We start from the raw sequence: 288,358 nt of genomic DNA on the forward strand, positions 1-288,358 counted from the left end.
TCCTGTCTTGTTTTCATACAAGAGCTGTTTTTGTAAAAATGGAATTACGTTGCATGTAATCTGTTAATATACATAACAATATATCATGAATGTTTTTATGTCATTAAGTATTTTCCTCTTAAACCATGATCTTAATTCTTTTGAATTAAGACATTTTAAAGAATCTAATGAAAGCTATATTCTTTAAGCTGCAGAATAAGCAGTAATGCAAATACTTAATTGAAATCAGTGAATGCACAGAGGAGAATCCTGGATTTGTGGGATTTGATGTATAATTTTGGAGGACTCTCTATTTGTTGTTTTGTCTTCAACTTTATTTTTTGTTAGGTTGCATGCTTACTTTCAAAACATTTAAATAATGCAAAATATATAAAGTGGCAGCACCTACCTGGCCTGGCTCAAAGTAATTCTAGTAAACAGAATGTTATTTTCCCTTATAGAACTTTTATGAAACTATAAATGCATCATATTTTCTGTAGTATTGATTAAAAATATGTAAATGGGATCATATAATCCATACAGTTCAACAACTTGCTTTTCTCACTCAATAATGTATTAAACATAGAAAGGTTTCTTGTTTTTTTATATTTTTTAAAATTGAAGTATAGCTGATATACAATATCATATTGTTTTCAAGTGTACAACATAGTGATTTGACAGTTATATACATTATTGAATCCTTACCTTAACTAGTGTAGTTACTATCTGTCAACAAAGGAAGTTGTTACAGAACTACCGACTGTATTCAGAGAGCTTCTTAAGTGGGAGAAAGTGAACTGAATTTTGATTCTCCATTTCTAAGTTTCAATCTAATTAATTGTTAGCTGATATAAAACTTTCTTTAATGTTTTCAAATTAGTTAATAATGAGGGAATCTTGGAAATGCCGAACAGTTTTATTAAATATGAAAAGAGTATTTTTTGTGTTTGTGATTTTTTGTTAAAAAGTTTATTTTATTTTTGTTATTAAGAAAAAAACAAAACAAAACACTTGTTTAGATGGTAAAATTGAGAAATTGACCTGAAAATGATAGGACATTTCCTTTTTCTCACACTGTGGGGAGCCCTGAAAATGATAGGACATTTCCTTTTTCTCATACTGTGGGGAGCCCTGTAATTATATTTGAATATGAATATTTATTTAGAATGAGAATTCACAATGTCTTGCTGGAGGTTTGAAGATTTAGGTCCTTTAAGATAAGATCTGTTCAGGAAATTTACCAGAAATGCTTTGTAGGAATGCTTCTTGATTGCAACCGGAATTCCCTTTCGAATTCAAACAAATCCTTTTAACTCTCAGCAACTCAGCACTCACAGCGGCCTGCATAAGTGAGAGGCTGAAAGGACTTTTTAGCCCCTTATTTTATTAGCCTCATGGTAAGTCCATGGCTGTTCATGAATAAAGCCTGCTGTATCCAGGTTAAGAACTACTCTACCACATCATTTTTAATGGCTTCCTAGTTATCTATTGCATTGATGTACAATAATGTGTTTAATCAGGTGCCTTCTGTTGAACATTTAAGGTGGTTTATAATACCACTCTGGGATAAGTATTCTTAGAGCTAAATCTCTGCACACTTCCCTGTATTTCCTTAGGATAAATTCCTGTAAGTAGATCAAAGGGTATGCTGTATTTTTAAGTTTTAGATTTGGCAGAAATAGCCAAGCTCCATTTCATAAATAAAGAAAGTGATGGTGTAGTGGTTTACAGATATGGATCTTTTAACTCAAGTTTTCTGACCCTGAATCATGTATCATTCACAGCATACCACATAACTACTGGAAACCATTTGCCACTCTAAAGATTTGCCTCCTGAATGACTCCATCATGCGAAATGCTGGGGTTGCTTCTATTTCCCAGCCTTGTCACATGCATTTAGGTTCAGTTCAGGCTGTTCTTCCGGCTTTTCTGCTCTGTCGTCTGTATTCCTGATAAACCTTTTAGTTTGACATAGGGCAACTGTTAGGTATTTTGTTGAATGTTATCATTTGCTTATCTCTTAGAAGATTTCAGGAAGATTGTTTCTGGCATGTAAGAGATGCTTGATAAATTGTTAACTGTTGAATGATGTTGAATATTTTGAACAATCCTACAACTCCAGAGGACTGGATATGTTTCAGAAACTATATGATTGAGCTTGTGTTCCTAAAATTTATGTATGTTATTATGGCTGTAGACTTTTGAAAGGTCCATGTCTATTTTAAACCTATGGCTATAGAGTTTTGTTATAAACATTTTTGCATTTTGTATGATACTCTATTAAATTATTGAGGTAAGGAAATCAGCAAAAGAAGAGAGCTGAGCTTCAATGCTCACCTTTCACTCCCCACCTAGTCCAAAGTTAAAACAGGCAAATGGTTATTGAATATCTACAAGACGCTGACTAGGCTGATTTGAGGAATCCATTAAATGAAATCATTATATAGTATACTCTGATTTACATCACACAGTTATTTCTATTTAGCTTTATATATCAAAGTAAGGTATGTTGAATACTCTGTTTAAAAGAATGGAAGAGTGACCAAACTGGTTCCGCATTTTACCTAGTTGGGTGAGTTAATCTACTGGGTATGTGTCCTGGCCATCAAACCGCACTAACAATTCATTGCTACAGTGGAATTCAAATTCTACAAACACACACATTCACGTCTTTCTATATTGCAGGTTGATTGACTTAGGAAGATGCACCTCAAATAAAGCTTCATATATACTGCATATATTTAATTTCTGTAAAATGTTAAGTATTAGGTAATTAGGTGTTTTCAGATAAAGCAATTTTCAGACTGGGTGATTTGGGAGGGTCGTTGTTTAAAAATTATTTAAAATATCATGACCTTTTGGTGCTCACAATCAGGGAACTATGGCACTTAACAAAATGGCAGCCTGTTTATCTGAATAAAGACATCTGCCAAGGGCAACTGCAAGAAGCATGGGTGGTACATCTTGGATTACTTTTTGAACTGCCTACACCTGCTTAATTTCCTTTAAACATTATAAGAAAACAAAACAAAAACCTCACAGCTCTCAATTTATTTCCCTATCTGGTTGTAATAATTTTATATTACCAGCTACTATAATAAGCACTTAGCACACATGATCCATTCTCTCGACAAAAAGTAAATGTCATTATCAGGAATACGGTGCAGTCAAAACAGAAGGGAGTGCGTCAGTATTTAATCTCTGACATTACTTTGGCTCAGATAAAACATTCCTTCAGTGGACAATTTAGCACTACCATTTTTGTGATTATACGTAGGCACATTACCAAAAAGCAAAAAATAAATCAGCATGTTATTTTGTTTGCTGCAGCTCTAGGTATCTAATTTATTGAGGTTGGGTTACGAGGTGCAATTTGGTTGTGTTCTGGGAGCCCAGCTTGGTGACGGCTTGTCTTCCACCTTCTTATTATAGACTCTCCCCAGGGTCTGATATGAACTCAGTGCCACTTGGGGAGTTAACAGCTGGTCCGGTTCTTAACAGGCTCGGAAGAGGGTGGGTGATTGACGACAGTGCGGGTGGGCGCCGGCTTAGTTCGGGGAAAAAGCGGGAGCTCTAATTGGGGACCCAGCGGCCCGCCAACGCATTCGGGTCGGTGGGGCGGCGGCGGCAGCACCCGGGATCCTGCTGTACTGTGCCCGCCCGACCGCCCCCAAGGCCGGCGCACGCTCCCTCCTTGTTGCCGCGCGTCCCCCGAACCCCTCCCGCTCCTGCCCGCAAAAGCCCGTCCTCCCCGCGACGCGCGCCCATCCCGCCTGCGCGCACGCGTGTTCCGCCGTCCCTCCTGTCCTGCGCGCGCAAGACGGCTGGCCGAGGCGTGCGGTGGGCGGGGCGCCGCGCTGACGTTACCGGGATGCAGGCAGGTTCCGCTGCCTCCGCTGCCTCCGCTGCCCCCGCCGTCTCCGCCGCCTCCGTCGCCGCTGCCTCCGCCGCCTCCGCCTTACCTGCTCCCGGGTTCGTATGAAAACAGCTAGCAGCGGGCAGCGAGGGATCCGCCGTGCGCCCAGAGAGCAGCCGCCGGTGTTGCCAGCGCCGAGACTTGTGCTGCGGTTGTGCTTAGTCCTGCCAGCGCCCCATCCTGAGCCGGTAAGCGCCCCGCCGCCGTCTGCGCGTCCCGCCGCCGTCCGCGCGTCCGACCTGCAGCCCATCGGCCGCGGCTTTCCCGCCCACCTGCCGCCCTCCACTGTGCTCCCCTCTTCTCCGGCGACGGCATCCCTGGGGGAGAGAAAGGGGAAGGAGCGACCCCCTACCCGCCGCGGTCTGCGCCCAGGGACCCCTCCCCTCACCTGACAGGTTGTGTAACGCGCGTCTTTGGGGCTGGATCTGATCTTGAGGGAAACCCTGATGGCTGGGGCTTTGGATGCTCTCTAGAAAAATGTCCCACCCAGCCCCCCCACCCGCGGACGCTCGGTCGCCCCCGCCAAAATCCCTGCGGAGGGTCCCATGCGCAGTCTCCGGGCAGCGGCGGCCCCAGTGCCCTGCCCTTTCTCCCGGCTGCCGTCGCCTGTCGCTGCCTTGCAGAGCAGAGCACAGCCGAGGGGCTGCGGGCCGGGGGCAGGCGTGCGGCCCTCCTCCCCACCCGCCCTAGCACCCCACCCTTTAGGCGTGCGGTTTTCCGGGGGGGGGGGCTGTGTGTGTGTGTTGTGACAGCGGCGATGGTTAGGTTTGCTTCCTCCGAATGGATGGTTTGGCCTGAAGTGTGTTCACTGTTTACAACTTAGCACTTTATCTGATTTGAACCTGATCGGATCGCCCTAGATGACAGTGCAGTGTCCCCACCGCTTTTCTTCCTGAGTTGCTGGTGTTTAATCGCTGGTATCAAAGGACTCCCGGAATCCCAATGCAAAGGCTTGCTTGTCTCTACGGCTGTTTGCCCCCGTGTGCCAGTTGAGCCTCCTATTAGTACCGGTGCAGTTTTGAATCGTTTGGTTTTTTTTCCTGGTCCTTTATCCATTAAGAAGTTTTTACACATTTTAGTGTAATCGATGTGGAATGTTGGTGAATTTAAATCCTCTTTCTCGTTTTAATATAGCTTGCTCAAGTGCTTAAAGTTCTAGCGCCGCTGATACCTGTGTTGTAACTCTCAGCAAAAATTTTCTTTGGCTGTATTAACTGTGTGTAAATTTTTTTTTGGCGCTGACGTTGCCCGGGAGGCAGGCAGGTTCCGCTGCCTCCGTCGTCTCCGCGGCCTCCGTCGCCGCTGCCACTAAGGCCAAAAAAGTAGTAGTTCATTTAAGGCAATTTAAGTGGTACTTGTTTTAAAACATGCTAGATGGTAATCAAAACCAAACTAGACCCTGGAAGGATCTATAAGCTTTGCCTGTGTAATTACTGTGAGTTATTTAGTGGTGTCTTATCCACTCCTTAGTTTTCATCCTTAAGGAGAGTTGTAGTATGACTTGTTCAGTTTCCCGTTCCACTTTCTTGAGTTAAGTTCTACAGTGAAGTTATAGGTTCATTTTTAATGACCTCAAAACTCTGCCTTGTATTGCTTCAACACGTGTTTAAAACTGCAGTCTCACTCTAAATTCTGAAATGAAGGGGATGAACTTAGAGTTACCTTATAATTAGCCAACACTGCAAAACATTTAATTGTATTAATATAATTTAAGCTTTTGTAGAAGCAATTTTTATAGAGCTTCCAACTGACTTGAATTGAGGCATTATTCTCTTTAGAACAGTCGAGCTAGACTTATATGATAATGCTTTTATTTCCAATAGTAGAAAGAAAAGAGGTAGGCCTTAAACTTGTGAAATTATCTAATTTGTATTATATTCTATATTTTAGAGTTTAAGGAAAAATCTCCTCTACAGTATTCAACTTCCAAAATCTGCTCTTCGTGTTTGAAATCCCTCAGTATCTGGGGAATGAACAGTGCATCTGTAGTAATGGGTGAACGTGTTCAGAGGGCTCTCTTCAAGTTGGTAGCTTCCCGTAGGCCATGGGTCTCACAACAGAAATTGTTTAGAGTAGACACTAAATTTTAAACTTCACATATATATTTTTGTTGGTTGCTGTGCCCATGTATTATAGTGAAGTGGCCAAGGGGTTGGGCCTTAGAGCCAGACTAGCTGGATGTGAAGTTTGGTTTTGTTATAGGCAAGTTATTTATCCTTTGCGCTTCACTTTTCTTAACTTCAAAAATGGGTATAATAATGGTTATACCCTTAAGATGATCTTGCATATTAAAGAGTTAATACACACCAAGTGCTTAGACCATAGTGCCTGGCATGTAGAAAGTGCTCAGTAAATATTATTATTCTATTGCTTTTCCTCAGACTTCCAAGGGATCTAGAAGGCCGAAAGAAGGGCTTTGGGCTTATGGAGCATTATTAGTGCAGATTAATTCCACTATGACCCATTTGCTCCTTTGGGGCTAAATGAGAGCTTAGTTTCACTGTCCCACCGGGGCAGCATGTAATTTCATTTTAAATAGAGTAGCTAGACCCTGAGCTGGGTGCCCCGAGATGCTGCCTGAGGGCTGCCAAAGTATTCCTGTTTGTCTGTTCTGACAGAATCTTGGATTGTCGCCCTCAGGGAGGTGATGGCTGCTATTTTAATCACCTGTTTTTGAGTCTGATTGTGTGTTTCTTTGACTGTCATGTGCTATCAAAAATATGTCAAACTATTCATGGGTAATACCTATGTTTATCTGATCAAGAGACTGATATTTCCAGGATATGCAAAATCGCTTTCATCTAAGCCTTTGTTTTGTTTTCTTCATTTGATGTTACACAGAGTGAGATTAGATTGGACATTGTGTTTCTTTTCAACTTTCATGTAATTTTCCTAGGAAAGTTGTTTTTAAATTAATGATTTTATATACTTCATGTTCTTGGTTTGCAGGGATCTGATATTCATACTCTTTTTTAAATCAAATGTTTCAAATTTTTGGTCTCAGTACACTTTTTGCACTCTTGAAAAATTATTGAGCACCCCAAAGAGCTTTTGTGGGTTATATCTGTATTTATTACATTATAAATTAAAAAGATATAGACATTTAAAATTCATTTAAAGATGACAATTATATGTTAATATAAACATTTTTAATGAAAAATGACTTTTTCAAAGCAAATATGGTAGTGAGAAGAGTGGCATTTTTGTAAATCTCTAAAGTCTGGCTTAATAGAAACAGCTACATTCTCACATCTGCTGCTGCATTCAGTCTGTTGCAACATGTAGTTTGGTTAAAGTATATATATGTCAGGAGAAAATCCCGCCTTATACATTTAATGGCTGGAAAAGCCTACTTTAATCACCTTTTCAGATAATTATGGATATTGTTTGGTATTATTCAAAACTCAATTTACGATGGTTTTTCAGTTATTTGCGCTATGGAATCTGAAATCCTGTCAGTGGAATTTTTCATAGTACTATGTTAAAATCCATTAATTTTAATCCACCTGAATGTTGAGTGTTATAAAACCATCCCTGAATTTATAACCTGATGCCTCCATCATTTGTAAATACTGATTCAGTCAGTTATGAAGATCTTCCAAATGTTGACTCATTTTGTTTTACAGTATCAAAAAAATCACGTTTGTTAGTATCATCACTCATTTTATCAGAAACAAATTATTGAGAATCCGTAAGGTCATGATATGATGGTGAATACCAGTTTTCCAGAAATCTGGTTTTTACTTGCAAGCTCAGATTTTTTCATTGGCAACAAATATGACCGCCAGTGGTTTCCCAGAAGCAGCAGGCAGACTTTGATCATCTCTGAGAGAACCTCTGCGAAAGAACCTAAGTCTAATAACAGTACTCATCCTTTCAAGTAAAAATGATGTTGAGACAGGGACCGTGGGTGTAGTCAGAGTAGGGTGAGGGCCTCCGGAAAAAACAAGGGAGGATATTTGCAGTCAGAGCAATGTAACTACATGCAAGGAACCCCCCTACCAAAACTCTGTTAAACATTAAGCTCTAGGGTCATTCTTCAGTGAGATCAGTTATCTTTATCCCAGATAAAGAAGAGTAGCACATGTTTATTTTATGCTAATCATTTATAATCATGTGTAAGATTCACTTTAACATGCTAAAAGGCCCAGGCCTGTGTGCTGTCTTTCCTCTTTCAGATCTGATGAAGTGATTTTGCAAACTGGGCAAACTAATTTAGCATGCAAGCCCCCCCATAACACAGTAAAAGGCAAGAAGGATTCCACCTTAAAGATAAGATTGCTTTTAACTTACTCTTTAGCAAACAATGCCTCAGCCCACCTTGGGGGCTGAGCAGGTGGCCTTGTTTCATATGCCTCCAGACCAAGATGCTGTTATCTCGGGGAGAAATCAATAGAGCAGGAGGTTACTTGTATCAAGTTAATTCTAAATATCCTGGGACCACTTAATAAGTCCACACCCCTAAGTTTTTTTTCCTGTTCTCGAAAAATCCTCATCTGCCTATGAAACCCCTAGACAGCGCACCACCCCAGACTCTCTTGTGCTCTCCTGGCGTAAGCAGGGAGCTCTGTCCTTTCACTTTATCTCTAAATAAAAGCCTGTACCTTGCTCTCTCCTACCTTGAGTGTTTGTGAAGCTCATTCTTCGGCTTCCTGAACAAGAACCCCGGCATCAATGTTTCATGAAAAAAGAGGCTAGTTAAGCTCTTAATTCAGTTATGCACTTTTACTTAAGGCAGCCTTTGGCTGTTGTAATTCAGAATGTAGCCAGAACTGCTTCATGCATACTTAACCATTTTGTCACATGGAATATTAAAGGACATATATTCAAGGGCTGAGATATAATAAAATGAATAATTTTTACTACTTTAGGTCATTCGTAAGTGAAAAAGCCTCTTTTTAAAAAAAATATATAATTACTGGTGTTTGATGGTGAAAAATGCAATAACTAGTAGTATGGTTTGGTGCCACCACTGTAATTTGTTTCAAGATGCCAGAAATTTTACACACCATTGCTTTGCATTGTTAAATATTAATGTGTTAAAAAGGCTAAAAATATTTAGTGTTACTATGAAAATAGTTTTGATCTTGGGAAGCCCCTAAAAAGGTGTCAGCATGCCAGGGGTCCTTGAACCACACTCTGAAGACTTTTGTATAAGTCAGCGGATTCCTACCAAATTTTGATTAGGAAGGGAAGTGGTAGCGACTGTCTCCAGCCTGTTTTTGCTTCAGACTTTTGGGCCCTGGAAGGGCTTTCTTTAAATAAAAAGAAAACTAAGCAGAGTAAAATTATTCACAGAAAGGTGAGAGGTTCCTTAAAGGTTTTATTTAGTCAGGTGCTGATTCAAGGGGACTATAGTATTAGCAGTCTGAAATGACACTATCTAAAAACAAGATTTGGTAGCAAACTTCCACATAGATGTTCAGATCTAATTTTTTTTGATTTTGTGTATTAAACAAGTAGTGAAGGCACAGTATGAAAAACTCAAGTGATACCCCGCTTATAAACTAAAACAAACCTCTCTTAATCTCTGTTCATTTCTCACTTAATTCATGCTGAGGGTGAATCATCCTAAGGAGAGGTGCCCAGCATTTCTTGTCTTTGCCTTACATCTTTTCTTATGGTGAAGATGATTCAAGATTATGAAGATTATAAGGATACATTGGGAATAAAAAAAGGCTACATTGGGAATAAAAATAATAATACGGTCCATAGAGTATTTATGGTAGAATAATGTTAATAAAAACGTAAACACTGCCTACATAAAATAGAGTTTAATGAATTGAAGAGTACTATTTTTGATAAGAACTTTCCAGATTAATTAATACGTGGTAGGCATAGTTTCTAGTTGCAGGTAGGCAGAACTGATGACTGGTAATGCAAGACAGGAGTCTTTTTTGATGAGTTTCTCTCCTAATTGTAAAGTGAGAGCATTTGACTTACATGTCATCTTTGTAATTTCCTGCAACTTTGGTTCTGTTTTTTTTTTCTTTGCCTGTTGAAACTCATCAATTTTAATTTGCTTTTTCATTTGAAACTTGTTTTTCCCAGTTTTAACAATTGGTTCATATTTTTATTTTTAGAAACGTCTATTTAAAAAAATTATGGTACAAATATATAATGTAAAGTTTACCATTTTAATCATTTTTAAGTGTACGGTTCAGTGGCATTTTACATTGTTGTGCAACAACCATTCACCATCTATCTCCAGAACTTTGCAGTCTTGCGAAACTGAAACTTTGTACCCATTAAATAGTAACTTCTTTTTCTAGTGCCAGCAATACCATTCTGTCTTCTCTCTGAATTTGATTAGTCTGAATACCTCATATGACTGAATTCATACAGTATTTGCCCTTTTGCGACTGGCTTATTTCATTTGACATTATGTCTTCAGGGTTCATCTGTATAGCAGGTATTAAAACTTCCTTTTCAGGGCTGAATAATACTCCATTGTATGTATATACTGCATTTTGTTTATCTGTTTATTGGTCATTGGACTCTTGGTTGCTTCTGCCTTTTGGCTATTGTGAATAATGCTGCTGTGTACATTGGTGTACAGATATTTATTTAAGACTGCTTTCAGTTATTTTCACTATATACTCAGAAGATTGCTAGGTCATGTGTTAGTTCTATTTTTAATTTTTTAAAGAACCATCATACTGTTTCCATAGCATTGTACCATTTTACGGTCACACTATCAGTGCACAAGGGTTTCTGTTTCTTCACATTCTTGTCAAGACTTGTTTTTTTTTCTTTTTCTTGGGTAGTAGCCATTCTAATGGGTGTATCTCGCTGGGTTTTGATTTATACTTATGCTGCTGAGTTTGGTTTGCTGTTGTTTTGTTGAGGATTTTTATATCAGTGTTCATAAAGAATGTTAGTCTGAAGTTATCTTATAATGTCTTTGTCTTGGTATCCTGGCAGTGCTGACCTCATAGAATGAGTTAGAAAGTGTTTCTTGCTCTTCAGTTTTTTAGAAGAATTTGAGAAGGATTGATGTTAGTTCTTTAAATGTTTGGTAAAATTCACTAGTGTAGCCAACATGTCTGGGAATTTTTTTTGTTGGGAGGTTTTCGATTACTGATTCAATCTCCTTAATAATTATGGGCCTATTCAGATTTTCTGTTTCTTTGTGATTTAATCTTGGTGAGTTTTGTGTTTCTAGAAATTTGTTTCATCTTGATGATCCAATTTGTTGGTCATAGTGCTCTTAAAATCCTTTTTATTTCTGTAAAGTCAGTAATGTTTCCACTTGCATTTTTGATTTTAATAATTTAAGTCTTCTGTTTTTCTTAATTTCACTAAGGGTTTGTCAATTTTTATTAATCTTTACAAAGAATGAACTTTTCGGTTTCATTGATTTTCTCTATTATTTTTCTATTTTCTGTTTCATTTATCTCTGCCCTAATCTTTATTATTTCCTTTCTTCTGCTGATCTTTGAGTTTAGTTCTCCTTTGGTTGTAAAGTTAGGTAGTTGATTGGAGATCTTCCTTTTAACGTAAGTGTTTATAGCTATAAATTTCCCCCTACATACTGGTTTCTCTTTTGTTTTTATTTATCTTTTAAGTAGTTATAATTTCCCTTGTGATTTCTTCTTTGACCTATTGGTTGCTAAGCAGTGTGTTGTTTAATTAACCACAAATTTATGAATTTTCTAGTTTTCCTTCTCATTGATTTCTAAAGAAGTTCATCCTGTTGTAGTTGGAGAATATTCTTTGTATAATATCTATCCTTTTAAGTTTGAGACTGAATTTGTGGCCTCACATATGGTCTATTGTGGAGAATGTCGGGTGCCCTGAAGAAGAATGTGTACTCTGTTGTTAGGTAGAGTGCTGTATATATGTCTGTTTTCTCTGGTTGGTTTATTGTGGTGTTCAAGTTCTCTTTTTCTGTACTTATTTTCTGTCTGGTTGTTCTATCCATTATTGAGTGTAAGGTATTGAAGCCGCCAACTATTGTAGAATTATTTCTCCCTTTGTGTCATTTTTTGCTTCATATGTTTTGATGGTCTGTTTTGAATATTTGTTATATTTTCCTGCTTTCTTGAAACTTTTATCAATGTATAGTATTCTTCTTTGTCTCTTGTAACCTTTTTTGACTTAGTCTGTTTTTGTTTGATATATAGCCACTCCTTATCTCTTTTGGTTATTATATGCATAGAATTTTTTTTTCCATCTTTTCACTTTCAACCTATTTGTGCCTTTGTATCTAAAGTGAGTCTTTTGTAGAGCACAAATACATGGATTATGTTTTTAATGATATTTTGCCAATCTCTGCCTTTTGACTAAATGTTTTAATCCATTTACATTAAAGGAACTACTGATAAGGAGGAACTTCTGTCATTTTACTATTTGTGTGCAAATACATGGATTATGTTTTTTAATCCATTTTCCAGTCTTTGCCTTTTGACTAGAGGTTTTAATCCATTTACATTTAAGGTAACTACTGATAAGGAGGAACTTCTGTCATTTTGCTATTTGTGTGCAACATTGTTTGTTGGAGTAGTGTGTGAACCATCCAAACTTGTATTTCTAATGAGGATGCATGATGAGAAAAGGAAAAAGTTGTAAACTTTATAGGTTTACTTTTACCCACATGTTTTGATAAAATTAATGATGATGATATAGGAATAAATTTGCCTGTTTGCAGATTGGGCTAAAACATTCATAAACTAATTATTGATTGTATATAAATAAGGTAACCAGATGAAAATGTATACACTTTAATATAGTGATTTAAAGTAGGTTAATATAGCTGGACATGTAGGTTAATACACACAGATCATGTCCAACATACATATTTTCTCTCTTTAAATGGTAATAATCTGTCTTTGCCTATTACTGGGGAGGTTACTCCTCTTTATTTTAGGCAACAGATATTATTTACCTCTTTCCTTCAAAGTTTATCACTTTTTCTTTTAATGATGTATTGGCATTCTTTGGGGTGATTCTTTTTTTTTTTTCATTTTATTATCATTAATCTACAATTACATTAAGAACATTATGGTTACTAGACTCCCCCCTTCACCAAGTCCCCCCCCACAAACCCCTTTACAGTCACTGTCCATCAGCATAGTAAGATGCTGTAGACTCACTACTTGTCTTCTCTGTGTTGCACATCCCTCCCTATGCCCCCCCCACATTATACATGCTAATTGTAAGGCCCCCTTCCTTTTTCCCTGCCCTTATCCCTCCCTTCCCACCCCTCCTGCCCAGTCCCTTTCCCTTTGGTAACTGTTAGTCCATTCTTGGGTTCTGTGAGTCTGCTGCTGTTTTGTTCCTTCAGTTTTTCTTTGTTCTTATACTCCACATATGAGTGAAGTCATTTGGTGCTTGTCTTTCCCTGCCTGGCTTATTTCACTGAGCATAATACCCTCTAGCTCCATCCATGTTTTGCAAATGGTAGGATTTGTTTTCTTCTTATGGCTGAATAATATTCTATTGTGTATATGTACCACATCTTCTTTATCCATTCATCTATTGATGGACACTGAGGTTGCTTCCATTTCTTGGCTATTGTAAATAGTGCTGCGATAAACATAGGGGTGCATCTGTCTTTTTCAAACTGCGCTGCTGCATTCTTAGGGTAAATTCCTAGAAGTGGGATTCCTGGGTCAAATGGTATTTCTATTTTGAGCTTTTTGAGGAACCTCCATACTGCTTTCCACAATGGTTGAACTAATTTGTATTCCCACCAGCAGTGTAGGAGGATTCCCCTTTCTCCGCAACCTTGCCAACATTTGTTGTTGTTTGTCTTTTGGATGGTGGCGATCCTTACTGGTGTGAGGTGATATCTCATTGTGGTTTTAATTTGCATTTCTCTGATGACAAGTGATGTGGAGCATCTTCTCATGTGTCTATTGGCCATCTGAATTTCTTTGGAGAACTGTCTGTTCAACTCCTCTGCCCATTTTTTAATTGGATTATTTTATTTTTGTTTGTTGAGTTGAGTGAGCTCTTTATATATTTTGAATGTCAACCCTTTATCGGATCTGTCATTTATGAATATATTCTCTCATACTGTAGGGTACCTTTTTGTTCTATTGATGGTGTCCTTTGCTGTACAGATGCTTCTCAGCTTGATATAGTCCCACTTATTCATTTTTGCTTTTGTTTCCCTTGTCTGGGGAGATATGTTCATGAAGAAGTCTCTCATGTTTATGTCCAAGAGATTTTTGCCTATGTTTTTTTCTAAGAGTTTTATGGTTTCATGACTTACATTCAGGTCTTTGATCCATTTCAAATTTACTTTTGTGTACAGGGTTAGACAGTGATCCAGTTTCATTCTCTAACATGTAGCTGTCCAGTTTTGCCAGCACCATCTGTTGAAGAGACTGTCAATTCCCCATTGTATGTCCATGGCTCCTTTATTGTATATTAATTGACCATATATGTTTGGGTTAATGTTGGGAGTCTCTATTCTGTTCCACTGATCTGTGGCTCTGTTCTTGTGCCAGTACCAAACTGTCTTGATTACTGTGGCTTTATAGTAGAGCTTGAAGTTGGGGAGCGAGTTCCCCTCCCCCCACTTTATTCTTTCCTCTCAGGATTGCTTTGGCTCTTTGGGGTCTTTGCTGTTCCCATATGAATTTTTGAACTATTTGTTCCAGTTGTTGAAGAATGCCATTGGTAATTTGTTAGGGATACATCGAATCTATATATTGCTTTGGGCAGGATGGCCATTTTGATGATATTAATTCTTCCTAGCCAAGAGCATGGGATGAGTTTCCATTTGTTAGTGTCCTCTTTAATTTCTCTTAAGAGTGTCATATAGTTTTCAGGGTATAGGTCTTTCACTTCCTTGGTAAGGTTTATTCCTAAGTATTTTATTCTTTTTGATGCAATTGTGAATGGAATTGTTTTCTTGATTTCTCTTTCCATTAGTTCATTGTTAGTGTATAGGAAAGCCACAGATTTCTGTGTGTTAATTTTGTATGCTGCAACTTTGCTGTATTCCGATATCAGTTCTAGTAGTTTTGGAGTGGAGTCTTTAGGGTTTTTTTATGCACAATATCATGTCATCTGCAAATAGTGACAGTTTAACTTCTTCTTTACCAATTTGGATTCCTTGTATTTCTTTGTTTTGTCTGATTGCCGTGGCTAGGACCTCCAGTACTATGTTGAATAACAGTGGGGAGAGTAGGCATCCCTGTCTTGTTCCTGATCTCAGAGGAAAAGCTTTCAGCTTTTCACTGTTCAGTATGATGTTGGCTGTAGGTTTATCATATATGGGCTTTATTATGTTGAGGTACTTGCCCTCTATATCCATTTTATTGAGAGTTCTTATCTTGAATGGATGTTGAATTTTGTAGAATGCTTTTGCAGCATCTATGGAGATGATCATGTAGTTTTTGTCCTTCTTTTTGTTGGTGTGGTGGATGATGTTGATGGATTTTCGAATGTTGTACCATCCTTGCATCCCTGGGATGAATCCCACTTGGTCATGGTGTATGATCCTTTTGATTCGGTTTGCTAATATTTTGTTGAGTATTTTTGCATCTACGTTCATCAGGGATATTGGTCTGTAGTTTTCTTTTTTGGCGGGGTGTTTTCCTGGTTTTGGTATTAGGGTGATGTTGGCTTCATACAATGAGTTTTGGTGTATTCCCTCCTCTTCTATTTTTTGGAAAACTTTAAGGAGAATGGATATTATGTCTTCTCTGTATGTCTGATAAAATTCCAAGGTAAATCCATTTGGCCCGGGGGTTTTGTTCTTGGGTAGTTTTTTGATTACCGCTTCAATTTCTTTGCTGGTAATTGGTTTGTTTAGATTTTGTGTTTCTTCCTTGGTCAGTCTTGGAAGGTTGTATTTTTCTAGGAGGCTGTCCATTTCTTATAGATTTTCCAGCTTGTTAGTATATAGGTTTTCATAGTATTCTCTAATAATTCTTTGTATTTCTGTGGGGTCCGTCGTGATGTTTCCTTTCTCGTTTCTGTTTCTGTTGATGTGTGTTGATTCTCTTTTTCTCTTAATAAGTCTGGCTAGAGGCTTATCTATTTTGTTTATTTTCTCAAAGAACCAGCTCTTGGTTTCATTGATTTTTTCTATTGTTTTATTTTTCTCAATTTTATTTATTTCTTCTCTGATCTTTATTATGTCCCTCCTTCTGCTTACTTTGGGCCTCATTTGTTCTTCTTTTTTCCAATTTTGATAATTGTGACGTTAGACTATTCATTTGGGTTTGTTCTTCCTTCTTTAAATATGCCTGGATTGCTATATACTTTCCTCTTAAGACTGCTTTTGCTGCATCCCACAGAAGTTGGGGCTTTATGTTGTTGTTGTCATTTATTTCCATATATTGCTGGATCTCCATTTTAATTTGGTCATTGATCCATTGAGTATTTAGAAGCGTGTTGTTAAGCCTCCATGTGTTTGTGAGCCTTTTTGCTTTCTTTGTACAATTTATTTCTAGTTTCATACTTTTGTGGTCTGAAAATTTGGTTGGTAGAATTTCAATCTTTTTGAATTTACTGAGGCTCTTTTTGTGGCCTAGTATGTGGTCTATTCTGGCGAATGTTCCATGTGCACTTGAAGAATGTGTATCCTGTTGCTTTTGGGTGTAGAGTTCTATAGATGTGTATTAGGTCCATCTGCTCTACTGTGTTGTTCAGTGCTTCTGTGTCCTTACTTATTTTCTGCCTGGTCGATCTATCCTTTGGGGTGAGTGGTGTGTTGAAGTCTCCTAGAATGAATGCATTACAGTCTATTTCCCCCTTTAGTTCTGTTAGTATTTGTTTCACATATGCTGGTGCTCCTGTGTTGGGTGCACATATATTTAGAATGGTTATATCCTCTTGTTGGACTGAGCCCTTTATCATTATGTAGTGTCCTTCTTTATCTCTTGTTACTTTCTTTGTTTTGAAGTCTATTTTGTCTGATACTAGTACTGCAACACCTGTTTTTTTCTCCCTATTGTTTGCATGAAATATCTTTTTCCATCCTTTGACTTTTATTAGTCTGTGCATGTCTTTGGGTTTGAGGTGAGTCTCTTGTAAGCAGCGTATAGATGGGTCTTGTTTTTTTAATCCATTCAGTGACTCTATGTCTTTTGTTTGGTGCGTTCAGTCCATTTACATTTAGGGTGATTATCAATAGGTATTTACTTATTGCTATTTCAGGCTTTAGATTCGTGGTTACCAAAGGTTCCAGGTTACTTTCCTTACTATCTAAGAATCTAACTTAACTCACTTAGTATGCTGTTACAAACACAATCTAAATGTTCTTTTCTATTTCTCCTCCTTTTTCTTCCCCGTTCATTCTTTATATATTAGGTATCAAATTCTGTACTTTTTGTCTCTCCCTTGATTGACTTTGGGGATAGTTTATTTAATTTTGCATTTGCTTCATAATTAGCTGTTCTACTCTCTTTACTGTGGTCTTATTACCTCTGGTGATGGCTATTCCACCTTAGGAACACTTCCATCTATAGAAGTCCCTCCAAAATAGACTGTAGAGATGGTTTGTGGGAGGTAAATTCTCTCAACTTTTGCTTATCTGGAAATTGTTTAATCCCTCCTTCAAATTTAAATGATAATCTTGCCGGATAAAGTAATCTTGGTTCCAGGCCCTTCTGCTTCATCGCATTAAATACATCATGCCAGTCCCTTCTGGCCTGTAAGGTTTCTGCTGAGAAGTCTCATGTTAGCCTGATGGGCTTTCCTTTGTATGTGATCTTATTTCTCTCTCTCGCTGCTTTTAACAGTCTGTTCTTATCCTTGATCTTTCCCATTTTAATTACTGTGTGTCTTGGTGTTGTCTTCCTTGGGTCCCTTGTGTTGGGAGATCTCTGGATCTTCATGGACTGAGAGACTATCTCTTTCCCCAGATTGGGGAAGTTTACAGCAACTACCTCCTCAAAGACCCTTTCTATCCCTTTCTCTCTCTCTTCTTCTTCTGGTATCCCTATAATGCGAATGTTGTTCTGCTTGGGTTGGTCACACAGTTCTCTCAATATTCTTTCATTCTTAGAGATCCTTTTTTCTCTCTGTGCCTCAGCTTCTTTGTATTCCTCTTCTCTAGTTTCTATTTCATTTATTGTCTCCTCCACCGTATCCAACCTGCTTTTAATACCCTCCTTCGTGCTCTTCAACGATTGGATCTCCGACCTGAATTCATTCCCGAGTTCTTGGATGTCTTTCTGTACCTCCATTAGAATGTTGATGATTTTTATTTTGAACTCCCTTTCAGGAAGAGTCACGAGGTCCATATCATTTAAATCTTTCTCAGGAGTTGTATTAATAATTTTACTCTGGACAAGGTTCCTTTGGTGTTTCATGTTTGTATATGGAGCCCTCTAATGTCCAGAAGCTCTATTCTGGAGCTGCTCAGCCCCTGAAGCAATGTCGGTGGTCCCAGGGGAGTGGTACTGGTGCCTGCGGGGGGGGGAAGAGCTGTTCCCCGCCTCCCGGCTGCTGTGCGTGTCTCCACTGCCTGAGCCAGTGGACCGGACATACAGGTATAAGTTTTTGTCCCTGTGCAGCCAGATATGGATCCCTGCTTTCCGCCAGTGGCCAGAATCCTAGTCTCCCCAGGAACTCTGCCTGTATTAACTTTCCAACCCGGTAGTCATGCAAGTCTCATGAAAGCACCATGAAATGTAGGTTTGTGCTCCCAGAGCAGATCTCCGGAGCTAGATATTCAGCAGTCCCAAGCCTTCCACTCCCTCCCTGCTCTGTTTCTCTTCCTCCCGCTGGTGAGCTGGGGTGTGGGAAGGGCTCGGGTCCCGCAGAGCCACAGCTCTGGTATGTTACCCCATTTTTACCCCGTTCGGTGAAGTCTGCTCTTTTCTCCAGGTGTATGCAGTATGACACCATCCTCTTTCCTGTTGCTCTCTCAGGATTAGTTGCACCAACTTTATTTTGTAATTGTATCCAGTTTTAGGAGGAAGCCTCTGTCTCTCCTCTCACGCTGCCATCTTTCTCTTTGGGGTGATTCTTACCAAATAATCTGGATTTGCTATTTTCCATCTGTAAATCTGGGGAGAGGAAATCCTGGGGCAAAATACCTCTAAAAGCCAATATCAGTCAAAGGGAGAAATTAAGGGAGATTTGAAAACCCATTTATTGCTTACAAACTGCAGTCCAGGGATGTCTCCCCTGCTCCGGAAGAAGTAAGCCAGCAAGCAAGCCAGTTTTTCCTTTAAATTCTCAGGTTCAGACATGCCCTTGGTTGATTAGGTAATTATCCATTATATGGAGATGAAGCTCTCTCCACCGCTGAGGATTGCAAATATACTAAAGCCAGGAGAGATACTCTGGAAATGTTACAATTTTACCCACACCCTCACATTGACAGCTGGTGTGCGAGATAGTAGTTCCTTTAATGTTCTTGAAAAGTGATTGCTTCTTTTCAGATTATGAGACTGTTAGAGAATGTTGACAAAAGATGGTGTCTTTTCAATATATTTTTTCCTCATCCCCATGGTAGAACCAGCTACCCAGATCTTCTTGAATTGCACCTCTTCCCTGGTTGCCCACACCCAGTCCAGCAACAATGAGATGGGACTTTGGAACAGGCACAATGTATGTCCCTTTGCATTTTTTCTTTTTTTAGCATTTTAACTTGAAATAAGTTTAAAACCATGTATATTTGAATTATGTATACATTTAGAATATGCAACTTTAACTTTGGGATATGTGTCAGAATTTCTTTGTGGCTCGTTTATGGAGTAAAACTTAGGGCACTTTTACGTGTATGAAGTTCTGATGCTTTGTGCTTGTGTACACTGACTTAGCTGATGAACTTGTTTTTAGGCTTAAGCCAGTGAGAACTGAGGCCTTCAGTTTTTAGATTCCCTGGGTTCTGAAACTAGTCCTGAGAGTATAAGATTAGGAAAATCTAAAAAATTAGAAAGATCCAAAATTTTGTACTTTTCTTGAGCTAGAGTATACAAAATTGCTTGCTTTTCCTTATGCTTGGGCTAGCTTGAGCAAGTTGATTGTGTGGTTTTCTGCTAAGGTCAATTTCCCACATTTACTGCTGGTACAAGCCCTCTTTAAATATATAAAAATCAACTTACGGACACCCCTCCCCTGATTTAGGGAAAGGCTTACTGTGGATTTTATGTAACAGTATAGATTTTCAGCACAGGTTTTTTTTTTTTTTTTTGAAAAAAAAAAAAGAAACTTTGTTTCTTTAAAAAAGGTATTTAAAGGGTAAATAACGCAGAATACATTTCCTGAGGACCTAGGTGGGTCAGCAGTTTTGTTTTTATGTGAAAGGACATTGTATTTTATCATGGAAAGTAGGCAGTAACATACAGATGGCATAAGTCCTTAACCCTAATTTAAGAATTGTTGAATTATGAAAGTTCCTGCAGAGACATTTTTTCAGCAGCTTTATTGAAGTGTAACTTACCATACAATTTCCCCATTTTAAGTATTTAGTTCAGTGGCTTTTAGTAATTCACAGAGTTGTGCAACCATCACCACAATTAATTTTAGAATATTTTCATCAACCCAAAAAGAAAGCCTGTGTCCCATTAGCCTCTCCTTCCATTCCCACCCCCATCTTCTCTATTCCTAGGTAGCCACTAATTTACTTTTTTTCTCTATAGATTTACCTCTTCTGGGTATTTCATATAAATGGAATCATATAAATTGAGGTCTTTCATGATTGCCTTTTTCTACTTCATACAGTCTTTTCAAGGCTTTTCCAGGTAGCGCATATCAGTACTTCATTTCTTTGTATTACTGAATAATAATCCATTGTATGGATATACTACATTTCATTTATCCATTCATTGTTTGATGGATATTTCAGTTATTTATATTTCTGGGTTATTATGAATACTTCTATGAATATTTGTGTATTTTTTTATATGGATATAAGTTTTTGGGTTTTTGGGTATATACTTAGAAATGGAATATAGTTGTATTGTCACTTTTTGTTTAACCTTTTGAGGAACTGCTGGACTATTTCCAAAGCAGCTGTACTATTTTACATTCCCAACAGCAATGTATGAGGGTTCCTGTTTCTCCAAATCTTTTCTAACAATTGTTATTTCCTATATTTTTTATTACAACTATTCTGTTGGGTGTGAAGTGGTATCTCATTGTATACTAAATTTTTATTATTTTTTAAAATAGTAATAGTTAATTTGTGTACTCTAAACCATGCACTATATTCAACAGTTCTTTCACACGTTCATTTAGCCCTCATAACAACCCTGTGAAACAGGTTCTTCACTTTACAGATGAGAAAACTGAGGTTTAGTGAGATTAGGTAATTTCTCCAAGGTCCCCAGAGCCCATGTTCTTAACCTGTATTTAGTTTTATTATTTTTTAAGGTTTTTTACTTTATTGGAATAAAGTTGAAATACAGTGTTATATTGGTTTCACATGTACAACATAGTAATGTGATAATTATATACATTACTAGATGCTCACCATGATAAGTGTAGTTATCCCGTTACCATACCAAGATTTTACAATATTTTTGTTTATATTCTCTGCTGTACTTCCATTTCTATGATTAATTTATTTTACAATTTGAAGTTTGTATGTCTATCCCCTACACCTATTTCGCCCATCCCCCTCACCCTCTCTCTAGGGAACCAACAGTCTTGTCAGTATTTATGGGTCTATTTTTTTTTTTTTAGATGCTACGTGTAAGTGAAATCATAATGTTTTTTTTTCTTTCTCTGCCTGGCTTATTTCCTTTAGCTTGTTATCTTCTAGATCCATCTATCTTGTCACAAATGTCAAGATTTCTTTCTCTTCTGTGGCTAATATTCCATTGTGTATACATACCACATCTTCTTTTTCCATTTTTCAGTTGATGGGCACTTGGGTTGCTTCCATACATTTGCTGTAGTAAATAATGCTGCAGTGAACATAGGTGTGCATAGATTTTTAAAATAGTAGTTAAGGATAACAGGAATGATAGTACTCTAAGATGGAGTTAATATTGTAATTAAAGTATTTAACAGACTGACCTAGAAATATAAACATCCGCAGCCATTCTTAACTCTGGCTGTGTATAATTAGTATCACTTCCTAATTTAGAAGGGTGATGTCACAGATTTATCTAATCTCTGAGGTTATTGTACAATTTTCTCCCACAAGGGTACTAAATAGCTTAAGGAATTATGGGGGTGTATCATTCTGGGTCCAATTAGGAGACAGAAACAACACAGTAATTTACCAGGGAAATATTAATATAAAGAGTAATTGACTATAACAGGGGATTAAAACAATGAGGGATTTACCAGCAAGAAGTAAAGAGAACTCTAAAGAAAATTGGAAAAGGGGATATAATGAGCAGTTACTACCCCCAGGGCTGAGATTCAGTGGATCCCCCACCACCAGTGAGGTCTAGACCTTGTTGGAAAGGGCAAAGTTGAAGCAAGTAGCTCTGGAATTTGCTGGATATCCCCCTCTAGGGTGCCAGGGAAAGCTGTTCATGGGAAGATGTCTCACCAGAAGCCCTCTCCTACCAAACTGCCCAGCCTCCTGTTGGAGCAGCTGCCTGTTGTGTCAGGAGCCTAGTGTTGGAGAAACCATCCTTGTTGCAGGCATGGGTGGGTCCTGGACAATACGTGCCTGCAGCAGCAGAGTGTGCTGAAACCAGCATGCGAAATTCTTTTTCCCTGCAATGTCTTTCTACTGTCCTCTTGGCAAAGCTTCATATCATGCACCTGGCAAAGAAATTCAATTTTAAGAGTAAAAATCCTTTTTCACAGAGCAGGCAAAAAGGGTGAATTTAGAGATGGGGGCAATAAATCAGTATCTGGCACAGGTTTTAAGAGGTTTACATAATTGTTTGTCAAGCTAAAGAAAAACACTAGGTTGTGCTTTAAGGAACAACTCCCAAAACCTTTGCATAAAATGGAGAAATTAAGGGAGGTGTTGTCTCTTTTATGATTAAGAGGCCTTCTGTCTAAGTGTGAATGTGCTTCTAGAACTTCATTCCTAGAACCATGCTACTGTTCTAAAATCAGGAAATTGTTGTGATCAGAAGGCTACGGTGATCAGGAATCTCCTGCTATACTTAACTAGCTATAGAACCACGCTGGACCAGGACCTGAGCTGGTCTGCACCAGCTCTGCCTTTGAGTGACCAGACTAGCCTTTCTTATTCTTTAAACCCTTTATAAGCCTTTTTATCCATGATATAATTTTCAGGCCTCAAGGAACTACACAAAAGATTACATCTACAGCTGTGCCATTAGTGTGAATGGGAAGTTTAGATAAAATTGTTCTGATCAATCAGTGGCTCTCCTGTTCAATCCATTGGTGAAGCAGGGATCTCCTGTCTTAAATAGTATGAGATGACCACTACCTGACACCGATGATACTGACAGCAATTTATTAGTCATATGTACTCATAACCTGGGAGAGGAAGATACTGCATGTCACATAGGGATTGCACTTGATAAAATGAGCCAGCCATAGTGTCTGTGAGAGGCAGGATTTATAGTAACAAAAGGATAAACTATCCTGCCTGTTCCCCAGCCCCATGGGAGGATGTGATTAGTTTGAAGAATTCTGAGGTCTGACAGGCAACTGAACTTAGGTTGAAGACTGAGTGGAGTGCAACTGATCAGACTGATAGGAACTAGCTGGGTGAGGAGCCTTTCCCGTTGGTTGGGGGCATGGTCAGCAGGAGCATGAGAACTGTCCATTAGGCCTTTGGAGCCCTGTGGGGCACAAAGCTGTCAGTGCAGCGTTGAAATTTTAGGTCTTATAATACAGTACTCTAGTAATAATTGCTAATACTCTTTTGAAGGAGATCATTTTTCTGTGCATCTATTTCTTTTGGCCATCTAATTAGTCTACTCTTTTGTATGGATCACCATACCCACAAAGGATGTAAACTCTAATGAGAGTTAGTAATGCAGATAACTAGTTTTCCTTTTCTTAAATTTTCCACTTTATTTTTTACTTTATACAAGTAGGCCTGGGAGTCTTACCACAATTTTTACAACACAAGATATTAATAAAATATGGCTTGTGGTATATGGAATTTGCCAGAGTAGTCTTCTTTTTCTTCATTGAAAGCAAGTGGAAACAGACTTTTACCAATCTTACTTGAAAAGCAAACAAGTAGTTAAACTTAGCTTACCATTTTGGAAATGAATTTCTTTCCTTTTTAAAAACTTGTATGATGAAGATAATAGCTTAAACTAAAACAGGATTCAGTTTTTCTAAGTGCAGGCTTGATAGACTTAGTTTAAATAAATACTGTAAGTTAATTTTCTTTTTATATTTCTTTTTATTGTGGTAAAATGTATCTAACATAAAATTTACCATTTTTAAGCTTATAATTCAGTGGTAGTAATTACAATCATGATGCTGTGCAACCATCGCCACTCTACTCCAAAATCATCCCAAACAGATACTCTGTAATTACCATTAAGCAGTGACTCTCCATTCTGCCATGCTACCGACCCCTGAATATGCCTATTCTAGATATTTCATGTAAGTGGAAGCATACAATATTTGTTGTTTTGTTTCAGGCTTATTTCACTTACCATTATGTTTTTTTATTTTTTTTTTGTAGATAATTACTTTTTATTGAAGGGTAGTTGACAAACAGATTACATTAGTTTCAGGTGTACAATACAGTGATTCAACATTTATATACATGATAATTCTAGGTACCAGCTATCACCATACCAAGCTGTTACAATATTTTGACTATATTTTTATGCTATACATTACATCCTGGTTACTTATTTATTTTACAATTGGAAGTGCGCACTTTTTTTTTTTTGTGGGGGCATGTCTCATATTTATTGATCAAATGGTTGTTATCAACAATAAAATTCTGTATAGGGGAGTCAATGCTCAATGCACAATCATTAATCCAACCCAAGCCTAATTTTTGTCAGTCTCCAATCTTCTGAAGCATAATGAACAAGTTCTTACATGGAGAACAAATTCTTACATAGTGAATAAGTTACATGGTGAACAGTACAAGGGCAGTCATCACAGAAACTTTCTGTTTTGCTCATGCATTATGAACTATAAACAGTCAGTTCAAATATGAATACTCATTTGATTTTTATACTTGATTTATATGTGGATACCACATTTCTCTCTATATTATTTTTATTTTTAATAAAATGCTGAAGTGGTAGGTAGATACAAGATAAAGGTAGAAAACATAGTTTAGAGTTGTAAGGGAGCAAATGTAGATGATCAGGTGTGTGCCTGTAGACTATGTGTTAATCGAAGCTAGACAAGGGCAATAAAACATCCACATATGCAGAAGATTTCTCTCAGAACAGGGGGGGTGAGGTTCTAAGCCTCACCTTTGTTGATCCCCAATTTCTCACCTGATGGCCCCCCTGCGACTGTGCCTGTCTTAGGTTGTTCCTCCCTTGAGGAATCTTACCCGTCTCTGGCTAACCGGTCATCTTCTGGGGCCACACAGGGAAATGTAAAGTTGGTAAGTGAGAGAGAAGCCTTATTGTTTGAAGAGGTTAGCTTTTTACTTCTTTGCATATTTATGCCCTGTGGCTTCTAGGCCCAGCATTTGTCTTGAGGTATCTTTACCACTTGGAAGAATTATGATACTCGGTAAATTTGATATGAGGCACGAATTCTATTTAAGGGTTGTAATTAGGAAGAAGAAAAGCTCTAGAAGTAGCAGGCGGAAGAAAACATGGGAAGATTGATTATTTCTTTGACATATCTTCTTGTAGAGTAACTTCAGCATGTGTAGGTTTTAAGCTACTACTTAAATTGCGCACACACATTAACATAATAGGAGTATAGTTACATAACCAAAGCATACCTGTAATTACCAGCCATCTCCAGTGAAACTAAGAAAACCAGTTAGGAACCTTAGGCATTTGTGAAAACTTATCTATGATATGGTGCATATTGTCCAACTGAACTTGAACAGTCTGAGAGAAATCACACAAATTACAACAACCCATTCCTGGGGACGGTTCACTTCCCATATGTTCTTTTAACAGTAAATAGTCTGTAGTTGTAAGATTTTGGAGCGCTACAATTTGCACTTCTCCTAATTCTTGGTTGAGTTCCAACAGTATAGATCCAGTCAAATTTGTTGTTTTACTGTATGCACAGGCCAGCTTAGATATCTCCTCCTTCATTCCCATGGCAAGTCCAGGAACTGGTGGGATGAGTGCATCTACACCTGTAGCAGTGCGTGGATCTTTGTTGGGGTTTTTTGATGATCATCTTCTGGCATGAGTCTTCCAGAGAGTGCTGATGTTGGAAGTTCTTTTTCATATTGTATCTTAGTTCATTTTCGGGGTAGCCCAAGTAGGCTTTGATCCTCTGTATAAACACAAACAGACCCTTTGCCTTACACTTTTATATGCCCTTTATACCCTTGTGTAGAAATCACTGGAGGTCACCACACAGGAGCTGCCTTTTTTTTTTTTTTTGGTATCATTAATCTACACTTACATGACGAATATTATGTTTACTAGGCTGTCCCCTATACCAGGTCCCCCCTGTAAACCTCTTTACAGTCACTGTCCATCAGCATAGCAAAATGTTGTAGAATCACTACCTGCCTTTTCTGTATTATAAAGCCCTCACCTTTCTCCCAACCCCCCATGCATGCTAATCTTAATATCCCCCTTCTTCTTCCCCCCACCTTATCCCTCCCTACCCACCCATCCTCCCCAGTCCTTTTCCCTTTGGTACCTGTTAGTCCATTCTTGAGTTCTGTGATTCTGCTGCTGTTTTGTTCCTTCAGTTTTTCCTTTGTTCTTATATTCCACAGATGAGTGAAATCATTTGATATTTCCCTTTCTCCGCTTGTCTTGTTTCACTGAGCGTAATACCCTCCAGCTCCATCCATGTTGCTGCAAATGGTTGGATTTGCCCTTTTCTTATGGCTGAGTAATATTCCATTGTGTATATGTACCACATCTTCTTTATCCATTCATCTATCAATGGACATTTAGGTTGCTTCCAATTCTTGGCTATTGTAAATAGTGCTGCGATAAACATAGGGGTGCACTGATCTTTCTCATACTTGATTGCTGCATTCTTAGGGTAAATTCCTAGGAGTGCAATTCCTGGGTCAAATGGTAGGTCTGTTTTGAGCATTTTGATGTACGTCCATACTGCTTTCCACAATGGTTGAACTAACTTACATTCCCACCAGCAGTGTAGGAGGGTTCCCCTTTCTCCACAGCCTCGCCAACATTTGTTGTTGTTGTTTGTCTTTTGGATGGCAGCCATCCTTACTGGTGTGAGATGATACCTCATTGTAGTTTTAATTTGCATTTCTCGGATAATTAGCGATGTGGAGCATCTTTTCATGTGTCTGTTGGCCATCTGTATTTCTTTTTTGGAGAACTGTCTGTTCAGTTCCTCTGCCCATTTTTTAATTGGGTTATTTGTTTTTTGTTTGTTGAGGCATGTGAGCTCTTTATATATTCTGGACGTCAAGCCTTTATCGGATGTGTCATTATCAAATATATTCTCCCATACTGTAGGGTTCCTTTTTGTTCTATTGATGGTGTCTTTTGCTGTACAGAAGCTTTTCAGCTTAGTATAGTCCCACTTATTCATTTTTGCTGTTGTTTTCCTTGCCCGGGGAGATATGTTCAAGAAGAAGTCACTCATGTTTATGTCTAAGAGGTTTCTGCCTATGTTTTCTTCCAAGAGTTTAATGGTTTCATGTCTTACATTCAGGTCTTTGATCCATTTTGAGTTTACTTTTGTATATGGGGTTAAACAATGGTCCAGTTTCATTCTCCTACATGTAGCTGTCCAGTTTTGCCAGCACCATCTGTTGAAGAGACTATCATTTCGCCATTGTATGTCCATGGCTCCTTTATCAAATATTAATTGACCATATATGTCTGGTTTAATGTCTGGATTCTCTAGTCTGTTCCATTGGTCTGTGGCTCTGTTCTTGTGCCAGTACCAAACTGTCTTGATTACAATGGCTTTATAGTAGAGCTTGAAGTTGGGGAGTGAGATCCCCCCTACTTTATTCTTCTTTCTCAGGATTGTTTTGGCTATTCGGGGTCTTTGGAGTTTCCATATGAATTTTTGAATTATTTGATCCAGTTCATTGAAGAATGTTGCTGGTAGTTTCATAGGGATTGCATCAAATCTGTATATTGCTTTGGGCAGGATGGCCATTTTGACGTTATTAATTCTTCCTAGCTAGGACCTCCAGTACTATGTTAAATAACAGTGGGGAGAGTGGGCATCCCTGTCTAGTTCCCGATCTCAGAGGAAATGCTTTCAGCTTCTCGCTGTTCAATGTAATGGTGGCTGTGGGTTTATCATAGATGGCCTTTATTATGTTGAGGTACTTGCCCTCTATTCCCATTTTGCTGAGAGTTTTTATCATGAATGGATGTTGAACTTTGTCAAATGCTTTTTCAGCATCTATGGAGATGATCATGTGGTTTTTGTCTTTCTTTTTGTTGACGTGGTGTATGATATTGATGGACTTTCGAATGTTGTACCATCCTTGCATCCCTGGGATGAATCCTGCTTGGTCGTGGTTTATGATCCTTTTGATGTATTTTTGAATTCGGTTTGCTAATATTTTGTTGAGTATTTTTGCATCTACGTTCATCAGGGATATTGGTCTGTAGTTTTCTTTTTTGGTGCTGTCTTTGCCTGGTTTTGGTATTAGGGTGATATTAGCTTCATAGAATGAGTTTGGGAGTATCTCCTCCTCCTCTGTTTTTTGGAAAAGTTTAAGGAGAATGGGTATTATGTCTTCCCTGTGTGTCTGATAAAATTCCGAGGTAAATCCATCTGGCCCAGGGGTTTTGTTCTTTGGTAGTTTTTTGATTACCGCTTCAATTTCGTTGCTGGTAATTGGTCTGTTTAGATTTTCTGTTTCTTTCTGGGTCAGTGTTGGAAGGTTGTATTTTTCTAGGAAGTTTTCCATTTCTCCTTGGTTTACCAGCTTGTTAACATATAGGTTTTCATAGTATTCTCTAATAATTCTTTGTGTTTCTGTGGGGTCTGTCGTGATTTTTCCTTTCTCGTTTCTGATACTGTTGATTTGTGTTGACTCTCTTTTCCTCTTAATAAGTCTAGCTGGAGGCTTATCTATTTTGTTTATTTTCTTGAAGAACCAGCTCTTAGTTTCATTGATTTTTGCTATTGTTTTATTCTTCTCAATTTTATTTATTTCTTCTCTGGTCTTTATTATGTCCCTCCTTCTGCTGACTTTAGGCCTCATTTGTTCTTCTTTTTCCAATTTTGATAATTGTGACATTAGACCATTCATTTGGGAGTGTTCTTCCTTTTTTAAATATGCTTGGATTGCTGTATACTTTCCTCTTAAGACTGCTTTTGCTGTGTCCCACAGAGGTTGGGGCTTAGTGTTGTTGTTGTCATGTGTTTCCATATATTCCTGGATCTCCATTTTGATTTGGTCATTGATCCATTGATTATTTAGGAGCGTGTTGTTAAGCCTCCATGTGTTTGTGAGCCTTTTTGCTTTCTTTGTACAGTTTATTTCTAGTTTTATGTTTCTGTGGTCTGAAAAGCTGGTTGGTAGGATTTCAATCTTTTGGAATTTTCTGAGGCTCTTTTTGTGGCCTAGTATGTGGTCTATTCTGGAGAATGTTCCATGTGCACTTGAGAAGAATGTGTATCCTGTTGCTTTTGGATGTAGAGTTCTGTAGATGTGTATTAGGTCCATCTGCTCTACTGTGTTGTTCAGTGGTTCTGTGTCCTTACTTATTTTCTGCCCAGTGGATCTATCCTTTGGGGTGAGTGGTGTGTTGAAGTCTCCTAGAATGAATGCATTGCAGTCTATTTCCCCCTGTAGTTCTGTTAGTATTTGTTTCACATATGCTGGTGCTCCTGTGTTGGGTGCATATATATTTAGAATGGTTATATCCTCTTGTTTGACTGAGCCCTTTATCATTATGTAGTGTCCTTCTTTATCTCTTGTTACTTTCTTTGTTTTGAAGTCTATTTTGTCTGATATTAGTACTGCAACCCCTGTTTTCTTCTCGCTGTTGTTTGCTTGAAATATGTTTTTCCATCCCTTGACTTGTAGTCTATACATGTCTTTGGGTTTGAGGTGAGTTTCTTGTAAGCAGCATATAGATGGGTCTTGCTCTTTTATCCATTCTATTACTCTGTGTCTTTTGATTGGTGCATTCAGCCCATTAACATTTAGGGTGACTATTGAAAGATATGTACTTATTGCCATTGCAGGCTTTAAATTCGTGGTTATGAAAGGTTCAAGGTTAGCCTCTTTAGTATCTTACTGCCTAACTTAGCTCGCTTTTTGAGCTGTTATATACACTGTCTGGAGATTCTTTTCTTCTCTCCCTTCTTATTCCTCCTCCTATATTCTTCATATGTTGAGTGTTTTGTTCTGTGCTCTTTCTAGGAGTGCTCGCATCTAGAGCAGTCCCTGTAAGATGTCCTGTAGAGGTGGTTTGTGGGAAGCAAATTCCCTCAGCTTTAGTTTGTCTGGGAATTGTTTAATCCCACCATCATATTTAAATGATAGTCGTGCGGGATACAGTATCCTTGGTTCAAGGCCCTTCTGTTTCATTGCATTACATATATCATGCCATTCTCTTCTGGCCTGTAAGGTTTCTGTTGAGAAGTCTGATGATAGCCTGATGGGTTTTCCTTTATAGGTGACCTTTTTCTCTCTAGCTGCCTTTAAAACTCTTTCCTTGTTCTTGATCTTTGCCATTTTAATTTTGATGTGTCTTGGTGTTGTCCTCCTTGGATCCTTTCTGTTGGCGGTTCTGTGTATTTCTGTGGTCTGTTCGATTATTTCCTCCCCCAGTTTGGGGAAGTTTTCAGCAATTATTTCTTCCAAGATACTTTCCATCCCTTTTCCTCTCTCTTCTTCTTCTGGTACCCCTAAAATACGGATATTGTTCCTTTTGGATTGGTCACCCAGTTCTCTTAATATTGTTTCATTCCTGTAGATCCTTTTATCTCTCTCTATGTCAGCTTCTATGTGTTCCTGTTCTCTGGTTTCAGTTCCATCAATGGCCTCTTGCATCCTATCCATTCTGCTTATAAACCCTTCCAGAGTTTGTTTCATTTCTGTAATCTCCTTTCTGGCATCTGTGATCTCCCTCTATACTTCATCCTGTATCTCTTGCGTATTTCTCTGCATCTCTATGAGCATGTTTATGATTTTCATTTTGAATTCTTTTTCAGGAAGACTGGTTAGGTCTGTCTCCTTCTCTGGTGTTGTCTCTGTGATCTTCGTCTGCCTGTAGTTTTGCCTTTTCATGGTGATAGGAATAGTTTGCAGAGCTGGAACGAGTGATGCCTGGAAGAACTCTCCTTCTTGTTGGTTTGTGGCCCTCCTCTCCTGGGAGAACAGCGACCTCTAGTGGCTTGTGCTGGGTAGCTGTGCGCAGAGCGGGGCTTCTGCTTCCTGCCCGGCTGCTATGGAGTTTATCTCCGCTGTTGCTGTGGGCGTGGCCTGGCTCGGGCCTATGCTCCAAAGTGGTGGAGTCGCGTTGGAGCAGGAGCTGCTGGGAGGCTATTTATCTCCCTAAGGGGCCTCCCTGCTCCCTGCAGCCCAGGGGATTAGGGTGCCCAGAGATCCCCGGAGTCCCTACCTCTGGATTTAGTGTCCCGCCCTGCCCCTTTAAGACTTCCAAAAAGCACCCGCCAAAACAAAACCACAAAAAAAAAAAAAAAATTTTTTTTAAATTAAAAAAATAAAAAATAAAAGTAAATAAAAAATGGCCACTCGTTTTTCTTCATTCTCCCGCGCCAGCCTCAGGCATCTGCTCACCGGTCTTCCTGCCCTGTTTCCCTAGTATTGGGGTCCGTATCTCTTTAAGATTTCCAAAAAAAAGCGTTTGTGAAAAAAAAAAATTGGCTGCTCACTTTTCTTTTGTTCTCCGGTGCCATCCTCCGATACCCGCTCAACAGTCTTGCTGCCCTGTTTCCCTAGTATTGGGGTCCCTGTCCTTTTAAGGCTTTCAAAAAGCGCTCGCCAAAACAAAACAGCAAAAAAAAAAAAAAAAAAAAAATTGCCGCTTGCTTTTCTTATGTCCTCCGGCGCCAGGCCTCCGGTACCCTCTCACTGTTCTTGCTGCCCTGTTTCCCTAGTATCCAGGGCCTCGCGCACGAACTGTGTCTGTGCTCTGGTGCGCATGGCTGGGGCCTGGTGTTCAGCAGTCCTGGGCTCCGTCTCCCTCCCGCTCTGCCTACTCTTCTCTCGCCGGGAGCTGGGGGGAGGGGCGCTTGGGTCCCACTGTTCCAGGGCTTGTATCTTACCCCCTTTACGAGGCACTGGGTTCTCGCAGGTGTGGATGTGGTCTGGCTGTTGTCCTGTGTCCTCTGGTCTTTATTCTAGGAAGAGTTGTCTTTGTTATTTTTTCATAGATGTATGTGGTTTTGGGAGGAGATTTCTGCTGCTCTACTCACGCCGCCATCTTGGCTCCTCCCCCTTTCCATTATTTCTTTAAGGTTCATTGATGTTGTAGCATGTATCAGAGCTTCATTCCTTTTTATGACTGAGTAATATTCCATTGTATGCACCACTTTTTGTGTACACTCATCTGTGGGTGGACACTTGGGTTCTTTCTTCCTTCTGGCTACTGTGAATAATGCTGATAAGAGCATTGACATACAATTATTTGTTGAAGTCCCTGTTTTCCATTCTTTTGGGTATATATCTAGGATTAGAATTGCTGGGTCATATGGTAGTTCTATATTTAGCTTTTGAGGAACTGCCAAACTATTTTCTACAGTAGCTGCACCATTGTATATCCCCACCAGCAATGTATGAGTATCTCAATTTATCTACATTCTTGGTAGCACTTATTTACCTTTTTTTTTTCATTATAGGCATCCTGGTAGGTTTGAAGTAATACTGTGATTTTGATTTGTATTTCCCTAATGATTAATGATGTTGAGCATCTTTTCATGTGCTTACTGGCTATTTATATGTCTTCTCTGGAGAACTGTCTTTTCAAGTCCTTTGCCCGTTTTTAAATTGTGTTGTCTTTGGGTTGTTGAGTTGTAGGAGTTCTGTATATGTTGTAAATAATAAACATTTACTATATACATGATAGGCAAATTCTCCTGTTCTGTCATTGTCATTTTACTTTCTTGATCATGTCCTTTGATCCACAAAAGCTTTCCATTTTGAAGTCCAGTTTATCTTTTTTTCGTTTGTTGCTTTTGCTGCTATTGTCACAACTAAGAATCCATTTTCAAATCCAAGGTCATGCAGATTTACTCTCATGTTTTCTTATTAGAGTTTTAGTGCTTATATTTAGGTCACTGACCCATATTAACATTTATATATGGTATAAGTACCTACTGCATTCCTTTATATGGTGGGAATCCACTTTCCCAGCAATAGAAGAGACTGTTCTTCATTGAATGGACTTGACATCCTTGTCAATAATCAATTGGCCATAGATGTGTTTATTTCTAGACTTTCAGTTCTATTCCATTGGTCTATCTTTTTGCCAGTACCACTGTAAGCTGGTTTTAATTAATGACATTTACCACGTGAAAATTATTGTGTGTCAAATAACAAAGCTACTAAATATCATAAGCCAAAATAATACTAATAAAAATATAGCCTAAACATAATTATATCAGAATTTGAAAAAAGACAGACTTTTTGTTGGCTGACAATGAGGCTCAAATATGGGTCTGGAAGTAACAAATGATTATATGTGTTCATTACTTGACCATTTATGAAAAGGATTTCACAGTAAAATTGTTCTTTTTTAAAACTAATAATGAAGAATGAAGTCTATCTCCATGTAAAAGTTGGTTTTGTTTTCTTTTGTTGAACTTCAAATAACCATTCACAGATTTCATTTTTAACTGAAATGAAATATTTCCTCCTTGCTCTTGATGCTTGTTAAACATCACAAAAATTCCTTACACATTGGAGGAGAAAAAGATGGCAGCATGAGTAGTGTGGCGGAAATCTCCTCCCAAAGCCACATATATTTTGAAAATACTGCAAATACAACTATTCCTAAAAGAGTGACCAGAGGTAGCAGTACCCCAGCCAGTCTACATCTGGGAGAAGTCAACATCTCATGGAAAAGGGTAAAGTGAAAAGCTGTGACCCAGCAGGACCTGAGCACTCCCCCCACCCCAACTCACTCGCTGGAGGAAAAGAATCAGAGCTGGGAGGGATTGGAAGCACAGGACTGCTAAATAACCAGCACTAGAAATCTACCCTGGGAGCACAGACTCACATTGCATGGTGCTCTGGAGATTAGAGGAGTTGAGGAGCAAGGTCTGAGACTAGGACTGTGAACAGGTTCCCACAACTGACTGCCCTGGGGACAAAAGAAAAGCAGGTGCTTTAAGTCTTAAAGGGGCACGGGTTTTACAGGTGGACAAAATTGTCCTGGCACACTCATCCCAGCAGGCTGGGAACCTTCAGGAGCTTTAGGTGCCCTATCCCCCTTGTTGGCAGTGCAGCCCTGAGGCTCCTCACCACGATAAGCAGCCTGCCTTTCCTTTGTCCATGACTGCACCTGCATGCAAACCAGCTGTCTGCGCCATTGCTGCAGACTGGCAGGAGAGCAGCCCCGCCTACAGCAACCACACAGTTTAATGCAGAAGCTTCTCCCTGCACGAGGCTAACTGGCCCAGACCCAGAGGCTGCTCCCTGCACGTGATTGACCAGCACAGACAGCGGAGACAGGCGCTGAGACCAGGAGCCATGAAGGGGCTTTGTTCTTCTGAGAGAACATGTGCTGCTTGCCTGTGACCCCCGCCAGTGCCCTATGCCATTCCGAGGGCTGCCCTTCCCACATCAGCCTAGGGATTAAACCAGAGGATGCTCCCTGAGTGCGGTTGACCAGCACAGAGAGTGGAGACAGGTGTGGAGACTGGGAGGCACGGAAGGGCTCTGTTCTCACGGCAGAACACACGCCACTTGCCTGCGATCTCCACCAGTGCCCTATGCCATCCTGAGGGTTGCACCACCCACAGCAGCTAAGGGAATTAACCCAGAGGCTCCTCCCTGTGTCCGGTTAACTGGCACAGACAGTGGAGACAGGCATTGATCTGGGAGCCAAAAAAGGGCTTTGACCTTGCAGCAGACACATGCTCCTCTCGTGTGCAACCACTGCCATCACCCTAGGCCATCTCGAGGGCCGCCCTGCCCACGGCAGCTAAGGGGATTAACCAGAGGCTGCTCCCTGTGCACAGTTAACTGACACAAACAGTGAAGACAGGCACAGCGACCGGCAAGCAGGAGGGACAACCACTTGCTGGCAACCACTCCCATTTCTCCAGGACCATGAAAAGGCAGAAGAACCTCGTTTAATCCAAAAATCCTTCAAACACCAGAAAGAGGGCTCGGTGAGACTGAAATCACCAATATTCCTTAAACAGAATTCAAAATAAAAGTCATAAGCATGCTGATGGAGCTAAGAAAAATATTCAAGAGCTAAGGGACGAATTCAGGAGGTAGATAACATAAATGAAACACTGAGGGGATTTAAAAGCAGATTAGATGAGGTAGAGGAAACCATTAATGGAATAGAACCCAGAGAACAGGAATACAGAGAAGCTGAGGCACAGAGAGAAAAAAGGATCTCTAGAAATGAAAGAATATTAAGAGAACTGTGTGACCAATCCAAACGGAACAATATTCGCAATATAGGGGTACCAGAAGAAGAAGAAGAGAGAAAAAGGGATAGAAAGTGTCTTTGAAGAAATAATTGCTGAAAACTTCCCCAATCTGGGGAAGGAAATAGTCTTTCAGGCCATGGAAGTTCACAGATATCCCAACACAAGGGACACAAGGAAGACACCACCAAGACATATAATAATTAAAATGGCAAAGATCAAGTAAGGACAGAGTATTAAAAGCAGCCAGAGAGAGAAAAAAGATCACCTACAAAGGAAAACCCATCAGGCTATCATCACACTTCTCAACAGAAACCTTACGGGCCAGAAGGGAATGGCATGATGTATTTAATGCAATGAAGCAGAAGGGTCTCGAACCAAGAATACTCTATCCAGCAAGATTATCATTTAAATTTGAAGAAGGGATTAAACAATTCCAAGACAAGCAAAAGTTGAGGGAATTTACCTCCCAATAACCATCTCCACCGTGTATTTTAAAGGGACTGCTCTAGATGGAAGTGCTCCTAAGGCTTAAATAGCTGTCACCAGAGAATAAAACCACAGCAAAGAAAGTAGACCAACTAAATACTAACCAAATGCAAAATTAAATCAGCTACCCACAAAGTCAGTCAAGGGATACACAAAGAGTACAGAATATGACACCTAACATATAAAGAGTGGAGGAGGAAGAAAAAGAAGGGAGAGAAAAAAGAATCATCAGACCATGTTTGTAATAGTGTAATTAGTGAGTTAAGGTAGACTGCTAGATAGTGAAGAAGCTCCCCTTGAACCTTTGGTAACCATGAATCCAAAGTCTGCAATGGCAAAAAGTACATATCTATCGATATTCACCATAAATGTAAATGGTCTGAATGCATCAATCAAAAGACACAGTTACAGAATGCATAAAAAAGCAAGACCCATCTATATGCTGCCTACAAGAGACTCACTTCAAACCCAAAGACATACACAGACTAAAAGTGAAGGGATGGAAAAAGATATTTCATGCAAACAATAGGGAGAAAAAGCAAGTGTTGCAGTACTTGTATCAGACAAAATAGACTTCAAAATGAAGAAAGTAACAAGAGATAAAGAAGGACATTACATAATGATAAAGGGGTCAGTCCAACAACAGGATATAACCACTATAAATATCTACATACTCAACACAGGAGCACCTACATATGTGAAACAAATAATAAAATTAAAGGGGGAAGTAGAATGCAATGCATTCATTTTAGGAGACTTCAACACACCACTCACTCTAAAGGACACATCAACCAGGCAGAAAATAAGTAAGGACACAGAGGCACTGAACAACACATTAGAACACATGGACCTAACAGACATCTATAGAACATTCCACCAAAAGCAGCAGGATACACATTCTTCTCAAGTGCGTGCACATGGAATATTTTCCAGAATAGACCACATACTAGGCCATAAAAAGAGCCTCAGCAAATTCAAAAAGACTGAAATTGTACCAACCAACTTCTCAGATCACAAAGGTATAAAACTAGAAATAAATAGTACAAAGAAAACAAAAAAGGCTCACAAACACATGGAGGCTAAACAACATGCTCTTAAATAATCAATGGATCAATGACCAAATTAAAACAGAGATCAAACAGTATATGGAGACAAATGGAAACAACAGTGCAATGCCCCAACTTGTGTGGTTTGCAGCAAAGGCAGTTCTAAGAGGAAAGTATATAGCAATACAGGCTTATTTAAAGAAGGAAGAAAAATCCCAAATGAATAGTCTAAATTCACAATTATTGAAACTGTAAAAAGAACAAATGAGGCCCAAAGTCTGTAGGAGAGACATAATAAAGATTAGAGAAGAAATAAATAAAATTGAGAAGAATAAAACAATAGGAAAAAATTAATGAAACCAAGAGCTGGTTCTTTGAGAAAATAAACAAAATTGATAAACCCCTAACCAGACTTAGCAAGAAAAAAAGACAATCTGCACACATAAACAGAATAAAAAATGTGAAAGGGAAAATCACTAAGGACATCACAGGAATACAAAGAACTATTAGAGAATACTATTATTATGATCATTACTATTATTAGAGAAAAATTATATGCTAACAAACTGGATAACCTAGAAGAAATGGACAACTATCTAGAAAAATACAACCTTCCAAGACTGACCCACAAAGAAAGAGAAAATCTGAACAGAACAATTAGCAGCAATGAAATTGAATTGGTTATCAAAAACTACCCAAGAACAAATCCCCTGAACCAGATGGCTTCACCGCTGAGTTTTATCAGACATTTAGTGAAGACATAATACCAATCCTCTTTAAAGTTTTCCAAAAAACAGAAGAGGATGGAATACTTCCAAATTCACTCTATGAAGCCAGCATCACTCTAGTACCAAAAGCAGGCAAAGACACCACAAAAATGAAAACTACAGACCAATATCCCTGATGAACATAGATGCAAAAATAGTCGACAAAATATTAGCAAACAATTAAAAAATACATTAAGAGGAGTGTATATCATGATGAAGTGGGATTCATCCCAGAGATGCAAGGATGGTACAACATTCGAAAATCCATCAACATCATCCACTCTATCAATAAAAAGGACAAAGATTACATCATCTTCATAGATGCCAAAAAAGCATTCAACAAAATTCAACACGCGTTCATGATAAAAACTCTCAACAAAATGGGTATAGAGGGCAAGTACCTCAACATAATAAAGGCCATATATGACAAACCCACAGCCAACATCATACTCATCAGTGAGAAGCTGAAAGCTTTTCCTCTAAGATCGGGAACAAGACAAGGATGCCCACTGTCCCCGCTTTTATTCACAACTGTATTAAAAAGAATAAAATACCTACGAATAAATCTAACCAAGGAAGTGAAAGACCTATACCCTGAAAACTACAAGACACTCTTGAGAGAAATTAAAGCGGACACTAATAAATGGAAATTCATACCATTCTCTTGGGTGGGAAGAATTAATATTGTCAAAATGGCCATCCTGCCTAAAGCAATCTACAGATTCAATGCAATCCCTACCAAAATACCGCACATTCTTCAATGAACTGGAACAAATAGTTCTATAATTCATATGGAATGGATGGTGACTGTAATGGGGTATGTGGTGGGAACTTGATAATGGGGGGAATCTAGTAACCACAATGTTGCTCATGTGATTGTATGTTATTTTAATGATACCATAATAAAAAAATAAAGGAAAAAAAATTCCTTACAGAAGAAGTTGAAATCTGCAGCCTAATATTCATTTCTTTTCTGTGATTTGCAGGACATGATTTTTTCATAGAACTCCAGAACCTTTTAATGGGCAGATCAGGATATCTCATCTTGAGCATATAATCAGATCTTCCTTCTCAAAGTCAAGTTCTCAGCCTGAGCAGAAGATGAAGAGAAAGCATCCCTCGTTCAGTCTTACACTCTTTTGAAAAGAAGGGAAAATGCCATTAGATTTTGCTATTTCATTTTGTTCGTCTAGGTCAGCAGGACTTGAGATTTGTAATTATCTTTTTTCCTTCTCCAGCCCAAAGCAAGTAGCAATAGGAACAATGTTATGATTTTCTTTTGTCACATGATTTTCTCCCCAAAATCTTGTCACTTTAAGTCAAAATGGCTTTTCTAAGATCTTGCAGAGCATTGCTCAGCTGTTCTATGTATGGGATGCAAATGTTTGCTGAGTTGGCTTGTTTCAGCAGCCATTCTCCATTCTTCCAGCCCTTAGCATAATGTGGCCTGTGGTGTGTGTGGAAGCACTCCTGTAATTCACCTTGCAGCTTGCACACCTGCTGAGACCTCATCATGAGGCCCGAGATTCTTGTGCTTCTTGTCCATGTTTTTATGTCTTTAAAAATTTTTGAGTGAAGATGTTTTTGTTTAGTAAGGTTAATCATTTTTTTTGCTTCAAAGAGAACTCTTCATTTCATCTCCCAGAGCTTTTGATTCTAACATCTCTGTGAAGGAAACACAGTGCTATGAAGTCAGGTTTTATTTTTATTTATTTATTTAAAATAAGAGTGCCGAATCTTCACATGGAGCCACCTGCTGATGGGACATTGTCAGTACAGGTGACAACATGATCCCTCCAAGATAGACCTTTTGTTCCCAGATACGAGGACAAAACATTAAATATCATGTCCTTTGCTGGCTTTGGCAGTACTCTGTATCAAAAAAAGTTTTCTTGATTTTATCACTTAAAAAAATCTTACAACATATATAAATACATAATATATATGTAGAATATAATCTTACAAATATTACAGTTGATGAACTCTGTTGACTCACCAATTTGGATAGGGAAAGTTGTTTTTCTGTTTGTTATATAGGTATTTAACATCACATGACATGTCAGTGTGTTGACTTACTGCTATTGTGCTGCAGAGCTTAGAAGGTTTCCCTCATCTCATAGAAGCATTTTACTCAGCATAATTTTATATTCTGGCCTTTATTAGGATCTCTGTAATTGGGTGGCTTTCCCTTTTCTGGTCAGTAAGTTCTGCTACTATATAACTTGCTACTTCAGCCTTTTCACTGTTTACAATTTTTAAAAACAAAAACTTTATGTTTGCTTGAGATTCCAATAATATCTTTAATTTGTCACATAACTATAATTTGTAGTTAACTCTTTTGAATATTTCTGGAGTCATTGCTGTACTTCTAAAGTTGTTTTACACAGACGTTAAATGGAATACAATCATTAGGATTACCAGCGCATGTATAAAATAATTGATAAGTAGTTTTCACTGTGAAGATGGGGTTTTGTGCCTCTTGTTCACTATTTTAGTGAAATGACTTGCAGAATACAATTCTTCATTACTAATCTTACCAGAATTATGCACTAGCCCTCCTCTTGCAGTTCATCCTCAAAAATTGTCACATTAGATTATCAGGTATACTGAGAAAATACAAATGTTACTATGTAAGATTTAAGAACATAAAAAATAAGTGAGAAAATTACAGAAGTTTCACAATATAGATCCCTTGAAATTTATTTAGTCCATGTTTTGGGACATTTATACAAATAGTAAAGCATTAGGATGGGAGTAACTGGGGTGTAAAGTTTTTTCATTAAGATTAAAATTTCCTTCCAGTTTTTCATTACAATTGTAGAGCTTGTTTGCTCCTCTAGGGCACTTGGCACTGCATAGGAAGGGGGTTAGGGTTGGTAATTTGAAAGAGAAAGGCTGATGTTCATCAGTTTACTTTACCATGCACCCTGTGCCAGACAGGCTTCAGTCATCAAGGCAAAATAATCAGATGAGCATCGCCTTATTGTACACTCACTATCATATAGCTGGTTTCTAACAAACTTGTTAGTTGCCATGATTGCTGCCATTGCTTGGTGCAGAAAAGTAAATAATAAAAGGAAACAAAATTTCTCCCCCAATCATTAGCTCTCAATAGCTTGTGGGCCCCAAGTTGAGAAATGCTGGCCTAGACTCTGGCACCTCTGCATACACTGCTGTAGAACTAAACTTGCCTGTGGAATCAGGTGGCCTTTGCCTAACTTTCTATGATATAATAATTTATAGGAGATATGTATTTGGCCATTCAGGTGACCAAAGTATATTTCTCATATTTCTCACATATACTCACTGTGGTCTACATCCACAGTTCCTAAAAATGCTTCAGAGCCCTAAATGTGAAATGGGTGTCTTGTTATTACAGAAGATGACTTTTGAACCATACCCGAGGGGCTGGTTGCCAAGAGGACCAACCATTGATTAAAGGGTTAGGAATTATAGCTTTCCTTTATCCCCTCAATCTCTGAGGAGGGAAGAGGGAATAAAGGCTGGAGGTTGAATCAGCCAATGGCAGTAACTCAGTCTGTCATGCCTATGTAATTGAAGCCTTCTTAAAAATGAAGAGAACAGCTTTGTAGCTCTTTTCCTTTTCAGAGAGCTTCCATGCTTGGGGAACATGAACACTTGGGGAACATCTACCCAGGTCCCAAACTCTAAGAGGAGAGAAGCTCTTTTGTTCAGTACCTTGTCCTATGCGTCTTTTTATCTGGTTGTTTATTTGTATCCTTTAATAAACTGGTAAGTGTGTTTCCCTGAGTTCTGTGAGGCACTGGAGCAAATTAATTGAACCTAAAGAGCTGGTCCTTGGAACCTCCAGGTCCTTGGAACCTCCAATATGCAGCTGGTTGTTCAGAAGCACAGGCGACAGCCTGGGGCTTGCAACTGGTATCTGAAGTGTAGGGAGTGAGGAACAGCCTTGTGGGACTAAATCCTTGACCTGGGAAATCTGATGCTATCTCTAGGTAGCCTGGGTCAGGATCAAGTCAGGACACTACTGTTGTCCAGGAATTGCTTGGCATTGTATGTTGGGGAACCCTCCCCCTATGTTGGAATTGTGTCTGGAAATCCAAATTTATTTTCATTCTTCTAAATCACAAATGATGAGATTGAGAGAGGTAGATTAAATCACATCTGGAACCCTAGCATCAGAGGAGGTCTAGGAAATGGTTTTTTAAAATAAAGCTTTCAAGCTCCTGTAGTACAGGAAGACACACAAGAAGGAAATTGGGATAGTGTTTGTGTCACTGTATTGCCCATATTGTTGGATTTTTCAAAATGAAGACCTGCTGACTTGTGTAGTAAAGTTTTCTTAAAACAAGTCTTTAAAGTATTTGTTCATTTTAAAATTATTATCTATAATGTGTTGGCACTATTTTAGATATGTGGGAGGCATTTATTGAGCAAAACAGAGATTTCTGCCCTCCTGGAGCTTTAATTCCATTGGCAAGAGATAGTAAACAAAATGCATAGTTAAATGTCTGGTTTACAAGGTGATTGAAAAGAGTCAAATAGTGACCACTGAGATATTAATACTGAACCATGTGATTTGTAATGTGGCATATATCAAGAACATTGGGTTGCTACCCCTTTTTCCTTAAAACCTTCAGGAAATGAAGAAACCCTTTTGGTTGCTGTTGTAGTCATCACTGGTGATAAGCTGGTTAGGGTCTGGGATGAATTTGACTACAGGATTGATATATATGGTATGAGGGGGTATATAGTGAGCATTTGTAAGTTTATATGACTGAACTGATGGTTCCCTTAAAAACTCATTTTGACACATGTTCATATATAATTAGTTATTGAATAGTACAGTTTTGAGACTGTTCAGTTATTTTTTATTCTAGTCACCCTGTATTAGAAGGTGATAAGTGCTCTGAAAAAAGACAATGTAGATTTAGCCACGGGACTGTGGGCATGCTGACAGCATTCATTGTAGGGTTTTGAGCAGTGTGGTGACAAGATTTAGCTAAGGTTTTTTTCCCCTTTTTCTTTCCCCCAAGGTTTTAAAAGGATCAGTGAGGATGTTGTGTTGACAGTGGATTGTAGGAGCAAAAGGTGTAAGGGAGACCTAGTTAGGATTGGCTTGACCATAGTGGTAGATATGGTGAAAGTGAACCAATTCTTGGTATATTTTGAAAGTAGAGTGATCAGGACTCTCTGATGGATTTCATTTAGGAGTCAAGGAGGAAGTTAAGGTTTTGGACTGAGCAATTGGAGAATTGTCTTCACAGTTGGGGAAAGCTGAAGTTAGAGCACACTTGGAAGGGAAGGAGATCAATTTGGATATGTTGAGTTTGTATTGTTAAAGATCCATGTGGAGCGGTTGAGTAGTCATGAGACTGGATGATATCATCCACGAAAAGCCTGCAGTTGGAAAAGGATAAGAAAGGACTCAGCCTTGGGACATTCCAGTAAAGAAGTAGGCAGAAAACAGTATGGCCAAATGAAAATGTTTCCAAGAAGAGGAAGTGGTCAGCTCCATCTGATGCTGCTGATAGGATGAGTAAGATGAAGACTGAGAATTGACAATTGATTGCATTTAGTAACACAGAGGTCACATTGGTGATGACGAGAGCAGCGTTGATGAAGTGATGGAGCAGTGTGGGGATAACGACTGGAGTGTGTTTAAGAGAGACTGGGAAGAGAGGACTTGTTGACAGACTGTGTGAACAACTTTTTGCTTTCAGAAGGGGAGAGAAATGGGACAGTAGCTCAGTGGGGAAATGGGAGCAGGAAAGAGTTTTTCCCTTAAGAGACAGAAATAGCAACATGATTTTATGGTGATGAACATGACCAAATAAAGAGGAATGAGTAGATTATACCTAAATCCCATGGTTAGTTTTTATAGTTACCCCCTTGCATACAGTCTCAACTCCTTTGCCTCTTCCTTGCTTTGGCACACTTGGTTGGCAAAGCCACAAACTTGCTGAAATGCAGCACTCTGTTTTGGTGCCTGCTTCTTCTATTACACCATACTATAATGAGCACAAACTTTCTTAGCAAAGCAGTTTGTCATTTTCTCTGAGGCACTCTAGCCTCAGACTTCAGCAATAAAAAGCGACTGTCAGGGACACACTGGCTTAGCCCTAGGATAGTGGAATTGAGAGCTGGCCCTTTTCCTGGGGACTCTTGAGTTCCAGAAAGCAGAGGTCTTTGAGGTTGTCAATTTCCTTAGTGAAGATTATTTGCCAGGAGTTCTGTGACTGGCTATGAACACCTTCCACAATGGTGAGGCATGGGAATATAGAGAAGTTATTTGTAATTACAAGCTTTAGTTAGCTGTTTAGTAGCTGCCTCCTCTGTTTGTCTTTGGTCTTTCCAAGCCCAGGGTTCCAGGTTTCCTGAGTTCTTCTGGACAGTGCAGTCCTTTCCTCTCCTTTGTTTTCCCTTTTGTCACTGTGGGCTTAAATATAACTTTATTTCTTTACTGTCTACTTTAATATAGTTCTGTGAGGGAGAGGAAGTAGCATCTCTGGTTAAACTATTATTTTGTATTTACTGGAAATTTAAATCATTTCTTAATTGTTGAAGTACAATTGGTGCAACATTAACCTTTTCAACTCTGTCAACTCTAGAAAGAGTCATAGTAAACTCATGAGATGTGCTGTTAATGTAGCTTTAGAGAAAGACCTACCATTCAATAAGTAACTTAATTAACCTGTTTATATCAGGAGCAGTGCTTTTGAAAACATAGAATTTCCTCCCTTTTGGATATGTGATTCTCAATTAATTTGAAAATTGGAAAAAGTTACTTTGACTTTACAGTCATTAAAAAAATAGTCAATTGAAAGAATGGTTAGTGATTTAAAATTTCTTACCAACTTTAAAAATACTTCATGTAATTTTTGTACATAGTTTTAAATGTTTCCTCTTGTGTGTAATTGAGTTAATGAGAACATTGAAAAAAAATCATGTGTCTTTCATTGAAGTAAAAGTTCTTCCTTAATTGAGGAAAAACATCCAGAATACTTATATCTGCTAGATCTATTATGTGTAACAGTTTGAAGTCTTTTCTTTTGCATGTGTGTTTTCATTTGAGTATAGCATTACTAAGTATTGCATAACTAAGTGATTAACTTGTTGAACTGGGAGTAATTTTTTTTGTTTTGCTTTCTAGTGCTGCCATAAAATTCTGCTTCAGTAATCATTAAAATATAAATTAAAAAATACTTAGGGTGTTTTTTGGGTGAATTGTTCCAAAATAAATCAAAACATAATGAAAATTGTGTGAATCAAGATTTAAGGTTTTAAAATGTATACTATGTCCTTTCTAAAGATGAAACAGTATTGATTGAAGGAAACTATGCATTTAAAAATATTGAGATGATGTTATAGAAGGTTTTTACTCTGTGAAACCAATTTGTTACTGTAAAGTGCTCTCTCATGTAGAAATAATCATACATATTTACATGTATTTGCTATGTGAATGGTGGACAGTAAGTAATCATAGGAGGCTGTGGTCAGTTTGAGTATTTTAAGGAATATTAGAACAGGAAGGATAATTTGAACTATCTCAAGAGAAATTAGAAATCTTATCATTAGATTATAAATGATTATGTTAGTTTTTGTAGCTCCCAGGATATTGATAACATTTTTCTGGCTGATTATGGGTAATTTATTAGAAGTCACACATTGCCCCTTGAAGTTAATTACCAGAAGCATGTAAAACTCAAATATTGTCCTGTAGTTTCCAGTGTTATATGTTGCCCATAATAAAAACTTTTAGTTGTGTGGCTTTTATGACATCTACTATATAGAAAACAGAATTGTGTGTTTAGTATCATTACTATTTTTCTTTTAGATTATTTGCGATGGTGAAATGAAGTAACTCAAGATGAGCAAGTTAAAAGTGATATCAGAGAAAAGGTACTGTACCTCTAAATACCAATATGTATGAATTACAGAAATAATACATGAGGTGGTTTTTTGAAGCTCATTACTTAAAAAATACTTACTTTTAAATAATAGTATATTATATTTATATTTTGTTAATATTTATTAATGTTTAACTTTTCAGCTAAGCAGGAGGTAGCAAACTATAAGCAGGAGAGGAGGCAGCAAACTATTACCATGGGCCACATCTGGCCCACCTCTAGTTTTTTTATGGCCCTTGAGCTAAGAATGGTTTTCACATTTCTAAATGGTTGGGGGGAGGAAATAAAAATAATAATATTTTATGACATATGAAAATTATGTGAAATTCACATTTCTGTGTACTTAACATAAGGTTTTGTTGCAACATAGCTATGCTCCGTTACTTTTATTTTGTCTGAACACTTTTGCATTACAATGGCAGAGTTGAATGAGTAGTTGTGACAGACACTGACTGTAAGGCTTTCAGTGCCTAAAATGCATGCAATACATGGGTTTAACTGACCCCTGAGTTAAAGCATCATCTTTATTAAAGCTCTTATGTGCCAATAATTGTCCTTAGCTTTGATTTTACTGTGGATTCTTTCAGTTAAAAGTCAGACAAAGTTGATTGATTCTGTTTTGGAGTTTTCTTAGCTAAATTGCTTAACTATGTTAAGTCTCCGTTTTCTCACCTATAAAATGAGTTTAATAGTAATGCTGTTACTGTAAAGTTGTGAAGACTAAGTATTGTATTGCATGGCCAACTCTGTAAATGACAGCTTATTAATATTGATAATAATCAGAGTATCTGCTTTGAGCAGTGTTGTATGTTGTATTAACATTTTTACAACTTTACATTTACAGGTATGCTTTGATTCTGTTTTATAATGAAAAGTATACACACATTTAAAATTTAGATTTTTTCCTTAGGTTTTCCAGTTATTAATTACTTAATACATTGTAACAAATTTCATTGTTCAATGTTCGTATAGTTTCTATGGGAAAATAATTAGGCATTGTTTGTGTTTTAAAAGGGGGTACTAAGCCTTACTTTTTGGATTAGGTCAAACAAGTAATGCTATTTCTAAGTTATCTAAAATTATTATATTGTTGTTCATAAGAATATGAAGTGATAGTTGGAAAACCTCTGGCCCCTAAGATTGGGTTTCATTTTATTCTCCTGAAATATATTTTATTGGATATTTACTGTTATTTTTGTTGTTTTAAGCAAGCTAAATTGGGATCACTGCAAATGATCTTTATCTAAATAAAGGAAATTATGATTTTCAGTAATACTTATCATACTGCTCTGTGAAGAAAGCTGAATGCAATAAGATAAATTGAGATAGAAAGGGTCAAGGTCTTTCTCCTCCCTTCCTGTGTAGTACAGTGTATCGAGACTGATTGTGTCTGAGAGCTCACAAAAAAATGTCTTCCAGGATCTAAGAAGGGGGGGGAATAAATTTAGGTATTACCTTGAATTTTTTTCTTAACACACTAATTTCCACAGAAAATCTATTATATGCTTTCTGTATCTTCAGAGGCTTCTATAGATGCTCTTTTTGGTTTTTTTTTATAGATTTATTTCTCAGCTATGAGGTATCTCTTAAAATACTCTTATGTATGTAGCTTGGCACTAAATCTGTGACAGTACAAAAGAAACATAAATAAAACACGTAATAATAGAGTGCTTTGCAGAAAATGAGTGTTGAATGTGTTCTGAGAAATGAGCCCTATTCTCCTTTTACACAAAGCTTGCAACCTGATGAAAAGAGAATCTGTGAACAAATGCAGTATGGTGATTTAAGCAGCATCACAGTGAAGTGTTAGACTTCATAGAAGTGAGGCCCGTAGAGTTAGAAAATGAGATTCTCATGTAAGTAGTGTTATTTGTGTGGAAAGCTTGAAGAGGCAAGGCTGGCCTGAGATTTTCTTACTTTATAGCAAATCTGTTAATTTCGCTCAGCAGTATTTTGTAGTTTTCAGTGTAGCAACCTGGTCTTTCAGGTTGTTAGATTTATTCCTGTTTTCCACAAAAATAACAGCTCTTTGGAGGTCCAAAGTAATTTTTACGAGTATAAAAGTATCATGAGGTCAAAAACAGTTGAGAACTTTTGACTTAGCCTATGCTGACTTCTATATAAAAGCTTAAAATGGGACTGAAAATGTGGTTTTATCAGAGTGACCAAACTCTTGTTACTGATTTGGGGGCAGGTTAGCAGTTAGCCACAAATACCTAAAATTCTGGAAGAATATGACCAGAGAAGTTACAAAAAATAATGAATGTAAAATAATTTACATTTAATTGATTTTGTTGAAGGAATTTAAAGGGCAACTTGATTAATTATTGTTGATGCTAGTATATAATTACGTAGTTTAAAATTTTAACAAGATTTTACTGGCTGTGTTTAACAAGTCACTTGGTAGTATTGAGCTAGAATTTATTGTTAAAGAAGGCTTTATTGCATTTAATTATTATATAAGAAGTAGTCAGAGAAATAGTTGTTCTCTTCCTTTTAGAAGAATGTTGTTTTTCAGACTTATGTATTTAAATATTTAACTTTTTCTACAAAAGAATGCTAATGAAATTATTTTTCATTGTCCTTTGATTCATGATGGAGGAGAATAAAGTGTGTTCATTATTTTGAGAGAAACAGTAAAAGTGTGATGAAAGCACAACAATAAAAAATAGTAAAGAAAAAAGTTAAAGAGTTATAAATGAGGAACAAACATTAATGAAATATAATGTGCATTTTGGAAATTAAGCCGTACTTATTTAAAACAAAATCTTATGTTCTTTGAGTCTTGTTTAAGCCTAAATATAGTGTTATGGATATTTTTCTGTCAGATGTTTTTATCTTATTTATGAGGACATCTTTATTACCTGCATTTGATTTGCATTTAAGGTGAAAAAGGTAGTAAAATTTATTTATAATGTGAAGTTATTGTTGCTCTTGCAGTTGTTTGGGAAATTATGTTTTGCAAAGATAATGTCTGTATGTCCTTTGGACTTTGGTGCTATTCCCCAAATTAATGTTTTTAGGAAAATAGCTCTAAGACTGAGTGTAAACTCAAAAGAAGTCAAAATAGGAGGAGACCAGTTTAGTGGAGTAAATATTTGAGTAATAATGTCTTTAAAATATACATTTGAAAATTAACTTGATTTGATGTTTTCACATTGATCATATTTTCAATTCCATGATTTTCTCACTATAAAATATAGTTGACCATTGAACAACATGGGTTTGAATGGCACAGGTTCACTTATACTTGGATTTTTTTTTTCCAGTAAATATGTTGGAACTTTTTGCTGGACATTTGCAACCATTTGAAAAAACATTTTCTCTAGATTACTTTATCATAAGAATATAGTAAATAATACATATACAAAATGTGTATTAATCAACTGTTTATGTTATTGATAAGGCTTCTGGTCAGTAGACTAGAGGGCTATTAGTAGTTATGTCTTTGGGGAGTCTAAAGTTATATGTGGATTTTCAACTGCATGGAGAGTACCCCTAACCCTGCATTGTTCAGGGGTCAACTGTAATTAACATTAACACTTATAAATGGAAGCTCTGAAGGCTGATTTTAGCCTCATTTTGATTCATCTAAAAATAGAGTAAGGCAGGAAAGATACATCCTTTTATTAGTCTATTTGAAATTTTTCTGCTTTACAGTGTAGCTCAAATTGTTCATTGATTAGCTCTATGGCTTTTTTTTGGGCCTTTATTCAGATTTTCCCAAGTCTAAAACTCATTCAGAAAGTAGAGCTGCCCTTTGGTATTTACCCTGTGATTCTTAGTGTCAATAGCCTTCAATTTTTAGAGGTGAGTTGGGGGTGCCTTAGAATATTTTGTTGAGTTTTCATTCTGTATATGAGAAAAGTAGAAATAACGAAATTGACTTCCTTATGTTTTTGATTTCCATTTATTTGCCTGCCTTAAAAAGTTTCATTCATCCATGTGTCTATCATTTGAAAGAGCATGATTCTCAGAAAGGACTCACTTAGATGAAAGGTTTTTTTAAAATAGTGGTATAATTTAATTAAAAGTTTTAGGAGTTACTGACAAACTCTTAATTTGGTATGGAATAGAACATGTGTTATGCTCAGTATATTTGTAAATTTTTTGAATAGCAGATTTTTTTAAATTAGCTACTGGAAAGTCAAGACTTTAAAGAGAAAAATAATTGGTGAAAATTTAGAAATTACCAATTACTAAACTTCAGAATTTTGGTTTCTGTAATGCAAATTTCTCTTAAACCTGGATTATAGAACTGCTTTTAAAGTTATGTTTGCTCCCTAGTATGAAAACCATGGTGTCTGACTTGCCTTGCTCACCAAAACAATCAGGGCTCTTTGGAGAAGAGGTCAATCCCAGGTCAGGAGCACAAAATGTGCTAGATAAGCCTAGAACAGTGGTTCTCAAACTTTTCTTGTCACAGAATCTCTCTGTGCTCTTAAAGTTTTGAGGCCTTGAGAAGTTTTTGTTGATGGAGGTTACTTTATCTATTGATATTTACCATATTATAAATTAAAAGTGAGAAATTTAAAAATATTCACATAATAATAGTGTAAAGAGTTATGGGTTCCAATTCAAGATGGTCTATAGGAGTATCCTGGTCTCATCTCTGTGTATGCTTTGAATCTGCAGCTACATATGGGACAACTTCCTCTGAAAATAATCTAGTAACTGAACAAACTGCTTTGGATCAGGCAAACCAGAGAAAGCCCACAATGAAGCATTTTTTCAGCTCAAAGATGGAGGAATAGGTGGGCACAGTGAGACTCTCCCACATACACATTGAGGAAGCAACTGCATTGAATACAACCAACCCTGAAAATGACCTGAAGACTGCAGAATAGACCATCTACACCTGGCAAAGAAGAGAAGACCACTGAGAAGGGTAAAGGGGCAGAGCCATGATTGATTAGGATCCAAGCCCTTCTCCCACCCCAGCTCACAAGCAGTAGGGAGAGGAAGAGAGCAGGGAGGGGATAAATACTCAGGAATCTGGCACATTTGTCCCTGGAGATCTCTGGGAAGATGAGTTCACATGGCACTGGGCTTTGATGATTAATGGGCTGGACACAAGGGAGAGTTAGAGCACTGTGGGGGGCTGAGATTTCTGTTGCTTGTAGAAGATGGGTGCACTCTGTCAGGCCCTGTGAGAGCCAACACAGAGGCAACAGTTTGAAAGATTTGCTAGACATGGAGAGAGTGCCAGAGGGGTAAGGGTCTGAGGGAGCATTCTCCAAAAAAAGGAATGGCAGATGGATGAAACTTTTGTAGCCTTTCCTAGCCATCCAGCTGGCTGGAAGCTTGCAGGAGTCAGCTCTGAAACTCTCCATCTGCCCCTCTGGCTCAGCCCTGGTATTTCCCTGAGCACTGACACATCAGGCATCCTCAACCCAGCAGCAGTCTGCCACTGCTGGCTTACAGGCAGAGGGTGGCCCTGCCCACAACATATCCTGTAGAAGTGCCTCAAGGCACACAAACGGTACACATAGGCTACCTGTGGAGATCTGCCATTTCTGGCGGACAGGCAGAAAGGTGGGTCTCACACAGTCCACCAACAGCAACCACAGCCCAGATGTAACAGGGAACTGGGCTCTTGTGAGCAAAAGGTTTTTAACCTCTGGGTACCACAGAACACCTACCTCATAAACCCATTACTTTAAATATCAGAAGGCATAGCTGACCTGTTTCTTCAAAGGAAGAAACATAGACCCCCAAACCAAATGAGAAATGTGTTCTAAACAAAAGAACAAGATAGAATATCAGAAGAAGGACTAAATGGAGATTAGCAGTCTTACTGATAAAGAATTCAAAGTAATAGTCATAAAACTGCTCACTGAAATGGGGAAATCAGTGCAGGAGCTCAAAGAGAATTTCAACCAAAAGATAGAAAATATAAAAAGCCATTCAGAGCTGAAGAGTACAATAAATAAAATGAAAAATACAATAGAGGGAATGAACAGTAGGCTGCAGGAGGTAGAGCAGTGGATCAGGGTGATGGAAGATAGAGAAGTCCAGAGTAACCAAGCTGAAGCTGAGAGAAAAAAAGACCTTCTAAAAATGAGAAGATGCTAAGAGAACTCTCTGACCATGTGAAATGAAACAATATTTGCACAGTAGGGGTCCCAGGAGGAGAAGAGTGAGACAAAGGGGTAGAAAGTCTATTTGAAGAAATAATAGCTGAAAACTTCCTCAATCTGGGGAAGGAAATAGATATCCAAGTCCTGGAAGTGCAGAGCGCCCCAAATAAGATGAACCCCAGGAAGACAACACCAGGACACAGTAATTAAAATGGCAAAGACTAAAGATAAAGAGAGAGAGTTTTAAAAGCAGCAAGAGAAAGTCAGACAATTGCTTTTAAGGGAAACTCCATAAGGCTATCAGATTTCTCAAAAACAGGACAGAAGGGAGTAGCATGAAATATTCAAAGTATTGAAGGGGAAAAGTCTACAACCAAGAATCCTCTACCTTGCCAGGTTATCATTCAGAATTGAAGGAGAAATTGAAAGTTTTCCAGATAAGTGAAAGTTAAAAGGACTCACCACCGTTAAACCAGCCTTACAAAATATGTTAAAGGGTCTTCTTTAGGTGGAAATGTGAAGTATAAATATTTTTCATTGGTGCAAATAAACCTACAGTAAAGGAAGTTGGTTACTTACAAAGCAAGTAAAGTTCAAAAAGCAAAAGTAGTAAAATCAACTATATACAAATTATTCAAGGGATACACAAGAAGATGTAGATTATGACATCATATATATAAAATTTGGAAAAGGAGAAAAAATAAAAAAGTAGAACTATTAGAAAGTGTTTGAAATCAAATGACCATCAACTTAATATATTCTGTTATATATTTAAAGCTATAGATGAGCTGTATGTTAACCCAAACCTAAAGCCTATAATAGATACACAAAAAAATAAAAAGAATCCAAGCATGACTCTAAAAAAACACATCAAATCACAAGAGAAGAGTAAAAAAAGATAAGAACAGAGAGGAACTTAGAAATAACCAGAAAACAATTAACAAAATTGCAATAAGTATATACCTATCAATAATTAAGTATAAATGGACTTAATGTACCAATCAAAAGACATAGGGTGGCAGAGTGGATAAAGAAACAAGACTCATCTATATGTAGCCTACAAGACACTTATTTCAGACCTAAAAACATACATGAACTGAAAGTGAAGAGATGGACAAAGATATTTCACAAAAATAAAAGAAAAAAGCAGGAGTAGCAATACTTATTTGTATATAGTTGATTTTACTACTTTTGGTTTTTGAACTTTGCTTGCTTTGTAACCAACTTCCTTTACTGTAGGTTTATTTGCACCAATGAAAAATATTTATACTTAACATTTCCACCTAAAGAAGTCCCTTTGACATATCTTGTAAGGCTGGTTTGAAGTAGATTTTAAAGACAAAGAAAGCAACAATAGACAAGAACGTTATATAATGTTGAAGGGATCAACAAGAGCATATAACAATTGTAAATATTTATCCACCCAACATAGAAATATTAACATACCTAATGGGGGGAATTTACATTACAATAATACTAGGGGATTTTAACACCCCAGTTGGATCAATGGATAGAGCATTCAGACAAAATCAGTTAGGAAACAGTGGCATTGAATGGTACATTAGACCAGATGGACTTGACATATATCTAGAACATTCCATCCAATAGCAGCAGGAGATATATATTCTTCTCAAGTTCGCATGGAACCTTCTCCAGAATAGATCACATTATAGGACATAAAACAAGTCTCAGTAAATTTAAGATGATTGAATTTGTATCAAGCATCTTTTCAGACCCCACTGATATGAAACTAGAAATTAATTACATTAAAAACCCAGACAAAACACGAGACATATGGAGGCTAAACATAATCAATGGATTGATGAACAAATTAAAAGGGAAATCAACAGTTTATGGAGACAAATGAAAACAGAAACACACTGGTTCAAAATATGTGGGATATGGCAAAAGTGGCTCTAAGAGGGAAGGTCATAGCAATACAACCCTACTTCAAGAAACAAGAACAATCCCAAATAAATAATCAAACCTTATGACTAAAGATACTAGAAAAAGAACAAAGCCCAAATTTGTAGGAGAGACACAATAAAGATCAGAGCAGAAATAGAGAATAAAAAGACAATAGAAAAAACAATGAAATCAAGAGCTGGTTCTTTGAAAAGATAAACTAAATAGACAAACCCTTAGACTTACCAAGAAAAAGAGAGGACACAGATAAACATTGCAAATGAAAAGGGAGGAGTTGCAACTGACACCATAGAAATTCAAAGAACTATAAGAGAATTTTATGAAAAATTAGATGCCAATAAACTGCACAACCCTGAGTAAATGGACAAATTCCTAGAAACATACAATCTTCCAAGATTGACCCAGGAAGAAGCAGAATCTGAACAGACCAGTTATCAGCAATGTAATTGGATTTGTTATAAAAAAAACTCCCAACAAACAAAATTCCAGGACCAGATTGCTTCACAGGTGAATTCTACCAAACATTTAAAGAAGAGCTTATACCTAACAATTCATAAAGTATTACAAAAAGTAGAAGAGGAGATAATACTTTGAAATTCATTCTATAAGGCCAGCATTACTCTTAATGCCGAAACCAGACAAAGGCACTACAGAAAGGAAAATTGCAAACCAGTGTCCCTGATGAACATAGATGCAAAAATTCTCAACGAAATTATTAGCAAACTCAATTAAAAAATGTATTGAAAGGATGATCCACCATGACCAAGTGTTGTTTATTCCAGTAATGCAAGGATGGTACAGTATTTGTAAATCAATGAATGTGATAGACTATATTAACAAAAGGAGGGATTGAAAACCACGTGAGCATCTCAATAGATGCTGAAAAAGCATTTGACAAAATTCAACATCCATTCATGATAAAAACTTCCAAAAAATGGATATGAAAGGAACATATGTCAACATAATAAAGGTTACATATGACAGATCCACAGCTAACATCATACTTAATGGTGAAAAGCTGAAAACATTTCCTCTAAGACTCAGAACAAGACAAGAATGTCCACTCTTCCTACTTTAATTCAACATAGTACTGGAAATCCTAGCAATGGCAGTCGGACAAGAAAAAGAAATAAAAGGCACCCAAACTGTAAGGAAGAAGTAAACCTGACATTTTTTACAGATAATATGATAGTGTATAGAGACTATCTTAAAGACTTCCACCATAAAATTATAGAGCTAATAACTGGATTCAGGAAAGTTGTAGGATACAAAAATCAGTTTACAGAGATCTGTTACATTCCTATACACTAACAATGAATTAGCAGAAAGAGAAATCAGGAAAACAATTCCATTTACAACTGCATCAAAAAAAAAATACCTAGGAATAAAACTAACCAAGAGTGTGAGAGACTTGTACTCTGACAACTATAAGATGGTGATGAAAGAAATTGAAGGAGGTACAAATAAATGGAAAGCTCTCTTATGCTTATGGATAGGAAGAATTAATATTGTCAAACTGTCCATCCTGCCCAAAGATATTTACATGTTCAGTGCAATCCTCATCAAAATACCAATGGCATTTTTCAATGAATTAGAGCAAATAATCCTGAAATTTATTTGGAACCACAAAAGACCCCAAATAATTAAGGCAACCTTGAAAAAGAACAAAGCTAGGGATATCATGCTTCCTGATTTTAAGCTATATTACAAAGGTACAGTGATGAAAACTGTATGGTACTGGCACAAGAAAGACATTGATGGAATAAATAGGCCAGAAATAAAGCCAGCATGTATAGTCAATTAATACATGACAGAGGAGTATTCTTGAATACACAACAATGCATAGTATTGGGAAAACTGGACAGCTACATGCAAGAGAATGAAACTGGATCACCATCTAATACCATACACAAAAGTAAAGTCTAGATGGATTAAAGATCTAAATATAAAACATGAAACCATTAAACTCTTAGAAGAAGACATAGGAATCCCTTGAACATCAGCACGAGTAATCTTTTTCTGAATATGTCTCCCTGGGCAAGGGAAACAAAGGCAAAAATAAACAAGGATGATTACATCAAACCGGAAAGCTCTGTATATCAAAGGAAGCTATCAACAACAAAAAGCAGCCTACTGTATGGGAGAATGTATTTGTAAATGGTATATCTTATAAAGGAATAATATCCAAAATATATAAAGAACTCATATGACTCAACACCAAAAACAACCCAGTAAAAAAAAGGGCATTAAAAATAAAAAAGATATTAAAAATTTTAATAAAAAAATAGACATTTTCCCAAATAAGTATGGGTGGCCAACAGGCATGTGAAAAGATGCTCCATATCACTAATCATCAGAGAAATTAAATAAAACAATGAGATATCATCTTCTACCAATCAGAATGGCCACTATCCATAAAAGAAGAAGTAACAAGTACTGGCAAGGATGTGGAGAAAAGGGAACCCTTCTACATTGTTGGTGAGAATGTAAATTGGTCCAGCCATACTGGAAAGCAGTATGGAGGTTCTTCAAACAAGTACAAATGGAAATACCATATGACCCAGTAATTCCACTTCTGGGTATATACCCAAAGAGAACAAAATCACCGATTCAAAAAATACACACACTCCTATATTTATTGCTGCATTATTTATGATAGCCAAGGTTCCAAAGCAATCAAAGTGTCCATCAATAGAGGATGGTACATATATACATATATACAGGGGACATGTATACAATGGAATATTATTCAGCCATAAAAAAGAATGAAATCTTGTTGTTTGCAAGAATATGGATGAACTTAGAGGGTATTCTGTTAAATGAAATAAGTTAGGCAGAGAAAGACAAATACCGTGTAATTTCACTTACATGTGGAATCTAGAAAAGTAAAACAAAATAAATGAACAAAACAAACTCACATACACTGAGTAGTGACTTGTGGTTACCACTGGGAGGGGTGGGGGTAGTTGGGTGAAATAGATGAAGGGGATAAAGAGGCATAAGATCTCAATCATAATATAAATTAGTCATGAGGATAAAGTACAGCATAAAGAAAGAATATAGTCAATGTTTCTGTAACATCATTCTGTGTATACTTGAAACCATTATTGTGTATCAGTTGTGCTTCAATAAAATAATAAAACTAAACAAAAATTTATTTACAACAAAAGCAATAATAGAATCATTGTGTCTAGCATGACACATGTGTAGTAGCATATTTTGTGTTACAAATAAATTTTTCCAAAAAAAAGTGGCATTATTTTATACATTTTTGCAAATCTCTTTAATCTCTGGCTTAGTGAAAGACAGCTGGATTCTCTTAACCTGCTTCTGAGTTCAATTGGTCATGATATGTATATAGCAATATCTATATTATATGAAATATATGTTAAGTATACACATATATGTACATATATATATATTTTGTATATGTGTGGTGCTCTTTTAGGAAATGAAGAAAATCTGGGCTTATATAGATATGTAATTGGAAAAGAAGTATTTGAGTAAAAATTTTCTGATAATTGTGGATAATTGTTCTTTGATTTGTGATGGAGGAATAAAGTGTGTTCAGTATTTGGAAAGAAACAGTTAATGTGATTAATGCAAGAGTAATAGTTAAGAATGAGAAGTAAACATTTTTGAATGATAATTTACTTTGTAAATAAAGCCATATTGTTTGAAATTCAAGTTGAAATGTATATTCTTTGTAATTATACTAAAACGTGAAGTGGTAGTTTCTTAAATGTTAGTTGTAATATGGAGTCTGAAACCATACTTAGTGAAGTTTTTGTTGTTAAATTAAAAGTCATTTGTTTTGTTTCATTCTGAATGATTCTTTTACCCATATATGATTTTGTAGCATCAAACTTTGGTCATTTGGAAAATACTGATTCTGTGAGTTAAGCAGATCTTCTGTTGTTATCACACAGTATTAAAAATTATGTTTATTTGTCTCACCATTGATTTTTCAGAAAATTCTTTAATTATTGGGAAGCTCTCAAGGTCATGATGGCACATCTGTTTTTCGAAATTATAATTTTTGCTCCGAAGTTCAAATTTTGTTACTGGCAACATATCTCATCAGTTTTTTCCTTGTTGTCATTGGCAACAAATCTGTCAATTATTTCCCTGAAATGGTAGACTGGCTTTGTTTATTTCCAAAAAAAATGTATGCCAGAACAGTCCAGTCTGAACAATCATTGCTTGTCAGTTGTTTTTTAAAGTACTCTGAAAAAATGGCTAGCTCAGCTTGCAATTTAAACAATCATACAAGTGTTAACGCCTCACCCCAAGGTAACCATCACATTTCACTGTAGTGCTGAAATGTTATATGTGCACACAGAATATTAATAAGATATATACTCTTGGGTGAAACTGGCATTTTTAACTCAGTGCATGGTGGTGAAGAATAGTGACTACTATACAATTTGGCCTTGATTTGTGGTGATTTGCCGTGGTGCCAGCTTTTGGACCGTCAGTGCAAATGTCAATACAGTGTCAACCAGTCTTACTATTTTTATGAAAATAGTGTCTGACCTTGCAGATTTTCTGAAAGGGTCTCAGGTATTCTCAGAATTTTATGGAGTAAATTGAGGACTGCTGGCCAGTAATAATAGTCTTGTCATGCCAGAAAGCTATGAGCTGTCAAGACTATGAGCTTATCAAAAGGACTCAGGAGGCAACTTGAAGAAGTCCCCATTGATCAAAGTTGGATAAATTTGGGCATTAATAACTGCAGTGAATAAAAGATATCAAATGTGTTTAAATCTTGAGTTCATATGGACATATGAAACCAAAATACTTCATTGGTTACCTGAGGAGGATTTTAGGAAATGAAGGCATTCTTCTGAAAACGGGTAAAGATTGACAAATTAAAAACCCAGCATTTATTTTGCTTTTATTTGATGAATTGTACTTCTGGATAATTAAATAAGGAGTTTTCTTTTTATGCACTTATCCTAGTTAACATATGATGAAGGAATGGAATGTTAGAGTATCACTGTTTCTCAACCCTTAATGGAATAATGGATCTAGGCAATAGTGACCAATGACTGCTTATATTATAAAGTAAGTAATCAGATACTATTTGTCTTTTATGGAAGATTACAGTACCAGTTATAAATAACTTATGTCACCAAGTTAAGCCTTAATCAGTTTAGGCCTTTAAATTCAGCTACCAGTTTATAGAAAATGAAGAGGATAGGCAAAACATACACCATTGATACCATGGACATAAATTGGCAAAATCTAGAATGCAGGAAACATAGGATAAATAACCAAGCTTCTTCAGCAAAAAAATTGTGAGAAAAAAAAGTGACAAAAAACCTGTAGATTAAAAGACAAATAGAATATGTAGACCTCATTTGGTTTCTGATTTGTACAAGCTGTTATTGAAAATGAGAGAGAATGAATTTGGGAAATTTAAATTCAGACTAGATTTTGATATTAAAAGGTTATTGTCATTGTTTTCTGGTGTAGTAGTGGTACTGTAGTTATTTCAGAGTTCTTATATTTTAGGAAATAGGTAATACCAAAGTATTTACAGAAGAAGTGATCTCTGAGATTTGTTTTGAAGTTAACCAGTGAGATGTGTGTGCTTGTAGGTTGGTGTGTGTTGAAATAAGACTGTGACTTGTGATCATTGTTGAAGTTGGGTGGTGGGTGTGTGATGGTTCATTATACTATTTTTTTCTTCTTTTGTTCATATTTGGAATTTTCTATTATGTTAATGTTTTTGCTCATTCATATTTATGATAACAGTTTTAAGGAATCATTCCTTCCTCCTGAAACATTGGAAGAAAAAGAAAATATATAAAAACTTAAATACTAGCTTATTTTTATCTCTACAGAATTTTATTTAAAGAATTATGAAATAGTCCTGAATACCAAAACAGAGAATAAAATAATGAATGCCTGTGTGTTGGTCACCCAAGAAATAAAAAATTACAAATACAATGTGTATTGTTGCCGAATACATTTTTCTTCTTTATCCCTGAGGTAATTACTCTTCTGAATTTGATGTTCATCATTTCCAGGCATCTCTTCATATATATAAAGTACATTTCTTTATGTGTGTGTGTGTGTGTGTGTGTGTGTGTGTGTGTGTATACTACTCTAAAGAATATATTGAATTTGTATATTTTAAAACTATGTTAGTGATATAGTACATATTAAAGTGGGTTTTTTTATTTGGAAATTTATACATATTGACATATATTTTCGTTAGTATGCTGGCTATCTGAAAGATTTGGAAACAGTGCATTATTTTATTTTAAATGGTATATTAGGTACATTTTCGAATAGTTTGCTCAAGATTTTTTTTTCACCCTCCAGATAACCTTTTCAGGTGAAGTATCTCCAGATTTAAAGCATTGAGCACAGTAGTTAATCTGAAAAAAAAAATGTTTTCCATATGTTTCCAGATTTGTTTATTCTGTAACATAGCTATGTGTTGCCTGTTCTGTGCCAGCTGATGTTTGAAATACTGGCAATATAGGGTAAGACATGCAGAGTCCCTACCTTCATGGAATGTCCATCTTTCAAATAGTGATAAATTCTGTGGGTACATTTTAATATTTTAAATATTTATTACAGATCCTATATCACATGGAGGCCATGTGACATAGGGTCTGTTAGGCTGTGATAGGAAATAAGATTTTACGTAAAGTCTAAATAAAGGGAGGTCATTGAAGGGTTGTTAGCTGTATAACTTGATTAGATTTGTGGTTATACAGATACACACATGATAAAATGTCATCAAATTATACATCTGACTAATGTCTATTTTCTGGTTTTGCTGTTGTCCTAGAATTATGTAAAATGTAACCATTGGGGAAACTAGATGAAATGTACAAGGGCCACTCTACATTTTTGCAACTTCCAATGAATGTTTATTATTTCAAAATATTTTTAAAAATCACCGTGAAAATGGATTATTGGGCAGCAAGAATGAAAGCTGACTAGGTAGGAGGCGTTAATCTCCAAGTAAGGTGTTGATTGTTTGGCTCTGGGCGGTAATAATAGTGGATGGATTTGATATGTTTTAGAGATGGAGGTGATTTTTTGGGGTGTGTGGAAAAGGGACTCTAGATTTTTGTCTTGAGCAAGTGTGATTGTTCTATGTGAGTTTGGTAAGGTTAAGATTGGAAGAGAGGAAACAAGGTTAAGGTTGGGAGGAGGAAAGAAGTTGTTTGGTGTTGGGCTTTTTGGGTTGGGTGAGCTCTCAGAGGCTGAGGCCAGAACGTAGGGGCCAGGCAGTAGTTGAGTATTACAGCTGTGGGACTAGATGAGCTCACTCAGGGCAGAGAGTGGAAGGTGAGAAGAGAAGAGGGCTGAGGGTGGAGCTGTGGGGGCTTCAGTGTCCAGAGTTGTGTCAGAGGAGGGGCCAATGGTGGGGATCTAGAAGAAGTGAGAGGAAGAAAATTAGGAGAGCTTGGAATTATTAAAGCTCCCAAATGGAAGTTTTTGAAGAAAGAGGAGCTGTCTGCTGCTGAGACAGTGAGCATGACGAGGAAGAAGTATGAGTTTTGGGAAACCTCACAGTGCAGAAGTCAAGTTAGCAGTCTGAAAAAGTGAGCAGTATGTGAGGAAATGGAGTGAGCAAGTACAGACATCTCATTCAAGGAGTAGTAGAGCAATGGGAAGATGGTAGTGGGAACTCCCATGTTTGTGTGCCAGTGGGTATGATCCAGGGGACAGCGAGAGAGAGGAATCAGAGAAAGATTAATCTCTTTGAAGAAAGCAAATACTTTGAGAATGCAGGAAGGCCTGGGGTCGAGTATACCATGGAGGGATTATTCTGTGAGTCTCAACGTACTAGTCAAAGAGAGCCTTTTAAAAGCTAGTCAGAGCACATCACTCTTCTGTTAAAAAAATTCCCATTCCATTTAGTGTAAAAGTCAGTGTCCGTACAGTGGTCTTATAAGGCTCTAAATGATTATGCTCTGTCCCATCTGACTCTCTACTGTGACCTCATCTCTTTCTGTTATTCTTTAAGTCTGCTCCACTTGTACCAGCCACCTCACTTTTAATTGAATGCAGCAGGCATGCTCCTGCTTTGGGGTCTCTTCCTGGACAGCTCTTTCTGCAGACATCTGCAAGGCTCACTTTTACATCTTCCAAGCCTTTCCCTAAATGGCACCTTCTCAGTGAGGTTTTCCCTGCCCATTCTGTCTAAAATTGCACCCTGCACTTTCTATTCTCCCTAACCTGCCTTTCTCCATAGCACTTCCCACCACTTTAATACTGTATAATTATTTAAGTAATTTGTCACCATAGAATGTTCATTTTGTGGGGTCAGGAATCTTTGTTTTGTTTACTGTGGGCAATACCTAGCACAGTACCAAACAGTACCAGGTGTGCAGATGCATAATGAATGGAAACAAGGAAGTAAATATGGGTGGAGAACCAGATAGGTTTAAGGATCTGGTAGTGAGAAGATGAGCATGTTGTTTGATTTTACAACAGTTACAAAGCAGGGCACTAACTGAGATTGGTGAGGGGTGGAAGGGGTGGTTAGAGGAGAGTATAGAACATGTGTGGAGAATGGAAAAGTGAACTTTCAGGGTCTCATGTAAGATTGCTGGACAGGGTTGAAAGCACCTTTGTGGTTTTCTGAAATAGAATATGTTTCTTTCTTAAGTCAATAGAATTTTAGCAATGTTAAGCTATAAAACAGAGTAAAGATATGTGACATATATAAATGCTTAATGCTTGTAGAAGGATATTGTTTTTTTAAACCGTGACCTTGATGTAGAATATACTCTAATTTAAAGTAACATTCTTTTTAGTCTTACCAATAATTCTCGGGTTGTGGGACTGCTGGCTCAACTGGAGAAGATCAATGCTGAATCTACAGAATCAGATACTGCCAGATATGTTACATCAAAAATTCTTCATCTGGCTCAAAGTCAAGGTAAGTGTTAATTTCTTGGTTTTGGACTGCTTTTCTTATTGTTTAAAAGTAGACGCTGAGATTGTTTAAACTTTCGATAGATGATTTTCTGTGAAAATTGTACTTTCTCAAGTATATTTAAAAACTAGAAAACTGATTAACTGTGGAAGAAATTGATCTTCAAAGCATTGTTTCTAAAAACAATTATTTTACTTATATATGGTTGCTCCCCACCCCCATTTTTAAACAACACCTAATATTTAGTGCTACTTGTTCTGAAATGTTGACCAAAAGATGTCAGGTAGCATAGAACATTGGTTATTAGTATTATCCCCACTTTGAAATGCAAGCTCTGTCATTCAATGGTTTGGTGATCTTAGGGAAGTTTTGAATCTTTAGGACTTGGCTACACCATCTCTGAAATGTGATTGTCATGAGATCTAAATGAGAAACATGTAAAAAGAATGTTAAAAATGTTCATTAAATGGTATCTGTAATTAGGCACTATTTCTCTATTTTGTGAAGATAGTTCTACTGAGTTGGTTTCAGAACCCTGACAGAGGACATGAGAAGAAAAGTACTGACTTTGTGTTTGGGAGCATAAATGTGAAAAATCCCAATAAAACATTAGTGAATTAAATTTAATTATACATTAAAAATGAGTATCACTGCTAATATAAAATGGTTTAATGTCAGGAAATACATCATTATAACATTATTTGAACAGGTCAAATAAATACGTGATTATCTCAATAGATGCTAAAAAAGGAATTTAAGATTCTAAAATGTGTGCTAAAAAGAACCCTGATTTTTCTTTTTTAAAGTAAGAGTAAACTAGCAGCTACCTTAATATTTAACAGTGACATATTAAAGGCATTCCATTAAAATTAAGATCCAGATATTTCCTAATATTTTGATTTATTTAATTTTTAATTATTTCATTATACTGGAGTTTCGGGTCATTGAAGTAAGATGTTTAATAGGCACTGTATTCAGTAGGCTCAGTATCTATTAACCCTTCTTTGTAGTCATAGACTCTTAATTTATTTTGATAACTTCCTCCTGGGCAACACATTTGTTTAGAGGGGTAGTTGGCAGACCTGAAAACCTATGAGAGGTTTCTAGTGGATTGCATTTGTTTCTAGCAAAATCTAAAATACCTGCACCTTTTAATTCAGAAAGTCACTGTACTGGTTGTTAGCCATTGGAGATACTGTGCTTTTCAACTAAGGTAGATGTACAAGGATATTTGTTATTTGTATTAGTGCAAAGTTAAATGTTCCAAGTATGATTCACTCTATTGCCATGTGAAATATTTCTTCAGAGCAAAAACAAAAACCCCAAAGCAACAGGAATAAAAGAAGACCTCTAGGTGAGAAATAAAGTTTTCTAAACTTCTAGGTGACACTTGTGTGCACTGCTGCCACTATTGTGACACTTCTCGTCACAGTCTGGATGCCCCTTCCCAGCATCACCTCTGAAAATGCCTCCACCCATCCTGCTACCAGAGTGCCCTCTCCCCACTCTGCCCTCCACCGCTGGGGACCCAGCCCTGAGCACTGTCCCCTGGCGTTTTGTCATACAGTGACTCTGTTTGTAGTATCTTGGTTTAGCCGGTCAACACAGTATGAACTAGTAGTGAAAGATTGTTCCATCATCATTTATAGGATAATTCAGTTGGAGGAGAAAGATGAGGAACGTATAGTTCAAGGAAGAAGAAATGCAAATAACCAGTAGACGCATGAAAAGGTTCTTGACCTTTTTAAAAGTCAGGGATTGCTAATGGAAACAACAAAGATACTTCTCACTAGTTAGATTGGCAGAATTTAGGGAATGACAATGTCCATTACTGTTGAGGATATGGAAAATGGGGGTGTTCTCATTGTTGTTGTTGGTGCAGTAATTATTACAAACTTTGGAGAAAAGAATCTGCCAATGTTTATTAAAGTTTAAAGTATACCTGCTTTTTGACTTAGTAGTTCCACTTTCAGAAATGTATTTGAAATAAAAGTTCTGGTATGGAAAAGATTTTATCTAATCTGAGTGCTTCTAAGTTAATGTACTTATTCATATGATTGTATTTACATTTGCCATTTTGCTTCATTTTCTTTTTGGTTCATGTCTTTTACATTCCTCTTCTCATTCTTCATTGTCTTCTTTTATGTTATCTGTTGATTTTTTAACTTTTAAAACTTTTAGTTATTTTCTTTAGAGATTATAATATGCATCTTATTACAGTAAACTTCACATTAATACTAACAACTCTGGTAAAATAATTGAATTTTTTCCCGATACATCTCCATTTCTTTTTCTTTATTTTCACATTATATTTATACATGTTAGAAACCTGACAATACAACTTTATAATTATTGCTTATAGTTTTATGCCTTGTAAAGATGTTAGAAAAAGTGAAAAATTTAGTACAAAGTTTTGAGTGAAGAGCAGGATTAAGAGAAAAAAGCTTAGTAATTTGAAGTAATGGAAGTGGAGTGAAATTTTCTTGAGGTAAGGAGGGAGAAAGCTGAGATTTTTGTTTTGGGAACTGTCTATTTTATATACAGCTATAAAGGTCCTGTAAAAATGATAAAATGCAGTCATATTTGTGACCTTTTTTTGCCCTTTTGATGACTTTACCCTTTTTCATTATGGAATGTTCTTTTTTATTAATTTTCTTTGCCTTGATGTTTATTTTGTCTGCTATTAGTATAGCCCCTCCACCTTTCTCCTTTCTTTTGTTTATTGTTTGCATAATATAGCTCTTTCAATTCTTTTCCTTTCAACAACCTATTTATATCTTTGAATCTAGAGTGTATCTTCTGTAGATGGTGGTTTGACATTCTGCCTTTTAATTTGAGCATTTAGTCTGTTAACATTTAACGTAATGTTGATTGGACTTAGGTCTACAGTGATTTCTTTTTGTTTGTCTCTGCTGTTTTTATTCCTTGTTTCTGTCCTGCAGTCTTGGATTATTTGAACATTTTTTAGAATTTCATTTTAATTTACTATAGACTTTTAAGTTAACACCTCTTTGTATTTTTAAAGAAGTCATTCTTGTGGAGATAGCAATGTGTCATTAACTTTTCACACTTCACTTAGAATTAATATTGTAACCTTATGTGAAATTTAGAAACCTTGGATCCTTATAGATCCATTTATATTTTCCATTCTTTATAGTCATATTTATAATATCTCTGGACATTATAAACTTTGCAAGACAGTTTTTTCTTTAGACAGCCATGTGTATTTTAAAGACATTAAAAAGAAAAAAGTTTTTATATTTATCCATGTATTTATCATTTCTTAAGTTCTTCATTCTTTTCTAAAGAAGTGAGTTTAATCTGGTATCATTTTCCTTTAGTGTAAGGAATTTTCTTTGGCATTTCTAGTAGTGCAGATTTGCTGTGGAAGAATTTTTTTTCCTTTTATCTGAAAATGGATGTATTTCATCTAATTCATGAAAGATATTCTTACTGGATATAGAATTCCAAATTGACAGTTTTTATTTTTCAGCACTATAAACACACTTAAAATGTGCTTTCACTGTTTTATGACATCCATAATTTCAAATGAGATCTGTTTTTGACTCTTTGTTTTCAAAGAAAAGTTATGTCATTTTTCTTTTATTGATTTCAGGATTTCCTTTAGTTTTAGTTTTCAGAAGTTTGACTGGCTGTAGTTTTCTTAGTACTTACACTGCTTGGAATTTGCTGAGCTTCTTGAATCTGTAAATTTATATCTTTAACCATATTTAGGAAATTTTTGGCTGTTCAAATTTTTTTAATCCCAATTCCCTTTTATCCTGGGACCATAATTGCACATATGTTAGACTTTGTGAGATTGTTTCAGAGGTACTTGAAGCTCATATTTTCTAATTCTCTGTTATTCACATTGGAAAGTTCATACCTCTTTCCTGTACATTCTGCCATTAGATAATTATTTTAGATATTGTATTTTTCTCTTATAAAATGTGCATTTGGTTCTTTTGTGAGCTTATTTTCCTTAACACCATTGATTACAGTTATAATACCTACTTTAAAAGTCTTGTCTGTTAAGAATAAAATTTGGAGTATTGAAGTTGTTGAAGAAACATGGAGCAGTATAAGAACTGGGATGACTGTTTTCAAAAAAGCCAAAGCAGGAAGCAGTAGTCAGCAATGTTAAGGAACAGAGAGGTTAGTAAAATAAAGATCTTTTTAATAATTAACAAATTATTGACCACAACATGAGCACTTTCAAATGGTGGGATTAGAAAGAAGATTAAATATATAGTAGTGTGAGTGCAAATGAAATAACAGAAAGTGTAGACTGTTTATTTGCTTAAGTACCTCCACTGAGAAAGAAAGAAAGGAGAAATAGAGGGGGTGGCAAGATAAAATTTAGTTTCAGTATGTGGAAAAATAAAAAAACAGTATATTGGTAGAGGTTGAAGCTGTAAGATCATGAGTAGGTAGAAAGGATGGGATTCAGAACATAGTGGAAGGGGCACTTCCTTCTGAACTGGAGAAAGGAATTCAAGAGTGTCAAGGATTTGTTAGATGAGCATATGGAGTTTGGTCATTATTTTGTAGGATTTCATCTGTGGTAACTGATAACTGTCTCAATTCATTGAGGGAAATGTAGGTGTGAGATTTGGGAGCAGAGGTCTAGAGGTTGAGAGGAGGGACTGAGGACTGGTACTACAAATTTGGAATAACTGTGGACTGTGGTGGGGCAGATAGTAATGTCTATGAATTAAGTGAAAGGAGCAGTTTTGTGTTTCCAAATAAGGTTGGATAGGGTGAATTTTTTGGTATTGTCTTAAACTAGGAGAAGAAATTCTTGTGGCATTATTTTTATTGTGGTGGAGGAGAGAATGCACATTTTAGCAGTCACTTCTGTATGAGGGTTTGTGGTGGAGAGTTTAAGAGTGGGGCTTGGAATCCAAGCTAGTTACGGAGGGGACTGATTAAAAAAATTTTTTTATTAAGGTATTATTGATATACACTTATGAATGTTTCACATGAAAAATAATGTGGTTACTACATTCACCCATATTATCAAGTCCCCACCCATACCCCATTGCAGTCACTGTCCATCAGTGTAGTAAGATGCCACAGATGCATTATTTGCCTTCTTTGTGCTACACTGTTTTCCCTGTGACCCCCCCACCACACCATGTATACTAAACATAATACCCCTCAATCTCCTTCTCCCTCCCTCCCTACCCACCCTCCCACACTCCTCCCCTTTGGTAACTACTAGTCCCTTCTTGGAGTCTGTGAGTCTGCTGCTGTTTTGTTCCTTCAGTTTTGCTTCATTGTTATACTCCACAAATGAGGGAAATCATTTGGCATTTGTCATTCTCTGCCTGGCTTATTTCACTGAGCATAATATCCTCCAGTTCCATCCATGTTGTCGCAAATGGTAGGATTTGTTTCTTTCTTATGGCTGAATAGTATTCCATTGTGTGTATGTCCTACATCTTCTTTATGAATTCATCTACTGATGGATGGTTAGATTGCTTCCATATCTTGGCTATTGTAAATAGTGCTGTGATAAACATAGGGGTGCAGATATCTTTTTGAATCTGAGAAGTTGTATTCTTTGGGTAAATTCCTAGGAGTGGGATTCCCAGGTCAAATGGTATTTCTATTTTTAGTTTTTTGAGGAACCTCCATATTACTTTCACAACGGTTGAACTAGCTTACATTCTGACCAGCAGTGTAGGAGGGTTCGGTGGGGATGGATTTTTATGGGAAAACAGCATTGCTGTTGCTAAATCTGAAGTTTCAGTGAAAGTGATGGTGAGGTTTATATAATCTTTAGAAAGGAAAAAGGAGTAAGAATGTTAGGCAGCGGTCTGAAAGTGGGAGATTGGAGGTTAAGATATCAAGGGTAGAGCAGTTTTAAGGTTTGAGAATTGGGAGGGTTGATAAATTGGAGAACAGGGAGAAGTATTTTGTTGTTACAAGGTCAAGAAACTATAGAATAGGTATTTGAGTGAATCATCCACAAGCTCATGACAGAATCTGGAGTGGAGTAGGAAACTGTAGCACCTAGTTTTCATTTAGTGTTGAGGAGTAAACTAGATGATGGTGGTTGTTCTAACAAGGGGAGTTAGAGGCTGCATTGTACTATCTTAAAAGAAGAGTCTTTTTGTGGTTTGTTCCTTGAAAGTGAAAGTGTAATTGTTAGTAGTGGGTATCTCAATCTTCTGAATGTTCTGTGTGATGTTAATATTGATAAATGATTTGCCTTCAGTATTAAATCATTCTTCTTATTTTAAATATTAAATCAAGGGTGCATTATGGATATTTGGTTATTTTACAACTTAATACTTTTTGGTGGGCCAGGGACATGAAGAAGGATAGATTGGGCTGGCAGAGGACTCGTACACTTTTTACAAAGGAGGAATTTGGTTTTAAAAACACTAATGAGTTTTTACTCTGTAGTACATTTGTCTCTCTCTTTAATAACTCCTAATGTAGAATAACTTATTTTTCAGATATTTTAGTTTCAACTAATTCTGAGATTTTGTGACTTTTACATCTCATACTTCATGTTCTTCTGAAATTGTACATATATAATTTGTATGCATCAAAACTATACTACATAGAACTTTCTGTTTATTCACAATGGAAATTGAACAGGATTTGTTTTGGGCAGAAGTTCTAAAGGCCTGGCCTGACCTTTCCACCTCTTTTCAGGGCCTCAGTGCTTATTGTTCTGTTCTTAAACTTCCTTGATTATCCCCACATGGAACAAATTTGGTACTACTGGTCTCTTGAACTTCATATGTGCTGTGTTGAAAGTGGATTGTTTGTGCTCTGTTTTTAAAATCTCAAAATGTTAAATGATTGGCATTTTCATCCTGTATTAAAAGAATTTCTGGTACTAATGTTCATGTGTGAAAGAGTTGGAGAGGGTCATAGAGTCTTGTGCAACAGTCCCGCTAAAAGAGTGACTCCTGTGAAGGTCAGTGAAAGACTGTAAACTGGGTACAGTAACACCTGGGTCACCTGGTCTCTCTTGCTTGCTGGATGACTGTGCTGATTCTTTCTCCTTTCTGAATTTAAATATCTTGATCTGTGAAAAGAGTATATTTTCCCCCCAGAGGGTTAAATTAAGTCATAAGTGAAGTAATGTAGGTAAAATACATGGAATAGTAAATATTAGATCCTTTCCTAAATGTTGACCTATGATCTACCTTTATTCTCTTGTTAATCAAGGGAAAAGAATTGTGGAAAAGCTCTAGAAACCTTTAAGTAGTAGGATAATTTTTATTGTTTTTTTTTCTGTCTTAGTGAGATGAAAAGTATCATTCAGGTGATCTGCTCTCCAGACTCTTGCATAAGTAGCACTTCCTTAGTTTTGTTTATATTTGTGTGATTCAGCATCTTAAGTAGTATTAAGTCAACTAGAACATTTGAAAATGGTACTAGATTTCCATTTTCACCAATTTTGAGTCATAAAGATAATAAAAGGCCTGCCATCACCACCCCTATATCACCTCCAGTTCTGGTACCTGAACTGTTAACTGATTTTAAGATTTTTACAGGGACTAACAGGGATTCACCTAGTCCATGATAGGAGCTGTGGCAAAATGTAAGGAAGGGCTTTTATACTGAAATCTGGGAGTCCCCACAGAGTAGAATTAGCAACATTAGAGGGAGGAACATCTAAGTACCAATTTAGAATGTTTATGGATCAGTTGGACACTTGTTGATGCTACATTAGCTATATAATAAAACTATATGTGATATATTTTCTTTCATGTTTTAGAAGAAACCTTTTTCTGTTTTTCAGAAAAAACAAGGAGAGAAATGACAGCTAAAGGTTCTACAGGAATGGAAGTTCTGCTGTCAACATTAGAGGTAAATCACTTGAAGGCTTTAGTTTTTTAAAAGAAAAAATACACAGTATAAAATTTTTATCCTAGAGGAAAAGCCAATGGATGAAAGTTTATGTTTTAAATTATCATTTGAATGGTGGTATAAACATTCTAATAAATATTAGGTAAACCTCTATGTGATTATAATGATATCCATAGTTTAAATCTTAACATGCCATTCCAGTTAGTAATAGAAAATAAATCATTAACTGGAAGTAAATCTTTAGATTAAAATAAATATTGATATTGGAAATTCTCATTTATTGTATTATATTAGCTGATATATTTTCATGATTTAGTTTACTACATATATTGGTTGAATAACTGTATTGATAATAATTAAATTTCTATGCCATTGTAAAAGTTTTGGGTAGATCAGTAGGCTATAGTTAGAATCAGTATTTTATATTTAATTTAGTGCAGTGTTAAGAACAAGGAGTACAATGTACACCTTAAATTTACACATTGTTATATGTAAAATTATATCTCAATAGAGCTGGAAAAAAAGAACAGGGAGAGAGTTTATGTTATTGATAGGAATTACTTTATATCTAAAATGACCTAAATTGATATGTTAAAGTAATCTCAGTAAAAATACCAGGACTTGTTTCTAAAGTCCAATGGGAAAATAACAAGCAAGAATAAATGGATATTTCTAATAAAGAAGAAAAATCAGATCAGAAAGGATTAGTCCCCCAAATATCAAAGAACATTATAAAATTCAAATAGTTTAGAAATTGTACATGAGAAGATAGACATCAATGTTACAGAATAGAAAGTCCCCAAATAAATTAAGATGCATATGAGAATGTAGTACCACTTAATAAAGGTAACATTTCAGATCAGTGAAAAGCAGCATGACTTATTAAGTGGAATTGGGACAAATCAGTAGCCATCCAGAAAAGCATAGTGTTGGATCCTTACTTCCTACAATAAAGTAAATTCCATAGCAAGCAAAGATTTAAGCATGGAAAATAAAATCATAATGCTAGATGAAGTAATGGGAGAAATTTTTAAATACCCTTATAACAGAGAAAGCTTTTCTAAGTATGAAAAACCCCAGGAACTATAAAAGGAAAGATTGATAAATTCAACTACATAAACCAAAAATGCATGGGGAAAAACACCATAGACAAATAGAGGAAAAATATTTCAACTCGTACATTTGTATATATTAATATATTCTATATATATATCATGTATATATAGTGTGTATATATATATATATTCTACAAAGAACAATCTATTTTTTCTAAGGAATATTTTATTTTTTCTAAGGAAAAAAACCAGTAACCCAATGGAAAAATGTATAAAAGTTAAGAACAGATAGTTCTCAGAAAAAAAAAGAAACAAATGGCACTTGAAATTGAACATTTTTTTTTCCTGCTTGCTCTTGTCATAATTTGTTGAGGTCAACTGAGGTGGGAGTTGGTGTATTACATATGGGAGATTTTCTGGGTGAGGCCTAGAGATAATAATGCAATGCCATTCAGGTTCCAATGGGCTGAGCTCAGTCACATGGCTAAACCTAACTACAAAAAGGCTGGAAAATATAATTTGATTGTGTATCCAGGAAGAAGATAAAATCATTTTGCTGAACACATAGTATTGCTGCTGTGATCTACGTTTCTCTTTAACAAATGTCTGTCCCTCTCATTCTTCTAAATCCTTTCCAGTAGTCAGTGATTCAGTTATTACCACCAAAACTAAGACAAGGAAGGGTTTCTGGTTAATGCATAATCCTTATCTGGTCTGGATGTGGCTTTTTGGTTTCACCAATTTATGACCTAATATGGTGAAGCAGAGACAGCACTCATTCCCTTTTGGAAAGGGAAAGAATAAGTCCTTTGCCAGTCACCAATACACAGCAATTCTGAAATTCCTTTGTATAAAATTGTAAAACTCTTCTACCCTGGGGCTGAGGCAGTGCCTTGAATAGGCCATGATTGTGCTCTCTTTGTGATTTTCTTCATTCAAGCATCACTTTTAATAAGAGAAATATAACCAAAGGTACATTATTGAAACATTTTTCTTATTAGATTGTTCACTCTTTGAGAAGTACTCTTCTACATCTTGATGAGAGTATAAATTACATCCATGAAGAGCAATTAATAATAGCCATAAAAATAAATGCCCATATTCTTTGATCCAGAAATTCCAGGAATTTATTTCACATATAGATGTACTTGACCCCATGTAACTTAAATGTACTTAGTTTTTTCCTGCAATATTGTAATAGCTAAAGATTAAAAAAATTAACCATCCCATTGGTAGGTGACTGGTTACATAAACAGCAGCTTTGCCATATAATGGAACATACCTTGTAGCCCTTAAAAAGAATGGAGAAACTTTTATTGATAACTCAAAATGACAATGTACAAAATCAGATCTATAAGGCAATATCATTTAGGGAAATAAATCTGTATTTACAAATATATTTACATGGGTTTCTTTTATTTGCACAGATTATCTTTAGATACATAAGAAACTGGTATCAAAGTTGCCTTCTAAGAGGGGAGCTTAAGTGACTGGGTAGTTACATATACATTGTAGTGCCTTTACATCTTAATTCATTTATTTGGATTTGGTTGAAGGTGAGGATGAATTCAAATGACAAATTAATTCCTCTTGTAATAATGTTGATGCTAAGAGAATAGTAGCTCAATATGATTTGCAGAAATCCTTAGGGGCAAGGAGAAGAGACTGAAATGATAAGTGAGATTAGTGGAAACTTGAATACATTTGTTCTTAGAGAAATTGGTAAAGTCATCTGTAAAATATAGATAGTGCCCAACAGGAACAGAAAAAATTTCAGAATCACAGATTTGTAATGGTTTAAGCATATTAAGATGCATGTGGGAATTTGCATAACTAACAATAGCTAATAAATAAACTTTATTTCAGAACACAAAAGATCTTCAGACTACACTTAATATCTTAAGCATTCTTGTTGAGCTGGTGTCAGCCGGTAAGTTTGTTTTCCTTTTCTGATTGGTTTGTAAATAGTGAGCAACAGTGTATCATGTATACTTTATTTGGACTTTTCTGATACTTATATTGAGGCTGTTCTGGGTATTGGAATTTTGGAAACTGCAATGTCATATGCTTTGTCTTGCTTTGTTTTTAGTATCATCCAGTATCTTTCAAACTACCACTGAAGCTCACGTGTTTCAGAGATGTGAACATACATAGAATTGACATCACTTGTATTTACTTTCTGCTGTTTTCCAACTAAAATACTAAATGAAAGAAAACATAATTTCATTTTGACGGTGTGTGTTTTATTGCAGACATCATCACTTTAAATATTTCTTGAAAGCTATCAAGTTGTGATATCTAATATGTTATGGCAGGTGTATTGTTTAGACACATTTTTTTTTAAATTTATAGGTGGAGGTAGAAGAGCAAGTTTCTTAGTCGCCAAGGGTGGTTCACAAATACTATTACAGTTACTTATGAATGCTAGCAAAGAATCTCCCCCAAATGAGGAATTAATGGTGCAGATTCATTCTATTCTTGCAAAGATTGGACCTAAAGGTAAGGGTTTTAGTTGTATGATTATCAAATTGGACCTGTCTTTGTTACATTGATTCTGTGTGCCTTGAAACTGGTAAATTAAAAAAATCTAAAATGCTATTGCTTTTTCTTGGTCTTTGTCATGGCATGCTTTTTTTTTTGTAATTTTTAAATTTTATTATTTTTATTTTGATATTGTTAATGTACAAGTACTTGAACAACATTATGGTTACTAGACTCCGCCTATTATCAAGTCCCCCCCACATACCCCATTACAGTCACTGCCCATCAGTGTAGTAAGATGCTATAGAATCATTACTTGTCTTCTCTGTAATACTGCATGGCATGCTTTTTATAGTCAACTAGTGACCTGCAAGAATCAAGGATCTTAAATTCATGAGGAGTTAACAGTATATATGGTGGAAAAAGGAAGAAAATATGTCAAAATCACAAGTGTGTCTTGGTGTGTGTGTGTGTGTGCCCATGTGTATATTTGTGTAAATAATGTGGACACTGTTGAACTAGAAGGAGGAAGTGTGGATGGGAATGCTTAGAGGAGCATGGGGGTAAAATGTGTTTGCTTTTCTTTAATAGTCATATTTGCACTGCACAAAAAACTTTCATTCTTGTTAAGAACAAAAGATATAAAAAATTGTTAAGACCAATTATAATAACAGTAAGGCATACAAAATATTAATCCAAATTGAGAAAACACAGAATGCAAAATAAAGGAGGAAGTTGACTTAGGTTAAGTTAACAGAGGAAGGCATCCTTTGAGTAGGACCCAAGTTCAGTTTTTAGTTGTCTACTTGCACAAAGATTAGAACAGTACTCTGCTCTTAGAATAGTGATTTTAAGAGTTCTGCCTTTGCTTTGTGGCATACATATGGGCTTTAAACTTTGAAATATTTGGTTAAAATGCTTATTCTAAAAGGTATATGTGTATATCCTAAAAAGTTTATGTGTTTATATGTTTTTCACACACATCTGTATGGATTGTATAAATATTTAAATTATTTATTTTTTTTAACAAGTGTTGTCTTAAAGGCCTTTTAGATTCCTGGACACCCAATTCGTGTGTGTGTGTGTTTGTGTGTGTGTGTGTGTGTGTGTGTGTTTTGTGTGTGTGTGTGTGTGTGTGTGTGTGTGTGTGTGTGTATTTTGTCCCAGGCACAACACCAAGCAATTCTCGAACACAAACAGGGCAGCAGAAGACCCAACTCAGTTCTGACACTATCTGCTCAGAGAAAGCACCCACATTCCCCCAGGTTAAGGGCTCCATCCTACAAGACTGCCCTCTTCCTCCAGATTGGAGGTTCGAAATAAAGGAGCTGCTGTCCTCATGGAGCTTGAGGCCTGGCTCCCTGGCATGTGGAAGCATTCTGGTACCCCAAGCATGGAAGGAAGAGGGAGAGACAGCAAAATGAACTTCTCATGGGTGTTTGTGAGGGCTTCATTGCATAGTCATGATTGACTAAATCATTGGCCTTTGCTTATTCAGTCTCCAGCTCCTCTGCCTTCTACTCTCCCAGAGGTTGGGGGCTGAAGGTTCTCCACCTCTAATCACAAGGCTGGTCCCTTGGCAACCAGACTCTGCCCTTAGGTGGCATCCAACTCCATTACAACTTCAAGACACCTGTTTGACCTTACAGCTCTGAAGCATCTTCAGGAACTGCAGATTTGGTTGTCTTGACCAAATATAACTCATTGTATAGCAGAAACCATCCTTGAGATGACTTAATTTTCCAGGTATATTAGGGTCCTTAAGAGTTAAACATATATTCATTTTATTTAAGAAATATGTTAGCTGTCTTGTTTTTCTTTAACTCTGTGACATTTAAAGGCTCACTTGTGAGATTTTTATTGAAAATCAAAATAAAACTATTTACTGATGAATATTGTTATTTCATGCTTCCTCCTCTATTCAGAACCAGATTACCTTTCTTCTACTTTTCATGAAATTGAGAAACTGATAACATTTAATTTATATTTGTCTTTCTTTAATGTCTCTTTTAAGTTGTAGCTCATATTCTTCTATACTTTTAAATTTCTGCTATTTCCTTTATTATTTGTCCTGGTTTTCTTTTTTATGTCATTCAAGGACATTATGCAGTAATTTCTTGGGTACTTTTCTATCCTTATTTTTTTTTCTTGTGATATCAGAGTAATTTGTCTTCAGGCATACTCCTTTTTTTTTGTCTTAAAATACTTATTGATGAAATAACTCTGCTTGCTCATCCTACTTAACTTTCTTACAATCTTAACATTCTTAAATTCTTGTTATCCAGGTTTTTTCATGTTTTTATGAGAATAAAAATCAAGAACAACATTTCTTTTTCTTTTCTATGTTAAGAATTAGATCCCCCTAGGAATTTGACAATATTTGCTAGATTATTTTCTACAGAAGCTGTTCATTTTTTCATTAATTTATGTTCTTTTGTAAGTCTGAAAAGAATATAGTTAATAAGTAAATAGTATTGGTAATTGTGGGGAAGTTGGGGTTCCTATGGCCAGGATCCTCACTGAACTTAAACCACCTGATGATGTACTGCCCTTTTGCTAGGCTACCGCTTCCACACCTTTAGGCAATAAGGTATTATTGTGCTATATAGAGAGCTTGGCCCAGTGCTCTGGGCAGAGGCAGAGATGCTAGTGCTCGATCTACCGCCGGGAGAACAAACTGGGTAATAAACCCTTTCAACCCAAAGAACGTTCTGCTGTCAATTTCTTTGGTCATATTGAATTCATAGCAAACTTGCCCGGGGCTGAAACCCTTTGGCAAGACAGTAATGAACATTTAAGTGCTTTATAATTCTCCTTTTTCATGTGATGGTGTTCCTTTGGGTATGTTGAACTGGACAGACTTATGCATGTAGTGGGTCAGTGTCTTGCCTGACAGTTTCAGCCCCGGGCAAGTGCACTATGGATTCAGTGAGACCGAGAAATGACAGTGGAACATTCTTGGGGTAAAAGGGTTTATACCTGGCTCTATTCTCCTGGCAGTAGGTTGAGCACTAGAATCACATCTGTATCCAGCAGTCTGCAGGTCCATAATCCATCTCTATCTCTGCTTCAGCCCAGAGCACTGGGCAGAGCTCTTTATGTAGTGATTCAATTAATAATAGCTTATTGCCTGTGGGTGTGGAAGTGTTAATGTAGCAATAGGCCAATTAGATCATCAAGTAGTTTAGGGTCAGGTGAGGATTCTGGCCATAGGAACTTCCATTTTCCCCACAGTCAGTTAAGTTCCTCATTTTTTGACAGTCTAAATGTCATGGTATTACAGCCTCGATCCCCCTGTGCTATTCCTTTGCTTGCTCCTTAGTATTTTCTTTCAAGCCATATTTTGAAAATTAAGGTGTATTTTTTAAATCGTACAACTTTAATTATTTCCAGTCAACTTTAGATTTGATAATAATAATTCATAATATGTTTTTTAAATTTCATTGCTTTTTTTCATCAAAACTAACTTATGAAAAAATTGCTCATTTTTTTGTAAACAGACAAAAAATTTGGAGTGAAAGCTAGAATTAATGGAACCTTGACTATAACCTTGAATTTGGTCAAACAGAATTTGCAGAATCATCGCTTGGTTTTGCCTTGTCTTCAGCTTTTACGAGTGTGTTCTGCCAACTGTGAGTATTTCAGAGCTGCTCTTACGTAACTCAATGTTGTGAAATTACATAAAATGAAAACTTAAAAGTACTAGAACTTCATAAATCCCTAAAATTTGTGGACAAGAAAAGAAATAGTTTGAAATACCCATTGTAACTCCTAATCCCAGCACCACAGGAGCAATGTGGGGTTAAGAATGTGAGTTGACAAAACCTTGTGAAATCTCACTAGTTCTTTCAATTTGTAAAGGCCTATAGTGAGGGGAATGGATAGGCAGCCTGTGGAAAGATGGGGAAGAGTATGAGTGTATTGTCAGCTGGTAAAACTGCTCTGCCTATTTGGATTTTCACAGATGGGAGGAAGGCTGAGAAGGCAGCATGCAGTAGCATAGCCACCTGGAGGGTAATTATCTTCAGCAATTAATAGGGGAGTAGCTGAACAGAAAATAAATAGTACAGGAGCCTCAGAGAGCAGGAAAGAAGAGGGATCACAGAGCCTGAGATAAGTGTTTTTCAACACACACATACTCTCATTTCTATTTTCTTTCTATTCAGTGACTATGGGATTGGAGTGGTTAACAAAATACCTGAAACTGAAAACGTATAGAGTACATGTTGTTACAGAATATCATTGCAAAATAATGATAATCAAAGTAGTAGAAATGTGTGTGCATATATGTGTGTGTATATGTAAAAATATTTCTGTATTTATCTATATACTTTAACAATGGCTGAAGTTGTGCTCAGAAGAAAATAGCTTTGAGCACTTACATAATTAACACATACAGTTAGGAAGAACATCGGTAAATGAATGAATTGGATATCTAACCAGAGAAGTTAGAAACAGAGCAATAAGCACAAGGAAAGCAGAGGAATGAAATAGTTAAAAAAAAATTAGAAAATTAAAAAAAAAAAGATGACTTAAAAATTAAAAGAATTGGATAAAAATAAAACAGATAAACATAAACCATTGAATACCCCAACTAAGGAAAGACAGCACAGACATAAAATTAGAAGGGATAATGGAGTAATAAACACAGAGGAAATTGAAATCATCATACAAAACTTTAGTTGCTACATTTTTGTTGGTATGTTATTGAATTAACCACTAGAAGTTTAGTAAATAGTTTATAATTTTTTAAATATTATTTTCAGAGTTGAAAATCTTAGGTACAGTTTTCTGGTTAAGTAATTGCATATTCTGTTTGAAATTTTAAAGTTGTTATCTGTTTTATCCTACTACATTTGCTTTAATTAAGGTCCTCATTACCTGTTACCTACACCACAGCTTCCTAATGTATCTCTGAAATCCACCTTCCCCAGAATGCTGTGGGATCTGACTTGGATTTAAATGCAGATCTGATTTATTGTTCTTTTCGACAATGCCCTGTAGTTCAAAGAATGAACAATTTTTTGGTCCCTTCAAAATTTGTTTACCCTCTTTTCCTACCTCATGTTCCCATGGGAATGCCTTTCTCTATTTAACTGCTCCTGTGCATGGTGTTCATTGACTCTATTCTGTTATCTGTGTTATGCTTCTCTCCAGAGGTTATTCCAGAGCCACATCCACTGCTTACTGCAACTTCTATCCCAGCTAACTCCTCATTTGTAAAGACTGATGAGCCTAGGCCTCAATTACTCCAGAAATGCTTTCTGTTTCACTGTTGCCTAGGGACTCCTCACTGATGTTAACCTAAGTAGTCTAGAAGTCTTTATCTATGTAATTTAGTAATGATATGTTTATTGTTTCTTATTTTTTTTATTGTAGTATAGTTGATATACGATATTATATTGGTTTCAGGTGTACAACATAGTGACTTGAAAATTATATGCACTATGAAATGCTCACTATGATGAGTGTAGTTGCCATCTGTCACCATACAAAGTTATTACAGTAGTACTGACTATATTCCCTATGCTATACTTTTCATTTCTGTGACTTACTTATTTTGTAACTGAAAGTTTGTACCTCTTTTTCTGTTTTACCTATTTTGCCAATCCTGCCAACCCCCTCCCCTCTGGCAGCCACTAGTTTGTTCTCTGGTTTTTTGAGTCTATTTCTATTTCTATTTTGTTTGTTTATGTGTTTTATTTTTTGTTTGTTGTTTCTGCCATTTTCCTGTACACTGTCTTTTCTGAGGACAGGCGCTGTTTGCTTTTGTCTCTGAATCCCTATGAACAGGTATTTAGTAGAATTCATCAAATTTATCAACAAAATGTAACAACTGAAAAGTGTTCTTCTTATAGTAACATTTTATTATTTTATGTAACTTTTTCAGAGTTTTCCTGCAATTTCCTATAAAGTTAAAACAAAAAACCAAAAATCTTTGTGATTGGCCAAGGTGGACTTTATGAGGGACTTGAATTCACTTTTACTGAACTATTTGTATACGTTTTTGGTTGTGTATCACCAGGTATACACATTTGTACTTATTGAGGTTTTTAAATCACTTTACATCTTTTTCTCCCTCTCCCAGCTGTGAATTCAGTATCCTTAGGGAAAAATGGAGTTGTGGAACTGATGTTTAAAATCATTGGACCATTTAGTAAGAAGAATTCGGGTCTTATGAAGTGAGTAAATGTTTTGAGTGTGAGTAGAGGTATATCCTTTGTAATTCTGGGCCTCATCATCTTGATCTTTACTGAACAGGTTCAGTAAAATTGTATCTAGGATTTTTTCTTAGTTCTTAAATAGTGATTTTATTACAATAAAGATTTTCTTTATTATAAAGTTTAATCTTCAAAGATACAGCAAAATTAGAAACCTTTAAGGTCATTGAATATAATGTTAGGGAAATTTAGACATTGAACATTCCTGGGTACTATAAGAGGAAAAAAGATTATTTATAGAGTATCATTCATTCAGAAATATTTATTGAATGCCTACTATATTCCCTAACCAATTTTAAAGTCTTTTAATGACTGCTTCCTTCACTCTCAAAATTATCTGAACATATTTTAAATTTAGACTTTCTTTTGTCAAAATAATGTCATTTTCTTTTTTCTGATTTTGAGATATGTATGCCTATCTCAAGATATAGGTTATATGTATGTGTGTTTGTGTATGTATATATATATATACAAGAGTATATACACATACACAAAAAAATGAATGCAATTTCCAGTTATTTGGTTGTATTTAGTATTTTCTTAAGCCATAGTAGAGGTCATTCTTAAAAAAATTTTATTACAGAATTTTTCAAACATAGAGTATATTAAACTAGTTAATTATCATGAATTTGTTATATTAATTACTTGTTATATTGAACAGTTATGAATATTCTGCCATTTTTGTTTCATTTATTCACCCTCTATATTTGTTCATTTTTGCTGGGGTGTTTTGAAATTAATCCTAGATATCATTCATATATACATGAATTTCTGTAAGCAAATTCTAGGTATTTTCTCATTTTTGCCCTAAATACTTCAGTGCGTAATGCTACCAAATAGGGAGTTAAAAAATAAGCACAATGCTATAACCATTCTCAACAAAATAATTAATTTTGAACACAATCTAAAATCCAGGCTGTTCAGTTTTCTCAAAATGCTCTTTCACTGTTGGTTTGTTTTAATCAGAATTCAAACTAGGTGCACGCATTACATTCTTCATTCTGTTTAGGAAATTTCCAAACCTACTCAAAAACAGAAATAGAACCCTGATGTACACATCACTCACTTTCAACAATAATCAACATTCTGCCATTTATTATTTCATCTTTCCCTTCCCTGTCCTTTTTTTTTTTTTTGTTCTTGGAGTGTTTAAAAGCCAGTGTCAGCCATTACATTTGTTCTGTAAATTCTTTAGTGCGATCACTATCTGACATAGAGCTTTTTTCTTTCAGTGTTGACCACAATATTGTTTCTTTGCTCAACAATATTAATAATTCCTTAATGTCATCTAATATTTTCTGATTATCTAGAAAGTGTCATTTTTTTTAGTAATTATTTTTTATTGAAGGGTAGTTGACGCACAGTATTACATTACATTAGTTTCAAGTGTACAACACAGTGGTAGAACATTTATATACATAATTCTAGGTTCCAGCTATCACCCTACCAAGCTGTTACAATATCTTGACTATATTCCTTATGCTATACATTACATCCTGGTTACTTATTTATTTTACCATTGGAAGTCTGTCCTTTTTTTTTTTTTTTTTTTTGTGAGGGCATCTCTGATATTTATTGATCAAATGGTTGTTAATGACAACAAAATCTGTATAGGGGAGTCAGTGCTCAATGCACAATCATTAATCCACCCCAAGCCTAATTTTCGTCAGTCTCCAATCTTCTGAGGCATAACAAACAAGTTCTTACATGTAGAACAAATTCTTACATAATGAATAAGTTACATAGTGAACAGTACAAGGGCAGTCATCACAGAAACTTTCGGTTTTGCTCATGCATTATGAACTCTAAACAGTCAGTTCAAATATGAATACTCATTTGGTTTTTATACTTGATTTATATGTGGATACCACATTTCTCTCTTTATTATTATTATTTTTAATAAAATGCTGAAGTGGTAGGTAGATACAAGATAAAGGTAGAAAACATAGTTTAGTGTTGTAAGAGAGCAAATGTAGATGATCAGGTGTGTGCCTGTAGACTATGTGTTAATCCAAGCTAGACCAGGGCAATAAAACATCCACATATGCAGAAGATTTCTCTCAGAACAGGGGGGGTGAGGTTCTAAGCCTCACCTCTGTTGATCCCCAATTTCTCACCTGATGGCCCCCCTGCGGCTGTGCCTGTCTTAGGTTGTTCCTCCCTTGAGGAATCTTACCCGTCTCTGGCTAACCAGTCATCTTCTGGGGCCATACAGGGAAATGTAAAGTTGGTAAGTGAGAGAGAAGCCTTATTGTTTGAAAAGGTTAGCTTTTTACTTCTTTGCATATTTATGCCCTGTGGCTTCTATGCCCAGCATTTGTCTTGAGGTATCTTTACCACTTGGAGGAGTTATGATACTCGGTAAATTTGATATGAGGCACGAATTCTATTTAAGGGTTGTAATTAGGAAGGAAGAAGAAAAGCTATAGAAGTAGCAGGCGGAAGAAAACATGGGAAGATTGATTATTTCTTTGACAAATCTTCTTGTAGAGTAACTTCAGCATAAATAGGTTTTAAGCTACTACTTAAATTGCGCACACACATTAACATAATAGGAGTATAGTTACATAACCAAAGCATATCTGTAATTACCAGCCATCTCCAGTGAAACCAAGAAAACCATTAAGGCACCTTAGGCATTTGTGAAAACTTATCTATGATATGGTGGATATTGTCCAACTGAACTTGAACAGTCTGAGAGAAATCAGACAAATTAAAACAACCCATTCCTGGGGAATGTTCACATGCCATATGTTCTTTTAACAGTAAATAGTCTGTAGTTGTAAGAGTTTGGAGTGCTACAATTTGCACTTCTCCAAATTCTTGGTTGAGTTCCAACAGTATAGATCCAGTCAAATTTGTTGTTTTACTGTATGCACAGGCCAGCTTAGATATCTCCTTCCTCTTCCTCATTCCCATGGCAAGTCCAGGAACTGGTGGGATGAGTGCATCTACAGCTGTAGCAGTGCGTGGATCTTTGTTGGGGTTTTTTGATGATCATCTGCTGGCATGAGTCTTCCAGAGAGTGCAGATGTTGGAAGTTCTTTTTCATATCGTATCTTAGTTCATTTTCGGGGTAGCCCAATTAGGCTTTGATCCTCTGTATAAACACAAACAGACCCTTTGCCTACACTTTTATATGCCCTTTATACCCTTGTGTAGAACTCGTTGGAGGTTACCACACAGGAACTGCCCTTTTTTTTTTTTCTGTTGCTTTGTTTTTGGTATCACTAATCTACACTTACATGACGAATATTATGTTTACTAGGCTCTTCCCTATACCAGGTCTCCCCTATAAACCCCTTTACAGTCACTGTCCATCAGCATAGCAAAATGTTGTAGAATCACTACTTGCCTTCTCTGTGTTGTACAGCCCTCCCTTTTCTCCTACCCCCCCATGCATGTTAATCTTAATACCCCCCTACTTCTCCCCCCCTTATCCCTCCCTACCCACCCATCCTCCCCAGTCCCTTTCCCTTTGGTACCTGTTAGTCCATTGTTGAGTTCTGTGATTCTGGTGCTGTTTTGTTCCTTCAGTTTTTCCTTTGTTCTTATATTCCACAGATAAGTGAAATCATTTGGTATTTCTCTTTCTCCGCTTGGCTTGTTTCACTGAGCATAATACCCTCCAGCTCCATCCATGTTGCTGCAAATGATTGGATTTGCCCTTTTCTTATGGCTGAGTAGTATTCCATTGTGTATATGTACCACATCTTCTTTATCCATTCATCTATTGATGGACATTTAGGTTGCTTCCAATTCTTGGCTATTGTAAATAGTGCTGCAATAAACATAGGGGTGCATCTGTCTTTCTCAAACTTGATTGCTGCGTTCTTAGGGTAAATTCCTAGGAGTGGAATTCCTGGGTCAAATGGTAAGTCTGTTTTGAGCATTTTGATATACCTCCATACTGCTTTCCACAATGGTTGAACTAACTTACATTCCCACCAGCAGTGTAGGAGGGTTCCCCTTTCTCCACAGCCTCGCCAACATTTGTTGTTGTTTGTCTTTTGGATGGCAGCCATCCTTACTGGTGTGAGGTGATACCTCATTGTAGTTTTAATTTGCATTTCTCTGATAATTAGCGATGTGGAGCATCTTTTCATGTGTCTGTTGGCCATCTGTATTTCTTTTTTGGAGAACTGTCTGTTCAGTTCCTCTGCCCATTTTTTAATTGGGTTATTTGTTTTTTGTTTGTTGAGGCGTGTGAGCTCCTTATATATTCTGGACGTCAAGCCTTTATCGGATGTGTCATTTTCAAATATATTCTCCAATACTGTAGGGATCCTTCTTGTTCTATTGATGGTGTCTTTTGCTGTACAGAAGCTTTTCAGCTTAATATAGTCCCACTTACTCATTTTTGCTGTTGTTTTCCTTGCCTGGGGAGATATGTTCAAGAAGAGGTCACTCATGTTTATGTCTAAGAGGTTTTCGCCTATGTTTTCTTCCAAGAGTTTAATGGTTTCATGGCTTACATTCAGGTCTTTGATCCATTTTGAGTTTACTTTTGTATATGGGGTGAGACAATGGTCCAGTTTCATTCTCCTACATGTAGCTGTCCAGTTTTGCCAGCACCACCTGTTGAAGAGACTGTCATTTCGCCATTGTATGTCCATGGCTCCTTTATCAAATATTAATTGACCATATATGTTTGGGTTAATGTTGGGAGTCTCTATTCTGTTCCATTGGTCTGTGACTCTATTCTTGTGCCAGTACCAAATTGTCTTGGTTACTGTGGCTTTGTAGTAGAGCTTAAAGTTGGGGAGTGAGATCCCCCCCACTTTATTCTTCCTTCTCAGGATTGCTTTAGCTATTCGGGGTCTTTGGTGTATCCATGTGAATTTTTGAACTATTTGTTCCAGTTCATTGAAGAATGCTGTTGGTAATTTGATAGGGATTGCATCGAATCTGTATATTGTTTTGGGCAGGATGGCCATTTTGACAATATTAATTCTTCCTAGCCAGGAGCATGGGATGAGTTTCCATTTGTTAGTGACCTCTTTAATCTCTCTTAAGAGTGTCTTATAGTTTTCAGGGTATAGGTCTTTCACTTCCTTGGTTAGGTTTATTCCTAGGTATTTTATTTTTTTTGATGCAATTGTGAATGGAGTTGTTTTCCTGATTTCTCTTTCTGTTGGTTCATTGTTAGTATATAGGAAAGCCACAGATTTCTGTGTGTTGATTTTGTATCCTGCAACTTTGCTGTATTCCGATATCAGTTCTAGTAGTTTTGGGGTGGAGTCTTTAGGGTTTTTTATGTACAGTATCATGTCATCTGCAAATAGTGACAGTTTAACTTCTTCTTTACCAATCTGGATTCCTTGTATTTCTTTATTTTGTCTGATTGCCGTGGCGAGGACCTCCAGTACTATGTTAAATAACAGTGGAGAGAGTGGGCATCCCTGTCTAGTTCCCGATCTCAGAGGAAATGCTTTCAGCTTCTCGCTGTTCAATATAATGTTGGCTGTGGGTTTATCATAGATGGCCTTTATTATGTTGAGGTACTTGCCCTCTATTCCCATTTTGCTGAGAGTTTTTAACATGAATGGATGTTGAACTTTGTCAAATGCTTTTTCAGCATCTATGGAGATGATCATGTGGTTTTTGTCTTTCTTTTTGTTGATGTGGTGGATGATGTTGATGGACTTTCGAATGTTGTACCATCCTTGCATCCCTGGGATGAATCCCACTTGGTCATGGTGTATGATCCTTTTGATGTATTTTTGAATTCGGTTTGCTAATATTTTGTTGAGTATTTTTGCATCTACGTTCATCAGGGATATTGGTCTGTAGTTTTCTTTTTTGGTGGGGTCTTTGCCTGGTTTTGGTATTAGGGTGATGTTAGCTTCATAGAATGAGTTTGGGAGTATCCCCTCCTCCTCTATTTTTTGGAAAACTTTAAGGAGAATGAGTATTATGTCTTCCCTGTATGTCTGATAAAATTCCGAGGTAAATCCATCTGGCCCGGGGGTTTTGTTGTTTGGTAGTTTTTTGATTACCGCTTCAATTTCGTTGCTGGTAATTGGTCTGTTTAGATTTTCTGTTTCTTCCTGGGTCAATCTTGGAAGGTTATATTTTTCTAGGAAGCTGTCCATTTCTCCTAGGTTTCCCAGCTTGTTAGCATATAGGTTTTCATAGTATTCTCCAATAATTCTTTGCATTTCCGTGGGGTCCGTCGTGATTTTTCCTTTCTCGTTTCTGATACTGTTGATTTGTGTTGACTCTCTTTTCTTCTTAATAAGTCTGGCTAGAGGCTTATCTATTTTGTTTATTTTCTCGAAGAACCAGCTCTTGGTTTCATTGATTTTTGCTATTGTTTTATTCTTCTCAATTTTATTTATTTCTTCTCTGATCTTTATTATGTCCCTCCTTCTGCTGACCTTAGGCCTCATCTGTTCTTCTTTTTCCAATTTCGATAATTGTGACATTAGACCATTCATTTGGGATTGCTCTTCCTTTTTTAAATATGCTTGGATTGCTATATACTTTCCTCTTAAGACTGCTTTTGCTGTGTCCCACAGAAGTTGGGGCTTAGTGTTGTTGTTGTCATTTGTTTCCATATATTGCTGGATCTCCATTTTGATTTGGTCATTGATCCATTGATTATTTAGGAGCGTGTTGTTAAGCCTCCATGTGTTTGTGAGCCTCTTTGCTTTCTTTGTACAGTTTATTTCTAGTTTTATGCCTTTGTGGTCTGAAAAGTTGGTTGGTAGGATTTCAATCTTTTGGAATTTTCTGAGGCTCTTTTTGTGGCCTAGTATGTGGTCTATTGTGGAGAATGTTCCATGTGCACTTGAGAAGAATGTATATCCCGCTGCTTTTGGATGTAGAGTTCTATAGATGTCTATTAGGTCCATCCGCTCTACTGTGTTGTTCAGTGCTTCCGTGTCCTTACTTATTTTCTGCCCAGTGGATCTATCCTTTGGGGTGAGTGGTGTGTTGAAGTCTCCTAGAATGAATGCATTGCAGTCTATATCCCCCTTTAGTTCTGTTAGTATTTGTTTCACATATGCTGGTGCTCCTGTGTTGGGTGCATATATATTTAGAATGGTTATATCCTCTTGTTTGACTGAGCCCTTTATCATTATGTAGTGTCCTTCTTTATCTCTTGTTACTTTCTTTGTTTTGAAGTCTATTTTGTCTGATATTAGTACTGCAACCCCTGTTTTCTTCTCGCTGTTGTTTGCTTGAAATATGTTTTTCCATCCCTTGACTTTTAGTCTGTACATGTCTTTGGGTTTGAGGTGAGTTTCTTGTAAGCAGCATATAGATGGGTCTTGCTTTTTTATCCATTCTGTTACTCTGTGTCTTTTGATTGGTGCATTCAACCCATTAACATTTAGGGTGACTATTGAAAGATATGTACTTATTGCCATTGCAGGCTTTAAATTCGTGGTTACCAAAGGTTCAAGGTTAGCCTCTTTAGTATCTTACTGCCTAACTTAGCTCGCTTATTGAGCTGTTATATACACTATCTGGAGATTCTTTTCTTCTCTCCCTTCTAGTTCCTCCTCCTCGATTCTTCATATGTTGGGTGTTTTGTGCTGTGCTCTTTCTAGGAGTGCTCCCATCTAGAGCAGTCCCTGTAAGATGTTCTGTAGAGGTGGTTTGTGGGAAGCAAATTCCCTCAGCTTTTGTTTGTCTGGGAATTGTTTAATCCTACCGTCGTATTTGAATGATAGTCGTGCTGGATACAGTATCCTAGGTTCAAGGCCCTTCTGTTTCATTGTATTAAATATATCATGCCATTCTCTTCTGGCCTGTAGGGTTTCTGTTGAGAAATCTGACGTTAGCCTGATGGGTTTCCCTCTATAGGTGACCTTTTTCTCTCTAGCTGCCTTTAACACTCTTTCCTTGTCCTTGATCTTTGCCATTTTAATTATTATGTGTCTTGGTGTTGCCCTTCTTGGATCCTTTCTGTTGGGGGTTCTGTGTATTTCCGTGGTCTGTTCGATTACTTCCTCCCCCAGTGTGGGGAAGTTTTCAGCAATTATTTCTTCTAAGATACTTTCCATCTCTTTTCCTCTCTCTTCTTCTTCTGGGACCCCTATAATACGGATATTGTTCCTTTTGGATTGGTCACACAGTTCTCTTAATATTGTTTCATTCCTGGAGATCCTTTTGTCTCTCTCTATGTCAGCTTCTATGCGTTCCTGTTCTCTGATTTCAATTCCATCAATGGCCTCTTGCATTCTATCCATTCTGCTTATAAACCCTTCCAGAGTTTGTTTCATTTCTGCGATCTCCTTTCTGGCATCTGTGATCTCCTTCCGGACTTCATCCCATTTCTCTTGCGTATTTCTCTGCATCTCTGTCAGCATGTTTATGATTCTTATTTTGAATTCTTTTTCAGGAAGACTGGTTAGGTCTGTCTCCTTCTCTGGTGTTGTCTCTGTGATCTTTGTCTGCCTGTAGCTTTGCCTTTTCATAGTGATAGGAATAGTCTGCAGAACTGGGACGAGTGACGGCTGGAAGGACTTCCTTTCTTGTTGGTTTGTGGCCCTCCTCTCCTGGGAGAACAGCGACCTCTAGTGGCTTGTGCTGCGCAGCTGCGCGCAGACAGGGTTTCTGCTTCCTGCCCGGCTGCTATGGAGTTAATCTCCGCTGTTGCTGTGGGCGTGGCCTAGCTCGGGCAGCTAGTCCAAAATGGTGGAGTCGCGTTGGAGCAGGAGCTGCTGGGAGGCTATTTATCTCCGTAAGGAGCCTCCCTGCTCCCTGCAGCCCAGGGGTTAGGGTGCCCAGAGATCCCGGATTCCCTACCTCTGGATTAAGTGACCCGCCCTGCCCCTTTAAGACTTCCAAAAAGCACCCGCCAAAACAAAACAACGCCCACCAAAAAAAAAAAGAAAAAAAAAAGTTTTTAATTTAAAAAAAAAAAAAAGTTTTTAATTAAAAAAAAAGGTGGTCGTTCGTTTTTCTTTATTCTCCGGTGCCAGCCTCAGGCCTCTGTTCACCGGTCTTTCTGCCCTGTTTCCCTAGTATTGGGGTCCCTATCCCTTTAAGACTTCCAAAAAGCGCTCGCCAAAACAAAACAGCAAAAAAGCAAAAAAAAAATGGTCGCGCGCTTTTCTTATGTCCTCTGGCACCCGGCCTCCAGTGCCTGCTCACTGTTCTTGCTGCCCTGTTTTCCTAGTATCGAGCGCCCTGCACTCTGGCCCGGATGGCTGGGGCTGGGTGTTCGGCAGTCCTGGGCTCCGTCTCCCTCCCGCTCTGCCTGCTCTTCTCCCGCCGGGAGCTGGGGGGAGGGACGCTCGGCTCCCGTGGGGCTGGGGCTTGTATCTTACCCCCTTCGCGAGGCGCTGAGTTCTCTCAGGTGCGGATGTGGTCTGGATATTGTCCTGTGTCCTCTGGTCTTTATTCTAGGAAGGGTTGTCTTTGTTATATTTTCATAGATATATGTTGTTTTGGGAGGAGATTTCCGCTGCTCTACTCACGCCGCCATCTTCCGCCTCCCAACGAAAGTGTCATTTTTATAGTTGTCTTGTTCAAATCAGAATCCAGTGAGCTCTATACATTCGTTTTGATTGACACATCTTATAATTTTTAAAAATCAATAGGAGCTCCCCTATGTTTTTGGTTGTTTTATTTATTTGTTGAGGAACCTAGTTGATGTCTTGTAGAATATCCCAACCTTCTAGATTAAGATGACTGTATACTAGGGTCATTTAACATGTAGGTATATCCTTCAAATTTCCTATAGATTGATAGACTAGACTGGTGGTGCTGGGTACTCTGTTTTGCACCCCTTAAGATCATTTAGTTGAGATAATCCATCTACTTTTCACTTAATAATATGGCAATATTTCATGGCACTTCCAGATCGATTATTTCTTTAGGGGTTGCAAAACAGTGACTTTTCTAATTGTCTCATTCTTTTTCTCTTACTAGATTCTTTTATAAGGAGAAACCTGTCCACATCAAGTACTTGATTAAATGTTGCAAACAAGTAAGGTTAGGACATTTCCAGCCTTTTCACTCTTCTTCATAAAGGTCAAATATTTTAGCTTGTACCCTTCTTAAAAATGATAGTTTACTTGCACATATAATTACTTACTAAATATTATTTGGTGGGATGACTTAACATTACTTTTGCAAAGATCATATACAGTCCTAGAGCATCTGATGAAATGTAAGAAGACAGAAAATGATTGTATCACAATTAATAAAACCAGTTTACAGAATTGGTATGATGTAATGAGTGAGCTCTGGAGGCAGGCACAACTGGATTTGCATGTTAACTCTGTCACTTACTGGCTCCATGATATGAAGTAAATTACCTAACTGATTATGCTCCAGTTTCCTGTCTGTAAAATGGTGATATTAGCACGTACACCAGAAGGTTGTTGTGAGATTTAATAAGATGATTTCTATAATTAGCACAATGCCTATATAGTGCAAACTAATAATTAGTGTAATTAGTGTAGGTAAGTAATGTAAATGTTGTTATGAATGAATCCTAGCTAAACTAAAATAATAGTTTTTACATTCTCTTGATATTTATAGTACTTTATAATCAATCTTTAATGTTTATGATCTCCTATGTAAGATCTACATTACTCTATTTTGACCAAGTTACCAAATCTAATGAGAAATGTTCATAGAAGTGGGACATTTCACAAGCATTTATATAATATACAACATGGTATATATCTAAAACCATGTAGAAATCAGTGGGTCTAAACTACTGAGAAGTAGTTCTCCAAATTATTCCTTCATTCTTTTCTCTATGTTTTAAAAAGAAAAATTAATTTTAAACTTTATTGTTACTTTAGAAAGAAAAAAACATTCACTGATCAAACATCTATATCCTGATGTCTTTATCATTTGTAATAATCTTAGGGTCTCTCCCTTAATGATAAAATTTGGTATCTAAAATAGTTGTCTCACAGTTCTTCCACTTAAACAGTACCCTGCATTTAGTGGAAGAAAATTGAGGGATAAAAGGTGATGTTTCCCTTTAGTGTTTCCTTTCCTTTCTAGTTTGAAGTTTTGGACAAACACTGATAATCCAGAAGGAAACAGTTCAAAGTTATTATAAGTCTTCTTGAGTTTCCTCATAAGGGTTAACCTCCAGCTTAAAGGAGATGTCACTTCATGAGGACCAGGACCTTAAGCTTTTCCTCCTTCACTGCTCCTGAGTAAGCGGGAGGCTGCTTTTTAAGCCATTGTTGGTTGTATGGCTTGTTCTGTATCACACATATATGTATAGGACATGAGGGGATTGGAAAATTATGTACAGAGGTATAAAATACTGATACTAAGAAATTCTAATAAATTTACAATATAAACTGCATTTCAGTCTATTCTAAAATTCTTTTATACCTTTTCTATTATAAAATCATACTGGCTTATAAGTGTAGAATTTTAGAAATTCTTTTGTGCTGTTGTTTTTAAAAATATCTTTTAAGTAACATTTTGGTAAAAATGTCGAGATGACTGCACCAAACTTCATAATTTCTTCTAATTTAGTGGAGCTAGATGGGTTCATGTCTCTGTTTGCCAATGATAATAATTAACATCAGCAAAAAACCATGTAGTTTAAGTATTAGAAGCTGTCAGAAGCACTTTTATTTTGTTTGTAGGTGTCACAACAAACCAACAGCAGGGAGTAAGACTTTCTGAAAGTACTCAGATGTTTATTATTTTGAATTCTTAGCTGGGAGAATCCTGTGAGTTCATTGTAAGTGATTGCATCTAACTTGATTGTATTAGTTTCTAGGGCTGTTGTAGTAACAAAGTATGTAGTACAAATTTGGTGGTATAAATTACAGAAATTTATTGTTGTCTCAGTTCTGGAAGTTTGAAGTCCAAAATAAACTTGTCAGCAGGGCCAGTGCTCCCTCTGAAACCTGTGAGAGAATCGTTTCTTGCTTCTCCTTTCTAGCTTTAGTGTTTGCTGGCAGACTTTGGTGTTCCTTGACTTGTAGCTGCAGCATTTCAAACTCTGTCTCCATCATATAGTTTTCTCTACTTGTATGTCTGTCTTCTAAAAGCCTTCCCTCTTCTTAAAGGGTACTAGTAATGATGGGTTAAGGGCCACCTACTCCAGTATGACCTCATATTACCAATTACATCTGCAGCAACCCTGTTTACAAATAAGATCACATTCTGAGGTCTTGGGGGTTAGGCCTTTAACATCTTTTTGGAGGAGACTGACATTTATGATTTCATAATACTCTTTCTCAGCTGAAGGCTTATATTATTATTATTATTATTATTATTTTTTTTTTGTAGATAATTATTTTTTATTGAAGGGTAGTTGACACACAGTATTACATTACATTAGTTTCAGGTGTACAACACAGTGATTCAACATTTATATACATGATAATTCTAGGTACCAGCTATCACCATACCAAGTTGTTAACAATATTTTGACTATATTCCTTATGCTATACATTACATCCCGGTTACTTATTTATTTTACAATTGGCAGTGTCCACTTTTTTTTTTTTTTTTTTTTTTTTTTGTGAGGGCATCTCTCATATTTATTGATCAAATGGTTGTTAACAACAATAAAATTCTGTATAGGGGAGTCAATGCTCAATGCACAATCATTAATCCACCCCAAGCCTAATTTTCGTCAGTCTCCAATCTTCTGAAGCATAACAAACAAGTTCTTACATGGAGAACAAATTCTTACATAGTGAATAAGTTACATGGTGAACAGTACAAGGGCAGTCATCACAGAAACTTTCGGTTTTGTTCATGCATTATGAACTATAAACAGTCAGTTCAAATATGAATACTCATTTGATTTTTATACTTGATTTATATGTGGATACCACATTTCTCTCTTTATTATTTTTAATAAAATGCTGAAGTGGTAGGTAGATACAAGATAAAGGTAGAAAACATAGTTTAGTGTTGTAAGAGAGCAAATGTAGATGATCAGGTGTGTGCCTGTGAAGGCTTATATTATTGATTTGCTGTATTAAGTAGTTTTTATGCGACCCTAAGCACATTATATTCTGAAATACTGTTTCCTTATTCATAAATGTGCCAATTCTGTAGACCAGGATTGTTTTAAGAATTAAACTAGAAAACATACATGCAAGGCACCTAAAACAGTTTCTGGCATTTATCAGGTCTTGCTGAACAATAGTGTTCTTTTCATTTTATTTTTTGTTAATTGGCATTTCACTTGGAAGATGTTTTGGTTATGTGCTTAATTTTGACCAAATTAAAATCCATGCTTATTCTGATAGTTTTACAGTCTTAAGTACAATTTACTGCATAATTACAAGATTGTTAGAAAGTTTCTTACTGATGATTGAGTGCTATGAAAATTTGGTATATAGTTTTCTAATTTTCATTTGCTTTTAACTCAGCTTTACCAGAACTTCACATTATCTTGAGTGTTATGGGCATAAATTTATAATACTTTTTAAAGCACATACTTTTGTTTTTATTTTACAGATGTAAATGAGGTTTATGTGGTTGCTTCATTTGTTTCAATAAACCAAAGTGTAACTGTTAACCACCTGTTCTAGAGGATAAGAGTAATGAGCATTTCTTATAAATGAGCACTTGCTCTGTGCCTCATGCTGGATTATTGTTTCAGGTTTTGCTACGAACCAGTATCCATCTTAAACTAATATCCATCTTAAATCTTCTAATTGATTATGCTGTTTACCTTTCCCCACATCTGGCTATGCTGTGTCTCCTTCACACTGATATATTCAGCTTTTACTTCATTGCCTTGTTTTTGGTTTTAATTACTTGAGTGGGGTTTTTATAGATGGGTACATTTTATTACACTGTATAAGTTGTAAAATTATTTGTGGAGGAGATAAATTAGCTTTCTAATTTTATACCTGTGAAGAACCTGCTGCTGTGGATGTCTAGTAGGCATTCAACAAATGCTGAATGATGAGTAAAATGCTTACGTTTGCCTGAAAATGTTTATCTTTGCAGATTAATTATGATTGTTGAAATCTTATTAAGAGGTACTATAGTATGTTGCCTTATATTTTTAGTTAAGTACCATTTGAATTTTCAGTAATTTTTTTAAACGATTTGAATAACGATTTGAATAGATGATTTTCCACAGTGATGTTTTATGTGTATTTTTAAAGCCTGTTAATGGCAGTTGATTTTGTGTGTAACTGAATATTTATGTTCAAAGGAAATAGAAGTACTGTCAACTTTTTTGCTAATCTTTGTCATCTATTGGACAGTAAGAGTTTTTGAGATATTAATTAGGTTCATTATTCTCTTTGATGCCTTATGATTGAAAAAAATGTTAAGGGCCCATACATCTCTACAAACCTCCTAGTTCAAAACTGTTTTACATTTATTTGTTAGTCTTTAAATATTAGGATTATTTATTTCTTGATAAGCTAAAATACTTTAAAGTTAGCTATGAATATTTACAGAACTTTGTAGTTATGAACTTTATTTCTATGGAAAACTTTTTTGGTTTTAATTTGTGAGTCAGGGCCTAGATTCTTAATAGTGGTCCTTTGTGAACTCTGTCAGAGTCAGATACAGGTACAATAATTGATTCAATTCATCTAATTTCCAATACAAAGACTTAACATTGTTAGTTTTATTTTTCTTCCTTAAAAAATGTTTTTTTTGGTCCTGTTCTGCTGTTATTTCAGTCTTCCTCATACTCATACCTGATTTTAACCTGAAGGGAGAGATGCATCCAGAGAGACACTATACATAATTGACTCTATCAGAATGACTTTTGGAATAGATAATAATTACTTATCTGAAAAGATTATATGAATTTACTGTTGTAGATTGATTTTACTAGTTTTGTTGTTGTTTGTGTTTTCTCATGTTGACAGGGTTGCTTTAGACACTCTTGCTGCATTGCTAAAATCAAGTAAGTTTTAACTACTAGAAATACTAGATACTATTTTTTTGAGTATTCCATTATGCTAAAGAAACTGGAAATGGCAATTTAGTCTATGGTTTATGTTAATTTAATATCAAAACCGATTTTATCTTTTAGTGCAATTTATTGATACATGTCATAACTAATGACATTTATGCTTATTGAGCTATAATTTATTCAGTATATTTATATAGTTTATTCAAGTACATTGACTTCCTTTTTCTAATTAATTTACATAAAATTCCCTGTTAATGGAGGAAAGTAATATGTATATAAGTACTATTTTTTAAAAGTGAAGCTAACATTGTATTGAGAACATTTTATTATGAAGAATATTTTGAATAACTTCTGTCTTTATATGAACACATGATTTTTATTTAAAACCCTTTTATTAGAAATTCTGTTTCTACCATAAATTCAAACGTATAACATTAAAAATGACTATTAATGTAAATTTACAGTTTGTTATATTCCTTTATAAAAATGAAAGCATTATTTTATCTTCAACATTGAAGCATTAGAGTATAAATGTGTCTTGTCATATATGATGATTTTGGAGAGTAATCATGTACATTATGTGTTTTTGCCTCTTAAGATGCTCAGCATTTTAAAAAAATATTTTTGCAAGCATTTCCATGTCCATTGGTTGATTCAATTAACATCTTAAATAATCAGGATAACATTTAGTCTTAAAGCTATGTATGTGTTGATGGCTTCAATGTTATTTTTCTCCTAAACTATCTATTAAGGGTAATACCAACTTGCCTTAAATGGCCAGAATTGTTTATTTGAATATTAGCAAATGATTAATTGATTGAAAATCTGATTATTTGATTTATTAAATCTAAAAAATCACCTTAGGTATTGATATTATATACCAGAATACCTGAAATTCAATTAGTAGTTTTATCCTTAAAATGAGATGCATGATACTCAATTAGATTAGCCCATGTAGCCCATGTTTTCCTATATGATGTGGTAAATTTTAGACCAAGATCAGAGTACTTGGATTATCTTTAAAAGATATTTTTAGCTTTGCTTTGATATGCCCTGACTTTGTGGTTCAAAGTATTTAACAATTTTTAAATTAGCATAGGCATGTATTTTAGATTTAGAGTAGATTAAAATAGCTGTTAAAACTAAACTTTTGTTAAAGGTTACTCATTTTCAGACATTGATGACAAAGTCACTAATTCTGTCAGTAAAAACCCAAACTCATAAGTTTCAAGTATTTTATAGAAATCAGTTAACCAAAGATGACTGAAATCTACTGTCTTCAGTTTTAAAAATAGTAGTCTTCCTTTCACTCTGTCTCTCCTTCTTCAAATGAAGACGGTGGGCAAACAATCTCTTTACTCCATCAGGTAAAAATGTTAACTAACAATTAGAATGACTCTGCTTTATATATTATATGTTTTCATGTGGCATATGGCACAAACTAGGATAAAATTTAATAATGTAAAATATTACACCTGCAGTATTTTTACAGGCACTATGGCATGCTGAAGCATTCTCATTCATTTTTTTAAAAACTGCTTTTTGTGGTGGAACAGTAATCTACTTTAAAAGAATAAATTGGACTACTATAATAAACTCGAGAGTATAAAGCAAAGAATATGTGTATACACACAGAGCAGAAAGACAGGTAGCTTAGTTGCCATTGCTGGCCAGTTTATAGATTAGATGCTGCAGTCTAAAGGGAAACCCGAGTTGTCTTTTAAGTAGAGAGGGAAGAAGAGCCGTAGGATCCTTGTGAGTTAGGTGTCCTGAACACATGAATGAAAACCCCTTTACTAAGCTAATTAGTTGTGCTAAGTTCTAGATTGCAGGTAGCTCTGTTCACTTCTCTTGAGGGTCATTCAGCACCTCTGTTTTTGAATTATGGGCAAGTTTCTTATTTGATCCTTAATAAAGAATAAGTATTTCTTGTGAATACCATTTAGGCTATTGGGAGTGCTAGTGGAAATACAGCTTATAAAAGGATTCACAATGATCATAACATCCTTTAAGAAAATCATATTTACAGCTAGCAAGCTAAAGGCCTGTATATTCCAGCAGGTATAAACAAACTCATTTAAATATTTATTTAAAATACATGAAACTATTGTTAGCCAAAACTATTGAACTGATTTTGTAAATAGTCATAGCCTTAGCAAAATAGCTCTTCTAGACACACAGAGATTTTGAAACTTTTATATAAGAAAGCCTCTCCCTGACCCCCGAGTTTCTTCCAGGTTTCTAGTGTCAGAACATAATTTCTGAGAGGGCATTAATACCTTTTATTTTATTTTTTATCTCAGTGTCTTTATGTTTTAGGTATATATGAGCACATTTGGAAACTGTAATAATTCTTTCAGGCAACTAAATGCAGGGCAACCTTAGAGTTGCATTATCTTAGTGTCCATGCCTTGAGGTGGGGTCATTTCATAGGTAAACTTAGACTAGGAAGAGATTGGTATTCCTTGATAATTAAGCCACTCCAAATCTTTTAGTATTCCGTGTTATTTTGCACTCTTAAAATTTGCCCACCCATGTGGGCAACATAGCTCAGAATGTTGCTATGATATGATTCCCTTGCTGCCATTTGAGTGAAATATACCCTTTTGATTAATAATCTTAAATATTAATACTTTAAAAATTAGATAAAATTTGTGGATTTATTTCTGTTAATTCGACCCCAATAAAATTGACCATTTTAAAAAATACCCTTTAATATAGTTTTCATTATATTAAAAAAGTTAATGACCAGAAAGCTTCATCATTTTCTAATCATGTCATATAATACTCCTTACATTTCATTTCTTAAAAAGTTGTGTAAGTATTTTTAATTTAGCATTGTTACGGCCTAGATATTTATATAATGGGGGGTAATTAAAACAATTAAAAAGTTTATGATAGTTTACAATCCAGTGGAGTTAATTTCAGTGAAAACATACAAAGTTTGCAATAGAAATTACAGTAGTGATAATGACCCTTTAACAAAATCATATTCAAATCCAGTAGATTCAAGACTTACAAAGTCAGTATGTTCATAAATTTTAAAATACATGTAACTTTTGTTAGCATTAATATTTAAAAGGAAGTAGCCCTAATTTTATTAAAGATACCTTGGTATGTATTAACTACAAACAGTATATGGGCAGGTTTCTGGAAAATGTTGTAATTTGCCATGTGCAAATTGTCGTATTTATTTTTTTAGATAAAAAAATTTTAATGTGGTTGCCATATACATACACACACACACACACACACATACATATAGTTTTTCTTTGAAAAAAAGAACTATAATCATTTCAATCTTGTGATTATAGTTTTAATTTGATTTATTATACCACTTTCTTTTGTTACTTAAAAAAACTACTCTTTCTCAATTTTCTTTTATTAAAGAAACAAATGCCAGGAGAGCTGTAGACAGAGGATATGTCCAAGTCCTTTTATCAATTTATGTAGATTGGCATCGCCATGATAATCGACATAGAAACATGCTCATTCGGAAAGGAATTTTACAGAGTTTAAAAAGTGTTACCAACATCAAGTTGGGAAGAAAAGCATTTATTGATGCCAATGGTATGAAAATTCTCTATAATACTTCACAAGTGAGTTTTTAATTTTCTTTCTACTATTGTGATTATATATTAATGTGATGATTTGTTTTTAATAAAAGTCTGTCTAAAAATACTAAAAAATGTATGATAAATATATTTTTAAAATATCTGAAAACCAAAATGGACAATCATTTCTCACATGTGACCTCAGACTGAGTCAAAGAAGTACTTAGTGCACATCTCTGCAATATGAGATTTTTTTTTTCTCTAAGTAGAAGGGGGATGTATAGGTCCACCTTGTGGGTGGGAAGGGATTCCTTATTATTGCCATGTTTTCTAAGATGTGCTCAGTTTTGCATGTTCGCATCATAAGGTATTTGTGGATCCTTTACAACTGATGAGGCAGTTCTGCCTTTTGTGAGTGTTCTCAGTGTCTTACTTCTGGATAGAGCATTTTTGAATAGGGTACAAAACTGACACTTGAGTTAGGGATCCTAGTTCTGTAAACCACAGTTGACCATGGTTAGATGAAACTGTGGAAAATGTGGATAAGGCGGAGACTACTGTACTTTGGTGATTTTTGGTACCAAAGATGGTACTGATTTCTGCTGAGTTAGTATGTTTAAGGAAGAGTATTACTAAGTTTGTTGTGTGAGGTTCTTACTTATAACGAGACTCTTGAGTAGTCAAAGTTATTTTATAATTATGTTACCATATTGGCTTTTATGATATTTGTTTCTTGATAATTACTATTGTATTGTTTTCTGAAAGAATATAAAATCTTTTCAGTTAGTCACCAAAGGCACATTATCTTTTCTTTTTTTCTTTTAAAAATACAGGAATGTTTGGCAGTCAGGACCCTTGATCCTCTTGTCAACACGTCCAGTCTGATAATGAGGAAGTGTTTTCCTAAAAATCGCCTGCCACTCCCAACGATTAAAAGCTCTTTTCATTTCCATTTACCAGTTATTCCTGTGACTGGACCTGTGGCCCAACTCTACAGTTTACCCCCTGAAGGTAGGACCATGTGGTTACTGCTGGCTTTCAGTGGATCCTGGAATTGTCTGACCCTGTCAGCTTCTTTTTTTTGCTTGTGTCCAACTCTCCAGGCCTTAGTGAACATGACAAACGTGCACATTGGATTTTAGTTAATAAATATTTCTTTAGATATAAGAAATTGAGGTTGTAACTAAGAAAGTTATCTGGCATGTGTTAAATATATGTAAATTTGGATGTGAAAAAATTCAGCATTACACAGGAACATTAATGATACAAGTTTTCAAAATACAAGAATGTAAACATTGAATGTTTAGATAATTCTGTTTGGCCTACATTGGTAGCTTTTTTTTTTTTCTTAATGGATGAAGAAATTAAACATTTTAATTTTTAACTCTTCAGAAATGGCACTTGCATTTTTTTTTTGGTATCATTGATGTACAATTACATGAGCAATATTGTGGTTACTAGATTTCCCCCATTATCAAGTTCCCACCACATTACAGTCACTGTCCATCAGCAGAGTAAGATGCTATAGAATCACTACTTGTCTTCTCTCTGCTATACTGCCTTCCCCATGCCCGCGCCTACATTATGTGTGCTAATCGTAATGCCCCTTATTCCCCTTCTCCCTCCCTAGTCCCTTTCCCTTTGTTAACTGTAAGTTCATTCTTGGGCTCTGTGATTCTGCTGCTATTTTGTTTCTTCAGTTTTTGCTTTGTTCTTATGCTCCACAGATGAGTGAAATCATTTGGTACTTGTCTTTCTCTGCCTGGCTTATTTCACTGAGCATAATACCCTCTAGCTCCATCCATGTTGTTGCAAATGGTAGGATTTGTTTTCTTCTTATGGCTGAATAATATTCCATTGTGTATATGTACCACATCATCTTTATCCATTCATCTACTGATGGACACTTAGGTTGCTTCCATTTCTTGGCTACTGTAAATAGTGCTGCGATAAACATAGGGGTGCATATGTCTTTTTGAAACTGGGATCCTGCATTCTTAGGTTAAATTCCTAGGAGTAAAATTCCTGGGTCAAATGATATTTCTATTTTTAGTTTTTTGAGGAACCTACATACTGCTTTCCACAATGGTGAACTAGTTTACATTCCCATCAGCAGTGTAGGAGGGTTCCCCTTTTTCCACATCCTCGCCAGAATTTGTTGTTCCTATTCTTTTCGATGTTGGCCATCCTAACTGGTGTGAGGTGATATCTCATTGTGGTTTTAATTTGCATATCCCTGATAATTAGCAATGTGGAGCATCTTTTCATGTGCCTGTTGGCCATCTGAATTTCTTCTTTGGAGAATTGTCTCTTCATATCCTCTGCCCATTTTTTAATAGGGTTATTTGTTTTTTGGGTGTTGAGGCATGTGAGTTCTTTATATATTTTGGATGTTAACCCCTTGTTGGATATGCCATTTACAAATATATTCTCCCATACTGTAGGCTGCCTTTTTGTTCTGCTGATGGTGTCCTTTGCTGTACAGAAGCTTTTTATCATGATGTAGTCCCACTTGTTGATTTTTGATTTTGTTTCCCTTGCTCGAGGAGATTTGTTCAGGAAAAAGTTGCTCATGTTTATATTCAAGAGATTTTTGCCTTACATTGGTAGCTTTTTAATGAACTTCATATTTTTACAGTTAAAAATACCTAAACAAAAATGTTATAGTTCATGCTTAACAACACTTGCCTGTGATTTGCCTGAATGAAAATATGAAATTATCTAAAGTTGGTTATTTGGCATTTTCTGTACAATAGTACTCTGGGTGCTTAGTAAAAGGAAGTAAGAGTTTAAATTTCTTAGTGTGGGGAAAAAAACAGAATTTTTGGATCAGATCTAGTAAAATGAAACTAGAAAGTCTAGATTATTAATAGTATTTCTAAAGTATTTTCTTGTTGGTTGAGCACTTTTTTGGAAAACAATTGAAGGGCCTTTATGTTTTAAAGCAATTATTTGAAACAAGTGATTTAAGGGAATTTTCATGTATTTATAATTCTATTATCCTTAATATAGATTTATCATTGGCATATACCACATAGTACATTGTTATGACTTTATTTATTTAGTTTTTTTATGACTTTATTTTTAAAGCAATTATTAAAGTATAAGTTTATACAAAATATCAAAATGGGTTATTCAGACACTTCCTTTAAAGGGTGTAAAGACTGAGTCTGGTGCTTGAGAAAGATAGCTAAGTGAAAACCATAATCTAATTCCTTTCCGTTCCATTTAAAATTACCAGCAGACTTTAAAATGAGGGGAATACCTGTACTGAATCTGAAAGCTAGGTAAAAGGAGCATTCTCATGGAACAGACACACACATAGAACATGCAGAAAACATGGTGGAGATATGAATAGATGAAAGAAGAGTTTTAACTCTCTACTCATCCTTGTATGAAATAAAGTATCTCTGGCTCCAAGTTGAGGTTCCATGAGCACCTAATTTGGAGGCAAAGTCAAGGAGCAGTTTGAATCCCTTTCTCTCCTGTTTGCCAGCATAGGATTATGGGGGAAAGCTGGTGACACTTGTATATGATGTTGTAGGTAGTAACAATGGGAGGGAAATAGGGGATATACCCTGTAGTGTATTTTATTCAGTGTCCAGAATAATCACATGTATAGAGAAAGCTGACTTCTAGGGCAGTGAATTTATCAACATGAAAAAATAATGACAGAAAGGTGATATTTTTCTGAGGGCTTCTTTTCTGTCTCATCTCAGACTGATAGATCAGTGACCTGGAAATGATTTACATTGACTATCAAGCCTCTATGCTTAACATATGAGAGGAGTGACTGCATAGGCAGAAGGAAAGTACGCTCTTTCTGTTTTCTGTTTTTTCTCACCTATCAGGCTTCATTACTTTCATTACAATTTTCATATTTTTACCTTCCTCAGCTAGACTATAAGTTCCATGAGGACAGGACTTGTTTTCATTTTATCATCAGCATCTCTTAGATCTCATGAGATATAGTAAGTGTGCACTTAGCATTTGTTGATGAATGGATTGAAACGAACTCAGACTTACTCTCTTGAATGTTAAACCAGAAGATAGCTAAGCAGCATCTACAGAGATTTGGAAGAAAAGGTTCCTACTCAGAATTTCTGAATGCTTATTAGTTGCCATGTATATGTGAAGGTGACATACTCTGAGGTATATAAGGGTCTGAATGTATGTTGCTCAAGTACCCTTCCTGAAGTACATGGTGTAGCAGCCAGGCCAGGGAAGATCAAGATGTGAAGAATGCAAATGACATTGTAACAGAGAAATTGTATTAAATATTACAAACTGTTAATTATATAAAATAAATAGTTGCTCTACTATTATTTTGAAAAATAACTCGTTCTTGGTGAAAGATACATAATATACAGTTATAACAAAGTGGGTCTTTTTCAAAAATAAACTAAAATTTATATTGACAGATTCCCTAATGTTACCTTATTCTTGCATTTATAAAATGACAGTTACAGAAATAGTGGTCCAAATAATGTGTTTTAAAATGTAGAAGTAATACCCAAACAGAGATCCTTAGACTGGGATCTGTGGAATCATAGGTATCCATGGATGAACTTTAGAGACTGTAGACCCTTTGAAATTCTATGTAAAAATCATGTATTTTTTTCTTGGAAAAACGTCTCAACTATCAGTGCTGTAGGAAAGCAAGGAGGTTTCAAAGATGCACAAAATCCTGGGAGTGCTAATTACAAAGCAAGAACAAACAGATCAGTTTCAGTAATAAGATATCTACGTGGATAAAATACTGTTAAAAGAAGGAGGCTCTCAGATTGGGTTAAAAGAAATCTCAGTAACTGATACATATGTAGACTCTTAAAACAGCAAAATGGAGAGCTTGAAAGTAAACAAATTGGCCAATGTGTTATGTTATTCCCAGAGCAAAAGAGGCGAGGTAGCAGCATTACTACCATACAAAATATGAATACAGAACAAAATGTTTAAAACAGGACAGCAAAGTTTATTTTATATGAGACAGGTAATAACAAGTGTGCCAAAAACTAGAGCAAAGATAGATAAATAATTATTGAATAATAAGGAGAAATTAATAGAAACACAGCATTGGTGGATGATTTTAATATAGATCTAAGTTCTTGGCAAATTAAATAGAGGAGTCAGGTTCTTTTTGTTTTCATCCTCATCCTTGGAGGTTCCCTCATGTGCATGTGATAATGAAAGAAGATGGTGATGGCAATTTTCTTTTTAAAAGCTATGACCTGGAATTTGTATTTATCACTTCACCTCACATACCTTTGGTCAAAAATTGGTCATATGATGTGAAGGAGGCTGAAATCTATAACCTTTAGCTAAAACTCAGAAGTTATGTTACTAAAAGGAAAGAGAGGAGGTCAGATATTTGGGAGCTGGGGAGGAGTTTATAAATCTTAACTGTAAGTAATTAGTAACATGAAAACATAAAAGTATAGAATTCAATGATAAAGATACATAGTTAAATTCAAAATGTACTATTATTTAAGTAGTATGTAAATCACTGAACTCAAGCATATAGGCGAAGAGACAAAAATGTTAAAAATAAATATATCTACAGTACTTCATTAGTAGATACTCAGTATAAAAGGTGTAAATTGGGATATCAGCAATATAAATTCTGGTGAGGGCAAGTACATGGGTAAAATTTTTCATGCAATTGAAATTAAGTTTTTTCAGCTTAAAATAGATGGTTATAACTGTAAAAAGTGTTAAGAAAGCTTAATGTCAACCACAAAGCAGAAATCTATAATAGATACACAAATGATAAAGAGAAAGGATTCAAAGCATGCCATTACAAAAAAAGGTATCAACTCACAAAGACTGCAAGAAAGGAAGAAAGGAACAAAAGAGCTACAATACAATCACAAAACAATGGACAAAATGGCAATGATATATCCTTACTTACCAGTAATTACTCTAAATGTAAATGGTTTAAATTTTCCAATAAAAAGACACAGATAGGAAACAAGACCCAACTATATGTTACTACTAGAAATTCATTTTAAGTTTTAAGGACATAAATAGGCTGATGATGAAGGGATGGAAAAAGATACTTCATATAAATGGAAAACAAAAGAGAGGAGGGGTAGGTATATTTACATCCAAGAAAATAGACTTTAAGTCAAAAACTGTAGCAAGAGACAGAGAAGGTCATTATATAGTGATAAATGGGCCAATTCATCAAGAGATACAATAATTATAAATATATATGTACCCAATATTGGAACATCAAAATATATTAAACAGTAATTAATAGATCTTAAAGGATAAATGGAGAACAATGCAGTAATAGTAGGGGACTTCAGAATCCCACTTTGAACAATGGATAGATCATCTAGATAGAATACATTAGACCAAGTGGACCTGAAAGATACATGCAGAGAATTCCATTCAACTGTAGTGGAATACATGTTCTTCTCAAGTGCACATTGGAACATTCTCTAAGATAGATGATATGTTAGGTCATAAAACAAGTCTAAACAAATGTAAGAATATTGAAATCACATCAGGTATGTTCTCTGATCACAATGATCTAAAACTAGAAATCAATAATAGGAGTAAAGCTTTGAAGTTCACAGATACGTGGAAATAAAACAACATACTTCTGAACAACCAAGGGGTCTAAAGAGAAATCAAAAGGGAAATCAAAAAATAACTTGAGACAAACAAAAATGGAAACACAATATACCAAAACTTATGGGATGTATCAAAAGTATTTTAAGAGGGAATTTTTTGTGATAAACATTAAGGGAAAAGTAAGATCCAGATACACAGCTTAATTTACACTTCAAGGAACTGGAAAATGAAGAACAAACTAAGACCAAAGTTAGCAAAAGGAAGGAAATAATAAATATTAGAGCATAAATTAATGAGAGGTTAGAAAAACAATAGAAAAGATAACAAAAGTAAGTGGTTGGTTTTTTGAAAAGAAAAACAAAATTGACAAATCTTTAGCCAGACTGGTAAAAAGAGATGTTGCAAATTAATAAAATATAAATGAAAGAGTAGAAATTACAATTGATACCATAGAAATATAAAGGAGTAGAAGAGACTACTATGAACGGTTATACTCCAATGAATTGGACATCCTAGAAAAAATGGATAAATTCCTAGAAACACAGAACCTACCAAGACTGAATCAAGATGAAAATCTGAACAGGCCAATTACTATAAGGAGATTGAATTTGGAATCAGAAGTCTCCATTAAAAACCCAGGACCAGGTGGCTTCACAAGTAAGTTCTGCTGAACACTTGAAGAATCCCTTTAAAGAGAATCCTCAAATTCTTCTAAGAAATTAAAGGGGAAGAATCATTTCAAATTCATTTTATAGATCCAGCATTGCCCTCATACCAAAGCCAAGACAAGAACACTACAAGAAAAGAAAATTACAGGCCAGTAGCCCTGATGCAAAAATCCTCAACAGAACACTAGCAAACCAAATTTAAAAACAAACAAAAAGAATTATACACCATGATCAAGTGGGATTCATTCCTGGGGTGCAAGGATGTCTCAACATCCACAAATTAAAATGCAATACACCCATTAACAGAATGAAGGATAAGAATTATATGGTCATCTCAATAGATGTAGTAAAAGCTTTTGACCAAATTCAAAGTGCTTTCATGATAAAAACTCTTCAACAAATTATGTATGGAAGGAATTTTCCTTATCATAATAAAGGACATATATGTTGATTGCATAACTAACATCATTCTCAGTGGTGAAAAGTTAAAAAAAAAGCCTTTTCTCCAAGATCAGGAATAAGATAGTGATGCCTAGTTTTGCTATTCCTATTCAACATAGTACTGGATAGCTTAGCTATAATAGTTAGTCTGGGAAAAGAAATAAAAGGCATCTAAATCAGAAAGGAAGAGTAAAATTATCTTTTTTGCAAATGACATGGTCTTATGTATAAAAATCCCTAAAATTGCTACCAAAAAGCATTAGAATGAATAAATGAATTCAGTAATGTTGTAGGATACAAAATCAATATACAAAAATCAGTTGTATTCCTATATACTAATAATGAACTACCTGAAGGAAATAAAAAATGCAATCCCATTTAAAATAACTTTGAAAACAATAAAATACTTAGGGATAAATTTTACCAAGGAGTTGAAAGACCTGTGCACCGAAAACTGTAAGAAACTGAGGAAAGAGATGGAAGAATACACAAATAAATGTAAAGGTATCCTGTGTTCTTGGATTGGAAAAGTTAATATTGTGAAAACAACCACACCACCCAAGGTGAGCTACAGATTCAGTGTAATCCCTATCAAAATCTCAGTGACATTTTTAATAGAAATAAAAAAACCTATCTTAAAATTTGTATGGAACCACAAAAGACCTCAAATAGTCAAAGCAATCCTGAGATGGAAGAACAAAGTTGGAGGCATCACTGTTCTTGATTTCAAACTACTACAAAGCTGTAGTCATCAAAACAATATGGGGCTCAAAGCAGGTGCATAGACCAGTTGAACAGAATAGAGAGCCTAGACAAAAACCCACACATACACGGTCAAGTAATTTTTCATAGGGATATGAAGGACACACAATGGGGAAAGGACACTCTCCTCAATAAATGATGTAAGGAAAACTAGATATCCTCATGCAAAAGAATGAAACTGGACCCCTATCTTATACTACTCACAAAAATTAACTTGAAATTCACCTAAGACTTAAATAAGTACTGAAGCTATAAAACTCCTAGAAGAAAACTAGGGAAAAAGATCCTTGACATTGGTCTTGGCAATGATTTCTTGGATAAGACACCAAAAGCACAGGCAACAGAAGCTAAAATAAACAAGTGGGACTGTGACAAATTAAAGAGGTTCTGCACAGCAAAGGAAACAATACATTGAAAGGCAGTGTAGAAATGGGAGAAGGTATTTGCAAACCATGTATATGATGAGGGGTTAATATCCAAAATATATGAACTCAACAGCTGAATAGTACACAACCAAATAATCCAATTAAAAAAATGGGCAAAAGACCTGCATGGACATTTTCCCAAAGAAGACATACAGAGGGCCAATAGGTATATGTAAAGGCACTCAATTATCACTAATCATTAGGGAAATGCAAATCAAACCACAATGAGACATCACTTCACATAGGTTACAATGGCTTTTACCAAAAAAAAAAGAGATAGCAAATAAGGCAAGAATGTGAAAAAATGTAACCCTTATATACTGTTGGTGAGAAAATAAAATGTACTGTTAATACAGAAAACAGTATGGAGGTGCCTCAAAAAATTAAAAACAGAACTACCATATGATTCAGGAGTCCACTCTTGGGTATATATCCAAAGGAATTGAAATTATCTCAAAGAGATACCTGTACTTCCATGTTCACCGCAGCATTATTCAATATAGCCAAGATTTGGAAACAACCTTAATGTTTTTTGATGGATGAATGGATAAAGGACAAGTGTTTCATTCACTTACCTATCTGTATCTATATATAATTTATACACACACACACACACACACATATATAAGAAATTATACAGCCATTAAAAAAAGAAGGAGTATCCCGCCATTTGTGACAACATGGATGAATCTGGAGCATGTTATGCCAATGAAGTATGCCAGATAGAGACAAATGCTGTATGGTATCACTTAAACATGGAATTAAAAAAACAATTTCGTAGAAACAGCACAGAATGTTGGATGCGGGGGGCTGGAGGAGTGGTTAATGGGGTGATGAGGTCAAAGGGTACAAATTTTCAGTTTTAAGAAGGTTAAGTTCTGAGAATCTAATGAATGGCATATTGGCTATAATTAGTAATAAGGTATTCTATACTTGAAACTTTGAGAATCTTAAGCATTTTCACACCACACATGCACACACGGAGTGTTAACGATGTTAACTGTGATGTGATGCATTATTCATTTTGTAGTCATTTTACAATATGTGTGTATATTAAATGATGTATGCTTTAAATATAAACAATTACATTTGTCAGTTATTCCTGAATAGAGTTAAAAAATAGAAAAAAGTTTAGAAAAATACTTCAAAATATTCTCTACTTGGTTTTAAAGCACTCAGTTACTCACATGAGTACTCTCCAGGTACACTTCTGCTGTTCTTCCCTTGTCTCCCCCACATCCATGGTCCTCATGTCCTTTTGCATTCTATTCCTTGAGTGTTTCTCTGATGTGTATTTACTCTTCATCCCCATTACTGCTGTATTGGTTCAGACAATTACTGTCTTTTCCTTTATTATTTGGTCCCTCTCCACAAAAATGCTCTGTCTCTCACAGTTGCTGGAGTAATCTTTACAAAAACACAAGGTGAATTAAACAATTTTCTTCTTGAAAATCCTGAGAGTTTATCCTCCTAGGTTAAAAATCTGAACTACTTGGCCTATTATACCCTGCATTTTCTCATTCTTATTTGCCTCTCTTAGTACATTCCCAAGCATACAAGTTAAGTCATGCTTAACTTTTTTTTTCCAAAGATTTTTCTAAATTCTTTATTTTACCATTATTATTTACTCATAGAAGTCACATTCAGCCACCTTTAACGTTCATCTAGAAAGCTGCTGTATGTTCTTCAAGGTACTGCTTAATTATTGCCCTTTCTGTTAAGTGGTTATTGATAGCCCCTTGGCCCCAAGCAATTTGCTATTAGTTATTCCATCCTTTGTTTTCCCATAGCATTTTTATAAATATTTGCCTTTATTGATGTCTATTTTTTGCTTTACAACTACATGTTTACTCTTCTGCTCTTTAACCTCATGAACTCCCTTAGGGCAGGGACTACATTTACTTATCTTTTTAGAAATTCCGAGCACACAATATAGTACATGGCACAAAGTAATTGTTGAAGCACATAAATGGGAAATGAATTGTAAAGGGTAAAATGAGTTACTGAAATTTATTAATAAATAGGAAGGAAACAAGGTATTTCATTCAGGCTATTGCAACATAAGACATTATTAATTTTTTAAGACTGAGCATCATAAAATAAAAAACCTGGACATTTTAATGGTGCTTTTCAAATTTTAAAGCACTTTTATTTTATCTCATAGGTTCTTTAACCCCTGGGACATCCTTTAGAGACTGTTTTAACAAGGAATTTCATTTGTTTTTTTCTTTTGTGATTGAAGTACGGTGTTATATATGTATATAAAACCTTCTGCCTTTGGTTGTGCATGTTGTAGAATGTTTACCTGTCACCTACTTATAGCATGTTTTGTATCACAGTGGATGACGTAGTAGATGAAAGTGATGATAATGAAGACATTGATTTAGAAGCTGAAAATGAAACCGAAAATGAAGATGATCTAGATCAGAATTTTAAGGTTAGTATACATTTCTATCTTTGGTCATCTCTAAAATTGTATACTCAGGAGTAAAACAAAGGTTGTGTAAATAAATATGGCTAGTGGTCGCTTTGTTTGTTTTGTCCATGCTTTTATTGTGGATGACTACAGACACTAAGCTATTGAATGGAAAAATAATGATGCTTTGAATTCATTGGTCTGAAAAGGGCTGAAAATAACTTTGTTTTCCTCACTCTGACCAGGAAGACTATCGAATCTTCCTGAAGTAGATTTTAAAGTCTAAGGAAATCGAAATTTGAACGAAAGTGGTTTGAGGTTCTTAAGTGCCAACCTATTCCTCTTTCAACAACCTTTTGGGAATACAAAAATAGTACCAAATTAATCTATAACTGATGGCTTTTTAGTAAGAATTAGTGTTTACATAATGATTCTTAGATTTCAGTTAATTGGAGCATGGACAACGTATTTATTGATTTGACAAAAGATATTGTCACTTGAGATGCTAAGTAAAGAGGCAGATGAGTTTTCAGAATTTTATGGCACCTGTAGAAGTCTAGATATTTTTTTTTATTTCATGGTAAAGGGGACCATTTTAATATGTAGACCATTTTATTACGTGTAGAAAAAAATGTTTGCTTAACTCCCTTATTTTTAGCTGTTTAGCTTAATATTTTGGCTGGGGGTGTGTGGGGGATTCATTTGACTCTTGGGTCTTTTTGTCTTAAAATGCTACATCAAAATTGGGGTACACTGAGTATTTGACTCTCTCGAGATAGAACCTGAAATACTAGAAGGAAATTTCTATCTTAATTAGCAGACATAAAACCAGTTTCGTTATCACCAAGTATGTCACTAAGGCAAGCTTTAGCAAAATTGTCAAGGTAGCCAATCTGGACAACATGGTGGTCTGCATCCTGGTCTCAAAAACTACAAAGAAGAACAACAGCTTAGGCTTTTGATGGTCAAAGCAAAAAGTCTGGGGTTAACTGTGTATTTGTGGTTCTGGACTTGATATAAGTGGAAGAACTGTTAGGACCCAAGATAGGAGAATTTAAGTTCTGTATGTAAAATATTCCTTAAACAACAGGAGAACTGTTAGCCAGTCAACTGTTGGGATTCTTTGGGCAGTAAGTGTTTACATGTAGTCAAATTTCCCAGATTAAAAATACTAAGTTTATAATTTTAAGTATTGTATTTTGAAAGAAACCTTTCTTTTATGTGCTGTGTGTTTCCATGTCTATTAAAAACAAAATATACTGAGTATAATTTATTCTTTATAGCTCAGGGTCCTCATTAAAAATATTTCTTCTAATCACTTCAGATTTAAAGACATAGATTGGTGGGGAAATAGAATGCAGTAGGAATTATAACAATGATTCTAACTTTGCTGCTTGGAAATTAAAAAAAATTAAAATATTTGAGGATAAGTTACATATGTTATATATATATATATATACATTTGATACATATGTATATGTATTATATATAATATATATGTGTATTACATTTAATATTATGTATCATAGTCCTTTACCCCTAAATATGTCAGTGTATATTTCCTAAGAATAATGATACTCTCTTATATAACCACAATATAGCTATTAACTTCATAAATTTATATACGGAAATGTAGTATTTGCGTATATAAATACAGCATTTTTATCTAATCTGCCATGCATATTCCATTTTATTGGTTGATCTAATACAGTTTCTTATAAGATTTTTCCCTTCTTTAGCATCACATATTGCATTTAATTATCTTGTCTTTTAAGTCTCCTTCAGATTTCTTTATGTTTTATTACATTCACATCTTTGAGAAGTGTAGTTGTTGGCTGCATTACTAACTGGAGTATCTGTGATACTCATATTTTCCCCACTTTACCTTAAAACAGTAGTTAAAATAAAAAATAATAGACTAAGTTATTGAACGTGTAAGCCTATTCTACTCCATGAACTCTCTGTGTATACTAACCCCATAGCAGTCTTATAAAGTACATGGTATTATTACCTCTGCTTTACAGAGCTAATTAGAAAATGGAGGCACAGAGAAGTTGTCAGTATGGCTTAATAAGAGAGGTAGGGTCAGGATTCAGAATAAAGCAGTCTGATATAAATGTCTGCTGTCTTTACCACTATGCCATGCTAAAATACTATTTTTCTTCAAGGGCTACAGAATTGTTGACTCTTTGAGATGGCTGAACTCTTATTTTTCTTCTTTACCACTGTCTTCCTCATACTTTCATTGGTGGTTACATTTGGACCTCCCTTAATTTGTCCTGTTTATCTGAATTCTGTCACTTCTCTCATGTTTCAGGTGAACCTGCTGCACTGTTAATGGGTATAGTATCTATTGTGGTTATGTTATAGTCTGAGAGGCTGTTTTTTCCTCACCATAGTCATTTGGTTCTCTTTGCCCCAGATTTTTGAGTTTGGAACAATTACAGAAATCTGGAGGCTCTAGAAGGTTTGTTTCTAGATAGCCAGGACTTGTCAGTATAGAAGCTTCAATGCATCCTTTTTTTCCTCTTTAACTTTAAAATAACTTTTAAGGAGTGCTAGAAGATTGTTTTGTTTGTTTCTTCTAATTCTGTCAGTAGCTTTTCATCTTTGTTTTTCTTCAAACCAAAATACACAATTTCCTGCCATTAACCTCTCAAAGTGTAGTTTCTTTCCTCACTCTGCCTGTTTTATAGGTAAATTTCTTTGTAAGTAGAGAGCCATTATGTAAGGCTTCATTTTCACAAAAGAATATTGAATGTTGAACTAGTGTGTTTAGAGAAAAGAATGCCTTTGTAAACTTGTTAGTTGCTAACCAAGAAAATTATATATAATTACATTCAATTAATAATCTAGAACACTTTAAATCTAAAATGTCTTCTGTAACTTTATGTTTCTCTTAACTGGTGATACGTTTTTATTATTTCAGAATGATGATATTGAAACGGATATTAACAAACTAAAACCCCAACAAGAACCAGGACGAATGATAGAAGAACTTAAAATGTATGAACACCTTTTCCCTGAGCTTGTTGATGATTTTCAGGTATAAATATAGAAAATTCAGCATCTTAACTTATTTTAAGAAAAAGTTCTTTGTTTCTTCCTTGGGCTTGTAATCGCTGTGTTCGTTCTGCTTTTCATTTCCAAAAAATGAAAGTAGTATTGCTTTTCTGAGTGACAGTGGACAATTACTTAAACATTCTGAGCTGTAACTTGATTGTCTGTAAAATAAGATGACTAGCTCGTTTAAATTCTGGACTAGCTTTTTAATTTTTTCATCATTTTAGTTCATCACTTTAATTGACATTAAAAACAATCTTTAGAAACAGTCTTTAAAATGACATTTCAGAATCAAATGTTGAAGTTTTCTTTATATTGTATACAACCAAGGGGAGATGAGAGCTAAGAAAGTGCTGAATGAAAAATATAATCTATGCATGTTAATTTGCTTTTTTTTCTGGCAGTCACTCTTTAATCGTGGAATGTTGGGGTTGGATGAAGACAATTGGCGTCTTTAAATCTAAGTTGGTTCATGGGGGAAGTGACTGCTTGCTAACATTTTTTGCCCTCATTTATTTACTGGACTATAATTAATCAGCCTGACTACGTGGCAAGTAGCTGATTGAATTGATGGCAATTAATAGATCTAGTTTCTTATTCTCATTTTGCTGCTTACTTGTGGTGGGTCCTTGAATAAGTCCCTGAAACTGCCCAGTATCAAAAACACGGTTTGAACCAGATAACCTCAGATTTATTTGCCCTTGCGGTAAACCTCATGCCCTCTAAATTCCATACACTTAATTCTTAGTGGCTTAAAGAAAAGGACTTTAATGTGAGGTTATATGTGAGAAAATAAAAAAGAAAAATATTTGCTAGGTGATGTTTATATTTCATAGTTCCCATTATTCAGAATTTTGTTGGAAATGAATTTTGGATGCCATAGAAGAAGCAGCAAATTTTCCTACCTCCCAGTGTCTTTATACTCCCCATCAATTTGAAGTATCTTGGAAGGTACTTTGAAATCAGGGGTACTAGAAAGGGCAGGCATGAAGAACGGAGTATTTTTCAAAAGAGAAAAAGAATAAGGCAGGAAGAGGCATTTGGGAAAGTATACAGAATGACTTTTTTCCATTCAGCATACAGGAAGTATCTGGCTGCTCTTTTAACACCCTTGTGCCCAGCTAAGAACCCTTAAAAGTAAAATCCCAGAGATAATAAACAGTTGATGCAAAGGAGAAAAATACTGTGGAAAGGATTTGAGGAAGGAATTGATTATTGTGCGAAGAAATCCCCTATTCTCTGTGTGCATCTGAGAACTATATAATAATTAAAAGTTGTAGGAGTTTTGATGTGGGAATAGAGAAGAGTAATTTTTTGATGGGTGTCAAGGCCAGGATTTTGATTCTCATTCTTACACAAGTCAGGCCTTCTTTATTGTAGACTGTGATGATGAGTTCTTGTATGTCTTGTATGTCTGCCTATTAGTTCATCACCCAGAATAGGCCAACATTGATGGTTTCTTGATTGGCACCTATGAACAGTTGGCTGACTTGTCCTTTACTCTTGCTGCTTCTAGAGTAGATTTCCTACTTTTGGTCTAACTTGGTGTGGCCAGGGTCAGATGGTAAAGAGAGGTTTGTCAGAGTGTAGGAGCTCTGAGGTCTTCTTTCCAGTTGAGTTACTCCTTTTTATTGTGTTTAAGCAAAAGAAGCTACTTCAGGTATTTCAGAATATGTGTTTATTAATGCGTTCTTTATTTTGCCATGGACTTTTACACAGAATAGCTCCATTTCTGTAGCATATGTTATGGGAAATAGCACATGTTCTTTTATGTATGTAGTTGGAAAATATTTGCCAAGTAATTGGCATTTGACTATCTTTCTCATTTTTTAGTGTCAGAGGAATGCCACTGTTCAAGTACAGTAGTCTCTATTTTTTGAACTGTGTGTTGAAACTACATATAAGCAGTAATATTTAACTGATGTACTTGTAAGGATTAAAAATATTTATTGGTTCCAGATAGGAGGTGTTTAAAGGAATGTTTTTCAGCTATCAGTGTGCCAACTACTGGCAGCTCATGAGATACTAAACAAAATGAAATTTATCTTGATTTTGATTTTTTCTACTTGGATTTGCATGTCATTCTTAACATCAACCATTGAAACTTAAAATTACTTGACATGTTTGTTGGAATCCTGGACACTACTCATTTTGTTGCTAGATGTGTTAGTGGCCGGATGGAGGGAAAAGGAATGTATTTGAAGAAAACATATGGAATTACTAAAGTAATTATCAGTAGGCTTTTAAAAAAATTAAGGTATGATTGATATACACTCTTATGAAGGTTTCACATGAAAAAACAATGTGGTTACTACATTTACCCATATTATCAAGTCCCCACCCATACCCCAATGCAGTCACTGTCCATCTGTGTAGTAAGATGCCACAGATCTACTATGTGCTTTCTCTGTGCTACACAGTTCTCCCTGTGATCCCCCACACCATGTGTACTAAACATAATACCCTTCAATCCCCTTCTCCCTCCCTACCCACCACGCTCCCACACCCCTCCCCTTCAGTAACCACTAGTTCATTCTTGGAGTCTCTGAGTCTGCTGATATTTTGTACTTTCAGTTTTGCTTCACTATTATACTCCACAATTGAATCTGTTATACTCAGATTCAAAAAGACACATGCACTCCTAGGTTTATCGCAGCACTTTTTACAATAGACAAGATATGGAAGCAACCAAAGCATCCATCAGTAGATTTTTTGGGAAACTTCCAAGGAGTGGGATTCCTGGGTCAAATGGTATTTCTATTTTTAGTTTTTTGAGGAACCTCCATACTGCTTTCCACAATGGTTGAACTAGCTTACATTCCCACCAGCAGTGTAGGAGGGTTCCCCTTTCTCCGCATCCTTGCCAGCATATGTTGTTCTTAGTCTTTTTGATGCTGGCTATCCTTACTGGTGTGGGATGATATCTCATTGTGGTTTTAATTTGCATTTCCCTTATGATTAGTGATGTGGAGCATCTTTTCATGTGTTTTTTGGCCATCTGAAGTTCTTCTTTGGAGAACTGTCTCTTCATATCCTCTGCCCATTTATTAATCGGGTTATTTGTGTTTTGGGTGTTTAGGCGTGTAAGTTCTTTATATATTTTGGATGTTAGCCCCTTGTCAGGTATGTAATTTATAAATATATTCTCCCATACTGTAGGATGCCTTTTTGTTCTGTTGATGGTGTCCTTTGCTGTACAGAAGCTTTTTAGTTTGATGTAGTCCCATGAGTTCATTTTTGCTTTTGTTTCCCTTGCTCGAAGAGATGCATTCAGGAAGAAGTTGCTCATGCTTATATTCAGGAGGTGTTTGCCTATGTTGTCTTCTAAGAGTTTTATGGTTTCATGACTTATATTCAAGTCTTTAATCCATTTTGAGTTTACTTTTGTGTATGGGGTTAAACAATAATCCAGTTTTATTCTCTTGCATGTAGCTGTCCAGTTTTGCCAACACCAGCTGTTGAAGAGGCTGTCACTTCCCCATTGTATATCCATGGCTCCTTTATGGTATATTAATTGGCTGTATATGGTTGGGTTTATATCAGGGCTCTCTAGTCTGTTCCATTGGTCTATGGGTCTGTTCTTGTGCCAGTACCAAATTGTCTTGATTACTGTGGCTTTGTAGTAGAGCTTGAAGTTGGGGAGCGTAATGACTCCAGCTTTATTCTTCCTTCTCAGAATTGCTTTGGCTATTCAAGGTCTTTTGTGGTTCCATATGAATTTCACATATGAATTTCAGAATGATTTGCTCTAGTTCGTTGAAGAATACTGTTGGTATTTCGATAGAAATTGCCGAGAAACTATAGATTGCTTTAGGCAGGATGGCCATTTTGACAATATTAATACTTCCTATCCATGAGCTCATCCATGGGATGAGATTCCATTTATTGGTATCTTCTTTAATTTCTCTTAAGAGTGTCTTGTAGTTTTCAGGGTATATGTCTTTCACTTCCTTGGTTAGGTTTATTCCTAGGTATTTTATTCTTTTTGATGCAACTGTGAATGGAATTGTTTTCCTGATTTCTCTCTCTGCTAGTTCATTGTTAGTGTATGGGAATGCAACAAATTTCTGTGTATTAATTTTGTATCCTGCAACTTTGCTGAATTCAGATATCAGATCTCATAGTTTTGGAGTGGATTCTTTAGGGCTTTTATGTACAGTATCATGTCATCTGCAGACAGGGACAGTTTAACTTCTTCCTTGCCAATCTGGATGCCTTTTATTTCTTTTGTGTTGTCTCATTGCCGTGACTAGGACCTCCAATACTATGTTGAATAAAAGTGGAGAGAGTGGGCATCCTTTTCTTGTTCCCGATTGGAAAAACTTTCAGCTTCTCACTGTTAAGTATGATATTGGCTGTGAGTTTGCCATATATAGCCTTTATTATGATGAGGTATTTGCCCTCTATACCGATTTTGTTGAGAGTTTTTATCATGAATGGATGTTGAATTTTATTGAATGCTTTTTCAGCATCTATGGTGATGATCATGTGGTTTTTGTCCATTTTGTTGATGTGGTGGATGATGTTGATGGATTTTTGAATATTGTCCCAACCTTGCATCCCTGGAATAAATCCTACTTGATCATGATGGATGATGTTTTTGATATAGTTTTTAATTCAATTTGCTAATATTTTGTTGAAGGTTTTTGCATCTATGTTCATCAGGGATATTGGTCTGTATTTTCTTTTTTTTGTAGTGTCTGCCTTGTTTTGGTATTAGAGTGATGCTGGCCTCATAGAATGAATTTGTAAGTATTCCTTCTTCTACTTTTTAGAAAACTTTAAAGAGGATGCATATTAGGACTTCACTAGATGTTTGATAAAATTCAGCAATGAATCTGTCTGGATCAGGAGTTTTGTTCTTAGGTAGTTTTTGATTAGTAATTCAATTTCATTGCTGGTAATTGTCTGTTCAGATTTTCTGTTTCTTTCTGGGTTAGCCTCGGAAGATTGCATTTTTCTAAAAAGTCCATTTCCTCTAGGTTATCCAGTTTGTTAGCATATAATTTTTCATAATATTCTCTAATAATTCTTTGTATTTCTGTGGTGTCTGTAGTGATTTTTCCTTTCTCATTTGTGTTTCTGTTTTTGTGTGTAGACTCTCTTTTTTTCTTGGTAATTCTGGCTAGAGGTTTATTAAGTTTTCTTGAAGAACCAGCTTCTGGTTTCATTGATTCTTTCTAATGTTTTATTCTTTTTGATTTTATTTATTTATGTTCTAATCTTTATTTTGTCCCCCCCTTCTACTGTCATTGGGCCTCATTTTTTCTTCTTTATGTACTTTCATTAATTATGAATTTAGATTGTTCATATGGGATTGTTGTTCTTTCCTGAGGTAGGCCTGTACTGCAGTATACTTCCCTCTTAGCACAGCCTTCGCTGCCTCCCGCAGATTTTGCGGTGTTGAGTTATGGTTGTCATTTGTCTCCATGTATTGCTTGATCTCTGTTTTTATTTGGTCATTGATCCATTCGTGATTTAGGAGCATGTTGTGAAGCCTCCATGTGTTTGTGGGCTTTTCTGTTTTCTTTGCATAATTAATTTCTAGTTTCATACCTTTGTGGTCTGACAAGCTGGTTAGTCCAATTTCAGTCCTTTTGAATTTAGTGAAGCTCATTTTGTGGCGTAGTATGTGGTCTATTCTTGAAAATGTTGTATGTGCACTTGAGAAGACTATGTATCCTGCTCCTTTTGGGTAGAGTATTCTGTAAATGTCTGTTAGGTATATCTGTTCTAATGTGTTGTTCACTGCATCTGTCTCCTTATTTTTTGTCAGGTTTATCTGTCCTTTAGAGTGAATGGTGTGTTGAGGTCTCCTAAAATGAATGCATTGAATTCTATTTCCCTCTTAATTCTGTTAGTATTTGTTTCACATATGTAGGTGCTCCTATGTTGGTTGTATAGGTGTTTATAAAGGTTTTGTCCTCTGATGGACTAAACCCTTTATCATTATGTAATGTCCTTCTTTGTCACTTGTGACTTTCTTTGTTTTGAAGTCTATTTTGTCTTATACAAGTACTGCCACTCCTGCTTTTTTCTCCCTATTGTTTGCATGAAATATCTTTTTCTATCTCTTCACTTTTAGTCTATGTATATATTTGGGTTTGAAGTGACTGTTTTATAGCCAGTTTAGAAACAGTCTTGTTTTTTTATCCATTCAGTGACTCTGTGTGTTTTGAGTGGTGCATTCAGACCATGTACATTTAGGGTGATTATCGATTGATATGTCCTTATTTCCATTGCACACTTTAGATTCATTGTTATGAAAGATTCAAGGATAGCCCTTTATTATCTGACAGTCTTACTTAAATAACTCAGTATGCTATTATAAACACAATCTAAAGGTTCTTTTTTTCCTCCTCTTTCTTCCTCCTCCATTCTTTATATGTTACTATCATATTTTGTACTCTTTGTCTATCCCTCGACTGACTTTGTTTGTAGTTGATATAATTTTGCATTTGTAATTAATTGTTCTACTTCCTTTACTGTGGTTTTATTTTCTCTGGTGACAGCTATTTAGCCTTAGGAATCCTCCTTTTATAGCAGTCCCTCCAAAATACACTGTAGAGATGGTTTGTGGGAGGTAAATTGTCTCAACTTTTGCTTATCTGGAAATTTTTAAATCCCTCCTTCAGATTTAAATGATAATCTTGCTGGGTAGAGTACTCTTGGTTTGAGGCTCTTCTGTTTCATTGCATTAAATATATCATGCTACTCCCTTCTGGCCTGTAAGGTTTCTGTTGAGAAGTCTGATGATAGCCTGATGGGTTTTCCTTTTTATGTGGTCTTTTTTCTCTCTCTGGATGCTTTTAATACTCTGTCCTTGAGCTTGATCTTTGGCATTTTAATTAGTATATGTCTTGGTTTGTCTTCCTTGGGTCCCCTGTGTTTGGAGTTCTGTGCACCTCCATGTCCTGAGAGACTCTCTCTGTCCCCTGATTGGGGAATTTTTCAGCGATTACTCCTCAAAGACACTTTCTGTCCCTTTTTCTCTCTCTTCTTCTTCTGGCACCCCTATAATGCAAATATTGTTCCATTTGGATTGTTCACACATTTCTCTGAATATTATTTCATTCCTAGAGATCCTTTTTTCTCTCTGTGCCTCAGCTTCTTTGTATTCCTGTTCTCTAATTTCTATTTCATTTAGCTCTACTTCATCTATTCAGTCTCCTCTACTTCATCTCATCTGCTTTTAAATCCCTACATTTTATATACCATTTCAGATACTCTATTTTTCAAAGTTTCTATCTCTTTCTTGAATTCATCCCTGAGGTCTTGAATGTTTTTCTGTCCCTCCATGAGCATGTTTATGGTTTTTATTCTGAACTCTCTTTCAGGAAAATTGGGGAGTTCTGTTTCATTTGGCCCTTTGTCTGGTGTTTGTGAGATTTTCATTTGAACCAGGTGCCTTTGACATTTCATATTTGTTGGCGGTGCTCTCTATTGCCCTGAAACTCTACTCTCTGGAGCTGCTCAGCCCCTGGAGCAATGGCGGGGGTTGCAGGCTAGCCATGCTGGTCCCTCCCAGGAGAAAAGACGTCTTTCCTTCTTCCCAGCTGCACTGTGTGTCTCCAGTGCCAGGGCCCATAGGCCGAGTGTGCAGGAAAAGGTCTCTGTGCTTTGTACTTGCAGCTGCCATATGTGGACCCACCCTCTGGCTGGGCTGGTGCCATGATGTGGGCAGCTGGTTGGTGAGCTGGTTCTGGCTGGGAGGATGGATAAACAGGCTGCGTATCATGGTGGGGTTCTCAGAGCTGCATTGCCAGCTAGGGCAATGGATTGCCTGAAGCTCCTTAAAGTTCCCACCCTTCATGGGCTGAGTGTGCTGGTACAATTTTTTCCACCTGTCCTTTCTCCTGAGCAGCAAGCTCTGTGCAGTTCTTGCCCCTTTAGCTGTTAAGAAGTCTCTCAGACTTCCCACCTTTCTTTTGTCCCAGAGTGACTGGTTGTGGGTACCTGTTCTGCAGAAGTTGCTGGAATCTCAGTCTCTCCAAGTATTCTGTCTGGGTTATCTTTCCAACCCCATTAATCTCTAGAGCACCGTGTAATGTAGGTTCATGCTCCCAGAGCAGATCTCCAGGGCTGTGTGTTCCGCAGTCCTAGAACTCCAACCCCTCCCTGCTACATTTCTCTTCCTCTTGCAGGTGAGCTAGTTTGAGGGAAGGGCATGGGTCCTGCCGGGTCACGGCTTTGGTAGTACACCCTTTTCTGTGAGGTCTGCTCTTTTCCCCCGGTGTAGGCAGTTTGCCACAGCCTTCTTTCCAGTTCGTCTTTCAGGATTAGTTGTATTTGCTATATTTTCATATTATATTTGTTTTTGGGATGACTTTGCTGTTTCATCTCTCATGCTGCCATCTTCTGGTTATTTGAGCTGCTAAAACATTTTTGCTTTAAACTTTCTGATATCGTTAGATGTATATCTTTTAAACAGCATATAGTTTGATTTTAAAATATCAAGTCTGAGTCTTTGCCATTTAATTGGAAGATTTAGTTAATTTGCATACAAGTATTCTTATATTTGGATTAATATTTATGAGATCTTATTTTGTATTATCATTTGTTTCATCTCAACATTTTTCTCTTTTTCTTGCTTTCTTTTAGATTGACTATTTTTTTCTTGTGGCACTTTTTCACCTGCACTAGTTTGAAAGATATGCAGTCTTTTACTTTTTATTGTAATCATATTTGTTGAGGTATAATTTATATACAATAAACTGTATTCATTTAAAGTGTAAGTTTGAATATTGACATATATGTAAAAATTGTAATTACTCAATATTATAACATACATAGTTACTAAATTCTGAAGTTCATCAGGACTTTTCTTTCATCTTCATCTTGATTATAAAAATATACTTAGAATACTTTAATTACACTTCCCAAGTCAACTTACATGCTTTTAATTTATATTAACTTTAGCTTTTAAAAAATCCATATGATGATACTGTTTTGTGTTTCCATTCATTTGTTCATGATTTACCCACAGTTTTAGACCTTCTGTCTGAATTACTTTTCCTTTTCTGACTAAAACATTTTTTTTAGAGTCTGTTTTTCTCTCTTTTGGCTTGAAAGTGTTTTTATATTGAAACTATACCTGAAAGTCTTTTTTCTCTGGCTGCTTTTAAAAACCAGCTTTATTGAAGATTAATTTACATGCAATAAATTACACATATTTAAGTACATTGAGTTTTTGTTTTCTTTTTGCTATATGAAGAATGATTCCTCTTTTTTTTTGAACATTATGTTTACTAGACTCTCCTCATCACCAGGTCTACACCACAAACCCCATTACAGTCACTGTCTATCAGTGTAGTAAGATGCTGTAGACTCACTACTTGTCTTCTCTATGTTGCACAGTCCTCCTCGTGCCCCCCCATTATACATGCTAATCATAATCCCCCTTTCTTTTTCCCTCCCCCCTAACCCCTCCCTTCCCACGCATCCTCCCCAGCCCTTTCCCTTTGATAACTGTTAGTCTGTTCTTGGGTTCTGTGATTCTGCTGCATAAGAGTGAAGTCATTTGGTACTTGTCTTTCTCCGCCTGGCTTATTTCACTGAGCATAATACCCTCTAGATCCATCCATGTTGTTGCGAATGGTAGGATCTGTTTTCTTCTTATGGCTGAATAATATTCCATCATGTATATGTACCACATCTTCTTTATCCATTCATCTACTGATGAAAACTTAGGGTACTTCCATTTCTTGGCTATTGTAAATGGTGCTGCGATAAACATAGGGTTGCATCTGTCTTTTTCAAACTGCGCTGCTGCATTCTTAGGGTAAATTCCTAGAAGTGGGATTCCTGGGTCAAATGGTATTTCTATTTTGAGCTTTTTGAGGAACCTCAATACTGCTTTCCACAATGGTTGAACTAATTTACATTCCCACCAGCAGTGTAGGAGGGTTCCCCTTTCTCCACAACCTCGTCAACATTTGTTGTGGTTTTTCTTTTGGTTGGTGGCAATCCTTACTAGTCTAGTGTGAGGTGATATCTCATTGTGGTTTTAATTTGCATTTCTCTGATGACTAGTGATGTGGAGCATCTTTTCATGTGTCTGTTGGCCATCTGAATTTCTTCCTTGGAGAACTGTCTGTTCAGCTCCTCTGCTCATTTTTTAATTGGATTATTTGCTTTTTGTTTTTTGAGGTACATGAGCTCTTCATATATTTTGGATGTCAACCCTTTATCGGATCTGTCATTTATGAATATATTTTCCCATACTGTAGGATACCTTTTTGTTCTATTGATGGTGTCCTTTGCTGTACAGAAGCTTTTCAGCTTGATATAGTCCCACTTGTTCATTTTTGCTTTTGTTTCCCTTGCCTGGGGATATATGTTCATGAAGAAGTTGCTCATGTTTATGTCTAAGAGAGTTTTGCCTATGTTTTTTTCTACGAGTTTTACGGTTTCATGACTTACATTCAGGTCTTTGATCCATTTTGAGTTTACTTTTGTGTATGGGGTTAGACAGTGGTCCAGTTTCATTCTCTTACATGTAGGTGTCCAATTTTGCCAACACCAAAGAGGCTGTCATTTCCCCATTTTATGTCCGTGGCTCCTTTATTGTATATTAATTGACCATATATGGTTGGGTTAATATCTGGACTGTCTAGTCTGTTCCACTGGTCTGTGGCTCTGTTCTTGTGCCAATACCAAATTGTCTTGATTACTGTGGCTTTGTAGTAGAGTTTGAGTTGGGGAAGTGAGACCCCCCAAGTTCATTGAGTTTTGACAAATATATACAACTGTGTAACTACCAACACAAGGTATGGAATTATTTCTCTTATCCCAGTAAGTTTCCCTGTGTGCTTTTTAGTCAGTCTTCTTGTCTCCTGCCCAAGTAGCTACTGATCTGCTGTCACTTGAAGTTAATCTTGCCTATTCTAGAGCCTCTCATAGCTGGAATCATGTAGTATGTACTGTTTTGGGTAAGGATTGTTTTGCTCAGCATACATTTTTGAGATTCACACATGTCATTGCATGTGTCAATGATTCTTTATTGCTGAGTAGTATTTCATTTTATGAATATATCAGTTTGTCCATTCACTCATTGGTGAGTATTAGAATGTTTGCAGTTTGGGGCTATCATGAATAAAGTGATATTAACATCTGTGTACAAAGCTTTTTTGTGGAAACATGCCTTCATTTCTCTTGAGTAAATGCCTATGAGTGAAATTGCTAGATAGGGTGTGTGGTAAATGTATGTTTCACTATATATGTCTGTTGACTTTCAAGATCATTTGTTTAACTTCAATGCTGTGTGTTTCCCAGTTGTGTTGACTATGTGCAGGTATTCTTTTTGAAATCTTGTTTGGGATTCATTGTGTTTTGAAATCTGTGAGTTGTTTTATCACAGGCCTTGAAAAACTCTTCATTTTATTCCTCAAATACTGCCTCTTTCCCTTTCTTTCTCTTCTCTTTTGGCATTTCTAACTGAATGTAGATATTTTACTTGCCTGTGTATCTCTTAACTCATTTTCTTGTTTTCCTTCTCTTTTGTTCTTTGTGCTGTTTTCAGGTAATTTCATCAGAATAGTCAGCCAGTTGCCTAATTCTTTTTTTAGCTCTATATAATCATTAGAAATTAAGATACTTTATTTTTGATTCCTAGAAGGTTTAAAAAATGTGTCATCAATCTTTAACTTTTGTTTCTTGTTTTCAGTTTCTGTGAACATATTAAACATAGTCATTTCTTTGTTCTAAATAAGTGTTTGATGTTTTTGCAGGCCTTTTTGTACATCTGTTGTTTCTTTTAATTCTTTGTCTTCTACTTGTTCAATTGTGTACTTAGTTGTGTTTTTACTATGAGGCATTCATTTTCTTTATAACTTTGTGGATATTATCTTGAAACTCCAAAAGTTTTTGTTGTTGCTTTTGACAGGCACTGTTACAGATTAAATTACTTCCTTGATGGGTTTTGGACTACTCAGATAGTGTGAATTCTGGCTGCAAATCCATGTTGATGTGATGGCAGGCTTTTGGTACCAATTTGTGAGTAGTGATATTTTTCACCCTCTTAGTACTTAAGGTTGACTTTCTTTTCTGTTATTTGTTTTGTGATGAGGAATTATTTCCAGGGCCTCTGTATTGAAGATTTAGTTCTCTGGCGGTAGGGTTATCCATCTTTATGGGAAGAGGATCTTCTGTTAGACTCCCTACGTTATGCAAGTCGTGGGTTAGTCTCCTATGCTTTATATTCTTTCAGTTGGGAATACCTACACTCCAGGTCATACTTTAGCAAATGTTTTCCAAGTGAAAGTCAGCTTCAGTCTTATTGCTTTGGGATCCCATCTTTATTTACTATTTGGTCTTTATCCTTACTCTCTTATCTACATGTGGTTGTACTTAAAATATTTTAATATTGAATCCAACAATTGTAAATGTTTTGTGGTATGGATACTAAGCCCACTAGATTTCTTTAATGCAAATGTACTTCCCTTCAACCCTCTTCATTCAAAGCCACCTACTTATTACCTCCTTTGTGTCTCCTTGGCTTAGACATAATACTGGGGCTGAGAGTGAATCATCTTTGAATACCTGGTTTTCATACAGTGGTATTTAAGGAATGCATCACAAAGGAAAAGATCCTTAATTGTGACTACATAATGTATGTAAAGAAGTTCAACAAAATTAAAAGATAAATTGTAAATTTATTAAGGGTTGAGTTTGTTTTCCTTGGTTTTTGTCCCCACCATAACAAAGTTTTGAATGGCAAAGACACAGTAGTGAAGCAGAATGAACATTTTATTCGAATACACTCCAAAGGAGTAATGGGCTAAAGTCAAGGTAGACAAAATCAGGTTTATATGGTTACATGACAAGGGAGGAGCAGGCCAGAGTCAAGAGAGACAAAGGCAGGTTTACTTGAATAAAGCAGAGAGGAAGGAAAAACAGAGGGAGGAAAGGGAAGCTCATTGAACTGCTGCTCAGCATTGGGCATAATCCTTTGCCAGCTCCTAAAGCCAGTGTCACCTGGCGTCCATGTCCGCTTGAATCTGCATGGCATGGGAACTCAGTCCCTACCACCCCAGGATTTGGGGGAGCTTCAGAGCACTGGGTGGAGTGAGGTTATGTTCTGAGAACTTCCTGAAGGCAAAGAAAGGAGATATTCAGGCAGGCTACTAAGGAGCATGATCATATATAGCCACAGTTTCATCTGGGTTGCCCAGGTGACAGGAACTTGCAAGTCCAAATCAGAGCTCTCAGTAGCCCCTCCCTATTTTTCTGGAGTAGGACAGAGAGAGTGACACACTTGAAGAAAGGGGAGTGCAGGCAACCTCAGAGAGGAGGTGCACTTAATGGCTTAGGATTCTATTTTTTAAGCATTCAAGAATGGGATAAAGGTGAAAGGTTGGGGGTGAGTTGTAGGCTTGACATGTGGTCTCATGATGTCTATCTCCAGTGAGGGACACTATGTCCTCTTCCATAGTCAGTCTTCCAGATAATTCTGTAAGATAAACTTAACACAGGGAATTTATTGATCCTGTTCCTCTCCAACATAGTGGTTAACCTCAGGCTCTGGGAACATCAGTTAAGACTGCTTGCCTTGCCGTAAGATAGGTTGTTGGCTGATTACCAAGGAATATGTTAGGAATTTTACCTCCTAACTCCCTGGTTTTTAAAATGGAATCTTAGCCCTAAGATGGAGTCCCTCCTGTTCTTACTGTACTGTTTATTTCTCAGCATTTTTCATCATAGGCAGGAAAAGTTAATCATGATGCTTGTCTCATGTCTCAGCTCTATTTCACTTGCATTAGTTAGAGCAAGTCTCAAGGTCAGCCCACATTCAGAGCATGTGGAATGAACTCACACTGCAAAAGGGCATTAACTCTTTGAGTCCTTCTGGCTCACTGGCTTTATCTGATTAACTCCCTGAGTTCTTGGTGGACCCCACACTCTTTTCATCCTGCTCATATATGCCTTTTTGCCACAAATCCAGAAAAATATTTGCAAAAGTGGATTAGCGAGACAATGTGTATGTTATTTTTTTAATGTGGGAATTTATACAATATAAAAAGAAAAATCCTATATTCCAGAAACAAATAAGTTACCTATAAAGAATTAAACCAGTTAATGTATGTAACACTATGTGCTTTTTTAGTAGTCATAGAAACACAAATTAAAATAGCAGTAAATATTCTTATGTACCACTTTAGAAAATGTTTTAAAAAACTATAGTACCTCATGTTGACAAAGAAGGAGCAGTTGAAATAGATATTGTCATGTACAGTTCCTGGGAATACATTAATATAAGTATTTCTGGAGATCATTTGGACAATTTATATTAAACATTAAAATTGATTATAGTATATGATCATTTGATTCCATTTCACTGGTTAGGAAATCACCCTAAACACAGAAAAAAACTTATTCAAAAAGATGTTCTTCAAGATTTCTTTATAATAGCAAAATTTTAGAAATGGCTTAAATATACACCTTATTTATGTGTCTGTCTAAATCTTCCCTGTCCTAAAAGAATTTAAAAACTAAATCAACTCTGTGTATTTCCTTGATAGAAATATATAAAAAGAGAAAAGCCTACTTGACTCATCAACAGCATCCTTTTTTAAAATTTTGCTTCTGGGATACTTTTCTTTCCTGGTTTTCATCTCCAGACTGGCTTTTCCTTCTTCATCTCCTGTTCTGTTTCATCTTCAGCTCAGCCTATTAGGATTGTAGTACCTAAGGCTCACTCTTTTGTCCTTTTCTCCATTTTTTCTTTCCATGGATGATTTCCAGTCTCATGGCTTAGAATAATATCTCTAAGCTAATGCTCCCAAATTAATATCTTCTGTATAGACTTTTCTCCTGAATTCTAGACCCATATGTCCAGCTACCTACTTTATATTCTTGTCTACATGTGAATAGCTTACACTCAACATTTCAGAGCTCAACTCCTGATGCTTTTCAGTTGTTCAGGCAAGCACTTCAGCATCGTCTTTGACTTCTTTTTGCACCTTCTACTCTGTATATGGGATGTCTGGACATCATGTCTGTTCTGTCTCATAGTATATTAGAATTCAGCCACTTCTTATCAACTTCTCTACATCACTGCAGAAGACTGTTAATAGGTCTCCTGCTTCTATTTCCCCTTCCTTGGTCTGTTCTTAGAAGATCACTAGAACAGTGGTTCTTAATTGGGACAATTTTGTCTCCAGGGGACATTTGACAATGTATGGAGACATTTTTGGTGATCACAAATTGGGGGATGGTGCTATGGTGTCTAGTACAGTTGACCCTTGAACAACATGGGGTTTAGGAGTACTAACTCCCCACATAGTTGAAAATCTGCATACAGCTTTGACTTCTCCCCAACCCAAATTTAACTACTAAGAGCCTACTGTTGACTGGAACCCTTACCAATAACATACAGTTGATTAACACATATTTTGTGTGTTATGTGCTTTATATACTATGTTCTTACAATAAGGTAAGCTAGAGAAAAAATGTCATAAGGAAGAGAAAATGCATTTATAGTACTGTACTATATTTATTGAGAAAAATCCACACGTACGTGCGCCCTTGCTGTTCAAACGCATGTTGTTCATTGCCCACTATATATAAAGGGGAGAGGCAGGGACGCTGCTGAACACCCCACAGCACCCAAGAGTGCTGCCCTTCCCCCACCCTGGAAATACGGCCAAAGCTAAGCTAAAGACTATTACTTAGCCCAAAATGTCTACTACTGTGGTTAAGAAACTCTGTACTGTAGTTATTTTTTCTTAAATATGTCATGGCATTGCACTGCTCAGACCCTCCAATGGTTCCCAATCTCATTTAAAGTAAAAACCAACATTCTTACAGCTTGCAAAGCTGGCCCTCTTATACATATAGGGATTCCTCTTGCTCATTCTTTCCCAGCCACTCTAACCTTGCTGTCTTAAACACACCAGGTATTTTCCCAGTCTGGAGCAGGGCATGGGCAGCCCTCCGTCTTTGCTCTATCTCATCTTCTCAGTGAGGCTTCCCTAGTCAATGGCATTTAAAATTGCAACCCACATCTCCTCCCCTGGCACTCCCAATCCACATTACCCCTTTTCCCCCTCTTTTTGTTATAATGCTTTATGTTTCTAAAATTCCATAAAATATGTTTATATCACATTTATTACTTGTATTGACAGCCCTCTACCCTTCTTCCATAGAAGAATGTAAGCCACAAAAGGGAAGAGTTATTTTTTGGACTGATGGGTCTTAAGTGCCCAAAAGAGTGCTTGGTACAAAACAGACACTGAATATTGCACTGAATAGACATTTGTAAATATCTGTTGTATTAATTAGTAACAATTTAGCTGTGTTTCTTTTAATAGGATTTTGGATGATTTTATTGTCTTTTTATTTTTTTTAAATTTCCCAAATTCTGTCTGTATAGGCATTATTTTTATAATAGAAAAAGCAAAATAAGTGTGAAATTTATTGTGATTAACTATTTTGTCTTTTATTAGCAAAATTTAAATATACCTGTTTTATACATCTTTAAGATTTTCAAATAGTAGGTTTCTGAAACAGCATTTAAATGAATATGATCTTAGTTTGTTAATACATTCTAGTATTTACAGATAAAAGATTAAACATGTTTTCTGTTTTCAAAGGACTGTGATTTAATCTCCAAAGAACCAAAGCCTTTTGTATTTGAAGGAAAAGTACGAGGTCCTATTGTTGTTCCTACAGCAGGAGACGAAGCATCTGGGAATTCAGGCAATTTAAGAAAAGGAGTTGTAATGAAGGCGAGTATGTCTCCTGAAGGAGATGAAGGTGATAAGATACCTACCTTTATGGATCTGGCAAAAGAAGATATTAAAGATAATGACAGAACATTACAACAGCAGCTAGGTGATCCAAACAGAACTATTTCATCAGTCCACGGCTTTAACAATGATATTGTGAAGGCCTTGGACCGAATTACACTGCAGAATGTTCCTTCACATTCAGCCCCAGGTTTTACTGCAGGAATGAAGAAGGACTACAGTCTCCCTCTTACTGTCCTTACATGCACAAAAGCATGTCCACACATGGCTACTTGTGGAAATGTTCTGTTTGAGGGAAGAACAGTTCGGCTCGGGAAGCTTTGTTGTACTGGAGTCGAAATGGAAGATGATGAAGATACAGAGTCTACATCATCAGTGGAACAAGCATCAGTGGAAGTCTCTGATGGACCAACACTCCATGACGCAGATCTCTATATTGAGATTGTGAAAAATACAAAGTCTGTCCCAGAATATTCAGAGGTGGCTTATCCTGATTATTTTGGTCACATTCCACCTCCATTCAAAGAGCCTATTTTAGAAAGGCCTTATGGTGTACAAAGGTGAGTTGCAAATTTCTTGTACCTTCTAAACAAGACCATTGTCAAACTATGAGACAGTTAAAAAAACTACTTTGGGTATTTAGGAAGGAAATGTACTCTGACTTAAAGTTATTACAATTTTTTATCCTGCTTTGGAAATTTTGTCATGTTTTCAATTGTCCTTATGTGTTTATTTATTTTCTAAGCTCATTACTTATTCAAGTGAAGCTAATATAATAAACCTGACGATTTATCAGTTTAGACATTTTTTATTTACATTAAATATAAATATAGAAAAGTAGATTTTTTTAGTAATCTTATTAATTAATTTATTTTTATTAAGTATTATTGATATACACTCTTATGAAGGTTTCACATGAAAAAACAATGTGGTTACTACATTTACCCATATTATCAAGACTCCACCCATATCCCACTGCAGTCACTGTCCATCAGTGTAGTAAGATGCCACAGAGTCACTATTTGCCTTTTCTGTGCTACACTGTCTTCCCCATGACTGCTCACACCATGTGTACTAAATATAATACCCTCAATCCCCTTCTCCCTCCCTCCCCACCAGCCCTCCCACACCCCTCCCCTTTGGTAACTGCTAGTTTCTTCTTGGAGTCTGTGAGTCTGCTGCTGTTTTGTTCCTTCAGTTTTGCTTCATTGTTATACTCCACAAATGAGGGAAAGCGTTTGGCACTTGTCTTTCTCCTCCTGGCGTATTTCACTGAGCATAGTATCCTACAGCTCCTTCCATGTTGCAAATGGTAGGATTTATTTCTTCCTTATGGCTGAATAGTATTCCATTGAGTGTATGTACCACATCTTCTTTATGCATTCATCTATTGATGAACACTTAGGTTGCTTCCATATCTTGGCTATTGTAAATAGTGCTGCAATAAACATAGGGGTGCGTATGTCTTTTTGAATCTGAGAAATTGTATTCTTTGGGTAAATTCCAAGGAATGGGATTCCCGGGTCAAATGGTATTTCTATTTTTAGTTTTTTGAGGAACCTCTGTATTGCTTTCCACAATGGTTGAACTAGCTTACATTCCCACCAGCAGTGTAGGAGGCTTCCCCTTTTCTGCATCCTTGCCAGCATTTGTTGTTCTTAGTCTTTTTGGTGCTGGCTATCCTTACTGGTGTGAGGTGATATTTCATTGTGGTTTTAATTTGCATTTCCCTGATGATTAGTGATGTGGAACATCTTTTCATGTGTCTGTTGGCCATCTGAATTTCTTCTTTGGAGAATTGTCTCTTCATATCCTCTGCCCATTTTTAAATTGGATTATTTGCTTTTCGGGTGTTAAGGCGTGTAAGTTCTTTATATATTTTGGATATTAACCCCTTGCAGTTATATCATATACAAATATATTCTCCTATTGTGTAGGATGGCTTTTGTTCTGCTGATGGTGTTCTTTGCCATACAGAAGCTTTTTAGTTTGATGTAGTCCAATGTGTTCATTTTTGCTTTTGTTTCCTTTGTCTAAGGAGATGCATTCAGGAAGAAGTTGCTCCTGCTGATATTCAGGAGGTGTTTGCCTGTGTTGTCTTCTAAGAGTTTTATGGTTTCATGACTTACATTCAAGTCTTTAATCCATTTTGAATTTACTTTTGTGTATGGGGTTAGACAATAATCCAGTTTCATTCTCTTGCTTGTAGCTGTCCAGTTTTGCCAACACCAGTTGTTGAAGAGGCTGTCATTTCTCCATTGTATGTCCATGGCTCCTTTATCGTATATTAATTGACCATATATGTTTGGGTTAATGTCTGGAGTCTCTATTCTGTTCCATTGGTCTGTGACTCTATTCTTGTGCCAGTACCAAATTGTCTTGATTACTGTGGCTTTGTAGTAGAGCTTGAAGTTGTGGAGAGTAATCCCTCCTGCTTTATTCTTCCTTCTCAGGATTGCTTTGGCTATTTGGGGTCTTTTGTGATTCCATATGAATTTTAGAACTATTTTCTCCAGTTCATTGAAGAATACTGTTGATATTTTGATAGGGATTGCATTGAATCTTTAGATTGCTTTAGGCAGGATGGCCAATTTGACAATATTAATTCTTCCTATCCATGAGCACGGGATGTGTTTCCATTTATTGGTATCTTCTTTAATTTCTCTCATGAGTGTCTTGTAGTTTTCAGAGTATAGGTCTTTGACCTTCTTGGTTAGGTTTATTCCTAGGTATTTTATTCTTTTGGATGCAATTGTAAGTGGAATTGTTTTCCTGATTTCTCTTTCTGCTAGTTCATCATTAGTGTATAGGAATGCAACAGATTTCTGTGTATTAATTTTGCATCCTGCAAAATTCAGATATTAGATCTAATAGTTTTGGAGTGGATTCTTTAGGGTTTTTTATGTACAATATCGTGTCATCTGCAAACAATGACAGTTTAACTTCTTCCTTACCAATCTGGATGTGCTTTATTTCCTTGTGTTGTCTAATTGCTGTGACGAGGACCTCCAGTACTATGTTGAATAAAAGTGGGGAGAGTGGCATCCCTGTCTTGTTCCCAATCTTAAAGGAAAAGCTTTCAGCTTCTCACTCTTAAGTATGATGTTGGCTGTGGGTTTGTCATATGTGGCCTTTATGTTGAAGTACTTGCCCTCTATACCCATTTTGTTGAGAGTTTTTATCGTGAATAGATGTTGAATTTTGCCAAATGCTTTTTCGGCATCTATGGAGATGATATGTGATTTTTGTCCTTCTTTTTGTTGATGTGGTGGATGATGTTGATGGATTTTTGAATATTGTCCCAACCTTGCATCCCTGGAATAAATCCTACTTGATTATGGTGGATGACCTTTTTGATAAATTTTTGAATTCCATTTGCAAATATTTTGTTGGGTATTTTTGCATCTATGGTCATGAGGGATATTAGTCTGTACTTTTCTTTTTTTTGTGGTGTCTTTGCCTGGTTTTGGTATTAGAGTGATGCTGGCCTCATAGAATGAGTTTGGAAGTATTCCCTCTTCTCCTACTTTTTGGAAAACTTTAAGGATAATGGGTATTAGGTCTTCACTCAGTGTTTGATAAAATTCAGCAGTGAAGCCATCTGGTCCATGAATTTTGTTCTTAGGTAGTTTTTTGATTAACAATTCAATTTCATTGCTGGTAATTGGTTTGTTCAGATTTTCTGTTTCTTTTTGGGTCAGCCTTGGAAGGTTGTATTTTTCTAGAAAGTTGTCCATTTCTTCTAGGTTATCCAGTTTTTTAGCATGTAATTTTTCATAGTATTCTCTAATAATTCTTTGTATTTCTGCTGTGTCTGTAGTGGTTTTTCCTTTCTCACTTCTGATTCTGTTTATGTGTGTAGACTCTCTTTTTTTCTTGATAAGTCTGGCTAGGGGTTTATCTATTTTGTTTATTTTCTCGGAGGGCCAGCTCCTGCTGTCATTGATTTTATTGTTTTATTTGTCTCAATTTTATTTATTTCTGCTCTAATCTTTATAATGTCCCTCCTTCTTCTGATATTGGGCTTCATTTGTTCTTCTTTTTCTAGTTTACTTAATCATGAGTTTAAAGTGTTTGGGATTGTTCTTCTTTCCTGAGGTAGGCCTGTATTGCAGCATACTTCCCTCTTAGCATGGCTTTTGCTGCATCCCACAGATTTTGAGTTGTTGAATTATTATTGTCATTTGTCTTCATATATTGCTTTATCTCTGTTTTTATTTGGTCATTGATCCATTAGTTATTTAGGAGCATGTTGTGATGCCTGTATGTGTTTGTGGAATTTTTCATTTTCTTTGTGTAATTTATTTCTAGTTTCATACTTTGTGGTCTGAGAAACTGGTTCGTACAATTTCAATCTTTTTGAATTAACTGAGGCTCTTTTTTTGGCCTAGTATATGATCTCTTCTTGAAAATGTTCCATGTGCACTTGAGAAGAATGTATATTCTGCTGCATTTGGCTATAGAGTTCTGTAGATGTTTGTTAGGTCTGTCTGTTCTAATGTGTTGTTCAGTGTCTGTGTCTCCTTACTTATTTTCTGTGTGGTTGATCTTGTCCTTTGGAGTGAGTGAAGTGTTGAAGTCTCCTAGAATGAATGCATTGGATTCTATTTCCCCTTTTAATTCTGTTAGTATTTGTTTCACATTTGTAGGTGCTCCTGTGTTGGGTGCATAGATATTTATAATGGTTATATCTTATTGTTGAATTGACCTCTTTATCATTATGTAGTGTCCTTCTTTGTCTCTTGTTACTGTCTTTGTTTTGAAGTCTATTTTGTCTGATACAAGTACTGCAACTCCTGCTTTTGTCTCCCTGTTATTTGAATGTAATAACTTTTTTCATCCGTTCACTTTTAGTTTGTATATGTCTTTCTGTTTAAAATGAGTCTCTTGTAAGCAGCAGAAAGATGAGTCTTGTTTTCCTTATCCATTCAGTGACTCTATGTCTTTTGATTGGTGCAGTCAGACCATTTACAGTTACGGTGATTATGTGTAGGTATGTACTTACTGCCATTGCAGGCTTTAGATTTGTGGTTACCAAAGGTTCAACGGTAATTCCCTTACTATCTAGCAGTATAATTTAACTCACTTAATATGGTATTATAAACAGAATCTAAACATTCCTTTTTTTTTTTCCTCCTTTTTCTTCCTCCTCCATTCTATATATATTAGTATCATAGTGTGTACTCTTTGTCTATCCCTTGACTGACTTTGGGGGTTTTTGATTTAATTTTGCATTTGGTTAGTAATTAGCTGTTCTACTTTCTTTACTGTGGTTCTATTACCTCTGGTGATAGCTATTAAACCTTATGAACACTTCCATCTATAGCAGTCCCTCCAAAATACACTGTAGTGATGGTATGTGGGAGTTAAATTCTCTCAGCTTTTGGTCATCTGAAAATTTTTTAATCCCCTCTTCAAATTTAAATGATAATCTTGCTGGATAAAGTATTCTGGGTTTTAGGTCCTTGTTCTTCATAGCATTAAATATATCACGCCACTCCCTTCTTGTCTGTAAGGTTTCTGCTGAGAAGTCTCATGATAGCCTGATGGGATTTCTTTTGTATGTGATCTTATTTTTCTCTCTGGCTGCTTTTAATAGTATGTTCTTATCCTTGATCTTTGCCATTTTAAAGATCTTGTATGTCTTCTTGTTGTCTTCCTTGGGACCCTTGTGTTAGGTGATCTTTGCACCTCCATGGTCTGAGAGACTATCTCCTTCCCCAGACTGGGGAAGTTTTCAGCAATTTCCTCCTCAAAGTCACTTTCTGTCTCTTTTTCTCTCTCTTCTTCTGGTGTCCCTATAATTTGAATATTGTTCTGTTTGGATTGGTCACACAGTTCTCTCAATATTCTTTCATTCTTAGAGATACTTTTTTCTTTCTGTGCCTCAGTTTCTTTGTATTCCTCTTCTGTAATTTCTGTTCCCTTTGTTGTCTCCACCACTGTGTCTAATCTGCTTTTAAAACTGTCCATTATGTTTTTCATTTCTGATCCTGTGTTTTATAATGATTGTATCTCCAACCTGAATTCATTTCTAAGTTCTTGAATATTTTTCTGTACCTCCATGAGTATGTTTATGATTTTTATTTTGAAATCTCTTTCTGGAATATTCATGAGGTTGGTTTCATTTGACTTTCTCTGGTTGTGAGATTTTGATTTGAACCATGTTCCTTTGATGTTTCATATTTTTATGTGGTGCCCTCTGGTGCCCAGAAGCTGTACTCTCTGGACCTGCTCAGCCTGTTGAGCTATGTCGGGAGTCGCAGGGAAGTGTTGTTGGTCCCTGGGGGGAGGAAAGAGCTGTTTCCTGCTTCCTGGCTGCTATGCCTGTCTCCAGTATCAGAGCCAGTGGGCCGATACGCAGGTATAAACCTCTCTGCTTTGTGTTTACCTCTTGTAGGTGGGGCTTCCCTCTGGCTGGCCTGAGGCCAGGGCAGGCTTTGCCAGTTCGAGAGCCAGGTGCAGGCTGGCTGGGAGGAAGGTACAGCAGGCTGTGTGTCACAGATTGGGGCTATGGAGCTGCGTAGCCAGCCAGGGGACTGGAGCACCTTTAGATCGTGAAAGTTCCCAACCTGCTGGGCAGAGTACACCAGGACAATTTTTTCTACCTGTCCTTTTTCCTGAGCAGTAAGCTCTGTGCAATCATTGCCCCTTTTGCAATCCTCTCGCTGTTAGGAAGTCTCTCAGACTGCCTGCCTTTCTTTTGTCCCAGAGCTTCTGGATATGGATCCCTGTTTTCCACAAGTGGCTGGAATCTCAGTCTCTCCAGGTATTCTGCCTGTCTTAGCTTTCCAACTCCCCTAATAAGCAGAGCAACGTGCAGTGTAGGTCTGTGCTCCCAGAGCAGATCTCCAGACTAGGTGTCCAGCAGTCCCAGGCTTCTACTCCCTCCCTGCTCCATTTCTCTTCCTCCCATCAGTGAGCTGGGGTGTTGGAAGGGCTTGGGTCCCGCCTGATCACAACTTTGGTACGTTACCTTGTTCCATGAGGTTTATTCTTTTCTCCAGGTGTATGCAGTCTGGCGCAGCCTTCTTTCCTGTTGCTCTTTCAGGATTAATTGTATTAATTGTGTTTTCATATTATATACAGTTTTAGGGGGAAGCCTCTTTATCACCTCTCATGCTGCCATCTTTAATCCTTCTTTTCTAAGTAGTCTTTGAATAAATATTACCTTAGAATATGTATTAATTTAGTAATTTGATTATCATTTGAACTTGATTTTGGTATATGATTTAAAAATAGAAATACAGTGTTATTTTGTTGTAAAAAAGGAAATATAAAGTATAAAACCTTGGGATTCATGACAGGAGAAATTGAAGTTATTAAATCTTGCCAATTAATTTTAGAAATTACAAGTTGTATTAACTGTTATTGTCAACTAGTGGATATTGGCATATAAATACATTTTTGGTGTGACTTGACTATTTTCAGTGGATATGGTTGAGGTTCTGTGATGATGGCATTCCAGTACCTGAATACGTTTGTATGCTCTTGGTAGGAGTATATAATATAATGATAAAGGTGGACATTGCTGTGGGTGTTTGATTCTCCTCAGGCTATGAACTTCTTTAGGGTAGCAGTTGTATTTATTTTTTTAGCTTTAGCATGTAGTATACTTAATCATTTTTGCTTGGCAGCTAGTATATATATTTAATGCTACCACTTGGCTCCTTGATCCACCAGTATGGTATCACATACAACATAGCATCAGAACAGGGGACTGACTTTTCTGGGAAGGATGTGTGGGAGTTGGCCTGTTTCTTGACACCCCCTGTGTGTGTCACAGACTGCTCTGTTCAGAGGCAGCTGGCCTCTTAGAGTGCTGGCATGGCCTTCAGAAAGCACTGGTAAAGCTCCAAGTCAGAGAAAATCATCTGCAAGAATGGATTGCCATCTTTCAGGATGCAGTATATGCACTAAATTGGAAACTTCCACATAGTTCTGTATCCCCAATAGAGAGAATATATGGGTCTGGGAACCAGGAGGTGGGCACAGAAGTATTCCTATATATTGTAGCTCACAGTGTCCCACTGTGGGGCTTGGTGCTTTCTGTCCCTGCATCTCTGAGCTCTGCAGGGTTAATAGTTCTAGTTCCTTAAGTAGGTGCAGTCTTTCCTCAGGGGACATAGGAAGGGCAGTTTAACTACAAGCTGCAGTTACCAACAGGTTACTCTAGCCTCTTGTTTCTGCTGGAGGATGGAGGTGAGGAGTTGCAGCGATGGGGCAGAGTTTGTCCTGCTCATTTTTTCTTTGAAGCTTCTCCTCAGCAGAGACCCACAGGAACTGTGGAGTAGCTCTCTCCAAGTGTAGAGAAGTGGATCTGTGTAGCACGTGGGGTGGGCCATGGCAGCCATGGCAGCGAGCTGCTCCCCTGTTCCTTTGTGAGAGAACCCGCTAGGAGGCTTGTAGTTGCCAATAGCCTTCAGCTGCCATGCCTTTGGGATCCATCGGGTGGATGCTGAGGTCATGCCCTCTCTGCCTAGCTCCCAGCCATGGGCTGAACATGGGGTGACTAGAGCCAAACCATTCCTTATCGGTGCAGGGATCTGCTAATGGGCAGCTTTGCTCTGGGCCCCCTGTGGGCATGGGTGACACTAGGTCAGAGTTGCAGTGCAGCCGCAGGCTCTTCCCCCCAGTGCTGTGTCCTTTCCCAGGGCTCAGACCTGCTTTTGTACTGACCTGAAGGTCCCCTTAGCGCCTACTCCTCCCGCTCTCTGTTCTTCACAGTAGCTCTTTGCATGGCTGATTGTGTCTTAGGGTTTGCTTTTTGAAGATCCTGAACTGTTTCACCTGGAGTGAGAGTCAGCAATTTGATTTTTCTCCTTTCCAGCCTCATCTCTTAGCTCTCTACTTCTCCAAAACCAAAAATGCCATCTTGACCACAGAAAGGCACTTTCTGAACATTGGGTTCTTTAAATCCTGAAACAAGTTTCCTTACTAAGTTGCCTCAGTCATCAGTTTTTTTCCTCCTTACTCACCTATACTATCTGAGGTAAGATTATAAGGAAGGAGGCTTGTAGAGGAGAGTTGTAACTATTGAATAAGTCCCTAGATCTCAGCCTTAATTTTAACTACGAAGTATCCTTCTTAGGGACTTCATATTAGGAAAGCTTTTCTCAATCAAGACTCTTATTTTAAGTGTTTTTCCTGTTTGTGTTAATAAAAGACATATATTCTTCTAATCACATTTGATTACCTTTTCAGTTGATACCTTTGTTAACATCAGTAAGTAAAGAAATTTAATGTTTTAATTAAATATATCCTTATTGCAAACAAATGTATGATGGCACTGAGTAGCTCTAATGCCCACTCTGCATCCTCAGAATGTCTGTGCTGTGGCCTGGTGACTTCTATCCTTGAGCAGCAATTTCTGATGTTGGGTTTTGTCCTAGCCTGGCTGGGTCTTTCAGAGAATATCATTTCACCCATGGTTCTGAGCTCCCCTTGTTCTCTCACCTGGACTGGGCCTATATGAGAGGAATTACACAGTCTGGGAATTACTGTAGCACTTCGCCAGCCCTCCCACCTCTGTTAATGTGTGTGATGAATTCTTTCACCTCATCCCTGAAATATGGACCTTGCAATTGGTCTACAGATTTAATTTGCAGGTTAGAGTGTGACCTTGAATATATGAGCCATCTGTAGGGCCTTTTCCTGAATTAGTTGACTCCTCTTTAGATAGTAGAGTGTATTACTGAGTTTGTCTGTTACTCTTACACAAGCTTTAAGGTATATTTTTGATACCAAGAGCTTGATGAATGGTCAAAAAGGTCAAGGAGAGTTGGTACATGATTTTTAAAGCTGGGGGTCTTGGTATGCAAGTTAAAGGGCAAAGGAGAGGGAGCTCAGAGAATGAGAACACAGAAAACCCAGTGATTTACAACCAGGTTACAACTTAGTTTTGTTCCTGGAAAATTTACAATGAGAAAAATAGGGCTGGACTCTAGAATACCTTTGAGCATTGAGTGATCTATGTCTCCCTGAAAGTTCCAATGATTTATTTTCCCACTGATTTTCACGATGTTGGTAAGAATGGTTCTTTTTTTTTCCTTCTTACTTGTGATAGCAGAAGTCAGCAAATCATGAAGTAAACTAAAACCTTTGTGTTCTAGACTTTTGCTGCATCATAATGTATTTTGTGTGATGTGACTGTTGTAAAGAATATCTTTTAGCATATTTATTAGAATTTCCATTTTCATATCATTTGTTAAAATTTTCATGGTCATCAGATATTTGGCATGAAACAGGAATATAACCGCACTTAAGTGAAATGGTGTGATTCTCTTTGCATCATGCAGATAGGTCAATCCCCAATACTGTTAGTTGCTTTAGATAAAACTACCACCAAAAATACTTAACACGTTAACAAATTGTATATTAGACAACAGTACTTTATTATTTGAAGGTTGTTAATCTTTCCTTATCATTTTATATACTCTGCACGCATATGTCAAGTATTCATGTGGAAGTTGTGGTGAGCAGTGCAGTCTGATGTGCAAGCATACCTCAAAGCTTCCTTTGTCCCTTCACCCATCATTTTTGAGTAATGGGTAGAAAACTCTTCAGAATTATATGTTCCTTCAAGTGACACCACTTTGAGAAGAGAAGAACAAATGCAGGAAGCAGTAACATCGTGGGCAGTGGATTTGCATCGGGAGAGTGATGAGGCAGTGTGGTGTGGTGAGGCATCTTGGTAGGACAGGATTCTGAAAATGAAGTCCGCACACGTGGATTCTAGACTTGGCCCCCCCACTGACTCCATGTGTTTATGTTTGACCAAATAACTTCATTTCTCTAGGTACCCATTTTCTCAACTAAAAGCAGATCACTGTTTTTCAAACTGTGGGTTCATGCCCACTAGTACCAGTATCAAAAGATGACAACATTGTGTCACATGTAGTACAGCAAATGGTTTCATATACCTTTTGTTTCAGGTGTGTGTGTGTGTGTGTGTGTGTGTGTGTGTGTGTGTGTGTGCATGTGTAGGGCTCTGATTTTTAAAACGTATTTCTTGTAGGTCATGATAAAAAAAGTTTGATAGTCATTCACTCATGTCAGGATTAGCAAACTCTGGCTGACTGCCTGTTTTTCAGCCCACAACCTAAGAATGGTTTTCACATGTTTAAGATGGTTAAAAAAAAATCCAAAGAATGGGGTGGAGCCAAGATGGCAGCGTGAGTAGGACAGTGGGAATCTCCTCCCAAAAACATATATTTTTGAAAATACAACAAATACAACTATCCCCAAAAGAGAGACCAGAAGATACAGGACAACAGCCAGACTACATCCACACCTGCAGGAACCCTGCACCTCGCGAAGGGGGTAAGATACAAGCAGCAGCCCGGTGGGACGTGAGCACCCCTCACCCCAGCTCCCAGTGGGAGGAGAGGAGTCAGAGCTGGGAGGAAGAGGGAGCCCAGGACTGCTAATCACCCAGCACTAGCCATCCGCACCCAGAGCGCAGACACACAGTTTGAGGAGCATGGGAAACTAGCGAAACGGGACAGTAAAAACCTGCGAGCAGGTCCCTACAGCCGGCGCCCCTGGGACAAAGAGAAGCGAGTGCTTTTTGAAAGTCTTAAAGGGACAGGGACCCCACAGCTGGACGGAATCATCCCGGGACACTTAGCCCAGCAGCTGGGAATCCCGGGGAACTCCAGGTGCACTAACCCCCTGGGCAGCAGCTCGGAGACCCCTCACAGCAATAAACAGCCCCCTGTCCATTACCCCTCTGGGGCCCCGCCATAGCAGAGAAGCAGCCTGAGGCTGGCCATGCCCACAGCAAGGGAGCTTCCTCCATAGCGGCCGGGCAAGAAACAGAGACCCAGTCTACACGCAACTGCCCAACACAAGCTGCTAGGGGTCACTGTTGTCCCAGTAAAGGCCAGGAGCAAGTGGAAAGGGTCTTGGTTCTCCCAGCTGACAGACAAGTCAACAGCATACCACTGCATCTATGAACATGAAAAGGCAAAAAAATTTGATCCAGACCAGACTAACCCAGACATCTTACACATCCTCCCCTGAGAAGGAATCTGGGGAGATAGATTTAACCAATCTTCCTGAAAAAGAATTCAAAACAAAAATCATAACCATACTGATGGACTTGCAGAGAAATATACAAGAACTAAGGAGGGAGAATACAGAAATAAAACAGTCTCTGGAAGGACTTCAAAGCAGAATGGATGAGATGCAAGAGACCTTTAATGGACTAGAAATCAGAGAACAGGAATGCAGAGAAGCTGACACAAAGAGAGATAAAAGGATATCCAGGAATGAAAGAATATTAAGAGAACTGTGTGACCCATCGAAATGGAACAATATTTGCATCATAGTAGTACCAGAAGAAGAAGAGAGAGAAAAAGGGATAGAAAGTGTCTTTGAAGAAATAATTGCTGAAAACTTCCCCAAACTGGGGGAGGAAATGGCCTCTCAGACCACAGAAGCACACAGAACTCCCATGACAAGTGACCCAAGGAGGGCAACACCAAGACACATAATAATTAACATGGCAAAGATCAGAGACAAGTATTAAAGGCAGCCAGAGAGAAAAAAAAGGTCACCTACAAAGGAAAACCCATCAGGCTGTCATCAGACTTCTCAACAGAAACTTTACAGGCCAGAAGAGAATGGCATGATATATTTAATGCAATGAAACAGAAGGGCCTTGAATTGAACCAAGAATACTGTATCCAGCACGATTATCATGTATATATGAAGGAGTGATTAAACAATTCCCAGACAAGCAAAAGTTGAGGGAATTTGCCTCCCATAAACCACCTCTACAGGTTATCTTAGAGGGACTGCTCTAGATAGGAGCACTCCTAAAAAGAGCACCGAACAAAACACCCAACATATGAAGAATGGAGGAGGAGGAATAAGAAGGGAGAGAAATAAAGAATCATCAGACAGTGTCTATAATAGCTCAATAAGCAAGTTAAATTAGTAAGATAGTAAGGAAGCTAACCTTGAACTTTTGGTAACCACTAACTTAAAGCCTGCAATGGCAATAAGTACATATCTTTCAATAATCACCCTAAATGTAAATGGACAGAATGCATCAATCAAAAGACACAGAGTAATAGAATGGATAAAAAAGCAAGACCCATCTATATGCTGCTTACAAAAGACTCACCTCAAACCCAAAGACATGCACAGATTAAAAGTCCAACAAGAAGATATAACCATTACAAATATATATGCACCCAATACAGGAGCACCAACATATGTGAAACAAATACTAACAGAATTAAAGGAGGAAATAGAATGCAATGCATTCATTTTGGGAGACTTCAACACACCACTCACTCCAAAGGACAGATCCACCAGACAGAAAATAAGTAGGGACACAGAGGCACTGAACAACACACTAGAACAGATGGACCTAATAGACATCTATAGAACTCTACATCCAAAAGCAACAGCATACACATTCTTCTCAAGTGCACATGGAACATTCTCCAGAATAGACCACATACTAGGCCACAAAAAGAGCCTCAGTAAATTCAAAAGATTGAAATCCTACCAACCAACTTTTCAGACCACAAAGGAATAAACCTAGAAATAAATTCTACAAAGAAAGCAAAAAGGCTCACAAACACATGGAGGCTTAACAACATGCTCCTAAACAATCAATGGATCAACGACCAACTTAAAATGGAGATCCAGCAATATATGGAAACAAATGACAACAACAACACAAAGCCCCAACTACTGTGGGACGCAGTGAAAGCAGTCTTAAGAGGAAAGTATATAGCAATCCAGGCATATTTAAAGAAGGAAGAACAATCCCAAATGAATAGTCTAATGTCACAATTATCAAAATTGGAAAAAGAAGAACAAATGAGGCCTAAGGTCAGCAGAAGGAGGGACATAATAAAGATCAGAGAAGAAATAAATAAAATTGAGAAGAATAAAATAATAGAAAAAATCAATGAAACCAAGAGCTGGTTCTTCGAGAGAATAAACAAAATAGATAAGCCTGTAGCCAGACTTATTAAGAGAAAAAAAGAATCAACACACATCAACAGAATCAGAAACGAGAAAGGAAAAATCATGACGGACCCCACAGAAATACAAAGAATTATTAGAGAGTACTATGAAAACCTATATGCTAAGAAGCTGGAAAACCTAGGAGAAATGGACAACTTCCTAGAAAAACACAACCTTCCAAGATTGACCCAGAAAGAAACAGAAAATCTAAACAGACCAATTACCAGCAACGAAATTGAAGCGGTAATCAAAAAACTACTAAAGAACAAAACCCCCGGGCCAGATAGATTTACCTCGGAATTTTATCAGACACACAGGGAAGACATAATACCCATTCTCCTTAAACTTTTCCAAAAAATAGAGGAGGAGGAGATACTCCCAAGCTCATTCTATGAAGCTAACATCACCCTAATACCAAAACCAGGCAAAGACCCCAGCAAAAAAGAAAACTACAGACCAATATCCCTGATGAACGTAGATGCAAAAATACTCAACAAAATATTAGCAAACCGAATTCAAAAATACATCAGAAGGATCATACACCATGACCAAGTGGGATTCATCCCAGGGATGCAAGGATGGTACAACATTCGAAAGTCCATCAACATCATCCACCACATCAACAAAAAGAAGAACAAAAGCCACATGATCATCTCCATAGATGCTGAAAAAGCATTCGATAAAATTCAACATCCATTCATGATAAAAACTCTCAGTAAAATGGGTATAGAGGGCAAGTACCTCAACATAATAAAGGCCATATATGATAAACCCACAGCCAACATCATACTGAACAGTGAGAAGCTGAAAGCTTTTCCTCTGAGATCAGGAACAAGACAGGGATGCCCACTCTCCCCACTGTTATTCAACATAGTACTGGAGGTCCTAGCCATGGCAATTAGACAAAACAAAGAAATACAAGGAATCCAGAATGGTAAAGAAGAAGTCAAACTGTCACTATTTGCAGATGACATGATATTATACATAAAAAACCCTAAAGACTCCACTCCAAAACTAGTAGAACTAATATCAGAATTCAGCAAAGTTGCAGGATACAAAATTAACACACAGAAATCTGTGGCTTTCCTTTACACTAACAATGAACTAATAGAAAGAGAAATCAGGAAAACAGTTCCATTCACAATAGCATCCAAAAGAATAAAATACCTAGGAATAAACCTAACCAAGGAAGTGAAAGACCTATACCCTGAAAACTATAAGACACTCTTAAGAGAGATTAAAGAGGTCACTAACAAATGGAAACTCATCCCATGCTCCTGGCTAGGAAGAATTAATATTGTCAAAATGGCCATCCTGCCCAAAACAATATACAGATTCGATGCAATCCCTATCAAATTACCAACAGCATTCTTCAATGAACTGGAACAAATAGTTCAAAAATTCACATGGATACACCAAAGACCCCGAATAGCTAAAGCAATCCTGAGAAGGAAGAATAAAGTGGGGGAATCTCACTCCCCAACTTTAAGCTCTACTACAAAGCCACAGTAATCAAGACAATTTGGTACTGGCACAAGAATAGAGTCACAGACCAATGGAACAGAATAGAGACTCCCAACATTAACCCAAACATATATGGTCAATTAATATTTGATAAAGGAGCCATGGATATACAATGGGGAAATGACAGTGTCTTCAACAGATGGTGCTGGCAATACTGGACAGCTACATGTAAGAGAATGAAAGTGGATCACTGTCTAACCCCATACACAAAAGTAAATTCGAAATGGATCAAAGACTTGAACATAAGTCATGAAACCATAAAACTCTTAGAAAAAAACATAGGCAAAAATCTCGTAGACATAAACATGAGCGACCTCTTCTTGAACATATCTCCCCGGGCAAGGGAATCAAAAGCAAAAATGAACAAGTGGGACTATATCAAGCTGAAAAGCTTCTGTACAGCAAAGGACACCATCAATAGAACAAAAAGGTATCCTACAGTATGGGAGAATATATTCATAAATGACAGATCTGATAAAGGGTTGACATCCAAAATATATAAAGAGCTCACGCACCTCGACAAACAAATAGCAAATAATCCATTTAAAAAATGGGCAGAGGTGCTGAACAGATACTTTTCCAAAGAAGAAATTCAGATGGCCAACAGACACATGAAAAGATGTTCCACATCGCTTGTCATCAGAGAAATGCAAATTTAAACCACAATGAGATATCACCTCACACCAGTAAGGATGGCTTCCATCCAAAAGATAACAACAAATGTTGGGGAGGTTGTGGAGAAAGGGGAACCCTCCTACTCTGCTGGTGGGAATGTAAATTAGTTCAACCATTGTGGAAAGCAGTATGGAGGTTCCTCAAAATGCTCAAAATAGAAATACCATTTGACCCAGGAATTTCACTTCTAGGAATTTACCCTAAGAATGCAGTACTCAAGTTTGAAAAAGACAGATGCACCCCTATGTTTATTGCTGCACTATTTACAATAGCCAAGATACGGAAGCAACCTAAATGTTCATCAGTAGATGAATGGATAAAGAAGATGTGGTATATATACGCAATGGAATATTACTCAGCCATAAGAAAAAACAGATCCTAATATTTGCAACAACATGGATGGAACTAGAGGGTATTATGCTCAGTGAAATAAGCCAGGCAGAGAAAGACAAGTACCAAATGATATCACTCATATGTGGAGTATAAGAACAAAGGAAAACTGAAGGAACAAAACAGCAACAGAATCACAGAACCCAAGAATGGACTAACAGTTACCAAGGGAAAGGGACTGGGGAGGATGGGTGGGAAGGGAGGGATAAGGGTGGTGAAAAAGAAAGGGGGCATTACGATTTGCATGTATAGTGTGTGTGGGGCACGGGGAGGGCTGTGCCACACAGAAGACAAATATTTATTTTACAGCATCTTAGTACGCTGATGGACAGTGCTGTGAAGGGGTATGTGGGGGGGAATTGGTGAAGGGGGAAGCCTAGTAAACATAATGTCCTTCATGTAATTGTAGATTAATGATTCCAAAAAAAAAATCCTAAGAAAAAATAATATTTTGTGACAGATGAAAGACTATATGAAATTCGTATTTATGTCCCTAAATGAAGTTTTACTGGAACATAGCCATTCCTATTTCTTGATGTCTTATCTGTGGCTGTTTTTACACCACAGTGGCAGAATTGAATAATTGTCACAGAGACCATGTAGCCTGCAAAGCCTAAAATACTTATTGTCTAGCCCTTTATTGGGAAGGTTTGCTGACCCCTGTAGGTAGGTAAGCTAGAGGCCTTATGGTCTGTATTTGTGATAACATACCAAACATGGGCCACGTAATTAATTGGTATTTCCAACGTAGTCAGAAATGCTGCTTCTTTGGAAATACATTAAGGATGTTGATTCTAGTTTGTTTATGTTATTTGCCTAGTCTTCTGCAACTTATTTTTTGAGGAAATGATTAACATATTTAAAGTATTTGCCAACTTTTAGCCCAGTCCCTACCTCAGTGTAGTAACATTACAACTGATATCAAAATTAATGAGGATTTACTCTTTTATCATTTTCAGAAAAAGGAAGCATTGGACTCCTTTAAATATTCAGCGAAAATTCTTTTTGGATTTGAATTTCTACTTTATGATTATCTTTTATATAATCACTTACCTTTTTAACAGAAAGTGCAGTAAATGAGTAAAGCTTCATGAAAAATATCTGTACTTCATTTGAAAGTGGAAAATTCCATGATAAGATTAATATCTCAGTGTGGATAGTGCACCCATTTAAAAATATTTATTGTGAACACATACTAATGATTACTTGAATCTGTATTTTTGGTTTGAATTGGATTAAAAAATTAATTTAAACTGATCTCTTAGTTTAAAATGCTTAGCACTTTTTGGTACATTTTTCCTGTTTTCATATTCTATAAAATTAGTACTTAAGAGAAAGTACAAAGAAGAAAGGTCATTCTGTGGCCCGTTCCTCCAGTGGTAATATCTACTGGAATTTTGACTTTTCTTTCCATTATTTTTCTTTATGTTTTAGAAAAATTGTCTAGCTGGATCTTACAATATATACTTGATAATAAAACATAATTTATATTGGTTTGTTTTGAAAAGTACCTGAGGTATTTTACATAAATGCTTTTCATCAGAAAAAATGGAAAATACAGCAATAGTGACTCAACCACCGACTTATGTTCAATTCATTCAAAATTAGAGAAATGCAAATTAAAATGACTGAGATATCATTTCCCACATATCAAATTGGCTAAAATCTTGAAAGTTTGACAGCATATTATATTAACGAGATTATGGAGAAACAGGTTGATGGTGGGATCATCAACGGATACTACTTCTTGTGGAGGGCAGTCTGACTGGGTCTATCAAAATTCCTTTGACATTAATTCCACATTATGAAATTTGAGATATATATTTTATACACACACACACATAATTTCCACATCTATTATGAAGGAATGTTCGAATTGCTTTGAGATTGGAACAAACTCAAATGCTTATCAGTCAGAAACTAAATTATGTTAAATAAATGATGGTATATCTATTCTATGACTACTGTGATAACTAAAAATAAAAAGATCTCTATGTCCTGAAGGAAAGAGATGTAAGATACTTTTATTAAATGAAAATGTGCTTACAGAGGGAAAGCGAAAAAAGCCAGAATGGAAAATATGGGTTGTGTTGAAAGAAAGAGAATATGGGTCCCTCATTTTATATTTCTGTGTAGTATTTGGTATTTGTTACCATGTCAATGTATTACCTATTCAGAAATTTAAAATTAAAAAGTAGGTGAAGGAACTGTGGCAAAAGCAAAATAAGGGAAACAAAACCCTGAATTTTTTAATACTAAATTTAGAATGGCTCACGGGAAACTTAAGTACTTCTGGAATGGAGACAATAGAAGTATTAGGAATAATAGCAGCAGGTGATATTTATTGAGTGTTTTTTTGAGCAAGACAGAAGTAAGTAACCACTTTGTATGATGTGTATATATGCATATAATGCATGTCATTTAGTGGTGAAAAAGCTGTATGAGGAAATTGCTATTCACAGAAGAGTGTACTGAAGTTTAGGAGTCTTGAGTAACTTATCCCAGGTTATACTGCTAGTAATTGTCAGAGCCAAGAAGAGTCAGACCCTGGGTCTAGGCCATGAACCTGGGCTGTTAATTGTTTGTATGTAGTGGTCAGATGTATGTCGTTAATTCATTCTGTCTATAAAGAAGAATGTCTTTTATGAATCCTCAGAGAACACTTACCTAAGGAGCATTTCCCATAATATCTTTAGGGTAAATATAGCAGTGAGGTGTACTTAATTGTTTCTTCTAATGTTGCTCTGCATTGTTTAAAATCTAACAAAGTACAGTTTTGCAGGTGACCACATGTCATGTATATTTTTTAAGTATTTATTGGACTGAATGGGCTGCACATTTTTCAGATGGCTTTTTTTTTTTTTTTAGATAATTATTTTTTATTGAAGGGTAGTTGACGCACAGTATTACATTACATTAGTTTCAGGTGTACAACACAGTGATAAAACATTTATATACATAATTCTAGGTTCCAGCTATCACCCTACCAAGCTGTTACAATATCTTGACTATATTCCTTATGCTATACATTACATCCCGGTTACTTATTTATTTTACCATTGGAAGTCTGTCCTTTTTTTTTTTTTTTTTTTGTGAGGGCATCTCTCATATTTATTGATCAAATGGTTGTTAACAACAATAAAAGTCTGTATAGGGGAGTCAATGCTCAATGCACAATCATTAATCCACCCCAAGCCTAATTTTCGTCAGTCTCCAATCTTCTGAGGCATAACAAACAAGTTCTTACATGGAGAACAAATTCTTACATAATGAATAAGTTACATGGTGAACAGTACAAGGGCAGTCATCACAGAAAACTTTCGGTTTTGCTCATGCATTATGAACTATAAACAGTCAGTTCAGATATGAATACTCATTTGGTTTTTATACTTGATTTATATGTGGATACCACATTTCTCTCTTTATTATTATTATTTTTAATAAAATGCTGAAGTGGTAGGTAGATACAAGATAAAGGTAGAAAACAGAGTTTAGTGTTGTAAGAGAGCAAATGTAGATGATCAGGTGTGTGCCTGTAGACTATGTGTTAATCCAAGCTAGACAAGGGCAATAAAACATCCACGTATGCAGAAGATTTCTCTCAGAACGGGGGGGGTGAGGTTCTAAGCCTCACCTCTGTTGATCCCCAATTTCTCACCTGATGGCCCCCCTGCGACTGTGCCTGTCTTAGGTTGTTCCTCCCTTGAGGAATCTTACCCGTCTCTGGCTAACCAGTCATCTTCCGGGGCCATACAGGGAAATGTAAAGTTGGTAAGTGAGAGAGAAGCCTTATTGTTTGAAATGGTTAGCTTTTTATTTCTTTGCATATTTATGCCCTGTAGCTTCTATGCCCAGCATTTGTCTTGAGGTATCTTTACCACTTGGAAGAATTATGATACTCGGTAAATTTGATATGAGGCACGAATTCTATTTAAAGGTTGTAATTAGGAAGGAAGAAGAAAAGCTATAGAAGTAGCAGGCGGAAGAAAACATGGGAAGATTGATTACTTCTTTGACATATCTTCCTGTAGAGTAACTTCAGCATGTATAGATTTTAAGCTACTACTTAAATTGCGCACATACATTAACATAATAGTAGTATAGTTATATAACCAAAGCATATCAGATGGCTTTTGTATAAATTATTTTCTTCTAAGTCTTTGATGAATATTGAATGTCAGTAACTTTGAAGTTATAATCCCTCAGGGTACCAGGAAAATATTTATTGTTGTTTTGACTGGAGAGTCGTATATTTTAGTAGGCAGCTGAAGTAAAGGAAGGAAGGATTGACATCCTCTTTTAGACAGTTGTGCTGCTTAACATAAATACAACTCTGAATAAAGGACTGTTTTTCCTCTTTATTAGTGAGGGCTGAGGGTGGGACAAATATTTCCCTCAATTATTTGATGTAGTCTAATATAAATGGGTAATTACATCACCTACAATACAGTGTCAGGTTGAAAACTCATTTAGCTTGTAGGCCATATTCAGCTTGCATAGGATTTTGGCTTCATTTTGCAGAGTATTTTTTTTTAACCGATTGCAATCATTTAAAATATGGGAGATTCTACAAATAAATTCACATTTCTTGAAAAATTGGTATGACAACCTTAATCTCTGTTTCCTACTTGGCAATTCAGTTTTTTTTTTGTTCTATCCCATCTTTTAAAAATTATTTTAGTATTTTTTTAAAGTAGGTAACACATGTACATGGTACACAATTCAAAAAACGACTATATGATGAGCATTAAATAGTAAGTCTCCTACTCACTTGCTCCCCATCCAACAAGCTCTTCTCCCTAGAGACAGCTGCTGTTTTAAAGTTTTATGTATATTACCAGATACAATCTAGGCATATTTAAGAATCTAAATATATTCTTTTTTTTTTAAACAAATGATATACACACTGCTTTGTACTTTGGTATTTTCTCTTAACAATAGTAAATTCTATATTAGTTCATATGGAAACACCTCGATGGACATCTAGGATATTTCTAATTTTTTCCTATTACAAGTGATGTTGCAATTAATATCCTGGAATATATGAAATTTCACACATACAGGAATTATTCTATTTCTACTAATGAAATTTCTGGAGCAAATACTATGCATATTCATAATTTTTATTATCCTGCATGAAGGTTGTTGTAATTCACATTCTCCCAACAATAAACAGCAATGCTACTTCCCCTGTGCTCCTGCCAACACAATGCAGTATCAAACTTTTTTTGATATTTTGATCATTGCCAATCTAAGAAGATAAAAATGGTATTAGTTATAAAGACTATTAACTATATTTTCATATGTTGAAGAGCCACTTGTATATCTTTTTCTGTGAAAGTCTGTTAATTACTTTTGCACATTGTTCTATTATGTTTAAAAAATTGCAGAACACACTATGCATTATAGATATTAACTCTTGTTATATGTGTTGAAAATCTTTCCTCCAACTTGAGCTTTGTCTTTTGACTTTGTTTATAAGATCTTTTAATAAAGGGATTTTGGCTTTTAGTATTTGTATTTTTCAGTGTTTTCTTTTATGGTTTCTGCGTTTGTGTTATTTTATTAAGGTATCATTGATGTACAATATTTGGTTAATACTTGTGGAATGAGTTTGGAAGTATTCCCTCCTCTTCTACTTTTTGGAAAACTTTAAGCAGGATAGGTATTAGGTCTTCACTAAATGTTTGATAAAATTCAGCAGTGAAACCATCTGGTTCAGGAGTTTTGTTCTTAGGTAGTTTTTTGATTACCAGTTCAATTTCGTTGATGGTAATTGGTCTATTCAGATTTTCTGTTTCTTCCTGGGTCAGCGTTGGAAGGTTGTATTTTTCTAGAAAGTTGTCCATTTCTTCTAAGTTATTCAGTTTGTTGGCATATAATTTTTCATAGTATTCTCTACTAATTCTTTGTATTTCTGTGGTGTTGGTAGTGATTTTTCCTTTCTCATTTCTGATTCTGTTTATGTGTGCAGACTCTTTTTGTCTTGCTAAGTCTGGCTAGGGGTTTATCTATTTTGTTTATTTTCTCAAAGAACCAGCTCCTGCTTTCATTGATTCTTCCTGTTGTTTTATTCTTCTCAATTTTATTTCTCTTCTAATCGTTATTATGTCCCTCCTTCTACTGACTTTGGGCCTCATTTGTTCTTCTTTTTCTAGTTTCATTAATTGTGAGGTTAGACTGTTCATATGGGATTGTTCTCCTTTCTTGAGGTAAGCCTGCATTGCTATATACTTCCCTCTTAGCACAGCCTTTGCTGCATCCCACAGATTTTGCATTGTTGAATTATTGTCCTTTGTCTCCATATATTACTTGATCTCTGTTTTTATTTGGTCATTGATCCATTGATTATTTAGGAGCATGTTAAGCCTCCATGTGTCTGTAGGCTTTTTTGTTTTCTTTGTGTAATGTATTCCTAGTTTCATACCTTTGTGGTCTAAGAAGCTGGTTGGTACAATTTCTATCTTTTTGAATTTACTGAGGTTCTTTTTGAGGCCTAGTACATGATCTGTTCTTGAAAATGTTCCATGTGCACTTGAGAAGAATGTGTATTCTGCTGCTTTTGGCTATAGAGTTCTGTAAATGTTTGTTAGGTCCATCTGTCCTAATATGTTGTTCAGTGTCTCTGTCTCCTTACTTATTTTCTGTGTGGTTGATGTCCTTTGGAGTGAGTAGTGTGTTGAAGTCTCCTAAAATGAATGCATTGGATTCTATTTCCTCCTGTAATTCTGTTAGTGTTGTTTCACATATGTAGGGGATCCTGTGTTGGGTGCATAGATATTTATAATAGTTATATCCTCTTGTTGGACTGACCCCTTTATCATTATGTAACATCCTTCTTTGTCTCTTGTTACTTTCTTTGTTTTGAAGTCTATTTTGTCTGATACAAGTATTGCAACTCCTGCTTTTTTTCTCCCTATTAGTTGCATGAAATATCTTTTTTCATCCCTTTACTTTCAGTCTGTGTATGTCTTTGGGTTTGAAGTGAGTCTCTTGTAAGCAGCATATAGATGGGTCTTGTTTTTTTTTATCCATTCAGTGACTCTATGTCTTTTGATTGGTGCATTCAGACCACTTACATTTATGGTGATTATGGATAGGTATGTAGTTATTGCCATTGCAAGCTTTAGATTCGTGGTTACCAAAGGTTCAATGGTAATTCCCTTACTACCTAACAGTCTGATTTAACTCACTTAGTATGCTATTATAAACACAATGTAAAGGTTCTTTTTTTTTTTCCTCCTCCTCCATTCTTTATATATTATGTATCATATTCTGTACTCTTTGTCTATCTGTTAATTGACTTCGGGGGTAGTTGATTTGATTTTGCATCTGTTTTGTAATTAATTGTTCTACTTTCTTTGCTGTGGTTTTATTTCCCATGGTGACAGCTATTTAGCCTTAGGAATACTTCCATCTGTAACAATCCCTCCAAAATGGAGTCTAGAGGTGGTTTGTGGGAGGTAAATTCTCTCAGCTTTTGCTTATCTGAAAATTGTTTAATCCCACCATCAAATTTAAGTAATAATCTTTCCAAGTAGAGTACTCTTGGTTCAAGGCCCTTCTGCTTCATTGCATTAAATATATCATGCTACTCCTTTCTTGCCTGTAAGGTTTCTGCTGAGAAGTCTGATGATAGACTGATGGGTTTTCCTTTGTATGTGACCATTTTTCTCTCTCTATCTGCTTTTAAAAGTCTGTCCTTATCCTTGATCTTTGCCATTTTAATTATTATATGTCTTGGTGGTGTCTTCCGTGGGTCCCTTGCGTTGGGAGATCTGTGCACCTCCATGGCCTGAGAGACTCTCTGTGTCCCCAGATTGGGGAAGTTTTCAGCAATTGCCTCCTCAAAGACACTTTCTATCCCCTTTTCTCTCTCTTCTTCTTCTGGTACCCCTATAATGCAAATATTGTTCTGTTTGGATTGGTCACACAGTTCTCTCAATATTCTTTCAGTCTTAGAGATCCTTTTTTCTCTCTGTGCCTCAGCTTTTTTGTATTCCTCCTCTCTAATTTCTATTTCATTTGCATCTCTTCTACTACAGCTAATATGCTTTTAAATCCCTCCATTGTATGTTTCATTTCAGATATAGAATTTTTTAGTGATTGAATCTCTGTTCTAAATTCATCCTTGAATTCTTGAATATTTTTCTGTACCTCCATGAGCATGTTTATGATTTTTGATTTTGAACTCTCTTTCAGGAAGATTGGTGAGTTCCATTTCATTTGGCCCTTCTTCTGGCATTTCTGAGATTTTTGTTTGAACCAGGTTCCTTTGACATTTTATATTTGTATGTGGCACCCTCTAGTGCCCAGAAGCTTTAGTCTCTGGAGCTGCTCAGCCCCTGGAGTGATGTTGGCAGTTGCAGGGGAGTGGCGCTTGGGCCTCGGCGGAGGAAAGAGCTGTTTCCTGCTTCCTGACTGCATTGCCTGTCTCCACTGTCAGAACCAATGGGCCAAGCCCACAGGTATAAGCCTCTGTGCTTTGTGTCTATAGCTGTCATAGGCGGGGCCTCCTTCTGGCTGGCCTGACATCAGGGCAGGGACTTCTGGTTTGTGAGCTGGTCCTGGCAGGCCAGGAGGAAGGCACGGCAGGCTGTGTATCACAGTGGGGTGCTTTGGAGCTGAACAGCCAGCCAGGGGGATGGAGCACCTGAAGCTCCTGAAAGTTCCCAACCTGCTGGGCAGAGTGCGCCCAGAGAACCTTGTCCACCTATCCCTTCTCCCCAGTAGCAAGCTCTGTGCAGACCCTGCCCCTTCAGCAGCCCTCTTGCTGCTAGGAAGCCTCTCAGACCGCCTGTCTTTCTTGTGTCCCAGAGCGGCTGCATGTGGATCCCTGTCCTCCACAAACAGCTGGAATCTCAGTCCCTCCAAGAATTCCGCCTGTCTTAGCTTTCCAACCCCTCTAATCTCCAGAGCACCATGCAATGTAGGTTTGTGCTCCCAAAGCAGATCTCCAGGGCTGGGTGTTCAGCAGTCCTAGGCTTCCACCCCCTCCCCACTCAGTTTCTCTTCCTCCTGCCAGTGAGCTGGGGTGGGGGAAAGGCTTGGATCCCACTGGGTCATGGCTTTGGTATGTTATCCTGTTTTGCGAGGTCTGCTCTGTTCTCCAGGTTATAAATTCTGGCACAGACTTCTTTCCTATTGCTCTTTTACGATTAGTTGTATTAACTATATTTTCATATTATATGTGGTTTTGGGAGGAATTCTCTGTCTCACCTCTCATGCCGCCATCTTGAATCTTATAAAAAAAAGTTTTAATCTCATATACAATCTTATAAAGGTTTCACATGAGCAACATTGTGGTTATTACATTTACCTATATTATTGAGTACCCCCCCACCCCATTGCAGTCACTGTCCATCAGCATAGTAAGATGCTATAGAGTCACTAGTTCTTTGTGCTATACTGCTTTCCCCGTGTTCCTGCTACACTGTGTATGCTAATCATAATGCCCCTTAATCCCCTTCTCCTTCACTCCCAACCCATGTCCCAACTCCCTTCCCTTTGGTAACCACTAGTCCCTTCTTGGTGTCTGTATGTCTGCTGCTATTTTTTTCCTTCAGGTTTGCTTTGTTATACTCCACAAATGAGGGAAATCATTTGGTACTTGTCTTTCTCCACCTGGCTTATTTCACTGAGCATAATACCCTCTAGCTCCATCCATATTGTTACAAATGGTAGGATTTGTTTCCTCTTATGGCTGAATAATATTCCATTGTGTATATGTACCACATCTTTATTCATTCATCTAACAGTCAGTTTGTTTTTAAACAGAGCCCAGGTCTCCAGTTTCCCTCTGTGCCATCCAGTTAGGCTCACTCGGTTACATCACCTGCCACCCATAGGTGTCTGTGCTTTTTTACCATTTCATGTTATGGAGTGTTGCTGTACAACCAAGCTGTTAATCCATCTATTAATACCATTTTTCTTTAAAAAAAAAAAACCCAAACTTTCTTTTAGGTATTAACTTTTGCATTTTTGTGGTATATCAATCTTATTTAATAAATTATGATGAATGTATTTAGTCTTTCACTTATACTTGAGCATTTTATTTATTTATTTATGGTATATTTGAGTATATGTAAGTGCCATTTCTTATTGTTGAAGGTGTGGGTAACATAAAATTTGGATTTGTTTATTATAATTAATAGCTTTTTACAAGTTTGTTTCTTTAGAAAGAATCTAGCATTTGAAAGTTATGACAGTGAACCTAAATCAAGGATTTATATCGTAATTCTCTCATACTAGCTTTTCTTTTTTTGATAGACTCCTTTGTCAGTGATGTTATTTGTTGTAGAATCAAAATTAAAAATAAATTTTCATTAACTGTATAACTACTAGATTAAAAATTTCAGAGTTGCACTTTCTTAGCGTTTAGCTATCATATTTTAGTATTTTTCTGGTAATTTTTAATTCTTCATTAGAATATGTTTCTGGTTTATTTTGAATTTAAGACTACATTATGATGTTGCTAGGTATGTTTCTATACTATATGAGAATTAGTTCTCTTTAATTACAAGAGAGTATCTTTGTGCAGGAGACTAGTTTCACATGTGTCTGAAATTAAGGAAACTTGGCAGTATTTAGTGTATTCTTGTATTCTTTTCTTATAGCCATTTTGGCAAACCTTTTTACTGTGTTCTCTCAGAAAGCCAATAAACCACAGTAATCTGCATTACTAATCTTTAGCTGAAACAAACAAGCTTGCAGTTCCTATTAGTTTATGTAATCAGCTTCCTCTTTAAGATTAAGTAATACTGTGAAAGGAAGCTATGTGTTATCACCAGTAGGTACCTTCCCATGGTGGACTTTTAATAGAAATTAGGTCTGTTTGGGCTGCAGATTTTTGTCACTTTCAGTGATTGTTGTCTTCCTGGGTTTTCATGTCAACAGGGAAGATTGTGGGGTCTATGAATGGCTCTGTTTTCTAGGACAGTGGCAAGGATTTTAAGAATTTTCAAGTTGGTGTCCATTTTGTTGGACTGATCAGGGGGAGATCAGGCCTAGAGAATCCTGGAGATGGAGGGACCACCCTCTGCTCCTTGACACAGTTGTTTCCCTGCTGTCCACATTTTCTCTCTAGCCATGGAAGAGAGAAGGATTCTGCAGAATGTGCAAGCCAGTTGCTGATTGCATTTTAGTTAAATTCTAGTGAGGGTAGTTTTAAAAATCTCCTTCTATATATACACATAAGAAGTGATTATTTACTTCAGTCTCGCCCACAAAAACACTCAATAATCTCTGGTTTTTCAGATCTTTACTGCTTCTAAGAATGCTATTATGTATATAAAAATGTTTGCTTAAGGACTAGTGAGTCGATCTGCACCATTTCTGTGTTAAAAGGAGTAACCATTTAAACTTTCTTTAAACTATTAGACTTGTAAGCTTTATTCTACATGGTTATTTTCTAGAACTCAGACTTAAAAAATATTGATTTTTGTCTCAGGTATTGATCATTTTTTTGGTATACAAAATATATAGAGAGATGATCATTTTAACTTTAAGAAATTTTATCATTTTATGCTTTTTTTGAATCCAAAACTCATTTTGGAGAAAGTTATGCCCTGGCATATAATAATGAGTTTGCTTAAACTTCTTTTTCTTGATTTCAGGACAAAAATTGCCCAAGATATTGAGAGGCTTATACATCAGAATGATATCATAGATCGAGTGGTATATGACTTAGATAACCCAAAGTAAGTCTGTTTTTTTTTTTGTTTTTTTTTACTTTTGCTAGGTGAATTTTAACTGTAAAATTTCAGTGTTTTTTTTTAGAAGATAAATATAGTTAACTTGAACCTAATTTACCCATAGTATATTTTTGTCTAAAAGATAAAAAGCAGGGATATAATAGTAAATCATGTTTATTTACTTACACTGAATATATCACAAGCTTTTGTTCTTAGGTGAATTTAATAAATTTAATAAGGTAAAGGTTACAAATTGATGCTGTTTTTAAAAAAGCCCAAATACCTCCATTTAAGAGAGTGGAGATTTCACACAAAATGTTGCAATTTTGTCCCATCATATCAAGCCTTCAATTTAAGATAACAAATTACTATCCTCTGTAGAAGGAATGTATGCCTGCTAATTCTCTGTAGTCCCTACTACTCACTCTTGTCTTTAACTGCTTATAATCTGCTTCCATCCTTTAAATTACTTGCCTTGGGAGCCATTTGTTCTTTGTGTGTTCACTGTGATTCTTGATGTATTATTGTCATTTACAATTTATGATTATCACTGATATCACATTTAGGGTTTAAATATAAGTAAATAAATGAAAATTATAACAAATGAATGAGACTGTTATTTAGTCATTTGCCTCAAATGATAAATTAAACTAGCCCTCAGTGGGTTTCCCCCTTCTCTAAACATTCTAAATTTTAGGGACATTTCACATCTTACTAGTCTTATTTGGAGGAAATAAAACACTTTTAAAATATTTTTATTATAGAGATACAGGTCAAAGCTCTATCAAAACTAATGACTGAATTTGAAATTATATTCTTAAAAATGAAAAGCAAATCTACCTTATTCATAATCTTTTAGGTTATTTCAATGTTTATAATTCTGTGTCAGATAGACCAGGCAGTTGTAAAAACAGAAACTCAGGAACCCTGAGTGTGGCACACCAGTGTTCTTTCTTAGTGAAATGACTTGGACATAATCATGAGGCATTTTGGAGTCTTAGTTTCCCTTACTTAGAATGTAAGCTACAGAAGAGCAAGAATTTGTTCCTGTTTGAATTTATTTAATTTTTATTTACCTGTTTAAATCCAGTGTTATTTATTATGCTTACTTAAAAATTTTTAGTTACACCATTCCAGAAGAAGGAGATATTTTGAAGTTTAACTCCAAATTTGAATCTGGGAATTTGCGCAAAGTAATTCAAATTAGAAAGTAAGTCATTAAAAATTGTCTTAATTTGTATATGCACAGGTATTTTCCTAATTTTCATCAGATTTCTTTATTTTCTATTTTCAGAAATGAATATGATCTTATTCTGAACTCAGATATAAATAGCAATCATTATCATCAGTGGTTTTACTTTGAGGTCAGTGGAATGCGACCAGGAGTTGCTTACAGGTTTAACATCATTAACTGTGAAAAGTCCAACAGTCAGTTTAATTATGGTAAGACATTTTTCTTTCCCCATTTAGAGGGCATGCAGGCGTTGTAAATGTGGGACAGAAGTTCTTTTGTTTTAAGAATTAACATTAAAGTTTCAGTGTCCTTTTGTTTTCTCTAGTTCTCAAAATTCAGTTTAATTATGCAAAATTTGAAATAAACTAAGCTTTGATTTGTTGGTGAAAAGAGTTATCTTTTGTATAGACAAACCCTTTAAAATATAACAGATCATGGTTGATTTCATTCAAGTTGAATAAAATTAAAGATTTATTATATATGCTGCTTGAATCAAGTTTTTAACTTTAGCTCATCCAGAAGAGAATTTCATAAAGCAGTCTTCTTAAACTTTTTATTTTCAGTAGATTCATAGAAAGTTAAAATGTTATAGAAGTTGCAGAAATGTCCCATGTTCTCTTCACCACGTTTCCTCCAGTGATTACATCTTAAATAACTGTGGTGTAGCACCAAAGCCAGGAGTTGACCATGGTACAGTGTGGGTACATGGACCTGTGCCATTTCATTAGATTTGTGGATTCCTGTAACTGTCACCACAATTAAGATACAAAATACTTTCTTCATGGCAAAGCCTTGCACCACTTTGTAGTTCTCCATTCAGAATGATGTTAGCTGTAGTTTTCTGTCAATTTTTTAATCTAGTTGAGGAAGTTCTCTTTTATTACTCATTTGCTGAGATTTTTTATCATGAATGGATATTAAATTTTGTTGTATGCTTTTTCTACATCAATATTGATCTGATCATACAGTTTTTCTTTTTTAGCCTGTTAATATAGTTATTACATTGATTGGTTTTTGAATATTGAACCAGCCTTTTTTATCTGTGAAATAAATCCTATTTGGTCATTATGTATAATTGCTAATATTTTATTAAGAATTTTTGTATTTATGTTCAGGAGAGATATTGAGTTACAGTTTTCCTTTTTTTTTTGTATTCTATCAGGTTTTGGTATCATGGTAATACTGTTCTTACAAAATGAGTAGAGAAGTTTTCCTTCCTCTTATTTCTGAACTTGTAGAGATCTGTTAATTCTTAAACATTTGGTAGAATTCTCCAGTAAAACCACCTGGTCCTGGATATTACTTTTTTGGTAGTCTTTTAGATTAGAAATTCAGTTTCTTTAGTAGTTTTATTTATTTCATGTAGACTGGTTGTAATAGTTTGTGGTTTTTTAGAAATCGATCCATTTCTTCTAAATTGTCACATGTGTGTATAGAGTTGTTTTTAGTACTCCCTTACTACCCTTTTGATGTCTGCGGGGTCTGCAGTGATAGCCTCTGTATCATTCCTGGTAATAGTTATTTCTGTCTTTTTATTTTTGTCAGTCTTGGTAGAGGTTTGTTAGTTTCACTGATCTTTTTAAAAAACAGCTTTTTGTTTCATTGGTTTTCTCTACTGTTTTTCTTGTGACAATTTTTAAAAACTCTGGTGGTGTACCAGCAAAAAAGTTCCTAGCCTCATTATAAGGCTATATATTCAGTAAATATAAAACTAAGGGTCATTGGTCAGGCATCATGTTTTTTATAGTCAAATATTATCAGTGAAAGATAGTATAATGGCATAAACTTAGTAATTTAAAATTGAATGAACATCAGTTCTAAAGTATTCATTCTGATAATAGTAATTTTTGTGTGAGGGAAAAGAATTTTGGGAGGTCTAAAAAAATTCCACTTATGTTGGACGTTGAGGAGAAACAAATATATTATGTATGACAAGTTATAAAATCCCCAAAGTCTCAGTTATTGTAAACATTGAAAAGCTTTTAACAACTATAGCATGAGATGCCATATTATCTGCTTTATATAATGTTGTAAGTTGTTGAAAGCATGAATATGATGATGCTCTTTAAGGGGGCATTTCTGACAATTGAAGCTTTCAAGGGTTGAAGAGGTTGTTTCCCAGTTGTCATTATTTATGTGGAAAATAGGAAATTGTATACTCTAGATAATTACTTTACATATATAGATAAAAGCTTTAGTCAGATTCACTAATTTAATGTAATAATTATAGGAAGATGAAGTAGCATAATACAGATTTAGTTATAAGCAGTTTTTAAAGTTTTTAAAGTGATTTGAGCAGTCTAATTTTAAATGACCTGTTATTTTAAATATATATATTTTGACTAAGGAATGAGTGGCTATATTGATTTTAATGAATAGTGATATGAATTTCACATTCTTTATTTTTCTAATTTTCAGTGTAACTGCTAATCATTAAATGTCATATTTCTAAGAAACATTTTGACCTTAAACCTTTATATAACTTTAAAAATTATCTAAATTGAAACTCATTCAAAATAATTTCAAAACAAGTAAAGAACCTTATGATTTTCTTATTTAACATGTAAGTGTAATGCTAACATAGTATTTTGAAGGAATGAAGGACAGTTAATGAAATGTAATTGAATTTTGGGTGCTCCTTAAGAATAAAATATAATGACATATTTATTCACAAAATGATAGTCAATACAATTTTCAAATTGTAGTGCTACAGGTTGATGGCATTTTTATTAACTATTCACTTTTATAAAGTAGTATACTCTTACTACTTTAAACTTCCCTGAATACTTTGATTTTTTAAATGAAAAGCATATGTTTTAGAGCAGTGCTCTATTTTTAAAAATCCAATGCCTTCATGTGATAAATAAATAATATCTTCCTTTAGTGTCATTTAAAAAATGAATAAAATTCTGTAACTAAAACTAAATCAAAGTAATGAGACAGATGACTGCTTTACTTTTAAATTTCCCTTCTTCCCTACCCCTTGCCCTTTGGGTATTTCTGTATGTATACCACACTTTGCAAACTAACTTTAGAGAATTTGGAAAACAGAATTGGTATTAAGAATAAAATGAAAACCATCAACAATGCATCCTTCAGAGATAATCACTTTAACTTTTGTTGTTTCCTTCCAGCCTTTTTTATAATGCAATATGATTTCTGCATACACATAGATGTTTGTATTTATTTTAAAAATAAGGCTTATAACCCATGCAGTTTCATAGTCCATATTATAACCAGACATTATATTGTCAACATTTTTTTCTGGTCATTAAATATCCCTCTGAAACAGAGTTTAATGGACATATTATGGAAGTACTATAACTTATTTATCCAAACCTTTCTTATTTGGGCATTTAAAGTTTCTAATTATTTTCTAAATAATGCTGAAATAAACATTACTGTACTACATATTTGTGTGTATAATTATTTAGTTACAAAATCAAAGAAGTGGAATTGATCTCCCTGCCAGCTATAAATGTCTTTTTTTTTCTGATTATGAAACAGTGGATCTTTAATACGAGAAATTTGGTAAATTAAAAACAATTTAGAGAAGAATTTCCAGCAAGAAGAGAGGATCCCCACTGTTTGGTATTTTGTTACCTATCCTTAAACTTAGCACAGTCACATAATTTCAGAATTACATTTATCCTTTTATGGATTTTGGATTATAGTATGAAAACTCATTTGTAAGCTGGTTTTTTTGCTACCCAATATATTGTAAAAAGAATCTCCCCATGCCAATAAATATTTTCAGCAGCATCACTACTAATGTCTGTATAATATTCTATTCAATAATGTACAGTAATTATTTAAATGCTAACAATAGGAAATTTAAGTCTTTTTCAACATTTCAAAATTATAAGCTGTGCTGCTGTAGTTATCTTTATTTATTTTTGTGTATGTTTCTGATTATTGCTTTGCCATAAATTCTACAAAGTAGAATTTCTCAAAGAAAATGAACATGAGCATATGTTGCTGGAGACGAGGGGAAATGGGTACTTACAGTTCTGGTAGGATGGTAAGTTAAGTCAGCCTTTTTGAAGTGCCTTTGATACTATGCTTTCAGTGTTTATATTTAACTTTATCCAGGACTTATTTTGGTATATTCTGTGAATTGGGGATCTAACTTAATCTTATTATTAGTAGTTAAGCAGCTACAGCTGAATTCATTCTCTTGCTGTGGAGATTTAAAATGCTTTTGATGAATTTATCGAGTCATTTGTCAAGCATTTACATTTGTAACTGACTCATTTGTAACTCTGTTCTTGACCTACTAGTAAAAGAAGGGTAGGAAACATCACTGAGGAAACACTGTACATTGCTGTTCTGATATAGCTGTTGTAGAAAATTGTCAGGTTAGTAAGTCAGAAACTTATTGGTAAGGTGTCTCTATTGTTGCTCATGGTTCCTGACTGTCTGAATTTGGGCCGAATTATTCTGACTTCTTGGTTATAGTATTCATTCCCTTTGGTTTGAGACACCACAGTTCTCTCTAAGAAGCTACAGTCCTAACTATACACTTGCTTTTCTTTGAGGGCTGTTTGTTTCTATAGACCTACTTGATTTTAATTCTTCTGACCTTTTAGTTAAATGTAACATCCTTATTACTCTAGTAGTGCTGTGTTTAATTGACTTCATAGTCTAGTTTAATGTCCTGTAGTCTTTTTCAAAAGCAGTTTAAAACCATTTTCTACCTATTTATTTTTCCTGAATAATTTATTCTGAATAGTATTCAGAATTTTATCATGTGCTAACATATTTTTCATTGCATTAAACATGTAGAATAATTTGACATAAAATTGAATTTGTTATATTTTGCTGCTTAGGAACATGGTGTATGGTTTTGTTTATTCAAGATTTTTATGTCTTCACCTAAGGATGTTTTGTAAGCTTTCTTTTGGTAAGTTCTGTACATTTCTGTTTACCTTCCTTCTTAAGTGTTTTGTTTTTTTTGCTTCTGTTGTGAAAGAGTACTCCTACCTATTGAAAAACCTGTTATTTATAATTAAGAAAGCTATTGATTTTTATATGTTTACTTGAAAATCAACCTCACTGAACTTTCTTATTAGTTCTCATAGTTTCTCGGTTGATACTTTAGATTTTCTTGGTAAGTCCCTAGAATTTTTCCTTATCTGTAGTTACGTTCCTTTCATTATTTCATTGCTTTTGGATGGAATTTTGAGAATGTTTAAAATAAAAAGGAGACATTGGACATCTTTGTTTTATGTTAGCTCTTGTTTTGAGATACTTATTTTTTTCTCATAGTGAAGAATTTCCATTTTTACTAAGTTTTAAAAATCAGAATTATTTTATTTCTTTCATTTATCACAGTAATGTGACCATATAATACTATGACCTGTTAATATTATATTTTATATACCTGTATCATATTAATAATGTGCCAAATATTAAACAATCCTGGGGTTTCAGAAACAAGTTCTCTTTGCCATGTGAATTAATCTTCTAACTATTTTTGATTTGTTAGTATTTTAAAAATTTTATGTCATTGGTCATAAGTTAGACAAGTCAGTTTCCTCTCTGGAGGACCATCTTTGGTCTAGTTTTGGAAGCAGGATGATGCTAACTTTGAACACTTAAATAATACAGCTTTCATTGCCTCTGTGTACTGGAGCAGTTTAAATAGCATTTATATGTTTTCATGAATTTGGAAAGAAGGCACCTCTAAAATGGATTCTGCGTCCCTTTTTGTGGGGAAGAGGGAATATCTAGATAATTTTTTTCAGTCTTCTGTGATTCAGTATAGTCTAGTTCTTTATTTCTTACTGAGGCAATCTTGATAATTTATATTTTCTTATATAAATAACATTTAGATTTTCAAAATTCACTAGCAGAGATTTCTATATATCTCCAATATTTGTACTTGTGTGTCCCCTGTCTTGTTTTTCTCTTTGGTGTGGGCTTAAAACATTTGTTACTATTTAAAAACCCTCATTCTTGGTTATATTCCTTTAAAAGTTTTTTAAAGTTTATTAATTTTTCCCTTTTCCTCCCTGCAGGTTGTTTTTTTCTTTTCTCTAATTTCTAGTTCGTTTACTTAAATTTATTTTTGTTTAATGATTAAGCATTTAGGTTTCAAATTTGCTCTTGATTACAACTTAATTCTGTATCCTTGCCCCTCCAGATTTTAATACTAAGACCTCTTTGGTATTTTCTAGATCACCTCTAATTGATGTAGTTTTGGCATTATTATTTTTGATCCAATAATTATTTAGAAGAATGTTTGTTATATTTTTACTTAGTTAAATTATTTTGGTTAAAATTTTTCTCACTACTTTCAAATTTTAATCAATTTTTTTCACAGACATGTGAAATTCATGATTTGAAATTTTTTTTATGGCTTAATATCTGTCATATTTGTTTTCATGGGAACTTGGAAAATAATATATATCCCTTGTTGGCAACGTAATTTAATATACATTGTTAGTTTAGTGTTATAAGTCCGTTTGTTCAGTTTTCTGTATCCTTGTTTATTTTTTACCTTTTCTATCTTCCTAAAACTTAAAAAAATATATAATGGTCTTTCAGTTGTACTGTGATTCTGTCAAGGTCTCATTTAAAAAAATTTTCTGTTTTAATGCAGTGTTATTTGGCACATAGAAGTTTATAACTTCTCCGTATTCCTTTTATGTATAACTTTTAACAGTATAAAATAGTCATGTTTATTTCATTCAGTATCTTTTGCTCAGAATTCTTTTTTATGTTATTTTGGTTTGAATTTGCTTAATATATATTTGCCTATTGTTTCTTATATAAACAGTTATATTTTGTTTGGCTCTTATTTTTTAATACATAATATTAACCTATTGAAACATCTTTATAACCAATATATGTGTTTTTTAATGCTATTTTTGTGCTTCTTTATTGTTTTCTTTATGTGTTATTCTTTAAGGCACTTTAAAGTATAATGCAACACTTCTTTTAGCTGTGGGAATCCAAAATATGTATATGAAAAAGTAGATAATGAGGCATATTCTGCATTGGATTTTTCTGTCTTACTCCATATACCTTAAGTTTAGTAGAGATTCTTCCCAGATTCTGACAAGAGCTTCTCTGTTGTGAGTTTTCTTTTTATTTCCATATATTTGTAAGTATTTAACTAGGAAGTTGGTTATAACTGCAGAAGAAGCTTATATCTACATAAGTGTATTTTTTCTTTTTTTTATGAAACTCACTAGAGTTGTAAAGTTAATACAACATAAAGGCAAATCTTAGTTTGTCTGAACATCAATAGAGTTAGTAGAAGGAAGGGACCAATACTGTAGTAAACTAGAATTAAGCATTGTAAGAAATTATAACTAGCTGTTTGTTAATGTTATTGTCATCAGATTCATTTTGAATTCACTTCGGGGATGGTACTGATAACTAAAAATATCTGCAGTGGAAATATCTCCAGCTGTGTTTATTTAGTTGCCATATGATTGAAATCGGGAAATTATATTAATTAGGAAAGTAGTTCATTGTCTTTATTTTTTTTCTCTTTTTTGTTTGGAACATGTTGGTTCGGGGAGTATTTTAAGTGTTGGACTCTAGCAGATAGGCCCAAAAGAGGCCTTGTTCTTTGGTAATGTCCTCAAGAAGGGGCAGAATTACACTTTGCTTTCGTTCCTCTCTGGGGATTTTTTTTAGATGGTTCTCTTAAATACTTCTTTTGTCACAAAATAATGGCCTTATTTGAGACTTTTTTTTGTGAATTTATGTCACTATATAATAGTGGTATATCTGTTGTAATCCATCACTCTTGTCACTCCCCCCATTACTTAAAAGGCATTTGCTCAAATCACCGCTAGATGGCAGTCTTGCATTTTAGTAACGGGCTTTCATCGCAAGCTCGCTCTCTGGTGCTCTTGTACTCTGGCCCTTTTCTGTGTCCCGCCGCTGGCCATGTCTCCCAGATGTGTGAGGAGTCTTAACCACCTTCTTACATAAACTGAGCATGTGTGGAACCAGGCAACAAACTAGAATTTTGGAGTCTAGTCTGTAGTATTCCCACCTTGCCCAGGTGGCTAAGGAAGTCAGTCGTCTTTGACTCTTGAAGGTGGGTTAGTCAAGTGTTCCTTGTTATTTTTTCCTTTTAGGGTGTGCTTTAGTTTATTTCGTTTATGTGTGTGGCTGATTAATATATTTCCTGTCCCTCCCCAACTTTACAAATGGAATTTATAAACAAATGGAGATTATCAGTCTAGAATTAGCTTCCTGATTTTATTCACTGGGTTATAATCTGTTGCTGTCATTATTTATTTTGATGCTCAAACTGCCCAAGATTTCACCAGTGGGATCCCTTTCATGCTGGCTTGTGTGTCATTTTGACTTGTTCCTATTATTCTTTATGGTCACCTTTGCTTTTTGGCACAAGATGCTCAAGGCTCATCTGGCCTTCACTTGCCCGAGCCCGGAATTGGTCATTTCTTGAAAGAGTCCTGGTTTGTTGTAGTGCAGAAGGCTTTTTAAAAACCAAGATTTGTGTGCATAGTATGCATATTGTTATTGGTCCTCTCAATGGACAGAGCTAGGAACTATATGTTTGTATGTACAAATATTTATATAGAAATGTACATTTGTAGTCATTTCTAAGTATATACGTGTATGTTTGTGTGTAGGTTATAAATATATACACACACTTGTATACACACACTTAGTATCTCCCTGAGGTCACACTGATATCTTTAGTTCCACAGGATTTAGTGTAGTTTTCTTTCCATATTTACAACTTCCTTCTCCAACATGGAGAATTTGGGCTTCCATTATCCTTAATATGTTTACTTATTTGATCAATTCTGGTGTATGTAACAATCCCCCTACTGCCTTTTTGGGCAGATGCCCTCCTCACCCCTTTCAGGGTTTGACACCTGAGGCAGCCTATCTCCCTACCCGGCCACATGGTTGTCTTCTCATTTTGTTTATTCATTTTGTTTTTAATCTCCAATTTTATTCCATGGTGACCAGAGAGTTCTGTTTGTAACACTTCTTCATGGACCTTATGTTTCCTTTTGATGTAATAATATATGATCCATTTTTTTGTGAATATTTCACATGCTCTTAGAAAAAGGTATATTCTCTATTGTTAAGATATAGTATTCAACATTTATATGTAAAATTTGCCTTATTGACTTTGTTACTTAGATTTCTGTACATATTAATATTTGTTCAGTTGATCTGTCTTGTCTTGTGCTGAGATTGTGTGTTAGAGTCTGCTATCAGTGTGTTTCTATCTCTGATCTCCAATAGTTTCTACTTTATATAGGATTTTGGTCTCATCTGGTGCATAGATATTGGGTATTGTTTTATTTCAGTGTGAACTGTGACTTTATAAGTTCCTTTTTTGTCTCATTTAATATGTTTTGGCCTGAAATCTATTTTAATCACAGGATTTCAACCCCCCCCCCCTGCTTTATTGTTTCCATTTGCCTAGTATATCTTTGTCTCTTTTTTTCTACTTCTAGGTATTTTACAGTTTTTATATCTGTGTTCTAGTATTGCTGAAGGCCTGGAGCATGTGTGGTTTTATTTATGCTACTTGTTTAATTTTTTTATTGATTGTTGGTGAGGATATGTGGAGAGATTAGGATTTAAGTGGCTGCCATTATCCTTCAGACCAATGATCTGATCTTCCTAATGTAGTATAAATCTCTGCTGTAATACTAGTCATATTAGAAGCATGTATTTTTCCTCCATAAGTCAGAGTACAGATAGCATATGCAGCTTGTGATAGGAACATTCAGGTTATTTGAGCCTGTTTTAAACTTTTCTTGTCCCCTTCTTCTGTTAAATAGGGTGTTAGCTTCAACTGGCAAATTTTGTGAATCTGTGACTCTTCATACTTTGATAAACCTTGTCTGTCTTTATTCTGCCCTTTTTGAGCAGTGTGCTCAATACAACTTTGGCCTTTATTTGGATATTATTAGAGGCCAGTGCCATCAGATGGTGGTTTCACTGTGGTAATTTACTGTTTTGATTATCTAATCTAAATGATAAGACTGACAGTTCTTTGGCTAATGACTAAACCAATTGCTCAAGTACAGCCTTTCTGTATCAGGTTGAGTAGATTGTGGTCTGATTTAGTCTGATATTTAGTCTGAGTTACCTCATTTGATTGATTCTTGCTGGGGCAGCCTCTTTTTTCCTAATGTTTTTTATTGTAGTCCAAATTTTCAAATATAGCTCCTTTGAGTATTAGATTAAACTAATGTGGCTAGAATTAACTATCATTTAAAAAGCAAAAAAAGATTACATTGTGTTTTACAAAATTAGGACACTTAAGATAAATCTAATGTGCCCTTTGATGTCAACCTGAGCCTTGTTCTGCCTTACTATAGTTAACCATTATTATGGGTGTTGTATGCCGAGGAGGTTGCTGTTTCAGATGGACGTGGCTCATTGAATCCTAGGAGTGAATAAGGAAGAGAGTGTGTGTTTATGTGTGTGTGTATTATTTATACACACACACACACACACACACACATACATATATATATGTATTTTTTTTTGGATGTTAACCCCTCATCAGATATATGATTTGCAAATATTTTCTCACATTTGGTAGGTTGCCTTTTCATTTTGTTGATGGTCACTTTTGCTATGCAGAATGCAAGCCGTTATGCAGCACAATAAGGACAACTACATGGCACCCACATAAGTAGACCAAAAGCTCCAAGAAGTACAACTTGACTGAAAGACAGTTATTTGTGAGAATTTAAAATACCCCTTTCAGAGTTTGATGTATGAAAAAGAAAAAACATAATCAGTGACATAAGAGAATTTGAGTAATAGAGTCAGCAAGCTTGATTTGGAGATTCACTAGGATCCCATTTTGAGGACATACTTGAGAATGTGCTCCAGCCAGCTAAGAGTGAAATTTAAAATGTGAGATGGAAGAAATGGTGGAACTAATCTGAGATTCCAATCAAAAGAATTAACAGAATGAAAGCTGGGCAACATTCCTAGAAAGCAGTTCATCCAAATTAGAATTGGAACTTAGTGGGATCCTGGAATTTGCCTTAAAAAAATGAAATGACTCTGAGAAATGATACAAGATATATTATCATATGATTATAAAACTGAGAAATACTAGTGGTATGGGGGAAGAATGCCAATGTATCTTCTCTTATAGAAGGATAAAACAACAGAAAAACTGTGCAAAGATATCTTGTTACAAATACCACACAAAATGTTACATGAGTTGGAGTATTTGATGATGTGCATGAAAGAATCCATTTGAACTAGACCCTGGCCATAGTTTGTGTTTAGGGCCATGCATCATGGCTGGCAATGAACTATATTTATGGCATCATAATATAAGTACTGTTGTTTTTCACTGCTCATAGTCTGCTTTATAGAAGAAACACAAAAAGGTGTCTCCTGTATGTTCATGAAACATTTAAAACTTTATGTATATTTAGTTACAGAGAAAACTTACTGGTGATTAAGAAGAACAACAGAGATTTTGCATATTTCATTGTCAGTGATTCAAAATATTAGTAGAAATCAACAAAAAAATGGGTACTTGGATGCTTGGAAATATGTAATATTCTTCCTGAAGAGAAAATTTCAAACTGATGCTACAGATTATCTAGAACTGTGCTTTCCACAATGGTAATGACTTGTCATGTGTGGCTAGTTAAAAATTTAAAATTCAGTTCTTCAGTGGTACTAAGCTCATTTGCTGTGCTTACTGGCTTTGTGTGGCTGGCAGCTGCCACACTGGTCAATGAAGATACCGAACATTTCCATTCTGGCACAAGGTTCAGTCGTACAACTCTGATCTAGAAAGTACTGTAAACAGAATCCTTTATAGACTTATGGTACATAGCTAAACTGGTAGTGGGAGGAAACTGAAAGCCTTTATTAACTTGTGTGATTTAAAATAAAGACAGAAAATAATTAAGTACTCAACTTTCGATACTAGAAAAACAAGAAAGTAAGCCAAAAGGAAATAAGAGAAATTTAAAAAATGCTGAAAATAATGAGATAAAAATAAAACATGTAAATGCTAAAATTGATAGAAGTAGAGATTCTGAAGACTGTAACTTTTGAAAAGGAAATAAAAAGTGTATTTATTAGTAATCATTATTGAGATAGCATTCCACTGAATTACATTTACCTTTTAAAAAGTAGATTGTACTTTTATTTATTCCAATAAATCATGGACAACTTTTTAATATATTTTTCTGAAGCTAGTGTAGTCTTATACTGATACTTGGTAAAGGTGATTTTTTTTTTAAAGGCCAATTTTTAGAAGCAAAAATCCTAAAATTCTAAAATTTTAGCTAATAAAAATAATATACTAGTAGAAGCATAGCATTTTCTTGGGATACAAAGATAGTTCATAGTAGGAAACCTGTAAACATAGTTTATTGCATCAACAGATTAAAGGAGAAAATCCATGTTACTCTATTAGTAAATGCTGAAAAGGAACTTGATAAAATAAAACACTTAAGTGTTGTAAGAATTATGGAAGAAGCTGTTCCAGTTAGGGGAATAATCATAGTGTCTACCTTAGAGGGCTGTTGTGAGGATTTAATGACTTAACACATGTAGGAATACTTAGAGCAGTGTCTGGCACATAGAAATTATTCAGTGTTAGCGCTTTTTATTATTTAAACATGATAAAGTTGATTTGCAAAAAGAATAGTGTGTCAAATGGCAACATTTTTTGATTAAAATTATGAACAAACAGAACTGTTTGTTCTTGCCACTATTTCAGAATTGTTTTTGAGGTGGTTTCCTTTCTCTGAATACAAGAACAGTAGAAAATGAAATGACTGATACAAACACTAAAAGAGGAAAAAGTTGTTCCACATGATATGACTTACATAACTAGAAAACGCAAAAGACTGCCGAACACTAGTATAAATACTCAGATAAATTTAACAAAATGGTTCTGTAGCAAGAAACTGAAGAACATGATTATGTCTTTAAGTTAGAATTTAAGGAAAGTCAAACCAGATCTCGATCAAAATTGTCAGTCTTTCTAAAATTAATATATAAATTTCATTAATTCCAGTTAGAAACCAAGTGCATTATTTTATGAAATTGTATAAGGCAGTTTTAAAGTTCATGTGGAAAGTATATTTCTAAAACTACCCAAGAAAATATACCAATAATATAATCCTATTTTTGTGAACAGTCTCTTCTCCTCCCTGCTATAAACATATTTATTTGGAGAAAGTTGGGGAAGAAAACAACCATGCCATTAATGGCATTTTCCCCCCTAAACCTCAGTGTAGAATCCATGGGAACTTACAGGAGTGATCATGTATTATTTCTTTATATATTTCTTGACTCTTTTGCTTGTTGCAAGGAATATATACTTCTTGTTATTTTTATTTGATCTAATATAGAGAAGATAATAGAAAAAGTTTAAAGACTTCTCATTCTTTGCAATTGTAATTAAGCTGGAAATAAATGTCTATCACTGACTTAGGAGAGTTTAAAGAAGTATCTTGGATTTTTTTTTTAAACATTTCAAAAAGCAAATATATTTTCTTTTAGCTCTGCCAAGCAGTTGGTGCTTTCTACAATGGCAAAATTAATTTTTAACTAAAAAATTCTGAAAAAAATGTTCTTATTTTTCTCTCTCTGTCAAAGGTATGCAGCCACTCATGTATTCAGTTCAGGAAGCATTAAATGCCAGACCATGGTGGGTTCGTGTGGGGACTGACATTTGTTACTATAAGTAAGTATTCTAACGAATAATAGAATATCAGCTTATAGAAGGGAATATCAACTTAATTCTGTCTCAATTTAAAATAAAAAATTGAGTTATTTTGTATTATTTGAATTGTGGTCATATACTTCAGTATTACTTCTAATAGTCCTTAAAAATTTGAAATCTACTTAGGGGTATATTTAGTGGAAATGTGTTTGTAGACAGACAGACTTAAATCCATATCTTGTCTCCACCATTTAGATTGCTATGTGTTTTCAACTGTTTTAGCTTTAAAACTTAGGAAACTTCATTGAATAAAACTGAAATTAGAAACTCTAGGAAATAATTTGCAGTGGCTTTTTGTTCTAATGATTTAAATATATTTCTTACCTTTTCTGCATACAAATGTTTACCCCATTTTAATTTCCAAGATACTTTATTTGGAGATGTATTCCAGTTACATTGTATCCACTTATGCAATTCAACTTTGACTTCAAATAGATTATTTACTTACCAAGTTAGAAACAAATGTTAGAAATCATTTGTTGCCTCAAAGGAATAATTGGATTATTCTTCAACTTCACATCTAAGAATGTAGGACAATCATGTACTTTGCTTCCCATTTTTAATCTGTTTGTATATGGAATATGTTTCTGGAATACTTCGATTTAACAATGTGAATGGCTGAGAAAGGGTGGGGTTCTAAAATTTTTATTGGTGTGGAGAGTATTAGTTCCATTTAATTAGTAAATCCAGAAGTGTGAAAAGTAATATGGGCTGATGGCAATTAACTGCCGCATTAGTAAGTACCAAGTTTTTTATAGAGTATTTAAGTAAAACTTTTTACAAACCATGGTTTTTCTTTTTCTTGAAGTTCTGTTTAATAAAAGTAGCAAGGAAAATCAGAACTTTTCTGTGGATGAAATAAACAGTGTTTTAATGTTTTTCTGTTGTAGAAATCACTTCTCAAGAAGTTCAGTTTCTGCAGGTGGGCAAAAGGGAAAATCCTACTATACCATTACATTTACTGTCAATTTTCCACATAAGGATGATGTTTGCTACTTTGCTTATCACTATCCATATACGTATTCAACTTTACAGGTGAGGACTCATTAAGTTTTTTTATTACGATTATTGTGTTATATGCATATGTGTCAAACAATTGAAGAAAAATTGCTTTAATTATTTTAATAAAATAAGAAAAAGGATCCAGTGCTTAAGATTTTAGAAAATAATGCAGTATTTGTTGAAAACAGTAATGGGAGTAAAATGGGAATTTAGTTTTTATTTTTATTTAATAGAAATACTAGAGAAATTTGATATTATTTTTCTATCTTTCTGTAGGAATCTGTAATTCACTAAGATTCCATGATTTACAAATTTTAATAACTAGGTGAGATTTCTACTTGTTTAATGAGAAATATTTGTAACGGCAGAAAAATGTTCAAGTTTCTCTGTAGGGATTTCATTTCTCTCTTAGGGGCTTTATATGGAGTATAAAGAGTTGTGGGTTCTTTTGAGATTGTTTGGATATTTGCATTGTAAAAAAAAAAAACCAGACAAATTAATTTAAGTAATTACTGTGGTAGATTAATTCTCAGAACAGAAAGTGCTAATAATCAAAGATAATGAAGGTATGATCAAATTACACAGAAAGAAATTGGAGCGTTATGATTAGAAACAAGCCACCAAGTTAAAGCTTTCCAGGAAAAATGAAAAAAAACATAGTCCATAGAGCAGAAGTGTTATCAAGATTGAGAACACAGAATGAGGCTCATGTTATTTTAGTAAAGGTTATAACCCATAATGAAAGCATTATCTGTGCTAGATAGCATAACATCAGAATATATGTGTTATAATTTATTATTCTTTACTGAAGTTACCTTTTTAATATAATTTGAATTCCCCTACTTTGTTCTGGTCCCATGTCTTTTTCCAGGCATTACCATGGTTTCTCATTTGGACTTCTGCCAACCTCTTTCTAACTGCTGTCCTAGAATTTACTCTCAGCCCCTTTCCTCTTCATCAGTCTTTTAACACACTGTAGCCGGAGGGTTCTTTGAGGGCAAATCTAAATCCACTTCAAGCTCCTTAGTGATATCTCTTGCCATTTGTATGGGGTCTGGAATTCCCACCAGGCTTCATTCAGTCATTTCTCTACTATTTTACATAATTTTTGCCGTATCCGCATACTGTTTGATCTATTCTTTACTTAATAGTTATCTTTAAATAAACTTTAAAATAATTCACTCTTTAAGGGTAATCCTCATACTAAGTTAATATAGCCACGGAATTAATTCCCAGTAAAATACATACCTTTTTTTTTTTTAAGGTTATCCATATATCACTTAGTTATTTCAGTTACCAGTGATCAGCATAGTATGCTCTGGGAAAGACTTATCTATGGGGCCTTTCATTCTGTGTTAAATCCTCTGTTTCTCACCCTTTCTGGTCTAGCTCTAGTGAATCATTTTCAGTTCTTTAAAACACCCTTTTTCTTTCTTATTTAGTGGTCTTCCTATGTTCCTTCCCTCCTGAGTGCAGCAGCACTCTTCTCTAACCTCATCCTTTGGATCTCAGTTTTAATGTAATTTTTTCTAGAAGACCTTTCCTCACCACCCAGACTTGGCTAGGCTCCCTCTCCTGATTACAAGCTCTCATAGCATTCTGTTTTCCCATGGTGGGGTCCATTTATTCATTGCTCTATCCTTGGTATCTGGCAATTTCTGGCACAGAAATAGTGACTAAACAGTAAATAGTGATTATGTGAATGAGCATATCCAAACTTTTGGAAACCAATTAAGTATCTTAAAATAGGGGTTGACAGTTTATTTTTGGTATAACCATATACTAAAACCGTAAAAAGTTGTATTTTCAGAAGACGCATACTTAACATATTTAATGATATGGTATAGAAGTCATAATTACCAATATATGTGTGTGTATGTATAATTTATTAAGTGATGAAAGCAGGTTACAAAAAGCCTTACATGTTATTACAGTTTTGTTTATATGCATTGGTATTTATTTACTAATTTATTTACTTTAAAATAATTCACTCTTTAAGGGTAATCCTCATACTAAGTTACTACTGTAACCTATGTAATGCAGTTATGGGTGTTTTATGTTTTTTCTTTGTACATTCTGTGTCTTCCAAACATTTTACAATGAACCTGTATTAATCTTGAAATCAGGAAAAATTGTTAAAAGTGTGCTACAATTTTCATTCTGCATATTTTAGATTGATATTTCAGGTATACAGTCACCGACAATTTCAAAATTCACAAGGCTTTGAAAACCAAACGCTTTTTCATAACTCATTTGGCAGGAAAGCCTGGCCTGAGTTAATGTGAGCTTATTTAGAATATTGATTACACTTAGAGTAACTCTTACATGTTTTGGTGCTAAAAATAATAATGTGTTTATTGCAGGCTCTTGACCCCACTGGTGTTATAGCACAATTAATGGTATATGCACTGTCTCTCTCCCCTTCTCAACTTCCCCAAATACTGATGCTTGAACTACATCTGGCTCCCTAAGGGTTTCAGAGAAGGGATTATTAATCTGATTCACTTTTTAGATTATGTGGAGATCTGGATGCATTTATTTCTATTTATCATAGGGAGTTTTTGAATGATTGTATACTTTGCTTTTAAATTTTTATCAAGATGCATCTTCAAAAATTGGAATCAGCACACAATCCTCAGCAAATCTATTTTCGAAAGGATGTGTTATGTGAAACCCTGTCTGGAAACACCTGTCCCTTGGTGACTATAACAGCAATGCCAGAGTCTAATTATTATGAACATATCTGTCAATTCAGTAAGTCTGTCTTCTTCACTCAAAATACCAATTCTTCTTCTTCTTATTATTTTTGCTTCATATATATTTTGTAAGGGCAGTAATACTGGAAATGGGCATCAGAAGTCTTGGGTTCAAGTTTTGGTCCTGTTACTGCATATCCCAGGGTCTACTTCTGGGTCTCAGTTTGCTCATCTTGAAAATGAGGGCACTGCCTGAGAAATTTCCAAGGTCTCTTTTGATAGTAAAATTCTGTAGTTTTTAACCTTAGAAGTCATACCCAAAGTATTATACAACAAATTATTTTAAGAGTTCATGTAATAATATCATTAATTTAAAAACTTAATTTTATTTATGAATAAAACCACTTAAAAACCTATCAAGTGTTTTGATGCTAGCTGTAAATAGTTTCTCTCTGCCATTTGTATTTTTAAAGTTGCCTCAAATATACAGCTGTAGTACAAAAAACAAAAAAACTTCTAATTTTGATAAGAAGGTGAAGTATTTTAGGAAAGAGCTTGCTGTGCATGAAAATATGAGTAGGCGAACTGCATGGTGGTTTTGTAGACTTGCAAATCTAAGTGTATAATGAAAAATATTTTCCTTCGTGAATCTCTGAGTACATAAATCTTTTTTTTTCCTGTGCTTATAATGACTATAAAACAGGGATAAGATTTTATTTTCCTTCTTTTCCCCATAACTTTATGAAAAATAGATTTATATTTAAAACTTCCCCAATGACTTGTTCTTTCTAAAACCAAGATTATATTTAAAAACTATTTTTAGATATTAGATTAATTATGTTAAGTAAGTGACTCAAAAACTGTTGTGTTGTTCTCATATTTTTAACTCTTTTAGGGCATGGTTTACATGGTTTTGTGTATCTGGTTTCCTCTATAGGGCCTAGTGCAGTGCTTGTATGTAATAGTAGGTACACACAGTGAGGTCTATGAATTTATATCAGAATTCACAGCTGAGTAGAAATATTTTCAAGCCCCAAAGTCAAACATCATACAAACTTTCAATAGCTATTCTTTTTAATATGAGATTTTATGTGTACTTTAGGAAATCGCCCTTACATTTTCTTGTCTGCTCGGGTACATCCTGGAGAAACTAATGCAAGTTGGGTAATGAAAGGAACATTGGAGTATCTCATGAGTAATAACCCTACTGCTCAGAGCTTACGAGAATCTTATATTTTTAAAATTGTCCCTATGCTAAATCCAGATGGTGTCATCAATGGAAAGTAAGTTAAGCAATAGTTATAGAAATATTATAGATTATTGTGGCTGTCCTGTATAAACTTATTGAAATAATAGCATCTAGGTGAATTTGGAAAAGAATCTGATTATTCTAGAACAAAGAGGTGGGGAGTTCATCTAAGATAGATTTTTTTAATGAAAATATATTTTGTATATTAGTAGTGGTATAGCATTTTGATTAATTGTGTATTCATGAGACTGTTTCATAAGATGCATGTCTTGAATTATTTAGGAAAAATTACAATGTTAAGATATGAGAGATTTTTTAACACATCTTTTATATTTTTTATTTGTCAGTGGCGTGATTTGAGGTTGTTTTAAGATTTAGTCTTCTGAGATCTCTTTCCACTGATAAGAAATACTTGCTCTATCTGCTAACCTCTTTTTGAAAGGAGGAAGTGTAGTTTCTGACTTTTTTAGACTGGAAATACTGGATGAGAACTTCTTTTTTAGTGGAAGTGGCTTATAGTTAGTACAGTTCATTTATTGTGGCAATTAGACAAGGTGTCTATAGTGTTTTTGAAAGATGGAATTTTAGTCTAGTTGTTATGAGCATGTCCACATTTGGTGATATATTTTATTCAGTAAAGGTAGCATGAATATTTATCATATTTTAGGAAATTTTTGAGTTAAATAGAATAATTTCTTTTTAGGTAGTATGTTACGGGGTTAGGTAGTATGTTATGAAGTAAAATGACATTTCATGTCTAGTCTTAATTCAGCAGCATACTGATTAGTTAGAATTCTGCTTATATTTCTGTCATCTTCTGATTGTTTGCTTAAACATTTGCTCAGTCACTTCAATACTTAATACCTATGATTTGATGACAATGTATTTGAATTTTTACAAGGATGTATACTTTTCATATACTTATCTTTCTTAGAAGGAGGTCCCAGATAGAACTTTTGTATACTAATACAATCAAAGTACAGTCAGGAGAAAATATATCCATTTATAAATTTAGAGTATGGGACAAAACCCCAGAATTGAGAATAAATTTTTTCTATAGCTTGAAAATTTTGACCTATAAATCTGAAAACTCACTACAGTTAAATTTATGTAATACAAGACCTGGTATATAGCCAATGCTTAATAAATGTTTATTTAATGATATAATATGAATTCTGTAGAGCCCACAATCTATATACCCATTTGAACTATCCACTGGAATGGGATATTAAAATTAAATCACATAAATATAAGAATTTTTTGGTACCAATGTTTGTCTATCATTGTGTTTACATATGTGTAGTCACCGCTGTTCTTTAAGTGGAGAAGATTTGAATAGACAGTGGCAAAGTCCAAATCCAGATTTACATCCCACAATTTACCATGCTAAGGGGCTGCTACAATACCTGGCTGCAGTGAAACGTTTACCCCTGGTAAGTGGCAGTATTTGTTTGTATAGTCTAAGAAATTATTTTGTTGATTAATGACAGTATTTTGTACATTATTTTCTTGTTATAAAAGCTGTGTGTTAATTTCAAAGGGAGTTTCTTTAAAATATCTTTTTCTGTATTTAATCACTTGTGTATAAATTATGGTATCAAATTAATACAATGTATCTACATCCCCATTTCATCAGGTTTAATTTTTTAAATTATCATGAGTCCTTTTCTTTTTTGTTTATGAATATTGGTAACTCCTGGTTATAAGTTTTAGGTATTTAGCTTCACTGTTATCTTCCAAATTCCCAAACTAGTAGAAGCTTATTTCTGAGCTCTTTAGTCAGCTCTGAAGCAGTTAAGTCTCAAGTACACACATGGAAAAGGTAAGCATCAGCATGGGGGAGATCTGCTGAACTGTGTGTATATGCTGCTGCTGTTTTCAGCAGCTTTTTAGAATGTTCTCATTGTGTTAGTGTTTAAATGAGTTAATCTTCCTTTGGGGAAGATAGCAAAACTTCACAGAGGGGCATCATTGACATGCAAGTCTGTCCTTCATTTTTAAAATGATGCTCTTAAAAATTAAACTGAAGCCATACCCTTATTTTAGTGTTTTTCATGAGAACATTTTCATGTTCTTTTATATTAGGTAAATGTTTTAACAACCCATGGGGCAGTCATGACAGTAGCTGTAGATTTGACTTATGATTGAATTATTTTTAAAATGGTGAATAATAAGTACAAAAGAAAGAGTGGAACTGTGACTTGATGCAGGAACTGCAAATGATTTAGCCAGTCTAGAATTAATTGTAGTTCTTTTCGAAAACTAGACATTATTATTTTTATTTGTTTTGCTTGTTAAATGGTGACTCAGACTAAAAAGACCAGGGAACACAGACCTGTTTATTGACTTGCTATTAACTAGCTTTACTTGGCAATATATGAGTTAGAAAGGTTTTAATTTTTAAAATATATTATATTTTCAAGGTTTACTGTGATTATCACGGCCATTCCCGAAAGAAGAATGTGTTTATGTATGGCTGTAGCATCAAAGAGACTGTATGGCATACCAATGATAATGCAACTTCATGTGATGTGTTGGAAGATGCGGGATACAGGGTAATTATTACAGATAGGTCAAGAGTTTTTGATTTTCAAACATGTATAAAACAACAGAAAATAATATAATGTACATGGAACTATTCAGAGCCAGTAAATATTACCTTTTTGCCATTTTTGTTTCGGATTTTCCATTTTAAATATTTCTTCTAAAATTTTTGCTTTTCACATTTAGATTTTTTAATTTACTTGGAATTTATTTTTGTATGAGAAGTGGGAATCTACTTTTAGTTTTGCCTTGTACAACCAGTCATCTCAGCACCATTTATTACAGAATACATCTTTCTTCTGCTGCTGTTATAAAGCCGTTTGTTACATATCACATAGCCACATGTGTGGGTGTGTTTTGAAGTAGCCTAGGACTGAAATGAGGTTTTAAGGCTTCAGGTGCTGTGTGCTTTCTCTTCCATCACACTGTCTTTCCTCCTCCTGTATAGCTAAAGAAGCGCCCCAGGTAATTTTCCAAAACTGTTTGAGTAACAAACTACTGACCTATCAGAACTTCAAAGCACATTTTCTCTTGGGTATCCTCTTTCTTCTTCCCTTTCCCAAATAAATAAAATGATTAGAGTCATATAAAAAATGGAAACACTCCAGAAATATACAATAGTAATGAGTGAAAATCATCTTCTCAGTTAATCACTAAGTAATCATTTTACCATATGTATTGTGGGACTTGCTGCTAAGCACATTCATTCATAAATGTATGTACGTATATGATATTTTTGTTTGTTTTTATTTATTTTAATGCTCCATAGCAACTTCTTTTTTCATGTAATGTCTGTTGGCCATCTTTCCAGGTCCTCATATCTAGATTTTTCTCAGTCCATTTACCAGTAACACAAGTTTTCAATTGTGCATTTTTCTTTTTACTGTACAAATGTACCAAAATTTATTCAGTAGTCCTGTTAGTGGTCATTTGATTAGTATTGCCAAGTCGTCCTTCATAAAGATCGTACAAATTGACAGTCCCCAGTTCAATGAATGATGGTGCTATTTCTCCACGCCTTTATTACATCATACTGTCATATTTGCCAGGTGAAAAAAAAATCTGATGGTTTTAATTTGTGTAATTATAAATGAGGCTGAGTATCATCTCATATGTTTGGCCAGTTATGATAGCTCCCTCTATCTTAAGTCTTTTCTCATACTCCCTGATTACTTTTGTAATGGTCATACAATTATTACTGTTTTAAATATAAGAACTCTTTATGTGCATTAGAAATATATTAAAATTTTTTGTTTATGATGTGTAGCAATTTAAAACTTTCATTATAATTGTTGATTTTTAAAAAATATCTTCTGGGTTTGGAAGCTTAGAAAGACTTTTCTCATTCTAAGACTTTAAGTTATTCCATGCTTATTTACTGTTTTAAGTTTCATTTAAAAATTTTACTTATTAATTATAAATTTGAATTCTCAGTCTAGTTAGAATTCAATTTAATGATGAGTGGCTTCAGCCTGTTTTTCTCAGCGGCTAGCCAGTTGTGCTGGCATTTAGTGAATGTCAGTCTTTTCTCTACTACTAATAATAGTAACTTTAACAAATACCTTTGGTTCTAATTCTAACTTTAACAAATACCTTTGGTTCTAATTCTGAACTCTTCTCTCTATAAAAATATCTATTTCTATACCAGTGTCACAGTTTACCTTAAGTATATAATGTAGGTGAATATCTGTTGGATTATTTCTCCAGTTATAGCCTCCTCTTTAAAAATTCCCCAGGTGTGTACCTCCCATATTTATATTTACAGGTGAACTTGCAAAAAATATGGGCATTGTATCATGATTGTCTTAGCTTTATTAGTTTAGGAGTGATTGACATTTACAGTGTTAGATCTCTTGATTAGTCAACCATCTTTCATGACTAAAATTTCTTCATTTTTTAAATGCTTTCCTTCACATTTTTTAACCTGATTTTCTTAAATGGTTTTATTCTGGTTATTGGTTGCTACTATGAATGTGATTCTTTCTTCCATTCTATTTTCTGAATGCTATTTGTGCAGGAAATCAAACAGTTCTAAATTAGTAAGAAAATTATTCTGATTCTGTGAGTAGCAGGAATATGGCAAGAAGATCCACATGCCCCTGCTCTAATTACTGTGCTTTCATGAAAGTTTTTAAAAAACTAAACCATTATTTTAATAAAATCCTCTTGAAATATTTTATTTTGTATTTCTTGTCTTTGCAGACTTTGCCTAAGGTACTGAGCCATATTGCCCCAGCATTTTGTATGAGCAGCTGTAGCTTTGTAGTGGAGAAATCTAAAGAATCCACTGCTCGTGTTGTAGTTTGGAGGGAGATAGGAGTCCAAAGAAGCTACACCATGGAGAGTACTTTGTGTGGCTGTGATCAGGGAAAATACAAGGTAAAGTATCTCTGGACTTTTGGCGATAAAAAACATGTGAAGGCTTTCTTTTCATATGTAGTACAATTGCTTTCATGTATACATTAAAAGGACACATTTGTTGTACTGTATGTAATTTGCAATAATAGAATTTAATCATACGCCGTCTTAAAAACAGTTGTTTTTTTATTTCTCTGAATTAAATAGCCTGCTTTGGGTCCTTATGAAATCTTGGTTGAATCTGTTTACTAATTCATAATTTTTAAGAAAGTATGTTGTGGTACACATTTAAATACTGCTTAGTAATTTATAACAAGCTGTGCAAGTAGTACATTAATAGTAAAAATTTTCTAACACTTTAATTTATTGGATATAAATACATTTTTATGCATTTACAAATAAACACATTACGCTTATTTATAAAGCTTCTTTATATTTATATTTTGTGTGTGCATGACTTTTAAATGCATGTCCCTTCACTAAATTTTTTTCATTACTGAGACTGCTTTTCTCTGGTGCCATAGGCTTTCATTGGAAACAGCTAGAGTTTAAACTTGACTTCTGAAATTAAATACTAAAAATGTTTTGAATTTTTGACTTTTAAAGATTAAAAACTTAATGAGCAATGAATTGGAACTTAGATAAGCAATAGCAAGCTTGAATATTTGTTTTTCTTGCCTTGTCACAGAAAGATTTTCAGGTGTTTTTCTAATTATTTGACTCGTATTTGTTTTGTTTTGTCTTGTCATGGGGCAAGAGGAAACAATCTAACAGTGACTTTCATATACCTCCCGTAAAGATAGTTATAACTTTGTGTTTGAAAAGTTAAAAATCTTACAGTTTGTTAGTATAAAAAATGGAGACATAGTTGATATCAAAAAGTTAAGTAGAAAGCCTAAATAATGACTTTTTCAGTCTGTAACAAACTGGAAGAAAACTATAGATTTTGTACTGACATTCATGCTTTGGAGCCTGGTAGAGGGGAATTTAATGAGGTTACTGTAATTTGTGTTGAGCGAACCTTCCCTAAATTTTAGGTTGACCACGATATACTTCCAAAATGTACTATCTTTTGAATTCTCTCCAAATACTGTAAAATAATGACTTCTAGTCTACCCAGGGCATGATAGTGGTGGGAGAGAAGATGTGGTGACAGCACCATCTCAGCTTCCAACCCTCTGCCCTTCAATCTTTGCTTTAGTGGGCAGTTTGCTAAGGGTCTCGGATCCCGTTAAGTGTGTGGGGTGTGAAAAGAGGTTGAAGATCACTTCAGTATAAGACCATAGGTGGCTCCTAGGAAATGGGCTCTATAATTTATGAAAAACAGACTGTAAATGACTTCTTAAAGACATGCTTTATGCAGTCAGGCTGGAGAAGGCAACAAAGCTTATCAGTGTCTGTGAAACAAGCCTTTGGGGGTAGGGACAGAAGTTGGCAGGGCAGCTGAGACTTCCATGCCCCTTGAAATCCCTATCGCACATGACAGTAGTGCTTTCCTACAATATTTAGATTACACTCTTAGACTTTCATTGGATTTTTTTAAATGTCCTGTTTATATTTTGATAAATTTGGTAATTGAAAAAAAAACATTAAAAAAAACAGCTAAAGTATATTTTGAAATACAAAAGGTACACCAGTTTTTTAAGAATTTATTTTTTTAATCTATAAGCTTTTGAAAATAAAATGGATATCTAATAAATACTCATTTTGCTTTTATATGATTTAGTTAGTAGAGTTACATTGTTTTAAACATCTTATGGAGAAGTATGTCTTCTAAGCAAAATTTTTTCATGTCAAAGATTTAATGCTTAGATGATAACATACACTTTCTGAAGTTTTTTTTTAATTAATAAAATATACAGCAGCTATAGATTCACAAATTGAATGGAAAGTACAAAATTCCCATATACAACCCCATCTGTACACAACACAGATACTGCATACTTTTCAAAATTGTTAATGTTAGCTAATAAATTTTGTGAGTCTAATAATATCTTAAACAGTTCACCCTCAAAAGTGTTCTTATATTGCTGAATTATAGGTTGTAGATGTTATTTTTATTTTCTATGAACTAATTCAGAACAGGTATAGCTTTTCTAAAGCTTTTAAACTAAGGCAAATGAATATTCTAATAAAGTCAGGTCACATTTCCTAAAATATTCCTAGAATGAAGTCAGGTCACATTTTCTAGAAAATAGCTATTTAAACAATCAATCAGTCATTATTATAAAGACAATATATTTTGTGTAGGGTTAAGTAACATTTTTTACAATTTAATTTCTTCAGTAACTGTGCTTTTAGTATGGTTATTGAAAACCTGTTTTACAGTACCTTCTCTCTAAATGATATCAGCTCTCACCTTCACCTGCAGCTTGTGTTGGTGTAAGGATTTCACCTATTAGAGATTCATTTTCATCTAAAAATTAAATGATAAACAATAACTTGATTTACAGTCCATTTTGTTTGTTTTATGTGGTAACTTTTGCTGAATTTTGTATTGTTTATTGGGAAAGTGTTGTTAAAAAAGGGTGGTGGTGAAATTTTCTTATTGCTTTAGCTAGACAAAATTTGAAGTGGACATTCTTAATTGACATGGAACATAAGAATTTACTTTAGTGCTACCTCACTGGCTTCAATTTGATTTTTTGACAGTTACCTTTCTTTTATTTTTACTTTAATCACCTAGTAAAAGTATTTATAAGGTAATATCTAAGAAAATGATGTCCAAGTAAATTGGAGCCTTGATTTTAATGCTGTAATATTTCAGCAGTGGCATCCAAAGTTAGTGGATAAGAAATACTAGCAAGATCTTGTAAAAATACAGTTTCACACATGAACTCAAAGAATGACATAACCACAAAATGCTTATCTATTTTTTCTCTCTGCAGTGTGTTGGTGAAAATAGTTTGGATATAGCGATGGAGAATAAACATTAGAAGTGGTTTTTCAAAACAGTTTCCTTTGTGACCTAAAGTGATTTTGCATTATGAAGACATTGTGCTTGTTGAGTCCTACCTAGGTCCACGCAATACCAACTTTTAAATTTTATTCATATAATTATAAGCTTTATGTAATTTTAATGAGGTCCAGCCAGAGGATAACAAACATCCTAGTTATATGTATTGAATTGATTAATTACAGGGTTTACAGATTGGTACTCGAGAATTAGAAGAGATGGGAGCAAAATTTTGTGTTGGTCTGTTGCGTTTGAAAAGACTGACATCCCCGTTGGAATATAATCTGCCTTCCAGCCTGCTTGACTTTGAAAATGACTTGATTGAATCAAGCTGCAAAGTAACTAGGTAAGGTACAATTGTTTTATTCTGTTATTATGTTGTAGTACACTGTTAGATTTCATTAAATGGAGTAAGCAAGAAAGCCACAGAGAGTTTTGACAGCTAAGAACATTTTTAGAATTAATATAATTAAGTTTACACATCTAATGTTTGTTCCAATTGTGATAATATTCTTGATTCTCTTAACATTGACATTTGGATGAGATTTTAATGAAATATCCTTATATTTTGAATGATCTTTTTAGTGACTTTAATGGTTTACCCTTAACCCAAAAATAGCCAATGTGGAAATAGTATTTACATTAGATGATATCTAAATTAAGAGGATTTGGAGTCAAGATTCATACTTCAAAAGAAACTGTATTTTGTTTGTTATCTACGTACATCAGATGGCTTTCCAATAACCTTCTGGTTACATACATGGGAAACAGCTAGTGTCCTTTTAAAAATTTAACGATATCTGCCAAGGATTCTAGGTAAATTTGTGCTCCTAAAATTAAATACATAGTAAAATTTGATCAAAGGCTCAGAGACAATTCAGTATCATAATTCTTAATCATAATAACCTATTCCATAAGTTGCCATTTCATCTTGTTGGTTGTTTCCTTTGCTTCTTAGTTTGATGTGCTCACACTTCTTTATTTTTCCTTTTGTTGCCTTTGCTATTGGTGTCAAATCCAAAAAAGTCATTGCTAAGGCCAGTGTCAAAGAGCCAAGCCCCTGTATTTCTTCTAGGAGTTTTATAATTTCATATCTTACATTGTAGTCTTTAATCCATTTTGAATTGATATTTGTGTATGGTCTAGGAAGTACAGTTTCATTATTTTACATGTGGCTATCCAGTTTTCCCAACACCATTTATTGAAGACACTATCCTTTCCCAATACATATTTCTGAGATACATATTCCTTTGTTGAAAATTAATTAACCATGTGTGCGTAGACTTATTTCTAGGCTCTCTATTCTGTCTGTTCATCTAAATCTTTTTATATGCCAATACCATACTGTTTTGAATACTATAGCTTTGTAAGATAGCTTGAAATCAGGAAGTGTGATTTCAGTTCCTGAAATCCTCCAGTTTTGTTGTTCTTTCTCAAGGTTACTTTGACTATTTAGGGGTTTTGTGATTCTGTACAAATTCTAGGGTTTTTTTTTCTGTTTCTGTGAAAAATGCCATTGGTATTTTGATAGGGATTGCATTGAATCTATAGATTGCTTTGGGGAGTATGGACGTTTTAACATTAATTCTTCCAATCTATGAGTATAGAATATTTTTCTATTTATTTGTGTACCCTTCAGTTTCTTTCATCAGTGTCTTATAGTTGTCATTGTACAGATATTCCAACTTTTTGGTTAATTCATTCTTAACTATTTTATTGTTTTTCATGCTGTTATACATGTGATTATTTTTCTAAATTTCTCTTTCTCATAGTTCATTGTTGGTGTACGGAAATGCAACTGTTTTTTGTGTATTGATTTTGTATCTAGCAGCTTTACTGAAATTCTGTATTATTTCTAACATTTTTTAGTGGAGTTTTGGGGATTTCCAAATATAATATTATGGGATATGCAAATAGATAAATTTTTAATTCCTTTCTGATTTGGATGCCCTTTATTTCTTTTTCTTGCCGAATTGCTCTGGCTAGGATTAAAGTGAGCATCCTGTCTTGCTTCTGATCTTAGAGGAAAAGCTTTCCTCATTTCCTCATTGAGTATGATACTAGCTGTGGGCTTATAGTATATCACCTTTATTATATTGAAGTATGTTCCCTCTTTACCCAGTTTGTTGAGAATTTTTATCATGAATGGGTATGAATTTTGTCAAATATTTTTTCTGTGTCTATTGAGATGATTATATAATTTTTATCCTTCACTTTTTTAATGTGGTATATCACATCAACTTGCATATGTTGAGCCATTCATGCATCCCTAGGACGAATCCCATTTGATCATGGTGTTTGTATGATCCTTTTAATATATTGTTGAATTCAGTGTCCTAATAGTTTATTGAGGATTTTTTTTTTTTTTGTAGATAATTATTTTTTATTGAAGGGTAGTTGACACACAGTATTACACTACATTAGTTTCAGGTGTACAACATAGTGATTCAACATTTATATACATGACAATTCTAGGTACCAGCTATCACCTTACCAAGCTGTTACAATATCTTGACTATATTCATTACATCCCGGTTACTTATTATTTTACCATTGGAAGTGTGTACTTTTTTTTTTTTTTTTTGTGAGGGCATCTCTCATATTTATTGATCAAATGGTTGTTAACAACAATAAAATTCTGTATAGGGGAGTCAATGCTCAATGCACAATCATTAGTCCACCCCAAGCCTAATTTTCATCAGTCTCCAATCTTCTGAGGCATAACAAACAAGTTCTTACATGGAGAACAAATTCTTACATAGTGAATAAGTTCTTACATGGTGAACAGTACAAGGACAGCCATCACAGAAACCTTTGGTTTTGCTCATGCATTATGAACTATAAACAGTCAATTCAAATATGAATACTCATTTGATTTTTATACTTGATTTATATGTGGATACCACATTTCTCTCTTTATTATTATTATTTTTAATAAAATGCTGAAGTGGTAGGTAGATACAAGATAAAGGTAGAAAACATAGTTTAGTGTTGTAAGAGAGCAAATGTAGATGATCAGGTGTCTGCCTGTAGACTATGTGTTAATCCAAGCTAGACAAGGGCAATAAAACATCCACGTATGCAGAAGATTTCTCTCAGAACAGGGGGGAGTGAGGTACTAAGCCTCACCTCTGTTGATCCCCAATTTCTCACCTGATGACCCCTCTGTGACTGTGCCTGTCTTAGGTTGTTCCTCCCTTGAGGAATCTTACCCGTCTCTGGCTAACCAGTCATCTTCTGGGGCCATACAGGGAAATGTAAAGTTGGTAAGTGAGAGAGAAGCCTAATTGTTTGAAATGGTTAGCTTTTTATTTCTTTGCATATTTATGCCCTGTAGCTTCTATGCCCAGCATTTGTCTTGAGGTATCTTTACCACTTGGAAGAATTATGATACTTGGTAAATTTGATATGAGGCACAAATTCTATTTAAGGGTTGTAATTAGGAAGGAAGAAGAAAAGCTATAGAAGTAGCAGGCGGCAGAAAACATGGGAAGATTGATTATTTCTTTGACATATCTTCTTGTAGAGTAACTTCAGCCATGTATAGGTTTTAAGCTACTACTTAAATTGCGCACACACATTAACATAATAGGAGTATAGTTACATAACCAAAGCATACCTGTAATTACCGGCCATCTCCAGTGAAACCAAGAAAACCAGTTAGGCACCTTAGGCATTTGTGAAAACTTATCTATGATATGGTGGATATTGTCCAACTGAACTTGAACAATCTGAGAGAAATCAGACAAATTAAAACAACCCATTCCTGGGGAATGTTCACATCCCTTATGTTCTTTTAACAGTAAATAGTCTGTAGTTGTAAGATTTTGGAGCGCTACAATTTGCACTTCTCCTAATTCTTGGGTGAGTTCCAACAGTATAGATCCAGTCAAATTTGTTGTTTTACTGTATGCACAAGCCAGCTTAGATAGCTCCTTCCTCATTCCCATGGCAAGTCCAGGAACTGGTGGGATGAGTGCATCTACAGCTGTAGCAGTGCATGGATCTTTGTTGGGGTTTTTTGATGACCATCTTCTGGCATGAGTCTTCCAGAGAGTGCTGATGTTGGAAGTTCTTTTTCATATCGTATCTTAGTTCATTTTCGGGGTAGCCCAATTAGGCTTTGATCCTCTGTATAAACACAAACAGACCCTTTGCCTACACTTTTATATGCCCTTTATACCCTTGTGTAGAACTCACTGGAGGTTACCACACAGGAACTGCCCTTTTTTTTTTTTTTTTTTGGTATCACTAATGTACACTTACATGACGAATATTATGTTTACTAGGCTCTCCCCTATACCAGGTCCCCCCTATAAAACCCTTTACAGTCACTGTCCATCAGCATAGCAAAATGTTGTAGAATCTCTACTTGCCTTCTCTGTGTTGTACAGCCCTCCCTTTTCTTCTACCCCCCCATGCATGCTAATCTTAATACCCCCCTACTTCTCCCCACCCTTATCCCTCCCTACCCACCCATCCTCCCCAGTCCCTTTCCCTTTGGTACCTGTTAGTCCATTCTTGAGTTCTGTGATTCTGCTGCTGTTTTGTTCCTTCAGTTTTTCCTTTGTTCTTATATTCCACAGATGAGTGAAATCATTTGGTATTTCTCTTTCTCCGCTTGGCTTATTTCACTGAGCATAATACCCTCCAGCTCCATCCATGTTGCTGCAAATGGTAGGATTTGCCCTTTTCTTATGGCTGAGTAGTATTCCATTGTGTATATGTACCACATCTTCTTTATCCATTCATCTATCAATGGACATTTAGGTTGCTTCCAATTCTTGGCTATTGTAAATAGTGCTGCGATAAACATAGGGGTGCACTGGTCTTTCTCATACTTGATTGCTGCATTCTTAGGGTAAATTCCTAGGAGTGCAATTCCTGGGTCAAATGGTAGGTCTGTTTTGAGCATTTTGATGTACGTCCATACTGCTTTCTACAATGGTTGAACTAACTTACATTCCCACCAGCAGTGTAGGAGGGTTCCCCTTTCTCCATAGCCTCGCCAACATTTGTTGTTCTCTGTCTTTTGGATGGCAGCCATCCTTACTGGTGTGAGGTGATACCTCATTGTAGTTTTAATTTGCATTTCTCGGATAATTAGCGATGTGGAGCATCTTTTTATGTGTCTGTTGGCCATCTGTATTTCTTTTTTGGAGAACTGTCTGTTCAGTTCCTCTGCCCATTTTTTAATTGGGTTATTTGTTTTTTGTTTGTTGAGGCGTGTGAGCTCTTTATATATTTTGGACGTCAAGCCTTTATCGGATGTGTCATTTTCAAATATATTCTCCCATACTGTAGGGTTCCTTTTTGTTCTATTGATGGTGTCTTTTGCTGTACAGAAGCTTTTCAGCTTAATATAGTCCCACTTGTTCATTTTTGCTGTTGTTTTCCTTGCCTGGGGAGATATGTTCAAGAAGAGGTCACTCATGTTTATGTCTAAGAGGTTTTTGCCTATGTTTTCTTCCAAGAGTTTAATGGTTTCATGACTTACATTCAGGTCTTTGATCCATTTTGAGTTTACTTTTGTATATGGGGTTAAACAATGGTCCAGTTTCATTCTCCTACATGAAGCTGTCCAGTTTTGCCAGCACCATCTGTTGAAGAGACTGTCATTTTGCCATTGTATGTCCATGGCTCCTTTATCAAATATTAATTGACCATATATGTCTGGGTTAATGTCTGGATTCTCTAGTCTGTTCCATTGGTCTGTGGCTCTGCTCTTGTGCCAGTACCAAACTGTCTTGATTACTATGGCTTTATAGTAGAGCTTGAAGTTGGGGAGTGGGATCCCCCCTACTTTATTGTTCTTTCTCAGGATTGTTTTGGCTATTCAGGGTCTTTGGTGTTTCCATATGAATTTTTGAATTATTTGTTCCCGTTCATTGAAGAATGTTGCTGGTAGTTTCATAGGGATTGCATCAAATCTGTATATTGCTTTGGGCAGGATGGCCATTTTGATGATATTAATTCTTCCTAGCCAGGAGCATGGGATGAGTTTCCATCTGTTAGTGTCCCCTTTAATTTCTCTTAAGAGTGACTTGTCGTTTTCAGAGTATAAGTCTTTCACTTCTTTGGTTAGGTTTGTTCCTAGGTATTTTTTTTTTTTTTGATGCAATTGTGAATGGAGTTGTTTTCCTGATTTCTCTTTCTGTTGGTTCATTGTTAGTGTATAGGAAAGCCACAGATTTCTGTGTGTCGATTTTGTATCCTGCAACTTTGCTGTATTCCGATATCAGTTCTAGTAGTTTTGGGGTGGAGTCTTTAGGGTTTTTTATGTACAGTATCATGTCATCTGCAAATAGTGACAGTTTAACTTGTTCTTTACCAATCTGGATTCCTTGTATTTCTTTGTTTTGTCTGATTGCCATGGCTAGGACCTTCAGTACTATGTTAAATAACAGTGGAGAGAGTGGGCATCCCTGTCTCGTTTCCGATCTCAGAGGACATGCTTTCAGCTTCTCGCTGTTCAATATAATGTTGGCTGTGGGTTTATCATAGATGGCTTTTATTATGTTGAGGTACTTGCCCTCTATTCCCATTTTGCTGAGAGTTTTTATCATGAATGGATGTTGAACTTTGTCAAATGCTTTTTCAGCATCTATGGAGATAATCATGTGGTTTTTGTATTTCTTTTTGTTGATGTGGTGGATGATGTTCATGGACTTTCGAATGTTGTACCATCCTTGCATCCCTGGGATAAATCCCACTTGGTCATGGTGTGTGATCCTTCTGATGTATTTTTGAATTCGGTTTGCTAATATTTTGTTGAGTATTTTTGCATCTACGTTCATCAGGGATATTGGTCTGTAGTTTTCTTTTTTGGTGGGGTCTTTGCCTGGTTTTGGTATTAGGGTGATGTTAGCTTCATAGAATGAGTTTGGGAGTATCCCCTCCTCCTCTATTTTCTGGAAAACTTTAAGGAGAATGGGTATTATGTCTTCCCTGTGTGTCTGATAAAATTCCGAGGTAAATCCATCTGGCCCGGGGGTTTTGTTCTTTGGTAGTTTTTTGATTACCGCTTCAATTTCGTTGCTGGTAATTGGTCTGTTTAGATTTTCTGTTTCTTTCTGGGTCAGTCTTGGAAGGTTGTGTTTTTCTAGGAAGTTGTCCATTTCTCCTAGGTTTCCCAGCTTGTTAGCATATAGGTCTTCATGGTATTCTCTAATAATTCTTTGTATTTCTGTGGGGTCCGTCGTGATTTTTCCTTTCTCGTTTCTGATACTGTTGATTTGTGTTGACTCTCTTTTCCTCTTAATAAGTCTAGCTAGAGGCTTATCTATTTTGTTTATTTTCTCGAAGAACCAGCTCTTGGTTTCATTGATTTTTGCTATTGTTTTATTCTTCTCAATTTTACTTATTTCTTCTCTGATCTTTATTATGTCCCTCCTTCTGCTGACCTTAGGCCTCATTTGTTCCTCTTTTTCCAATTTCGATAATTGTGACATTAGACCATTCAGTTGGGATTGTTCTTCCTTTTTTAAATATGCTTGGATTACTATATACTTTCCTCTTATGACTGCTTTTGCTGTGTCCCACAGAGGTTGGGGCTTAGTGTTGTTGTTGTCATTTGTTTCCATATATTGCTGGATCTCCATTTTGATTTTGTCATTGATCCATTGATTATTTAGGAGCGTGTTGTTAAGCCTCCATGTGTTTGTAAGGGTCTTTGCTTTCTTTGTAGAGTTTATTTCTAGTTTTATGCCTTTGTGGTCTGAAAAGTTGGTTGGTAGGATTTCAATCTTTTGCAATTTTCTGAGGCTCTTTTTGTGGCCTAGTATGTGGTCTATTCTGGAGAATGTTCCATGTGCACTTGAGAAGAATGTATATCCTGTTGCTTTTGGATGTAGAGTTCTGTAGATGTGTATTAGGTCCATCTGCTCTACTGTGTTGTTCAGTGCTTTCGTGTCCTTACTTATTTTCTGCCCGGTGGATCTTTCCTTTGGGGTGAGTGGTGTGTTGAAGTCTCCTAGAATGAATGCATTACAGTCTATTTCCCCCTTTAGTTCTGTTAGTATTTGTTTCACACATGCTGGTGCTCCTGTGTTGGGTGCATATATATTTAGAATGGTGATGTCCTCTTGTTGGACTGAACCCTTTATCATTATGTAGTGTCCTTCTTTATCTCTTGTTACTTTCTTTGTTTTGAAGTGTATTTTGTCTGATTTTAGTACTGCAACCCCTGCTTTCTTCTCGCTGCTGTTTGCTTGAAATATGTTTTTCCATCCCTTGACTTTTAGTCTGTACATGTCTTTGGGTTTGAGGTGAGTTTCTTGTAAGCAGCATATAGATGGGTCTTGCTTTTTTATCCATTCTATTGCTCTGTGTCTTTTGATTGGTGCATTCAGCCCATTAACATTTAGGGTTACTGTTGAAAGATATGTACTTATTGCCATTGCAGGCTTTAAATTCGTGGTTACGAAATATTCAAGGTTAGCCTCTTTAGTATCTTACTGCCTAACTTAGCTCGCTTATTGAGCTGTTATATACACTGTCTGGAGATTCTTTTCTTCTCTCCCTTCTTATTCCTCCTCCACCATTCTTCATATGTTGGGTGTTTTGTGCTGTGCTCTTTCTAGGAGTGCTCCCATCTAGAGCAGTCCCTGTAAGATGTTCTGTAGAGGTGGTTTGTGGGAAGCAAATTCCCTCAGCTTTTGTTTGTCTGGGAATTGTTTAATCCCACCATCATATTTGAATGATAGTCGTGCTGGATACAGTATCCTTGGTTCAAGGCCCTTCTGTTTCATTGTATTAAATATATCATGCCATTCTCTTCTGGCCTGTAGGGTTTCTGTTGAGAAGTCTGATTTTAGCCTGATGGGTTTTCCTTTATAGGTGACTTTTTTCTCTCTAGTTGCCTTTGAAACTCTTTCCTTGTCCTTGATCTTTGCCATTTCAATTATTATGTGTCTTGGTGTTGTCCTCCTTGCATCCTTTCTGTTGGGGGTTCTGTGTATTTCCGTTGTCTGTTCGATTATTTCCTCCCCCAGTTTGGGCAATTTTTCAGCAATTATTTCTTCAAAGAAATTTTCTATCCCTTTTCCTCTCTCTTCTTCTTCTGGAACCCCTATAATACGGTTTTGGATTGGTCACACAGTTCTCTTAATATTGTTTCATTTCTGGAGATCCTTTTGTCTCTCTCTATGTCAGCTTCTATGCGTTCCTGTTCTCTGGTTTCAATTCCATCAATGGCCTCTTGCATCCTATCCATTCTGCTTATAAACCCTTCCAGAGTTTGTTTTATTTCTGTAATCTCCTTTCTGGCATCTGTGATCTCCCTCCGAACTTCATCCCATTTCTCTTGCGTATTTCTCTGCATCTCTGTCAGCATGTTTATGATTCTTATTTTGAATTCTTTTTCAGGAAGACTGGTTAGGTCTGTCTCCTTCTCTGGTGTTGTCTCTGTGATCTTTGTCTGCCTGTAGCTTTGCCTTTTCATGGTGATAGGAATAGTTTGCAGAGCTGGGACGAGTGACGGCCTGAAGTACTTCCCTTCTTGTTGGTTTGTGGCCCTCCTCTCCTGGGAGAACAGTGACTTCTAGTGGCTTGTGCTGGGCAGCTGTGCGCAGAGCGGGGCTTCTGCTTCCTGCCCAGCTGCTATGGAGTTTATGTCCGCTGGTGCTCTGGGCGTGGCCTGGCTTGGGCCTCTGCTCCAAAGTGGTGGAGTCGCGTTGGAGGGGGAGCAGCCTAGAGGCTATATATCTCCGTAAGGGGCCTCCCTGCTCTCTGCAGCCCAGGGCTTAGGGTGCCCAGAGATCCCCTGATTCCCTTCCTCTGGATTAAGTGTCCCGCCCTGCCCCTTTAAGACTTCCAAAAAGCACCCGCCAAAACAAAACAACAACCACAAAAAAAAAAAAAAAATTTTAAATTAAAAAAAAAGAAAAAATTAAAAAAAAAAAAAATTTGGCCGCTCGTTTATTCTTTATTCTCCGGTGCCAACCTCAGGCATCTGCTCACCGGTCTTGCTGCCCTGTTTCCGTAGTATTGGGGTCCCTATTCCTTTAAGACTTCCAAAAAGCGCTCGCCAAAACAAAACAGAAAAAAAAAAAAAATTGGTCGCTCGCTTTTCTTATGTCCTCCAGCGCCCGGCCTCCGGTGCCCGCTCACTGTTCTTGCTGCCCTGTTTTCCTAGTATCCAGGGCCCTGCACCCTGGCCCGGATGGCTGGGGCTGGGTGTTCGGCAGTCCTGTGCTCCGTCTCCCTCCCGCTCTGCCTATTCTTCTCCCACCGGGAGTTGGGATGGGCGCTCGGCTCCTGCCAGGCCGGGGCTTGTATCTTACCCCCTTCGTGAGGCGCTGGGTTCTCTTAGGTGCGGATGTGGTGTGGATATTGTCCTGTGTCCTCTGGTCTTTATTGTAGGAAGGGTTGTCTTTGTTATATTTTCATAGATATATGTGGTTTTGGGAGGAGATTTCCGCTGCTCTACTCACGCCGCCATCTTCCGCTCATCTTTATTGAGGATTTTTGCATCCAAGTACATCAGGGATATTGGCCCTCAGTAATTCTTCTTTTCTGAATTCCTTGTCTGGTTTTAATATCGGCATAGTGGTGGCCTTGTAAAATGAGTTTGGAAGTGTTTCCTCTTCTGTTTTGGGAGTAGTTTGAAAGGACTGATATTAGTCCTTTAAATGTTTGGTAGAATTCATCATTGAACCATCTGATCTTGGACTTTGGGAGTTTGTGATTACTGTTTCAATCTCTTTACTAGTCAGACTTTTTATTAATTTATTCATGATTCAGTCTTGGTAGGTTACATGTTTTTAGGAATTTATCCATTTCTTCTAGATTGTCTAATTTGTTGGTATATAATTGTTCATAGTAGTCTCTTAGGATCCTTTGTATTTTTGTTGTATCAGTTGTAATGTCTCCTCTTTCATTTATATATTTTTCTGTGTCTTCGGTTTTTTTCTTGAGAAGTCTAGGTAACAGTCTGTCTTTTCAGAAAATTAGCTCTTAAGTGTCACTGATCTTTCTTATTGTCTTTTATGTCTCTATTTCATGTATGTCTGCTTTGATATTTGTTAGTCCTTATGTCTGTTAACTTTGAGCTTAGTTTGTTCTTTTTTAGTTCCTTGAGCTGTAAAGTTAGGTTGTTGGCTTGAGATCTTTCCTTTTTCTTAATGTAGCTGTTTATTTCTCTAAAATTCCCTTTTAAAACTGCTTTTGCTATATTCTGTAAGTTTTGGTATGCTATGTTTCCATTTTCGTTTGTCTAAAGATTAAAAAAATTTTTTTTTGACTCTGTGGTTGTTCAAGAGCATGTTGTTTGATCGTCACATACTTGTGAATTTTCTAGTTTTCTTCTTCTGATTGACTTCTAGTTTCATACCACTGTGGCCAGGATAGATGCTCGATAGTATTTCAGTCTTCTTAAGTGTATTAAGGCTTGTTTATGGCCTTACATGTGATTTACCCTGGATAATGTTCCATGCTTGTTTGAGAAGAATATGTTTGTGCTACTGTTAAATGGAATGTTCTGTACACATCTGTTAGGTCTATCTAGTCTAATATGTAGTTTAATTATAGTGTTTCCATACTGATTTTCTGTCTGGATGATCTATACATTTTTGGAAGTGGTATATGAAGCTCCTGATATTACTGTATTCCTATCAGATCTGCTATTATTTGCTTTATATATTTAGGTGCTCTTTTGTTGGGTGCATAAATATTTACAATTGTTATATCCTCTTGTTTAATTGACCCTTTTATCATTATATAAGGACCTTAATTTTCTCTCTACAATCTTGGGCTTAGTCTATATTTTTTCTGTTTTAATTATAGTTACCCCTGTTTTAATTGTATTTATCCCAGCATACCAAAGCTTTTGGTTTCTATTTGCACCAAATACCTTTTTCCATCACTTCACTTTTCAGTCTATGAGTGTCCTTTACACTGAGGTGAGTCTCTTGTAGGCAACATAGTTAGGTTTGTCTCCTTAATCCTTTCAGCCATTTTGTGTTTTTTGATTAGGAAATTTAGTCCATTTACATATGAAGTAATTATTCGCAGGTGTGGGCCTACTATTGCCATTTTGTCAATTGTTTTCAGGTTGTTTTGTAGTTTCTTTGTTCTTTTCTTCCTCTCTTTCTCTTCCTTTGTTAATTAATGATTTCCTATAGTGGTATGCTTTGCTGTCTTTATCTTTTGTGTATCTACTACAAGTTTTTGAATTGTGGTTACCATGAGGTTTACATAAAACATCTTATATACATTTATGTAACAGTATATTTTAAGATGATAATTACTTACCTTGGAATTCATACCAAAGCTCCACACTCCTACATTTTATGTTTTGATGTCACAGTTTGCATCTTTGTACATTGTATATCCATTAACAAATTATTGTAATTATAGCTTTTTAATACTTTTGTCTTTTAACCTTTGTACTAGATTTGTAAGTGATTTACCTATCACCATTGCAATATTAGAGTATTCTGAATTTTAACTATATATTTACTTTTACTAGTGAGTGTGATACTTTCATTTGTTTTCCTGTTACTAATTAACATCCTTTTGTTTGAGCTTGAAGAACTCCCTGTAATATTTCTTGTAAGTTTGGTCTAGTGCTGATGAACTCCTTCAGCTTTTGTTTGCCTGGAAGACTCTTGAGTCTCTCCTTCAGTTGTGAAGGACAACTTTACTGGGTAGAGTTTGCTTGGATTTTTTTTTCAGCATTTTAAATATATCATCTTGCTGCTTTCTGGTCATTTGATTAAGATGTTATCTGCCAAACTTGTTTATTATAAAGTTAGTTTTTTTCCTTGTTGTAATTAATAAGTATTTTTATGGGGATGTGTTTGAAACTATGTTAATATCCCATTTCTCATCAAATTCTCAATTCATTTTATTCATAATTTATTCATTTTTAAGTTTACATGTATTGGACTTATGATTTATAATTTTAATTCATTAGGCTTTAATATGTTAACTATATTAATTTAGACACTCAAATTTTCCCTGATTTGACCCCTTCAAACAACAACTCTGTGTTTTTGACATTTGTCATCATTCTTTGAGTACTTCTTGAGAGAGTGATTAAAGAGACTATCTTTTCCCCATTGTGATTCTTGTTATACATTGACCATATATGCATGAGTTTATTTCTAGGCTCTCTATTCTGTTTCATTGATTTCTATATATCTATTCTTGTGCCAGTGCCATACTATTTTGATTACTGGACCTTTGTAGTATGGTTTGAAGTCACAGAGTGTGATACCTGTACTTTTGTTCTTCTTTATCAAGATTGCTTTGGCTATGCAGGATCTTTTGTGGTTCCACACAAATTTTAGGATTATTTGCTCTATTTCATTGAAAAATGCCATTGGTGTTTTGATAGGGATTGCATTGAATGTATGGATTGCTTTGAGTAGTATAGATATTTTAACAATATTCTTCCTATCCATGAGCATAGACTCTTTCCATTTATTCATGTCTTCTGCAATTTCTTTCATCAGTGTCATAGTTTTTAGAGTCTTGGCTTTTGAGATTCGCTGTGTTTACCAGAAACTATAGAATTTCCTTTTCAGTGAAGCCTGTGGTTGAAAATTATGTTTTATATTCCCAGGCATTCATGTGAAGTACCACACATAAAATTGTACCCAGTTGTATTTGTTGTATAATAAAAATTCCAGCTGATATAACACTTAAGTCTGCATTATATCTTTCCTAAGTGGTGTGTTTCTTTTAGGTCAAAGCTTGGAATATTGGTAAAACTCATTTAAAAGCTTACAGGTACATAATATTTTTGTACTTAGAAAAAGTGTTTTTATTTTACCAGTCACCTAAACTATTAAACAGTCCTCAGTAGGCCTCATTTAAAGAATTTGAGAACTGATATGTCATTTAACAGTACTTCTCATTAGGATGTTATGGTTGTAACTAAATTTCAGGATACAGATGTGGAAGAAATATTCGAAGTTGGAGTATGTTTAAAACATTATAGGAAAGTGAAGTTGAAAAATACTGAACTCTATACAATATTATATCACAATAAAAAATATGCCTATGTTAAATGAAGCCTAGTTACTGAGTTATAATTGAACAGCATTTGGACATTGTTTTTTAATTCAGATGAAACTCACACAGCATAAAGTTAACCATTTTAAAGCATACAATTTAATGGTGCCTAGCACCATTCTAATATTGTACAGCCATCAATCACCTTTATCTAGTTCCAGAACTAACATTACTCTGCTTTCTGCCTCTGTGGATTTACCTGTTCTGGATATTTCAAATAAATGGAACAATACAGTGTGTGAACTTTTGTGTCTGGCTTCTGTAATTTAATTTGTTTTTGAGGTTTCATCCATATTGTAGTATGTATCAGTACTTAATTTATTTCTGTACATACAGCTTGTATATTAGAAAATATGATGAGAAATTGTTCCTAATGCAGCTATTAAGATAAATAGGACTTAAACTGGAGAACACCTTTAAAATATGTTTAGCATTAAGTCTATGTTGTATTGATACTTTAAAAAATCTAATTTGATGTGTTTTGATAAAGGTAGAGTACATTTCTAATAAGGTATAGGGAATGAGTACAGGTCTGAGGACCAGTTAACATCATAATGTTCCTTGATTAAAAGCTCTACCCCGTCCCTAGCATTCTAAAAGAGACTGGCTGGAAGTTATTGGTAAAGTAGTACAAAAACATTGGTTGCTACAAACTATTCACACTAGAATGAAATATTAACCTCTGTATTATCCATATTTCTTTATGTGAAGCTAATTTTTATTTATAAATGTGTGGGAACTTTTCCTTCTGAGAAAATCAAATTAATACTTTTAAAAGAAAAAAATTACTCATGACACTTGTTAAAGAATGGGAAGGCAGACTTTATTCAGGAGGACTACTGCAATAGGGTTTTACAATAGGGGAGAGAGATTGGACTCAACTCTGAATACAGTAAGCAAAAGTGGGGATTTATAGCCATGGAGTAGAGTGGGGGATTGGCGGTTCGAAAATTACAGGGGTAAGGGAGATTCTGGCTAAACCCACTTGACAGATTTTTTTCCTGAAAGCATGCGAGGGTGATCAGATATCGAGAGAGGGAGATTTTTGATAAACTGATTCAACAAGATTCTTGCTAAAATTGTACGAAGGAGGTAGAGCCACTGGACTAAGGACAGAGCTCAAGGTCAGGTCCTAGTCAGAAAGAGAACTCAGAGGAGCCTGACTTAAGTTTGGTCAAGGAGAGAGTTTTTGCCAGTATAGATCATTTGTGGCCACATGTTAACAGCAATATCTAATACCTAGCTATATAGTAAAGCTTACTGGTATTTATGTGCATCATTTTTAATGTACAGTTTACCATTTTATCCAGCTAACCTTAAAGAAGAGATCTTCCTTTTTGGCCATGATGCACATACTTGTGTCTGGTTTGTATTTCTGAGAGTTGTTTTTTGCTACCACATAGAAAATTCTTGCAGCTGTGATTGCTATTCGACTATTTTCTAGGCAGATAAATCATGCCATGTAATTAAAGGTCATATCACAACTTCTAGTCCACTGGAAATCATAGATGCTTATAATTAAAAAGTGAACCATTTGTGTTTTTGTGCTAAGTCAGTGAAATGCTGTTGTACCCCAAACACAGAGGAGATTGAAGTTATCTGGAAAATAAGTTTGGGACATATGTGAGCACTTTAGGACTCTAGGCCAGATTTAATTTTAAGGAAGCTTTGATACTTAGCATAGGAGAAGAAAATGATCCTCATCATTGAGATCCTGATGGGTATCAAGTTGGTGAATGTCAGTCTCTAAGACTGTGTGTCCAAGGAATTTGGTGACCATATATGTTTACAGATATTTGTGTGTTCTATTTTGTAGCCTCTTGGAAGAATGAAGTTACTCCTCTCACATAAATGTCTATTTGAGACTTCAAAATAATAGTATAGTATATGCCAGAATAAGGAAGAATACATATCCCTTCAAAGAGGATTCATTCTATCTTCTTGGCAGCCTGTAGAGTAGGACAGGCAGGTGGCTGCTTCCCAGTGAGGGACAAGCTGACCTGAGGTAGGTTTGTGAAGTTTGTGAAGCTTGTTGAACCCTTGGTTCACTCCCCACTCCTACCCCTTCCTAAGTGCTACCCACCAGAGGTCAGCATTGTAGGCTTACAGCTTCTTGCCTCAGCGTCACTAGACTGCCAAGAATTCTCTTTTTATTTATTTTGTTTTGTTTTGCTGCTTTCTGCTTTGCTTTTCAGTCTCTCACACTGTGTATTTTAAGAATTTGTCAAACACCTCCAGGGCAAGACTCTTGGCGTCACACCTCTGCAACTCCCTTCTTTTAGGAAACTGGGCAGCTTAGAACTCTAGTTTTTGCCTCCAATCCTTTGAAATTGCTGATAGCTCTGATGACTTGTCTGCTCTTAGTGGCTGCCTTTGCCTGTCCTTGGCTTCCTCTGGTCTAAGCCCCATAATATCTGTTCTCTTGGTTGACTTTGCTTTCTATCCTTTCACTGTAATAAGTCATAGCTGTGAATACAGCTGTGTGCTAAATCCTATAAGTCTTCCTGCAAATCATTAAACCTGGGGTGGTCTTGGGACCCCTGACAGGAATACCCAATTTGGATTTCTAAGTTTGATTGTTATCTCAGAGATTCTAGTGTTCTACTGAGAATGATCGGAAGCAGATGGTATTGTAACTTTTATGCATGTGCAAGGCTCAGACATGATGACCGAGGTCATTATCTGTTCCATCTAGTAAGTCCTGACAGAACCAGGAATTGTGTCCAGGTCTTATTCTAAAATTCCCCTGTACTTTCATTATATGTTGTATCTTCGAAGTGACTAAGCAAAATTACTTAAAGAGGAATGGTTTCAGTTTTTGATGCTATTCTGCATTTTTGGGGAGTTTAACTGTTTAACATTCTTAATATGTATAAGGAATGTTTTTAGATCAATAGCAAAGTAAGTTGGAGTTTAGTGACTCAGTTAATTATTTCAAAGGCAGCTGAGTTACACATTTTTTCAGTAAAGTATCAATAAATCAGCACTTTACTTTCCTTTTTTTCCAAATAACTAAAATATTCTGGTTAGAAAATTCTATACATTAACTATGTGTGCATGTATGTGCGTGTGCAGGTGTCTGTAAGTACTTGTGTGTGTGTGAAAAATGCCATAGGTAGAGCCATTTTAAAATAGAGCTGGATCAGCCACTTCAGAGGAACTGCCTTGCATCTCTTGGTTTCCAAACCTTTGAAGTGGGCCAAACTGCCAACATTCCAAGAAGTTGGCAAGAATGAGAAAATCCTGTTTGAAAACATTGATGAAAGTGAACTTTTGCTTAGTGACCATTTAGCCTAACTGATCATTGAAGTAGAAATCTAGCCCTGCTTTTCAGCACCAGTGGACTTTTCTCAAAAACAACTTACCTGATCTTTCATTTTTTCTGTAAGGACCCTGAGTCCACCTCCTGTAATTGGGATACTCTTTGGATTTCTGCCTAATTCTGTGTACCTCAAATTGCAGTTCTTTGATCCCAAATAAATGCACTGTCTCTTGACCTGGTTCCTTGTTTTAGGTTGACATGTGTATGCTGTGTGATCACTTAAGCCTGACAGAAACTGTTACCTGTATATCCTATGGATAATTTTGTTTACTCTGTGGTATTTAGTAGATGCTATATCTCTTATTAATTAGATGGGAATCAAGTTGTATAAGTAAAATATTCTCTAATATGTGTGCAGATAGGATTTTCTTTCACCTTAGACTGATATTTCAATACAGGAAAGACACAATTAGCAAGTCACAAATTGCTGATAAGTTAGGCAATGGAATGTTTTTCTGTTTGTGCATTGGTTTCAGAAATTCTGCCTTAGGATACCTTTATTGTGCTGTCTTCAAACAGGTAGGTCAGTCCCCAAATCATAGAAGAGTGCATGGTTGAGGGAGGCTTCTGAGGTTCTAAGGTAAGGCGGTATTTTTAGTTCTGTTGGCTTGGGGCAGCCCATTGCCTGGGCTCTTTAAGAATTGAGAAAGATTGAGATACTTTTTCTTTAACAAGGTAGGTTTTATTAGTATCATAATAACATTTTATATGTGTACAGCTTAAGAGTTTCCAGATGCTTTCACATTTACTACCTAATTTGAGCCAAACAACTTTGTGAGGCAGTGGGACTGATACTATTTTTATACTTGGGATAAACTGGTGTTTGGAGAGAGTGAGTGACTTGCTAAAGGCCACGCATTTCGGTTAGTTGAAGAGTAAGGGCACAAACCCATAACTGGCAGCTCCACACGTGGTATTTTCTGTCTTTCATCCTCACCTAGGTAATAGAGCTGAAGGTCTGTATTCTGGTATCTCAGTGTCAAATTGGCTGTAATGGAAGTAGATGGATATATGTTTGAGGGAGATAGTGAATTTTTTAGGTTTAACTTTGTGTGGTGCTTAATAGTTTAACATAAGGATAGCCAGAAAACTTTCTGAATCTGGGTGAAGTAGAATTTTTTATTATCTTTAGAAATCAGTTGGAATTATACAGCTTTTCTGGGTCATAATGATCCCATGCAATGGAGAAGTTCAGCGCATTCGTCCTGTGAGAAGGCCCTTTGGGTGAAGGTTTTGGTATTGTTCTTGAAGCACATGAGGAGGACTTGTTTTTGGACTAAAATACTTTCCTCTTGTAGAATGAAATGTTTCTTATTGAAATGATTTTGGCTTAGTCACCTTTACCATAAGAATTATGAAAATCCAGACTAGAAGGATGTGAAGGTAGGTGGATGTAGCATAACAGGGCAAAAGGAGTAAGCATGCAGAGAGAATGAGGGCAACAAGGGGGTAGTAATGGGAAAGCAGTCATAAGGCCTTTCTCTTCTCAGAAGGTTATTGTGAGGTAGTGTATATGAGGACACTTCCTAAGTTGTAAAGCTCAAAACATATATCAGAATTATTAGTGAAAGCAAAGGAGAATTGCTATGATTGGTCTTCTGCCTTAAGTTTTTTTTAACTAAAGTCAAGTCAATGGGATGGGGTAACATAAAAATCAAGGGTCCTATTAACCTAATGACTTACTTCTCATAAGTTATTCAGCAGACATTTGTTTGGGACCTACAATGCGGCAGCCCTTCTAGGAGCTGAAAGGAGGTACTGAGATGGCAATGTCACAGTTCCTGACTTGGGTACCCATGCTTTTGCCCTGAGGACAGGCCCACAAGAAGATGGTTTCAGCTGCATATGGGAAGTGTCCAGGAAGAAGTTGGTGCAGGTACGAAGGGAATATAGAGGAAGGGCACTTGCCCCAAGATGGGCTTTAGTAAAGGAAGAACATCTAAAGATGAGCCTGAGCTCTACTTTGAAAGAAATCTGGGTAGTTAGGAGAAGAAAGGTGGGAAGTGTGTCCTAAGCAGAGGAAACATATCAGTGAAGACTTGTAAAGTTGAGGCAAGGAGAGGTCTGGAGATTGATTGCCAGGACTTGCTTGCTGAGGATTTTGGTTTTAGGGCTCACTGAGTAAGGGATACTGACAATACTACAAGAGCTGCAGGCTTGCAGGGAGACAGTGAGTTCAGCTGTGAATACACTGCATTTGAGGTTTGTGGGCAATGGCCATGGGAATATACTAGCAATTCCTGCCTGTCCAGAAGATGTTCAAGGGAAATGTTGGGGCTAGAAATTTGAATTTGGAAATGATCAGAATACAAATTAAAATATATGAGTTCACTCACAGAGGGCATGCACATAGAAATAATTGGCCATGAGAGCATTTTTATAAGCACCTGTTTTTGAGGCATACACAGGGGATGAGGACCTGAAGAACACTTGATCAACAGTAAGAAGGAGCAGAGGGGAATGAAGCAAACCAGAAGAAAGGGGTGTTAATTCCATTGTTGAGTACAGCAGAGAGATCTAGAAAAAATGGGCTGGAATGTGGAACTGGGCTAGCAGTAAGAAGACTGCTTTTAGTGGAGTGATGGAGGTTGTGATCTTCCTTCCCTTTCCTCTATCTCTGTATTCCCCTAGCTTCTTAAACCTGGGTGTACTGATCTCTCCTCTGCCTTCCCCCGAGCACATATGTTAAGTTGACACTGATGGCCTGGTTACCATTGCTGGATGTAATCTGAATATTTCAGCTGTAGTCTAGACCTTAAGAAAGTTGAACCTAGGAACATGCTTTTGTTTGGATCTGCAGAAACAGGAGTCAAATATCAGGGCCCATGTATGTGGGTTACAGAAATGGAGTAAGGGAATAAAACCAGCCCATTTCTGGGTATCAGATGGGTGATGCCAGAACATGAGTAAAGTTCATGTCACGGTCAGCACATGAATGAGCCAAGATCAGGAACTCATAAGCTCAAATCATTTTCTGGATCTAGAACCCTGAACTTTCCTTTTTATAGGATTTCTTTTAAATTTTCAGGAGCTTGCCTTCCAGGCTCTCTGTCTGAAAAGTGCCAATCAGTATCTGATACCAGCATTACTCCAAGTCTTCTTGCTGTCCAGGAGCTTTTCTGGTTTGATCTTAGGCATCTTTGTTACTCCTAAATCCTACTTCCTTCCTTTTGTTTCCCCACTGACTTACAATTTATAAGATGAGGCTTCTCCTTCAAACTCTTTCCCTTAGTTCAAACGGATTAATTTTCTAGTATTCTGCTCCCCAGAAGGACTAGGTCCTTGCTCTGACCCCAGTGTAGTGGTTGGGCTTCCTGCAACAAGTTTCAGTTATGCCATCTTTTCCTTGGTGATGGTGGTTTTGGGGGTGGGGATCGAAATTCTGCCATCAGTAGATGTCCTGAATGGTGCTTGCCTGCCCACTTGCCTACTGCATGGCTTTTATGCTCTTCCTGGGTGTTGGGAGGCCCCATGATATCACTAGGTGTCACTCTGCCCTGGTCACTGTGCCTGGTCACTGGAGTTAGCCTGTGCTGTCCTGGTTGGTTTCCCCAGCCCCTGGACCATGAAGCGCATGACTTTTGAGCAAATCTGTCTCCTTCCTTGCGTTTCCTTGTTCATGTCTTCTTGTTAGACCGTCTCCAAGAAGAAATAAATAAGTATGATGCAAGACATTTGTCTCTTGCTTTCTGTCCTCACTTCTCTCTGTCCCCCTCCTTTGCTTCAGCTGAAGATTGCATCTATTCTAAGACTCTTCCATCTATTCTGAGAATCACCGGGGACACCCTGAGAATTTGAAACAACAAGGTCAAGAAGGAGGAATGAATCACTCTTTTTCAATAGAAAGAATAATTGTCATTTTAAAAGGCAAATCATTTTTTCTTTGGATCTTTTCTTAAGACCTAGCAGGTTCATGGTAAATATTGTAGTTGCATAATTGAAAACTGTGAAATTGTTCTTATGCGTGTTAGGTGTGTTGTAAAGTCTCAGTACTCTGGGCCACTCAGCTTGATTTATCAGGACTGGGCTGTCGTAGTGCAAACCCCGAACTTTTAGAGGAAGTTTTCTCTACAAAATGAAGGTGGTTTTGCAGTATATATTTAATAAGTGAGATTAGAATAATTCCAGGAGAAAAGATTCTCACTCATCAGATGAGTTTGGGTTTCTCTTCTCAGAAAATTAAAAACATACAATGCATTCACTGTCTTTTCTGCCTAAACTTCCAGATACCTGAATTGAATTTAATATTCAGTTGCAGGAATTCCTTCCATTCAGGTGCCTCACAACATCTGCTTCTCTGTTTATTTTAACAGATTATTGTTCCCTTTTTATTGTCTCATTTTATAACTTTTAATTGCAACAGTGATGGGAAATCCCTTTTGGAAGCAGGTGAAATATAAATAAACATACGTCTATATGAAATTGAGAGAGCTTTGGTCGCCAAATTGGGAAATAAAATGTTTCTCTAGTGTTTCTTTGATATGGTGTGTGTGTGTGTGTGTGTGTGTGTAAAATTTCCCCAGTAGGGAGAAATCCAAATAATGTGACTTTTGAAGAGGAAAGAATGTTATTCTAGTAAAAAGCTTCTCTTAATCCCAAACAACCTACTTAATGAAATATTTAGAAGCACTTAGTGCTTTTAAGCAAATATCTTCTGTGTCCCAAGGGAATGTAATGAATCCAGGTATGGAGTGTTCACTTGTTTTTCATTTTTATTCTTGACTGATGGACGCTGTGAGGATGCGTATATGGGATGTTTTTATGGCAAATAATCACTTCATAGACTTAGAATAAATGGTTTCAGTACATTACTGGAGGAACCAATTAAATACCCAGTTTCTTATAAAGCCTGTTGAAGTTGTCTGTTGCTTGATTTACAGTGATTAAAATAGAAATTCTAAGTCTACAAATTGATGAACTCCTTTAAAGAAGTAACTTAATGAGAGAGTCCATTGTATTTTGTAGCTATCTAATTGAAGGATGTATATTGACAGCCTTGTAATATAACTAGTAATTATCATTTCACCATTTATTATTGCAAGGAGGTTTCAACTATTTCAAATCTCTTGTTCATTTGGATGATATTTTCAAAGCTAGCCCAAACTACTTGTATTATAGTGAAATCAGAGTTAACCCACTGTGGTCAAATATTATATTAGAACCATCAAATCTAATGTAGTCCTGTGTGCTCTGTGTGTCCTGGCCACAGCCCTACCACCTACGTTTTGGATGAAGATGAGCCTCGATTCCTTGAAGAAGTTGATTACAGTGCAGAAAGTAATGATGACTTAGATATTGAATTGGCAGAAAATGTAGGTGATTATGAACCTTCTGCTCAAGAAGAAGTACTTTCTGACTCTGAATTATCAAGAACGTAACTACTTTGAGCCCTCCGCCATCTCTTATTAACTGCAAAGAAGAAATGAAAAAATATCTTGATTTTTTTTCCTTACTCAGAAAGTTTGAGAGAAATGAGTTTAGAGAGAGCTGACTCAGAAAGACAAAAGAGTAACTTGGGCCTGTTTGGTTTCAAGACAATAAATCTGTTATTACTTCATGATAAAATTGGCACTTGTTTTATTTTAGATATTCAATGCACTTTATAGAGCATTGAATTATAAAATAATTGGATTTACTTTTTTTTAAAAAAACCTGAGTATCATTGCATGAATTTTTATCTACTTGTGATTGTATCCTGCATCAAATGGATAATTTTGAAGTGTGTGAGAATATAAAATCTAAATTCTAGAGTTGTTGAAAATCCTGAGTTGTTGAACACTAATATTTATGTACGTGGATTTCTATAGATATGTCTGTAGGGGTGGGTAGATATAGAAGATAAGGGTGTTCTTCAGAATCATGTTAACTGTTGAGTTGTGACTGAAATAATCCAGTTTGCCTTGAAACTGTTACATTCTACCTTTACCAAATTAAACGAATAAAAACGATATTAAATGTTGCATTTATTTTGTCTTTTTAACCAGCTCACATTATTTGACTTATAGAATCTTTGGGAGAATATTACAAAAAACCAACATTTGAACATGTGGAAAAGAATTTGTTAAAAAAAGGAAAAGCACTTAATTTACCAGTGTTAAATTTTTTATGGTATACCTGTTGTACAACATGTATTTGAATAGCTCTTTTCTCTAAAATTGCTTCTCGTGGGTACACATAAAAATTATCACTGTAGTGAGTTTGTTAAGCTTTAGAATGCAGTGAGGATATGATCCAGTGTTAAATGTGTATCTCTGTATTTAACTTATTCAGCATTTCCTGGGTTGTGCTGTGCCAGGCTTAGCACAGTGGATTCACAGAGGTAGGGCATGCTGACGTTAGTATCTGAGTCCCAGGTGACTGCTGTGATTGTAAGCCGTTTCTTGTGGTGACAGTGTCCCAAGGTCAAGCTGGGCTGCTGCAGTAATGACTTTGTCTTCAAATAAAATGAAACAAAGCCAGCAACTGTGGATACTGGTTTAAAAAGTAAGTTTGTGTTGTAATAAAACAAACCCAAAAAGGTACCTCCTTACCAGGTTCTTGCCAGGACTTAAGGTGCTTAAGTTTTGGCATATTATCTTCACTTGTTATTAATTAGAATTTTTTTTATCTTACTTTTGAACCTGTAATAATGGAAAAGAAGTCATAAAAGTGTGTCTCTCAGATTTTTGCATTTTACAAGTAAATATTTTCATTATTTGAAGCATTTCATCCACAAGCTTCTTTTTGATGCCATAGGAACCATGTTTTAAAGACAATAGCATGGGGCAATTGATAAAGAAGCTTTTTCTTTAAATAGCCTAATTCTTCTTAATCACAGAAAAATAAAGACTAAGTAGATTGTGAGGTTGAGCCAGAACTCTCAGTGTGTGGTGACCAAAATTAGAAAAGATCAGGATACTTAAGCAAGGTAAAGTATTTATTTAGTAGTTTACTTAGTAATTCATAATTTCAAAGCGATTTATTATTTATATATTTTATATATAAGACAATTCCATGTTATAATTTTGTCAGAGTGGATTATGGAGACACTATCTGAATTTTTCTTAGTTGCTATAAAGCTAGAAATTAAAAACCAAGGTAGTCATGTCTGAAAAGCAACTATAGTTACTATAATGTGCATAATAATTCAAAATGTCAATTTATAATGTTAACCGTGTAAAAACCCCTTACCATGTACTATGTAATTTTTATATTGGTGAAGTGCATCTTTTAGCATATGTTACAAACCTGAATATGCCTTTTATTAAGTAATTATTCACAAGACTGAAGAGAAAGTCTTTATACTTAGGAAACTATTTTTTTCTCAATAGCTTTGGAAAATAATTAAAAACACTAACTTTCCTAATTAGGGATAAAACTAAGTTTCATTGACTATTAGTAGTTAAAATTGCCCTAAATTTCACCTATGTCTTCAGGATTTTTTAAAGAATGATTGATGTGCATTCAGTGCCATAATCCTGAAAAATAATATGTAGTTGGTCAACTGAGTTTAAAGATGGGGCTTAAGATTTATTTAATTTATCTGGCATTTGGAATTGTGAATTTCTTAAAATGTAGCTTTGGCCTAATTAAGTGTTTCTCAAACTCTGCTGTGAGCATCAAAATCACCTAGTGGGCTTGCTTCTCAAAACACAGATTGCTGGTTGTGAAGGTCTGAGTGGGGCCCAAAATGTGCATTTCTTAAAAGTCTTCAGGTGGTGATGGTGCAGGGCCACACTGACAATCGTGGTGTGACTGATGTTCTCTTCCAGCATCACACTTTTCTGAGAACCACAGGACCTATGAGCTGGAAATTAGCACGAGGGATCATTTAGATGGAATCAAGAAAATAGACACAAGGAGATCAAACAGAGGCCCAGGGCCAATCTGGGCAGAGTCAGGGATTTAACTCAGATCTCCTGACAACTAGCCTCCTGTTCACACCACAAAAGGCCATGCTGTCCTTTGCCTTTCCCCAAAGAACGAGGAGTGTTAAGAGCTTGAAGGTTTCTTTGGAGTTTGTGAAATTCATTCAGGCAAGGCAGAATGTGAAACCCTATGATTCACATTGACTTTTCCATTATTGCAGTCGTAGTATTCTTTGAATACAGGATTTTGTCCTACATTAAATATCTTTCTTAATCAGTCTCTGCCACTTCTGCCAGTTTTTGTGTGGTATTTAGAAACTTGGACATTTGTCTGAATCCTAATTATAAATAAGTAACCTTGAGTTCACTTCAGAGAACAAGCTAACGGCAATAAATATGGTACTTCAAAATTTCTGATGTCCAAATTGAGGTGACCATATTGTAAGCACGGAAATGGGTAATATAAGTGTACTGATGGAATTGTTTTTGTGCATGATACAGAAATAAATGGCAGTAATGAAACTGTAAATGCATCTTTATAAACGCTTTTGTGTTCCTATATGTACTTCAGTCATTATGAAATATTAACTGGCAATCAGTGAATTCTTTCTTATTTTGGTGAGGGTTTAGCAATGTTATGTAAACCCTAATTCCATTAGGAAAAACCTTTTGCGGCTATTGAAAAGCTATTCTGCTTTACACAATAAAATGTTATTAATATTAAGTAAATATTTATCTGGTTAAAGCACATTTAAATTCCTGCATAGAAAAAAGGAAACTCAGAGGAATGTCTCATTTTCTTTATGAGAATTAGTGTTTTGAAGGTTTAGTCCTTGAAATGTCACATTTCAGTTATTTTCCACTGTTGATAACTTGCAAAGCGCCGTTACCTGCCTATGCTGGGCTGACCAGCAGGGACTCTTTCAGAGACTGCTCAGGAGCTTAGGCCTTACCCACTCCTCCCTCCCTGTCTGCCTCATAAGCCTCTTTGTGCTTTAGGCTCTTTTGTCCTCTTGGCACACTCTGATAAATCTTAACTTCAGATCATGGCTGGTTGTTGGGGGTATTGAGTAAACTTCTTTTCCGATTTGAGGTTGCTAATATGCAGAGCCTAAATCCAAATGAGTGGCCCTCATGTGGTGGTGGCACTGGGATATTATGTCTGCCAGTCAGAGTGCTGTTTTGAAATCTGGGATGTGGTTGACGCTGTCAAGTACTCACATGGTCTCAATGTATATGCCTTTGCACACATACATACTCATAAAACCTGTGATTTGTGGTACCCTTCCACTTGTAAGCCCACACGACTTGGAAGAGCTAAAGAAATTTAGCTCCAAGTATTTAGAAGGGTTTTACCTCTGTTATACCAAAGGTGGGACTGTTCCTATTAAAGACATTAGTAGAGTGCCCAGCAAATAGGAGAGCGGAGGCAAAAATCTGGTCAGAATAATTATGATGCTGATCTTCCCAGCATCCTTAATGTACTTCTACGCCACATAAAGATCTGTGAACGGCAAATGTGAAAAAGAAATTATGAATGGCAGAAATGCTTCTTACTGAAAATTAAAATAGAAAAGGCTAGAGTTTAATAAAGGTAAAGTGTGCACCTTTGAAAATAAATTGGCTTCTCTATAGCTTTTTCTCTAGCTGAAGGTGTAATTAAGTAGGGAATTTTAAGACTGGAAACTTATTTCCACGTTCAGTGATAAAAATTTACTAAAGTCAAGTTACGGTGCTCTATTCACAGTGTTGTGACTTTCTTATTACACTCTCCCATTTCTTCATATCATCTCTGTGATTGGTTTTTCTCCTGTTTTCCTCACGTCCATTCTTAGAAATGTTTAACATTTCATGTTCTCCTTTCAGAATGTGTGGTTATTTGAAACAGAGTAAATGTATAATTTCATCTAAAAAGATAAATTCCAAAATCTGAAAATACTCCTTTTTTAAAGGAGGTCTTAATCTGTATTTAATATAGTGTCCCACTGCCTTTTTTTGCTGACCTTTATTCCCCCCCTGCCTCCTGAGGAGATACACAGGGTGAAAAAAATACTAAAAACTTAGCACTGTTACTACATATGCCAAAATCCCGATTGTTTTCAGGATGGAGTGGCTGCGGGTGTGGTTGCCCCCTGCATATCCATTCCCCACTTTGCTGTAACCAGTGTTCAGGATACAGGTGATCTGAGGTCACCAACTTCCCCCGCAGTGTGCTGACCGCAAGGATTGGTCTGGGGTGGGCACGTGATACAAACCGGCCCAAGAGAATGAATGTCAGGCCTGGGATGGTAAGCTAGAACAGAGACCCTCCCTTGGTAGGGAAGAACAGAGCCGCTGTCAGCCACCAGGCAACCCTGAGAGGAGAGCACTCCTGACAAGCCAACAGTGACGGAACAGGGCCCAGACGCCGAGGGAAGGTGGGGCCTTCTATCGCTTGAGCGTCTGATCAAACTGAACGTGGAACTTAGAATTGTGCCAGTTTTATGGTCCTATAAATCACTTTCATTGTTTAAGCTATTTAAATTGAATTTCCTGTTCTAGGTGAAGGTATGTCTGTTGCACAGGTATGTCTGAAAAACTAGCAACTTTTCGTGTCCATCCCTGAAGGAGTGGCTGCACCCAAAGCCCACATCCTGAGAAGTTGAAAGGAAGAGACAAGCTCTTTTACCCAAAGGGACAGTCTAGGGAGGCGAATGCAGCAGATGTTCACTTGAGGATGTCAGACTAATTTTTATTACTGGGCCAGAAATGAGTCATAGTATTGATTGGCATTGCTTGAAACTCAGGGATTCGTTCCTTCAATGATGAGACTTGTTACTGGTTTGTTCAGAGAAAATATCCCAAGAGCTGACTTCTCAGCATCTTGAAAACTGTCTCCAGTACTACTGGAGGACACAATATGAAATACTAATATTGAAAGTGAGTACCTCTTTAATGGTGTATCATCATGAAAAGATGGGCCCTGGGAGCAAGCTGAGAGGGATCAGAGGTCCCTTGGTTGACTTACATCAGTTAGACCAATGAGCAAATATAGTAAGATGAGGTTTTAGTATTACCAATTTCAAAGCTATTTTCATCCACCTACCATTGTAACTATAAATCCCTGCTTTTCATCCACACAAAATTCATAAATAAAGAGCATTTAAACAAACCTTTAAAGTTTAAGAAGTACTTTCCTAAAAGTTAGCTGAGCATCATGAAAACTCTATAAACATGTCATTAGCATTTTCATTTAATATGTGAGGCTTACAGAGGCTATCAAAGTGTACCTGGACTTGCTAGTATGTAGCAGAGCTGGGACTCAGACCCAACCAAGCATTGGGCCCCTCTGGGGACATCCCTGTACAACATCTCACATGCAGTTAACCCATGGGCCACCTGCTCAGCCTTGTATTAGTGGTTTGATGATATTGGGAGAAAATGTAACTGTTTTATCCCAATATGCCACAGGGCCCGTAAGGAGGGCGCAGACAACCTGACAATATTTAGTGTGTGTCAAGCACTCTCCTGGGTGCTTTCTGAAAGCAATCTTGATGGAAACACTTCTCTGCTAGACTATGAAATGATTCTCATACTTCCCAAATCACTATTTTTATGGGTGGTTTGGAAGAAGGCAGTACATCCAGTTTTTGTTTCTAATCATTTTAAATTTTTTAAAAAAGGAAAGAGACCCCTGAGTCTTTTTTACTTTATGTGTAACAAAATAGGTAATGGTTTAGTACAAGACTTTCCTTGTCTTTTCTAGTTTCTTAAGGCTTGGAAGGCTGCTTTTATATCTCTGTTTGTGAGGGAAAAGTATATTTTATCTACTAGACTTAGCCTAAAGTAAATTGTTGCTTCATTTTCTTAAGCAATTAATGATTTACTTGGAAGATAGATTATTCTGTAGGTTCATTATCACTTTAATTGACAGGGCCAAGAAAGAAGTTTGAGAAATAAACCCGCAATGATCTGTTTTTCTAGATTCAATTGACCTAAACACTCTGACTTTATAGTAGTTTGTGATTGAGTTGTTGGCAAAGTTTTTATAGAGATGTCTTATTTATTGGTTGAGTAAGCTTAGCTTGTACCATCCTCCATGTTCTGTAACTCCAGGGGTATGAGGGTAATAGTTACGAACTGGTAGCCGTTTTGTCAGGGTGCACTCCAGCCTGCCTTATGGAAGACATCCATCCCTCCATTATGGCTAAGTCTAAGGGTTCTATACCAAACAAAGCATAAGCATCCTGAGCAAGGATGAGAGCTATGATCCTACATGGCTTTACTTCGAGGTAATGTGACATGGGAAGTTTCACTGTATCTTTACAGGTAAGCCCATCACACTTACACCTTCTAGTAAGACCTCACCAAAGCTTGCCTATCTATCTAATACTTTGAGTGAGTAAAATAGTGACGTTTTGCTTTGATGGTAGGGAAGGCTAGCACTTGCCCAGTGCCTACCATGGGTGCTGATCTGGGTGCTTTATGTATGCCTGCTTAATCTTCACAACAACCTTACGATAGATTATTGCCCCATTTTGCAGATGGGAAAACGAATTTGCTAAAGGTCTTAGTTACTAAATGTTTAAAATCAGTTCTTACTCAAATCAAGCAGGAAAGTGGCTAGTCAGAGCTAACATTAGGGATTTTTCAAAATTGTCATCCCCAATTCCACAGTATCTGGCCAGGGAGCACTATTCATAGCCAGTGTGGATCAAGAATGGCTTATAGATGTGGACCTGTCATTTTGCCCATTACCCCCAAGGAACGTAAGCCCAAGCTCAGAATCCTCAATAACTTGGAAAATAGATGGCCTCTGTTCCATCACCATTTAACTTCTCAGGAGCAGCTCTGTTTATGGTGCTGTTCCCTCTCACATGTCTCCTTGTTGGTAAGCATGATGGGGTTCAGATGGCAGTTCTGCCACTACGTGGTCCAGTCCCCCAGTCATACCCATCATTAGTCTTTTGTTGTTAAAACAAAAGGAGAGAAAATAGAAGCAGAACTGTCCTGTTGTCTTGATTGGAATAAAAAGAACATAGTTAATTGGAAAAAGGATCCTGGACAGAGAAAAAATAAATATATGGTTCTAAAATGAATATACGCTGTGCTACTTGTTCAGAATCAATTTGCTGAGAAACCACCAATTAGTACAGTTGGATTATGAGTGTTCCCCCTTGGGGGAAGGGCCACATATTACAGCATGTCCCGTTACCTGTAAGACACCTGCCTGGGGCCCACTGAGCAGGTAGGGCCAGGGGTTGCTGTACATGGAGACCAGCATGGGCTCTAATGCACAGTAACACCTGATCCCCCTGCAGATGCCATCTATGTGGGAGATGGGTGAGGTGGTGTTGAGACAACTCTCTAGGCCGAAGATGGAGCTGCTCCTGCTCAAGTGCCACTTCAAGTGGAAATCTAGATAACTTTTATGTCCCTATGAATGCCCCCTTGATTCCCAAACACCAAGCCAACTCTGGGCTCTGTACTTATTTCCTGCTCCTTCTCACCCAAACAAGGATGACTATGTGGCCCCAGCCAGATATTTTCTACTTTCTCTTCTTTGTTCTTTATTCTTTATCCTATAAAAGCTTCCTACGTTCCTCCCCACTGTGCATTCTCCAAATGGAGACTGTCTGCTTCATGATGTGTTGAAGTTTCTATCACCTAAACTGTCTTCTTTAATCCCTCTTTAACAGGAGTATCACATGTATGGTGGGCTCAGAGGCCTGGAGAAGAGAATCAAGGGCCAGAACCCACGTAGAATGAGCAGGCAGTGTCCCCCATGATTCACAGAGTCTGAGCCAGCCCCATGCCCGCAGAATGGAGTTTTGCATTGTATACAACTGTCAACTTCAACTTATACAGGAATAACGAAACTTATTTATAGGTCTGGAGAAAAAAGTGGAAGGTTTTTCAAAAATTTTGTTATTTTACATGTCCACAGGAGAAAAACCACAAAATGGGTAAAAGCTAAGGCATAGCAAAGCATGACCTGACCCTTGGTTTTTGGTATGTTAATATCAAAATAGTGCCTGTACTATGTCAAAGCTACCTGCCTAGGAATGTACAAGGGCAGAATTAACACCCAGGGGTATAACTTCACCATCGGTTTTTCACAGGATTGTTTTGATCTTCAATCTCCCTGCTTCTCAGCACCACCCATTTGTTCTCCAGCCACCCCAGTGGGTTTGTTTTGTCATCCCAGCCTGAGAGCTCTGGAGTCGTATTCATTGTGGTTCTACCAAATTATCTGACTTTGTTCAAAGCGTCAGAGGATGCCCTTTCATAAATCTGTTTCTAATTTAGAGTTAGTTTGCACTGGGTGGAGGATTTAATGTTCATTCAATTATTTCACCAAATGTTACTGTCATAGCTTGTGAGGTTCATATCCAAATTAATAGCAGCAACCTATTGGCTGAAGGAAAATGGTGCAACTCAGGAGTGTAGTCTGCTCTAGTCCCATAAGATAACCATGTTTATAACAAAGAAAGGGAAGGAAAGCAAGAAATAGTCTACCCAGTAGAATTAGTTTGCAATGGATGGAGGATATATAATTCTTATATATATAACTATATATAACAATAAATTATTAATTATATATAAAGTATATATACAGAAATTTATATAAAATTCTATATTCTGTTTTATGTTTTATATAAAGTTTATATAAAATATAAATTACATGTATAAATACATAAATTATATATTACATATATGTATTATATTATATATTATATAACTATAATATATAACAATGTAATGTATATTATGTAATATGTAATATATAAAGAATATAAGATATTCTTTGTATCTTGCTTAAAACTGTCTAGAAATTGCCTTTGTTTTGGGTCAAAAATGTCCCTAGATTTCATGGACATTGAAGACACTTTTGTCAGTGAACCACTAGAAGGGCAAACTCAAGAGATCTTAGAACCTGACTCACTCAGCCTTTGTGTCTTTGTGAGACCCATACATCCATTCTGTGTTTATTGGTGCAACTGGATTGTAATTTCCTGAGAAAACAGTGTTTTCCCTCACCAGAGCTGTCATGGGTTGGGGGTGTAGAGGCTGTGTGTGGGCTCAGGAGGTCACACACTGCTGGGTGGACTCTGAGTTAAATGACCTAGGGGGCCGAGCTTGCACTTTCACATCTCTGATTCTTATTTGAAATTAGTTTGCAGTTGGTGGAAGATTTAATGTCTACTTAATTAGCTCACCAAATATCATTGTCACAGCTTGTGGGGTTCTAGAGACTCAGATCTGTAAGGTGTCAGGCACAAAGCCTGGTGCAAGATAACAGCTCTATAAGTAGTAGGACACAGTGGGTGGCAGCCCATTTGACTCCATTTCACTAACTGTACTTAATATTCCAGAATTTTTCTGTCCTTCCATTAGAATCTTTAAGGGCTGAAAAGGACCTCAGAGGTATTTGAGTCCCACTCTTTTTAGATGAAGAAATTCAGTCCAAGAGAGGTTACGTCATTTGCCTGAGGCCACCCAGTTTTCTGATTCTGTTCTTAGAACCCCACCCTGCAAGATGCTTTCTGACCTGTGTGCTTTGCTGGAACGTCGTTCTAGGCTGAGCAGAACTGACTCTTATGTTCAGCCTTGTCTCCTGTTGACAATTACATTGCCTATCCTGCCATTTATAGCTTTGGGAAGCACCTTAAAATGTAATTGTAAATGCTCTACCCAACCAAACGTGCATTCCCCAGGCCTGGTAATGAGGCTTTTAAGTGGTGGCATAGGAGAGCAACAAGATGATAGCACCACTGAAATGAGAAATCTAGGCCAATGGGACTTTTTAATGGCTTCAGTGACCTGAGGTGTCTGACCATTGGTCTGTGGTTATGTTGGCACATTTTGCATTTTGAGAGGCACAAAATGCCAGGATATCACCCAAACACTGGTTAAAATTTTGATTATTTGGCAGAATTGAAGCAAATTACCTTGGGGATGTTTTTTTTTTTTCTTTTTCAAATCTTCCAGCCTCACCCCCTGGGCCGGGCCTGCTGCAGCCTGCTCCCGTAGCCCAGAAGGGAAAATGAACAATAATCACACCCAGTTACTCCTGCTTCTAAGATCACGTGCTCAAATTTAAAATGAACATGCAAACTGTGGATGTTGACGTTTCAACTCAGGGTTTTGCTAGATCAATATTGCCACAGAACAAAGTTCCGTAAGGCTGGCAGGACTCACAGAAATTGAAAAGTAATTTTCCTTCTCACCGGAACAGCAAACAAATTCCTGATTAATGAATTTGCTGACTCACACCAGATGGGGAGTCAGGCTGGGAAAGCGGGAAAACTGAATCAGGAGTCAGCTTGTCTACTCGAGGCCCCTTGGTCAAACCTCAGGCAAACAGTGCCGGTGGGCCCAGGTGGGGGGAGGGTGGAAACAGCTGGCCTTGAGGTGGTTCTCCAGTGTCCCACTGGAGGGCCCTGCCCAGCGCCTGGGCCTCCCTACTCCAGTTTGCTGGTGGCTCGAGCTCAGGGCACTAGAGAGACTGCAGGGAGCTGCACCACAGGGAGGACCTGGCAGGGCCCCTGAAGCACTCAGACACACGCCTCCTGAAACCCCTGCCCCAGAGGGTGCCAGCAGCCCCTCCGTGCGAAGTCTGTTCCTGGCCTGATCTTGCCCCTGACTCTTAGCCTGGGAAGCAGAGCCAACCAACAGAGGAGGACTACGTGGCACTGAATGAACCAGTGGACTACAGAAACGCTTGCTCATTTCCCTCCTCACCCCAGGACACTGCGGGAGTGCTGTGCACGACAAGGAGCTGACTCCCACCCTGCACGCTCAGGATCTCTCAAAAGCCAGCATTTGAGGAGAGATGGGGACAAGGCTTAAATCAACTTTGAGGTTAAATCTGTGGTATGACCTCAAGATGTCAAAATCAAGGGAAGGAAAGGGGAGATTTGACACATATGATCAAAAATAAGCATTAGACATAATGTTAAGTAAGTCAGACGGAGAAAGTGTGTGATCTCACTTATATGTGGACTCTAAAAACAAACCAACCAAAAAACTCCACACTAAGCTCACAGGGAGCAGACTGGTGGTTACCGGAGGCGGGGGCAGGAGCAGGAGCGGGTGAAATGGGTGAGGAGGGTCATAAGGTCGAACTTAGGTTACAAAATAAATTACATCCTGGGGATGGAATGTACAGCATGATGACTGGTGAGTGATTCTGTATTGCGTATCTGAAAGTTGCTAAGAGTAAATTTTAAAAGTTCTCATGATAAGAAAAAATAATTTTTGTAACTGTGATGACAGACTGATGTGTGGTTAATTAGACATATCATTTCTCAATATAGACAAATATGTCGTACACCTGAAACTAATTTAATGTTATATTTTGATTATACCTCAATCAAAAGATAATCTTTAGAGAAATACAAAACTGTTTGATGCTTAGATGGCCAAAGAGTTGAGAGAACTGCTCAGTACATTGGTACAGGTGTCATCCAGCAGAGGATTCCCGGGCTCCAGACGGCCCCGCAGGTTCTGGGGGACATTGGGAAGGCCAATGGATTTGGACTTGACTTAAGGAAGTGACTGGTGGTGGAATCAGCTGGCCAAGGAGAAGTGAGTCCCCCATTTCTGCAACGATGCAGGCAGAGATGGAAAAGTGGAGCAGACAGATGCTCCTTACAACTGCTTCAAACCAGGGGCTTCTCTTCCTCTCTGGGGACCCCTGGGGAATGGGAAGGATCTTTTTATTTCATTGAGAGGTGAGGAGGATATATAAGCATTGATACCAGAAATAGGTTTGAAGACAGATGAGGCCCACAGAAGCTGTGAACTTGAACTCTTACCATGCTCTGTGCCCTGCTAAGCCCTGGGCCACTTAGTGATTTCATCTGTTATTTTTTTTTTGAAATCTCTTTTCCCACAAAACTTAAATCAGCAGTAACACACATGAAGTTCCATGGCCATGCGCTACAGTCACATGCTAACTGCCCCTGGCAAGGGCCCCAGACTTTGGGGAGGTGGGGTGGCTCAGGAGGAGAGAGTAGGGTGGCAGTGGTCCAAGGCTGTGATTGGCCCTGGGGCAGTTCTGGGCCCGGAGGTCGGTGTCACTGAGGCCCGTTCTCCAGGCTGGGGTCTCCAGTTGCCTTTGCATGGACTCAGGCAGGCTCTTCTGTGGGTCATGACTTTGGGCTGGTTGTGGGCACGGAAATGGTTAAGGACTGTTGAACTGGCTGGTACACTGGGTCTGGCCGCAGGCCTCAGAAGGCAGGTGCAGCAGGGACAGCCACCCCTGGGCATGTTCCCTCAGAGCGTTCAGGCCACCCTGCTTCCACGCTCCCATTTGGCCATCTCTCTGGCTGTGGGTGAATGTGGGCTTCCGCAAGCGGGAAGGGCCTGGGTGTGGGACCCTTGCCAGGGGCAGTTAGCAGGTGACTATAGAGCGTGGCCATGGGACTTCATGCCCTGGTTACTGTTGATTTAAGTTTTGTGGGAAAAGAGATTAAAAAAAAAAAAAACAGATGAGATCACTAAGTGGCCCCAGTGCTTAGCAGGGCACAGAGCATGGTAAGAGTTCAAGTTCACAGCTTCTGTGGGCCTTGTCTGTCTTCAAACTTATTTCCCTATGGCATCAATGCTTACATATCCTCCTCACCTCTAAATGAAATTTAAAAAGTCCTTCCCATTCCCCACCTCATCCTTGCTTGGCTCACCTACTTCCTCTGATTCTGGGGAGCAGGCGGAGGGCTCTGTTACTTGTATGGGAGGAACACAGCTGAGGTTCACAGCAGTTTCTGCTGTGAGGCGAGGGTTGACAGATTTAGCAAACAAAAAGGTAAGATGCCCAGGTGACCAGATCTCAGTCCGAGGTCCTGTTCTCTGTCTCCCATCAGGAAGATCAGGTGCCTGATCAAGCAGAATTTTAAGAAGGTGCCCAGGTAAGCTTGACTTTCAGATGAGTGACTGTGTGTTATCTGGGAATTACTTGCACTAAGAACTTATACGTGGCTTATCTGAAATTGAAGTTTAACTGGGTGTCCTCTATCTCATCTGGCAGCCCTCAGTGGGGTTCATTCCTGCCATGTACACCCCTTTTCCTAGGAGTGAAAGCACTTGATTTTTGCAGTGGGATTAAGTCTAGGCCACGGGGACCCCCTTCTTTCTGTCTCAGCTACAGAATGAGTGCAGGGCTCTCAGTGTGACCTGAATGACCCGCTTTGCCAGCATGGGGTGTGAACTCAGACATGGGGTGATGTCCTCCTCAATATTCACAGTGAGCCTGCAGTTACCCACTTGCCCACCTTACTGAATGTCGAGAATTTTTCTTGGAGGACCCCTGCCACGGGCACTTTGCTCAGCTTAAAAGGTTCTGTTGTTTCCCAATGTCAGGCCTTCCTTTCCACCACCCCCCTACTGCTCCCAAAAGAACTTGGGATTCCAGTTCTTTCACCTGCAGTTGCACCACCTCAGTTGCTGTTAAAAACCACCCTTCAGGGTTTGGTGCGCCTTAGCCCAGGGCTGTGCTGAGCCCTGCTCCCTGGCAGGCGTCCGCAGTTCTCTGAGGGTTGCTGCTGGCAAGCCGGGCTGCAGTCCTGCCAGTTTTGGGTCAGGTACCTGGTTTAGGAGGGCTGCCCAGCTCCTGGGGTCTCATGTTCAGCTGGGCTTACCAGTCAAGCATCATTTTCCTCTGGGGCCGTTGTTCCCACCCTTGCCGCTCTGGCCAGAGTGTGTCCAGTCCAACCAAGAGGCTCTGATGCAGGAACCTCAAAGCCCGGTCTGTGCCCCATCCCTGTGCTCCCAGTGGGTGTTCTGGCTCTGCAAATGCCCTTGTCCTCTTCAGCAGCCTGCTCTGCATCTAAATGGTCCTGGAAGGGGAGGCCCTCACGAAGTCCCCAGGGCAGAGGAGGCCTACTGCCTCACCTTTACAGTGGCCAGAAGTCACCTCAGGGACTTTTCTTGAAGAAAATGTGCTGGGCCCATGTAGACAGAAAGCAATTAGAAATTTTAACATGGCACCTTCTTAAAATTCTGCTTGATCAGGCACCTGATCTTCCTGATGGGAGACAGGGAATGGGACCTCGGGCTGAGATCTGGTCACCTCACAGCGTGGTTTCCAAGAGCGTAAGCAGCTGGTTTGGAATGAATGCACCATGTGAGAGCAGCCTGTGTGTGTGTCCATTTAGTTAAGTTCAACAATTCGGCAGGCCCCACTTAGCACCATCAAGCTGCTGGGACAGTTTGTCCGCATGTCCCATGTCACAAAGTATTTCTTCAAAGTGGTAAACACACATACAGTCCATATTGTGTTTTAAGGAAACAATGGTTCAAAGGGTTTGCTGGGCTATTTTTAACCTTGAAGTCTGGAAGGAAAATGATGTCACATGCTGGGAAAAGTGTCCAGATCTCCCAACAGACACAGCTGAAAACTCTGCTTTTTATTTGTTTCTCAGACTTGGGATCATTCATAAAAGGTGAGTTTTAAACCATTCATTCCAAAAAACTTTGCAGTTTAAACTTTGCCTGGAGCAACTTTCTCACCTGCAGTTTGTCAAACAGACACCAGACAGGAAAGCTCCTGCAGGCAGGGAGCCTGGCTGGGAGTGGGTGAGCTGGCGCCTGGCAGGAGGGGAGGGGTCTTCTCCTGATGGAGGATGGACGTCATATTCCATAGGAGAAGAAGAACAGCCACGTTAAAGAGAGGAAGAGAACACAGAAAAGCCCCAAAGGTGATGATTGTATTAGGACTTCCTGCCCCTGCTGTGTGACCTTGGACAAATTACTGTACCTCTTTTGGTTTTCACACACCTCATTTGTAACATATGGTAATAACCTACCTCAGAAGACTGCTGTGGGTCCTGAGAATATAATGACTGAGAGAACAGGTATCACAGTGGTTGGCTCATGCTGGGCCAAACAAGTATTTGTTCTCGTCTCTCCTCTTTCCTTTGACTTTGTCTTCCCTGCTCACCATGTTTTATTTCTCCCCACTGTTACCAGGGAGCACATGTCAGAGACCTCCCCAAACCTCTCTGGCCTATCGCCTTTAGGTGAGGAAGAGCGCACAGAGAAAGTGAAGTCATGGGAGGATGTGGTGAAGAAGGGGGAAGAACATAATCATATTTGTTTCAATCTTTTTGGGAGTGGGGCTTTACCTCTCTCCTGGAAATAGTCGTTATTTGCAGCTGAGTGACACCCCAATGTTGTTTGTACAATGGCGGGGAGCTCAGGGGGTTGGGTTTCCATTCGGGGTGTAAATTGTGGTATTTAGATGCCAGACAACAGGCATCCTGGGAGGCTCTGGCAGTCTGTCAGCTTCTTGGTGAGAATTGTATACTTCAATGTCTTATTTCACCTTTGCCACATTGTCTGGGTTTGTTCTTTGTTTATAATGGGGAGACTGGAGACAGTTGGTTACCTCTTTAGGGGACACATAATGCTTTCCTGGCGACCTCCCAGGCAGAGCAAAAGGGCAGCAGGCACCGAGTGGGAGGGATGAGACCATGCCTGCCCATTCCCCTGAGAGGGTGCATGCTGGTAGCTTTGTGTGGGGATGGGTGCTAATTTCTCTACTATCATGCAAGATCTGGAAACTGAGCCAGTTTCCTTTCCTCTGCTGCTCACTGCTCACATAGCACCTGCAGCCTAAGGACTTCTCAAAAGAGTCTCAAAAATGACCCATGTGGAGATGATCATGGAGCTCGGGGCTGGTTAGGTCAGAGTTACCTTATGAGACTGGCATCCCTTTCCAAAAGCATGAGGCTCTTGCTTACTGCTGTTGTTTGTTGGACCTGGTTAATTTGTCTGCTGGTCAAGATTTAGTCTTGGATGGTTAGTCTAGGAGACCAGGGGACCAGCCCCAGTGAATGATGGCCAGGCAGGCTGGGGTGGACACTGGGAAACCCAGGCAGAGGGAGCTCAGAGGATGGGGGTCTCAGCTGGACTTGAGTAGTTACGTCAGCTTTTCTGGAGGAGGTCATGTCTAAGCTGAGATCTACAGGATGAACTTCAGATTCTGAAGCCAGAGAAGAGAATTCTGAGCAGCAGGAACAGAATGTGCAAAAGGCTATAGAAACACAGGTTCAGGGTGTGGGAGAAGCTACAGGTGCTCATTATGGTCGATGCAGAATATGAAAGGGATGAAAGAGAAGGCTGGAGAGGTCAGCAGGGGCTGGGCCACACGGGGCCTTTGTGCCAACATGGCTGTGCTTCCAGGGTTGAAGACCCCCTCCCTGTCAGCTCCTGCTCAGGATAGAGATGGAATCTAGAAGCACATGGCACATGCTGTGGGTGCCTCAACTGTATCTTCTTGGCACTTGCCACCTCAATGCCCACAGGGACCAGCTATCAACAGTGCCAGCACCTGCGCCACTTCACCTGAGGGTTTCTCTGTCTTCCACACTGATTTTGTGATAATATGTCAGGCTGAAGTGCTGAAACACTAATGTCTCAGGAGCTGTGCTCAACCAGTGACTCTCAGGGGTCAGTGGATAAATACCTCAGCTCCATTGCTACCATGAGTAGCATAACTAGAGTGTATATTGGCACTGGTTTTTAGAGTTTCCCCTCTCGGATGAACCTCCAGTTGTCCAAACTTGGACATTGAGATATTCTTGGTCCAAATGTGGCCATAAGGCAAATCTAGCTGCACAGGCAGCTGGCATTATAGATATCATGTGAGACCACAAGGCCAGATAAAACTTGTAGAAAACTTGGAGACTGGATTTTGGGACATCTTAAGGTTTCTCCCATGTAGATCACTGGTTATCACTGGCAAGAATTCTTGTTGCATATAGTTAATATTGAAATATCTGGGAAAGATGTGGTGTGGGAGGCTTTTAAGACTGTTTCTAACACAATTTTACCCACTTAGTTTCCAACCTTAGAATATAAACTCCTACAGGTAGAGATCTTTGTGGTCTATTTTTTTTTAAATTTTGGTATCATTAATCTACAATTACAGAAAGAACATTATGTTTACTAGGTTCCCCCCTTCACCAAGTCCCCCCCACATACCCCTTCACAGTCACTGTTCATCTGCGTAGTAAGATGATGTAAAATCACTACTTGTCCTCTCTGTGTTGCGCAGCCCTCCCCGTGTCCCCCACGCACTATACATGCTAATCGTAATGCCTCTTTCTTTATCCCTGCCCTTATCCCTCCCTTCCCACCCATCCTCCCCAGTCCCTTTCCCTTTGGTACCTGTTAGTCCATTCTTGGGTTCTGTGATTCTGCTGCTGTTTTGTTCCTTCAGTTTTCCATTGTTCTTATACTCCACATATGAGTGAAATCATTTGGTACTTGTCCTTCTCCACCTGGCTTATTTCACTGAGCATAATACCCTCTAGCTCCATCCATGTTGTTGCGAATGGTAGGATCTGTTTTTTTCTTATGGCTGTGTAATATTCCATTGTGTATATGTACCACATCTTCTTTATCCATTCATCTACTGATGGACATTTAGGTTGCTTCCACATCTTGGCTATTGTAAACAGTGCAGTGATAAACATAGGGGTGCATCTGTCTTTTTCAAACTGGAGTGCTGCATTCTTAGGGTAAATTCCTAGAAGTGGAATTCTTGGGTCAAATGGTATTTCTATTTTGAGCATTCTGAGGAACTTCCATACTGCTTTCCACAATGGTTGAACTAATTTGTATTCCCACCAGCAGTGTAGGAGGGTTCCCCTTTCTCCACAACCTCGCCAACATTTGTTGTTGTTTGTCTTTTTGATGATGGCAATCCTTACTGGTGTGAGGTGATATCTCATTGTGGTTTTAATTTGCATTTCTCTGATGATTAGCAATGTGGAACATCTTTTCATGTGCCTGTTGGCCATCTGGATTTCTTCTTTAGAGAACTGTCTATTCAGCTCCTCTGCCCATTTTTTAATTGGATCATTTGCTTTTTGTTTGTTGAGGTGTGTGAACTCTTTATATATTTTGGATGTCAATCCTTTATTGGATCTGTCATTTATGAATATGTTCTCCCATACTGTAGGATACCTTTTTGTTCTATTGATGGTGTCCTTTGCTGTACAGAAGCTTTTCAGCTTGATATAGTCCCACTTGTTCATTTTAGCCTTTGTTTCCCTTGCCCAGGGAGATATGTTCATGAAGAAGTCACTCATGTTTATGTCCATGAGATTTTTGCCTATGTTTTTTTCTTAGAGTTTTATGGTTTCATGACTTACATTCAGGTCTTTGATCCATTTGGAGTTTACTTTTGTGTATGGGGTTAGACAGTGATCCCGTTTCATTCTCTTACATGTAGCTGTCCAGTTTTGCCAGCACCATCTGTTGAAGAGACTTTCATTTCCCCATTGTATGTCCATGGCTCCTTTATCAAACATTAATTGGCCATATATGTTTGGGTTAATGTCTGGAGTCTCTATTCTGTTCCATTGGTCTATGGCTCTGTTCTTGTGCCAGTACCAAATTGCCTTGATTACTGTGGCTTTGTAGTAGAGCTTGAAGTTGGGGAGCGAGATCCCCCCCACTTTATTCTTCCTTCTCAGGATAGCGTTGGCTATTTGGGGTCTTTGACGGTTCCATATGAATTTTTGAACTATTTGATCCAGTTCGTTGAAGAATGCTGTTGGTAATTTGATAGGGATTGCATCAAATCTGTATATTGCTTTGGGCAGGATGGCCATTTTGACGATATTAATACTTCCTAGCCAGGAGCATGGGATGAGTTTCCATTTGTTAGTGACCTCTTTAATTTCTCTTAAGAGTGTCTTGTAGTTTTCAGAGTATAGATCTTTCACTTCCTTGGTTAGGTTTATTCCTAGGTATTTTATTCTTTTTGATGCTATTGTGAATGGAATTGTTTTCCTGATTTCTCTTTCTATTAGTTCATTGTTAGTGTATAGGAAAGCTATAGATTTCTGTGTGTTAATTTTGTATCCTGCAACTTTGCTGAATTCTGATATTAGTTCTAGTAGTTTTGGAGTGGAGTCTTTAGGGTTCTTTATGTACAATATCATGTCATCTGCAAATAGTGACAGTTTAACTTCTTCTTTACCAATCTGGATTCCTTGTATTTCTTTGTTTTGTCTGATTGCCATGGCTAGGACCTCCATTACCACGTTGAATAACAGTGGGGAGAGTGGGCATCCCTGTCTTGTTACCAATGTCAGAGGAAAAGCTTTCAGCCTCTCGTTGTTCAGTATGATGTTAGCTGTGGGTTTATCATATATGGCCTTTATTATGTTGAGGTACTTGCCCTCTATGCCATTTTGTTGAGAGTTTTTATCATGAATGGATGTTGAATTTTGTCGAATGCTTTTTCAGCATCTATGGAGATGATCATGTGATTTTTGTCCTTTTTTTTGTTGATGTGGTGCATGATGTTGATGGACTTTCGAAGGTTGTACCGCCCTTGCATTCCTGGGATGAATCCCACTTGGTCATGGTGTATGATCCTCTTGATGTATTTTTGAATTCGGTTTGCTAATATTTTGTTGAGTATTTTTGCATCTACATTCATCAGGGATATTGGTTTGTAGTTTTCTTTTTAGTGGGTTCTTTGCCTGGTTTTGGTATTAGGGTGATGTTGGCTTCATAGAATGAATTTTGGAGTATTCCCTCCTCTTCTATTTTTTGGAAAACTTTAAGGAGAATGGGTGTTATGTCTTCTATGTATGTTTGATAAAATTCCGAGGTAAATCCATCTGGCCGGGCGTTTTGTTCTTGGGTAGTTTTTTTGATTACCGCTTCAATTTCTTTGCTGGTAATTGGTTTGTTTAGATTTTCTGTTTCTTCCTGGGTCAGTCTTGGAAGGTTGTATTTTTCTATGAAGTTGTCCATTTCTCCTAGGTTTCCCAGCTTGTTAGCATATAGGTTTTCATAGTATTCTCTAATAATTCTTTGTATTTCTGTGGGGTCCGTCATAATTTTTCCTTTCTTGTTTCTGATACTGTTGATTTGTGTTGATTCTCTTTTCCTCTTAATAAGTCTGGCTAGAGGCTTATCTATTTTGTTTATTTTCTCAAAGAACCAGTTCTTGGTTTCATTGATTTTTTTCTATTGTTTTATTCTTCTCAATTTTATTTATTTCTTCTCTGATCTTTATTATGTCCCTCCATCTGCTGATCTTAGGCCTCATTTGCTCTTCTTTTTCCAATTTCGATAATTGTGACATTAGACTATTCATTTGGGATTGTTCTTCCTTCTTTAAATATTCCTGGATTGCTATATACTTTCCTCCTAAGACTGCTTTTGCTGCGTCCCACAGAAGTTGGGGCTTTGTGTTATTGTTGTCATTTGCTTCCATATATTGCTGGATGTCCATTTTAATTTGGTCATTGATTCATTGATCATTTAGGAGCATGTTGTTAAGCCTCCATGTGTTTGTGAGCCTTTTTGCTTTCTTTGTACAATTTATTTCTAGTTTTATACGTTTGTGGTCTGAAAAGTTGATTGGTAGGATTTCAATCTTTTGGAATTCACTGAGGCTCTTTTTGTGGCCTAGTATGTGGTCTATTCTGGAGAATGTTCCATGTGCACTTGAGAAGAATGTGTATCCTGTTGCTTTTGGATGTAGAGTTCTATAGATGTCTATTAGGTCCATCTGTTCTAGTATGTTGTTCAGTGCCTCTGTGTCCTTACTTATTTTCTGTCTGGTGGATCTGTCTGTTGGGGTGAGTGGTGTGTTAAAGTCTCTCAAAATGAATGCCTTGCATTCTGTTTCCTCCTTTAGTTCTGTTAGTATTTGTTTCACATATGCTGGTGCTCCTGTATTGGGTGCATATATGTTTATAATGGTTATATCCTCTTGTTGGACTGAGCCCTTTATCATTATGTAATATCCTTCTTTATCTCTTGTTACTTTCTTTATTTTGAGGTCTATTTTGCCTGTACTAGTATTGCATCACCTGCTTTTTTCTCTCTGTTGTTTGCATGAAATATCTTTCTCCAACCCTTTTTTAATCTGTGCATATCTTTGGGTTTGAGGTGAGTCTCTTGTAAGCAACATATAGATGGGTCTTGCTTTTTTATCCATTGTATTACTCTGTGTCTTTTGATTGGTGCATTAAGTCCATTTACATTCAGGGTGATTACTGAAAGATATATTCTTATTGCCATTGCAGGCTTTAGATTTGTGGTTACCAAAGGTTCAAGGTTAGCTTGTTTACTACCTTCTTGTTTGACCTCACTTGCTTATTAAGCTGTTATAAACACAGTCTTATGATTATTTCTTTCCCTTCTTTTTCCTCCTCCTCCATTCTTCATATGTTGGGTGTTTTGTTCTGTGCTCTTTTTAGGAGTGCTCCCATCTAGAGCAGTCCCTCTAAGATACCCTGTAGAGGTGGTTTGTGGGAGACAAATTCCCTCAACTTTTGCTTGTCTGGAAATTGTTTAATCCTTCCTTCATATTTAAATGATAATCGTGCTGGGTACAGTATCCTTCGTTCAAGGCCCTTCTGTTTCATTGCATTAAATATATCATGCCATTCTCTTCTGGCCTGTAAGGTTTTTGTTGAGAAGTCTGTTGATAGCCTGATAGGTTTTCCTTTGTAGGTGACCTTTTTCCTCTCTCTGGCTGCCTTTAATACTCTGTCCCTGTCCTTGATCTTTGCCATTTTAATTATCATGTATCTTGGTGTTGACCTCTTTGGATCCCATCTGTGGGGAGTTCCATGTGCCTCTGTAGTCTGAGCAACTATTTCCTCCCCCAGTTTGGGGAAGTTCTCAGCAATTATTTCTTCTAAGATACTTTCCATCTCTTTTCCTCTCTCTTCTTCTTCTGGTACCCCTATAATATGGATATTGTTCCTTTTGGATTGGTCACACAGTTCTCTTAACATTGTTTCATTCCTGGAGATCCTTTTATCTCTCTCTGCATCAGCTTCTATGCGTTCCTGTTCTCTGGTTTCTATTCCATCAATGGCCTCTTGCATCTTATCCATTCTGCTTATAAATCCTTCCAGAGGTTGTTTCATTTCTGTAATCTCCCTCCTTATGTCATCCCTTAGCTCTTGTATATTTCTCTGCAGCTCTGTCAGCATGTTTATGATTTTTATTTTGAATTCTTTTTCAGGGAGACTGGTTAGGTCTGCCTCTGCAGATCCTTTCTCAGGTGTAACTATCTTGGTCTGGACCAGATTTTTTTGCCTTTTCATGGTGATTGCACTGGCTGTAGGCAGGTTGAGGGTGTGTCAGCTGGGAGAAGAAAGTCCTTTCCTGCTTGCTGGATGCCTTGCCCTTCTCTGCTGCCTGTGACGGGTACCTGCACTCCTGGAGCAGCCACCGGGTTAATCTACTAAGCTGCTGTGGGCAGGATGTCCATCAGAGCAGCGTGGAGCCCTGCAGGGAGTGGCAGGCATGCCAGGTGCGCTCCTCCATGCTAGCGGCGACCCTGCCAGGCAGCTGTGTGGCAGCAGCAGTCTTTGGATCTGGCCGAGGCAGCTGTGCATTGGGCTGGGATTCTGGTTGGCTCCTGGGGCGTGCCTGCTCCCTCTGGCTCCACTGCTCGTGTGCACGGGGCTTTTCCATGCAGGCTTCTACCGGGCTCTGGCTTCACTGCCACCGGTGTGCGTGAGCCACGCCCGGGCTGTTCGGTCGTGCTGCTGCGGGCTAGCCCTGTGGCGCACAGATCTGCTCTCGGTTCCTTCTAGCTCCTCTGCCCCCTGTGCGTGCTACCACTCTTCTGCTACTGGGCCCATATGTCGGGGTCTGCGCCAGTTGAAGGAACGACTGGCAGGCTGCCTAGTCCTGTGAGGGGCTTCAGAGCTGCACTGCCTCTGTTTAGGGCGCCTAAGTTTCCCCGGTATTTCCAGCTGCCGGAACAACTTCGGCCAGCTATGTTGTCCCTGTCTCTTTAAGACTTGCAGAAAGCACTCGCTTTTCTTTTGTCTCAGGGGCGCCAGTTGCGGGGAACTGCCCACAGGTTTTGCTTTTCCATTTCTCTAATATTCAGCACCCCATGCACCTTGTGTCTGCGTTCTGGATGCGGATTTCTAAAGCTGGTTGTTTAGCATTCTTGCGCTTTCACACCCTCCCCGTTCTGACTCCTTTCTTCCCGCTGGGTTTTGGGGTGGGGGAGTGTTCAGGTCCCGCCTGGCGGCAGCTTGTATCTTACCCTCTTCATGTAATGCTGAGTTCTCACATATGTAGATGTATCCTGGCTGTTGTACTGCATCCACTGGTGTCTCTTTTAGGAATAGTTGTATTTATTGTATTTTCATAAATATATGTTTTGGGGAGGAAATTTCCTCTGAACTACTCACACCGCCATCTTGTCTAAGGAATCCTTTGTGGTCTATTTTGCAAAACACTCAGAAAATATGGAGGCTCAGTAAATCCTTGTCACAGATACTCAGAATTTTCCTGGGATCTAGTTTAGAGTTTGTGACCACAAGGTTTTTGCTGCATTTATTCATTATAGGTGAGTGTTCTCCCTTTATGGGCAGCCACATCTTCCAAACATATTTGAAAGAAGGGAAGATCTGATGAAGCTTCATGAAGAGATCTATATTCAATGAATAGCCCCTAGAATAAGGCCTAGAATTTCTACCTAAAGGTTTTTCCCCCCTCTAATTAGGATAATGTTTTTGTTTCCCAGCAGAAAGAAACATAAACCACATCTCCCTCATCAGCAATGGTAGAGACTGCCAGGCTATGCGTGGGGATTAGGTGCCCGTTCAGAGTTTGCCATTGTCAGCATGAGACACTACGGAAAAACTTTCCCAGCTCATGGTTTCCTCACTGATGAAATGAAGTATGGTATAATGAAGATGGCCACAGATTCTTCGCTTCTCTTCCCATTGAGAAGTGGCAGCTGATTCCACTCCTGAATCTGGGCTGGCCTGAGTCACGTGCTTGACCAGTGCAGTGTGGCTGGGACTTCCAAGAGGATCTTAAGGAGGCTTGCTGCTTCTGTGTGGGCCTGTTAGGATGCTTGCTCGTGAGGCACTGCCTCCTGTAGCCCAGCTGCCATACCGGGACAGGGCCCAAGCCACATGGAGAAGCCACGTGTGGGCACTCCGGTCTCCAGCCCCAGCTGAGCTTCCAGCCACAGAGGGACCCACCCACCTGCCCTGGGTGGGAAGGTGTGTGCATGTTGAGGCCAGTTGAACTTCAGATGGTGCACCCTCCCCCCAACATCTGATTGTAACATTGTGAGAGGCTCTGTGAGAACCTCCAGCTGAGTCCAGTAAGCCCACTGGATGATGAGAGAGAAAGAGTTATTGTTTTAAGCCAGTTTCTAGAGTAGTCAGTTAGGCAGCAACAGTTGGCTGGAACATAAGGGATTCATACAGATGTCCTTTCTGGGGCCATCAAGCTGTCATAAGTGCTGTGACTGCAGTGATGAACTGTCCCTCAAAAGCAAGGTAAAAGCCTGAGTGTACCGATGACCAGCCGAGTGGATTCGAGAGGGTGATATGAAGGTGTCATCTAGCCATGGTCTTGGCACAGACAGAGAATGATGGAGGCATGGGTGTTTCTCAAACGCAGAAAGGGCACTATTCTAGGGGTGGGGACATCTTCCTCACATCAGTAGTGAGTTGTAATATGCAAAGATTGGGGAGGAATGACCATCTCCTGCTCTTATCCAAACCTGATCAGGGAGGATCTAGATTAGATCTGCCCAAAAGCTGACAACTACAGGCTCCTCCAGAATGTCAGCATGTGGAGGGCAGACCGGTTCTCCTTAGCCCTCCTGTGGTAGGGGCTGGGAGAAGAAGGCCGAGGAAGGAACACAACCTAACAGCAGCAGGCCCTCCATGTCACTGTTTAGCGGCCTTCCTAACCCTCCTCCTTACTGACAGGACCTTGGTGTACCAGGTGCGTGTGTACGTGTGTATCTGTGTCCCAGCTAAATGAGCCCAATGGAAAAGCTACATTTCCCAGTTCCCTTGCAGTGGGTAGTGTCCATTCAACACAGATCTGGTCAGAGAGATGTAAGTAGAACTCTGAAAAGTCAAAGTGGTGCAGATTTGCTTGGCATGTGCTGCTTGCCCCTTGCCCACCACTGTGGCTGCACAATTGGATTTCTCACAAGCTGGTGTCGAGACCACACTATGAGAACCACCGCTCAGCTGCCCTAAGGAATGGGATGGAAACTCATGTGTGAGTGGGTTTTGATTCCTTTCAGTCCCCAGAACAGCTGGAGGGTGTCCAGAGGCAGGGGTGAACCTGAATGACTGGAGCTGTGACCGGAAGCCTAGAGGGAACTGGACGCCACCACCGACTGTCGCTGCTGGAATAAACAACATGTGCCTTTTGTTCTTCAGGAAAGGTGGGGACGTGACTAGATAAGGGTGTCCTCCCCCATGGCACGTCCACATGTCTCCCACTCAGGCCTGCTCCCCATCAGCGTCCAGCTGGCCCTCACCTGCCCTGGGTCTGTGGCCTGGGCTGTGCGAGGGCTTCTGGATCTCAGGCATGTTTTATCCATCACAGCTTGGTTGTTACCATACACTGTTTATTTTTCTTCAAAAAAAGATGCAAGCTGTGTGCCTCCAAATGCTGGAAGCTCAGAGTATTCCATTTGTTTGTGAAGAGACAGACTGGATGGCACAATTTCAATCAAACTATGAAATGCAGCCTGGCATGCCTGCAGAAAAAGGGGAAATAATAACATTGCGTGCTCTTCTTTCCGAGAAGACTGAGAACTATGCAGAGCCAATTAACACATCAGTCCCGGGAAGGTGCCCTGGTGGACGTGTTCCACCAGTGACGGCGATCAGGACACTCAGAAACGGCCTTTCTTTTCCTGGGGACAGGTGGGGCCTGTAACACATGCTGCCCCCCATTGATTTACTTTGGGTCACCTGGCGTGTAACCTTTCGGTTCCCAAATGGAAATGGTCTCTCCCCCGACTACTTGCAAAAGTAATAAATGATCATTTAAATTTTTTCAGGAAACAGAAAAAGAAAGAGCTGTAGTTTCTCCTGTCTATATCTATCTGCCTGTCTGTATATAACCTACCTTTCTCACCTGTGGGTTCACAAATATAGGTCCAGGTCTCTAATGTTGTGGCTGAACGTCATTCTACCATCTGGCTAAGTCAGCCCCCAAGTGTGGGACAGTTGGGTGGGTCTCCGCTGGGTTTCCTTTGGTAAACTGCTGCATTGGTTGTCCTTATCCATACATCTTAGTGCCTCTGTTTTCTGATTTGTGTTGGCTAACCTTCTAGCAGTGGAATCGCTGTGGAAATGCTTGACGTTCCTTCCTGCACTGCTCTCCCTAAAGTCTGTGCAAATGACACCACCGGCCTCACACCCACTGCCACTAGAGCACAGTGCTGTGGCACTTCCTGGGGTCACCTTCTTTAGATTTCTGAATGATTAGCCTATCTTGTCATGGGAAATCTTTATGCAATAAAGATTTTAGTGTTTCCTTATTATTATAAATGGTTGTTACAGTAAGCATTTTATCATAATAGTACTGATTTGGCTCTTTTCTTATGTCAGCTTTTTGTTATAAAGACCTTTAAACTATGAGATAAGTTGAAATAATAGTACAATGAACACCCACATACCCTCCATCTAGATTCAATTATTTAATTTTGACTCTATATGATTCCTCTCTAGCTATATGAGTGTATTTAAATTTCCTTAACTGCAGTACTGTTATCACACCTAAGAAAGTTATCAATAATTTCATAATATAATTTAATGTGTAGTCCATATTTGATTAATGCAGTATGTATAAAGTATTATTTCAGGACAACAGCTGCTATATAATCCATAGAGATAATATTTGGGGCTCCCAAACCTGGTTTATGCATCACAATCACCTGGGGCTATGTCTTAACAGGTGCTGTGGATTGAATGCAAACTTCTTCAAGGAATTTCAAGGGTAGGATTTTTTTTTAAATTGGAAGTTGTCCTGCAAGTCAGCAAACTTATCCAGAGATGAGGTACTGAGGGGCCCCTGGTGCAGGGATGGTGTCAGGGCAAAAAGGAGAAATGTGGCCACCTAGGCAGGGGCACTAAATGCCCCTCGTGCCACCGCTGTTAGGATTAGCTCAGCACAAAGAAAATGAGCAGCGAACCAACAAGTTTTCAGAAGATGTGATTTCGGTGTCGGGGGCTGGAGAGAGTGACGGTACAAGTCCCTTTGGCCCCTGACAACACCTTGTCATGTCATTTCTGCAGGGCGGTTGGGTGTACCTGTAACGAGGGGCTGGGCATGCTGGTTGCTCAGCACCTGCTTCCTGCACTCTGTGCCCTGTTTCTGGAGTACTGCAGGAAAAAACTAAACAAATATTTGGTCTGAAGTTACCTCAGTGCCCCATTGCCAGGCCAGTCCACTTCCTTTAGAACCTGGAGCCACCATGGCTTTCCACAGTGACGGTTAATGAACTGGGACTTAAGAAATAGGCAATAAACTTTCTGGCCTGCTTAACCAAATATGGACTCTCTGTACTGACTGCAATAATGTTTTAGTTTGCCACTTTTTATTAGCTCTCAGCTAAAGGCCACGCTCCTTGAGCCCCCATGGCCTTCTTGGGAGCAGTGAAAATCCCAGACTCGTATTTGCCTTCTGAGCATCTCAAATGTCCTCCAACACTTTTTCAACAGTAGCTCAAAACCATGGAAAATGAGTTTTCAGTAATGGCAATGGTTTGTTGTCTTCCATCTTACAAATGCAATCTTTTCCCTTTTGTATTGGTTTGGATTTATATTAACTTAAGGAAGCTGGCAGGGTGTATTTTAATGAGACTGGTGATTAAAATCTGAAAAAGATAAAATCCCCTTGTCATCACATAACACAGAATAAAGTGGGAATGCTTCTGAGTGTTGGATTTCTGCTCTGTTGCCAGACTGCAGCTTCATTTTGAAACATCGTTACATTAGGTTTGAAATCAGTAATTTGTTGGTGAGTGGCAAAAATCTGTTACTCGCAACAGAAGAGAGAGGGAGGGAGGTGTGTGTGGCAGGGCATCAGGCATCAGGCACTCAGATGTCAGTCTCAGTTTAGTTCTTCTGAAGCCACTGAGCCACTCTGGGGCTCAGCTTCCCCAAATCCTCTTTTTCTCTGACCTTGGACATCCCCCTCTAGGTTTGGGACTTTGTGAGCACAAATGAGCAATAAAAACTGGGCTATTGCAATTTTATTGCGTTTACTGGGACGGTGAACTTAGATTCCACACTTATCCCATGCTTGCCTTAGAACTATTATATGAATTTTATATTTAACTGTTATAGAAGGAACACTTATGAATAAATGGTGTCTGTAAAATGTATCCACTGCAACCAGACTATGAAAGAAAGCTGTTATTTTTCAGGTTTTTCTGAGAATTATTTTATGTGCAAACCCTCATTCTCCCATACAGAAAATAGAAATGCTTCAGTATCTCCCTAGACTACCTGAGACTATCAGCATCCATCCATGCACCCATCTATCCATCCATCCACCACCCATCCATCTGTCCATTTTATCATTATGTCTACTTCTTTTAGCACCTACTGTGTTAACCATGGTTTTATCTTCTGTAAATTTGATGCTCTAATATCAGCCCTGCATGCATATGTAGACAGAGATTGTTCTGGATGACCTGACCATGTACCTGGGTCCCCTTGCCTTGGCGTCCCGTCTCCCTTGTTGTTTCCCATGTCCCCCAGAGGCATCCTCCCGCTAGAGCTGGGATTTTCAAATACAGAATCCAGAGTCTACACCCCCAACTACCTCCCTTACCAGATTCTCACACTTGACGCCACTATCCACCTTCCCTATCACTCCAGGGCCAGAGGCCAGCCAGCTAGGAACAGCCCCTTTGCCCCGGGCCCTCTGAAATTATTCAAACAAGCCAATCCTAGTCCTGTTTACTCTGCCTCACCGATCCCTCCCTGGGGAAACCACAGGAAAGGCTCTTGCCCAGGTTGCCCCATCACTGCCCCTGCCCCGACCGCCTCTCCTCCCCCCGTGGCATGCGGCGCCCTCCTCTCTTGGGAACTGTGAGTAAGGGAAAGTAATGGAAAAGTTCCTTTTCAAGGGCAGTCCTCTCCTGATCTCCTGGCTTTAATATACCTGACTAATATTAAAACCGATTAAAATGCCTATAAAAGGCATTATGCCAGGCACTACAATGTGAAAATGAGCAAAATAGAGGCCTTACTTTAAGGATCCTTATAGTTTGGATGTAGACAGACAAGCAAACAGATGAACAACACAGGCTGGGTGGGAAAGAGCTAGATTTGTAATTGTGCTGTGAACTCCAAGGGAAGGTGGGGAGGTTGGTTTAAGGCCAGATCTTGAAAAATGAGCAGGAGAAAGCCACATGTAGTGGCGCAGAGCTGGAGCAGGCATAGTGGAGGGAAGAAGGAGCAAGGAGCCTGGTGTAGAGGAATGCAGGCTGGGGGATGGCAGGAGGCTGTACTGAGGATCATGCACATTAATCTCTGAGTGATGAGGAGCCAATGGAGGCTTATAAGCAGGTGACATGATCAAATGTCTCCTGAAGGCAAGACCGGGTCAGTGAGATGAGGAGTGGGCTCTCTTATGTTGCCTGTACGGGAATTAAAGAGTGAATTAAAGCAATGGCAGGGGAGACAGATGCAAGAATCATTTTGGGGGCTTGGAAATCAGGCCTTGGTGACTGAAAGAATATGAGTCCCCTGAACGGCTGTGCATGGACTGTGGGTAGGGATGTGAGGCTGCTAAGTGAGATGCGCACGGAGGGGGCTGCTGGAATGGAAGGGGCAGGGGAAGGGAGGGTAACATGCTCATGGAACATTCACGGGAGGGCAAAGGAGTGGCCTGTGGCTGTGGTGTAGCTCCTAACTGATCCAAGGAGGGGCCGTGAGATGGCCTGGAGAGGAAGCCCACCCAGAAACCTGGGGAAGCCGATCTGGAATCCATCTGGGGTCATCCCAGCCTCTTCGGAGGCCTCTCCTCTGCCTCCCTCCCTGGCCCCTTTCCCCTGTGACTGAGTGTCGCAGGCCTGTGGGAGGGAGAGACGGAGGGTGGTCTTGATGGAGTTTGCTGGAGGCCAAGGTAAGAGGTAAAGGAGGAGAGGAGGGAGCCTCAGGAGAGGTGTCAGATATTTGAAGAGACAAGGAAATGGAAAAGGATGGAAAAGAGGGGTTAACTTTGAAGAGGAAGGGGATCTCCTCTTTTAGATGGGAAGGCAGCGGGTGAGAATAGAACAGATGAACAGAGGTGGAGAAAATAATAGGTCTGAACATTTCTCTCTTCAGTGTGAATCCAGAGGCAAGTGGAGGCTGGACATGTCGGGTGGTGCAGGTGTGTCGATGGCACTTTGGGGAGCGGAAGAGGCGCTGTGGAGGCAGCGGTGGGCCTAACAGCTTCCTGTGCGCATGCTGCACACCAAGCCCTGGGGCCCAGAGGCACAGGCCTTGCCCTCATGCATCAGGCAAGGAATGGGCAGCCTCACCCTGGCTGTGGGACAAAGTGGAATGGAGGGTGTGCTCCAACCCTGTGAGCCTGAGCCCCAGGGGAGCAGGACCAGCTTCCCAGAGGGTGCGGCACTTGAGGTTGTCATGAAGGGTGTATAAGTGGCCAACAGGCTGAGAAAGAAGGGGACTGATCCTTAGGTGGCAAATATGGCAATTGGAAATATCAGACCCCCTCCACAGAAAAATAAAAGTAAACTCAAAGGATGGGGTGGGGAGTGAGTTTTAAAACTGCACCTGCAGTTTTTTTCTCCAGCTTTGAGAGTGGAGAGTCTCAGCCAGTTCTAAACAGCCATGAGCATGTTTTTAATTATCACATCGAGTCTTTGATCTGTTTTAATTATTTGTTTACCCATGCAAACACAAATTTGGCTCACTGATGCTGTGTTTAGCCAGCTGTTTTGCTTGGAGGTGCTCACAGGCCATGGATGTTTCCCAAATGAAATATAAATACCCTACCTTTCTATTCAGCTTCATGCATATAGAGGTCGTACTGTGTGTGAGGTAATGGGAAGTGCAGGAATGAATAGGGCCGCTATTTGAGGTTGCCTCAAATGCTTCTGACTGTCTCTCTTTCCTCAGAAGTAGATTCTGGAGGAAGAAGGAAGAAAATATTATAAAAATCCTCATCAACTAAAACCCAATCTACAGAAATATGAACACCTTGCAGGTGGATCAAAACTGGAGAATGGTCACTTAAAAAAGCTTTCTGAGTAGGTCTTATGGAATTCAGGGTGTCAGCATCATAGCTGAAGCTTCTGCATCTTTAGTGTAAAACCTTCAAGAGTAATTCCTGTACAAGTCTTTATGTGTTAGAAAGACTTGAAATTTGGAACAAAAAGCCCTGCCCCAATTCTCAGTTATCCAGAATGCTATATCATCTCAAGAAAAAGGTTTTAAGTGTAGGTCTGGATTTATGTTTCCATCAGGTGAGTTCAAAACAAACAAGACTAACTCTGAGTCTGTAGAGAAATTTAGCCGAGTCTTGGAGTCAGAGTATGGTTATTAGGATGAGGTTGAGTTGGCAGACACTTTTGAATGTCAGGCACTTGATTTTTGGATATCTGAATCAACCATTGAAAAAAGTAAAATAAGTACAACTGATATGCTAAGAAAAGGGAGAAAAATGGAATAACATAAAATGCTGAAAACCAAAAGGAGCAGAAAAAGTGTGGAAGACTACATTATGAATAATGGCAACAAATAGAAAACAGTAACAAATACGGTAGATGTTACTCTAATTGTTTTAGTAACCACTTTGACCATCAGTGGTCTAAATGCATCAATTTAAGGGTAGAGATTGTCAGAGGAGATAAAAAAACAAGGCCCAACTGTATGTTGTCCATAAGGAACTCAAACATAAAAACACATATAGATTAGAAGTAAAGGGGTGGAGAAAGATACACCATGCTAACACCAACTGAATGAAAGCAGAAGTAACGCTATATTAATTTCAGACAGAGCAGACATCAGAGCAAGGAAAGTTGTCAGGGATAAAGAGGGATCTTACACAAAGATAAAAGTCTTAATTACATAATAATCCTTAACATATATGCACCTAAAAGCAGATATCAAACTTTATGGGGCAAAAACTGATGGAAAAATAAGGAGAAATAAATGGACCCGCTATTATAGTTGGAGATTTCACCATCCTTCTATCAGAAATAGACAGATCCAGCAGGTACAAAATCAGGATATCGTTGAGCTCAACAATGGCAGCAGCAGCTGGGTATAATAATCCCTGTAGACTGCTTTATCCAAGAACAGAAGAATATACATTGTTTCAAGATCCCATGGAATAGTCACCAAAATAGACTACATTCTGGAACATATAACATAATTAAACACATTTAAAAGAATAGAAATCATACAATGCCGGCTCTCAGAACCAATGGAATTGAACTAGAAATAAATGCCAGGAATAGTTGGAAAATCTCCCAAATACTTGAAGATAAAACAGCACATTTATAAATACACATTAGACAAAGAATAAATCTCAAGGGAAATTTTAAGACTTTGAACTAAATTAACATTAAAATATAACTTATAAATATTTGTGAGATACAGTGAAAACAGCACATAGAGGGAAATTTATAGTATTGAATGTATATATTAGAAAGGGAGAAAGATAAAAAAATCAATCAGTTTCCACCTTAGGAAACTAGAGAAAGAAGAGCAAATTAAATCCAAAGTAACTAGAAGAAAAGAAATAATAAAAATTAGAGCAGTAATCAATGAAGTTGAAAACAGGATATCAATGAAACCAAAAGCTGGTTATCAATAAAAGCAATAAGCCTCTATCTAGGCTAACTAAGAAAAAAGAGAGAGGATGCAAACTAATAATATGAGAAATGAAAGAGGGGACATCACTACAGATCCTATGAACACTAAAGGGATAATAAAATAATATTATAAACAACTGTATGTGCACAGATTTGATAACCTAGATGAAATGGACCAATTCCTTGAAAGATATAATTTATTGAGATTCATATAAGAAGAAATAGACAATCTAAACAAGCCTATATGTATTAAATAAATGGAATCAATAATTAATATCCTTATACAACAGAAAGCATTATACCCAGATGAGTTTACTGGTGAGTTCTACCAAATATTTAAAGAAGAACTTGTACCCCTTCCCTATAATCTCTTTCAGAGGATAGAATTAGAGGGAATACTTCCTAATTCATTCTATGAGACCAGTATTACTCAAATATTAAAGCCGGACAAGGGTAGTACAAGAAAAGAAAACTACAGGCCAATATTTATCATGAACATAGATGGGAAAATCCTTAACAAAATATTAGCAGATCAAATCCAACAATATATAAAAAGAATTGTACACTATGAGCTCCCTCATGCCACCTTGGCCTACTCCCAAGAGGTGGTACTGCTCTGAAGAGTGAACAGTGCTCTTGAATTCCCAGACCAAGGTCTTGAATCTGAGGACTGGGGACTAATGCTACCTAGTCCAGTGGTTTCTGGAAATTACTATAGATAACTTTTTTGAATGCCTTTAGGATAATTCCTTTTTATTTTGCTACTTCCTTATGCAGACCAAGGGCATGCACATATTTATCAGACATACAAATGTGGCTCCATGGCAGACATTTGATGACTTCTGAGAGTCCCAGTCCTTGGGGTATGTTCTGAAGACATATAACATCTGCAGAATGAAGAGTTCAGATAATCAGGGATTTCACAGATTCTTTTCATTTCTCTGGTTTTTGGAAGGGCTGACTGAGGGTAAGTTGGTAGGGTAAGTTTACATGATTAGGAGATAGAACAGCAATGAGGAGGACTGACATAAAAAGAAATTAAATTAAATATTGTTTTCTAATCTCTGGGAGCCTGCTAGCTTTGACTCATCAATGGCTAATTGGCTCCCAGTCAGAAGATTCTTCAGATACTTTTGTTCAAGCCCTTTTCTCAAATTGTACATTCCTGTAATATGGCCACATATAATATGATCGAGTCCAAATCCCATATGTTGCAAATGGGGAAACTGAGGCCCACAGAGGTCAAGTGACTCTGAAGGATATACAAACTGTTTGTGGCAAAGAAAAGTCTTGAACCCTGGTCTTTAGACACAGTCCTAGTGCTTTAAAAATTACATTTAGTTACTTCCTTAAGCCAATTGGGTATACATGTATATGTTAATTGGGCATAAATAAATTTGGCTCCATATATGGGGGTTAACTTTGGTCTGAAGTATAAAAAGGGAAAGACATTCCTATGGGGATAAGGGTCAGTTGAGTGAAATAGAATGAAATGGACAAAACAGGCATATTCCCAAGGGGTGCTGTGAGAGATGAAACTTCCTTTGCCACATATGTGTCATTGTTTCCATTTGTTCAAAACCTTCATTCATCCTGTGCTCCAGTGATTTAACCATACTAAGGTTGGCTCTATTATCCCATTTCCAGAAAAAGATAAATAGGGCTCAGGAGATTTAAGTAATTGCTTGAGTTTACAAATCTGGCAAATGATAGATTCATTTTTGGAACTCATGCTTTTGAAAGTTTTACAGACAAAATTTTGCAAGCTTCTTTCTTAACGAAAAAGCTGCATATTGGTTACCTGAGAAGAAATGCATCTGAGTTCCCTGGGCTCAGGGTAGGGTCTTCATCTCTCTCCTGCAGATGAGTGACAATAGCTGTCATTTTGTAAAGAGTGACCTGGTAGGTGGTTCACTGCAGGGAACAAAAATGGGTCTCGTGGTCCCATGTGAGGGGGCCTGGGATGACAGTGCTGCTGTGATTTGAGATGAGGAAAGGACTCCAGAGAACCAGGGCCTAGTACGGCAGATCTGAATCTCACTCTGGGACTCATCTTTCACGGCCAGTCAGCCACTGCTCCCGCCTGGCAGATGGGAGCTCTGGGCTCTCACACACAGATCTCACCAAGCCCACTGGAGCTGGACACTTAGCTTTTGATGTTAACACCCCCCCACCCCCCATTTGTTTTGTTTCTCATTTTCCTTTAATACAATTCCAATCCTAGCTTTTAAACACAGCTAGGGGAAGAAGCTTGCCTGTCTCTATAGGAGGAATGGGAAAAGTAGAGGCGGGGTGGCCCAGGGTGGGTTCCAGGAGGAGCCTCGTTACGCCTTTGATCCGTTTTGTGGGACCCAGTCCTGTGGGCTTCCTGGAGCCTGTTCCTCTCTTGCTCAAGCTCCTGGGCTGGGTTTCCAGTTGACTAGAGTGGGAGGCGGCACATGCCAAACCAGGATTTTCCTCCCTGCTGCCCATCTTTAGGTTGGGGGACAGCAAGGTCATCTATGAGTGTTTAGAACTGGAGTTGGCAAATTTTTTCTCTGAAGGGCCAGATAGTAAATATTTTAGGATTTTTGCCCATAAAATCTCTGGCACACTACTCAACTCTGTCATTGTAGGGGGAAAGCAGCCCTAGACAAAATGGCTGTGTTCTAATAAAACTTTATTTATTACAACAGGTGATGGGCTTGATTGGCCCCTGGGTGTGGTTTGCCCACTTCAATCAAGAAGGTAGAGCAAATTAACTAGATGGGAGGAATCCTTTCACAATGTATAGGCATATCAAATCATCTTGATGTACATTTTAAATATCTTACAACTTTATTTGTCAATTATACTCAGTAAAGCTGGAAAAAAGAAGACGGAGCAGCCACAGTCCTCACATGAGCCCCATTGCCGGGTGGAATCATCTCAGACTGATCCGAGACTCCCAAGGACCCCAGAATTTGTATAGCCAAGCACTGCATGTGCCAGCTTGCCCCCTGAAGCCCTGGAGGTGATTGTCTGTCCGCCTAGAGGCTGGGGACCTTGTTTCAGAGCATGGTATTTAAGAAGCCATGGGTGGGCGTACGGACCTGGATGTGTACATGACAATGTCCAGTTTGCCCAGCCTGTTCTCCAGAGCTTGCCAGCTGGGGCTGGGCCAGGTCTGGGGCTGTGTTCAAAGGCAGATAAATGTTCCAGAGACATATTTTGCCAACAGATATATCCCCAGCACACACAGTTCCTGTTACGGTGCACCCTCACGGTGCACTCTTGGAAAACTTACCAGGTTTGAATCTACTGTGAGCCAGTCCAATTTTCAGACACAGAGGAGCCATAGGGAGGTGTGGGGCATGGGCGCTGATGGCCCAGGGGATCCAGGAAGGCCCAGACACCTAGGATGCCAGATAGAGGAGGCTAGGCCCCCGAGCAGAACAGCCGCAGTGTGGAGAGTGGCACAGGAAGAAGAGCTTATTTTTGGCGGGGGTACTGGCTTTATGGAGGAGGCAGTTTGTGGTGGCCCTCAAAGAACGGGTCAGCTTTCAATAAGTGGGGTTAGTGGACAAGGAGTGGGAGTACGTGGGCATGTTTGGCCAACAGCTAGTGGTTTCATTTAGCTTTGAGGCACTGGGGAAGGTGGTATTTTCCAAAGACAATTCTGACAACATTTCCCATGCTTCTCCCTCTTGTCCCCAATTGGGTGGTGGAGTTGAATTCTCCTCCCTTTGAACCACATAGCCAGAGCCCTATATGTAGTCACTAGAATGCAGCAGAAAGTGGTGCTCCAGACTTCTGAGGGCTAGGCCCTCAGAAGATCTGCAGTTCCCACCCTGGGAGCAGGACACTTACCCACGGAGCCCTGACCCCCATGGGAAGCTGGAGCCTGGAGCTGCCCCACTGCGGTGGGCAGGCCTGTCCTCCCAGCCCACTCAGATGACTGCAGCCTCCTGATGCTGGCTCACCCAGCCTCCAAGGCCTCCCAGGTGAGGCCTCGGCCATGGCAAAGCAGAGGTAAGCTGCCCCCATGTACCCTTTCTGGGTCCTGACCCCCAGAATTCATGGGCGTGTTCAAGGACTGTTGTTACCCGCTGAGGTGCGGGACATGCTCCCTGGGAAACTGACAGAAGAGTGTAGGGAAGCTGCTTGGTACAGGCTCTTCTGTGGCCTGGAAGCCAGGTTTAATCACCAGGGAACCTAGGAAGCGGCAGCGGGACCCCACTGGGGATCCCCTGATCTGCTGCAGAGCCCCCTGGAGGGAAGGGCTCCCCTCAGACGGTGCTTTCAGGACAGAGTGGTGAGTGGTGGCTGGAAAGTGGGGTGGAGAAACCCACGAAGGGTTTTTTTGGACTGATTTAGATGAGATGCAACCTCAGGGGAGCTGTGGCCGCAGGAACTGAAAGGAGGGGCTGTGTGGACAATGACGTGGTTCTTTCTCAGCCCCTGGTGGCTGCCAACCCCGATTCAAGATAACTGAAGGCACTTGCAGGGTGTTCTTCAGAACCCAGCAGGCACTCTTATAAAAGCAGGACCTTGTGCTTAGAATAGGCCTGGGGTTCCTCACGGACGGTGGAGTGATAGAACGCAGAGCTGGTTGCTGGTGAGACTGTGGTACCTGGGGGTGAGTGGGGCACCAAGAGGAGCTGTGTCAGTGGCCTGTGTGGTCGGCAGGCTTTGATGTGCAAGGGACACAAGGGGCAACAGCCGTGACAGATCTGAGGTGACAGGCAGGCAGCAGTCTCCCTAAAGCCCTAAGTGAGCTTGGCCTGCCTTACAGCCCTTCCTTGTGGGCTGCCACTGTGGGGCTATTTCAGGGCAGGAGCCCTGTTGTGGACGCGTTGTCTTTGTTACTGAGCATGGATTGCGTAATTCCTCAGTTCTTGTCTGCTCGAAGGAATGAATTCAGTCCAGAGACCCAAAAGAGAGTTAAAGCTGCCAAGGTTTATTTTTACTTTTATTTATTTTTTATTTCTCAAAGCGAAAGGAAATTATGCTCCAGAGACAGAAGAGGTTGCTGACCTGAGGGTGGGTAGCAGCCCACCGGGTTTTACATTGTGTGTTTTTAATATGGCTTTATTTGATTCTTCCCTCCCATTTTGTCATTCTTACCTCAGCCTTTGGGTCCGCCTGGGCTCCTCCCCTTCAGCCTCTTTGTGCACGTTTGTGCAGGGCATCTTCCCATGAGCACCTCCATGAAAAACCACGGCAGCCTCGAGGTTATTAGCAGACAAGGTTCTCTTCAAGTGAGCATGCTCCAAACTGGGGAAGGTCTGAGGGGCCCGTATCTTTTGCTTATCAGTTGGTGTCGAACTCAAAAAGGCATTGGTCTAAGGGAGACAAGGTGGTCCTTGGGCAGAGACTGTGTGGTCTGCCACCTGTCTCCCCTCCTTCTCATGTCCACCGAGTGGCCTACTCTAACCCTGTCATGGACGTCCTGCCTTTTCTTTCTCAGTCCAGATGCCTCAGTGTCTTAAATTCATACTGTGGTGTGACTGCCTGACACAAGAGCCTTTCCCGAGTGCGATTCCGTAGCGAAGAGCACTGGGCCACCTGAAATTATTGGGTTGCTGAAAGAGATAAGATGGGAGGGAGAGGAAAGGGTACAGAAAGTAGAGGTTGGGAGGTGGCTATCAGGGCTCCCTGGCCTCAAGCCTGTGGTCACATCCAGGTTTGCCTACAGCTAGAGCTTTTCCACCAGCACGACCCACTGCCCGTGGCCATTGTGGGTCCTGACTGGTTGAGTGTCTGTTCTACCTTGTCAGGCATCTACGCTGAAGGTTGAGCTTGTGCCTTATGATTGGTTAGGTATCCGTTCTGACTGGGTGTTGTGAAGGGCACCCAAGGAGGCTAGACCTTGGCCCTGGGAACAATTCCAGGCCCCAAGTGTGGAAGATAAACACAGGCTGGTGGTGCAGTCCTGTCACCTGTCTGGGGCCCGAGTCATGGGGTCTGACCGCCTTATGTGTGAAACCTGTGAGCTCTCCATGACCCTTTCATTCCCGGGAACTCTCTTCTTCCCTCTTATGGTCCTCGAAGGCACTTGTCCCCCTCTCTTTCCTTAGCATAACCCTAGTGTCAGGGACCGTGGAGTCCCACCCAGGAGCCACTCGCTCTCCTCATCCTCAAACGCCCTGGGAGCCCACTTCCAGCTGCAAATGCATGTGGACTCTGCCTTCCTTGGGCACTGCTGATGCTTGGCCGCTCACAGGACAGGCAGAAATGCTGGGCCATTAATGTTCCTCAAGGAGCAGCCCTCAGCCAATGATGGACGTGATGTGGTGGATGAATCTCCCAACACGTAGCCTCTTTATTGGTGTATCATCTATACTACCTCCCAGGGAGCCCCTCCCTCCAGGAGTGCACCCCAGTTGCCCGTGTTGGGAAGCTGCCAATTCCCGCCCTGCCCTCACTCCCCATACTCCCACAGTGCCTCCTGACATGGCCTCTGTGAGTGCTGACATCCTTGTCTCAGGGTCTGTTTTGGAGGCTCCCAAGCTCAGAGGCCCTCCCAAGGGCACAGTGTTTCAGAGAAACAAGAGGCAAATGGGGGACAGGCGAGTCCTGCTCTTTTCCCTGTAATACGGCCCCTCTCTGAAGTCAGGGAGCAAGAAAGGTGTGGCTGCCTTCTTGGTTCTCAAGGGGAACAGCACAGTTAAAGCCAAACACAAGCTGATAATGCAACAAATGGTCTTGTCTCAAATTCAGCCATCCCTGATGTCAGCCACTCCCAGACTTTCTTGTTAGGCAAGCTAGTAAGTTCTTTCAGTGTGTGAGTCTGTGTGTTACTCTGAGTTTGGTTTCTAAGACCTGCAGCCAGAAAAGTCCTGCTTCACTGAAGTTCTCGGCCGAAACACCTCAGAGGAGCCTCCTCAGGTCACCTTGTGTTATGGTGTAAATATCTGTGCCACCCCACCCCCTCCAAATTCATATGGTGAAATCCTAATTCTCCTATGTGCTGGGATTAGGAGGTGGGCCTTTGGGTGATGATTAAGTTGTGAGGGTGGAGCCTCATGATTGGCATTAGTATCCTTACAAAGGAGATGCCAGAGAGCTCCCTCACCCCCTTCACCACATGCAGACCCAGTGAGAATTTGGCCAGTTATAAGCCAGAAGAGGGTTCGCACCAGAACCCAACTGTACTGTCACTCTGATCTTGGACTTCCAGCCTTTGAACCATGAGAAATAAACTTCTGCTGTTTATAAGCAAAAAAAAAAAAAAAATTTCTTTTTCTTCCCTTTCCCAGCACCAACACTAGTTCCCTGTGGTCATGAATTTATTCCATCTTTGAAGACATCGCTTTCCCAGCGACTAGTGTGAAGAGCACAATCCTTTGCATCCTCAGAATCTCTTCCCTCTAATGCTTAGAAGACATTAAAGCAAGATCTAAGCATCTGCTGTAAACACACCTCAGCAGGTACCTCAGCCCCCAGCAAGGACTCCTCTCCAGCTGACATGCTGTTCACTGGGAGCACTGAGCCATCGACTCGCTTTGTGGGGAGGGCCACACTGCTTTGTGGGATCTGCGTTTGATGGAGACAAAGGAGTTTGTCTTCAATTGGCTTCTCTAAACCTCCCTGAAGCTTTGAAGTCAGAACTCGAAGCAGGAAGGGTGGGGGAAAAAGAAGGCTCCAAGGCTAGGAAAACCACGCAGATCTGAACTGATCCTCCATGACGAGTTTGGAAACCCATTTGAAAAAACAGAACCCTCCTTATCGTATAGCAGGAATTCAGAGTGACTCCTTTTGACACTTCCCTTTGGGGGCATTGTGTCCTGTCAAGAGTGCAGGAGGCTGTAAAGCAAATGCCCCCTTGTTGGAGGTCAGCAGACACTCCAGAGGGATGAGAAAGTATGTGTAGAGCTTGTGCCTATGCACAGCTCATTCTAGCTCAGGTTAAACGAGGTTCCTCAGTTTTGCCCACTGCTCTTCCTCTTCTGACTCATGATATGCAAGCTCCTCTCCCCAAACCCAAGGGAACCAAGAATGAACACTTTCTCCTTACTTGTTCCATTTCCTTTTCTTTTATTGTCTCTTTCCTTCACTTCCTCCTTTTCTTTCCATTTTCCCTCTGTATCATTTGCTACTGGGTGGCTTAAACACAGAAACGTGTTTTCTCATGGCTCTGGAAGCTGGAAGTCCAAGATCAAGGTGTGGGCAGGGTTGCTCTCTCCTGCGGTCTCTCCCCTTGGCTTGTAGGCAGCTGCCTTCTTGCTGTGTCCTCGCGTTGCTTTTCCCCTGCCCACACAGCCCTCGTGTCTTCCTCTTCTTATGAGGGCATCAGTCCTCTTGGATTAGGGCCAACCCTATGACCTCCTTTAACCTTAATTACTGTGTGAAGTGTCCTATCTTCACCTATGGTCACATTAGGAGGTATGGCAGGTTAGTGCATCAGTATATGAATTTTGAAGGGGCACATTTCAGCCATAGCACCCTTTTCTCCACTTCTGGCCCCAGAAATGGTCTTGCTTAATCAAGTTAATCGGTTCAAATCTTGGTGTTACCACTTATAAGCAAAATGACCTGGATGACTTGCCTGACCTCTTTGAGCTTCAGTTGTATTATCCATAAAATGGGAATACTCGCACTTCATGGTGGTGGTGTGAGGATAAGGGGATGCAGACCTACCCCAGACCTACCCAGAGAGCACTAGGGTAAGCTGCTCACTGACCCCATTCCCCTTTTCTCCTCCCTCTCACCCACCTTCCCACTCTGTGGCTTAGCCAGAATAACTGGCTGCCTCTATAGAAGTTGTCCCTCAATGTCCTTCGAAGGCCTTGGGCTGTATTAGCCCCAGAAGGATCAGAAATCTGTGAGTCCTGATAAAATCCTGATTCCCCAGCCCTCCACCCACAGGCCAGAAGTGAGGCCCAGAAGTCAGGCTCCTCAGGTGTTTGGGGTGTGTTACCAGGTTTGGGAACAGCTGCCCTAGAGGCTACTGTTCTTTTAATTGTTTGGTTTAATTCAATTTACAGGCTTGATGTATTGGTTCAAAAATTATCATCAACATAAGCTATTTTTTTAACATATGGTTATATCAAAGATGTTTTTCCAAGCTATAAATGCATGTATCTTTTTGGCAGAGCCAGCCTTAGTTTCCCCATAGAACTGAGAACAGACCAGGTCTAAAGACTCAGATGAATTAAATTGAATTTCAACTGCCCCGAATTTCTCTGTGTTCTTTGGCTGGTTTGTGGCTTAAGACAGTGGTTCTCAGGGCCAAAGTCAACAGATACAGTTTAATGTTCCTGGATCAGTGAATGAAAGTTTAAGTATATTAAAAGTATAAAGGCAAACCTAGAAGAACTCAGATTATACAACAAAACTCAAGAGTTATAGGGAGTGGGGATGCAGCAGGCAACTTAAGGGCAATAATTCCCCATTTTTCATAGAAGGAATGTCAATAGGTGTGTCCAAAGTTGATAAGAAATGGAAGTGCAGTGGTCCCTGATACCTGAATTTTCATTATGCTGGTCTCTGTACTGATGAGGTTGTAGAGAGAATCAAAAGTTGTCAAAATATGCATATATTCAAAAATTATATGAGTATTGAGAAAATTAGTTCCCACTAAGACATCTGGCTTTCTTGACACTTGCAGTTATCTCCACTTGTCACATTAACTCAGCCAATCACAAATCTTAAATAAGTGTGGGGGTTCATGTAAACTCTAAAGTGACAGAGGACAGCTGCGTGAATCACACTCGAAGCCAAGGACAAAGAAAGGCCACATGCGGCCCACTAACAACTGTGAAGGGAAGAGAACCTGACCAGGGTGACAACAGTACAGTCTCACAGAGGAAATGGATTTGAGGATCACAAGATAAACAGAAGACCTTGGGGGCATTTATGATGTCTTTAAAGGCTCTTTGCAAAAATGACCATCCTCTGATTAAATCATGAAAGTCAAATATGAAACAAAGGCTGTTGTATCCTACTATACAATTCTGTCTGAAAAATTTACTCCCTAAGCCCTCTGGATGCTTGATTTATTCCTTACTCTTTCTAAGAATTAGTGCACAGTTGCCATTATAAGTTTTATTAAATAAAAATACTTTTACTTTTATAATTTCAGTTTCAGTTTTCAAGATAATTTCCTAATCACCATTTACTGTGAAATTTTGATCTCTGTTTTAAATGGATTCACATTAAATGGCTTTTTCCCCGGTGCCAATTGTCCTTGGATAATGAGGACCTCCTGTCTAAGTATATAATTAGAGGGATGATTGTAACCAAGTGTTTAAAACAGCAACATTTGAGAGGCAGACACCTCTGTGGAATGGTGTTCAGAGACCAAGAGATGAGAGGGACGTTCATTTTTTATTGCATTCATTTGTGTGGTAGTCCGACTCGTTTCACTGTATTTAATTTAGCTGAGGACACACATGACATTCAAAATCTGATATTTTTCTTCTTTGATAAGAATGTTTCCGTGGTGTAATTGGTAGAAAGGGCCGGGATGTGAGGTCTAATGTCCCTGGACGCGAGCTGCCGGCAGATGCTGTGCGGCGCCCCAGCCTTACGCCTCCTCTGCGGGGAGCCGGCAGCTGCCCCCCGTGGGCTCCCGCGGCCCTGCCTGAGCTGTCTCTGGCTGCTGGCCTGTGTGTGGGGCAGTCCTGGTGGGCAGGGGAGTTGGGGGCCTGGGAGCAGCCCTGGGCTAAGATGGCTGGGGGCTGAAGGTAAATACTGCACCTTCCACCTTGTGGAGGGACCACTCGGGGGTTCGCTCCCTGGCCCCAGAGGTCCCCAACAAGAACGAGCCCTTGTTCTACTGGGGCCCACAGTGGAGAGCACTCATTTACACACCCTCTCTTGGCTTCCTTCCTTCGGGCTCCCTTGCTGGTTCTTTCTGGGATCACCTCCCAACTTAACTTCCTACACCTGAGTCTTTGTCTCAGAGTCTGCTCTGGGGGAACACAGCCCAAGACCTAAGTTCTAGTTTGTTTATTGGGAAGATTAACTGCCTTTCTCCTTTGAGCCAGGGACATGGGGTGAGGAAGATCGGAGGAAGGGAGCGCTTTTGAATGGAGAGAATGGGGAGAAGAAGGCTTCCAGGAGCTAGGCCCCACCCCCAGGATCTCATGGGGCAGTGGGCCAGCACAATGCCCTCCTGCGCCCCTCCCTCTCTTGTTGGAAGGGCTGGTAGAAAGACAGTGCAATGGGAAGGGCCGGAAGGCTGCCCCTTCACGCCTTCCACCCCCAAGACAGTCCGGAGCCTTCTGGGTAGCACACACACTCACAGAAGCCCACACTCGGAGACACTGGGGCTTCATGAGGCCTTCGGTTGGATCCTCCAGAAGGGGTATCCCCAGCGTGAAGGCTGAGCCTGCCTCCCACATCGAGTACTGTTCCACCTAGTGCTGAAATATGGTTCACGTTCTCGCAAAGCCCTCTGTAAACATGTGCAAAAGGATAACATGGAAACCCAGATGCTCAGACCCTGTTTTCCAAAGGAAGCAACAGGATTTTAGAAATGGTTAGATGAATCTGGTTTGTGACTGCTTGGACCCTAGAGTCCGGTGGAAGTAACTGTGGGCCTGTTTCTGCACCCCATCTGTAAAGGACCGCAAGCTTCCACTTCCTCTCTGGGTGCCTTGAGGTGCCTCGCTTGGTCCAGCCCAAGTTCCACACCCACAAAACTGTGAAATCTAATAAAATGGTTGTTTAAGCTACAGAATTTTGGACTATTTTGCAATAGATAACTGAAGTCAGCATGTTGGACTGGAGCCATGGTACTTAGAATACACTTTTATTAATATTCTGTAAATTAATGTTCTGTGTAATAAGAAATGTATTTGGAACTATAGTGTCCATAAACATAATTTTTTAACATTATACTCCCCAGTTAAAAATCTGCAGACTTCCAGTCATTTAATGAGTCTAAATCAAAATTCTCAACTCCTTCTGTGGTAGATTGATTACATTGATGGTCCCGTTTCAGGCTCCCCAGGCTTCATGTCTTTTGGTACTCCCCACCCCCAAGGGCTCTCGGGGACTTGGGCATGGTTTATGGGATGAATTATTATCCCCTCCAAAGACGTATGTTTAAGTCTTAACCCCGGTACCTCAGAATGTGAGTCTATTTGGAGATAGGGTCTTCAAAAAGCAGTGTATGTTAAAATGAGGTCATTAGGGTGGTCCCTAATCCACTATGACTGGTGTCCTTATAAGGAGAGGGTATTAGGGCACAGACACACACACAGAGAAGACCGTGTGGAGACCCGGGGAGATGGCTATGTACAGCCAAGGAGAGAGGCCTCAAAGGAATCAACCTTAGTTATAGGAATGGAAGTACAACCCAGAGAATATAATCAATAATATTGTAACATCTTGATATTATAATGGGGTAACTACACTTATTGTGGCAAGCACCTAGTGATGTATATAATTATTGAGTCATGAAAATGTACATTTGAAAACCAATATAATATTGTATATGAACTGTATTCCATTAAAAAAGAAAAAGAAACTAACGTTGACCTTGAGCTGCCCCTTCAGAATTATATGGAGATAAATGTCTGTTGTTTACACCATCCAGCCTGCTGTACTTTGTTGTGACAGCCCTAGCTGACTAATACACCATGTGACTTGCTTCCACTAATGGGATAGTAGCAATCTTTATGCAACCAGGAGTGAAAAAATGCTTGTGAATTTCTGCTGCTTCTTTTGACCCCTACTACTTTTAGGCAAATATACCCAGGCAACCTCCCTGGAAGGATGTGAGAGGCACGGGGAGGAGCTCCAAGAGCTTCCAGCTGAGCCAGCCTGGACCAGCTAGCCCACTGCCATCAGCTTCTGATGCACGTGCACGAGCAAGCCCAGCTGCCTGAGCTGCATCTGTTCAGATCAGCCCCGATGATTAGCGAGAAATGATAAACGGATGGTATTTGCAGCCAGTTTTGGGGCAGTGTAGGGAGAATGGAGTTCCCACGGCCAGGACGCTCGCCTGACCCTGACCTACTTGCCCACCTGGCGCATGCTGTGCTGTCTCATGATCCTCACAGTGCACATGCATTATGAGCTCAGGCCCATCTACTGAACTTGTGCAGGCTTAGGTAAGCTGGCTGGAGGCCACTAATGTCTGTGCTGCTATATAAGGATGCCCACCCAGTGCCCTGTGGTGGATTGTGGATTGTAGCCATATGGCAGGTGGATGTACCAGATGTGGCAGATGTGGTTTCAGTTCTGGAATGGCCACCACGAGAATAAAGCTTGGTATGAACCCTACAGCCTTGTTGTTTTTTGGCCTTGCCAAATCCAGTATGAACCTGCCAGGAGCTGAGCTCCTGCTACAAGGTGTTTGTTACGAAGCATTATCGTGGCCAGAGATGACTGATGTTCCCACTCAAGGCCTTCCAGTCAGCTTGGTGTCTCCTCTTCCTCCTCTCCACTACCCTCTACATGCAGAACAAAATTTAAAAATTAAAGCAAAGCCTTGGTAGCATGAATGCTTTTACACCTCCCTCCATTGCTGAGATGGTCCCCTGGCTGGCTGCCCAATCTGTCACCGCTGTGTCAGCCTCCAGACCCATTCAACTTAGTTTTCAAACCTAAATCTAATCTCTCCCAAGAATCTTTTTGCATTAGTTCCCTATTGTTGCCATAAACAATTGCCACAAATGAGTGACTTAGAACAACACCAATCTCTTCTCTCTCATTTCTGGAGGTCAAAAGTCTAAACTCAAGATGTTATCCGGGCTGCATTCCTTTTGGAGGCTTCAGGAGGAGAACCCCTTTCCACCTTCTAGAAGCTGCCACATTCCTCAGCCTGTGGCCTCTTCTCCGTCTTCACACACACCACTCTAACCTCTGTTTCTGTGGTCACATCTCCCTTTTCTGGCTGATCCTCCTGCCATTCTCTCCTATAAGAACCCTGTGATGACACTGGACCACCTGGATAATCCAGGATTATCTTCCCATCTCCAGGTCCTTAACTTAATCACATCCACAAAGCCCCTTTTGCCATGTAAGGCAACATGTACAAGTTTTGGGGCCTAGGACGTGCTCATCTTTGGGGGCTATTATTTAGCCTACCTATCTTCTGCCAGGTACCTTTGCTCTTTCCCTCCTTTGAATGTTGTCTACAGCTGAGAAAAAAAGCCACCTAGTATTGTTCTTGATAAGCAGGCTGAGATTGTTTAGATGTCTGTTTCCATTATTAGACAGTGAACTCTATAAGAAAAGGTTATTACTAATTTTTGCACATTATTCGCTTTTGAATCCAAACCATGTAGCATAGATCCTGGCACAGGGTAGGAATTCTGAAAAAGATTTCTGGATATTTAATATTCATGTAACTTATAGTCTCCTTGCATATAAGTATATAAAGAAATATGTGTGTCTATGTAAATAGATGTACATAGACACACATGATATTGTATGTAGCTTTTTTGAGAGTGTGCGTAGGAAACATTCGTATTGAGTGAATGATATTGATTTATTTAATCACCAAGAAAGATCAAAGAAGACTCTTTCCTACAGCATGTATTTCATACTTCCATCTTTGTATTTTCTATCGTAGACTGATGCGGACCGCACGCAGTGGCTTCTCACATGCTCTTTCCACAGCATCCCCGGGGAGGGAATGAATGCTTTCATCCTCTTTACTGGAAGAGTGGAAAATGAAGCTGAAAGGCTGGGCAGTTGTGGAGGTGTGACTCAGTTGCAGGTGGCTGGTAGACCAGCGTTTGCTCCCCTGGAAGACACTGAGGAGCATTTGGCGCCTCCTCAGGTGTACATCATTACCACCCCCTCCTTGCTTGCATCACAGTGCTGGGAGGAATTGCTTCTTTTACTGGAAATTTTCCATTCTTGGCCTGCATTCAAAGGGAGAGGAAGGATGAAAATCAAGGAAAAAAAAAAGTGTTCTCTGCTTTGCAGCTCGCCAGGAGGCTGGGTGTATGTGTGTGCTTAACATACAAACAAAGGAAATAAAAAGAATTTGTCCTTCTCATAGATAATAGAAGAACATCTGGCAATTACAAAATGAAAACTTCCAAATGTTTAATTCTCCAGGAAGAAAAATGTGCCCATAAAGTTTGAGAAAAGGAAGCACTGGCATTACTCAAACTTCATGACAACTGCCCAATGGCTTCATGAGCATCTCAGCATCATCATATTTTGACACAATGGGCTTCACAGAAACAAGGGCACGGTGGGGAAGAAGAGCAGCTCATTTTAATTTCCCAGGGTCACTGAAATGAGGCTAGGGCTTGGAGAAGCCAGCTGACCCTGAAGGAAGGGTTGAGGTCACTTCAATTCCTACCCCTCTGTTCCCCTCAGTCTCTTCACATTTGGAGAGCTTTTCCATGTTGGAATATCATCATCAGCCACCTGACCTCTGAGAAAAGTGGTGTTTGCAGCTTAGTGACACCCCTGGCATTGGAACAGAAATCTTCCCTCGCCTCATTCAGTTCCAGTGAAGACCATCTTTAAGGTAGACCAGGAGGAACTATTTTCCAACTTTCTAAATGAAGACCCAGATGCTCTCTCTTCTGTACACCCATGTCCTGGTTGGTCCCATCCAACCCTGGCCACTCCATAGGGCAAAAGACCAGTTCACCTGTCTACTCTGCATATTCACTTGGATATGTAGCTGGCATCTCAAACTTACCACAGCCAAAACAGAATTCTTGACCTCCAGCTTCCAATGTGTTTCTCCTTTGGGCCTCCCTACTTTAGTCAATGGCCTCAACCACCCACCTTGTTCAAGTCCCGTCTGCCCACTCCCCCACCCCCCCAAAATCATCACACACTTAATTCGTTAGCAAGTTAGCTCAGTGCTACCTCAAAAAGAGGTGTCAAGATGATCCCCTTTCCTGCATGGTTACTGCTCTCCACTGTCAGCTCCCCCCGGAAGTACCTTGACAGCCTTCTAACTCCATTTTTCACACATACGCCAGAGTAGTTTTTTAAAAATATGGATCAGATTGTGTCACTTCCTTGCTGCAGTCCAACCATGGCCCTGAGGCCCTGACTGCTCAGGGCCTTGCTCACCCACTGCCCTCTCTCACATTTCTCTCATTCTTCCTTCTACTCCAGCCATTCCCCATCTGGCCTCCCTTCTGCCCCTTAGTCCCCTCCTTCTTCACTGTCTGCCCATGGCATCTGCAGTTTCTGCACTTCTGCCTGGACCTGTCTACCCTGAGTCTTTTGCAGGTGCAGCCCTTCCAGGTTTCATTTCAAATACAGTCTCCTCAGGCCCTCTGGCTGCCTGACCCCAAGTGCTTCCCTCATCACATTTCATTGCTCCCCAGAAGCTGACTCCCCAGTTAAAACATAAGTTTATATGCTAAATGGGGGCTTTGCTTGTTGATCTCTGCTTTCCAAGAACCTAACATGGTGCCTGCACAAAGAAGATCCTCAATCAGCATCTGAGGAAAGATGAGGGAAGAGATGCCACTGCCCTCTCATGACACCACCACACAGCCCGTAGGGTCACCTGGATCAGACGTGGAATCAGGAGTCCCCTGGGATGGTGTGGTGGAAGAAAGACCCTAGATGGGTCTTAGAGCCAGAGGGTCTGAGTTCAAATCCTGGAAGCACCTCTGACTGCTGTGTGGGAGCCACTTATTTCCTCTAAGCTGTGGGTTCCCCATCTCTGCAGTGGAGTTAGTGTTTTATTTCAGCTGGTTGCTTTGTGGATTAAATAAGATCATATATGTGACAATCCTGGGAGCACAACAAATTTTCATGGTGCATTTTCCACCTCTTTCTTGACTTATTTGTCAGAACACAAAGCTAATGAGGTGAGGGTATCATGAATGTCATGTCTTACATGCTGGTTGCAATTGGCTTCCTGGACTCAGACTTTCCCAGCTCACCATCCCTGTTTAAAAGCTATCTCAAAGTTCATGTCACATGGCACCAGGTCTAAATAATAAAACAAGTAATTGTGGTATCCACTGAGTAGTTGTTCATATGTAGGACCCCAGCAAAGGGACACAGATGGTGAACGAGGCAGGGTATTAGCAAAGCAAAGAGAGAAATGGAAGTGGCATTTACTGAGCAGCTGTTCCTTTAAGCTGGCCCAAACACAGATTTTCAGCTATCACAGCAATTGGAGGAGGGGGCATCATTGTTCTCATTTTACAGATGAGAAAACTGAGGCTGAGGATGACTGTACAAAGAATATGCATGCTTTTAAGGTTTTTGCTACATGCTCTATTACTTTTCAGAAAATCTGTTCTGATTTGTATTACTATAGTAGTGAGTCTCACCACAACCTGGAAGAATTAATTTGGCTGGGACTGTGGTTAACATCTATTTTTTTTTATTCCTTCAATCAATATATGGGGAATTTAGCAGCAGGTTAATAGCAAGTAGTTACAAAATCTCCCATTTTTCCAAATTTAAAATAAGTTGTCTTGAGCAATCCTCTAGCAACCTAGAGTGCAGCCTGCGCTTATTGGTGGCTGTCCTTTAGCCTCCTATGCGAGTCCTCTGCTTCGGCGATAACTCACTTCAGTTCAAACTGGTGCCAGCAGATGTAGGACTCTGCACGCTCACAGGCTTGGCATAGTCTTTCCCTCCTCTAATCTCATTTTAGCACTGGAAAGAGCTCTGTCCTTTTTGGTTAGCATGGAAGGGAACCATAACCTGTCTTTTTGGTTCTATCCAGGGCACTGGGTTCAGTGGGGCTCTTGGTCACTCTTCGTTGCCTTCGAGTCCCAGTGGGTTTCTCCAGCTCTTCCTCCAACCCAGCTAGAAAGAGTTTGCTATACATAGAGCCTGAAGAGAACATGTCCAGATGTCTATTTTGCCTTCTTGGTCACAGGAGATACATTTTCACAAGCAGAGGGCTAGTTTTCCTGTTCAATCATAGTCTTAGGAACCAGTGAAACTTCCCCTGGGTTGGTGACCTCTCAGCTGTCCTCGAATGGAGCAATTGCTCTGCTCTGTTTTCCTCTTCAGTTGCTGGGTTGTTTTTCTGTTCTGAAATAATTTCTAGTGCATTGGTTGATCTTGCCAGAGAAAACATTAACCACCGGTTATCTAGCAGATCCTCACCTATGACTCTGGGAGAAAGGCCCACTTTTATAAGTTGTTTGTAAACACTTTAAGCACAATCACTTATAGAATTCCAAAGTGGATCTTCAAGATGTAGTTCTTTCTTTCCATTAATTCAAATATTTCTCTTCCAAGCTTGCCATACAGGATAGTTCCTACACATGTCCTTATGCACTGTATGCAGAAACAGGAGCCCATGCGGACACACTGGAGCCCATGTCCATTGCTGTCACCTTTGGTCTCGGTGGCGTGGGCCCTTTGTTGTAAATCTCAACACACACTTGGTGCAGGAGTGAGAGAAGCTGATGGAGAGTTCAGAGCAACGAGGAGCAGCTGCGGGCCCTGCGGTGCCTCATGCCATTGAGGTGAGCCAGCAGAAAAGTGAGGATGTGTGTGAGGCACTATGGCTGCTGCTTCCCTTCCACCCTCCAGACCTCCCACCAGAGTCTCTCATCTCCCATTCTCACCAAAAACCTGAGGCAGGAAACTCAGGACATATGGTGCAGCCTAGCCAAGTGGACACATGGCAAAGCCACCACGGCCAGTGTGGATTTCTTCCTCAGATTCTTGTGTGAACAGGCCTGTGCTCAGACTCTCATGGGATGCTTCATGATGGTTAATTTTCCTCCTGGGAGCTGGAGGAGGCAGTAGGTTTCCCTGTGGGTTCCCCCTGGTTCTGCCCCATTTCCCCTGCCCACTCTTGTGTGGAGTTTGTAGCCACTGCAGGTATCCTGGCTTTCTGTTCAGGCGTGCTCAGTGGGCTCAGGCTGAGAGTCCTGTCCCCTTGAATGTGGCTGTGAATCCCTGTGGCTTGGGTCCCTGACATCAGCATTTGCTCTCACACCAGCGTGACTCTACCTACCAAATTTGCTTTGTTTCAGGCTTACAGGTTTGGGTGTTTTGAGTGGGGCGTGGGTTGGAGATGACCCTACTTTCTTGTGAGCACAGCAATGCATTTAGAATTCTGTGGGATGAATTCCTCCAGCATGTGGGTGTGCTGTGCCGGGAGAGTATTTCAGGATATCTGGTCCAACTGCTGGAAGTCCCAACTAGTGTAGTACAACTAGTGTAGTAAATGCCACATGGTAGAAACTCAAAGCATTCGTTCATTAATTACGTAGATACTGGAATGTGCCGCACAATGGGAATTTCACAATAAACAAAACACAGGTACTCCTTGCCCTCCTGGAGGTTATATTCCAGTGTGGGAAGGAGGGAGAGGGAAGCAGTTGGCAGATAAATGAAATAATTGCTAATGAGAAACGTGTCATGAAGGAATTAGATAAGCAGCTGAGTCAGCATTTCAAAGAGAAATATATAAAGCTATGTAGCAATATATATAAAGATAAAAAATGTATAACTATATGGCAATCCTTCCTTCTTTCCTTCTAATGAGGGCACAGAGTTGAGAAAAGTGTAACACAGGAGAGAGATAATGGCTGAGAACAGCTTGGGAGAATAGTCAAAGCCACCCTCGCCCTGCTGTGTGCTTATAGTCTGAGTCCCAGCCCATTAGTTGGGCAGGAAGTTCAGTCTTTCCTGAGCTCACTTCTCCCCTGACTTTCTGAGAATCCTCTATTATGTACTTTGTCCCTTAATTTGCTAAGAATCCCATTTGCTGGCGGATCAGGCCCCCAACTGGGCAGGGCTGCAGGCCTGAAGCTCTGATGCTGGATGTTCAGGGTGTCTTGCTGCAGCCGGCGTGGCCCAGGAATAGGGGGACTCAGAAGCTGTGCCTGTGGCTCTGCCCAGTTCTGCTCTGACACAGTAAGGAGGATGGTCACCCTCTGTGGTCCATTCAGTCTCTAAGAGGTGTATGTGTGCGCACGCGCGTGTGCATGTGGATATGCAGAGGGTGCTGAAATGTGCTCTCAGGCCAGGGTCCCATGCAGCCAGCACGAGGGGATACAGTTCACGCTTTTGCCACCATGGCACTGGGCCCAATGGGATGCTTTGGAGGTCCTGGGAGCTGGATTCTCAGACAAGCTCAGTCCCACTGGAGAACTGCTTGTCTCTGTGACTGTGGCTGGCAGAGCAGGAAGCTGGGCTTGGCAATGCTCCTGGTCCCCTGAGCCTTTATCTGCACCACTGTTCTCTCAGTGAACTTGCAGAGATCTGATGTCCTGACCAGCCTCGGTTATTCCTCAGTAAACAGGGTGGGATGAGGTGGTGGTGGTGGGCACCCTCCTTCCCTCTGCATTACGTTCAAGGGCGAGTGGCCCAGGCAGGTCCCAAGGATTTCAGTTCTGTGGTTTACTGGCAGTTATTCTCTACAAATGATACATGCTCATTATAAAAAATTAACATGATTTGTAAAAAAGTTTAAAAAGATGACAAATCACACTAAATCCAATTATCCCCTCATCACCTGTGTTGATACTTCCTGAACATTAAAATAGATACATTTTTATGCACCTATGTGTGCACAGAAACAATTTCAGGAGAGTGGGATTGTATCACACATAGTGTTCTTAACAACAAAATTTACTAAATATTTAATATTATTAGAAATCATTAGAAAAGGCAGCTGAAGTGAAAATGAAGGAAATGTAAAACCTCAGATAAACTTTTTTTTTTTTAACACAAGAGGTCTTTAAAGCTCTTTTACATACTTACTAAAAATTGCAGTTCTTGGAAAATAAATTTATCACTACTTGTCTTCTAGCGGCACTTCCCTGGCTTATGAGAATTTCTATGGATTTGTTTAAATTAGTTTTTTAAAGTTATTTCAGTAGAATTTCAGAGAGCAAAGGTAAATATTTGTATTCAGTTGGTTATTTGAATGGTAAGTCTCATTCTATTATTGTAGAATATGTAAATATAGATATAGGTGGAACAATATAGAACATGTAGAACAATGAGAAGAAAAACAATTATTTAGGAAGTAGTTGAAGCTTTTTAATTTTTTAGTGGTGCTTCTCTGTTTATTAATTATGCTTCTGACCCTGCATCTTGAATACAGTTACTTTATGTTTTCAGGTGACATTTTTATTTAAAAAATAATTATATTTTCAACTTTGTTGATATATATATTTGGGCATACATATTTATAATTGACAAGTAAAATTGTGAGATATTTAAAGCAAGGCTGTGGCCTTTCACAGGCAATGCAGCTCCTCTTAAGATGGCACCTTCTGCGCTTTCACCTTCTTGTCTGTAACTACACTTCCTCCTCCAATTGTACTAGTTCAGGGAACTGCGTTATTCCTTGACATGTCCCTACACAATTAAAAAAAGTTCTTTTATTTAATATTTCTTGAGTTATCTTAATTTGAGCATGTCTATCTTTCCTGTGGAACACAGATTGTTCTAGGACACATGAACAATTATCATTAATAAAATATGACATTAATGACTTAATTCTAAAAAGACTAAGGAGGATAAACTATATATGACACATTTTCACATGTTGGTGTGTGCAGCCTGGATTTTACACTTGCTTTGATTTCTCACAAACCTTGTGATCCTGGACAGGCGAGGAAAACTTTGACTACAGCTGCAGAAGAAGCAGATCAGCATTGAATTTCTCACGTTGGGGTCAGAATTTCCCTCCCTACATCATTCCTAAATCATCCATGTATAATGTAATTAAAGGGCACTTAAAAATCTCTTTTTCCTCCCATGCTGGCTGGTTAACAGAGAAACACAGGGTCTTCTCTAGGAGGGACAGATTCCTGTTGTTCAGTGATTTGGGCTAAATTACAGCCGTACTTTTATTGGCAGGCAAGTCTGAGAGATGCTCAGATCAGCAAGAATTCAGCTTAAGAGAATGATTTTCCCTTAGTCACTGGATCAACAGCTATTGCAAGATTGTACAGGCTGGACACCAGTGGCACACTGTGAGCCCCTTAGGACAAGGATTTTAGTTGATTGATTCTGTACTCCTAATCCCACCAGTATCTGGCAAATAGAGACACCCCATCAGGGCTTGTTGAGCAAGGAGTGTAGACTTAATGCTCCTGGGGGCTCAGGAGGCTCCCTCTTCATCCCCCTGCCTCCAACGGGCTTACAACAAAGCAAAAAGCTCTCCAGTGTGAGTGAGGGGTGCCTTTCAAAGTTTATTCATCCATACATTGAAATTCTTTCTCTAACATAATGCCAGTTGCTGGTGAAGCTGATTTTATTGGACATAAAAAGATATGAATGGCTAAACTCTTATAAGAACTCTAGTTATATCTGAAGGCATTCAAACCTTCCCTGGCTTTTTTCTCTTTTTTTTCTTTGGGATCTTTGGGATCCCAATTTCTTAAAAATTTCCCAGGACTCAAACTCAATAAAGTATGATGAAATTGGCTAAACATTTGAATGTATACTGCACCTGGTTTAAAGACAGTGTTTTCTAGAATTATTCTGTATCACAGTTAAGCATGTTTAAGAAACAAAATGATTCAGAAGCTACTCACTGAGGTGGGGTTGCCTCCTTGAAAGCATCTCATTTCTCGTTAGTAGTGTTAGGGGAGGTGGATGGCAAGAAAGGGATTCACCGGAAGTAAATCTTTTCATCTGATCTGGGATTATGGGTTTTAGAAAGTAATGCAGACTTGGTGGCATCAAACCATGCGTGTAGGTAAAGGGGATAGGTCCCTTAACATTCTTAAATTAGGCCGATTCATCCAATTTCCCTCAAAGGGAAAGAAAAGAGTTAGGCCTGCAAAGAATGAAGTATGTTTTTTTCTGCAAACGTGTACCAGCCAATCCCTCAAGTAATCTGGAATAGATAATAGCAAAGGAAAATAAGTAAGGCTTCCCTTTTAATCAACTGAGCCAAATCAGAGGCCCTGAGCAGCCATCAGCAAAAACAGCCTAGATTCTTAAGAGCCATAATGAAGAAAGCACATCCATTGATTTTCTGGCCCCAGGCGGAGTCACGGGCTCCAAGACGGTCTGAGTGGGCGTGGTGAGTACTGCCTTCCAGCAGGCAGCGCCGCGGTCCTCGCTGTGGAGCTGGAGAGCCTCAGAGCAGGCTCCTCGGGACCCCGCACCCTGGGTCCACAGGCCTTAAATTAAGAGACACACTGAATTGTGGACTGCATCTGTACTGAGGTGGAAAATAGTTCATTTTGCTAACAGCAGGTTCTGGATTTACACCTTAGCTTTGGATAGAGCTCTGGGTAGAAGGTGAAGCTCTAAAGGGCTAGTGTCTGCTAAAACCCAGGCCTGTGCTCTGCAAAGGAAGGCGGTGGCTTTTTTCGGATGGGTGGGGGTAGGTGCTCTTAAGCAGGAGGGCCAAGAGAAACAGAGGGGAGGGGAAAGAGAGGAGCTACCAGAAAGGCTCAGTCGAGGTGCCAGGGTTTCCAGGCTGTGACAGTCAATAGATACTCCAGGAATGACAGCGCCCAAAGCATGAGTTGTATAGGTTGCGTATGGGACAAACCACACAGGTAAAGAGAGCAAGTCACTTTGCAGGTATGAATAATTTGAACTTGAGTATTTATTATGATGCTTATCCACCAGATGTCAGTAAAGTGTCTCATTCTAACAACATAAGTGTATTAAAGGCAATTTTTCAATAGAGGAAATTATCACAAAGAAGAAGTGCTGTAAAAAATTTTGCACAAAGGAATAGTGTGTGTTAGCAAAGTCCTGAGTTTTTGTCGTTCACTTGCAATTTAAAATGTCTTCCTCTTATGCCCTGCCAAAAAAAGGGAAAAGAAAGAAAACACTCCCAAGTTTTCTATCCTCTGTGAAACTGTCATATCCTAAATCTACAACAAAACAATCTAAGGGAATAGAACACAACTTTTATTGTGCTGAAATTTGTTTCATCTATCTTAAGAGCTTTTTCTGTGATTCACTCATAATTCATCATCTTCACGTCGTATATTCACAGTATGTCTTCTATAATTATCTGTTTTCACATCTGATTCTTTAGAAGCTTAGGCACCTCTTTTAAATCAATTTATATTTTTATATAAATTTTGCATGCACATATATAGTTAAAAGTTAAGTATTACTATAAGGCTTATAATGAAAACCAGCAGTCACTTACCCCACTCCACCCTAGTTCTATTCCTCAGATGTACAACTTACCCTCTTTTACCTGTTTCTTTTGTGATGTACATCCATATATATAAATAATTTGTTTCAATGTCTATTTCTTGATTTATCAGATTTTTCACTGCCTTCCTATTACAATGATTGAGTGTATCAGTCAGGTCAAGTAATGCTCGCTGCTATGATAAACAACCTACCCGCCCATTGTGCTGGCTTAACACAGTGAAGGTTTATTGTTTTTCCCAGTTAGGTCATCAGGGGAGGTAAGGTGTTCTCCCCGCATTCTGAACCCCCTTCCATCTCCTGATGTCACCATCTCCAACATTCAGACTCCAAGTTTACCTGCGATCAGGTAGACAGAACAGAGGATTAGATGTAGGGGATATGGCTTGTGATGTGGGGAAATCAGGAGAGTCTCATGTTAGAGAAGCAAAGGGAAGGCAGTATATCAAGTGGGAGGGTATGATGAATTGTGCCAAGTAAGGAAAGGAGAGAATTAATGGGTGGAGTTAGCAACATGCATGTCTTTGGTAACCAGGCTAAGATTATGGGGTGGATTATGGAGTGGGCCTAAGAAGGGAGAAGAATTGGAATAAAACACCAAGTAAAATGGTTTTGCAGACATTATGTATGGAGAAATAGAGAGGTTGCTGGAGGAGGAAGGAAAACTCCAGCTGGTTTGTATGTTGATGTGATGGCCGAATAGAGAGGAAAAATGAATCTTAGGATGAGGGAGAATTTTGGAGTGGTTCCCTGAAGAAGCTCAAAGCATAGGGAGCTTTATGCCTGGCATATGGCCTTAGGTAGCCATGATCAGGCTCTTTCAGTGCCAGGAAGGAAGAATGTGTGCGTACAGATGCTGCAGCAGGTGGAGGGTATGGCTGGGATGATGGGAAATTGGGGTTTTCCCTGATAGCTTCAGGTTTCTCATGGAGCATGAGGGGAGGTCACCAGCTGAGCATGAGGGCTAAATTTTATTTCTTCTTTTTGAAAATTTCTTTTACATTGATTTTAGAGGGATTCAGGGAGGGAACACAGGTGTTCAAACTGCCATATTTAATAGGAAGTCCAAGTATAAACTGCTTGAAATTCCACTCCCACCCTCCCTTGCATCTGCCAGAGCTTGAACAAATAGATTCCCAGCAAATATTTGCTCAGATGAAGTGAACTTTCTTTGTGATCATAGTCAGCTTTTCAAGTGCTTTTTGGATTTATTTTCCTTATCACCTTCACAAACTAGAGAAAAATAAACTTTAGCATATTAAAGGCAAGTGTCTCCATTCTTTCTTGCTAGACTTTTGTGGTTGTTCTTGGATTGGTCGTATTTGGAGTGCCAAGTGAAGGTGCTCAGTCCATGATCTGGATGAAGTGGACTGAAGTCTCTCATTTTACTGACTTTGAAGTGAGGAATTCAATAGGATAGTAAATTCTGAGGGTGGAGAGACCTGGTTTATTGTCACAAGAGAGAAAAAGCATCTATTCTGCAAGTTTGTTAATTTAAAAACAAGAATAACCTCCATGTTTTGAGGCTTATTTTATCCTGACAACTACTCTTTGTGGATTGTTTCCCCATTTTTCAGATAAAGACACTGAGGCACAGAGAAGCCCAGTGACCTGAGGACATCAGATAGAAAGGAGAGGTAGGATTTCAGTGAGCTCTCACTTCCTAACCTCTGTGTTCACTCCCAGAACCTCTGTTTTCCTGTTTCTCAAATGGGAATAAGAGCATGTACTTTGTATCATCATGCTGAGAATTATATCGGATAACATGCATAAAGTACTTGGCATATCACAGGAAATCAGTAAGAGTTTTGTTAGTATTAAAAAAATTTTTTTGAAACAAGAAATAGAAAGATGTTAATATTTGAGCCATTTAGGAAGAAATACATGCAAAAGCTCACTGATCTGCATAGTGATTGTTCTTATAGTTCTTTCCATTGTATAGTTTCAAGAACTGGTTTTGGGAGCATAAAGTATAATTACTACTTATCTTGTACATTTTGTTATTTGAATAAAAGCTCACACTTCAATGTTTTTTAAAGGAAAGAAAAACGAATACTATTCAGAATAAAGTACCCCCTCATTTTTTTTCCAGTTTTTGCAAGGCATTTGTTTTTCTATTAGAAATCCCTCATTTTTTTCATAAATAATCTGAACTGTTGACAAGTCTGGACTCATTTTCAGCTGAAAAATCACAAAACAAGATCACAAAACAAGAACATATATTAAATGAGGATTTGTAGGTTTCTTCTCCACTGAGCTATTTTGTTATTAATGATTAAGTGAGGGAAGAGCAAGCTGTCAGGGGGAGACCATGGGTGGGTCAGAAGGCTGAGCACCTGTTCTAGCTCTGCTTCTTACTACCTGGAAAACCTTGGTAAGTCACCCAACTTCTCCCTGGTGGATTTCATTACTTGAAGTTGGAGATAAAGCTTCCTTAAGCTAAGTCCCAGAAACACTAGTTCCAAGAGACATTAGTAGATGGCAAAGAAAAGAGGGTTTCATGGTTAAATATATTTGGGAAATTCTATGTTAGGCAATTCTAGATTAGACAATGTATCTTTACCACTGGCCTTCCCAGAGCTTTTCATAAGTTAATGACTGTAATTTCCAAGAAACAGATCTACTATTTCCTAAGCTTACTTCATCACAGAACTGCTTTGACAAAGAGCATCTCTCACACTTTTAGAAGCACTGGGATAATATATGTTAAAATGTAAAACTTTAGAAATATTAGTAAATGATAATCATTAAATATTTAGCCATTTATGTAACATAAGGAGCTAAGTTATTATCTCTTAGCTAGAAGACTTTCCCCCATTATTTCTCCATATCTACACCTGTTGGGAAAAACACTTTTGTAAGTCACTGGTGCGATTCTTTGCCCATAATCACTTCTGTGATTTAAGTTTAACTGGCCTTAATATGAAATATAGGACTCACATATTAGCATAACACTATATAAATTCATAGATGTATCTGTATATATATGTGTGTGTGTGTATGTATATATGATGATGATTATTATTCTTACAAAATTGCTTTCCTTTGTCCCAAATCCCAGACGCTTACATTGAGGAAAATTTGTGACTGCAAAAGACATGAGCAGACATAAGTGAAGACCCCCCGTGAAGTGCAACAGGGCAGCCATCATGAAGGTGACTTACTGTGCTTTTTATTTTTCTTAAGAGATGGGGAATCTATCAGGTAAAGGAATGATTCGTTATATATCAAAATGTCACCTGATTTAATCATTCAGTAGCATCAGACTAAGGATATGGTCTGTTCTTCCACTTTCTTACAAGATTGCCAGGAGATTCATAAGGAGAAAATAAATAAACTACTGGCTAGGGGCTACTTTTTTCCATTTCCCTCTTTTTAAAAGGGAAACTCTGAGTTAAAATGCAAATAAAATGATTCTCAAAGTTTATCTTGTGTTTTAATAAAGTGTTCAATAATAAACAAAAGCAAATACAAAATAAAACTATAGACATTCATTTGCTGAATGCTGAACCAAATCAGCCCACAGGGTGATCCATTTGGGGTGCAAAACAGATATTTCAAACTCTGATCCTTTGAAAATTACATTTTTTGTGTATGTTTCTTTCTCTATATAAATATACAAGTATGATAGTACAATATTAATTTACATAAATATACGTGCAATCAAAAGAATTAAAAGCACTCTGTGGTTTAACCTTTGTAACTGCTCATTTCTATGAAATTTTAGAACTTGAGGGTTTTTAGTAGAGGAGTGCTAACATGTACAAGTTTTTAATGACTTGAATCTCATTCTGGATATGGATCTGGTTTGTTGGAATCCCCTGTTGCCCTCAGGTCTATAGGTTTCTATGCCCTCCAACTAAACAACCTCAGGTTATTACATTGCCTAGTATTATTTCTGCTCTTTGCCCTCACTTTTACATTAATTATTATGTCTCTTGACAATTGCATTCCTCTGTGTGCCTCCAACAGTATTTATAATTTATTTTGGACAAGGAAACTAAATGAGCAGGTGTAACTGAACTGCTTTTAAATAAGCCCTACGGGCTTTAAGTAAGAGGCCACCCTTCAATTATGGTTGAGCACAAAGGTTGCAAAACAGAGCCTGGGGCACCTCTGTGCTTCTTTTTAGTATTAGAATTTTGCTTTGGTTTGGATGTTTGCTCTCTGGATAAGTATCTGTGACTGCAGGGATTTAAAAAATGACTTTCTAAAAATTACAGAATTCATAATACTCGTTTTAGAGAATTTGGAGAATACAGAAAGGTATTAAAAAAGATGTTTAAAAAAATTACAGTTTCACAGATGGGAATAACCACTATAAACATTTTCATGTATTGCTTTCCTTTTATTTGCTTATATATTTCATATATTTATGAATAGTTTACAAAATCTGCTTCCTACTGCATTTAGAGTTTTGTATTTCCATTTTCATTTGACAGTATTCATAAAGCATCTCCCATATCATCCCATTTTCTTCAAAAGCCACACCTATGTTAATGGCTATGCTCATCACACGAATTGTACAATAATTTATCCAACTTTCTCCATGTTATTGGAAGTATTTGGTATTTTACAAAACGCTATGATGAAAAAGCTTGTAAATAAATATTTGTCCACATCCCTAATCATTTTTGAGGCTAAATTCTCAGAAATGAAAATACTCTGTAGACAATATGAAATGTGATGAGCATTCTAATGGCTAACTTGTGCATATCTGTAATTATTTCTGTACACAAATTCTGTGAAGTGCAATTGCTGTTCAAAGAATGTGCAGGTTTTGTTTTACATACATGTGTTCTAAAAATGGGAATAAGTCTTTTTCTTCTGTTGTAAAAGAAATAACACGCTCACTATAAAAGAATATTCAGACACAGAAGAGAATAAGGAGAAAGCAAAAGTCACCTGTTTTCCCATAATTCTGTTGGCATTTTGGATTCTGTACCTACATGAATATGTGCACAAATGGGAGAGAGTGTGCACACCCGCACTCAGTTACAAAAATGGGATCCATGCTATATAAGTTGTGTTATATATTGATATTTTAAGAAAGCTTATGTTAAAGCATGGCACACTTACAGAGAAATGTACATAAAATCTCAGTATATAGCTGGATGTATGTTCACAAATAAACACCCAGGTTAAGAAATAGAAAAAATGTGGAACACTTTGTGAGGTTGCATGCTATCCTTTACCAGATACCCTGCTGACTGTATTGTTCCAATTTTAGTACATGTGCTACTAAAAGGAGGACAAGGACATCTTTCCATGTTAACAAAGAAGCTATATTTCATTGAATATCAGTTATTGATTTCTTAGTGCCCTGTTGTATGTACTGTTGAGAAAAAAAGGAAAAAATCTGCCAGTTAAATTAAAGTTGATGGGCCTGTGTCATACGAGCTGCTTTTAAAAAATGGATGTATAATTGGCATAAAGCATGTTAGTTTCAGGTGTACAACATACTGATCCAGTATCTGTATTTATCGCAAGATGATCACCACAGTAAGTCTAGTTAACATCCATCACTGCCCATAGTTGCAGAATTTTTTTCTTGTGACGAGAACTTTTAAGATCTACTGTCTTAGCAACTTTCAAATATGCAATATAGTATTGTTAATGATAGTCACTATGCTGTACATTCCATCCCCAGGACTTTTTATTTTATAAGGGGAAGTTTGCATCTTCTGGCCACCTTCCCCCATTTTGCCCGCCCAACCTCCCTGGCCTCCGTCATCCAGCGCTTTGCTCTCTGTGCCTGGGCATCTGGCTTTTGGCTTGTTGGTTGATTCCACATGTAAGTGTGATCATGTGGTCTTTGTCTTTCTCTATCTGATATAACCAACTCCTTGATGCTTTAAGATTTCCTTCATCTATTCTGTGTTTTGTCAGTTTCTCCAGCCTTCAGATGCATCTTTATATGTTTTCTTATCTTCAGCCACTTCTGGGTCTCTCTTCTTTCTTGGTCTCATTAAGCACTTGGTTGTGTTTTCTACAGAAAATATGAAACTGTGGCCATTTTTCTGATGAAGATTATTTGCTTCAGTAATATTAAATTTGTGCTCTGCCTATCTGTGTCTATATCTTTTTTGCATACATTATATCATTTTGTTTCAATGACAGTTATGGTGAAGTCTTTTCAAAGACTTTTCTTTAGTAATATATTGTCTTTTTTTATTCAAGTATCACTGATATACGATCTTATATTGGTTTCAAGTATACAACACGGTGGTTCAACAGTAACCCCTATTATTAGAGCCTCACACCGATAGTGTGGGTACTATCTGTAGTCAATTAAACAATTGGACTATTGTACTGATAGAGCACATCACTCAGTTTGAAGTGACAACTGTGTAGCTGCTTTGCTGGTGTTCATGCGTGCCTGAGCAGGAGGCCGGCAGGACCCATGTAAGAAATGTAGGCATTAGATCAATAAAACTGGATCAATAAAATCCAGTTTATATGCACCATCTTTTTTTATAACTGAGATTTTATTTGTTTGTGTCTGACCTCTTCACAGAGAGTATAAACAATCTGTACACAATTTTTACATGTAAGAATCTATAAACATAAGAATTTACACACAACTCTCATGCAAGCCCTAACCATCTAAAAAAAATGGTTGCAAAACTTTTCTTAAAAGTTACCCAGTCACTTCAGTTAAAATTGTCCTTCAAAAGAGGGCATAAAGTACCTATATGATGAAATATTGATGAGTTGCTACACCTAAAATTCCACTAATTCATGATTTATATCATACTTACACCACACTAAAAAAAGGCCAGTCTTCCACAGTGTATTAGCCAAACTGGGAGAGCGTGGGCCACTGCTACCAAAGATGTCACAGACGGCACTCAAGTCTGAGTGGAAGAGGCAAGATAGGGAGCAAGGTCCTTTCTTTAGGAAATTGTTCTACCAAAGAACGACATGGGAATGGAAGATAAGCAGCTTGAAATGTGCGATATGCTGAGTGCATGAGTATGACTGTGGGTTGCATTTAATTATGCTTCAAATTGTAGGATATAATACTCCCCACCGCGTGCCTATGGAGTGGCAAACTGGAGCACAAGATGTCAGACTTCCTCAGTTCGGTATTCCTCTCACTCTTGTTTGTGCAGAAAAATTAAACAATCGCGTCTGATTTTACCTTTTAAGAAAATGCATTTACACTTAAAAAATTCCTAACAATTATTTCCAGAGCTCCTAAAAATCTTGCCTTTGTAAGATAGCTGAATAGTACAGGAGGTTCAGGGACCCCAGAGAAGGCCTCATGTGTGATACATTCGCCATTAGACTCGCTTTTTTGCGCCGGCAGTATTGGGGGCTGGATGCGCCTCCTTGTTCTGTTGCAGCTCCATCTTCAGTTTCCTTGAGACCTGCTTCAGTCCCTTCCTTTCGGTCCTTTTTCTCTTCCCTGTGTTTGCACTCTGAAGATGCAGCGCTCCCTGTGGCGTTTTGTCAGCGTAGTTTTAACTTCAGTGGAAACAGGTTTGGTGAACCATTTTGTTGATCCTTCTGGGTTCCTTTACTGTTTTTTGGGCTGAATCGCTCTTGCTCTTGAGCATCTTGGTTGTGCAGCAGGGAGGCTGGGCACCCGGCTGCTGTCGCCCCTACCGTGGCCTGGCCGGGACCTTCATCATCATCCTTCATGCTGCTTAGGAGTCCATTTGCAATCCTTTATTTCTCGAGTCCAGTGCAGATGATAGACATGCAAGCATTTAAAAAATTTTCACTATTTATAGGACAATAATCCTTTTGCTCAGAAGCTTTTATTTTTTGTATAACTATTTCCTTGGAAAAAAATTTCTGAAAGAAGGACTATTCAGTCAAATGTTATGCACATTTTATGAATTTTATGGGTATTGCCAAATCACTTTAAAAAAGTTATACACGTATGAGAATGTGTAATTGCTAAATCCTCAAGACTACTTTTTAAAAATCTTTGCTGGGAGATAAAAGAAAAATGATATCTTCTTATAAGAATGTTTGCATTCTTTGAGTTTCGCTGAAGTTGGATAATACGTCTTATTTTTATCAGCCATTTGTGACCTGTTCATGTTCTTTACTGATTTCTTTAATTTTAGTTATTATTTTGTTGATTATTGATCCCTCTTCCAAAATGTCAACTTTTCTGTTTTATATATTGAAAATTAATTTTAGCTTGTCATTTACCTTTTCACTTTCTTACCTTTTCGTAGCTTTTTTTTCTTGCCAGGCAGAACTTCTAAGTTTTTATGCATTCAATCTATTGAGATTGTCCTAGGTGGCTTTTGGATTTTATTCTATGCTTATGAGGCCTTCTTCACTACTAGATAAGTATTTTGTTATTCAATTTATTTTTATCACTGAAAATAAAAGAATCCAATTGGGAAGTTTGATGGAAATTTCATTCAATTAGATGTTTAGTTGGGGATAATTGTCATCTTTACAACATAAAGCTTCTATGCTGGCCTACAGTATATCTTTCCAACTTTGTACCTTTCAGTGTCTCAATAAAAGTTTTAATCTTTTAATATAAATCCTGCACATTTCCATTGATTTTACTTCTGCTATTTTGTCTTAATTGCTAGGTGAAAGGAATTTTTTTCCCTAGTATTGTCTAACAACTTAATGTTGATACACAAAAATAATTGATGTTTGTGTATATAAATGAGGTGAAGAATATTCTAGCTTCCTGGAAGCTGGTATGAACTTTCATTTATATGAAGAACTTGGTTTTACTGCAAAAAGACTGTAAGCAGACTGAGAGGACAAGTGATCATGTGGTTGGGTTTTTGGTCTCATGAAAAAAACTTTTCTGGTAATAATAAAAAATAAGTAAGGGAGGGAGAAGAAAGCTGCATGAGCAGAAAAGAAGACAGAATAGGTGAGAAACAAAAGGGGAGTTTGAAGACATTAGGTTCAGGAGAGCACAGCTCCTTGGCCCCAGGAAGCCCAACTTATTGGTGTGGGTTGAGCTTAGAAGCCAGAACTGGGTTTCTTAATCCTGCGGCCAAGAGCTGAGGTCCTGGCTGCCCATATTGGTGCTGTTGGCAAGAGACATTTAGAAAAGAATTGCCTGGTGGAAATAACATGTGCTATGTGATGTCAACTTTTAAATTTTGCTACATAGTTAGAAAATTCCATTTTTTTAAATTAATGCATTTTTTTTTAGAGAAGCTTTAGGTTCACAGCAAAATTGACTGGAAAGTACAGAGAGTTACCATATATCCCCTAGCAAATATAAATTTTTTCACTAGTGTTTTTGGTGTAAGAGGATTATTTGTTGGGAGGTGGAATTTGCAGCAGGGTAGAATTTTACATCAAGCTTCACATAAAGTAAAAACAGTCTACAGTGGACACAATTGGATATCAAGGTTTTATTTATGATGATGTTAGATTATATATGCATTTGAAGTACATGAATTCAAATGTATGCTGACAGGAGAAAAAATAGAGAAAGAAGGGGAGAAAAGGAAAGAGATAGTGATGTAAATGTTAGACAAGTCCATCCTTTATTCCATCTAATAAAGTTATGTCTGAGAGTGAGCACAAGAAAGAGGAGGTGAAATGCCTGTTTCCTCTAGTGATATGACCATTATTTTCACACTGCCTGTAAGTGTTAAAAGTTAATATTTTTCATATAATGTGGATCATTTATGCCAGTCTTCTACTTAATTTCTTGCTCCACTGAAGACACTGTGCCGATATTGTAGGATGAGTGTTCTTTGCTGGACACACTAAGAAGTGGCATGTGTATTTGTCTCCATTATGATGAGATTTTTCAATGGTAATTTTATAATACTAGATTTTTACCCTTGTGTCATTTAGGTGAAAAATCATTTGCAAATCACATTATCCCTGAATAATAAGTTTTCTCCTTTCCAATTTTTGTCCCCTTTATAATATTTATACCTCATTTTCTTTCTTAATACATAGACTAGAAACTCCAGAATGAGTTTGAATAATAGATGTAAAAGCATGCATTCTATTCTTGTTCCTAATTTAATGTGGTTATTTTTCATCATGTTCAGAATCTATTTTTCTAGTATTGATTCATGAAGAGGTCTTTTTTTATTAAAGAAATAGATTTTGCACATTGTTGTGCAACCGTCACCACCATCCATATCCAGAAAATTTTCATTTTCCCAGTTTGAAACTCTGTACCCATTAAACAGTGATTCCCTCCCCCAGCCCCTGACACCCACCGTTCTACTTTCTGACCCTGAGTTTGACTTCTCTAGATCCCTCATATAAGTGGAATAATATTTGTCCTTTGGTAACTATTTCACTGAGCATAATGTCCTCAAGGTTCATCCATGTTGTAGCACATGTCAGAGTTTCCTTCCTTTTAAAGATTGAATAATATTCCATTGTATGGCTTGGCCAAGCTTGGCTTATCTATTCTCCCGTCCGTGGGCACTTGAGTTGCTTCCACTTTTTGGCTGTTGTAACTAATTCTGGCAGGAACATGGGCATACGGTACCCATTCAAATCTCTGCTTCCCATTCTTTTAAATATACGCCCCGAAGTGGACTTACTGAACCATATGGTAATTTTATGTTTAATTTTTTGAGGAATCACCATCCTATTTTCTACGATGTCTGCATCATTTACGTTTCTACCCCTCCATTCTCCTCTTGTGCTATTTACAGTTTTGGCTATTACAAATAATAGCAAAACCACTTTTATTCGTGTCTGCTGGCACACAGTGCACACATTTCCACTGAGCACATGCCAGCAGTGGAATTGCTGGGTCCGAGTGTATGCACTTGTTCACCTCTAACAGAGGACGCCAGAGTTTTCCAAAGCGCCAGTGCCAACTGACAGTACTGCCAGCACTGGGAGAGCACCAGTTGTTCCCCATTCTTGACAATTTAGCATTGTCTTACTAAAATTTTAGCTGTTCTGATGAGTATGTACTGAATCTTGTTGTGACGATGTTAAGTATTTTTCATATGTTTATTGATTCACAAAGCTTCTTTGTGAAGTGTCTGGTGTAAGTCTTTTGCCTTTTAAAAAGAAATTGGATTGTCTAACTTTTTCTTACTGAGTTTCTGTTAGAATATATTCTGGATATAAGTTCTTTTGTTAAATACATGCTTTGCAAATATCTTTTGCCACTCTGGCTTGCCTTGTCACTTAAATCCTATAATTAAAAAAATTTACTTGTTCCTGTGTACTATATAGTTTTGATTGCAATTTAGATTTTTTTCACTTACGTTTCTAATTGACTATTGTTAATCTGGATAGCAGATGTTGACTTTTATGTGTTCATTTTGTAGTTAGCACCATTACCAACTCAATTCTGTGCTCTATTAAATCTTAAGTTTCCTAGGAATTCACTGTCATCAATAAGGAAAGATACTTATCTTTTCATATTCTATTTATTTTGCCTTAGTGCATTAACTAAAACTTTGTAAACATTACAAAATAGTGGTCATAGTAGACATTGCTATGGCCTGATTTTAATGGAAATGACTTCAGTAATTCACTGTTTAATATATTATTTGCTGTGGTTTTTTCCTTGTTTAGATAATATCTTTATATTTTACATTATATGTAGTTACAGCCCCCAAATGATACGAAAGTAAAATGCTAATTGCTATTTGGGGAAGGTCTAGTATTGAGCTGAAGACAAATATTTGACGCCTCTGATCCTATTAAAATAAACTTCCTTTAAAACAGTGGTTCTCAATTTTTTTTAATTTTGACTTTTATCACATTTCAGTCTTTTTTTCATATATGTTTGCAAAATAACATTTACCTTTTTTGTGCAACAGTCTGTTTTCTACTGTATTTTTTATTTAAAATATATTGATTGAGACCTTCTGAATTGATTTTGTGATCCATTAATGGTTTGCAGTCCATAGTTGGAAACACTTCTTCCTAGGTTAATAGGTATCTGTTTTCAAGCCCTTGCACTGGGACAAGGTCTTATGGATAACAACTCAATGAAACATGGGAAATAACTGAAGACACATCTGTTACTAACCTGCTGCACCATTTAAAAATGAGGAAAGTTAAGAAGTTTCTGAAAATGAATTCCATGAAATTATGAGGCTAAAACACGCTCGATAGCTCAGGTTTTTAAGAGAATTGAGACATTTTTCCTGAACGAATGGCTGTTTATTTACAAATCATGACTTCTCATTTGGAAATATGAAACATATTTTCTGGTTAAGTAAGAAAAAATAGTAAATAATAGTTACATTAGTCAACTATTGATATGATAACACTGCCTAAGAATCTCAACAGCATTCAACAATAAACACTGATTTTTCTCACCTCCAGATCTGCAGATTGGTTGGAATGATTCTGCTTTAGGCTAAGAGGTAGGTTCTCATCTGCTCCAAGTGTTCAGCATCAGCAATCAGCAACTGCAAAGGGCCTGTTACCCCTATGGAAGATGGCAGAAGTGCAAGAAGGGGAAGCAGACATGTGGGAGGCTGTCGAAGGCCTCTGCTCTGAAATGCCCTGCTGTCATTTCTGTTGACATTCTGTTGGCCAGTGCAAGTCACATGGCTGAGCATAACCTCCTGGGGTGGGCAGGTACACTGTGGAAGATATTGGCAAGGGTGAGGCAAGAAGGAAGAACTCTGAGCCAATAATGCACCCTATGACAATAGCCAGCAGTTCCAGAAGCCTCTCTGTTGTATTCACTTATTTCTGAAGTCATAGTATTCACTGTTCAAAATAAGAAACAAATTGACTCACTCTTTCATTTTGAGCAGATTTAATTCCTTGATAAAAATAATCACTTTTTAAGAAAAGGGTTACATTTGCATTGTCCAAGCAATGGTTTTCCAGTCTATATAGCTGAAAATTTTACAAAAAGAAGCTTTAAATATTTATGCAAGGCACCTAGGGAAATGTGTCCTTTGGATAATTTGTATGTCACAGTTTTATGGCTTGAGCACATGCTCCATTTCTGGTAGTAAATGCCCAACCACGATGAAATCAGAATGCCTCTCTCACTTAGGAAAAAAAGACCTTCTTGTTAATTCTCCTTATGATGAAGTTCTCAGTTTGACGGTGCCATTTCTCTCCCTGTGGGACCAGCACAGTGACTTAATTAATAGAAGCTCTTGAAATTTACTGAAATTAATTAATTCTCAGGCTTTGATTCCTGTCCTGGATACAGTTGTAGAAAGATTTTTCAATATAATGAACACTATGTAAGTCAATAGATGAAGCTGAATGGTGGGAGAACTCAGCACCAAGTCAATTCTTTTCCCTTTCAATGCTCTTTATCAGGGGCTGGCAAACCATGGGACATGGGTCAAGTGTGGTCCACCACCTATTTTTGTAAATAAAGTTTTATTGAGACACAGCCATGGGCATTCACTTATATATTGTCTATGACTCCTTTTGTGTTCTAACAGCAGGGTTGAACACTTGCAACAAAGGCCATATGGGCCACAAAGATGAATGTATTTACTATATGATCTTTTACAGAAAAATTTGCCAACCCCTGTTCTGTATGGTTATTGTAAAACAAAACGACAGTTTTGGAAATGCAAATATTATAAAACATAAATATCTTTAATATCCTAAAAATCAAATGCATCCACTGGGGGTCTGTTATTTTGTGAGGAGTATCTGGCAACCCTGGTTTAGGATATATGAGTAAAAGTCAGCAGAGGCTAGGTCATGCTGCAGAAACAAATAACCCTAACTCACACGGCCGTAACACAACAAATTTGTTTCTCACTCCTGCTGAATACCTATCAAGGGTCATTCCAGGATCCAGGTTGTTGGAGCAGCCACTGTCTGGAGAGCCTCTGGTCACCTTAGCAGAGGCAAAAGGAGTGTGGTTAACTGGGAGCTGGGTGGTATAGTTTCTGACCAGAGGCGATGTACATTACTTTTCTCCAGCAAAAGCAAGTCGTATGTCTATACCTATTCCCACAGGATTGGGGAAGTGTAGTCCTATCATACAACCAGGAGGAGAGAGAGAAATACTTGGTAGGCAGCATGAATGACTACTTCAGTCTGAAAAGTCATTTTGAAAAGTGGCTTCATCACAGAAGAATAGCTACCAGCTTTGTGTCAGCAAAGGCTTAATGTCTCTGAAGTGAAGGTTTGCCTCAAAGTAATATCCCTTTTCACTTCATTTCTCTGCTTTTCTGTTCTGGGGCTTCACCTATGCTTTGCTCAGTGAAAATTTCACCTGGAGAACATTGGATTATTAATTTGCTTTGTTTCCAGTGTTACTGCAGCTCTGCATCTTCTTGCTTTCATGAGCATCTGATGTGTTGTCTGGGGTGTTTATATTCAGAGCCACTAGCTGGCCTTCAACTTAACTTGAAAGTTCTGTTACTCTTTTAAAACTCTACATTGTGCCGCATTAAAAACGTTTTAAAGTTTATGAAAAAGCAAACCAACAAAACCCACCACCTAGTGGCTATTTTTCAAACTGGTACCAGAAATGAAGCTCTACTTATTTTTAACCCCAAACTATTTCTGTGGAAAAGAGAGAGAGCATCATATTTGTTAGGAATTGAACACAAGTAAATCTGGTGTTTCAGTTACTTGGCACTCCTGCTTTAAAGAAGGCATCTTGTTCTATTTTTTTTCCCCTAACCTAAATGGTTCCAGAGAGATGGCAGCCCTGTGAGACATAAGACACATCCAAGATAATTTTAGAGGGAGAGGGACCCAGCCCAGCAAGTCGGTCTAGAAGACTGGATCCAAAGGAGCTGAGGCTACCTTGACCATTTTCTGTTGAGAGTTGGAAGGGGGTTGTGAGAACTCAAATAACTATGTTTTGGATTTGAGTGCCCCATTGCAGTTTAATGAATTTTACTGAACATGGTTACTCACAAGTTCCATGTGGCATCTATGCTCAAATTCTCCTTTTCTTGAAGCTGGAATTGACATTTGAAGCCCAAGGGCCTAAACATGCCTGGTCCAGACAAGTCAGAACCCATTAGAGGAAACTGATATTCTACCATTAGGAATCAGGAGTAAACTAGGCTACAAGCTCCAGGGGGCCATGGTTTTTGGTGATTTTGTTTACTATGAACAAATAATGGCTGACTCATAGCAGGTGCTCAGTAAATATTGCTTGAGTAAACAAGTCTCAAAGTACAGAGGCAAGACTGAAGTTGGACATGAAGGGCCAGGAGATGACTGACAGGTGGAGAGGAGATTTTGAAGAGAAAGTAGGTGAGAGACAAAGAGAAGCTTCAAGTATTTACTGTGGATGAATGGGGGTGTCTGCAGTTAGCCTGTGTGCTGTGTGACAGCGATATAATGAGTCATCAGAAATAAACATTTGGTCATTCATATGACCAAATATATACTTCCAAGTATATCTGGTCTTCTTCCACAGTTCCTGAAAACACTGCAAAGCCTTAAAGTTGAAATGGGTTTCTTGTCATGTTAATGAGATACTTTTGGACTCCAGCCAAGGTATGGGCTGGACGTTGAATCAGCCAATGGCTAATGATTTAGCCAATCATGACTATGAAATGAAGCCCTCACAAAAAACCCTGAGAAGAGCATATCACTCCCTTGGATTCTGCTTCTCTGTTGGAGAGAGAGCTCCTACACTTGGGGAACCAGAAGGCGTCCACTTTATCCCAAGCCAGGCCCCAAGTTCCACAAGGATAGAATCTCCTTTATTTGGGACCTTGCCCTAGGTATCTCTATAGCTCCTGGATGGAGGGGTTTCCCAGCTCTGGCAAGTTCACTATGGATTCATAGAGACCAAAAAATGACAGTGGAACATTTGGGGTAAAAAGGGATTTATACCAAGCTTTATTCTCACGGTGGTGAGTCCTAGAATCCTGTCTGCCTCCAGGGCAGTTTGCAAGTAACAAGTCTGTTTCAGGACTGTCTCCACTCTAAGCTCTGTCTCTGCTCCAGGCTCTGCTCTTAGCATGGGGCAGAGCTCTTTTTATAGCAACACAGACAGTAATGGCTTATTGTCAACAGATATGCAAGCATGTGCTTATACCACAGGCTAAGTATTACATCATTGCATGTACACAGTGGGTGAGTAGATTAGGAACAGGTGAGAATCCTGGCCATGGAACTTCCATTTTCCCTACATTCTTTATATGACTGTTAACTTGTATTCTTTATTAAAGTGGTAAACATGTTTTCCTGTGTTCTGTGAGCTGCTTTAGCAAATTAATTAAAGCTAATGGGGAGGTTATGGGATCCTCCAATCTGTAGCTAGCTGGTCAGAAGCACAGATAACTTCTGGGGCTTGTGACCAGCATCTGGAGTCAGGGGTAGAGGGCAGTCTTGGAGGATGGAGCCCTTAACTTGGGGAATCTGGTGCTGTCTCTAGGCAGATAGCATAGGAATTGAGTTGAGTTCCTGGACACCCTGCTGGCGTTCAAGAATGCTTGGTATTGTGTGTAGAAAGACCTTCCCCTCACCATCCAAAATACACACATTGGAATAGGGTCTGGGAACCTGAATGGAGTTATACTATTACTATTGTATACTAGTATTACTGTTTTTTATTTTATTTATTTTTTATTTATTTTTTATTTTTTTTTAATTGAAGGGTAGTTGACAACAGTATTGCATTACATTAGTTTCAGGTGTACAACACAGTGATTCAACATTTATATACATGATAATTCTAGGTACCAGGTATCACCATACCAAGTTGTTACAATATTTTGACTATATTCCTTATGCTATAGTATTACTGTTTTAAGAAAAAAAAAAAAACTAACACAAAAACACAGTGACCTTGTCTTAAAGATATGTCAGGTTGACTTCAAAAGCTGGAGACAAGGCAGATTAAAGATTTTTAAAAACTGAAGTAAAATGGATTTTATTTTGAGAACTTACACATTAGGAGTAAGAAGCACCAATATAAAATGAAAACAGTTAAAAAAATATCATGCCTTCATCATTTTTAAACAAACTAACAAAATGCATGCCATTTAATTCAGAAATGGAGATGCCTAGGTCTTTGTAGATCAGTGAAGTCACTTCTTCAGAAACAAAGCAAAGAAGATCAGAGCAGTGGCTCTGACCCTGTCCTTATTTCTTATGGTTGATCTGTAATTTTACTCTTGTTAGCAATTGGAAAATCCATGTAAATTACCATTTCTTTGCATGAGGCTGCTTGCGTACACTTCTTCATTTCAACAGCTGTGTCTTTAATACCTGGTTTCTGATGCCAGAGAATTCAGCACACTTCATTTTGTATATAGTTATAAAATAACAGTTTAAAAATATTTTCATACATCAACATCTAATCCTTGCAATATTACAGTTGACCCTTGAACAATGTGCGGGTTAGAAGTGCCAATTCCCTCGCAGTTGAAAACTCATGTTTAATTTTTGACTCTTTCAAACCTAACTACCAATAACCTGTTTACCAAAGTCTTACCAATAACATAAATAGTCAATTAATACATATTTGTATCTTTTATGTATTATATACTATTGTCTTACAATAAAGCAAGCTAGAGAAAAGAAAATGCATTTTTCAAATTGTTGCACATCTGTAAAACATTTTCCAACATATTTACTGAAAAACACCTGTGTATAAGTGGACCTGCACATTCAAATCCATGTTGTTCAAGGGTTGACTGTATTCTATTTTGGGGGTCAGCAAGGATGAGACAGGCTGCATGACTTTAGGTTTCATAGAAAGTAATGAAGCTGTGGCTTGACCTTAATTGAATATTGTTTCCACAGTACTAATGGTGAGGACACTCTCCAGTGAAGGAAGTCTCCCAGGTGAGTTGAAGACCATGCAGTGTGGCCCGGGTAAGCCATGTGCAGGGCTCTGAGCTCCTGGACAGCAGAGGAGTGAGGTCCTTCCTAGTAACCCTGTGTTTTCTCTTGCTGCTCTGTCAGCAGGTGAGGCGGCTGTTGGATTGCTTGTTCTGTAATCTGAAAAACAGCAGCAAAATTTTTCTAAAGGAAGCCACTTGTGGGAAAGCAGGAATATTTGAACTATAGTTATGACTATGGCTTAATAATGGATATTTAGGTAACTGATTTGGTTTTGTTTAATCTTAGTTTTTCTCACTCTTGAGAATAGCTGGAGAAAAATGGTGGGAGATGAGATCCTAGATGCTGAGAACTAATCTGAGAATGAACCTGGCCAGCATGATCTTGGCGGGGGCCATTTGATGCAGTATATGAGATGGCAGCTAAGGGGTAACTCTTTCCTGGCACATTTAAAAAAATTTCATGAGTGATTAATTTGACTTACTTTCCATGATGCTTCATTGTTGACTGGCAAGGTGTAAATGCAAAGCATTTTCTGAGTACCTCCAGACCTTCAGCATCCTGAGTTGTGTGGAAGCCTCTTTCTCCTGGGCAGATATGACTGTATTTGGGTTCACTTTTCAAGAGGCCTCTTTCCTAGGTCTGCTTTAAAATTTATGGAGGTGAACAAAATAATCTATTCTGATGCTTTCTGGGGTGTTTGATGTCCCACTGATTTGGAGACGCTGCCTTCCCTGGGCAAGGCCTGGAGGGCTCCTCTACCTGCCCCTTGGAACTTTGGGCAGTGTGCCTATTACTCCAGTTAACAGGTAAAGAGGTGCCTTGGGGCTCTGGATATGAGGTGGGCAAAGCTGCATGAGTGAGCACTCAGTGACAACTTCTCTGTGCCTGTTTCCTAAAGAATTTTGACCTGTTGTGGAAACTGATCACTGGAGCTTGTAGAATGATGGTTGACATGGATACCTATTGGTTTAATCTGTCCAACAAGCTACCCGTTTGTGGGAACTGTGCTCCTCCTGCTGCATTTACATGGTTCACCTGGCCCTGACTACCCGGATACACCTGATTATTCTAGGGTCAGCCCCTGACTAAGTTGGACCAATGAATCCTTCCTGGGTATTTCCTGACTTTGAACCAAAGAGAACATCTACCACTCTCTTCCTCTTAGGAGGCTGAGGCTGTTGGATAGAAGCTGTTGGCAGGTCCATTGAACCCTCCTTGGAAAAAGCAGGCCATCAGCAAGAAAGACACACATGCAAACAAAGAGCAAGGGCCTGCATGGCTTTGCAGTGCCAGCCTCCAGTCCTCTTGCGGCCCAGACACACTCTCTTATCTTAGCCTTCAATGAGATAACTACTATCTTTATATATTTTTTTGCTCTGACAGTTGTTAACCCTAGTTTTGTAGTTGTAGTGTCTTCTTATGAGAAATTAAGAAAAGAACCACTGAAGAAGGTAAGCAACTTGAGAGTAGGTGTGGGGTTTGAACCATGGCAAAAAGTGATGTAGAAGCAGAGTCCAAGTGTAACAGACATGAGTGGAAACATCTGGCCGTCTCCTAATACCTCCCAGCTTCTATAATCTCTGACTTTAAGCTGATGGTATATGAGCAGAGGTGTATGGAAGCTCTTAAAAGCCTTATTTAAAAGGCAGGGAGCTTGCACTCTCTGTTCTCCTGTTTTTTGTTCCTTTTCTATCCAGCTCGCTGGAATGCAGTTGTGATACCCAGTGCTCTAGATGCCATGATGGGCTGTGAGGATGAGATGGCAGAGTGGTGAACTGGGTCCTGAGGACTCCATGAGCAGAGCCCCCATATCAGCCTTGAGTTGTCTACCCCTGGCTCTTCCCTTGAGAGAGAAATACATTTTAATCTCATTTTAGCCATTGTTCATTCGGAATTCCATTACTTGGAACCATATGTAATTCTAACTGACGGCAGACGCTGAGCAACGAAAACTGTCCTCCTGCTCCCAAAAGTGATCGGTGAACCACGGGAGTTCTGTGTAGGGGTGGAGGCAATGTAATAGTGATATTCCCCCCAAAATATGTCTCTGGCTTGTAAAGAGTATTAATTTGGGACAACAGGCTAACTATGGTCATGAATAGAAGAAAGCATTCTCTATTATTATTCACTTCCTGCTTTTACCCGGCAGTTGGATGAACTGTTTAGCGTTTGAATAGCTTTATAAAACTGTTCCTGGTGATTTTATTGAGTCAGTGCCCTTAACATACATAATCAACGCTGCTAGGTTCCTTTTTTAATGACCATGACCCATTTTAAAAAGGGAAGGCCTTTTAGAAAAGAAGCTTTCCAAACTGCTTGGGCTTCCTCATAAATGAATCAACACCGAGAGCGCTCACTCCATTAAGGCAACATACAATCACAATAAAATATGGTGAAAACACTTTCAAGCTACAAATTGCTATACATATGGAAGGCATTTCTAATAATTATTATTATAATCGGGTGTTCCTGTTCTCTTTAATATCTCCCGTGGACTTACTGATAAAATCATTCAACCAGAAAAGTAGAGGGTTTGAATTTTAAATGATGGATGATTTTCTCCCTGTGCAAGTCTGGCTCCGTTCTTCAGAGTCGAGCTTTACATTTTGCCAGACATGTTCTCTTATTTTGTATAATCCTCCTAACAATCTCAAATCACAAAAGAACAGAGGTTCAGAAAACTTAAGACATTTGCTCAAGCTCAAGTCCCATCGTTGAAATGGCTTTGATTTCACTTGGGCTTGATCTGGGAATGAGGGTGAGATGGAGAGAGGGAAGGAGGTCATACTGCACATTCCTGCGGGGCAGGGGACATGGCAGCTGCCCTAAGACAGTGGTCCAGTCTGACCCAGCAAACCAGGATGGGCCATTTCTGCCTGAAGCCACATTCACACCTGGTCTGCCCGGACATACCCTCCCCTTTCTGGCCGAGCCCTGGCCTTCTGGAACATCTGCAGAGCTTCCAGGAGAAGCCTTCCCAGGCAGCTCAAGTGCAGCCACCTCTTAGCAGATGGTGTTAATAACAGGCTTTGTTCTCCAGGTTCTTCTATTTTCAGCCACTAAATGCAATTTATAAAGAAAAAAAAATTAGACACCACCATTTCCCCCCACCCTCCAGCCCTTATCAGATCTCTTATAATTATAGAATAAGGTGCCTGCAACTCCCAGGGAGCTGGTTTCCATGGCAATGACAAGCTATTATATTCTAAAGGCCAAGCTAGAGCTCCACCCCCTCGTCCTCACCACTGCTCTGCATCTTGTTATTGCAGTGTTCCAAAATAAACTTGCTGCCTAATCGTAAATCCCATATAATTAGAGATGAGCTAATCGTTACCCCGCTACCTTTGTGCGGCCCACTCATCATGCCAGCAGTTTTTGGAACGCAATGCTTGGGGACTGTTTGATGTCAGAACAGACCTTCCTCTGCCAGGAGCTGGGTGCAGCCTGGATCCATATACGGCTGGGGACCCTCCAACCAGAAGGGCCCTGAGCTCCCACCTGCCGCTGGTGCTTCAGCAAAGGACAGGGACCACTCAGGCAGTGGCTGGGCTGCCAGACTGGTAGTTTTCTGCAGCTCCCCATTAAGGAGGGTCAGAGAAAGCTCCTTTGAGGTGGCTGAGAGCTCAGACTCTCATACTTTTTGGCCACCTCCTGTGACCAGGGCAGAACATGTGACCTTCAGACTGAGAAGGAAAAGAATTTTCATGTCTCCCACTTCTTGCCCTGCTTCCTTAGCACCTTCTAGACTGGAGGTTGCTTTTAGTACAATCTGTGTCTTGGATTTGCATGTTTTGTTCTCATCCGTGAGTAATCACTGTCTAGATTTCAGCAGGTGGGGTCCCCAGCTGGTTCTTGGTGTTGGGAAAACAGTGGCAAATAAGAGAGGTTGTTGGGAAACTTGCGGTCTCCTGGGGTGGACAGTCAGATACGAGAAAGAGAACAGAGTCGTCATGTCAGATGAAAGCTACACGGGAAATAAAACAAAGTGTGTGTGTTAGAGTGTGACTAGGGGGCTGGGGGAGTTCATTTAATATCTGAGCAGAGACTCTGGGGACAAGAGGACCACCTGTAGTTGACCTTTTCAGGGGACATCAGCCATCACTTTCGGCCTAAATGTCCCTGCTGCGCAACCAGAGTTGCTACAGGACTTTAACTGTGCCGTGCCTCCTGGTGATTTGTCGGCAGGCTCTCCCCTTTGCCCCCCCCAGATCCACCCTTTGCCCCTCTCTGTGCAAGTACCTGCCACTCGCCTTTAGAGCTGCCAGTGGGCTCCCTAGTGTCTGCTTGGTCGCAGACAGGGCGACGCACTAGCCCAAGACTGGAGCAGGAGGCTGCTGGTGGCTGGTGAGGCTGCGCCTGGCCTTGCCTCCTTCCCTGCGGGCTGGCTGTCTTGGGGGCTTGCCTCCCTCTATAAAAATGCTGCCAGATGGCCCCCTCCAGAGAGTACGCTGCCCTGTCTGGGTGCTGGTATCACTCCTTGCCTTATCCCATCAGGATCAGGGTTCCAGCAGCTCCCCACTGTTGCTAGCCAGAGGAGACCTTGCCCACTGGCCCCATGTGGTTCCTTATGCCTGCCATCACTTCTGCAGACAGCACAGTGTTAGACTCCGCCCTCCACCCTGTTTGAGACAGTTTGCTTTTTCCTTCATGGCCCCTGACTGATTCCCTTCCCGCTCCCACTTATACCAGCTTTGGTTCTACCTTTTCTCTAACTGCTCACCCACCACCTCAAATTCTTTCCCCATTCCCCTCTGCCTCTTTTAGTCCTGGTCATTCAAGGCTCAAGTCTCCCCTCTTCCAGAAGGCTCTTCCACACTCCTAGTTTTATAAGAATCAGCCCCCCTGTAGCTTAGTGGTCTTCTTCTAATTTCCCCTTTGTTTCCTGTCTGTTGATTTTACTTCTCCAGCTAGACTTCCACTTTCTGCAAGGATGGGGCCACGCGGGTGTTCTGTGCACAGCCCACCGAGGGCTACGCGCACCTTACCTGCCTGAAATTCTTCCTGCTGGTGGCGTTGGTCTGGGCTTCCTGGGCCCTCCTCAGATACCGTGGGGGGCAGCTTGTGAATGTTGGGGTGGGGAAAATGTATTAGTTGTTTCATCTGGTGTCCTAATGGGTGGGATCAGTGGGATCTTGGTGAAATAGAACTACATGGGGTCATACTTTCTTTCCATTTCCTAAGACATGGGAGGTAATTCCAAAGACCACATGGGGCTTCCTTCTCAAAACAG

General features: G+C 37.8%; 1 protein-coding gene across 1 annotated transcript; it reads left to right on the forward strand.

Annotated features, from left to right (window-relative positions):
* The first annotated feature begins 3,874 nt into the window (after positions 1-3,874).
* AGTPBP1 (ATP/GTP binding carboxypeptidase 1) lies at positions 3,875-208,648 on the forward strand. Its single transcript, XM_036924836.2, has 26 exons — positions 3,875-4,083; positions 45,541-45,605; positions 62,409-62,533; positions 70,299-70,366; positions 73,288-73,351; positions 73,774-73,920; positions 77,403-77,534; positions 79,991-80,084; positions 94,922-94,959; positions 98,359-98,567; positions 99,356-99,533; positions 109,737-109,834; positions 112,743-112,859; positions 129,469-130,184; positions 157,818-157,901; positions 159,019-159,105; positions 159,190-159,338; positions 172,738-172,825; positions 173,755-173,899; positions 176,467-176,620; positions 177,665-177,845; positions 179,115-179,244; positions 180,235-180,366; positions 182,558-182,734; positions 185,855-186,015; positions 208,220-208,648. The coding sequence occupies exons 2-26, from the start codon at positions 45,574-45,576 to the stop codon at positions 208,386-208,388; spliced, it is 3,675 nt and encodes a 1,224-aa protein (XP_036780731.2). The 5' UTR covers positions 3,875-4,083; positions 45,541-45,573; the 3' UTR covers positions 208,389-208,648.
* The last annotated feature ends 79,710 nt before the right edge of the window (positions 208,649-288,358 follow it).

This window comes from Manis pentadactyla, chromosome 3 (assembly GCF_030020395.1).
Source record: "Manis pentadactyla isolate mManPen7 chromosome 3, mManPen7.hap1, whole genome shotgun sequence".
Taxonomy (NCBI): domain Eukaryota; kingdom Metazoa; phylum Chordata; class Mammalia; order Pholidota; family Manidae; genus Manis; species Manis pentadactyla.

What these genes read in the sequence shown, in the direction of transcription:
- AGTPBP1 (XM_036924836.2), top strand. Translation starts at nt 45,574, where the DNA reads ATGAGCAAGTTAAAAGTGATATCAGAGAAAAG. An exon ending in ACGAGTGTGTTCTGCCAACT is followed by an intron (nt 77,535 to 79,990) that starts GTGAGTATTTCA and finishes TCCCTCTCCCAG; the next exon opens with CTGTGAATTCAGTATCCTTA. An exon ending in TTCTCTATAATACTTCACAA is followed by an intron (nt 98,568 to 99,355) that starts GTGAGTTTTTAA and finishes TTAAAAATACAG; the next exon opens with GAATGTTTGGCAGTCAGGAC.